This window comes from Oryctolagus cuniculus, chromosome 7 (assembly GCF_964237555.1).
Source record: "Oryctolagus cuniculus chromosome 7, mOryCun1.1, whole genome shotgun sequence".
In the NCBI taxonomy this organism is placed as follows: Eukaryota; Metazoa; Chordata; class Mammalia; order Lagomorpha; family Leporidae; genus Oryctolagus; species Oryctolagus cuniculus.
In genome coordinates, this window is record NC_091438.1 from 153,081,503 (window position 1) to 153,308,566 (window position 227,064).

The 227,064-nt window shown below is 59.6% G+C and overlaps 7 protein-coding genes and 2 long non-coding RNA genes across 46 annotated transcripts; 5 read left to right on the forward strand and 4 right to left on the reverse strand.

Annotated features, from left to right (window-relative positions):
• Positions 1-12,322: 12,322 nt before the first annotated feature.
• On the forward strand, positions 12,323-46,389 carry SDHB (succinate dehydrogenase complex iron sulfur subunit B). Its single transcript, XM_070079227.1, has 8 exons — positions 12,323-12,626; positions 22,188-22,315; positions 35,530-35,615; positions 40,052-40,188; positions 41,501-41,617; positions 43,562-43,663; positions 44,601-44,723; positions 46,164-46,389. The coding sequence occupies exons 1-8, from the start codon at positions 12,555-12,557 to the stop codon at positions 46,239-46,241; spliced, it is 843 nt and encodes a 280-aa protein (XP_069935328.1). The 5' UTR covers positions 12,323-12,554; the 3' UTR covers positions 46,242-46,389.
• A 4,455-nt stretch (positions 46,390-50,844) lies between these two features.
• ATP13A2 (ATPase cation transporting 13A2) lies at positions 50,845-70,439 on the forward strand. The gene is made up of 29 exons (XM_051828498.2): positions 50,845-51,032; positions 57,174-57,268; positions 57,350-57,532; positions 57,782-57,840; positions 57,964-58,078; positions 58,270-58,349; positions 59,157-59,234; positions 59,363-59,432; positions 60,178-60,312; positions 60,386-60,452; positions 60,543-60,674; positions 62,000-62,155; positions 62,488-62,598; positions 63,893-63,939; positions 64,015-64,203; positions 65,258-65,464; positions 66,133-66,228; positions 66,305-66,464; positions 66,562-66,682; positions 66,781-66,905; positions 67,535-67,695; positions 67,794-67,910; positions 67,993-68,072; positions 68,234-68,386; positions 68,469-68,565; positions 69,237-69,460; positions 69,536-69,687; positions 69,796-69,965; positions 70,064-70,439. The coding sequence occupies exons 1-29, from the start codon at positions 51,023-51,025 to the stop codon at positions 70,199-70,201; spliced, it is 3,528 nt and encodes a 1,175-aa protein (XP_051684458.1). The 5' UTR covers positions 50,845-51,022; the 3' UTR covers positions 70,202-70,439.
• A 3,264-nt stretch (positions 70,440-73,703) lies between these two features.
• On the forward strand, positions 73,704-79,256 carry MFAP2 (microfibril associated protein 2). 4 transcript variants are annotated; one of them, XM_051828504.2, is made up of 9 exons: positions 73,704-73,912; positions 76,655-76,731; positions 77,232-77,318; positions 77,509-77,535; positions 77,622-77,711; positions 77,801-77,845; positions 78,266-78,353; positions 78,546-78,619; positions 78,795-79,256. In XM_051828504.2, the coding sequence occupies exons 2-9, from the start codon at positions 76,695-76,697 to the stop codon at positions 78,896-78,898; spliced, it is 552 nt and encodes a 183-aa protein (XP_051684464.1). In that variant the 5' UTR covers positions 73,704-73,912; positions 76,655-76,694; the 3' UTR covers positions 78,899-79,256. The 4 variants fall into 4 exon arrangements, with proteins under 4 accessions (XP_051684464.1, XP_051684463.1, XP_051684461.2 ...); XM_051828503.2 differs by having other exon boundaries at positions 73,732-73,912; positions 77,229-77,318; XM_051828501.2 differs by lacking the exon at positions 77,622-77,711 and having other exon boundaries at positions 73,760-73,912; positions 77,229-77,318; positions 77,712-77,845.
• Positions 79,257-80,238: 982 nt separating this feature from the next.
• Positions 80,239-128,732, reverse strand: CROCC (ciliary rootlet coiled-coil, rootletin). 5 transcript variants are annotated; one of them, XM_070079231.1, is made up of 37 exons: positions 128,677-128,732; positions 121,837-121,978; positions 120,592-120,746; positions 116,260-116,445; positions 116,079-116,162; positions 115,930-115,991; positions 115,679-115,844; positions 115,122-115,228; positions 108,951-109,175; positions 108,484-108,580; positions 107,886-107,969; positions 107,235-107,468; positions 106,696-106,895; positions 104,324-104,506; positions 102,993-103,137; positions 102,443-102,589; positions 101,962-102,192; positions 100,408-100,601; positions 100,004-100,131; positions 98,349-98,518; positions 96,995-97,174; positions 96,279-96,413; positions 95,930-96,073; positions 95,290-95,528; positions 94,710-94,869; positions 93,159-93,326; positions 90,971-91,343; positions 87,759-87,928; positions 87,529-87,649; positions 87,219-87,382; positions 84,194-84,409; positions 83,402-83,626; positions 82,819-82,968; positions 82,401-82,601; positions 82,179-82,310; positions 81,175-81,354; positions 80,239-80,778 (listed from the first exon to the last, which is right to left on the reverse strand). In XM_070079231.1, exons 3-37 carry the CDS (start codon positions 120,724-120,726, stop codon positions 80,569-80,571), a joined length of 5,946 nt encoding a protein of 1,981 aa, XP_069935332.1. In that variant the 5' UTR covers positions 120,727-120,746; positions 121,837-121,978; positions 128,677-128,732; the 3' UTR covers positions 80,239-80,568. The 5 variants fall into 5 exon arrangements, with proteins under 5 accessions (XP_069935332.1, XP_069935333.1, XP_069935329.1 ...); XM_070079232.1 differs by lacking the exon at positions 128,677-128,732 and adding an exon at positions 128,036-128,129; XM_070079228.1 differs by lacking the exon at positions 128,677-128,732 and adding an exon at positions 122,406-122,689.
• A 5,041-nt stretch (positions 128,733-133,773) lies between these two features.
• NECAP2 (NECAP endocytosis associated 2) lies at positions 133,774-150,191 on the reverse strand. 3 transcript variants are annotated; one of them, XM_051836565.2, is made up of 8 exons: positions 150,057-150,191; positions 148,181-148,281; positions 144,445-144,549; positions 144,281-144,362; positions 143,327-143,435; positions 140,363-140,540; positions 137,378-137,462; positions 133,774-134,006 (listed from the first exon to the last, which is right to left on the reverse strand). In XM_051836565.2, the coding sequence occupies exons 1-8, from the start codon at positions 150,146-150,148 to the stop codon at positions 133,973-133,975; spliced, it is 786 nt and encodes a 261-aa protein (XP_051692525.1). In that variant the 5' UTR covers positions 150,149-150,191; the 3' UTR covers positions 133,774-133,972. The 3 variants fall into 3 exon arrangements, with proteins under 3 accessions (XP_051692525.1, XP_002724162.1, XP_008251444.1); XM_002724116.5 differs by having other exon boundaries at positions 133,774-134,905; XM_008253222.4 differs by lacking the exon at positions 137,378-137,462 and having other exon boundaries at positions 133,774-134,905.
• Positions 150,192-150,334: 143 nt separating this feature from the next.
• SPATA21 (spermatogenesis associated 21) lies at positions 150,335-199,833 on the forward strand. Of its 16 annotated transcripts, none has more exons than XM_070079239.1 (15): positions 150,335-150,466; positions 158,940-159,053; positions 159,752-160,026; positions 162,051-162,202; positions 163,967-164,096; positions 176,288-176,568; positions 176,846-176,894; positions 182,490-182,917; positions 183,292-183,380; positions 185,776-185,913; positions 187,550-187,621; positions 187,726-187,843; positions 196,608-196,783; positions 198,305-198,482; positions 198,964-199,833. In XM_070079239.1, the coding sequence occupies exons 3-15, from the start codon at positions 159,898-159,900 to the stop codon at positions 199,019-199,021; spliced, it is 1,998 nt and encodes a 665-aa protein (XP_069935340.1). In that variant the 5' UTR covers positions 150,335-150,466; positions 158,940-159,053; positions 159,752-159,897; the 3' UTR covers positions 199,022-199,833. The 16 variants fall into 16 exon arrangements, with proteins under 16 accessions (XP_069935340.1, XP_069935339.1, XP_051692515.2 ...); XM_070079238.1 differs by lacking the exon at positions 150,335-150,466 and adding an exon at positions 152,559-152,759; XM_051836555.2 differs by lacking the exon at positions 150,335-150,466 and adding an exon at positions 152,559-152,759 and having other exon boundaries at positions 159,779-160,026.
• Positions 179,429-182,544, reverse strand: LOC138850724 (uncharacterized). 2 transcript variants are annotated; one of them, XR_011390876.1, is made up of 3 exons: positions 182,048-182,544; positions 180,240-180,499; positions 179,429-179,901 (listed from the first exon to the last, which is right to left on the reverse strand). It is a non-coding gene; the product is annotated as an uncharacterized lncRNA (long non-coding RNA). The 2 variants fall into 2 exon arrangements; XR_011390875.1 differs by having other exon boundaries at positions 180,240-182,544.
• On the reverse strand, positions 199,542-222,592 carry SZRD1 (SUZ RNA binding domain containing 1). 13 transcript variants are annotated; one of them, XM_051836569.2, is made up of 6 exons: positions 222,473-222,550; positions 218,184-218,256; positions 205,615-205,664; positions 204,468-204,592; positions 203,656-203,910; positions 199,542-202,590 (listed from the first exon to the last, which is right to left on the reverse strand). In XM_051836569.2, exons 1-6 carry the CDS (start codon positions 222,521-222,523, stop codon positions 202,488-202,490), a joined length of 657 nt encoding a protein of 218 aa, XP_051692529.1. In that variant the 5' UTR covers positions 222,524-222,550; the 3' UTR covers positions 199,542-202,487. The 13 variants fall into 13 exon arrangements, with proteins under 13 accessions (XP_051692529.1, XP_051692528.1, XP_051692527.1 ...); XM_051836568.2 differs by lacking the exon at positions 222,473-222,550 and adding an exon at positions 221,961-222,396; XM_051836567.2 differs by lacking the exon at positions 222,473-222,550 and adding an exon at positions 221,616-221,845 and having other exon boundaries at positions 203,656-203,907; positions 218,184-218,303.
• On the forward strand, positions 222,473-224,422 carry LOC138850723 (uncharacterized). Its single transcript, XR_011390874.1, has 2 exons — positions 222,473-222,822; positions 224,110-224,422. It is a non-coding gene; the product is annotated as an uncharacterized lncRNA (long non-coding RNA).
• The last annotated feature ends 2,642 nt before the right edge of the window (positions 224,423-227,064 follow it).

A 227,064-nucleotide genomic window follows, 5' to 3' on the forward strand; every position in this document is an offset into this window, starting at 1 on the left:
ATCTGCACTGGGACCGGCCACACTGTGAGTGTTCACTGGCCACAGTGGCTACTCTATTGGAAGGCACCATTCTAGAATCTTCCCTGTGAAGCTGAGCCCCGACTGTGGCCATGGGCGCATTCCTTAAGCGCCCGGAGTCAGCTCCTCTGACTTCAACAGTAACAAACCTCCATCGTTACACTACTAGCGAGCGCCGTGACATCACGTGGGCCCACGCCGGCCCTGGGTGCGCAGCTCACTCTTGCAGAAAGTCCTCTTGCCTGAGCCATGGCTGCCACCAAGTCACCAGGACTGGCCTCTCTCAGCAGAGGGCCCGCTGTCACCCCCACGCCCACCCCAGAAAGGACAAGCAGAACCCCTCGCCTCTGCCCTCTTCCCCCTCGCTGTTCCCGGGGACAAGGGGCTTGCGCATTTCCTGGGGAGAGCGGTGTGCAGTCCCAGGTGAGAGGAGGTAAAGCCAGTGTCCCGGCTGCTTCACTCCAGGCAGCATCTGGACCTGGAGAGTGGCGAGCCCGTCGCGGGAGGACGGGAGGTATTGACCGCAGAGCTGGAACACGGAGCCAGGCAGCGGCGGCTTCATTCCCGGGCCCCTGGGGGTAACGGTCCTCGCAGCCTGAAGCTGGGCCGAGAGCTGTGTGCCCAGCGCGTGTGGGGGCCCCTGGCCGGGGCGCACAGCGTGTGGCCAGCAACAGCGTGCTCTTCGGGGAATTTGGATGTCAGCAAGGTGGGCTGCCGTGGGTCTGGCGCCAAGGACTTCTTGCTCAGGGCCTGGGGTTCCTGGAAAACCCTTTGAGACGAGATGGCCAACCGGATGTCATCTACAGGGGAGACAAGTGACCTCGTGAGCCTTGTGGTCAGGGCCCCCGTGGGGCCGGCACAGCACTCCCTGCGGAGCTAGAGTTAGAAGCGGGTGCTCCGCAGTCCAGTTGAGCGGGGAGGCAGCGGGACGGAGGGGGCTGGGGCCTGGAAGTTGAAGTTTCCTGCACCCGCCTCCAGGGCACCGTGCAGGGGCTCAGGTTCGAGCCGAGCCGTCCTTGGCACAGCCAGAAGCCCGTGGAAGTGGAACTCCGCCCTCCAAAACTACAAGCAGCCAGGGCCGAATTCTGCCTCTGCAGTGGGGTTCAGGATGGATCTTCCCGCAGGTGGAATGAGGCCCAGGGGTCAGATGGCTGAGCCGCTGGTAACTCAAGATAGTGAGGACACCCAGTAGCAGCACACGGGGCTTCTCCTCCTGCTGGACAACCTGAAACAGGCTGCGGCCGGGTGAAAACTCAGCTCTGCGGACCCTGTCTAGCCCGGCTCAGGGGAGAGGGTGGTGCCGCAGTCCCTACCCAGTCCAGTTGGACCCCTTTCCAGCCCTGATCTTTGAGAAAGCAAAGATCTTGGGAGGGGGTGCATTTGGTACAGTGATTAAACCACCGCTCGGGACACCCGTATCCTGTGTCACAGGGCCTGGGCTCCGGTCCTGGCTCCGCTCCTGAGTCCAGCTTCCTGCGAATGCGCAGGTGGTGGTCTGAGTATCTGAGTCCCTGCAGCCACCTGGGACCCTGGACTGAGTTCTGGGCTCCTGGCTTTGGCCTGGCCCATCCCAGTTGTTACGGGCATTTGTGGAGTGAACCGGGCAATAGAATCTTCCCACTATACACACTGGCTTCTCTCTCTCTCTCTCTCTCTCTCTCTCTCTCTCTCCCCCTCCCTCCATCCCTCTCCCTCCCCCTCCCTTCCTCCCTCCCTCCCTCCCTCTCTCTCCCCCCTCCCTCCTTCTCCCACCTCCCCCCTCCTCCTCCTCCTCCTTCTTCTTTTCTCTCTCTCTCTCCTCTCTCTCTCTCCCTGCCTTTCAAACCAATAATAAAGCAAAAAAATGTGAAAGGTCTTCTCCAAATAGTCTCAGCAAACTGCCAGGCCCAGACCAAGCCTGCTCCTGCCCCAGCCCTTCCCCTCCCTCCTCCAGCTCAGCTCTGCCTCATCACAGTCCTCGCTGTACCCCAGGAGGGTCCCAACAGCCTCTGGCCAGAAGGCCACGGCCCTGGTCAAGGTCACTGGGTGACAAGCACTGGAGGCGCATTCAGCCCTTACAAGGAGGGCTGTTTTCCTCCTGGGGCAACCCTGGCACAGTCCGTGCGGAGCAGGAGCGACACACCTGCTCAGTTAGGCAGTGGAAGCAGAAAGACCAGCCCAGCCTTCACGCTGATTCCACGCCTGCCAGGCTCAAGGGTACGGAATGGCGCTTGGACGTTCACAACGGTCAAAGGGCAGACAATAAGCTGTGAGCTTATTGTTCCCGCTCTATGGGTGAGCCCGCCGAGGCTCAGAGCGAGGAAGTACCTCGCAGACGGTTAACACCACAGGAAGCAGCAGGACCGGATCGAGACCGGGGTCGCCCCTGGTGGTCTGGCCCCAGCGCCTGCCTGCTGAGCTCTTGACCTCACGCAGTTATCCTGGAAGGTGGCCCCAGCAGACATGGGCAGTGGTTAAGACGCTGCTTGGGACGCCCACGTCAGTACCTGCGTGCCTGGTTCAAGCCCAGGGCGCTTCCAATCCCAGCTGCCTGCTAAGGCACACCCTGGAGGGCAGCAGGTGATGGCTCAAGTGCTTGGGTCCCTGTCACCCACATAGGAGTCCTGGACTGAGTTCTGGGTCCCTGCCTTCAGCCTGGCCCCCCCAGCTGTTTCAGACATTCAGGGCCTGAGTCAGGGGATGGAAGACCCCCCTCTGCCTCTCCCTCTCTCTCTCCCTCTCCCTCCCCCTCCCCCCACCCTCTGCCTCTCCCCCTCTCTCTCCCTCTCTCCATCTCTCTCTCTCTGCCTCTCTGTAACTCTGCCTTTCAAACAAATAAATAAATCTTAAAAAAAAAAAAACTGCTCCAGATGCCTGCATCCCATAATGGGGTGCCTGGGTTTGAGCCCCAGCTCCACTTCTGATTCCAGCTTCCTGCTAAGGTGCACCCTGGGAGGCGGCAGATGATGGCTCGAGTACTTGACCCCTGCCACCCCCACAGGAAACCTGGATGGAGCTCTGGGCTCCTGGCTGAGGCCTGGCTGAAGCCTGGCTGTCCCCAGCATCTGCGGAGTGAACCAGAGAATGTGAGCTGTCTCACTGTCTCTGTGCCTTTCACATGAATTAAAAAGCTAAATGAAATTTTAAATGTTTTTAAATAAATAAACCATGGAAATCAGGTTATATTCATTTGCCCATCTATTCATTCTTTTCCATTAACATTTGCTAAGCACCTGCTAAGCCGTGTGTAGAACTAGAGTGATCTTACATGTTGTCGTGTAAGCCTGGCTATTTCTGAGAACAGTTCCACCAGGACAACAGGTGAAGTGAGAGCCAGGCTGCGAAAATCAGGCTGCCCGCTCCTGCTGGAAACGTCCCCTGTGTAAGACACAATCGCAAGGGGTTGACCATCAAGTCAGAGAGACCCAAGAGCAGAAGGCAGACTGAAGGAGGAGGCACATGAGAAGCATAAGGGGACTTTAAAAGTACATGGGAAAAAAATAGAAATAAGATATAGGGGCCACTGTGGTGGCATAGCGGGTAAAGCTGCCTCCTGAAGTGCCGGCATCCCACGTGGGCACCGGTTCGTGTCCTGGCTGCTCCACTTCCGATCCAGCTCTCTGCTGTGGCCTGGGAAAGCAGTGGAAGATGGCCCAAGAGCTTGGGCCCCTGCACCCACGTGGGAGACCTGAAAGAAGCACCTGGCTCCTGGCTTCGGATCAGCACGGCTCTGGCTGTTGCGGGCTTGGGGAGTGAACCAGCAGATGGAAGACCTCTCTCTCTCTGCCTCTCCTTCTCTCTCTGTGTAACTCTTTCAAGTAAATAAATCTTGAAAGAAAAGAAAGAAAGAAAGAAAGAAAGAAAGAAAGAAAGAAAGAAAGAAAGAAAGAAAGAAAGAAGGAAAGGAAGGGAAGGAAGGAAGGAAGGAAGGAAGGAAGGAAGGAAGGAAGGAAGGAAGGAAGGAAGGAAGGAAGAAGGAAAGAAAGAAAGAAAGGAAGAAAGAAAGGAAGGAAGGAAGGAAGGAAGGAAGGAAGGAAGGAAGGAAGGAAGGAAGATCTAGGATTATTGTAGTGCAAATAATTTTGAAATCATGCATAGTTTTTTCATGATATGCAACTTCCACGAACTTTTTGAAGACCTCTCATATTTGCTGAATGGGGGCATGAGTGAGATCCTGAAAGCTGGGGAACGCCCCACACACACACACACACACACACTTCTGTTGAGGGAGAGACCAAGGCTGGCCTTGGCGTTTGTTTGAGCGGAGATAAGTGACTGTTGATTGAATGTAAAAGAAAAAGGGGCTCAGACTGGCACCTCCTCAAATGTAAGGAAAAGGCGCAGATACAGAGAGGAGACAGGGTACAAACTCACAGCCAGACTGAATTAATTCAAAGAAAATAAACTCGCAGAGGTCGACCAACCACCAGCGTGCGCACAGGCCGAGTGCGTGGCAGAGGGCCCAGACCCCAAGGGCTGGGCTTCCTTATACCTTAGGTGGGCTAGGAGTGGGAGGGGGCAGTAGGAAGTGAATTCTCCATACGGGTTCTTCAAGTTTGGTGCACCTGCTTCCAAGCCTGGGGAAGAATGCAGGGGCTGGGGTGGGGGACAGGAGGGTGTGAGACTGAACTGGTCTCTGGGAGGAAGGCGGACAACAGAGGCTAAGGTGGCTCAGGCTCCTGTCCTTGATCCATCCGAATGTAGGGATGACTGACGGCACAAAGGAAGGAGGGGCTGCCGACCTGATAGAGACACAGGGGGTGCAAGTGTGGGACAAGTTTAGGCAGTGGTGACGTGGAGAGCAGCCAAGGTGATGTCAGAGTCCGTACCCCCAAAGTACAGCACTCGGGGGCACGCTGAACAGTCTGATCTACAGGAAAATAAGAGGCCTAAGAGCAGGCTCAGAACCAGGGTCTCTTTAACCTTGTCTTTTTTTTTTTAAGATTTATTTATTTATTTGAGACACAGAGTTACAAAGAGGGAGAGACAGAGAGGTCTTTCATCCGCTGGTTCACTCCCCAAATGGCTGCAATAGCCAGAGCTGGGCCTATCCGAAGCCAGGGGCCAGGAGCTTCTTCCTGGTCTCCCATGCGGGTGCAGGAGCCCAAGGGCTTGGTCCATCTTCCCTGCTTTCCCAGGCCACAGCAGAGAGCTGGATCGGAAGTGGAGCAGCCGGGACTTGAACCGGCGCCTATATGAGATGCTGGCACCGCAGGCAGTGGCTTTACCCACTTCGCTACAGCGCCGGCCTCTCTAACCTTGTCATGCTTCTCCTCACCTCAGCCAAGCTCCCATTCCTGCCTGAAGTTCAGACTGAAGAAAGAACAGTTACCTCTGGTCCCTTCCCTAAGCTGTGTTCTCTCTCTCTCTCTCTCTCTCTCTCTCTCTCTCTCTCTTTTAATTGATTTGTAGGAGCGTAGTGGATAAAGCTGCTGCCTGTGATGCCGGCATCCCACATGGGCGCCGTTTCCAGCCCCACCTGCTCCACTTCCAATCCAGCTCTCTGCTGTGGCCTGGGAAAGTGGCAGAAGATGGTCCAAGTCCTGGGGCCCCTGCACCCATGTGGGAGACCTGGAAGAAGCTCCTGGCTCCTGGATTTTGTGGCCATTTGGGGGAGTACACCAATGGATGGAACACCTGTCTCTGTCTCTTTTTCTCTCTGTAACTCTGACTTTCAAGTAGATAAATCAACCTGTTTAAAGATGATTGATTGATTGATTTGAAAGGCAGAGCAACTGTGTTGTGAGGGGGGATCTTCCATCCCCTGGCTCAGTCCCCAAATGCTCACAACAGCCAGGGCTGGGTCAGGCCAAAGCCAGGAGCCAGAAACTCCGTCCAGGTCTCCCACACTGGGGCAGGGGCCCTTATACTTGGTCCATCCTCTGCTGCCTCCCAGGAAGCTGGGTCAGAAGCAGAGCAGCCAGGACTCGGATGCGGGCACCGCGGGCAGCAGCTTAACCTGTGTGCCGCAGTGCCCACCGCACCCTCTGCCTCCATTAACTCAACTCACAGGGCAGAAACCGAGTCTGTCGACACGCCCAGCGTTTCGACTCTTGCTGTCCCCATTTATAAATGATTGCTCTGCGGGCCCAGCAGACTGGGTCCCAGGCTGCTGTGCGTTCTGCAAGCTCACTGGGCGCTCCTAAAACCAGGAGCTACCCGTCCTCCCCTTGCCCTGTGGAGAGACGTTATAGAAGCTTTGAAATCTAGGGCTAGGGAGGACGCACACTACCACTTGCCTCCGTGTGTCTTTTCTCCAGTTAATCTGTCCTTGTCAGTTCCTTCCCGCGAGCCTGCAGTGGGCGGAGGAAAGGGAAACCTCTCTCTCTCTCTCTCTACCTCTCTCTCTCTCTCTCTCTGTAACTCTTTCAAATAAATAAAATAAATCATTTTTTTAAAGTGAGTTCATTATTTGAAAGACAAAGAGTCAGAGAGAGAGAGATCTTTCATCTGCTGGTTCACTCACCGAGAGCCTGAAACCACGGGAACTGGGCCAGGCAAAGCCGGGAGCAGGGAGCTGCAGAGGTCACCGCCGTGGGTGGTGGCCATTAAGTACCTGAGCCATCTGCTGCTGCCTCCATTAGCAGGAAGCTGGAATGGAGAATGGAGCCGGGATTCACACCCTGGCACTTAGACATAGGGTGTGGGTTTCCCAAGCAGCAGTTTAAACGCTGCACACCAAACGGCTACCCCACCATTTGTTTGCTATTTTTTTTTCAAGAGCAGGGACAGGCGTTTGGCTCAGCAGTTCTGAATGCACTTGGGACACCCACACCCCGTACCAGAGGGCCTGGGTTCAAGTCCCAGGTCTGCTCCTGCTTCCGGCTTCCTGCTACTGCACAAGCAGGCGAGGGCTCAGCCCTGGGGCCTTCTCTCTCTCTACCTATTTACCTCCATCTCTCAAATAAGATAAATAAATAAAGACATTCTGTAAACAAGAACGGCAAGCAAAGCCATGGGTTTGTGTAGACACATACACATGTAAACACGCAAAACAGAATCCACCTGGAAGCGAGCCCGAAAAGCCGACCGTAGCACTCACCTCACGGAAGCAAGCGAGACCCAGGGGATCTAATTTTTATCTGTGGCACTTGGAATTTTGACATAGTGAGAATTCAATTACGTACATAATTTTAGCAATTTGTAAAGCTACCCCAGATCCCTAGCATCTTACTTTTTGCTGACATCTTGCCATCCTGATTAGCATAACCTGTCCCCCTAACCACAACCTTCAATCACCCCCTCCCTTCCCCTACAGCCTTAGGCGGTGGAGAGCTGCTTGCAGACTCTAACTCACTTAATCCCCTCCCCGGGGAGCGACTCTAATTCCTCCCTTCCCCCCACCCCATTTTACACCATAGGAAAGGAACGCACAGAGAAGTTACTCCCAGAGTAAGCGGCTGATATCACAGGGCTGGGTCCCCAGAGCCCCGCACGCTTAACCAGTCCACCGCTTTGCCCCCAGCCCGTCCCAGCCGGCCTCCTGGGACACTGAGCGCCGCTCCGCCTTGCTTTGCTTTGCTACCCATCTGCAAACATCCAGCCACAACGTCTTTCTGCCTCGCTTGGTGCGGCTCTGCCTTAGATAGAAAGGATGCTGACCGCTCAGAGCGAGCTGGACAGGCAGTTTTACGTGACTATTCTGTGCTGTCCAAGCACACACCCGCACATGGCCCGAGGACCAAGGTAACTGCTCCTTTGTGAGTAACTGTCTGCTGATGGGAGTGAGACAGAGGTTAGCAGGGTGAGTGTGTGTGTGTGTGTGTGTGTGTGGCGCTAGGGGCCCAGCAGGGTCACAGCCCCCGGAAAGCCTGGAGCCACCTGCTAAGTGCCAGCAGCTGAGCTGACTTCATCCGTGCAAAACACGGGCTCAGCTGGACTGGGGGCTCGTGACTTTCACTCCGGGAGTTCCACAGAGGCTGCTTGTGAAACCGGAGACGCTGTAGTGTGTGATTGTCCCCACTGCACTCACAGGGACTATTTGGAGAGTCCAGTGATACATGGGGCTTGCCTGGGATGAAGGGAGCGAGCTCAGATAAGCCCTTTCTGAGACAACTGCACAAGGTCAGGGAATCTTGGGCGATGCTGTGAGGCGGGGGCGCCCTCTGCAGGTGGACTGGGGTGGCTGCAATCACCGTGTACCCCAGGTGTCCTGGGTGCGGGTCCCCTGCATGGTGCTGACCTACTTAGCTGTGTTGACCCTCTCTGAGGCTCAGCTCCCTTAACCATCAAAGAAGACCAAGAATCCCTACCTCGTGGATCTCCTATGATGATTAAGGAGAGAAAATGTCCCCAAAAGGGCTTGGCCCACAGAAGTCTTCGGCAGCAGAGGGTCCCATCATCGCCACCACCTTCAGCATCACAAGCAGTAGCAAAGGGGACCACCCCGTGTGGACAAGGGCCTCTCTGAGAATGAGGAGGGGCAGGGTGGGTGGGGACAGGAAGAGATCCGGCCCAAGTGACCTTTGATTTGCTGACTACGTCCATTCCAGCTCTGGGAGGCTGATATCAGCACCTCCCGTCCCCAGGGCTCCCTGGTGCCTAATTATGCTCCTGCCTGGAAGAAAAGCACCCAGCCAGGGAGCTGGGCTGCACTTGCAGGCGCCCCGGAGCGGGCAGATCCCACAGCACCTGCAGCCCTGCTTGCGTGAACCCACAGAAGGGACGCCTGCCAGTGGCCGAGAGAGGGCGTCTGTCACCTGCCACGACTCAGCCCCCAGCCCCTCTACGTGGGTCTCCTGCTTTCCCTTCCACTCCCGCCTTCCCTGCAGCCAGGGGGCCGGACTGGACGGAGGACTGGGCTGTGGCGGCTGAGTGATCACCCCCAGCCCCTCTCTTGTCTACCCCCCGACCTCCCAGGCCCTCACCCTCCCTCCTCTCTGGTCCCTGAAAATGTACCCGGCATGTACCCGAAAATGTTCTTAATTCAGCAACTATAGGGAAACAAGCAGGGACTAGCAAGGCTAACATACGATGGACACATCCCCCAAAGTGGCCACAAGCAAGATGAAGTCCCAGAGACAAGACGGACAGCACTCTTGACCTCTGGCATGGGTCAATACACTCATAAAAGTCAAAACCAGGGGCCGGTGCTGCGGCACAGGGGGTACGCAGCACCCCATGTCAGAGTACCGGATGAAGTCCCGGCTGCTCTGCTTCCAATCCAGCTTCCTGCTAATGCGCCTGAGAGGCAGCAGATGAGGGTTCAAGTGCTTGGGTCCCTGCCATCCATGTGAGAGGCCTGGGAGGAGCTCCGGGTTCCTGGCTTTGGCCTGACCCAGCCTTGGCTGTTGCAGGCATTTGGGAAGTGAGCCAGCGGATGGAATCTCTAACAGCATACTTGCAGGTAGCTGTAAGTTCTACGAGGAACATAGAACAGGTGGGGCAGGCCCTCAACATGCCCACAGCCCGGGGAGACAGACACACAGACAGGTAACTGTTACCCAGGCGTCTGTGCACGTGTGGCCTATACAGAGGTTCTGATGGAGATGGTCAAGGGGTGGCTTCCAGGGTAGCACAAAGCTGGCGCTGACCCTTCAATGGTGACAAATCCATCCCATGAAGAAGGAGGAAAGGACATCCAGATCCAAGCCAAGGAGATGACTGCAGAGCTGGAGGGGAGGAGTGAGGAAGGGAAGACGCGCCGGACAGAGGGGCTTGTGCTGGGCCAGGAGGCCTTGGAGGTGTGGGGGATGGGATGCAGAGGGGGCCGAGAGCCAAGGATGACAGCAGGGGTCTGGTCTGGACCTGGGTGGACGGTGGTGCGGACGTGCAGGCTCCTCAGATGGTGAAAGTCAAGGGCCCTTGGGACCCCCAGCTGGAGGTGCCCAGGACCCAGCAGGATGAAGAGAGAGGTGTCGGAGGGATGGAAGGGGAGCAACTGTCCCCGGGGTCAAAGGCAAACCAGGTCCTGAATTTTGGATGAGACAGGGGCCAAACGGGGTGAAGTGAGCTTTACTCAGAGGCAGATAAATCTGCTAGGCGCTAGGACCACCTGCTACTTGTGCCTAAATCCAACCCTCCTGAGCCACCTGGCGGGGGGAGGTGGGGAGGAGGAGAAGGGGAGCAGCCAGGTCGCCCTAAACCACAGGACATTAGCATAGAGTCAAATGTGCAAATCACAGCTGACACAACACACGGCTTTTGACTTTTTAATTCTGGACTTGATTTCCAGCCCTGGGGGAAGAAGGGGCTCCCCATACAAAATTCCCACTCAAGATTGCTCAGCCGCCGCCGGCTGTCCAGGGACGGACAGGGTCCCTAAGATGGCAATAGTCGCTCCCTGTGTTTGTAAACACCACTGCACTGGGACCGGCCCGCTCCCCGTATTTGTAAGTGACAAACTTGGCAAGAGTGAGCTGGCCCTGTACACTGGTTGAGTGGGGTTAAGTGTTTGGGGTCCTGGGCTGGACCCCAGTTACGCTGCCACTGTGGCCTCACTTGAGGGAGTGCGTGATGGACGGGGCCAGGACCCCCTGGTCTCACCTGGAGTCTTCCCCACAAGGCCCGTGCCACCTTGGCCAGCTCCCTCCCCAAATCTGGGGGAAAAAAAGCGCTCCCTGCCGTCCCTGAGCTGTCCTCTTCCTCCAAGGGGAGTGCTTCTAGAACACTGGCCCTCAGAGTAGGGCTCTTTCATGGCACACGCCAGGTCTGGGCCAGTGGCTCCCCCGCCAGTCTGCACGGGTCACCTTGGGAAAAGCAGCCTTGATTTATGGATGGGCTCTTGGTGCCAAGGGCCCATGCGCCTGGCGGTCACATCATTCCTGGGCTTCGTGGGGATTTGGGAAGCTCAAAGTTATGGGGGAACAAATAAAGCTGCTGGCAGAGCGGGCGCAGCACCGCAGCACTCTCAGAGGAGTGGGAACCAGGCAGAGACCCTCGGGGTCAGCACGGGGCCGCCCTGGGGAGCGGTCAGGAGCTGACGATGAAACTCCTCGCAGCTGCGCCTCTCTGGAATCCCGAAGTCCGGGGCGGAGGCACAGCCGCCCAGGAATTTGTTCCCCCATAACTTTGAGCTTCCCAAATCCCCACGAAGCCCAGGAATGATGTGACCGCCAGGCGCATGGGCCCTTGGCACCAAGAGCCCATCCATAAATCAAGGCTGCTTTTCCCAAGGTGACCCGTGCAGACTGGCGGGGGAGCCACTGGCCCAGACCTGGCGTGTGCCATGAAAGAGCCCTAAGCTGAGGGCCAGTGTTCTAGAAGCACTCCCCTTGGAGGAAGAGGACGGCTCAGGGACAGCAAGGAGAGCTTTTTTTCCCCCAGATTTGGGGAGGGAGCTGGCCAAGGTGGCACGGGCCTTGTGGGGAAGACTCCAGGTGAGACCAGGGGTCCCGGCCCTGTCCATCACACACTCCCTCGAGTGAGGCCACAGTGGCAGCATAGCCAGGGTCCAACGCAGGACCCCAGACACTCAACCAGTGCACAGGGCCAGCTCACTCTCGCCAACAGCACCCAGCTCAGCCGTGCGTGTGGGAACCAGACCATGAATAGGCCGCCCTGGGATGTAGGCAGAGAGAGAGACACCGGGATCTGAACTCCTGGGGCAACTGAGGGCACCAGGCGATGCCCTGCACAAGGTCATTACGTCCCTGGAGCAAGGCTGGCTCTGAGAGGGCCATGCAGGAGGCCGGGAGAGCCGCCGAGGTGCAGAAACAGAAACCCAAGAAACAGCGGACCTCAGACTGTGAGGGGACCCGGGAGACGACGGTGACACCTGAGGCCAGATGGTCCCGAGGCCCGGGGACGGGATGCAGCTCACTGTACGGCCCGCCCGGCCACCGGTTCGTCACCGTATGAGGGGTAAATTCAGCGAGTGGCTCGCTGGCTCCGGGCAGCATCCCCGCACCCAGCCCCTGCCAGCGCCTTGGAGTCGGGCCCTGTAGGCATCCCATAGGGGCTCCACTTCCAGTCCAGCCCCTGCCGATGCGCCTGGGAAAGCAGCGGAGGGCGGCCCAATCCCTGGGGCCCCTGCACCCAGGTGGGAGACCCGGGTGAAGCTGCTGGCTCCTGGCTTCCGCCTGGCCCGCCCCGGCTGCTGTGGCCATCTGGGGAGGGAACTAGCAGATGGAAGATCTCTCTCTGTGTCTCTCTCTATATATATATAACTTTGCCTTTCAGATAAATAAAATAAATCTTAAAAAAAAAAAACAAAGAAACATATCAGTGATAAGGCTAAAGCATTTTGGGGAGTAAAAGAGTTAAAATCAGGGCAGGGATTTAGACTGGGTGGCTCCGCCCCCTCTTGGTCTTAGACCCACCCTCTTTGGCCCGCCCTCCATCTAAGGCCACGCCCCTTCCTCTGCAAAGGTCACCTACGTACGCCGCGGGTGGTAGGAGGACGCCAACTGGGCATGCGCCCTGGTGACCGGCACTGCGCACGCTCACTCTGGCTTACTCAGTCTTCCCTCCTCCCACCCGGGAAGGCGGACACCGCCTCCTACTCGGTGGCCCCGTACGCGGCTAGCGGGTCCCCGGCGCTGCGCCGCGGTGTTCGACGGGACGCCGGCGGAGGGCGCCCTCGGGGTTAAGGGGTGGGGCTGACGTCAGGAGCCAAAATGGCGGCGGTGGTCGCGGTCTCCTTGAGGCGCCGGTTCCCGGCCACGGCCCTTGGCGGAGTCTGCCTGCAGGTGAGCGCCGGGCCCGGAGGAAGTGGGGAGGCATGGGAGTTACAGAGGCTGCCTGGAGCTGAGGGGCCGCGGAGGGGCTGCGGGAGCCCGGGCTGGGCCTCGGAGGCGGAGGCCCGCTTCCCACCCGCGCAGCGTTTTGCGTGTGGCCGGCAGCATCCCCGTCTGCCCCGCGCCGCAGCCTGGGCGTCCGTCCGCGCGGAGGCGACTTTTTAGAGATAAGGACGCGAAAACGTCCCAAGGAGGGAGCTTGAATCGCTCAAGGTCACAGGGCATGCGAGTGGCTGTCGGAACCAGAATTTGAATCCAAACGTTTGGGCTCCAAGCCCTTTTTCTGCCAGCGAACTGTCGCCTTTGTAGAGAGGGAAGCCTGCGGGGTGTGGGGTGTGGGAGCGAGGTGACTCCCCAGGGCACAAGGCGAGGATGGGGGAGCCGCACCTGTCCCCCTGGGGGCTCTCTGAGCCTGCAAAGGGCGCGCGGCGAGAGCGACTGCGTGGGTTCTCCCTGTTGATCCGCATTCTGCGCGGGACCGTGTAGACCGGGAAACCAGGATTGCCACATCAGGGCCTAAGTCGTTACAAACCCCTTTCACGTCTGTTTTCTTTCGGGGAGGGGTTCCCTCCGCAACCCCGTTAGGTGGGAAAGCAGGAATTCTTAAACTGAGGCCCCCAAAAAACTGCTTATGGTAGCCAAAAACTGGTAAATCGGGGGCTTTTTTAAAAAAACCTGATAGCTGAGAAACTCCCTAGTGCACGTTCACAAACAAAAATGCCAACGCCCCACCCCCGAGTAGCGGAGCGAGTGTCGGGTGAGCGGGCCGCCGGGCGACACAGGGCTCTGCTCCCAGCGCTGCGCAGCGAGCCCGGGGAACTCGGACACGTCGCGGGCCGGCGGGGGCAGGGGAAGGAGGTGGCCTGCCGGAGCCTCCAGCTGACCTCTGCCCGGCGCTGGTCGATGGCGGTGGCCTTGTGCCCCAGCTCCCCGTGGCCGCGGGGCAGGCCGGTCAGCGAGAGCAGCAGCGACAGGGACGTGTGGCAGGAAGGGCGCATCGCCTGGGCCAGTGTCGGTCCAGTGAGGCCGGTACAAGGTCACGCCGAGGTCGCCCCCCGGCTCTGCCTTTGCGTGTCTGTGCTGCCTTAGCTGCCGGGTGGTCTCCTCGTTTCTCGCGGGGAGAGAGCCGCCCGTGGACAGCTGCGTTTCCTTGCTCCTAGCGGGGCCAGTTTTGGGAAGCGGACATCGCTTTATTCCGGGCTGTGCAGGAGCTTGGCCATCCAGTCACCCGCAGTGTGGCCGGGAGTACCGCCCACGCCTGTACGTGGGCGGCTCCTGGGCAGCAGGTGGTACCGCTGGGTCTGAGCGGTGACACTCACAAGCTGCAGAGGCCACAGCCTGCGCCTCCTGCACCCGACGCAGGCTCGTCCTCCTGCAGCCCTCCTGCCCCGCCCAGGCCGGTGCCCCTCCGCGCTCTCCGGCCTCCGTGGGCTCCGTCCCGTGCCCACTCCCTGAGGAAGCTTCCAGCAGGCTCCGGAATCCACCTTTCCCCTCCGTCTAGCTACTGATCTACCCTGCTTAATTATAAACTATGAAGTTAATTTTTTGTTTTAAGATGTGTTTGTTTATTTGAAAGGCAGAGTTACAGAGAGGCAGAGAGAGGGAGGTCTTCCATCCACTGGTTAAGTCCCCAAATGGCTGCAGCAGCCGGAGCTGGGCCAATCCGAAGCCAGGAGCTTCTTCCTGGTCTCCCATGTGGGTGCAGGGGCCCAAGGACTTGGGCCATCTTCCACTGCTTTCCCAGGCCATAGCAGAGAGCTGGATCAGAAGTGGAGCAGCCGGGACTCGAACCAGTGCCCCTATGGGATGTCGGCACTGCAGGCGGAGGCTTTACCCACTACAGCACAGTGCCGGCCCCTGTGAAGTCAGTCTTGGGCAAGATTTTCCAGAAGTGGTCTCCACGCCTTTAGCCCTCGCTGGTCTGGTAGATTGAGGTAGGGGTACTCTTGCAGGGCCCCTCCCAGTGTGGGTTTTTGTTGAAGTGCTGGGCAGGACCTCACCTTTACCCACATCCTCCCCCTCCTCCTGTTAGCCGGCAACTAGCAGTGCTCCCCCGCCAGCCCCTCCTCCCCCCAGGAATCCCCCTCTCCCCGGCACTCGTAGTGTGTTCTCTCTCTCGGCACACTCGTCTCGAGCACACGCACGAACACGCACGTGTGGCTGTCCGCCACGTCACTCATCTCTGAAGGAGGACTCTGCGGACATGTGTGAGCCTGCAGCCCAGGATCCGTCTCCGCGTTCCTCCTGAGCCCATCCCGGTCCCCCGTCCCTGAAGTTGCTGGCTCACGTGCAGCAGCGGCCTGCGTGGTGGTGGGCCCGCAGTTCTCGCGATGTTTCTCGGAACCTCTCCCCCGGCTTCCGGACATCCGGGTCTGGGTTTCCCTTGACACCTCGGCTGTCTCTCTGTCTTGCTGGTTTCTTGCCATCCCCCCAGCCTTTGACCTGTCCGCAGACATTCCCTTGGCTCTATGGGTGTCATGCGCTCGTGTCTCCAGCCAGGCCTTGCCGGCGATCTCCAGGTTCGGATGGCCACCCAGTTACAGCCTCAGAGCTCCACGTGGTGGTTGAGATATTGACACATCTTCAGCCTTGCAGTCCTGAGGGTCCTGCCGCCGCCCCACGCAGGCCCAGCTTTCTCCCCCGCCCCCACCCAGGCCCAGCTTTCTCCTCCGCCCCCACCCAGGCCCAGCTTTCTCCTCCGCCCCCACCCAGGCCCCTGCTTTCTCTTCTGTCCTCGGTAGCTTGGACCAGAAGCTGGAGTCACCCCTGCTCTGCCTGATTCTCATACCCACTCTGCCAGCAGATTCCATCAGGGTATTTTTATTCGTTTTTTCTTTTAAGATTATTTGAAAGCCACAGTGACAGAGAGAGGGAGAGACAGAGAGAGATGTGCCATTCACTGGTTCATTCCCCAAATGTAATAGCCAGGGCTGGACCAGGCCCACAACAAGAGCCAGGAATTCCATCCGGGTCTCCCACATGAATGGCAGGGGGCCAGGCACTTGGGCTATCTGCTGCTGCTCTCGCAGACCATTAGCAGGAAGTCAGATCAGAAGTGGAGCAGTCAGGATGTGAACTAGCACTGAGGTGCGGAGTTGCAGGGGCACCTTAACCTGCTGTACCACTAGCATTACCCCTGTGCCCCGGATCAGCGTCACGCAGACCTCGAGATGAGCAAAGCTCCGTGACGGTGAGGCTTTTGATCTCAGTGTCTTCTCTCCTCATGCTGGTAAACTCCCCCTCACCCCACCAGGTGTTGTCTAAAAGTGATGCTTTTAATTCAAAATCAGTTTAAATTAGTTGTTTTGAGAAAAACAAATTGGGGACACTTTGGGGCACCCCAACACTTACATTAGGATTTATTACCTTAAGATACTTACTTGTGGAGCTGGTTATGTGGCACAGCAGGTTAAGCCGTGGGCTGCAGCGCCAGCATCCCTGTATGGGATGAACTAGGAGCCTGGAATCCCGTCCGTGTCTGCCACGCGGGTCAGGGGCCCAGGCACTTGAGCATCTTCTGCTGCCTTCCCTGGGATATTAGCAGGGAGCTGGGTCAGAAGTGGAGCAGCCACACTTGATCCGGCCCTCCAAAGGGATGGCGGCGTCTAACCGGCTCTGCCACACGCTGGCCCCCACAGTCGTCTTCAGCAGGCCTTGTGGGCGTGAAACCAGGCCCGACAGAACCTGACGCTGCTACCCACCTGCTGTACCAAGTCAGGCTATACTACCATAGGTCGAGTTTAAAATCTGAATTTTTCGCTGGCGCCGTGGCTCACTAGGCTAATCCTCCGCCTATCGGCGCCGGCACACCGGGTTCTAGTCCCGGTCAGGGCGCCGGATTCTGTCCCGGTTGCCCCTCTTCCAGGCCAGCCCTCTGCTGTGGCCCGGGAGTGCAGTGGAGGATGGCCCAGGTGCTTGGGCCCTGCACCGCATGGGAGACCAGGAAAAGCACCTGGCTCCTGGCTCCTGCCATCGGATCAGCGCGGTGTGCCGGCCGCAGCGCGCCGGCCGTGGCGGCCATTGGAGGGTGAACCAACGGCAAAGGAAGACCTTTCTCTCTCTGTCTCTCTCTCTCACTGTCCACTCTGCCTGTCAAAAAAAAATAAAAAAAAAATTAAAAAAATCTGAATTTTTCCAGAATGTAAAACTTGTTGAAATTTTTATTTATTTTATTTGTAAGGCAGAGAGAAACCTTCTGTCCACTGATTCACTAAAGCCAGGAATCCAGAACTCGATCTGGGTCTCCCCTGTGGGTGGCAGGGCCCCCACCACCTGATCCATCACCTGCATCCTCCCAGGGTCAGAAGAAGGGCCGGGCCTCCAGCCCAGACACTCTCGTGGGCTGTGGACACCCCCAGTGCTAGTTTACCCATCGTGCCAAATGCCCACACCCAAAGCCGGAAACTTGGAAGTCTGAAACAAGTATCCCGGTCCTGTGTATTTTGGATAAGGGATATGCAAGCTGTATAGAGTTATAGCTGAGAACTCCAGAGTCCCAGATTCTGTTTAAAGTCCAAATTAGATAGTAGGAACTTGAAGGAGTTGTATTTTTCAGAAATCCTGTTGTTGGGGCTGGCACTGTGATGCAGCAGGTTAAAGCCTTGGCCTGCAGCACCGGCATCCCATATGGGCACTAGTTCGAGTCCTGGCTGCTCCACTTCCATTCCAGCTCCCAGCTGTTGTATCTGGGAAAGTAGCAGAGGATGGACCAAGTCCTTGGACCCCTGCATCCACATGGGAGACCTGGAAGAAGCTCCTGGCTTCGGATCGGCTCAGCTGCAGCCATTGTGGCCATTTAGGGAGTGCTGCCTCAGCCACAGTGGCCACCCACTCTAGAAAACAGTTTGGCAGTTTCTTTTTTTTATTTTTTAGATTTTATTTATTTATTTGAGAAGTAGAGTTACAGACAGTGAGAAGAACAGACAGAGAGAGGTCTTCCCTCCGTTGGTTCACTCCCCAGATGGCCGCAACGGCCGGAGCTGCGCCGATCCGGAGCCAGGAGCCTCCTCCGGATCTCCCACATGGGCGCAGGGGCCCAAGGACTTGGGCCATCCTCTACTGCTTTCCCAGGCCACAGCAAAGAGCTGGATTGGAAGAGGAGCAGCTGGGACTAGAACCGGCACTCATATGGAATGCTGGTGCTGCAGGCAGAGGATTAACCCACTGCGCCACAGCGCCAGCCTCAGCAGGTTCTTAACTAAACCCATAGCTTCCATACAAGCCAGCAGTCCCACTCCTGGGCAGTGAAGACTTAGAAGTTGCCCATAATGCTCACAGCAGCTTTATTCACAACCCAGATGCACTTCAGTGGTCGAATGATGAATCAGATGTGACATCATACTGTGGACCACAGAAAGAAGCAAACTATTCATATACATGGCAAGCTGGAAGAATCTCCAGAGAATTATTCTTAAAGAAAAAAGCCAGTCCCAAAAGATAGTATTACAGATTTATTTAGCATTTATTTAACATTCCTAAAATGACAAAATTATATAAATAAAGAACAGCTCAGGGCCAGCGCCTTGACGCGTAGGTTAATTCTCCACCTGCGGCGCTGGCATCCCATATGGGCACTGATTCTAGTCTTAGCTGTTCCTCTTCCAATCCACCTCTGTGCTGTGGCCTGGGGAAGCAGTAGAAGATGGCCCAAGTCCTTGGCCCCTGCACCCATGTGTGAGACTAGGAAGAAGCTCCTGGTTTCAGATCGCCCAGCTCCGGCATGTGCAGCCACTTGGGAAGCAAACCAGAGGATGGAAGGCCTCTCTCTCTGTAATTCTGACTCTTAAGCAAATAATTAAATCTTTTTTTTTTTGTAGATTTATTTATTTTGTTTGTTTGTTTAAAAGGCAGTTACAGAGAGAGAGAGAGGTTTTCCATCCGCTGGTTCACTCCCTAGATGTCCACAACAGCCAGACCTGCATCTATCCGAAGCCAGGAGCCAAGAGTTTCTTCCGGGTCTCCTACGTGGGTGCAGGGGCCCAAGGACTTGGGCCATCTTCTACTGCTTTCCCAGGCCTGGCAGAGAGCTGGATCGGAAGTGGAGCAGCCGAGACTTGAACCGGTGCCCATATGCGGTGCTGGCACTACAGGCAGTGGCTTCACCTGCTACGCCACAGCAACAGCCCCAAATAACTAAATCTTTTTTTCTATAAAAGAAGAAGGGCAACGTCAGGCCCCTGTGGTGAGGGTCTGCATCTTGTCTGCTGGGGGGGGGGGGGGGGGGCTGAGTGAGGAATGTGAGGCGTCTCAGCAGTGCTGCTCACAGTGCACGCGAATCTGTAGTGACTTCCAGATGAAAATGCTCTGTTTTTATACAGCAGCAACTGGAGTAGCCTGTGTGAGATTCACTCAGCTGTGCTGAGTGAGCGAGCTAGACTGTGCCCATTTACTATCTGTAGAAGGCAGCTGCTGGGGGCAGGGAGAGGGGACGGATGGAAAGGGTCACGAGAGAGCTGTTGTTTGTCAGTTCTTATTTTTTTTAGAAAGACATGCTACAACGCCAGCCCCTGAGCGAAGTAGAAAGAGATTCAGAGAGAGAGCGCCCGTCTGCTGGGTCATTTCAGTCCAGGCCGGACTGAAACCGCGAGCCTCCGTCCAGGTCCCCCACACGGGCGTCAGGGCCCAACCCGAGCCACCACCTGCTGCCTCCCAGGTGTGCATCGCTAGGGAGGTGGGTTTGGAGTGGAGCCGGGACTTGAACCCTGGCCTCTGATGAGGAATGCGGACACTCCAAGCAGCACCTTAACCACTGCACTAAATGCCCACCCTGAGAGACCTTTGTGGATGGAAGCATTCTGTCATAATTGTGGTGGGGTTATACGAGTTTGTAAGAACTCATAAATTATGCATTTAAAATTGTGGTGAGCGTTGTGGTGCAGAGGTTAAGCCACCAGCGGCAGCACCTGCACCCCATGTCAAAGTGCTGGTTCAAATCTCAGCTACTCCACTTCGGATCCAGCTTCCTGCTAACTTATGCTGGAGACAGTGATGATGCCCAAGTGCTTGGGCCCCTGCCACCTGTGTGGGAGATCTGGGTGGAGTTCCTGGCTCCAGCCTGGCCCAGCCCTAACGTTGGGGCATTTGGGAGCGAACCAGCAGCTTAACAGTGTCTGTCACTGTGCCTTTCAAGTAAAAGGCAATAAATACACATTAAAAAAATTGTTGGATCCTGTTGTAATGGATTATATCTTATCACCTCCAACAAAACCAAAAAAGGAGCTAAATTAAGTAAATTAAGCATTGGCTAGAAGCGCTGTCTTCAGCAGTCTTTCCTCTCTTCACTTCCTTTGCAGACCACAAGGTGGCATTGGCCAAACATCCATGTTTTTCAAAATGGCGTTCCTAGTGGACTTTGCCTTTGTTAATGACCTTGGCCAGCTTGGTGATAACGCACAGCTTCATCTTCACTTTCATTTTCCTATACTTGTTCTCCTTTCACACTGAGAGCTGATGTTTGTATTTTCAGTTCTAGTTAATTTGGAGCGCTTTGACCAGCAAATATTAGTGCATATTTTGGCAATTAGTCCATTAACTTTTGGCTTTTTTCTTGCTTTGACAGTTTATAAAGGAATTGTCTGGCCTGAAATGTGGTGTGAATTTTTCTGTATACAAAATGAGGTTTAGTGTAGGGTTGCTGATTGGGCTGTCTCCCCGTCTCCGTGTGGCTCGGCTTGACCAGATGTGGTCTCGGCCTTGTTGCATCTGCTTGGGCAGGGAAGCGCTTCAAGGACCCTGGAATGGGGCCAGCTTAGGAGAAAATGCCGTACAGAGGGCCATTTGTTTGTAAGCTGTTGTACTTTTGAGCCTTTTAAGGTGTTTTGTTTTTTTTTTTTTTAAACCACGTATTTATGTCAGTCTCACGCTCAGCTTTTCCTCTCTTCTTCACTCCGTCCTAACTGGGTTGACTGCTGTATGCAAAGGCCTGACAAGGCATGCTGGGAGATGTGAAGGTAACCCATTTCATGCCCTTGAGGAGCGGAGGATGCAGAGACCTGAGAACGCGCGTAGGTCAGTGGCCAAGTACAGTGTTCACACACGTCTTCGAGCAGGCAGACCTGGCCTGTGGTCCTGGCTCACTGCTCTCTTTAACATGGTGCCTGGCAGTGAAGAAAGAAAGAAAAAGAGAGAGAGAGAGAAGTGGCTGTGAAATGGGTATGAATTTAAATATAAAACTTTTGGTGGCAGCCGGCGCCGTGGCTCAATAGGCTAATCCTCCACCTTGCGGCGCCGGCACACCGGGTTCTAGTCCCGGTTGGGGCGCCGGATTCTGTCCCGGTTGCCCCTCTTCCAGGCCAGCTCTCTGCTATGGCCAGGGAGTGCAGTGGAGGATGGCCCAGGTGCTTGGGCCCTGCACCCCATGGGAGACCAGGAAAAGCACCTGGCTCCTGGCTCCTGCCAGGATCAGCGCGGTGCGCCGGCTGCAGCGGCGGCCATTGGAGGGTGAACCAACGGCAAAGGAAGACCTTTCTCTCTCTGTCTCTCTCTCTCACTGTCCACTCTGCCTGTCACAAAAAAAAAAAAAAAAAAAAAAAACTTTTGGTGGCAACAGCACCTTCTTACAAACGTGTCCTTATGCGGAAGCAGTTGTTGGGGGAGGGGAAGGTGGCGTCAGAGGCCCCCCCCCCCACGTCCCAGCAGCCCCTGTTGTCACAGGATTCCTTGGCCCCCCATGAGGGTCCCTCTGGCAGAGACTGTAAGTTCTGGGAGAAGAGAACATCTGAATGGGATCACTGGAATGAGAGAACCCCGCTCCTTGTTCCCTGAAGTTGTTTTGTGGTCGCGTGCAGTGTGCACCTTGCTTTCTGCCCTGGGCTAGAAACGCCAGGATCCCGTGGGTTGCTAACTGCAGTGGCTCTCTGACTGGTTCCCCAGATCCAGTCTGAGGATTCTCGTTTATAACCCACCGTAAACCGGTGTCATCGCTCCCCCGACAGACACTGTCGTTGGCAGCAGCTCGCTGCCCTTCGGGTAAGATCAGAACTCAGCTCAGAAGGCTCTGGCCTCTCTCAGTTCTGCGTCCCCTTCCTCTCTCTCACTGCCCGCCTCCCGCCGGCCCCTGCTCAGGTCCTCGCACGTGCCCTGTGTTCCTCCCCAGGCCTTATGCGTGCCGTCCCCTCAGCCTGCGGCAAGCCCCTCCCTGTGCACCCGTGTCACCTGACCTCCGACACGAGGTTAGGTCTCTCCTGTGTGCGCCCAGAGCTCCCTGTGCTTTCCCGTCACTGTCACTCTCACACTTGGCTGTGAATACTCAGTTTCACTCTCGTTCAAGACCTGGTAAGCTGTGTGAAGACAAAGGTCTGTCTACTTACAGTGCTGTTCCCCAGGTCCGGTGCGTGCGGTGCGGGGAGTGTAATGGGGTTCCTGGTTGCTGGCTGCTGCTGCCTGTGCCTTCCCCAAGAAGACTGTGCGTCTGTAATGTGTGGTCCTGTCCAGTATCCCTCAGCTAAATGAGCAATTGTCTTGCATTGTTAATGTTGTTTTTTTTCTTTTTTTGTGAACTTTTTGACATTTCAGGCCTGTCGAGAGGCCCAGACAGCTGCAGCCACAGCTCCTCGAATCAAAAAATTTGCCATTTACAGATGGGACCCAGACAAGGCTGGAGATAAACCGCGCATGCAGACGTACGAGGTTGATCTGAACAAGTGAGTATCTCTGTGAGCCAGGTCTCTTTGTAGTTTGTTTGTTTGTTTGTTTTTAGTTTTGTTTTTTTAAGATTTTACTTACTTATTTGAGAGAGAGAATTACAGACAGTGAGAGGGAGAACCAGAGAGAAAAGTCTTCCACACAGTTCACTCCCCAGATGGCCTCAACGGCCGGAGCTGCACCGATCTGAAGTCAGTAGGCTCTTCCCGGTCTCCCGTGTGTGTGCAGGGGCACAGGCACTTGGGCCACCTTCTGCTGCTTTCCCAGGCCATTGTGACCATCTGGGGAGTGAACCAGCAGGTGGAAACCGCCCCCCGCCCCGCCTCTCTGCCTTTCAAATAAATAATAAATAAATCTTTAAAAAAAAATCTGAGCGTATCCAGTGACTGGACTCTGTCACCTGTCTTGACAACAAAAATGAGGCAGGTGTCTGTTTCAGAAAGATTATATCAGGAAAAAGAGTCTTTGTATGATTCCTTTTTTTTTTTTTTTTTTTTTTTTTTTTTTTTTTTTTTTTTTTTTTTTTGACAGGCAGAGTGGACAGTGAGAGAGAGAGACAGAGAGAAAGGTCTTCCTTTGCCGTTGGTTCACCCTCCAATGGCCGCCGCGGCCGGCGCGCTGCGGCCAGCGCACCGCGCTGATCCGATGGCAGGAGCCAGGAGCCAGGTGCTTCTCCTGGTCTCCCATGGGGTGCAGGGCCCAAGCACCTGGGCCATCCTCCACTGCACTCCCTGGCCACAGCAGAGGGCTGGCCTGGAAGAGGGGCAACCAGGACAGAATCCGGCGCCCCGACCGGGACTAGAACCCGGTGTGCCGGCGCCACTAGGCGGAGGATTAGCCTAGTGAGCCGCGGCGCCGGCCTGTATGATTCCTTTTCTTCACCAGATAGAAGGATGGCAAGTTGTGAAGTAGCTGAAGTTACTTGGCATGTTTGTGGAGCGCTCAGTATCGCGCTCCATTCTGTACGTCTGGGCCTGTGTCTCCCAGTATAATGAGAAATACCAGAACCGTGGCTAGATGATGAGAGGACACCGTGGAGATACGGGGTTTTTTCTGTTGCCATGTGAGTCAGCTCCCGCAGACTTAGTGACTTCATCACAACGTAAACTTAACTCTTACAGTTCTTTTTTTTTTTTTTTTTTGAGAAGTAGAGTTAGAGACAGATAGAAAGGTCTTCCTTCCATTGTTTCACCCCACAAATGGCCACTACGGCCGGTGCTGCACCAATCCGGAGCCAGGAGCTGTCGCTCCCCGTCTTCGTGGAGGAACGACACAGGACCCTGCGCTGTTCTTTTGTCTGCTCTGCCCTCCCCGGGTTGGCTACCGTCCCTTCCACCTCCGTGGAAGGGCGGTTCCCCCTGCCACTTTCCCCACTTCCGCGGGGGAGCGGCACACCGCCGGCCGGCTCTCTCGGGGGCTGCACAGGTGTTCCTTCAGATAGATGTTCCTGGTGCATGTTGTCTCTCTCCTGCTTTATAGTCCTCTTCCACCAATCCCAACTCGGCTGCCCACATGCCAAGTACGCTGCTCTCCTCCAATCAGGAGCAGGATCAGCTCCTGGAGGTCATCACTCAAGTTGGCAAGAGGCAGCTGCGTAGAAGCTGTTTTCTCCTCTCCCAGCGCCATATTGTGGGAGAGCAGATGCATAGAATAAGTCTTAATTCCAGTAACTTAGTCTAGTCCGAGTTGCTCCCAGTTGCTCCCCACAGGAGCCAGGTGCTTCTTCCTGGTCTCCCATGCAGGTGCAGGGACCCAACACTTGGGCCATCCTCCCGGGCCACAGCAGAGAGCTGGACTGGAAGAGGAGCAGCCGGGACTAGAACCCTGCCCCCATAGGGGATGCCGACACCACAGGCGGAGGATTAGCCAAATGAGCCACGGCGCCGGCCCCTCTTACAGTTCTGTGGGTCAGGAGACTAAAACGGGGTGTCAGCAGGCTGCATTCCTTCCTGGAGATGAGGGGAAACCTCTTATGTTCTTTGGGCTTTTGGCGGAGTTTGGTTCCTTGCAGCTGTGTGCCCAAGGCAGCTGTTTCCCTGGCTGAAGCCTGAGGGAAACCCAACGTCTACAGGCTGCCTCATTTTTGGCTCGCGGCCCCTTCCTGCAGCCTCAAAACCAGGAACAGCAGGTGTGAGGCCTCCCGCACACTGCCTCTCTCAGAACCGCTCTCCATCTTCTCGCACTTCTGCAGAACACCACAGGTAGCCAAGAGAGGGAAGACCGGAGAGCCAGGCGCCAGCCTCCTGCCTCTGCCGCACCTCCGCCAACACAGCCAGCCAGCTGGCCTGTTTGTTTTATTTGTAAACAGTAAGCTTTAAAAATATAAATATAAATGAAAGACAGAACAACAAAGGAGTAGAGACAGGCAGAGATCTGTCTGCTGATTTACTCCCCAGACTAAACAGGCAGAGCTGGGCCAGGTCCAAGCCAGGAGCCAGGAACTCCATCCAGGTCTCCCGCATGGCAGGAACCCAAGTGCTTGGACCATTGTCTGCTGCAGCCAGGTACATTAGCAGGAAGCTGGATTAGAGGTAGAGGCGGGGGCTGGCGCTGTGATGTAGCAGGTACAGCTACCGCCTGCAGTGCCGGTATCCCTTCTGGGAGCCGGCTCAAGTCCCGGCTGCTCCACTTCCAATCCAGCTCTCTGCTGTGGCCTGGGAAAGCAGTAGAGGATGGCCCAAGTCCTTGGGCCCCTGCACCTGTGTGGGAGACCCAGAAGAAGCTCCTGGCTCCTGGCTTCGGATTGGCGCAGCTCCTGCCATTGTGGCCATCTGGGGAGTGAACCAGTGAATGAAAGACCTCTCTCTGCCTCTGCCTCTCTAACTCTTCCTTTCAAATAATAAATTATTAAAAAAAAAAACACGCAGAGGCAGGCCTCAATCCCAGGTATCCCAGGCGGCAGCTTCTCCTGCTGTGCCGCAGTACCCTCCCCGAGTGAGGTTTTTTTTAACAAAAGCTCCCATGAGATACAAAAAAGATTTGGAAAACCTTAATCTAAGTGCTTCAACTTTCAGTATCAAATGAGATTCTGTATAATAAGAGAATTGATAGACAGCTTCCGGCAAAATAGCAGATCCTCAACAACCACAACTCCTTAGCAAAATTCACAGAAGTAGAAATTGTGTAGTCCACATTTTTTTTAAAGATTTATTTATTTGAAAGAGTTGGGGGCAAGGAGAGAGAGTTATCGCTCCTCCATCCTCTGGCTCACTCCCCAGATGGCCACAATGGCCAGCAGTGATGCCAAGCTGATGCCAGAAGCCAGGAGCTTCATCTGGGTCTCCCACATGGGTGGCAGGGGCCTAAACACTTGCTTTTCTTAGGCCATTAGCAGTGAGCTGAATAGGAAGTGGGGCAGCCAGGACCCAAACCAGTGCCCATATGGGATGCTGGCTGCAGATGGCAGCTTTTCCCACTACGCCACAGTGTCCACATTTTCTTGCCATAATAGAGTAAAACCAAGAATACATATTTAGGAGCAGGTATTTGATACAGTGGTTAGAACACAGGTTGGGGCACCTGCATCTCATATCAGAGTGCTGGGTCTGAGCTCCAGCTCCACCCCAGTTCCAGCTTCCCGTTAATGGACATCCTGGGAGGCAGTGGGCATGGCTCAAGTGATTGGGTTTCTGCTGCCCACGTGGGTAGTGTGCATTGATGTCCTGGCTCCCAGCTTCAGCCTGGCCCAGCCTCAGCCATTGCAGAATTTAGGAGTAAGCCAGCAAATGGGAGCTGTCCTCCCTTTCTCTCTCTCTCTGCCTCACAAATTTAAAAAAAAAAAAAAAAAAAAAATTAAGGAATGCATATTTCAAATATAATCAGGGGGTAGGCATTTGGTATAGCAGGCCACCACTTGGGCTGCCTGTATTCCATATCAGAGTTTCTGGGCTCAGGTCCCAGCTCCACTTCCAATTCCAGGTTCCTGCTGATGTGCACCCTGAGAGACAGCAGGTGGTGGCTCAGGTACTGGGGTCCCTGCTACCCACAAGGAGACCTTGATTGAGTTCTGGGCTCCCAGCTTCCACCTGGCCAAACGCCAGCTGTTGCAGGCATTTGGGGAGTGAACTGGCAGATGGACAATAATCCCTGTCATTCTTATTCTCTCTCTGCCTTTCAAATAAAATGAAAATAAATAAAAAATTTTAAAGAATAAAATAACATCAAAAACCCTAACTGCCTAGAGATTAAAAATCACTTCAAATAACTATTTGATCAAGAAAAAAATTGGGAGCTGGCGCTGTGGTATAGTGGGTAAAGCCACCACCTGCAGTGCCGGCATCCCATATGGGCGCCTGTTTAAGTACTAGCTGCCCCACTTCTGACCCAGCTTCCTGCTAATGTGCTTGGGAAAGCAGCAGAAGATGGCCCAAGTGCTTGGGCCCCCGTGCCCATATGGGAGACCCAGGCTCCTGGCTTCAGATTGGCCCAACTCTGGCCATTGCCGCCATTTGAGGGTGAACCAGCAAATGGAAGACCTCTCTCTCTCTCTGCTTTTGCCTCTCTGTAGCTCTGCCTTTCAAATAAATAAGTTTCAAAAAAAGGAAATTATTAAAATATTACTAAATATCTAGAAAATAACATTGCAAATCAAAACTTGCAGCATATGGCTAAGACTGTAAAAGTTAAATTCATAACTTTTTTAATACAAAAATTTAAAGAATGATAGAGTTCACTTCCAGTCATGGCAGAATAGCTCTCATCAGATTAACTCTTCCACAAATAACAATTACGGACCAAATAAAATGTAAGAAACAGCGACGTGGAGGACTGGAGAGTGACTAATAGTAGGCAGACACTGGAAGGGAGCTGACTGGAAGAACGGCCTGCTTCTGGGTGGGTCTGCTATTGTAGCGTGGTGTGGCCTGCGGGCAGACCCCAGCTGGTAGGGGAGTATAAGGACTACAGTGTTGTTGCTGTGAACAACCAGAGGGTGCAGCTGGGCCATCACAACAACTGGAAATATGGGGGAAATCTCAGAAATGAGTCACACAGAGGAGGAGCCCAAATTCTGTTTCTGAACCTGTCCAAATCTCGAGTTCAGCCATATTAATTGCCAGGTAAGACAACAACAACAAAAATCAACCATCTCCCAAAAAACCAATTTATTTTCCATAGCATGGGATTCACGAGATACAACATAGAATGTAAAATTGCTGATTGAACAAAGAAACAGTGAAACATGACTCACACTTAAAAAGACAATTGGTGGAGACATAAGTAGACTGCATCTGTTTATCTGCAGAAATGGCTGTGTTGAGCACTACTCCGGGGATGGTATTAGGGGCTGGGGCCTTTGTGAGGTTACGAGGCGGAGGCCCGTAGTGGGTAATTAGTGCCCTTAGAGGAAGAGACACAGGGCAGGTGCTTGGTATAGCGGGTAGGACACTTCTGGGACACCCACGCCCCACATGTGCCAGGCTCAGGTGCCAGCTATGCTCCCAGTGCTGGCTCCCAGCGAATGTGCACTCTGGGAGGTGGCAGGTGCGGCCCAAGTAGTTGGATTCCCGCCACCCACAGGGGACCTGGACTGAGTCCTGGCTCCTGGCTCAGACCTGGCCCAGCCCTGCGAGTTGCAAGCATTTGGGGAGTGAACCAGTGGGTAGGAAATCTCTGTCTCTGCCTTCAAATGAGTAAGAATGTTTAAAAGTGATCTCGCACACGCCTGCGGAGGCCACGTGAAGGCACGAGGGGAGCCTCACCGGAAGGCGGCCAGGCTGACCCCTGGTCTCGCACTGGCTTCCCAGCCTCCCGAACACCGAGAGAAGCTGCTGTCCCTTAAGCCACCCAGCGTGTGGTGTTTTGCGATGGCCTTGAAGTAACTGGTTGGATTTAGCTGGCAAGGATTTTAAAGCAATTATTGTATAATTTTTGTGTGTGGATTAAGAAAAATATGCTCTTAATGAGATGGGAAATCTTAGCTGAGAAATAAACTACTAAAATGGCCAAATGGCAGGTCTGGAGCTGAAGAACAGCGTATTTGGGCGGAGCGCCCCCTGGCTGGCCTCGCAGCAGGGAGGAGGGGAGAGAGGACTCAGGGAGCTTGAAAATGAATTGGTAGAAATTTTCCGTCCTTAAAAGATCGGGGAGAAAGTAAAGATTTTCAAAAAAGAGCAGCGCCTCAGTGGTCCATGGAACAGCATCAGAAGGGCTCACACACGTGTAGTTGAAGCGAAAGTAATGTAAGTGAAGAACTCACGGCCAAGAACTTACCAGGCTTGGGGCCAGCATGGGGCGCAGCGGGCTAAGCCGCTGCATTGGTAACACCTCATACGAGCACCAGTTCGGATTTCGACTGGTCCACTTCCAACACAGTTAGCCCCTGCTGATGGGCCTGGGACAGCAGTGGAAGGTGGCCGGCTTGGGCCCCTGCCGCCCGAATGGGAGACCCCACTGGAGTTCCTGGCTCTTGCCGTCAGCTGACCCAGCCCAGGCTGTTGCAGCCATCTGGGGAGGAACCAGTGGATGGGAGATCTTTCTGTCTGTGTCTCTCACTCTCTAACTCTGCTTTTTAAATAAATCTTTAAACAATAAATATTGTGAACGACAATGCATATTCAGAAAACTTAGTGAACCTCAAACAAAAGAAATACAAAGAAAACTCCAGCCAAGTCCGTGTCAAACGGCTCAACCAGAGGCTGGTGGCGTGGCAATGCCAGCCTCCTGTATGGAAGCACTGATCCGGGTCCTGGCTGCTCTGCTTTCCATCCAGCTTCCTGCTCATGGGCCCGGAAGGCATTGGGTAATGGCTGCAGCACTGGGCACCTGCCGCTTACCTGAAAGGAGTCCCTGGCTCCCTCCCAGCTCCTGGCTCTGCCCTGGCCCAACCATGGCCATCACGACCATATGGGGAGTGAACAGCAAAGGGAAGAAACTCTCTGTCCCTTCTCTCTCTCTTTCTCTCTCCCCCCCACACCCTCCCTTCGTCTCTCTAGCGCTGCTTCTCAAATAAATAAATCTTTAAAAAAATAAAGTAGATGACCAAAATAAATCTAAAGCCAGAAGAATGGAAATGAAATAATAAAGAACAACAGTGAGGAGGAAAAAAAATTAGTAAAGTTAACAAAATGAAAAATTGTTTCTTTGAAAATGTTAGTAAAATTAACTTGTAGTCAAGCTGGTCAAAGAGAAGAGAAGATGAAATCAGAACGTGAAGAGCTGCATCAGTCCGGCCTGTAAATACCAAGAGATTATTATGAGTGACGGTGGTGACAGCTGCAGCAGCTTCGGTGAAATGAGCTGATTCCGTGAGACACAGCATAACTGAGGTCAGGTGGAACAGAACGTGCGGTGGCTGTGTCCCCAGGGAAGCCCATGTCAGGTGGAACAGAACGTGTGCGTGGCTGTGTCCACAGGGAAGCCCATGTCAGGTGGCACAGAACGTGCGGTGGCTGTGTCCACAGGGAAGCCCATGTCAGGTGGAACAGAACGTGTGCGTGGCTGTGTCCACAGGGAAGCCGAATGCATTATCCAGAACCTTCCTGCAAAGAAGGCGCCAGGCCGAAGTGGCTAACACCAACCTTCCACACGTTTGTTTTAGAGAACAGAGTGATTCCTCACAGTCTGTTACGAGGCTAGCATAACTGACAGCAGACTATAACAGGTACTGCAGAATGGCGGATTACACATTGCTATCCTTTGTGGACGTAAAAATACTCAGCAAAGTTTTAGCAAATCAGATCTAGCAGTCTATAAGAATAATGCTTTGTGTGACCAAGTTCGGGATTTATCCCTGAAGTGTAAAATTGGTTGAACATTTGTAAATGAATCAGTGTAATTGACCCGGTTAGCGGACTGCAGGAGGAAAGCCATTTAATCGTCTCAACATATGCAGGAAAACATTGGGCAAAATTAAGGATTCGTTCTTGATTTTTAAAATGACAATGGGAAAGGAGAACTAACTAAAGAAAAAATTCAAAATAACAGTAGATTAGGATGATAATTTTTACATTTATATATTTTTTTCCACAATAAAACTATCAGGAATTTGAATTATAAGGAAGTCCTAATTTTGCTTGAATAATCCCAGTGGTATTTAAAATTGTCTTCTCTGTGAGAAATCTCCTTCCTCACAGCGTGCTTAACTGTGAATGTTAGCAGCTTTCCTGTGAGACCAGGAACGAGGAAAGGACAGCACTCCCCGCTGATGTTTAACATGGCACTGGGTGCTGGCCAGCACAGTAAAGGCAAATAAAAGTCAAAGACGTGAAGATTAGAAAGGAGGAAATAAAACTCAGCCCAGTCCCAGGCTAACACAGCTGTTGATATAGAAAATTCCAAGGGCAGGTGTGTGGCACAGCGTTAAGACGCTGCTTGGCACGAGCGTGTCCCCTCTCAGTGACGGGGTTCAAGTTCCAGTGCTGCTTCCAGTTCCGGCTTCCTGCCAGCGCTCCTCCGGGAGGCCGCAGGTGATGCTCCGGTTGCTGGATCCCGGCCACCGGCCACCGCCCACCGCCGTGTAAGACCGGGGTTGACTTCCGGGTTCCTGGCTTCGGCTTGGCCTAGACCCCAGGCTGTCGTAGGTGTTCGGGCATGAACTAGTGGATGGAGGTTTGATCTCTGTATCTCTCTGCCTTTCAAATACAATTTTTTTAATTAAAAATCTACATAACTATAAGAAAGTAATAAATTCAGCAAGATTACAGGATATAAGGTCAATATAGAAAAACTTTTTATATTAGTATCAAACATTCAAAATTTTACTGGATGTTTCTAGTCATGAAACTAAACAGGAAAAAATACAAGGAAATTGAAATAAACAAAAACTATCTTCCTGGGTAACGTGATCTTGTCTGTAGAAAATCTAAGAAGTTCATTTTAAAAAAAAGTACCTATTAAAGCCAGTAAATGAATTCGTCAAGGTTGTAGGACACAAGTTAAGTACACAAAAATCAATTGTACTCCACGTAGGAGACCTGAAAGAAGCTCCTGGCTTCAGCCTGACGCAGCCATGTGGGGAGTGAACCAGCAGATGGAAGACCTCTGTCGCTCTCTGTCACTCTGCCTTTCAAATAAATAAAATGAATCTTTAAAAAATCGATTGTGCTTCACTTTGATTATGTATAATCTGTCCATCTTTCTTTCTGTGTCTGCTAATCGTCATTGTATGTTGCATCCCATTTTAGGTTTAGTTCTGTTTCTTTCTAATCCTACTCGGAAACTCAACTTTTGAATCCTACTTATAGCTACATATACACCCAAAAATCCCTATAGCTTTATTATTGTGTTTTCGTGGCAGCATAATTTTTTATTAAATATTTGCAAAATATTGCTATGTAACATATCAGAAGCTAAACATTTTTTTTCTTTAAGATTTATTTATTTACTTGAAAGGCAGTGTAATAGAGATTTTTCTGTCTGCTGCATCACTCCCCAAATGGCCACAGCATCTAGGACTAGGCCAGGAACTCCATTCAGTTCTTCCACAAGCACTTGGGCCAACCTCTGCTGCTTTCCCAGGCCATTAGCAGGGAGCTGGATGGGAAGTGGAGCAGCTGGGACTTGAACCGGTGCCCACATGGGATGCCGGTGCTGTAGGCAGCAGCTTAACCTGCTGCCCAACAGTGCCAGCCCTCGCTTTTCTAATCCTAATGAATTACAAAGAAAATGAACTCCACTAGTAACTGTAAAAAACAGAAAATAATTGTATTGCTATACATTAGCAAGGAACAATCTTTTTTTTTTTTTTTTATGTTTTGACAGGCAGAGTGGACAGTGAGAGAGAGACAGAGAGAGAAAGGTCTTCCTTTTGCCGTTGGTTCACCCTCCAATGGCCGCCGCTGCAGCCGGCGCACCGCGCTGATCCGATGGCAGGAGCCAGGAGCCAGGTGCTTTTTCCTGGTCTCCCATGGGGTGCAGGGCCCAAGCACCTGGGCCATCCTCCACTGCACTCCCTGGCCATAGCAGAGAGCTGGCCTGGAAGAGGGGCAACCGGGACAGAATCCGGCGCCCCGACCGGGACTAGAACCCGGTGTGCCGGCGCCGCAAGGTGGAGGATTAGCCTAGTGAGCCACGGCGCCGGCCCAAGGAACAATCTTAAAATGAAAAAAACTTATTCCATTTACAGCAGAGTCCAAAAGAATGGAACACTGGGGCTAAGGGCCGTGCTGTGGCGTAGTGGGTGAAGCCGCCACCTGCAGTACCAGCAGCCCATGTGGGTGCCAGTTTTGAGTCCCAGTTGCTCCACTTCCAATCCAGCTCTCTGCTGTGGCCTGGGAAAGCAGTAGAAGATGGCCCAAGTCCTTGGGCCCCTGCACCTGTATGGGAGACCAGGAAGAGGCTCCTGGCTCCTGGCTAAGGATCTGCACAGCTCTGGCCATTGTGGCCAATTGGGGAGTGAACCAGCAAGTGGAAGACCTCCCTCTCCCTCCTCCCTCCCTCCCTCCCTCCCTCCCTCTCCCTCCCTCTCCCTCCCTCTCTCTCTCTGCCTCTCCTCTCTCTCTAACTGACTTTCAAATAAATAAGTAAATCTTTAAAAAAGATAAAATCTTGAGGCTGACGTTGTGGTACAGCAGGCTAAGCGCGCTCTCTCTCTCTCTCTCTCTCTCTCTCTCTCTCCCCCCCCTCTCCCTCCCTCCCTCCCTCTCTCCCTCTCTCCCTCTCTCCCTCCCTCCCTCTCTCCCTCTCTCCCTCCCTCTCTCCCTCCCTCTCTCTCTCTTTACTTCCACATAAGTGAAAAAAAGGTTTAAACCAGCAAAATGTGATTCATGGTATTATTTTTTAGGTGAGAAAATATATACAGAATTTTTTATTATTTATTTGAAAGGCAGAGGGAGATCTTGCAGCCACTGGTTTATTCCCAAATACCTGTAAGATCCAGGTCTTGGCCTAGCTGAAGCCAGAAGCCAGGTACCTAGTCTGGGTCCCTACCTGGCAGGCAGGGACACAAGTACTCGAGCCATTACCTGCTTCTTCCCAGGATGCTAGTTAGCAGGAAGCCGGATCAGAAGCAGAGCTGAGATCCCACCCAGGGGATCCAGAACGTGACGTGGGTATCTTGAGCAGTGTCCCAACAGCTGCACTGAACACTTGCCTGTGAGCTATTTCATAGTGCCCATGTGTCGTGTACAGTTTTAAAGGAGAGGCTTTGACTTTACAGCTTTGTATTTGGAATGTTTATGAGATGCAAATACTAGCTTTGTTCATTTTAGAAACAGTCATAGTTGATAATGTGGCTAGGACAAGAGTAGGCAGGTCATTAGGATTTAAAAAAATAATAATTCTGGGACCGGCGCCATGGCGCGTAGGTTAATCCTCTGCCTGTGGTGAGAGCATCCCATATGGGCACCAGTTCTAGTCCCGGCTGCTCCACTTCCAATCCAGCTCTCTGCTGTGGGCTGGGAAACAGTAGAAGATGGCCCAAGTGCTTGGGCCCCTGCATCTGCATGGGACACCAGGAGGAAGCTCCTGGCTTTGGATCGGCACAGCTCCAGCCATTGCGGCCATTTGGGGAGTGAACCAACAGAAGGAAGACCTTTCTCTCTGTCTCTCCCTCTCATTGTAACTCTGCCTCTCAGATAAATAAGTAAAATCTTTAAAAAAAAAAAATAGGCTTCACTTTCTTCTATAAGATTCTAGTCTAGGCTGCAAGAGGGAAATGTTATAAATCAAAAGCAAATGAGGGTCTAGTCAGTGATTTGGGGCAGTTAATTAACAGTTTTTACTATTTGGGGAGAATAATTTAAAATGTTTAATGTAGAGAAGATTGCAAATATCCATCAAACCTCCGTCCAGGGAGCGGACTTGTTAGGCTTGTTAGTACCGTGGGAGCGGGTGTTCAGCTTTATCAGTGTAAACATTTAAATCTTACGTGTGTTTAAAATTCCATTACCAGAATTACAAGTCACATAGTAAATCCCGAAGGGGAAAGGGCAGGATTAGCAACAGATACAATACATGATAGGTTCAAATCTTTAAAAAAAAAAAAAAGAGTCCCAAGAACCAAAAAAACAGAGACAACACAGACAGGCCAAGTCTGCAGTGCCCCTGGGGCAGAAGCTCCACGTGGGTGGCAGTGTTCATCTGTTCCGTCCAGTGTATCTCCAGCCCCCAGAATAACTAGGCAGAGTAGGCCTTCAGTCAGTAATTGGCGAGTGAAGACAAATGCATGATAAATGGCCAACCTCCGTAGCACTCAGAGATGGTGAAACACTGAAGGCGGCAGCACTTGTCCGTGATCAGAGCAGCGAAGATTTTTAAGATTCAGTTCCGTGTGAGCAAGGGTTCCAGGGAAGGGATGTCTGCCTGTTGCTGGCAGAAATACAGGTAATACCAAAGGAAAGCGGGGGGCCATGTTTCTTTGGATCTCATGCATAGAAACTTAGAGGAACGAGAGTACCGATGCCAGCCAGGAAACAGTGTCGTTGAGCACTTGCCTATATGCCAGATACTATGAAAATTACGAGATTTTATCTAACCCCATGGTGATCCTGTGCCATTGATATTAATCCCACTTTACAGACAAACAGAGTAAAATGTCTGTCAATCACAGTCTACGTGATGATTATCGTAGTTCAGCTGATTTGTGCTGCAGACGCTGCTCTAAGTATCTCGTGGATTAACTCAGGTCCAGACGTCGTGTGAGATGCAGGTGCTGCTGCCTGTGTCATAGATGAGACACTGGGACACAGATCATGTCACGGGCCTCTGAGCGGGTTGGTGGCTGAGCCAGGGTTTAGACCAGGCTCTTGGGTTCCAGGCCTGCGCTCCTGTCCCGGGCCTACTGCACTGTTAGCACCACACGACTGCCCCCACACGTCCCAGAATGCGGAATGCTCATGCAACTTTGGATTGGGGGCTGTGGGTGATGTATTTTCTCCTACTCTCTGGATACATATTCTGTTCTGCTTATATATTATGTGTTACTAACCACTTTTGGCTACTTACGTCCTGGATCCTAAAAAGGAAACTAAAATTGTAAGTAAATTATTTGGGAAAACTTTGGAGGGAGCTTTCAAAGTGGAAAACAACAGCTGCAGTTGTTCGGAGTTTTCTGCCAACTTAGGCGTTGCTCTGCTGCTCCTGAGTGTCCGCGTCCTAGAAGCGTGTGTGCAGTGCGGTGGTCACCTACATGTCCCCGCGCACAAGAGTGCGGGAGGACCTCTGAGTGTGGTCTCAGAGGGCAAGTGCGTGGCACGTCCAGCAGTCTCGGTCATTGTGATGAAGGGTGGGGCGGTTGAACTTGATATGCGTGACGCCTGGCTGTTTCCTTTGTCAGATGCGGCCCCATGGTGTTAGACGCTCTAATCAAGATTAAGAATGAAATTGATTCTACCTTGACCTTCCGAAGATCATGCAGAGAAGGTGAGCGTCTCATTCCTCTTGGCCGGGGGCGCTCGGCCCGGCCGGCTGCACCGCAGAGGTCCTGGAAGGCAGCCGCGGGGCAGCGGGGCTCTGCGCTTCCCTTCCGTGGGGGGTGTGCCCTGCTTGAGCCCCGCTGCAGGTTCTGGTTCTGGGCCTGCTGCCGCCTGATGTCTGCATCTGCCCCTGCCTGTGAGCTGGCGCTGTGCGCAGTGCTGAGCTCTGTGAGGAGGGCGGTGGGCACTTCCAGCCGGCGCTTGCGCGCACTTCCGCCTGTCTTGCAGGCAGTGTCAGTCTCACGGGCTCCCAGTGTCGCGGTGCACACAGTAGGTGTGCTCTGGGTGGGTTGGGGCAGCGTCTCCGGCTGTGGTGACTTCTCTTCCCGGTGCTGCATGAGTTGGTTGAGGCAGTGTGCGGACCAACACTTTCCACTGCTAGCAGCTCTCTTTTTAAAAACATTTTTGTTTCTTGACATATTTGTTTGAAAGGCAGCGAGACAGGAAAGAGATCGTCCATCTGCTGGTTCACTCTGCAAATGCCTGCAACAGCTGGGGCTGAACCAGGCCGAAACTGGTGGCCCACAGCTTCATCCACCTCTCCCGCATGGTTGACAGGGCCCGGGTACCTGGGCCGTCATCTTCCGCCTTCCCAGGAACATGAGCAGGAAGCTGGGTCAAAGGCAGGATAGCCAGGACTCAAGCCAGGCACTGCAGCGTGGGATGCCGCATCCCGAACAGTGATCTAAGCCACTGCAGCACAACACCTGCCCCTTGTGTTTATTTCCACGTTAGGATCACGTAACAGAGATATAAGTGGCGTATTTTTAATATGGATTCAGGTAAAAGGAACTGATGTAAAGAAAACTCCTCCAGTAGTTACTTGAAAGCAGAGTTGTTACAAAGAAAACTACATGGCTCTCAGATGAGATTAAAACCACACAGAGCAGGGCCGGCGCTGTGGCGTAGCAGGTAAAGCCAGCACCTGCAGTGCCGGCATCCCATATGGGTGCAGGTTCGAGTCCCGGATGCTCCACACTGTGGCCTGGAAAAGCAGTAGAAGATGGCCCAAGTGCTTGGACCCCTGCACCCGCGTGGGAGACCCGGAAGAGGCTCCTGACTCCTGGCTTTGGATCGGCACAGCTGCAGCCGTTGTGGCCATCTGGGGAGTGAACCAGCAGATGGAAGACCTCTCTCTCTCTCTCTCTCTCTACCTCTCTACCTCTCTTTCTCTGCCTCTCCTTCTCTATCTGTGTAACTGTGACTTTCAAGTAAATAAATAAATCTTAATAAAAAAGGGGGGGGGGCGTCCTGATGGCCGAGGGACCCCACTTCGTGTGAGCTAGGTGGGTGCTGTCATTAAATGAACAGTGAGGACGCTGAGGCCCAGGGGCGAGGGGAGTTCCACAGCGACAGAGACAGTGACTGGGTTCAGTGCAGACTGCTGGACCCCAGAGCTCTACTTACCCGGCTGAAACAGACAGGGAGCCCGGGCCCCAGGGACCCCAAATGAACTCTCTTCCCAACATACCTTCCCAAAGAGGGAAAGCCAGGCCAGACATCGGCCCACTGCTGCTTTGTTTTACTGTCTGCCTTCTGTTTTGGTTCAGCTCTTCTTATTTCGTTAACAAATGCGGAGACAGGTTAGGGTGGTTGGGCTGCGTCCTGCTGTCCAGAGGCCGTGTGCTGTGCGGGACACTAGCCTGCCCGCCCGAGCCCTGCCGTCCAGAGGCCGTGTGCTGTGCGGGACACCAGCCTGCCCGCCCGTGTCCTGCCGTCCAGGGGCCGTGTGCTGTGCGGGACACCAGCCTGCCCGCCCGAGCCCTGCCGTCCAGGGGCCGTGTGCTGTGCGGGACACCAGCCTGCCCGCCCGAGCCCTGCCGTCCAGGGGCCGTGTGCTGTGCGGGACACCAGCCTGCCCGCCCGTGTCCTGCCGTCCAGGGGCCGTGTGCTGTGCGGGACACCAGCCTGCCCGGCCGTGTCCTGCCGTCCAGGGGCCGTGTGCTGTGCGGGACACCAGCCTGCCCGCCCGAGTCCCGGCCGCGCAGGGATGCAGATGCTGCCCGGCAGCCTTTCCCCGCAGGACCCTCAGAGCCAGGATCATGAAGTGTGACCCTTGTGCACCACACCCAGGGCAGAGCTGTATTGTTACCGCTCCACTTTATTCCTGTGTGTCTAAGGGAGTTAATTCCAGGGGAGCCTTTTTCTTTTTTTTTTTTTTTTTTTTTTTTTTTTTTGACAGACAGAGTGGACAGTGAGAGACAGCAAGGTCTTCCTTCTGTTGGTTCACCCCCTAAGTGGCCGCTACGGCCAGCGCACTGCGCTGATCCGAGCCAGGAGCCAGGTGCTTCCTCCTGGTCTCCCATGGGGTGCAGGGCCCAAGAACCTGGGCCATCCTCCACTGCACTGCTGGGCCACAGCCGAGAGCTGGACTGGAAGAGAAGCAACCAGGACAGAACCCGGCGCACCGACCCCGACCGGGACTAGAACCTGGTGTGCCAGCGCCGCAGGCGGAGGATTAGCCTATTGAGCCATGGCACCGGCTAGCCTCTTTTTTTTTTTTTTTTTTTTTTTTTTTTAAGACTTATTTATTTATTTGAAAGAGTTACACAGAGGGGAGAGGGAGAGGTCTTCCATCCACTGTTTTACTCCCCAGTTGGCCACAATGGCTGGAGCTGTGCTGAATCGAAGCCACGAGCTTCCTTCAGGTCTCACATGCAGGTACAAGAGCCCAAGGACTTGGGCCATCTTCTGCTGCTTTCCCAGGCCATAGCAGAGAGCTGGATCGGAAGTGGAGCAGCCGGGACTTGAACCGGCGCCCACATGGGATGCCGGCACCACAGGTGGCAGCTTTACCCACTACACTACAGCACCAACCCCCCCCCTTTTTTTTTAAGAGTTACTTATTTATTTAGAGTTAAAGAGAGAGACAAAAAGTCTTCCATCCACTGATTCACCCCCCAAATGGCTGCAACGGCTGGAACTGGGCCATTCTGAAGCAAAGAACCAAGAGCTTCTTCTGGGTCTCCCACACAGGTGCAGGGGTCCAAGCACTTGGGCCATCTTCTGCTACTCTCCCAGGCCACAGCAGAGAGCTGGATCAGAAGAGGAGCAGCCGGGACGTGAACCAGCACCCATATGGGATGCTAGCGCCTCAGGCAGCAGCTTTACCCGCTACATCACAGCACTGGCCCCCAGGAGAGTCTTTAAGAGGAAGTTCATTGGGCTTGTTTTAAATCTTGAGCTATTTGTTATAAAAGCCAATCGCTGGAGCCGGTGCTGTGGCATAGCGGATAAAGCTGCTGCCTCCAATGCCAGCAACCATGTGGGTGCCAGTTCGAGTCCCGGTTGCTCCTCTTCTAATCCAGCTCTCTGCTGTGGCCTGGGAAAGCAGTAGAAGATGGCCCAGGTCCTTGGGCCCCTGCATCCACGTGGGAGATCCAGAAGAAGCTCCTGGCTCCTGGCCTCAGTTCAGCACAGCTCCAGCTGTTGCAGCCATCTGAGGAGTGAACCAGCAGATGGAAGACCTTTCTTTATCTCTCTCTCTCTCTCTTTCTCTCTCTCCCTCTCCCTCTGCTTCTCTGTAACTCTTTAAAATAAATAAATTAATTAAAAAAAAAAGCCAGCTGCTCTGGCTGGACGCTAGGTGTCCATCAATGTACAGTCTCTTGGGAAACTAAGAGTATGTCCTTAAGGTGGATCTTCGCGTTCTCTGATGTTCTTGCTAAGATTGCCAGGAGACGGGGAGAGCGCGGCCTTACAGAGTGGAACCCAGTGCGGGTTTCACAAGCAGTCAGGTTTCTCTGGCCTGATGGTCTTCAAAAAATAGCTTCAGGGAAGTGGAACCAGGGTTTGGATTATGTTGTCATTTTTAAACTCTGAAGCGTCTGGGCCGTATTCCTGCACAGGAAGTAGGCCCAGACAGAAAATCCTCTCTCCGGGCCCTCGGCCAGCACCGTGCGTTGCTTTGCTTTCGCGGTAGTTGGTTCTGCTCCTCGGAGTCCGTTCTGGGTCTGCTGATGCGAGCGTCGAGCCCCAGAGCAGCCGTGTCCCTCGACTGGTAGGGGTGTGGAGGAAGAGCGGGACCCTGATCGCCCGTGTCCAGGCCTCCGTGTTAGGATGACCAGGCCAGGTGCTTTGCTGTAGGTGTTACCTTTGTTCAAATCAACGTTCCCAAAACTGGCTTGGAAATAGCGGAAGCTGCGTGTCCTCCTAAAACACGTGACTGGCGCGGAGCTAGAGCAGTGTGGGGCTCCCAACCCGACTCCGCCTGTGCTTTCTAGCCTCGGGGCCGCCTCACGGTCACAGAGGGTTTCCAGAGCTCCAGCGTCAGATCCTTGCTCTTGGTAGGAAGACGGAGGAAAGGGAGCAGTTTGCAGGCGAGTCAGCGGAGGCAGGGTGTGGCGGTGGGAGGGCGTGGTCAAGCGGGTCTCCTTCTTGCAGGCATCTGTGGCTCTTGTGCCATGAACATCAACGGGGGCAACACTCTGGCGTGCACACGGAGGATCGACACCAACCTCGATAAAGTATCAAAAATCTACCCTCTCCCGCATATGTACGTGATCAAGGACCTCGTGCCCGTGAGTCCCCGTCTTTTACGTTCTTTGCAGGGGGTGGTGCTTATGTTTATTGGAAGGGCAGAGTCAGAGATTGATCGTCCATCTGCTGGTTCACTGCTCAAACGGCCACAACAGCCAGGGCTGGCCAGCCCAGAGCCAGGAGCCCAGATCTTCAGGGTCTCCCACATGGATGCAGAGGCCCAAGCACTTGTGTCGTATTCCAGTGCTTTCCCAGGTACCTTAGCGGGAAGCTGGATCAAAGCGAAGCGGCCGGGTCTCAAACCGGTGCCCGTACGGGACACCCATGTCACAGGCAGGGGCTTAACCTGGCCCCAGGCTTGTTTTGTTGTGTTTTTGTTTTTAAGATTTACTAATTTATTTGTTTGAAAGGCAGAACAACAGAGCGAGTGATCCTCCATCCACTGGGTCACTCCCCATGTGGCCACAACAGCAGGGGCTGGGCCAGGCCAAAGCCAGGAGCCGGGAATGCACCCCCCGTCTCCTACGTGGGTAGCAGGAGCCCAAGGACTTGGGCATCTTTCCCACGTGCATTAGCAGGCTTGGAAGTAAAACATCCGGGACTTACACCAGCCCCATAGAACTGTGTGATGGGGCTGTCTGCCCGTGTATGGCAAGAGGAGGACCTCGGTGTCAACCCAGTGTCACCGGGAGGGTCAGGAAAATCCCTGGATCTGAGACCATTGGCCTCAGTTTAATTAAAGAATTTGAATAGCAGAAGGTAAGCACCCGGAAATCCTCAGCGGCTCATTTGCCGAGGTCCGTGTGGGAATAACGGCACAGAATCCGAGTGGGAATAACGGCACAGAATCCGTGTGGGAATAACGGCACAGAATCCGTGTGGGAATAACGGCACAGAATCCGAGTGCTGGAGCTCGCGTGGAGCCCGGCAAGGAGAGCAGCCGCTGCTCCTGTGGGCGTCTTGTCCCTGCGTGGGCTCCCCGTCCCTGTGTGGGTGCCCCGTCCTGCGTGGGCTCCCCGTCCCTGTGTGGGCTCCCCGTCCCTGCGTGGGCTCCCCGTCCCTGTGTGGGTGCCCCATCCTGCGTGGGCTCCCCGTCCCTGCGTGGGCTCCCCATCCTGCGTGGGCTCCCTGTCCTGCCTCCTGCACTGGCCCCCTTCGCTGACTGGCTGTGTCCAAGGGTGGGCACAGAGAGTGTGTCCTGGGTCCGTGAGGGAGAGAGCGGGCCCATTCTGCCCCTGCAGCCTGTGTGTGCTCACGCGGAGCACAGGGCTGTGATGCGTGTGTGGGAGGCGGCCTGCAGGAGCACGGGGCAGGTGGGGTCTGACCTGGGCCTCCCCTTCCTCTTGGCCACAGGACCTGAGCAACTTCTACGCGCAGTACAAGTCCATCGAGCCCTACTTGAAGAAGAAGGACGAGTCGCAGGGGGGCAAGCAGCAGTACCTGCAGTCCATCGAGGAGCGGGAGAAACTGGTCAGGAGCTCTGCCTGCTGGCCTGGCTGGGGGGTTCCCTGCAGAGTGTGCTGGGAACGTGGCAGTGCAGGGGCAGCACGCGGCGGTGACAGACCATGTAGCGTGTTCTGGAGAGGAACCTCTTGAAGCAGAGACAGCTCTCCCGTCCGGGTTCACTCCTCAGATGCTCAGGGCAGCCAGAGCCAGGAGCCGGGAGCGCCACTGCATCTCCACGTGGGCCGCAGGGACCCAGGGACCTGATCACCCGAACCTCTCGGGTGCACATCAGCAGGAAATGGGAGAGGGGAGGGGAGCAGGGGCCTGGGCGCCCCTTGCACCTGGAGAGGACACGTAATGGCATCTGCTCTGAGGGTTGCCTGCCCTCCTTTTGGGGCCAGGTGGGCGCTAGGAGCCCTCAGGCCTGGAACGGACCAAGGAGCCGGCACGCTGTGCCCTGCTCGGGAGGCCGGTTGTTGCCATGGTGCCATTCGTCCTTCCCAGGAGTCCGTGGAAGCCGCCTCCCTTTTAAAAGTTGGCAGTTACATCAGAGCTGTTCTCACCCCAGACAGGATAAAGCAGATGCGGCATCTGCACCCCAGCTGCCACCTGCCGTTTACAGGCAGCCGGGAGCTGGAGCCTTGCTCTCCGCCGACACCGTCTTTAGGGGTTGCTGTGGGGTGGCGGCTGCGCCTGCTGCAACCACCCTGCCTTGCTCAGAGCCGCGCTGTCCTGAGAGGGCCTCTCTGCTTGTTGGCCAGCGGCCGTGTCTCTCCTTCCTGGGTCCCTAGATGCTGACACGTGATCCTGTGTCACTAAACACGAGTCGTGTGGGTGAAATGCTGAATGCGCGTTAGACCCTGGGGCCTGTTTAGCCTCCCCTGCTCTGCCCCACAGAACCCGAGGAGAGGGCCGTCCTAAGTCACGGCCGTGACAGGCAGCAACGCGGCGCTGGTGTGAGTCTGGGAGCCGCTGCGACTCCGCCAAGCGCACCAGCACACCTTGCTCCCAGCCGCTTCCGACTCCACAGGGCCACACGCCCCCGGAGCCCAGCGTGGAGCCAGCCGCTCTGGCCCAGCTGGTCCCCCGGCATTCCGCCGCTGGGCACGTCTCCTTGATGTGGTTCCCTGGGGCAGACGGCTCCCCCGAGCGTTGCACTCACTCAGATACCAAGCACCACCTGCGCAGCATTTTTTGCTCTTTACATTAGTATGCCAAACCTAGCAAAGAATTGAAAAATACAGGGAATTTTTTTTTAATTTACTTACTTGGAAAGAGAGAAAGCTGTTCCATCTGCTGGTTCACTCCCAAATGTCTGCAACAGCAGGGCTGGGCCAGACCAAAGCAGAGGCTGGAACTGGGTCTGGATCTCCTGCGTGGGCGGCAGGCCGGGCGTTCGAGCCATCACCTGCTGCCTCCCAGGACGAGCCTTACCCCTTCTGTCTGCTCTTCTGATCCATGTCTCTGGTTTCCAGGTCAGAAGTAGGGTTACTCAGGAGTGGTCAGGCGGCAGGCGTGAAAGAGCCGCGAGCCAGAGTCAGACCACGGGGCCCAGAGCCCAGCCCTGCCGTGCGCCCATTCCTGACCTGAGTGGGAGTCTGCGAGGGTCCCCCCCCCGCGTGGAGAGCGTGTGGGGCCTTGGCGGGCGCCGAGGTCCCTGCTGAGCTGTGGCAGGCACTGCAGTGGCTGCCAGGGCGCGTCCTCCGCTCCGCCCGCGTGCCGGCTGCTGCCTTTCTGTTTCTGTTGATTTCACTTTTCGGGAAGTGAGAGGTTGTTGTTTATTAAGGAGGAAGCACTTGGATTTAAGGTCTCTGGACTGTCATCAGCACTGTTTACGTTTCAATTACATGAGCTTTTTATGAACCTGATAAGTGTGCGGGGCACCCCTTGGACTCTGCCAAGAACTTGCCCGTGCACGAGGGCGCTGAGCCCGCGCACGGAGCCGACGCCGCGTCCCCTCTGCCACAGGACGGCCTGTATGAGTGCATCCTCTGTGCCTGCTGCAGCACCAGCTGCCCCAGCTACTGGTGGAACGGGGACAAGTACCTGGGGCCCGCCGTGCTCATGCAGGTGAGGGGCCTCCCCTGACGCGGGAGGGGGCGGGGGGGCTGCCGGCGCCGGGTCACCCAGCGGGGTCACTCAGTGTTGTCGGCTGCGTCGGGCCCGCGTGACTTCCAGGCCGCAGCGTGCCTTTGGTTCACTGCTTTGCGCAGACCGCGCCTTGCAGGGGTCTAGAGCGGTTCCCTGGTCCGCTGCCGTGCCCGTCCTCCGCCCGTGTCTGTGAGAAGGCTCCCGCCCTCTCTCCTTTCGGGCAGCTGTCCTGCTGGGCAGTGGGAAGAGGTGGCGAGGGACAGCCCTGAGCAAGGGGCCGCGTGGGGCTCCGCTGCCGTTCACCACGGGCCCGGGTCGCTGCCGCGAGGTCACCAGCCTTGTTCCCAGAAAGCTGTGGGCTTGCAGAGTTGTGGTCTGTGCTTTCCAGAAGCCCAGAAGACAACTTCCCGTTCTCGCTTTCTCGTGAAGAGAGGTTTCCTGATCGTGTGACCACGTGCACGGTATTGACTCCTGGCCTCAGACAGCTTGAGTAATGAGTGCAGTCCTGTTTGTCACTTGCACCGGGTGACCTGAGGCGCTGAGACACGAGGGGGTCCTGTCGGTAATGCTGCCGGAGCAGGCCCAGCAATGCTGTGGTCAGTCCCCCTCCGTGAGCTGGCGTCTGGACAGGACTGGCCCGTCATCGGTTCACTCCCGCAGTGAGAGTCCAGCGAGGACAGGCGTGGGGACAGCCACGTGCCCCAGGCCGTCGGCGAGCACAGTGAAGTCGTTAGGCGGTGCTCATGAGCTGGGGTTTAGCTCCTGGGCGCCGGGTGCGGTGTGGACCAGGGAGCGGGGGTCATTGGTGGAGTGAGGCGCGAGGCTGCGCTCCCGGGTGCCCGGGCAGCGCCGAGTGCCCCGGGCTCTGTTTGGCCTGTAACGCGGCAGCCCTGCTCACCTGGCCCGGTCTCCCCAGGCCTACCGCTGGATGATCGACTCCAGAGACGACTTCACGGAGGAGCGCCTGGCCAAGCTGCAGGACCCCTTCTCGCTGTACCGCTGCCACACCATCATGAACTGCACGAGGACCTGCCCCAAGGTGCCGTGCGCCCGCAGCGGCGGGGGCGGGGCCGGAGCCGGCCTGTCATCCTGTGGGCCTGGGGCGGGGCAGCCCGGAGCTGCAGGAATGCACTCACTCAGGCCGCCTCCGGGGACACGGGCACTGAGGAGGCAGGGTCCCAGGGATCTGTGGGCGGGAGCCTGTCTTCAGCCCAGGGCCATCCGAAACGGGCAGCTCTGGGGACTCGAGTCCCTCTTGTCCCCGCCATCCAGAGTCGGTCGCTGACCTCTGCGCTCCAGCCGCCAGCCCGTTCGTTCTGTGAGCCTGGACAGCTTATCTCTGACTCAGGGCTCAGCTCCCCGGCCTTCGGCCCCTGCCTCCCACACATACGGCTGCCTCTGGCTGGCCCGGTCTGGACACTGCCCCGTGACACGCCCGAGGTTCCAGCTCTGTTGCCGTGCCAGCCCACAGGGGTGGGGGGCTGTGGCCAGCTGCCCTTCAGTCGGGCGCCTGTGCTGATGCCGTGGGCCTCAGCGAGGGCCAGGTGGCCCTTTCAAGCCGAGGCTGCCGTGGGGCAGTGAAACTTGGCCATGGCAGCAAGGTGGCAGGCTGGGGTCACGGCCGACAGTTAGAAATGACAGCTGTCTTAGAACACGTGGATGCTCAGTGCCTCCCCTCCTTCCTTCTTGCCTGGAAACGGCCGTGCCCCTGCCCTCAGGACAGGCTGTGGGTGTGGTGGGGAGAGCGGGCTCCAGCGCTGGGTTGCCTGGTCCCTCCGGCTGTGGGCTGTGTGCCGTGCGCCCTGACCTCGGGCTGTGTCACGAGAGTGCGCAGAGCCCGGTGCAGCGTGCACCTTCCTGCCGCCTCCCTCAGCCGTCGGGGAGAGCGTCTCCCGCCAGCGTCGAGCAGCCGCCTTCTCTCCTGTCCACTCCCCAAGGTCTCTCCTGCCGGTTGCGTGTCCCTGGGGTCCCAGGGACGTGCGGCCTGCCTCCCTGCTGTGACGGCGGCGCTCACCGCTCACTCCCTGGGCCCCTGCACGGCAGGCACACGGTGCGAAGGCAGCCTGCAGCTGGCAGCGGCGGCCCTGGCCACACAGGCTCTGGCAGGCGATTAGGAAGGGTTGGCGAGCGAGCCCCTTCCTGCTGCTGCCAACGCGGGGTCATGACGGCAGAGGTCTCGGGTGCCGGGCTAATATTGACATTGGCCTGTGGGCCGAGAAGCGACGCTGTCCTGGGTGAGCAGCGGAGCGCGGGCGCCTGCCCTGTTGGCCTGCTGGCGTGAGCCGCACCAGGAGCCGGCCACGTGGCAGGGTGGCCAGGGGAGCTGAGCGGCGCCCTCAGCCAGGCCTGGCTTGAAGGCCTTGACTTGCATCTCTTAGCTCTGACCCTGCGGAGCCGGGAGCCGGGAGCCGTCCCAGGGCCTCGGGGCTGCTGTCCGGCCGCCCGCTGCTCACCGGTGGTGTCGGTCCTCTCCCCTCAGGGCCTGAACCCGGGGAAAGCCATCGCTGAGATCAAGAAGATGATGGCCACCTACAAGGAGAAGCGAGCTTCGGTGTGACGCCTCTCGGCGGAGGGCTCGGGAGCGGCTCGGGCCCGGCATGATTTATGTCTGATTGACTCCTTCAAAGGTCTCGATTTTCCATGAAGGCAGCACGTATAATGCAAATGTTAAGATAAATAAATGCTATTCTACTTTATTAACAAAAGCAAGTCCGTCCCTCTGTTTCAGAAGAATGTGACGTGCCAGAGTCACTGTCCCTTTGGCTGGCTGACTCTGACTGACTGACTGATTGATTGACTGACTGGCTGGCTGACTCTGGCTGGCTGGCTGGCTGGCTGGCTGGCTGGCTCTGACTGACTGACTGGCTGGCTGGCTGGCTCTGACTGACTGACTGATTGGCTGGCTGGCTGATTGGCTGGCTGGCTGACTCTGGCTGGCTGGCTGGCTGGCTGGCTGGCTGGAGAGGCGCAGACAGCTCCCATCCATTGGTTCACTTCCCAGATGCCGCCGACAGCTCACCTCGCAGGTGGGTGAGGGCGGCTGCAGTCAGGTGCTGGGGCTGGGAGTCCAGCTACGCCAGGGTGGGACGAAGGCCCCTGACTGGCCTCTCAACCACTGGGCTAACCTCGCATCCTGGCGCTGTCCCGGGAGAGATGGACTCCAGGACTGAGCCCCTGGGGAGCAGGGGCCGGGGGAGGGGGTGGTGGAAACGCCTGGAGCTGACGTCGGCTGGGCCTGCCCCAGCTGCTGCACAACCTTGGGTGTCTGCCTTTGCCTCTTTGCTGTTCTGTTTGCCCAGCTGTAAACGGGGCTCCTGCTTGCTGGGGCCTCACCCGCCGGGCCTCACCCGCTCTGAGCACCCGGAGGCGTTGGCCGGTCAGTAGTGCTACTGCGGGCCGGAGTCTGTAGTTTTTAGTGGTGGAATTACTGAGGTTCCCCAGCACAGGGCCGTGACCCAGGGCAGCTGTGAGCAGGCGCCGTCCCTGCAGACGCACAGTCCCCACTGCAAGGCCCACGGGAGCCCTTCACGCCCCACGGGCGGCTTGTACCCTCCCTGCAGACACACAGTCCCCTGATGCCCACTGCAAAGCCAGCGGGAGCCCCTACACCCCACAAGGTTTGTACCCTCCCTGTAGACGCATAGTCCCTACTGCAAGGCCCGCGGGAGCCCCCCACACCCCAGGGGCGGCTTGCGGCCTTTGCCCCACGATACATCTGGGACTCCTAATCACGAAGCTACTGTGTGTGTGGAAAGTTCACTTCCTTCCGTAGCCTTTGTAACAATGGCTTGGGAGCTCTGTGGCACGGGTGTACCCTGACTCAACCAGCGCCCTGTTTGGTTGTAAATTGTTCATCGACCTGAGAGAGAGAGGTCTTTCATCGCTCGTTTACCCCCCAGGTACCCACAAAAGCCAGGGCCGGGCCGGACCAAAGCCAGGAGACGGAACTCCATCCCGGTCTCCCCAGTTAAAGTTTTTGTTCATTTATTTGAGAGAGAGGGAGCGAGCGCGCACCCATGGGCCATTCCTCAGATGCCAGCAGTGGTCCCCGGCGGGGGCGGGGTGGGGGAGACGCTAACAGCAGTCGGGGTAGCAGGCTGAGCCCCTGCGCTGCCCATCTGACCTTCCACGAGTTCAGGGTCAGGAAGGGAGCAAGTGCCCCAGCAAGGCGGTTTCTGTTGGCAGGAGCCAGCACGCAGTCCCCAGTTCCCTCTCTCTAATCCTTACACCAGCAGGCCCCTGAGCTCAGCCAGTCATCGTTCCCCATCGTGCTGCCTCCCCGCCCCCACCTTCCAAAGAAAGTCGCTCTGAAATGGCCAGTCTGTTTCAGTTTTTTCCACCTTCTTCAGCCCTTCTCTGTCTGTAAAACCAGCCTCCTCTGCCAGGCTCGGGGAACATTTCTTCTAATTTATGGAATCAGATGTTGCCTGATGCTGGGATCAAAAAGAAAGCCAATTAAGATCTGAAACTAGGGGCCGGCGCTGTGGCACAGCGGGGGAAGCTGCTGTCTGCAGTGCCAGCATCTCTTACGGGCGCTGGTTCCAGTCCCGGCTGCTCCACTTCTGATCCAGCTCTCTGGTGTGGCCTGGGAAAGCAGTGGAAGATGGCCCAAGTCCTTGGGCCCCTGCACCTGCATGGGAGACCTGGAAGAAGCTCCTGGCCTCAGTGTGGTCCAGGCCTGGTTATTGTGGCCATCTGGGGAGTGAACCAATGAAATCTTCCATAAGATTTCTCCCTCTCTCTCTCTCTCAGTGTGTGTGTGTGTGTGTGTGGTGTGTGTTTCTCCCTCTAACTCTGCCTTTCACAAAAAGATCAGATCTGAAATGGAGCTGTAACCTTGTCCTCTGACACCCGCTGCTGCACTCACAGGAGCTGACGAGGCTGCCGCCTGGCTGGAGCCGGACGCTTTCCTGTCATCTTGGAGGCATCCAGGCCTAAGGTGCCGGGGCCTCAGTGAGCATTTCTGGCTTTAGAAGGGGTGACGCCTGGGGCACTGTGGGAGGCCAGGTGCTGGAGCCAAGATGAACACGGTGCCACCACGGATCCACCTCACCACCTGTCACGTCTGCCGCTGCAGGTCACTCTCCCCATTCGAATTGCGGTGAAATCGGGGTATGCTTGGCCGGCGCCGCGGCTCACTAGGCTAATCCTCCACCTGCAGCACTGGCATCCCGGGTTCTAGTCCCGGTCGGGGCACTGGATTCTGTCCCGGTTGCTCCTTTTCCAGTCCAGCTCTCTGCTGTGGCCCGGGAAGGCAGTGGAGGATGGCCCATGTGCTTGGGCCCTGCACCCCATGGGAGACCAGGAGGAGGCACCTGGCTCCTGGCTTCGGATCAGCGCAGGGCACCGGCCGTAGCGGCCATTTGGGGGGTGAACCAACGGAAAGGAAGACCTTTCTTTCTCTCCCTCTGTAACTCTGCCTTTCAAAAAAAAATAGGGCTATGCTATCAGCTGAAGGTTTATCCTCTGATAAAACCAGAGACCTGAGCGGGCAGCAGGCAGCTGTCAGCTGTCCTGGAAGCTGTTTTTATGCCCCATTTACAAAATACCACTATGGGAAGCTTTGACACAAACATCTCTTCCTCTTAAAAATGTATTTATTTGTTTGAAAGGCAGAGTTACAGAGATCACTCCCCAGATGGTTGCAATGGCCAGGGTTGGGCCAGGTGGAAGCCAGAAGCCTGGAGCTTCCTCTGGGTCTCCCACAGGGCCATCGTCTGCTGCTCTCCCCGAGCGTTAGCAGGGAGCTGGGTCGGCAGGGGAACAGCCCTAGGGGATGCTGGTGCGGCAGGTGGCGGCCGGAAGGGAGTCCTGGCCCGCATGTGACTGGAAACTTCAGCCCCAGTTATGTCGAGGGACAGCCACCCACAGACCGCCTGGACGACCACAGGAGAGCCACTTCCCCAGAGGTCACCCCAGCAGGTGGCAGGGCCCCCACATCCTCTGTCCTCCAGCCCCGTGGAGGAAGTGGGCGGAGCCGCAGGTGCAGCACTGCCCCAGGCGGCTCAGGGACAGAGATGTGAGACGTGGTCGTGCCAGGCAGAGTCCACAGTCTGGAGGCAAGGGCGGAACCTCGCCATGCGGTCGCCACGCCTCTGCTTTTGTGAAGCTTCTTCAGTTCTATTTGAAAGGCAGAACAGGGGCCGGCACTGTGGCATGACAGGTTAAAGCCCCAGCCTGCAGTGCCGGCATCCCATAGGGATGCCGGTTCGAGTCCCAGCTGCTCCTCTTCCCATCCAGCTCTCTGCTGTGGCCTGGGAAAGCAGTAGAAGACAGACAGACAGACAAGAAGAAATGGGGAGGTCTTCCATCTGCTGGTCCACTTCCCAAATGGCTGCAAAGCCCAGAACTGGGCCAGGCCAAAGGCAGCAGCCAGGAGCCAAGAACTCCATCCGGGTCTCCCACATTTGGGGTCAGGGGCCCAAGGACTTGGGCCATCTTCTGCTGCCTTCCCAGGCACATAAGCAGGGAGCTAGATCAGAAGTGGAGCAGCTGGGACTGGACCAAGCACTCCGGTATGAGATGCGTGCACCACCGTTTCAGCCCCTTGCGAAGCCCCTAACCCAGCACCAGGATCTACAGGGAACCACTGGCTGCTCCAGCGGCTTCCACCGCACAGCTGAAGGGAGAGGGAGGTGACTTTTGGAAGCTCACAGAGCTAGGAAGTGACAAGTGCACCAGGGACTTTCTGACGCCAGTGCCCAGCTAGGAAGTGACAAGTGCACCAGGGACTTTCTGACGCCAGTGCCCAGCCCCTTGTCACTGTCCTGTTCGCCTCTTGGCAGGGCCATCTGAGCTACCATTTCCAAACCCAGTCATGCTGCTGCCCGGGGCGGCTGGGTTCCCTGGGCAAAGTCCTGGCAGAGGCCAGGGGGGCTCTGGGACGTTAGGCAGCCCGTCCCCGCTGGAAGTGTCGCTGCAGGTGTAGATGAAGCGAGACGTCAGCCCACACCACAGGGATCGGCAGGACCAGCCCGCAGCCGGCCCACATCTCGGTCCCCACACACGCCTTCGCCTCCGTCCCATCCCTGCGCAAGTCCTCTGTCCCGGCCCTGGGCGTGCGCGGCGGCGGCGCCGGACTACAAGTCCCAGCAGCCCGGGCGCCGCCGCGGACGCGGGCCGCCCTGGGCTGGGCGGCGCTCGCGGCGCGCTCCCGACTGCGGCACGGTCGGAGCCGCGGAGCTGAGCCGTCGCCCCGCGCCCCGAGCGGCTCTCCGCGGCGCCTGCCCCGAGCCCCCGGGCCGCTCGGACCGCGCCCCCGCCCGGGGCCCTGCGCACGCCCGGGGCCCAGGCCGCGGGCCGCAGCGCCGGGGCCGGCGATGAGCGCGAGGAGCCGGCATGAGCGCAGGTGAGTGCGGGGCCGGGGGGCTCTGGACCCGGCGGAGTCGCCGGCCCGCCCGCCGTCGCACCTGTGCAGGGAGGGGAGGCGACACCGCCCACCGCAGGGGCACGAGCCCGCGAGCGGCCCGGGGCCCGCTCCGGAGAGGCCGAGCCCGGGGACGGCGCCCCCCGCCGCCGGGCGCGCCGCGCACAGCCGTGCCCTCCCCGGCTTCCTGCGCCCCGGCTGCCGACGGGGAGGAGGCTCCGGGCGCCGGTGCAAGGGGGTCCTTGGGGGTCGCGGCGAGGCCAGGCCTGGGAGGCGGGCCCACTCGCACGGATCAGCTCCCGCCCCCAGTGTCCGAGGCCCAGGTCGGGGAGCAGGTGCGAGGCCGCGGCATGGGGGGCTCGGGGCAGCCGCCTCCCTTGTCTGAATGAATGAATGAATCTGGGATTGGCAGCCTGTTCCAAGGGCCACACCCTCCGTGCCTCCCAGGCCGGGCGTAGGAGGCTCACCCTTTGCAGCCTTATCTATGATGTGCCCCCTGCAGCAGATGAGGCCAGGAGACCGCTTTTATCCGGAAGGGCCTCATCCCCAGTCACTCACGCAGACCCCAGACCCCGGTAAAGGGCCCACCCAGGCAACGCAGACCCCATCTCTCCCTCCCCACGCCCCCAGCCTCAAAGCCTGGAGGGCACCTGGGGTGAGGGAGGGGCAGGAATCCAGAAAGATGGCCCCTGGCTGCCCGTCCCGGCCTGGTGGGCGCAGGAGCTCCCTGCCACTGGGGATCCAGCGGGAGGGCGGAGGCCCCCGCCCCCGCCAGGGCCCTGTTGCCACAGGAAGATGGGCCTCCCGCAGGAAATGAGAGGTTCCCGAATGCTTGGGCTCCGGCCCCTCTGCCCTGCAGTGCGTGTGCCCGGTCATCAGCCCGGGCCCGGGTCAAGTGCGTGGCTGTGTGGCTGTGTGCGCGAAGAGGAACTTAGATGTCGCCAGCTTCTGCCCGAATAAGCCGGGCGAGGGACTTCGCAGCTCCGTGCCGCAGCCCGGGACGGGGGCTGCGTGGGAAAATTCGGTTCCAGACGCCGCTGAACAGAGGAGCCTGAACAACCCGTTCTCCTCCCTGGAGCCTGGGTGTGCCCGCGCCGGCCGCAGGCTTCCTGGGGCGCTGAGCTGCGAGAAGAGATAAACAGGGCCCGGCTGGCCTGGCGAGGGTCTGCCCCGGCTTCCCCTCCAGCTCCCCCCGCCTCCTGGGAGAGTCCTCAGGGAATGAGGGGTGTGCGACAGACGCAGGAAGAACTTCCCAGAGGGGCTGCTGCGTGCATCCTGGGGGGTCTCTGGCAAGGACCCCGGAGGAAGTGGCCGGGAGGGGCAGGCGTCTGGCAGAGCAGCTACGATGCCCGCGTCCCACCGCCCCTGGATTCCTGCCGCCCACATGGGAGACCTGAGTCCGGTTCCTGGATGCTGGCTTCCGCCTTGCCCAGCCCTGGCTGTTGCCTGCATTTGGGGCATGAGCCAGTGGATAGGTCTCCCTCCCTCTCTCTGCTCTCTGGCTCTCCAATTGAAAACCCCAGGTGGCTGCCACCTCGGCAGCTCACAGCAAAGCAAGGCAGCGAGGGGGTGGGCTCGGGACTGTGCCCCCGTCCTCTGTTGTGCCTGCGACGCGCCCGGGCCTTCCTTCACCGTCTCCTGACCCCCAGGGTGAGCGGCAGCCCCAGTTGGTGCTGGGCAGAGAGGACCTGGTGCCAAGACAGGTGCTGGCCAGCCTCCGCGTTCCCGTCTGTGAAGTGGGGAGAGCCCACTGTGCAGGTGGGGTGGCACTCAGGAGCGGGGATGTGTCCCCGTGGCCCGACCCGCCGCGGGCTTCCCTCCCTTCCTGATTCCTGCCGCAGGCCCGGGCGCCTCTGGGTCTGGTGCGGAGCTGGTGGGTGGCCCCGGGGAACCAGCGGCACAGTTGGGGGTGCAGAGCCCGTGGGAGCCTGAGAAGTGGGTCAGGCAGAAGCCACGCCTCCTCGGCAGGGAGCCAGCTGCCTGGTCCTGCGCCACCCCGCGGGCCGCTCGCCTACCCCAGGGCGGCTGCACGCGCATCTCTGCTTGTGCTCCGAGGGCCGGGACCACGTAGAAGCCGGGAGAGGCTGGGCAAGACCCAGCTTGCCTTGGGCATGATTCATGATGACGCCCTGCGGCCCTTGGGCAAGGTCACGTCCCTGGGACTCAGTCTCCCCACCTGAAAAGTGGGGGGCAGAGGAATTCATGAGATTGTGCTGAGGAAGACGCGAGCAAGTACACGAGAGGGCTTTAGGAAGTCCACGGGGGGGCCGACGCTGTGGTGTAGCGGGTGGAGCTGTCGCCTCATGCTGACACCCCACAGGGGCGCGGGTTCAAGTCCTGGCTGCTCCACTTCCGATCCAGCTCTCTGCTATAGCCTGGGAAAGCAGCCAAGGATGGCCCAAGTCCTAGGGCCCCGGCCATCCACGTGGGAGACCCGGAAGAAGCTCCTGGCTCCTGGCTTCAGCCTGGCCCAGCCCTGAAGTGTGAGACATTCTCCTGCCCCCACCCACTTCCAGGAGCCCACCTCTGGGGTGGGCTCTGGCAGAGATACAGCGGGGCCCAGTGCAAAGCCGTGGAACACGGCCCAAGAGCTTGGGCCCCTGCCATCCATGTAGGAGACCCGGATGTAGTTCAAGGCTCCTGGCTTCCACCTGGCTATTATGAACATTTGGAGAGTGAACCAGCAGATGGAACACTGGTCACTCCTACTCCCTCTCTCCCTTTCAAATCAATACATCATCACACACACACAGTGGGGACCCCTCCCCCAATACTGGGACTGTGCAGGAGGGGCAGGAAACGCACCCCCCCCCCCCCGTAGCCTGACTGTGGCCCTCGTCCTGCCTGCCCTGGGCCACACCAGGAAGGGGCAGAAGCCGTGCCCCTGCCCCACCCTGCTCTGCCGCCCGAGCCCCCAGGCCGCAGGCTCCCGCGTCTGTGTGGCCCAGGCTCTCGGGGGAGCCGCAATGCCGGCATCTGCTTTCTGAGTCAGGTGCTGCCCGGGCGAGGGCTGGCCGGGGGTGGGACTTGGGTGCGTTTGGTTTTTGAGTCATGGTTGGGAGAGGCCTCCGGAGGCACAGGGCCCCCGTCCTCGGAAGCAGCCCTCAGGCGTGGGGTCTCCGGCTTCCTGGCTCGGGGCCTCGCTGCCCAGTTCCTTCCTTTGTGAGTCAGCAAGACGAGAGCCCTCCGCAGTGCATCCCCAGGAGCTCGGAGAATGGCCCCTGGGCGGTGCTGTCCACGCCGGGGAGTGCTGAGGGGTGATGGGAGCGCGCGGGACTGCGCCTGTGGGCTAGGACCGAGGCCCCAGTGCTCAAGGTGTCCCCAGGGGCTGAGCGGTGATCGGGGCCCGCCCTGAGTACCCAGTGGGTGGCCTTCTTAATAGTTATTTTATGTGTTCAAAAGGCAGAGTCACAGAGGGCAAGAGAGAGATCTTCATCTGCTGGTTCACTCCCCAAACGGCCAAGGCCAGGAGCCTGGGATTCCATCCGGTCCCCCGTGTGGCCGCAGGGGCCCAAGCGCGTGGCCCATCATGCGCTGCCTTCCCAGGTGCACTGGCAGGCGCCGGGTCAGAAGCGAAGCAGCGGGGCTCACGCCAGTGCTCTGAGTCGCCGGGTCCGCTGGGCTGCGACCCGGCCCCAGCGCTGGGGGCCCCAGCGCTGGGTGGGTGTCGTCTCCAGTTCTGAGAACCGACTTGGGGAAGGTCAGTTTCAGGCAAATACACACTATGTACTCCTGGGTCCATTTTATTCATAATAAAGGACTCTCTTTTTTTTTTTTTTTTTTTTTTTTACTTTACAGATAGAGTTAGACAGTGAGAGAGAGAGAGAGAAAGGTCTTCCTTCCGTTGGTTCACTGCCCCCAAATGGCTGCTACGGCCGGCACACTGTGCCGATCCGAAGCCAGGAGCCAGGTGCTTCTCCTGGTCTCCCATGCGGGTGCAGGGCCCAGGGACTTGGGCCATCCTTCACTGCCCTCCCAGGCCACAGCAGAGAGCTAGACTGGAAGAGGGGCAACCGGGACGAGAACCAGCGCCCATATGGGATGCGGGCGCTGCAGGTGGAGGATTAACCAAGTGAGCCACGGCGCTGGCCCCAGGACTCTTTTTAATGTTTTTATCAGGAAGCAGAGAGACAGGGAGACAGGAATCTTCACTGCACAGGTTCACTCCCCAAATGTCTGCAGGAGCCCGGGCTGGGCCAGGCTGGAGCCAGCGGCCAGCCAGAAGGCTGGGCCTCCCCTGTAAGTGGCAGCGGCCCCCGTGCCTGGGCCGTCACCTGCTGCCTTCCAGGTGCGCATGAGCGGGAAGCTGGATTAGAAGCAGAGCCAGGACTCGAACCCAGGACTCCAGTAGGGGATGCACGTGTCCCACGTGGCGTCATAACCGCTGGAGAGGATTTTTTTAGTGTGTCCTAGGAGGGTCTTGTACATTTCCATGAGCTTGAATAACTGCACCTATTTATGGGGTGAGGGTGATATGTCTATGCGGGAGCACCGGTCAGATCACTCACTTCTGTCTGAAGCTTGGAGCCCTCTCTGCTCTCTAGATCTAAGTGTTTATTTATTTTCATCTACTTGAAAGGTGGAGCCAGGGGGGGAGAAAGAGAGAGAGAGAGTGCTCCCACCCACTGGTTCACTCCCCACAGAGAGAGCGCGTGCGCGAGTGCTCCCACCCACTGGTTCACTCCCCAGACTTCCGCAGCAGCCAAGGCTGAGCCGGCTGCAGCCGAGAGCCAGGAGCTCTTCCAGGTCTCCCACGAGGGCGGCCGGGGCCCAGCACTGGGCCGTCCTCCGCTGCCCCCAGGAGGCTGGAGGGGGCGGGGAGCAGCTGTGGGCACCCCAGGGGCAGTTTCTGCTGCTGTGCCCGGCAGCCCCCTGCATGGGCGGCGATACCTGTTGCGCCCCTACCGCTCAGCACGCGGGCAGACGTGTGCAGAGCTAAAGGGGCGGCTGAGACGCAGACCAGCCCCGGCCCTCCATGGCTCCTTCACCGTCAAGGGCACGGAGCCGTCCCAGCCTGGTCGCGGTGCAGCCGGAGGCGGCCGTGAGATGGCCTTTGGCAGTGAGAAGTGACAGGGAACCAGCCAGGCCGCTGCCTTGCCCCTCCCAGCAGCTGTCACCGTTGAGAACAGAACAGAGACGGAGCCAGGGCCCAGAGCTCTCGTACCAGCCCTGGCTACCAACGCTAGACTCTTTTCTTTGTTTGCATGAAACAAATAAACCTCTTGTTTAATTAAAAGCGAACCCAGCCTAGAGCTGGCTCTTGGACTTTGTCCTGATCCTGCTGTGTACCCGCTGTGTGATCTGGGCAGGTGACTCAACCTCTCTGGTCCCTGTGCTCATCTTTAGAACGAGGATCATAACCGTGGTTGCCTGGCAGGGTTACGGTGCCGGCTGTGCACCAAGGCCCAGGACCAGAGCCTGTGGGCGGTGAGCCCTTGGGGAAGGCCGGCCTTTGGGACTTGGGCTTAGGGAGGCTGCAGAGCCAGGGCAGCAGGGAAGGCAGGGTTGTGTCGGCAGGACCAGCGGGACCATGCAGGCTGATTGGGTGGGAACTCAGAAGGCTGCAGCTGAGGGTGGGGGGAGGGAGCCTGGGCGTCAGCAGCCTGCACCAGCCTGCGCGGGGACTTTTCCAGGGGCTTTGGGAAGCGCCCGGGGGCCCCCAGCAGGGCCCGGGCAGCTGCGTGTCCAGTGGGGGCTGCGGGGGTCCCAGCCGCAGAGGAGCCCCTCGGGCCCTGCACGCCCTGCCTCCCCCAGCCCCCAGCCCCCAGCCCCACGGCAGCGAGGTAAGGGGAGAATTTCCACAGTAGACACACGCTGGCGCCCAGGCCTCAGTTTGCCCGTCTGTAGCCACAGCCTCACCGCGGCGTCTGGCTGATCTCACTGCCAGGCCCCAGTGGGCGCGGGACTGAAGGCGGAGGAACAGCCCCGAGCCCAGGAGTGGATGAGGAGAGGTGAAATGGGCCCGGGGCTCCAGGGGGCTGACAGGTGGGCGTGGCCGTGCACCTGCTCTCAGCTGCGGGCCACACCCAGCCAGAGGTGACAGACACGGCCGGACAGCAGTGCTGGGCTGTCTGGGCTCACGGAGCGGGAGCCACCCCAGCCACCCTCTCCTCCCGCCCGCAGACAGCAGCCCCCTGGTGGGCAGCACGCCCGCCGGCTATGGGACCCTGACGATGGAGACGTCGATCGATCCCCTCAGCTCCTCAGTTTCATCCGTGGTAGGTGCGAGGGGGGCAGTGGGATCGGCCCCCGGCCCCGGCCCGGCCCGCCCCGCCAGGCCCTGTGACCTGCATTCGCAGAGGCTCAGCGGCTACTGCGGCACCCCCTGGAGGGTCATCGGCTACCACCTCGTGGTCTGGATGATGGCGGGGGTCCCTCTGCTGCTCTTCCGGTGGAAGCCCTGGTGGGGCGTGCGGCTGCGGCTGCGGCCCTGCCACCTGGCCCGCGCCGAAACGCTCGTCATCGAAATAAAAGACAAAGAGGTGAGGCCCAGGGCTGGGGAGGGACCGCAGTGGCCGACGCTGGGGGCGTGGAGGACGAGGGTTCCCGGCCCGAGCTGCCCCGGACTTGCCCAGAGCAGGGCAGCCAGGGTCTGGGTCTCAGCTTTCCCATCTGCGCAGTGGGCAGGAGCTCGCCTCGGGCCTCCACTGCTGCCTCCCCCCCTCCCGCAGGGGCCCCTGGGTGGGCGGGGCCTGGGCGGGGCCGGCTGAGTCCTGTCCTCTGGGTTCCAGGATAGCTCGTGGCAGCTCTTCACCGTCCAGGTGCAGACGGCGGCCATCGGCGAAGGCAGGTGAGGCGGCCTCCAGCCCTCCCGGGAGCCCTCGCACCCTCTGAGCCCGGGGCCTCCGTCCCAGGGAGGGGCGCTGGCTCTGTGGCGACAGTGAGGTGCAGGGCGGCCTCCCCTCCTCCCCAGCCTGGAGCTGCCCCCACCGGCCCCGGGGGAGGATGGCCGGAGCCAGGCGGCCGTGGGGGCGGTGCCGGAGGGCGAGTGGGAGGACTCAGCCCGGCTGCACACGAGGGAGGAGGCGGTGAGTAGAGGTCCTTGGCGCGCTCTGTGCATCCATATCTGGTGCCACCGATCCTGGCCCTCTCGTTCCAAACCTTCCCCTTCTCAGCCCCGTCCCCTCTGTCCTGCGACCGGGGCCCTGCCCGCTGCCCCCAGTGCCCACGTGCTCCTAGGCCGGGCTGGCCCTACCCGACCTCTCTCCTCTCTGCCCAGAAGCGGCTGCTGCGTTACTACCTCTTCCAGGGCCAGCGCTACGTGTGGCTCGAGTCCCGGCAGGCCTTCCTCCAAGTCAGGTAGGGGCTCTGGCCAGCACCATGTAGGCACGCATGCGCAGGGTGGGGGGGAGCAGGTGCGGTATTACGTGGCCCGGAGAGGCCGTGGGCGCGTTCCTGAGCCTCTCCGGCGTCAGGGTGTACTGGGGGTCGGGGAACCCCTGCCCCCTAGGGTCGTGTTGAGGTGAGCTTGGTCAGCCTGGGGGCTCCGGACGGTTCCGTCTGCTTGTTCTGCCCTGCCTGCCCATCCTAGCTGGGGGCCCCCGGAAACTGGCCTCCAGATGAGGGTCCGCATGTGGGCAGTGTGCTTGGAGCAGTCAGCGCTGGGACGGAGGGGCTGCTCAGGCCGATGCCCACCGTGGCCCCAGGAGCTCAGTCCCCCGGGGCGCGAGGGCCATGGCCCCTACGTCATTGCCACGGCAAAACTGGAACCCTCCCTGCTTCCAGCTCTGGCTGGCGTGGGTGAGCTGGTCCCGAGACAGGTGCACGCACAGGCGAGTGTGGAGGGCGCGCGGTGTCGCCCGTGAGAGCCGGGCGCTGCCCAGAGCGCCCCACGGCTGAGCACGCTTCACCCCCACGGCCCTGGGAGGCAGCTGCTGTCTGCCCCCATCTGGCCGGGAGCTCACCGAGGCCCAGAGAGGTGTGGCAGCTCTGTCACAGGTGACCGCTGCTCTGTGGGCCTGAGCGTGGCCCCCCTTCCCTCCCGGGGCAGATGGGCTGGGACCCGGTCAGAGGAGCAAACAGTGCATCGGTGTGGCCGATGCAGGTCCGGGCCACCCCCGGGGTGGCCCGGGCGCAGCGACTCCTCTCCCCTCCCCCACCCAACAGCCTGCTGGACCAGGGTCGCACCTGTGATGACATCCGCCGCTGCCACTTGGGCCTCAGCCCCCAGGACCGAGCCGTGAGGTGGGCAGGGCCAGGGCGGGGGGAGGGGGGCAAGGGCGGGGACAGGCGCTGATTTCCTATCACTTGCGCTCCGTGGGCCCCTGTTTCCCTGGCCGGCAGCTCTGTGACCACAGCCCCTCCCCCTGCAGGAAGACCATCTACGGCCCCAACGTCATCGGCGTGCCCGTTAAGTCATACCCGCGGCTGCTGGCGGATGAGGTAGGGCCGTCCCTGGGCCTCGCCCCGGCTGCGTGTGGCTCCAGCCTGGCGCTTGCTCCTCGGGGCCACTTGGGGGTGGCAGGCCAGACGTGTGGACCCTATGCATAGGACGGGTCACCCCAGGCCCCTCCAGGGCTGCCCAGCCGGTAGAGGAACTGGAGGCCCCGCCCAAGGCGTGGGCTGGGGCCAGGAGCTGCCCGGGGGCAGCCTGAGCGCCTCCCGCCTGCCCAGAGCCAGGCCCCTTTCCATGCGACGTCCACTCCCCTCCTCCCACTCCCTTTGAGTGGGGCTTGAACTCTGTTCACCCATGAGGCTCCTGGGCGTCAGAGGGGACACCCAGAGCGACATGGTGACATCCTCACCCCAGGACAGAACCTGGGAGAGGGAGAGCCCCTGGGTCTGCCCCTAGGAGCGAGCTGGGTTCAGGCCAGTGACTTGACCCTTCAAGCCTCAGTCTCCTGGTCTGTACCATGGAGCCAGTGGTGGGTCCACCCTGACTCGCCATCCGCACTCCATGACACTTCAGGTGCTTGGTAAGGGCCGGGTGTCGGGGGCCCAGCAGATGCCCCCGGCCTCTATAGAGCAGGCACACGGCCGGCCGGGGGATGGGACGAGCCCCGACAGAGCCTGGGCCTTGGTCCTCTGCCACTTGCAGGGCCCCCTGCTCTCGTGGGCACAGGAGACCTGGCCAGCGGCTGGGCCACCCCAGGGGCCTCGGGCCTGACCCTGCCTCCCCCCTCCCCAGGCGCTGAACCCCTACTACGGGTTCCAGGCCTTCAGCATTGCGCTGTGGCTGGCGGACCGCTACTACTGGTACGCGCTGTGCATCTTCCTCATCTCCACCGTCTCCATCTGCCTGTCCGCGTACAAGACCAGAAAGGTGAGTGGCGGGAGGCGGGCCGCTGGGCCCCCCGGGGCTGCCACCCACCCGCCTCTCGTCCCCCTGCCCACAGCAAAGCCAGACTCTGCGGGACATGGTCAAGCTGTCCATGCAGGTGCGCGTGTGCCGGCCCGGAGGAGGTGAGGCGCTGGGCAGGGAGGGGGCCCACAGCCGCCGCCGGGGCCGTGCTGAGCCCCGGCCGTGCTGAGCTCCCGTCTGCCCGCCCGCAGAGGAGGAGTGGGTCGACTCCAGCGAGCTGGTGCCGGGAGACTGCCTGGTCCTGCCCCAGGAGGGCGGGCTCGTGCCCTGCGACGCCGCCCTGGTGGCCGGCGAGTGCGTGGTCAACGAGAGCTCTCTGACCGGTGAGTCCCCGGCTGCCCCGCCGAGTTCTCTTTTCCTTTTTCTCTCCGCTCCTGCCAGCCCCGCGCCCTCGGGCTGCGTTGCTTACCCTCCCGGTGCCTGGGCCTCTTCCCTGCGAAATGGGGCTGTGCAGGGGCCTAGGAGCGAGAGTGGTCACAGTAAGCACCCGCTGTGTGCCATCTTCCCGTGTGAGTGTTTGCCTTTGCGAGCACAGCAGAGCAGGGGACGCGCCCGCTGGGACGCCCAGTGCCCTCCCCGCCCCGACAGCCACTGGGAAGGGCTCGAGGCCTCTTCCCGCCTTCCTCCGGGCATTAATGCGAGGGCAAAGCCCCTGGGGAATGCGGGTTGGGAAAAGCCGAGGCGGGGGTTCATGCAGCCACGTCCCTCTCCCCGTGAGCTGTGCGCAGGGCAGCTTGCACACGTGCGGGTGCGCCCCCTCTGTCCCGGACATGGGTTGCACCCGAGGCCTCGTTCCGTACCTCTGTGGCCTCTCAAGCTGTTCACGGCCTGCGTGTCCCTGCACCTTCAGCCGCCCCCCAGGGCTGCGCAGAAGCACCGTTGACCCGAGCGGGCCCCCAGCCATGAGTGTCACAGTGTGACCCCGCCCGCCCCCGCCCCCACGAGCAGCCGGGTGCCACGTCTCTCGGTGCGTGCAGGCACTTCCGGCTCGGCAGAGCGGTAGCTTTGGGTGGATGCTGGTGATCACTGGAAACCGCGGGGCAGTGGCCGTATCCGGGGAAGGCTCCCGGGGCGTGTTGTTTGTATGATAAGAACGGCGATTGGCGTGGCGCGTGCACACACGCCCTGAGCTTAGCCCCCCTTCCCCGCTTTCCCGCCCCGTGCCTGGGTAGCCTCTTAGTCCCTTCCAGAAAGCTGCACACAGTAGGCGCTCAATAACTGCATCCTCACAGGCATTCGGTAAGGGATTATACCCGGCAGTCTGCCCAAGGCTTTAATTGAGGTTACACCCCGGTTTATATCTTTATTGGTTTGAATTGTAAACGCAGCGCACACTTACTATAAAAATAATTCTGACAGAAGGCATTAGACTCCCCCTGCCCCCACCACACGTGGACGTGGCCAGGTGCGTCCCCCGAGCCCCCCAGGAGGGTGATCTCCGTGACTGGCCGCCCAGTCCGCTTCCGGGTTGGCGTCTCTCACCCTCAGTGTCCCTCTCTGTACAATGGGGCCGTGATTTCTTCTCCACACGCGGTCCCAGCTCAGGGGGAGCTGGGGCTCCCGGCACAGCTCCCCGCACACCTCTGGTACTGTCGGGGGGAGGGGGCGGCCCCGAGACCCCCGTGGCCTCACCCAGCGTCCCTCCCAGGGGAGAGCGTCCCTGTGCTGAAGACGGCACTGCCGGAGGGGCCGGGCCCCTACTGCCCGGAGACGCACCGGCGGCACACGCTCTTCTGCGGGACCCTCGTCCTGCAGGCCCGGGCCTACGTGGGACCGCATGTCCTGGCGGTGGTGACCCGGACAGGTACGCATCAGGAGGCTGGGCAGGGGGCGGGGTCCTGGCCCCATGCCCACCCCTGCTGCCTCTGGGGTCCCAGCTTAACAGAAGTGAAGCCCGACGGGCCAGCCCCGTGGTGTCCGCCGTCGCCGGCAGGGCCCTACGTGCCGGGCGAGCAGGGTGTGGCAGCAGAAGGGGTCCACCTGAACCTGGGTTTGAAGTGCGAGTGGGCAAGCCTTGGCCATCGCTCGTGACCCCAGACTGGGTGACAGCCGAGCCAAGTGCAGCTGGGGTGGGCGAGTGCTGAGAGACGCCTGCTCTCCCTCCGCCTCCCCTCCGTGGCTCCCTGTCTTCCCCAGGGTTCTGCACGGCCAAAGGGGGCCTGGTGAGCTCCATCCTGCACCCGCGGCCCATCAGCTTCAAGTTCTACAAGCACAGCATGAAGTTCGTGGCTGCCCTCTCTGTCCTGGGTGAGCCGCCCCCCCCCCCGCCCCACCGTGTCCCTCTCTGTCCTGGGTGAGCCGCCCCCCCCCCGCCCCACCGTGTCCCTCTCTGTCCTGGGTGAGCAGCCCCCCCCGCCCCCCCCACCCCGCTGCGCTGGTGCCGCCCCCAGCCCCACGTCCCACCGTGTCCCTCTCTGTCCTGGGTGAGCCCCCCCCCCACGTCCCACCGTGTCCCTCTCTGTCCTGGGTAAGCAGCCCCCCCGCCCCCGGCCCCACGTCCCACCGTGTCCCTCTCTGTCCTGGGTAAGCAGCCCCCCGCCCCCCCTGCTGCACTGGTGCCGCCCCCGGCCCCACGTCCCACCGTGTCCCTCTCTGTCCTGGGTAAGCAGCCCCCCCCGCCCCCGACCCCACGTCCCACCGTGTCCCTCTCTGTCCTGGGTAAGCAGCCCCCGCCCCCCCCGGCCCCACGTCCCACCGTGTCCCTCTCTGTCCTGGGTAAGCAGCCCCCCGCCCCCCCGGCCCCACGTCCCACCGTGTCCCTCTCTGTCCTGGGTAAGCAGCCCCCGCCCCCCCCCCCGGCCCCACGTCCCACCGTGTCCCTCTCTGTCCTGGGTAAGCAGCCCCCGGCCCCACGTCCCACCGTGTCCCTCTCTGTCCTGGGTAAGCAGCACCCCCGGCCCCACGTCCCACCGTGTCCCTCTCTGTCCTGGGTAAGCAGCCCCCCCGCCCCCCCCGGCCCCACGTCCCACCGTGTCCCTCTCTGTCCTGGTTAAGCAGCCCCCGCCCCCCCCCCCCGGCCCCACGTCCCACCGTGTCCCTCTCTGTCCTGGGTAAGCAGCCCCCCCGCCCCCCCGGCCCCACGTCCCACCGTGTCCCTCTCTGTCCTGGGTAAGCAGCCCCCCCGCCCCCACCCCACTGCGCTGCACTGGTGCCGCCCCCGGCCCCACGTCCCACCGTGTCCCTCTCTGTCCTGGGTAAGCAGCCCCGCGCCGGCCCCTCGTCCCACCGTGTCCCTCTCTGTCCTGGGTAAGCAGCCCCCCGCCGCCGCCGGCCCCTCGTCCCACCGTGTCCCTCTCTGTCCTGGGTAAGCAGCCCCCCCTCCCCCCGGCCCCACGTCCCACCGTGTCCCTCTCTGTCCTGGGTAAGCAGCCCCCCCCGCCGCCCCCGGCCCCACGTCCCACCGTGTCCCTCTCTGTCCTGGGTAAGCAGCCCCCCCCGCCGCCCCCGGCCCCACGTCCCACCGTGTCCCTCTCTGTCCTGGGTAAGCAGCCCCCCCTCCCCCCGGCCCCACGTCCCACCGTGTCCCTCGTTGTCTCCGCAGCTCTGCTGGGCACCGTCTACAGCATCTTCATCCTCTACCGCAACCGGGTAAGCCGCGGGGCCGGGCGGGGCTCCCGGGGCCCAGGGCCGCCCCAGCCCGCCGCTCACGGTGCCTCCTGGCAGGTGGCCGTGGACGAGATTGTCCTCCGGGCCCTGGACCTGGTGACGGTGGTGGTGCCGCCCGCGCTGCCGGCCGCCATGACCGTGTGCACGCTCTACGCGCAGAGCCGCCTGCGCCGCCAGGCCATCTTCTGCATCCACCCGGCGCGCATCAACCTGGCCGGCAAGCTGCGGCTGGTGTGCTTCGACAAGGTGGGTGCGTTGGGCGCGGGGGGCCCTCGGAGGCCTCGGCCGGGCTTGCACTCCCACGTTCCTCGGGACACACTCAGAGCAGCGCGCCAAGTCACTTGTTCAAAAATCACCGAGGGCCTCCTGTGTGCCCTGGAGGGGCAGCCGTGAGCGACACAGACGGCCTCGTGGTCATCGTGTGGGTGCACGGGGCGGGCGGGGGTCTCAGAGGCCGGCCCTGTGGCACAGCAGTCTAAGCCAATGCTGGTGACACCGGCATCCCCGTCATAGTGTAGGTTCCTGGGCTGCTCCACTTCCGACCCAGCTCCCTGGGAGAGCAGTGGGAGATGGCGCAGGTGCTGGGGCCCCTGCACCCGCGTGGGAGACCTGGAGTCCCTGGCTCCTGATGGCAGCCATCTGGGGAGTGAACCAGTGGGTGGAAGACCTCTCTCTCTCCCCCTCCCTTCCCCCCACCCCAGTCCTTCTGTCTCACCCTCTTTCTCTGCCTTGCAAATAAATAGATCTTTAAAACCAAAGTTAGGAGGGAGGCAAGTAGGGCAGAGAGGGGGCACCCAGCTGCAGGGGCTCCCCGGAGTGGCCTTGCTGAGGGCGGGTGGGGAGGCCAGAGCAGCATGGCCCCTGTGGAACACGCAGGGTGAACGGCAGGGCCCGGGCAGGCACGCAGCGCCGGGCTGGCCGAGGCTGGAGGCTGAACGTTACCCTGAGTGTTGGGGCCACAGAGAGTTCTCTAAACTCAGGGGCTGGGGCTCGCGGTCAGCTTCACACGGCTCGTGGGCGAGGGACTGGGCAGCTGGAATCCCGTGTGGGAGATCAGTCACTCAATCAACAAACAGGCTGAGTGCTGACCATGGGCCAGCTCTTTCTGGGTGCCACAGAGCACAGAGGCCACAGGTGGGACCGAGGGCACAGACTCCCCAGCCCCGGAAACAAAGCCAGACCATGAAGCGTGGGGACTCGAGGCTGACCCCCACAGGAGGAACCACGCGGGTGGGAGTCCGGAGGTCAGGAGAGGCCTTGGCCAGCCCCGCCTCACACCAGGGTCCCCCTGTCCCCGCAGACGGGCACCCTCACCGAGGACGGCTTGGACGTGATGGGAGTGGTGCCCCTGAAGGGCCAGGCGTTCCTGCCGCTGCTCCCAGAGCCCCGCCGCCTGCCCGCAGGGCCCCTGCTCCACGCCCTGGCCACCTGCCACGCCCTCAGCCGGCTCCAGGACACCCTGGTGGGCGACCCCATGGACCTCAAGATGGTGGAATCCACTGGCTGGGTGAGGCGGCCCCCGACCCGTCTTCATTCTGGGTCTCTGACATGCCCCTCCCCCTCCCCATTATTCATAATCAGGGCGAGGCCAGCCTCTGCGGCACGGGCCTTGTCGCGTGGACCCCTCCCCTGCCCCAGCTTGAAACCGGCCTCCCAGGAGAGAGACTGAGCTGAGGGGGGTGGCGGCCCCTGTCCAAGGTCACCTTGAAAGGGGCTCTCAGAGACAGGGTTTCAATTTGAGGCCAGCGCCTGGCCGGCAGGGTAAGCCGCCACCTGCGACACGGCATCCCCTGTGAGTACCATTTCCAGTCCCGGCTGCTCCACTTCGCATCCAGCTCCCTGTTAATTGGCTGGGGGGGGGGGGGGGCAGTGGAGGATGGCCCACGTGCTTGGGCCCTGCACCCTCGAGGGAGACCAGGAGGAAGCACCTGGCTCCTGGCTTCAGCCTGGCCCAGCCCCGGCCATTGCAGCCACCTGGGGAGGGAACCAGCAGATGGGTGATCTTTGTCTTTCTCCCTTTCTGTAATTCTGCCTTTAAATAAATCTTAAAAAAAAAAAAAAGCCTAAGGAGCGCGAGCCCCCCCCCCCTCCAGGGCCCGCCCCTCGCCTTGCGCCCCACGCAGTCCCCGGGGAGGAGGGCTTGGGGGTCTGACCGAACCTCCCGCCGCCTCCCAGGTCCTGGAGGAGGCACCCGCTGCCGACTCGGTGCTCGGGGCCCCGGTCTTGGCGGTGATGAGACCCCCGCCCCGGGAGCCCGGGCTGCAGGGAACGGTGAGCTGAGGGGGTGAGGGGCGCCCCGGGGGGGGGGCTCCACAGCGGGCGCCACAGCGTCCTCTCGCACCTGCAGGAGGAGCCCCCCGCGCCCGTGAGCGTCCTCTGCCGCTTCCCCTTCTCGTCGGCGCTGCAGCGCATGAGCGTGGTGGTGGCGCGGCCGGGGGCCGCTCAGCCCGAGGCCTACGTCAAGGGCTCCCCCGAGCTGGTGGCAGGGCTCTGCGACCCCGAGACAGGTGACGGCAGGACGGTGGCACAGGACGGCCGGTGGGTGTCCAGCCTCTGGCCCTGCCGGCCCCTGCGCATCCGAGTGACGCTGCGTCTCCCTGGCAGTGCCCCCCGACTTCGCCCCGGTGCTGCAGAGCTACACGGCTGCCGGCTACCGCGTCGTGGCCCTGGCCAGCAGGACGCTGCCCGTGGCGCCCAGCCTGGCGGTGGCACAGCAGCTGACGAGGTGCGCCTGTCCCGGGCCTGGGTGGGGCCCTCGCCCCTGTGACTGAGAGGGGGCCTTGGTCACTGCTGACCTCTGACCTGGGCCTGCCCACGCTCCAGGGACGCCGTGGAGCGGGAGCTGAGCCTGCGTGGGCTGCTGGTCATGAGGAACGTGTTGAAGCCGGAGACCACGCCGGTCATCCAGACTCTGCGCAGGACACACATCCGCACCGTCATGGTGACAGGTACCATGGCCCCTGGGTGCCCAGCCTGCCCTCCTGGGGCCGCCTCCTGGGTGCCTGCCTCGCCCCAGGCGCTTCTTGTAGGCGGGGTGGGCCTTCATACACGATCCCGCCTGCGCCGGGACTGCGCCCCCTGCTGGACAGACGAGCACATTGCAGCTCGGAGGAGTGGTGGGAAGTGTGGCACCCGCCCTGCTGGGTGGCTGCTCTGGGTCCCGGGCCCCCTCTGAGCTTGGGGACAGTGGTGTCTGCCACGAAGGTTGTGCAAATCACCTGGCGCCAGAGGGATTCTAGCCTGGGTGTGCTGCTGGGGCTGCGTCGGTCTCCTTGTCTGCCCTGCCCCCGGCTACACTCACACACACACACACACACACAGTATGCACTTATACACACACATGCACGCACACACACACATGGCATCCGGCAGGAAGCAGTAAATGTGGCCTCAAGCCCAGAGACCCGCCCCCTCCTCAGCCCCCTCGACGCGTGGGGCCGGAGCCGGCGTTAACTGCCCTGGCTCACTCCACCGTGGCCATGGATCGCACTGGGCCACAGTCTTCCTGTCTATGGGGATCCGGGTAAGGAGGGCCCCCCTGGGCAGCGCTGGACCCTGGCCTTGCCACACACCGCAGGGGACAACCTGCAGACGGCGGTCACGGTGGCCCGCGGCTGCGGCATGGTGGACCCCCAGGAGCGTCTGGTCATCGTCCACGCAACGCACCCCGAGCAGGGCCGGCCGGCCTCCCTGGAGTTCCTGCCGGTGGAGTCCTCCGTGGCCGTGAACGGGGCTAAGGTGAGGCAGACTCCAGCCCTGGGTCGCCTGACCCCAGGCCCCAGCTCCCCAGGGCCGGCAGGGGGAGCTGAGCTGGGCTGGGCTCCCTGTGCCCCCAGGATCCCGAGCAGGCCACAAGCTGCGCCGTGGAGCCGGACCCCCGATGCAGCCACCTGGCCCTCAGCGGGCCCACCTTCGCTGTCCTCGTGAAGCACTTCCCCAAGCTGCTGCCCAAGGTAGGGGCGCCCCGACGCCCCCTCGGCCCGGCTCGGCTCCGCTCCCCATGGCTGCTGCAGCCGCCGGTCCCTGTGCCCCCAGGTCCTGGTCCAGGGCACCGTCTTTGCCCGCATGGCCCCCGAGCAGAAGACGGAGCTGGTGTGCCAGTTGCAGAAGCTCCAGTGAGTGCCGCACGCGGGCAGTGGGCAAGGGGCGGCCGGCGGGAGCTGGGGCATCGTCCCCGCACCCTCTCGGGCTACCGCGTGGCCCCAGGGGTCCCGCCAGCAGCCGGAGGGGGCGGGCGAGGTCAGCTCACGGCCCCGCCTGCCCGCCTGGCTGCCAGGTACTGCGTGGGCATGTGTGGGGATGGCGCCAACGACTGCGGAGCCCTGAAGGCGGCCGACGTGGGCATCTCTCTGTCCCAGGCCGAGGCCTCGGTGGTCTCGCCCTTCACCTCGAGCATGGCCAGTATCGAGTGTGTGCCCGTGGTCATCAGGTGAGGCGGCGGGGGCTGCTGGGCGGGGGGTGGCCGGGCCCGTCGCCAGCCTGGGCCCCTCATGCCCACGCCTGCCCCGCAGGGAGGGCCGCTGCTCCCTGGACACGTCGTTCAGCGTCTTCAAGTACATGGCCCTGTACAGCCTGACCCAGTTCATCTCGGTCCTCATCCTCTACACGGTGAGCTCCCACAGGGCTCCGTCCCCGGGCGTGGGCTCGTCTCCCGGCTCCACCGCTTCCTGGCCGTGTGGCTCCGGCGGCAGGCCCGTGGGAGCCGATGAGAGCCCTGGGCGTGGAGCGCGGTGCACAGTAGGTCTGCGGAGGTGGGGGGTCCCTGTAGCGTGCTGGCTTCTCATGCCTCACCCCAGGAGCTCACAGTCTGCAGGGAAGACCAGGGCGGACCCCGGCGGCTGTGGGATTTAACCAGACCCACTTGCTCTGCGCCAGGCTGGCCGTGCCGCCTGAGCCTGCCTCGCTCGCCCGCTGAATGCCAGCGTCCATCCCCATGTGTCCCTCATAGCAAGAAACTTCCTGACAGCAGGAGCTCTGTCCCCCGGGAACCTGGGGTCCCCCACGGCAGAGCCCCAGCCTCTCTGCCAGGCGGGGCTGGGAGGGCAGCTTGCCCCCCCGCTGAGAGACTCCCCTCCCCCATCAGACTGCGAGCTGTCTGGGATCAGGAGCCGTGCCTCCTCTCTCAGGCTGCCTGCCGCCATCAGATTGGAAGGCCTTCCTTGTCAGACTCCCGAAAGGAAAGGCAGGGAACAGGCCTCCCCCATCAGACCGGGGGCTCCTTGGGGCTGGGCCAGGGCCGGGTCTCAGTTTCCCCTCTCCTCCCCCTCCCCTGCGGGCAGATCAACACCAACCTGGGTGACGTGCAGTTCCTGGCCATCGACCTGGTCATCACCACCACGGTGGCCGTGCTCATGAGCCGCACGGGGCCGGCGCTGGCACTGGGGCGCGCTCGGCCACCGGGGGCACTGCTGAGTGTGCCGGTGCTGAGCAGCCTGCTGGGGCAGGTGGCCCTGGTGGCCGGGGTGCAGCTCGGGGGCTACTTCCTGACCACAGCCCAGCCCTGGTGAGTAGGCACCGCCCTGCCCCGCGCCCGCCCCGCGTGCCGACCCTGACCGCGTGCCCGCCCCCGCCCCGCCAGGTTCGTGCCTCTGAACAGGACCGTGCCCGCGCCGGACAACCTCCCCAACTACGAGAACACCGTGGTCTTCTCCCTGTCCGGCTTCCAGTACCTCATCCTGGCCGCGGCCGTGTCCAAGGGGGCGCCCTTCCGCCGGCCGCTGTACACCAACGGTGCTGCTGGGGGCGGGTTGGGGGCGGGGCCTGCGGTGCTGCCGTAGGGATGGAGAGGGCGCTGGGGTGAGCCGAGGGGCTGTTGCTGACAGACCACCCCTCCCCCAGTGCCCTTCCTGGTGGCCCTGGCGCTCCTGGGCTCCATCCTGGCGGGCCTCATCCTGGCCCCCGGCCTGCTGCAGGGGCCGCTGGCGCTGAAGAACATAGCTGACACCTGCTTCAAGCTGCTGCTGCTGGCCCTGGTGGCCTTCAACCTCGTGGGGGCCTTCCTGCTGGAGGTGGGGCCCGCGGCGCGCAGCGGCAGGCCGGGGGTGGGGGTGGGGGTGGGGACGCGGCCCCAGCTGCCCGCCGTGTCCACACGGCCCTGTTCGTGCAGAACGTGCTGGACCAGTGCCTGCCGGCCTGCCTGCGGCGGCTCCGGCCCAAACGGACCTCCAAGAAGCGCTTCAAGCAGCTGGAGCAGGAGCTCGCCCAGCAGCCCTGGCCGCCGCTGCCCGCCGGCCCCGGGAGGTAGCGCTGGCCTCGGCGGGCGCGGGGCCGCCAGAGCTCCCCGCCTCTGAACCGGCCCCACCCCTAGAGACGCCTCCACCCCCGTGGCTCCCCGCGCCCCTGGGGCGGCCGTGGGCACACTCCTGGCCGGGCCCCGCCCTGGGGCGGTGGTGGCTACTGTCCCCCACCTTCAGGGCATCCCAGGGAGGGACGGCCCTACCAGCGCTGCTGGCAGTGTAGCAAATAAAGTGATATTTTCCTGGTGTTGCAGTGCCTGTCTCCTGTGTGGGCACCGTGGCCCTTCCCACCTGCCCCGGGGGGCGTGCTCGGCGCCAGCCGGCAGCCCCTGGCGTGGGTCTGTGCCCGGCACCCCGATTTTCCAGGTCACTGCCCAGCGCCCCCCCCCCCCCCCCCGCACTCTGTCTAGCATCTTTCCCCTCATTTTTCACTTTTTCCGACAGCTCTTCCACCTGCTGGTTCCTCCCACAATGCCCACAACTCCTGGGGCTGGGCCAGGCCAAAGCCAGGAGCCCAGAACTCCATCCGGGTCTCTCCTGTGGGCGGCAGGGAGCCAGCCAGCTGTGCCACTGTCTGCTGCCTCGCGGGGCGCACGTTAGGCAGCTGGGGCTCAGACGGGCACTCCTGAGTTCCGGGAGCGGGGGCTGTCCTAAGCACGGCCGAACGCCCATGCCCCAGTGTGCAGCGGCTTGCACACGTTGTTCTGTCCTCACAGCGTGGAACCAAATCACTTTGCCACTTTCTGTGCTGCTCACCCTCCTGCCCCGCTGGGGGTGAAATGCCAGCACCCAGGAGGCAGCTAGCCCAGGCCACACCCCTTCTCCCACCTCGCCCCTCCCCCTGCCTCTCCAGGATCCTGGGACATGTTTGTGGTCCAGTTCCTCCCTCAGATAAAATCCGGGCTCTGAGCCCATGGCCCCGTCCCCCGGGGGAGGGTGGGTGCCTCTGACCTCATCCAGCCCTCTGGCTGCCAGCCACGCCCCTCTCCTCCGGAGAGGCAGCTCTGCAGCCCGGCCCATCTGGGCAGGGGGGACCAGTGGAGAAAGGCGGCTCCCTGCCTTCCGCCAGGCCTGTGGCAGTGGGGACAGAGGCCAGCTCCAGGCAAGCTGGGCGGGGGGCTGCCAGGGGCGGGCCGCCAGCCAACGACGGAGCAGGGTGGTAGAAGTCGTTAAGGCGAGACTGGCCAGCCCGAAGCCTGGGTTCAAATCCTTGCCCGAAGCCTGTTGTTGAATGGGGCTACAGAGGGGGGCCTGATGGCGTGGCCGCAACCTGTGGCAGCGATCGGCAGGGAGGAAGCCAGGTCACGCGTGAGGGGAGCAACCACACCTGCTACCCCTCGGCAGGCAGCTGCCACTTGTGCTCGGGTCCTGAGGGCGGGGCAGTGAGGATGGGGCCAGGACAGGAGTCGGCAGCCTGGGGGCCTCAGTTCCCACTTCAGTACAGTGTGGGGGTCGGCGCTATCTGCCAGGCCGCTTCGTCTCCTGCCCTACGGGATTGCTCATGGCAGCAGTGAGGGAGGCCGGAGAGGGCTGAGCTGGCAACACGCAGGCCACTGCCCGGTGACAAAGGTGCTGGCAATAGACATGGCGGGAGGCAAGTGGCACCATCAGCCAGCCCTGGGGAACAGGGACACATGGAACCCACTAGCCTGGGCCTAAATAAGGGTGCCAGACAGGGTCGGCGCTGTGGCATAGCAGGTAAAGCCGCCACTTGCAGGGCCAGCATTCCATAGGGGCGCTGGTTTGAGTCCCGGCTGCTCCACTTCTGATGCAGCTCTCTGCTGTGACCTGGGAAAGCAGCAGAAGATGGCCCAAGTCCTTGGGCCCCTGCACCCACATGGGAGACCTGGAGGAAGCTCCTGGCACCTGGCTTCGGATTGGCACAGCTCTGGCCATCTGGAGAGTGAACCAGCAGATAAAAGACCCCTCTCTCTGCCTCTGCCTCTCTGTAACTCTGCCTTTCAAATACATTAATTAAAAAAAATAATAATAAGGGCGCCAGAGTCTAAGGGGCAGGCAAGGAGGTCAGGTAGTGAGAGGCAGAGTCAGGGACACCAAGTCTCCAGCCTGCAGCCCCCAATTCCTGCCTCAGACCCAGGACTGAGGGCTGTCCCCGAGGCAGGGGACCTGCCTGCTCCACCATGGCCACCACAAGTCTGCCCTCCCAGAAGTGAGCGCGCGGCTCATTCATTCCTGCCACAGAAGCCGCTCCCCGCACTGTGCCCAACGAGCACAGACCTTGCAGGCTCACCGGCGGGGAGGGCCAGCGCTGGAATGACCACGGCCACAGCATGGCCACCGGACAGCTGGGGGAGCTCGAGCACAGGCCCTGTGGCTGCAGGGGGAGGAAGAGGAGGAGGAGGCGGCCCCTGGAGGGGCGTGGGGGGGCTGTTCAGCTCTGGTCCAAGACGCTCAGAGGAGCCGATGGCCGTGCGCTGAGGTGCGAAGGCCCAGGTGGAGGCCACTGGAGCCCAGGCAAGAGCCGATGGCGGCTTGTGCTGGGGTGGGCACAGCGGGCAGCCTCACACCAGGCGTGCACGAGGGAGACTCAGCCGGTGGGCGCTGGACTGGATTCAGGGATGGAGGGCGGGGAAAGCCTGGGTCATGAAAGGACCAAGGTCAGGAGGTGGTGAACTTGTAGCGTTTCACAGTTCTAATTGTGTTTAATTTTTAAAAAATATGTATGTATTTGAAAGGCAGAGAGACAGAGATGGGAGGGGTTTCTTATCCCCTGGTTCACTTCCCAAATGGCCACAATGGCTAGAGCTGGACTGATCCAAAGCCAGGAGCCAGGAGCTCCATCCGGGTCTCCCATGTGAGTGCAGGGTCCCAAGGACCTGGGCCATCTTCTATGCTTTTCCAGGCCATAGCAGAGAGCTGGATCGGAAGAGGAGCAGCCAGGTCTTGAACCAGTGCCCATATGGGATGCCGGTGGCTTTACCCACTACACCACAGTGCCGGCCCCTGGATTTAATTTTTTAGGTTATATTTGAGAGGCAGAGAGAGACTAACAGTGGTTTACTCGCCAAATGCCTACAAGAGGCAGGGCTGGGAGCTGCATCCGGGTCTCCCACGTGGGTGGCAGGGACCCAGCCCTCACCTGCTGCCTGCAAGGGTGGGCATTAGTAGGAAGCTGGACTCAGCAGAGCCAGGACTCAGACCCCATGTGGGATACGCCGGTCCCAGTGGACTCACCCCTGTTAGCAGAACACCTGCCCCGGGCTGCTTGGTGGGCTCTGGGGTGCCTTGGAGACACGGGTGCGGCCAGGTGAGGTAGCCCGCGGCCACAGGGCCCTGGTGGGGGCAGACACTGGCCCGCGGTGGGCAGTGCAGGCAGAGCTGGGACCGGCGGGAACCCGCAGCCCTGGAGGCCGGCGGGCCGGAGAGCACCCTGCCTCCTTCGCTCCCTTTCTCGCTCCTGCTCTGTGAAAAGGGCCAGCGGCCACCTCGCCCGTCACCGGAGGCCCGGCGAGACCCGCGGGGAGCGCTTGGCGGAAGTGAAGCCCCGTGGGCAACACCTCCGCCCAGGGCCTGCCCCATGGAGGCTGCAGCCCCGAGGGCGCGGCGTGGCAGCCCGGGCGGCGCCTCGCGTTAGGACCCAGCGGCTCCTGGGCTGGGGGGCGGGCGCCGGCACCGTCGGGGGCCCAGAGGGGGGCTCTGAGCGGGCCAAGGGGCAGCTCCGCGTCGGACTCGGAGCAGCGGCGGAGTGACCCGGACAGGTAGGTGCGGCCCTGGCGCTTGGGGCCGGGGAGAGGCTCGGGGTGCGAGCCGGGGCATCGGAGGACCCCCGAAACGGGGTGAGGGGTGGGGGTGGGCTGCCGGAGACCCCGATCAAGGGGCCTTCAGAGACGATGTGAAGGGGCCACCTGGAGTTTGCGGGGTCACCGTGGGGGAGAGCAGAGAGCCTGGGTTTGGGGGAGCCCGCCATGGGGGCGTCGAGGGACGGGGCGGCTTTGTTCTGCCCGGGAGGCCAGAGAGACGCAGAGACAAAGCGACGCCAGAGACGTGGGCTCGCGCTGACTGCTCCCAGCTGTGCGGGCTGCACAGCTGCTCTGGCGGCGATGGGTGGTGGGCGCCCGGCCTGGCCTCCCCGACGCAGAGCCGGCCTGGGGCCCCTGCGCTCCCTCCCCCAGCAGCACCGAGGCAGGCGAGGGGGCCGGGTGGGGGTGGGGCAGCCCCAGAGGCCGCAGTGGAATAGTGCTTAGGGCCAGGAGGGACCCCGACCCCCGCAGCCCACCCCTAGTGAGCCTGGGCCCGGCCCAGCCCTCAGGGGGAGGAAGACTCCGTGCAGCGCCGAGAGCACCCCCACCCCCACCCCATCCCCAGCTCAGGGGCTCCTGAGAAGTGACAGCTCCACTGGCACTGCTGTCCAGGCCTGGGTGGGGGTGGGGGGGCTTTGGGGCGGAGACTGAGGGTTTTCAGAAGGGGGGTGGGTGGGTGGGGGATGGGGACGCCCACGCCCACCACAGTGAGGTCTTGATGGCTGAAAAGGCCAAGAGCAAAGCCGCCCAGGACTGAGGGCAGCCGATGCTCCCCCTGCATCCGCAGGGCCCCCCTGCCCCTACCTCCCCTCCAGGGGAAGAGGGAGCCAAGTTAGGGTTTCAGCCGGCTGGAGGAACTTCCGGTGCTGGGACAGGGAGGGGACCCTCGTGGACAGATGAGCCAGCACACACACACACACACACACACACACTCACTCCTGGACAGATGAGCCAGCACACACACACACACACACACACTCCTGGACAGATGAGCCAGCACACACATACACACACACTCCTGGACAGATGGGCCAGCACACACACACACTCACTCCTGGACAGATGAGCCAGCACACACACACACACACACACACACTCACTCCTGGACAGATGAGCCAGCACACAAACACACACACACATACACACTCACTCCTGGACAGATGGGCCAGCACACAAACACACACACACATACACACTCACTCCTGGACAGATGGGCCAGCACACACACACACACATACACACTCACTCCTGGACAGATGGGCCAGCACACACACACACACATACACACTCACTCCTGGACAGATGAGCCAGCACACACACACACACACACACGTGCACACACTCACTCCTGGACAGATGGGCCAGCACACACACACACACACACACTCCTGGACAGATGGGCCAGCACACACACACACACACACATACACACTCACTCCTGGACAGATGGGCCAGCACACACACACACACACACATACACACTCACTCCTGGACAGATGGGCCAGCACACACACACACACACACTCCTGGACAGATGAGCCAGCACACACACACACACACACTCCTGGACAGATGGGCCAGTACACACACGCACACACACTGTGGTCGCCAAGACCAGTGATGGGACGCTGTCAGGGAGTTGATGAAAGCCCCGGCCGGGGCCCCCCCACAGCTCCCCCACACACACCACTGGTCTCAGGGCAGCACCCTGGGCTGGCCACATCACGGCCTGGGCCCCCCAGAGCCTGAGGCGCCCCGTGCAGGCCCTGCCCTGAGTGCTTCCGGCCGTGCGGACGACAGACAGCCTCAGTCTCGTGCCTGGGCCTGGGCCGCAGACAGCCAGGTCTTGGGAGGCCGGCGGCCTGGCAGCAGCGGAGTCTTCTGGGGGCTGGGAGCCCTGCCCGGCGCGGGCTGCTCCAGGGCCCCTCACCGCATGTGGTTTCCTGCCAAGCAAGATGCTCAGGGCCGGGGGGCTAATTGGGAACAGGTGGCGGGCTGGGCCGGCACGCTGGGTCCCGGCTATGATGCTGGCTGGGCAGGGCTGGTGTCTTGAGGAAGAGCCTGGGGACAAGGATCCACACAGGCAGTGCACTGGGCACCCCCAGGGTGTGAGGAACGGGTGTGAGGAACGGGGCTGGGGGTGCCCCGAGAGGACTGGGCACAGCGTGGGGTGTGCTCATGGGTCAAGACCAGCCACGTAGTGGCTGGCGCTGGGGCGCAGCGGGTGAAGCCGCTGCCTGCAATCCTGGCGTCCCATGTGGGCACCTGTTCGAATCTCGGCTGCTCCGATTCCAGTCCCTGCTCGCGCACCTGGGAAAGCAGCGGAGGATGGCCCATGTGCTGGGGCCCCTGCACCCTCATGGGAGACCTGGAGGAAGCTCCTGGCTTTCGGCCTGGCTTAGCCATCACTGTTGCAGGGAGTGAACCAACTGATGGAAGATCTCCCTGTGTCTCTCCCCCAGCCCACCCCGTAACTTTGCCTTAAAAATAAATTTAAAAAAAAATCAGCCATGCAGCCAGGTGGGAGGCCTTGGCCCTGGTGAGGCAGCCCCCGGGGGTCCCTGCCGAGTGGGCCCTGCTCACAGCCCTCGGCCGTCCAGATGCCTGGCTCCTCTTTGAGGGCCCCTGGCAGGCAGGACTCCAGGCACAGAGTGGGCTCCGCGGGCCTGAGTTGCAGCTCCCGTGTTCCTCTCCTTCTAGCTGCCTCTACAAACAGCCCCTGCCTCTGCATTCCGTGGCCATGAGAGCTGCCTCCCTCTTCCTGCTCCTGCTGCCCGGTAAGAGGCCCCGGCAGGGGGCGGGGCTCCCTCACTCCGGGGAGGGGGGGAGTGGGCTTTGGTAGAGGCTCATCGGCCACACGTGGGGCTCCTGTTGTCCACTGGACAAAGCCCTGCCCTCCTGGTGCCCCAGCCCAGGAAAGGGACACAGCAGTCACCAGGTAGACTGTGCTGTGATGGAAGCAACAGGGTGGGTGCCGGGACAGCCTCTCGGCAGAGCTGAAGTTCAAGGTGAGGCCTGAAATTGAAGAAGCCACCCGGGTGGCCCAGGTCCAGGAAGAGGCCTGTGCAAAGGCCCTGGGGCAAGCAGGCGTCCCAGGGCAGGGTGAGGTCAGGGAGGCTGACAGGACCAGCTAGCAGAAGGGCCTTTATAACTGAGGCTGGAGAATGAGGTCTTGTGAGCCTGAGTCCGGGTGCGGGTCCCCGGCCCTGTGACCACCTCCAGGACCCTGCTGTCCTCCCTGGGGGGCACTCCTCCATGGCTTGCGTCTCCACAGCAGGCCTGCTGGCTCAGGGCCAATACGACCTGGACCCGCTGCCGCCGTTCCCTGACCATGGGCAGTACCCTCACTACGGCGACCAAATCGGTAAGGGCTGTGCCGCCCCCAGACGCCCCCTCGCCCAGCTCCCCAGCTGTGTGTGCCTCTGCCAGGGACCAGGAGGGGCTGGCTCATGGGGGCCCCCAGGGGTTGGGCCCTGGCTCAGCTGTGGCCTCACCCGCCCCTGGGGCTAGGGCCTAGCCTGACTCACACTCGTTCCCCCTTCCTCTGCTCTCAGAAACCCCGGACTACTACGAATACCACGGTAAAGGGGCTGGGGCAGGATGGAGGGCCAGGCTGGGCGGGAGCCTGGGAGGGCGGGCGGGCGGAGCCCTCATGGCCCTGTTGCAGAGATGAGCACTCGGCCCTCGGAGGAGGAGCAGTTCCAGTTCCAGTCCCAGCAGCAAGTGCAACAGGAAGTCATCCCCGTTCCCACCCCAGGTGGGCCACAGGCCCCTGCTCCGGGAGGGGAGGGGGACCTGCCCCGCCCTGAATACACCTCACTCCATGAGCCCCGCCTGCCCCGACAGAACCAGGAAACGGAGAGACAGAGCCCACGGAGCCTGGGCCCCTTGGTAAGACTTCCTGCCTGCCGGGGAAACCAAGGCATGGCCCAGGGCGTGGGGTGGAGCTGGCGGCGCTGGTGGACTGGCCGGCTTGGGGAGTGTGGGCTGCTGGTGGGGACGTGGGGCGCTGGGCAGTTGCATACCACCCCCTGCTTTCAACTGGCATCTCCAGCACCCACCCCCACCCGGGCAGCTCTGGAGACCCCACCCTCCCCCGTGGGCCTGGCTGCGTTGGCCCCAGCCAGGGGAGGCGCAGGGAGGGGTGGGGCCAGAGGGGCAGGGAGCCCAGGCTGGCTAGAGGCATCCCTTGGGCCACCCCAGCCAAGTGTGGGTGTTGGCGTCTGGGATGAGCCTGGGGTCTCAGGTGGGCCGAGCTGGGGGCTGCACCCCGACCCTGGGGTCGCTGGTCTGACCCCGCCTGCCACCCAGACTGCCGAGAGGAGCAGTACCCGTGCACCCGCCTCTACTCCATACACAAGCCTTGCAAACAGTGTCTCAACGAGGTCTGCTTCTACAGGTGGGCGCAGGCACGGAGCCGCCATGAGGGGTGGGGTGGGGTGGGGGAAGGGCAGCTCCCACCCACCCAGGCGGGCGTTTGGGGAGACAGCAAACCCTGCCTGTGGTGAAGCCTGGGCCAGGCTGGACTGGAAGGCCCCCGGGGGGTGGGGGCGAAGGTGGGGCTGAGACCTGCCCTGACCGTGTCCCCCAGCCTCCGCCGCGTGTACGTCGTCAACAAGGAGATCTGTGTGCGCACCGTGTGTGCCCATGAGGAGCTCCTGCGAGGTAGGAGGGCCTTGGCCCGGACCCCGCCCCGCACTGCCCGGCCTGCCACCCCCGCCCCTACCGTGGGCCGAGCCCAACTCAGGGCCCACGGCCAGAGCCTGCGCCACCCCCCCGCCCCGCTCCCGTCTGTCCTCGGCCCGAAGCCCCTGACCCCTGCCCCTCCCTGCCCCCACAGCTGACCTGTGCCGGGACAAGTTCTCCAAGTGCGGCGTGATGGCCAGCAGCGGCCTGTGCCACTCAGTGGCGGTCTCCTGCGCCAGGAGCTGCGGGGGCTGCTAGGGCGGAGCGGGCACCCCAGCCCTGGACCCCAGGCGCTGCCTCACTGGTGCTTCTGTCCCCACCCCCTCCCTCCTACTCTGTCAACAGTGGGTGGACTGCAGCCCGGGGGGGGGGGGGGCTGCCGTGGTGCCTCGCGCGTCAGTCTATGCCCACCATGGGGTGGGGGCTCCCTCTGGGCCACTCTCTGCCCCCGGGGTGGGGACATCTCAGGCCTCTCTATGAGACCTGCACCCCGATGTGCCTTCTCCATCCCGCTGGGGACAGCCCCGGGATGGGCTGTGAGCTCACTCCAGCTGGCCGTCTCCCGGGCATGGGCCACTTTTGTTTTATACAAAATTAAACATGAGTTTTTACAAAAGGTCCAGTCCCTCTTTGGGTCCAGAGTGCAGCAGGGCAGCCAGGGGCTCCAACACTGGCTGCTCCCCCCCCCCCCCGCCAGCAGCTCCCTACCCCTTGGAGAGGGCGCTCACCGGAATGGGTGGCCTCACCCCTGCCGTCCCAGCCTCCTGTCCCTGCGTCTGCTCGGACCTGCCCAGGGCGGGCCTGACACCCGCCCCCAGGGCCAGGGTGCTGGAAGTAGGTTTCAGGGAGGCGCTTTCTGAACCCCGGCTGCTGGATGCGGGCACGCGCCCCATGACCAGGGAGGCAGAAGGGGTGCGCGCGCGCGCGTGTGTGTGTGTGTGTGTGTGTGTGTGTGTGTGTGTTGGGGGTGGAGCTGAGGCCAGAGGCAGCTCAGACCCTGAGGCTCAGGGCCTGCGTCTGGGAGGGAAAGGCTGCGGCCGCACAGAGGCACAAACCAGGCCCCAGGCCCGCGGCTGAAACCGCTCCCGCTGCCCGGCACGTGGGATCCAGCTCTGAGCTCTGTGCCCTCCACCAAGGCCTGGGTGCTGTGGACAGTACCCCCACCTTCCAGGGAGGGAAAGGGAGCCCAGGGGCATCAGGGACCACCCAGGGGGCCACAGCCAGCGCAGGGCAGGACTGGCCAGCCCGGCTCCTCCCAGCCAGCACAGTGAGGCTCAGATGGGTGGGCCCAGGACTGCCCCACGGGGTCCCCTCAGCCTGAGTTTGCCCCCACGCTGCCTGGTTGGCCAGTCACTGTCCAGAGGAGGGGCCAGAGAAAGGGCAAGAAAGCGTTAGGAATGGGGCAGGCTGCGGGCTGCGTCAGCCCCAAGCCTCGACAGTCTCATCTGTTTAATGGGGTGGGTGGGGGCTGGCTCAGGACCCCCCAACACTGCTTCCCAGGGGTCCCATCCCCCTGTCCCAGGGCCCTGCCTGTCCACTGCCTCCCAGGTGGACGAGGCACATTCTGGTATAGGAAAGGGACTTGTTGGCACACACCATTTTTAGAAAATGGGTTCTTATTACAAAAAACACGGTTCTCAACTGTTAACATTAGAAAAAGGTATAAAAATACAGTAACTCTGAGGAATGTCCTAATAAACGCTCTGAACTGAGGCAGAGAGATTTCTGGGCAGCCAGAGACAGGGCCCGAGTCTGACTCCCGCTCCTTCCCATGAGCCCCTGCTGCAGGCTGGCCAGACAAGAGCTCGCCCAGGTTCCAGCTTCCGCTCCGCCTTGTACAATCTAGAGTGGACGTCCCTGGAGACCTGGGGGTCCCTGGGGGTGCCAGGAAGCCACAGCTGCCCCCACCCCACGCCAGCTCCGGGCGGTCACGGGCAGAGGGGCTGCTCCCTGCCTTGCAGGCGCGGGGGGGGGCTCACTTCTCGGCGGGGGCAGAGGGCGGGGAGAAGGGCGCTGAGCTCCTGCGTAGCTCCTGCTGCAGCTGTCCCTGCAGGGTGGACACCTGGGGACAGAGACGTGAGGCCAGCGAGCCCCCCGCCTGACTTACAGACGGCAGGCGTGGCGGGACCCGGGGCTGCCTGTTTTGGGAACAGTCTGCTGTCAGGGGGAGCCAGGGTGCCCCTCTCTTCTCGTGTGCAGCCTGGGGCTGTCCCACTCCCACCCTGTCCCCCATCATCCCTTGGGCGTGACCAGGCCTGGCCGATCAGGGCAGCCGTGCCCTGCAGTCGCGGTGGGCGCAGGCCGTCAGGGAGGAGAGGCCCTTGGGCTGGTGCCGGTGCTCCCGGCCTCTCCTGAGCAAGGCCACCTGTGCCGCCCAGCGAGGGGGCCCACCTGGTCGTGGAGCCGGAGGGGGCTGAGCCCCAGCCAGGCTGATACCAGCATCCACCCACCCTGGTCCCTTTTCAGGCTGGGGAGCCATCGGCGGCCCCTCTGCCCCTGCAGCCCCGCCCCCCCAGAGCGGGGACCCTGCCTACCTGCTCCTCCAGCCCACGCACCCTCTGGCGGTGGACCCGCTCCCGCGCCTCCAGCGTGCGCTCCGTCTGCACCTGGGCACTGCGCAGGCGCTCCACCTCCTGCTGCAGCTCCTGCCTTTGCTGCTCCTCGGCCTCCAGCTGCGCGGGGCTGGGGCTCTGCTCCAGGACCACCACCTGGGCCTGCGGGGGCTGCCACTCAGGCTTCTGGCCGCGTGTGCGTGCGTGTGTGTGTGTGTGTGATGGGTGTCAGGTGTGTGTGTGTGCATGTGTGTGTGATGGGTGTCAGGTTGTGTGTGTGCATGTGATAGGTGTCAGGGGTGTGTGTAGGTGTGTGTGTGTGATGGGTGTCAGGTGGGTGTATGTGTGTGTGTGTGACGGGTGTCAGGTGTGTGTGCGTGTGATGGGTGTCAGGTATGTGTGTGCGTGTTTGTGATGGGTGTCAGGTGTGTGAGTGTGTGTGTGTGATGGGTGTCAGGTGTGTGTGTGTGATGGGTGTCAGGTGTGTGTGTGTGTGCGTGTGATGGGTGTCAGTGTGTGTGTGCATGTGTGTGTGATGGGTGTCAGTGTGTGCATGTGTGTGATGGGTGTCAGGTGTGTGTGTGTGATGGGTGTCAGGTGTGTGTGTGCATGTGTGTGTGATGGGTGTCAGGTGTGTGTGTGCATGTGCATGTGATGGGTGTCGGGTGTGTGTAGGTGTGTGTGTGTGTGATGGGTGTCAGGGGTGTGTGTAGGTGTGTGTGTGTGTGATGGGTGTCAGGGGTGTGTGTGTGTGCACCTGTGCCCGTGATGGGCACACAGCCAGTGCAGGTGCGGAATGCAGAAGAAACCTGCTTGGCCCGCATCTCCTGGGCCTGACACTGAACCTGTGAACCTCCATCAGGGGACCCAGGGATCCCCATCCCACCAGTGAGGTGGCGAGGGTGGCGGGCTCTGCCTGGGACTGCTTTGCCCTCGGGTCCTGGGCTAGGGGCAGTGAGAGGGTCAGGCTGGGGGCGGGGCCGCACCTCCAGCTGCCGGATCTGCCTCTGGGCCTCGGCCAGCTCCAGCTCCGCCCCCGTGAGCGTGCGGTCCAGGCGGCCCTTCTCCGCGCTCAGCCGCACCGAGTCCTCGTGGCTGCGAAGCTTCTCCCGCTCCACCTGGGCAGGGAGAGCGGGGGAGGAGCTCACACCGGCCCCGGGGGCAGCGGCGCGGGCAGGGGGCGGGCAGGGAGGTCCCGCGCAGCCCACCTTGTCCAGGGTCCTCCGGAGGGCCACGCGGTCCTTCTCGAGCCGCAGGGCGGAGCGCTCCGCCTCGCGCTTCTCGGCCTCCAGCTGAGCCAGGGCGCGCTGCAGGCCGCCCAGGCGCTCCTGCAGCAGCCGCCGCTCGTCCTGCAGCTTCCGTACCGAGTGCAGAGCCGCAGCCTCGCCCTCCTGCCGCTGCCGCAGCACCTAGGGCGGAAGCCAGGCAGGGCCCTCACCCCTCTGGCCCACCGAGGCCCGAGTTGCAGAACTGTCTCCTGAGCCCAGAGAGCTCTTTCGGAGCCTCAGTTTCTCCATCTGTGTAATGGAGGTGTGGGCTGAGTGAACAGAGTTGGGGATGAAGGCGGGGTGGGGGGAAGGTCCCAAAGCCGGCCATCCTGAGGACAGAGGAGCCCCCGGCCCTCACCTCCTGCAGCTGCTGCAGCTGGCCCTCGGCCTCTGCCCGCTGCAGCTCCAGGTCCGCCAGCTCGCCCCGCATCGTCTGCACCTGCTCGCCCAGGGAGCTGCTCTGCTTCCGCGCCTCAGATAATGCCTGCCGGGTGGCGTCCAGCCGCTCCTGGGGAACAGGGGCTGATGGGGCCGGGCTGGCCTGGGAGCCCCAAGGCAAGGTCTCCCCTCTACTCCGTACCCCGGGGGCAGTCCACAGTCCGTAAGACAGGCGTGATCTCATGTGGAAGGTGAGCCGGACAGCCAAGTCCAGCCCACAGCTTGCCCAGACCCGCCTAAGGCAGGAACCACTGGGACCTGACTCTCCCATTAACTCTGCTCCTAGGTCCCCCAAGCCTGTTAGGAGGCTGTGGTCTTATTGGGCATAACCCCCAGGGCTTCCTTCATTGGCTGATGCCGTATTGGGCCCGCCCCTCTCTCCAAGCCTGCCCTCATTGGCTCCTCAGGGTTCCCAGTGACTGTCCCACTGGCTGGGTCTTTACCAGGTCCCCCCCAGCCCGCCCTTTCCCGCCGTCACCGAGCCAGCGCCTGGACCCCCGTACCTGCAGCACCTCGCGGTCGTGCTCACAGGCCGTCAGGGCCTTCTGCAGGTGCAGGTTCCTGTCCTGGCTGCTGGTGAGGCTGGCGTTGCTCTGGGCCAGGGCCTCCGTCAGGCCCTGCGCCTTGTCCCGCAGGGTCCCCTCGCTCTCCTCCAGCTTGGCCAGGGCCGCGCTCAGCCGCTCCACTGTTAACTGCAGGGTCTTCGCCTTCACCTCGCCCTCTGCCACCTGGCAGGAGGACAGAGCCGGTGCTCGAGGGGCTCCGCTCCCACCCGGCCTCCACCGCGCGTGTCCAACCCACGCCTTCCCACCTCTCTCCGGGCCTCGGCGGCTGACACCCTATGTTCCCAGGAGCTCCCACAGACTCAGCTGCTGCAGCCCGGGCCCCAGTCTGCGGCTGCTTAACCGCCCTGGCCCAGAGCCCCATCAGCCTGGCTGACCCGGATGCCAGTCTCTGTCCTTGCTCCCCTCTCCTCCATGCTGGGAGCACCACGACCCTCGAGTGTGCTGTCCTGTGACTGGCTGGTGCCCGTGCAGTGCGAGCAGGGTGAGCCAACATCCCAGCTAGAGCTGAGCTCCCAGCAGCCAAGGCCGAAGAGAATCCGCGAGACCTGCACCTCTGACTGGTCTCCCGTGGCTCCCGTGAGCGCAGGCTCCAGCGCCAAACGGTCCTGAACACTCATGCTGGCCCTGCCTTTTGTTAGCTACGAGATCTTGAGCGATGCTGGCCCTTCGCTGAGCCTCCGTTTGCCTCTCTGTAAAATGGGGACGACGCGCACCCTCGGAGCGACCCACCTGTCTCTGCAGGGAGTCCACGCGGTCCTGCAGGAGCTGGGCCCGCGCCTCGCGGTCGCTCAGGCCCAGGCGGCTGCGCTGCAGTTCCCCCTCGAGCGAGCGCCGCTGCAGCTCCAGCTTCACGGCGCGGCCCTCGCAGGCGTCCAGCACCTCCTTCAGGCGCCGCCGGTCGCTCTCCAGCCTCCCCTCGTTGGCCCTCATCTTGCTGAGCTTCTCCTGCAGGTGCGCAGGCTCAGGCCCCAGGCCCCCCCCCGACCGGTCCGCGCCCCGCCTCCCTCGGGAGCCCTGGGGCCCAGTGGGGACCAGGCCAGACCCGCCAGGGCTCAGGGGAGGCCCCCGGTGCACGTGCAGTAAGGGCCGGCTCTGCGCCCCAGGACCGCCCCTTTTCTAGGGCTCTGTTTCTGGTCTGCACAGCGGGAGGCTGGGGCCCCCCAGCCCAGGGCTCACCGACACATGCAGATTCCAGGGCCCCTGCCTTTGCCCCCAGGGGCTGGCCCAGGAGCTAGCAGCTCCTGGGGCCGCTGCTGTTCCAGGGTTCAAAGAGGGAATTCTCCCAGTGAGGGAGGCTGGGGACTGGGAACGGGGCAGGAAGACAGACGAGGGGTCCTTGAGGCCCGAGCACTGCCCTGGAGACGGGCTGGGTCATGGGGCGGTGTCTACAGCCTCCCCACCCCCACCCCAAGCCCAGCCCGGCTCCTGCCCTGCTCAGAGCCCCAACCCTGCCCAGCCTGGGCTCAGAGCCCCCATTCTGGCTCCTGCCCAGCTTTGTTCTGGCCTCCTCCCGCAGCCCCTGTGGCTGGGCCCAGGGCCAGAGCTGAGGCTCCAGACACAACAACCCAGCTCACAGCCGGGCCCCAGCCAGAGGCGGGGGCTGGACTGAGGCAGTGATCACAAGGGAGTGGTCACACAGGGCCCAGGGGGAGAAGTGAGAGAGCCTGGGGGGGAGGGGGTCGCTGGCTGAAATCTCAAGCTCTGGCAGCATACTCTGCCACCACCAGGGCCAGGGCTTCCTGTCCCAGACAGACAGACAAGACAGACAGACACACACACACACATACACACACAGACACACACACAGAAACACACACATACACACACACAGACACACACATATACACACACAGACACATACACACAGACACACACAAACACACACACACACAGAGACAGACACACAAACACATACACACACAGACACACAAAGACACACACACAGACACACAGACACACACAGACACACAGACACACACATACACACACAGACACACACACACAGACACACACAGACACACAAAGACACACACATACATACAGACACACACACAGACACACAAACACATACACACACATACACACAAAGACACACACACAAAGACACACACACAGACACACACAAAGACACACAGACACAGACACAGACACACACACAGACACACACAAACACACAGACATACACACACACAGACACACAAACACAGACATATACACACACACAGACACACACACACACACACACACACACAGACACATGTAAAACCCCCAGAACAGCACTCATGTGGCTCTCTGTGGAGACATGGAGATTTACCACCACCCGTGTGCTAAATCTTTTTTTTTTTTTTTTTTTTTGACAGGCAGAGTGGACAGTGAGAGAGAGACAGAGAGAAAAGTCTTTCTTTTTTTTTTTTTTTTTTTTTTGGACAGGCAGAATGGACAGTGAGAGAGAGACAGAGAGAAAGGTCTTTTTTTTGCCGTTGGTGCACCCTCCAATGGCCGCCGCGGCCGGCGCGCTGTGGCAGGCGTACCGCACTGATCCGATGGCAGGAGCCAGGTACTTATCCTGGTCTCCCATGGGGTGCAGGGCCCAAGCACTTGGGCCATCCTCCACTGCACTCCCTGGCCACAGCAGAGAGCTGGCCTGGAAGAGGGGCAACCGGGACAGAATCCGGCGCCCCGACCGGGACTAGAACCCGGTGTGCCGGTGCCGCAAGGCGGAGGATTAGCCTAGTGAGCCGCGGCGCCAGCCCCGTGTACTAAATCTTAACGTGTGTCGCCTCTGTGAGGCCATTACTGGCCTCCCTGTCTCACGTGGCGAAAATGAGGGTCAGACATCTGACCTGGCCAAGGCCAAACTTGAACTCAAGTGTATCGCGCTCTGGGGCCAGTGCTGTGGTGTGTAGGTTAAGCCACCACCTGCGACCCAGCATGCCATCTGAGCACCAGCCGGAGGCCCCGCTGCTGCCCTTCTGATCCAGCGCTCTGCTAACGCCCCTGGGAAAGCAGCAGAGGCTCGCCCAGTGCCTGGCCGCTGCTACCCACGCAAGAGACTCACATGGAGGGCCAGGCCTCCAGCTTTGGCCTGGCCCAGCTCTGGCCATTGAGGCCATTTGGGGAATGAGCCAGCTGATGGAAGATCTCTCTCTCCTTCTCTCTCTCTCTCTCTCTCTCTCTCTCCTTCCCTTGCTCTGACTTTCAAATCAATTTTTTAATACAAGAAAAGCCCCTTTTTCTACAGTCTGGTGATCTCAGGTAAGAAGCTGATGGGGGCCGGCGCCGCGGCTCACTAGGCTAATCCTCCGCCTTGCGGCGCCGGCACACCGGGTTCTAGTCCCGGTCGGGGCGCCGGATTCTGTCCCGGTTGCCCCTCTTGCAGGCCAGCTCTCTGCTGTGGCCAGGGAGTGCAGTGGAGGATGGCCCAGGTGCTTGGGCCCTGCACCCCATGGGAGACCAGGAGAAGCACCTGGCTCCTGGCTCCTGCCATTGGATCAGCGCGGTGCGCCAGCCGCAGCGCGCCGGCCGCGGCGGCCATCGGAGGGTGAACCAACGGCAAAGGAAGACCTTTCTCTCTGTCTCTCTCACTGTCCACTCTGCCTGTCAAAAAAAAAAAAAGAAGAAGAAGAAGCTGATGGGGTGTTGTGGGGACTCACAGACTCGAGGGGCTGCAGAGACTCGGGTAGACAGAAGCCCCAGCGGCCCTGACCCCCGTGGGCACACAGTCAACCCTCCCTGGCCCTCAGCGCCTGCCCACCTGGCTCGCCCGCAGCTCGTTCTCAGCGGCCTGCAGGCTCCTCTCCAGCGCGGCCACCTGGTCCTGCGTGGCCCGGCGCTCCCGCTCGCTGCGCCGCACACTCTCCTCCCGCAGTGCCAGCTGCGCCTGGGCCCCGCTCAGCCGCCCATCCACACTGCGCCGGGCTGTGGCCGTCACCAGCCCCGTCAGGCACGGCCAGGCACAGCCCCGAGACCACGGAATGCCCAGCCTGCACCCTACCCGCCACAGGGCCCGGGGGAGACAGTGCCAGGAGCGCAGGGAAGAGGGCAGGACCCCGAGTCAAACTCGCCTTCCTCGCTCTCGGCCACCGCCTTCTGCAGCTGCCTGGCCCGCGAGGTCGCGCTGTCCTTCTCGGCCTCCATCTCGGCCAGCTGGCGGCTCAGGGCGCCCGTCTGGGTCCGAAGCTCGTCCTGCAGCCCCAAGTGGGGGAAGAAGGGAAGACCCCTGCTCTGACATCTGCAGCCCCAGCAGGACCCTCGGCCACCTGCTCCCCTTCCAGCCACTCCCACCCAGGCTCACCCGTTCCCGCTGGGCGCTCCGCAGCTCCTGCACGAACTCCCGGAGGGCCCCCCGCACTGCCTCCGGGTCCAGGTCTGGAGGAGCTGGGGAGGTGGCAGCTCCTGGGGACGGTGGCTGGGACCCAGGGCTGCGTTCCAAGGGGCTGGGGCTGCTGAACCCTTCCTCACTTCCTAGAAGACAGGACACGCTCAGGGCTGCGGGAGCCACCAGCCTGTCCCACCAGAACAGCGCTCCGGGCTCCTGAAGTGTCTCGCTCGCTCATGCTCTCCCTGCCGTGTGCCCAGCCAGGCTGTTGCTAGGACTTCGCCAGCCCCACGGCCCTCAGAATCACATCCAAGTTCTCTGCTCGGAGAGAGAGCTCGGAGGCCCACCCAGCACCACCCCCTCACTCCCTCAAAACTGGCCACCCTGCACCACCCCCTCACTCCCTCAAAACTGGCCACCCTGCACCACCCTCTGCTCCCGTGTTCTGGGACACTCCCTGCTCCTGCCCTCGGCTCTCCACACGTGCTGTTCCCCCTGCCCAGCCCCCGCCCCTGGCTTCTCTTTGGCCCGCACTTCAGGCCCCTTCCTCAGACTTCCCTGGTCCCAGGCTGGGTGGGAGCGAGCTCCTCCCCCTTCATGGGGGTCTAATGTCTGCCCCCCCAGACCATGACCATCACGATGAGGGCCATGGCCCAGGTAGATGCGCCACCACCGCAACACCTCCCTGGACCACGCACCTACGATGTGCCGAGCACTGGGCCAGTGCCAGCCCCGCGGTGCCTCAATTCCTCCTCACACAACCCGACAGGCAAGGCAACCCCCACTACACACACACACACACACACACACGCACGCGCGCGCGCGCACTTCACAGGCAAGGTGTGCTCAAAACAGTTTAGCGCTTGCTAGATCTCAACACCAGGTCTCAGAGCCAGGAAAACCGGGGACTTGGGTGGGAGATGATGGACCGCGAGGCTGGGGGGGGGGGGCAGAGCACGCAGCTGCAGGACAGGGGACCCTAACCTCTTCATCCTCCTGTCTCAGCCAAGGGTCACCCAAAGGAGCGGGACCCCCTCCCCCACCCCGCGTAAGCACCAGCCCCCTCTCCCAGCCTGCAGGCAGCGCCCACACATGCTGTGTCCCCGACACCCCACCCTGCTCGCTGCACTGCCCCTCTGTCACCCCTGCGGCTCAGGGCCACCCTCTCCACCCCGGGGTCCCAGCCCTGCCGCTCCCTGGACACCTTGCTCGCCCTCCTCTGTGAGGCTCCTCGTTTTCCACCGACAGCCCCAGCCCCCTGCCGGTCTTCTCGTTGCAGGGACAAAGCGGGCCAACGTTAGTACCCAGTTCTCAGGGCGCCGCTGAGTGGCGCGGGTTACACACGCACTGCTGAGCACCCACCACCTTTCTCATCACCCCCCATCCCTGGACCTCATAACAAGACCTTGTTTGGAAACAGGTCACTGAGGTCACCCTGGACAGGGCAGGCCGAGACCAGTGCAACCGCTGTCCTGGACAGGGGTCATGTGGACAGACACAGCACAGGACCACCACGGGCTGCCTGCGGCCAGGCTGCCGTCCACTTCAGGGGCTGGCCGGCAGCTGCCCGGGGCCACGGCGCCCACACTTGGACTTCACACATGTGGCCCCCAGGATAGGAAGACCGGGGTTTCTGGTGGTTCCGCCCCGCAGCCTGAGACAGCTGGCCCTGGTGGTTCCGCCCCGCAGCCTGAGACAGCTGGCCCTGGAATCTGCAGGCTCTGTGCCTGCACAGTCGATCAGCACCACGTGCAGACGGAAAGTATTTGGGGAAGAAAAGCGCATCCACACTGAGCCCGTTCGGAACATTTTCCTTGTGGTTCCCTAAGCAACACCGCCTGACAACCGCTCACGCAGCGGCCCCACTGCGGTGGGCCCTACCGGCAGCCAGAGCCGGCTCGGAACGCAAGGATGCGCCAATGCTACGCCACTGGACACCGGCACTGGGTGCGGCTGGGGAGCCTTGGAACCAGGTCTCCGTGGACACGCAGGGAGGGCCTGGACCAAGACCACTTCACGCAGAGACGCTGGGATCCCAAAGTAGCCTCCTGGTCACCACTCCACCTGCTCCAGGTGGCCACGCTGGCGGACTCGCTGTCCTCCTGCCACTGACTTGTCCCACCGGGCATACTGCAGCCAGGCCTCACCCACACGCCGCGCGCGGTCCGTGTCGTGGCTGTGAGCGCCCGTCCGGGAGACAGACCACGTGCAGTTGCTGGCGAGCGCCTGCCTGTCCCCCACTTTGTTCTCAGTCTGTGCTACTCGTGGATGAGTGCGTCGCTGGATCTCAGTTACCGGACTTTCAGCCTTGCTGCTCCCACCAGGGGCTGCACCAGTCAACAGCGCCTCTTCTCCAGCCCTGCCACCGCCCATACGTCCTACCGCAATTCACCCACCAGCCTCCTGTCCACCACTCCCACACCGCGATTCACCCACCAGCCTCCTGTCCACCACTCCCACACCGCGATTCACCCACCAGCCTCCTGTCCACCACTCCCACACCGCGATTCACCCACCAGCCTCCTGTCCACCACTCCCACACCGCGATTCACCCACCAGCCTCCTGTCCACCCTCCCACACCGCGATTCACCCACCAGCCTCCTGTCCACCACTCCCACACCGCGATTCACCCACCAGCCTCCTGTCCACCCTCCCACACCGCGATTCACCCACCAGCCTCCTGTCCACCACTCCCACACCGCGATTCACCCACCAGCCTCCTGTCACCACTCCCACACCGCGATTCACCCACCAGCCTCCTGTCCACCACTCCCACACCGCGATTCACCCACCAGCCTCCTGTCCACCACTCCCACACCGCGACTTCGAGCTCCCTGAGAGCAGACGTGTCCCTGCTGCTGACTGCTCCGCCCCCATTACTTGAACTGTCTCTTGCACGCAGTAGGTGCTTACTAAGTACAGAGTGACTGAATAAACAAATGAGGGGAGCTGTCGGGGTCACAGCCCGGTGTGGGGCTGGGCCGGGCGGCGGCAGAGGACGGGGTGTTGGCAGGGAGGGGGCGCAGGTGAGTGGAGAGGCTGGGGCCCCAGAGCCGGCGAGGGAGCGGCGGCAGGAACCTGGGGCAGGGCACTGAAGGGCGTGGTCCAGAGGGTGGGGCGGGGCTAGGGGCGGGGATCCGGCGAGGCCCGCCCCCGCCCCCTCTCCCCGCTTGCCTACGGGACTCACCTCCCGCGGGCGCTTCCCGAGCCGGGGAGCCCGGCGCGGGCCGCGGGGCGGGGCTGGGCGCGCGGCCGAGGCCCAGGCCGCGGCGCAGAGCTGAGCGCAGGCCGCCCAGCTGGGCCTCGGCCGCGCGCCGCTCTGCCTCCACGCGGGCCAGCTCGGCCTCCAGGCCTTGCGCCCGGCCCTCGGCCGCGCTCAGCCGCAGCCCCAGCTCGGCGGCCTCGGCCCGGGCCGACTCCAGCTTTAGCTCCAGGCCGCGGGCGCGCTCCAGCTGCTGCTTTTCGGCGCCGCGGGCCTCCTCCAGGGAGCCCTGCAGGCCTCGCTCGCGCACCCGGAACTCTCCGTCCTGCTCCTGCAGCTTCCGCTGCGCTCCCTGGAGCTGGGGGGGGGGGGGGGGGGCAAGGCCAGGAGGTGGGGGTCAGCAAAGCCGCCCCTAGCGACACCCCACCTCCCAGGGCCCAGCCTGCAGCCCTCCAGCCCAGGTGACCACACCATGCCTTCAGTGGTCTCCACCCAAGCAGGAGGTGCACGCGCGTCCCTGCTTGGAATGTGGAAATGTTAGTTTGCTTTCTGTCCTGTGAGTGTCAGCCTTGGAGCGTACACAGTGGGTCAGCAGTGACAGCTGACAGCACAGACAGGCCTCAGCAAGACCCCGCGCCGGCCCCATGGCCATTCTACAGGTGATGAAACGGGCACGGAGGGTCAGGTCACACAGCCCGCCCGCTGCAGGGCCGGGACCCCCAGCCTGACACACTAGCTCCGGAGGCTGTTCTAGCCACTGGACAACACTGCCCCTCAGTGCACACGGTGGGGACACACACAACAGTGCATGGGCACAGATGTGCAAACAGCCCTAGGGTTTAGAGCATGCGCCCACCTATCCTGGTCACTGTTTTCACTGGGAGCCCCACCTACTGAGCCCCAGCAGGCGCCAGCACCTGTGCCCAGGACTGTCCTCATCCCCTGCGGGGCTGGTCCCTCTCCTGGGAGCACTCTGAGCACAGGGAGCTTGAGTGACAAGTCAGGGTCACATGGTACATTCCAGTGAGGTCTCAAGGCAGACCCAGATGCTGTGTGACCTTGGGGAGATCCCCTGACCTCTCGGGTCGCAGTGTCTTTCTGGCTCTCCCTAGAAAGTAGGATTAATACCACCTATGTATGAGGCTGCTGGGAGAATCAAGGTTATGTCTACAGAACCCAACCCCACTCCATCTCCCCCTACCCTATCTTATGCCTGCACACAGTAGGCCTGCTGTTCTTTCTACTGTTGTTCTGGCTATTACTACAACTGGGAAAGCTTCTGAAAGGGCGTGGGCAGAAAGAGTACTTGGCAGTGGCCTCTGGAGTGCCCACCTGCTTCCTGCTGGAGCGAGGGGAAGGCAGCCCCGACCTCCCAGAACCTCCCCTCCCAGCCCACCCCCACTGCCCGGGTACCTCCTGCCACACCACCTCCAGCCCAGAACCTCCCCTCCCAGCCCCCCCCCCCACTGCCCGGGTACCTCCTCCCACATCACCTCCAGCCCAGAACCTCCCCCCCCAGCCCCCCACTGCCCAGGTACCACCTCCAGCCCAGAACCTCCCCTCCCAGCCCCCCACTGCCCAGGTACCTCCTCCCACACCACCTCCAGCCCAGAACCTCCCCCCCCAGCCCCCCACTGCCCAGGTACCAACTCCAGCCCAGAACCTCCCCTCCCAGCCCCCCACTGCCCAGGTACCTCCTCCAGCCCAGAACCTCCCCCCCAGCCCCCCACTGCCCAGGTACCTCCTCCAGCCCAGAACCTCCCCTCCCAGCCCCCCACTGCCCAGGTACCTCCTCCCACACCACCTCCAGCCCAGAACCTCCCCCCCAGCCCCCCACTGCCCAGGTACCTCCTCTAGCCCAGAACCTCCCCTCCCAGCCCCCCACTGCCCAGGTACCTCCTCCCACACCACCTCCAGCCCAGAACCTCCCCCCCAGCCCCCCACTGCCCAGGTACCTCCTCCAGCCCAGAACCTCCCCCCCTCAGCCCCTCACTGCCCAGGTACCTCCTCTAGCCCAGAACCTCCCCTCCCAGCCCCCCACTGCCCAGGTACCTCCTCCCACACCACCTCCAGCCCAGAACCTCCCCTCCCAGCCCCCCACTGCCCAGGTACCTCCTCCCACACCACCTCCAGCCCAGAACCTCCCCCCCTCAGCCCCTCACTGCCCAGGTACCTCCTGCCGCACCGCCTCCAGGCTGGCCTCGCCCTTCAGCAGCCTCTGCCGGAGGCCCAGGGCCTCCCGCCGGCTCTCCTTCTCTGCCCGCTCGCCCAGCGCCAGGCGGCCCTGCAGCTCCGCCAGCTCCCGGCTCAGCCTGGCGTTCTCACTGTCCAGCGTCTTCATCTACGAGAGCAGAGGGCAGCAGCCTGCTCAGCTCTGCCCTCACACCCACCCCAGCCCAGCCCAGGGGCACTCAGGAACTACCCCCGTCGAATGCCACCCCACGTCCACCCGGAGGGAGCCTGCTCCAGGTAACCCCACCCAGCTGGAGCCACGCCAGGCACCTGGGCACAGGGGGCCTGTTTACCATTTAACTTGGGGGCCCCACACTGCTCTTGAGGGACGTGGAGGGTGCAGGGCTGAGCCCCACGAAAGAGCAGAAGAGCCCCAGGGCAGGGACCCAGCTCCAGGGGTCACCCTTCTCCCCGACAATGACGAGTAACTTTATTTATTTACTGATTTGAAAGGCAAGGCAACAGAGAGAAGGGGGGGGGAGGGAGAGAGTGAGGGAGAGAGGGAGAGAGGGAGAGAGGGAGAGAGAGATCTTCCATCCACTGGTTCACTCTCCAAATGGCTGTGACGGCTGCTGCTGGGCCAGGCTGAAGCCAGGAGCCTGGAGCTCCATCTTGCTTTCCCATGTGGGTGGCAGGGGCTCAAGCACTTGGGCCATCTTCTGCTGCCTTCCCAGGCGCATTAACAAGACGCTGGATCAGAAGCAAAGTAGCTGGGACCCAAACTGGCCCTGAATGTGGGCTGCTGGCTCAGCACGCTGACCACGGGGCGGCCAGGGGGAGAGCGTACCCCGTGTCCGGCTCTGCTGTGAGCACCTCACTTCCGCTAATGCGCCTAGTCGTCCTGCAGCGCTATAAGGGTAGGCACTACGTTATCCCTATTTAACAGGTGAGAAAACTGAGGCTCACAGGGTGGGGGACACGACCCCCAAGCAGCAGACTACAGGGAGGGTAACACGAGCTCCTGCTGCAGCTCTCATGCACCCAGCCAGAGCCTGGCCCCACAGTGCCGGCCCCTTTAGGCTCCACGGCGTCTTGGGAAGGGGCCTGGGTGGAGGGGGCAGGGGCGTGGCGTGCAGAGGCCGGCCCCCCGGCTTCCCATCCAGCTTCCTGCTGGCATGCCTGGGAAGTTCAAGTACTGGGGTTCCTGCCGCCCGCAGCTTCTGGCTTCGGCCTGGCCCAGCCTCAGCTATTGCAGCCATCTGGGGAGTGAACCAATGAATGGAAGGTCTCCCTCTCTCTCCCTCTCTCTCTCTAGCCTTTCAAGTAATTAAATCTTCCAAAACCACAAAAGGCAAACGTGCAGGCCTTGGCTCATAGTCTCCGAGGGCCAAGGCTTCTGGGCTTCTGCAAGCCTGCGCATTAGCACCAAGGTCAGGAAGGAAGCCCGGCCAGAGCTCCAGGCCCTGGTTTCCCACCCAGGGGAACGCGGGTGCTGCTGTCTGGCCCCGGGCACGGAGCCGACGTGGAGGGGGAGGGGGCACGGGCCGGGTACCTGCCGCCGCAGCTCCTGCAGCTCCCGCCGGGCCTCCAGCCGCGAACGCTCCACCTCCTGCAGCCCGGCTCGCAGCTCCCCGGCCTCCCTGCCCGCGGCCACCCGGGCCTCCTCGAGAAGCGCCAGCTTCTGCTCCTTGTCCTCGTTGGCGAGCTTCAGGCTGCGGTGGGTGGAGGGCGGGGCTGCTGGGGGCTGCCGCTCTACACGAAGACCCTCCCCCTAATTTGTGGGCTGGGTCTGGTGGGCTCTGCTGCCTGCCCACACGGCCCCCCGGGGCTCAGCCTTCCAGGGCTGGGGCCAGGCCCTCGGCTGGGAGAGGAGGACCAGTGACCCCAGGAGGGAGCCCGGTTTCCGGGGCGATGAAGGCCGGTGGGGTCCCAGCCTGGACCACCCCCACCTGCTGTCACCCGTGCTCTTGGTACAGGAAGGAAATCACCTAAAATGACCTGCACGCTGGACTGTTAGGGGCCAGAGAAGCCCCATCTGTGCGACTTCTCCAGCACCGGTGTGGGGGGGGGGGCGGGGGGGGCTGGGGCCCAGGGACGAGACTTGGTGAGGAGCCAGGGCCCGCGCAGCCCACCTGATGCGCTCGCCCTCCGCCTTCTTCACGGCGGCCCGCAGCTCCTCGTTGGAGTGCCGCAGGGCCTCGCGCTCCTTGGCGCCCTCGCTCAGGCTGCGCCGCAGCTCGCCCGCCTCCTGGCGCTGGGCCTCGTGGCCCTCCTGGCTCTCGCGCACCCTGCGCTGCGCCTCCAGCAGCTCCCGCCGCAGCCCGTCGCGGGCGGCCTCCAGCAGGCGCAACTGAGTGCGAAGCTCGTCGGCCTGTGAGCACAGGACAGGGCTCAGCGGGAACGGCCAGCGCTCCACTCCCTGACCACAGGGCGCCCCCCACCCCAACTCCCATGCCGCTCGGACCACAGGCCGTGCGTCGTGATCTGGGGCAAGGCAAGCTGGGGTCAGCAGCTTCTTGGCCGGAAGTAATCCCTGATCCATCAGGAACAGCCTGTGGGTGACACCAGGCAGGCAGGGGGCCCCATCCCCCAAGTCCCACCTGCACACAGCAGGTGCTTAATAACTGCTTGCTGCCTCCTCTCTGGGCTGGCAGTTCATCTGTCCTTAAGTGCAGGGGGGTACCTTATGCTCTCCCGGGCCCCCCGGGCCACATGCCACAGCCCCCGGGGACACCCAGCGCCTCCACCTCAGCAGGACCTGTGGACGCTCACCTCGCGCACGCAGGACTCCCGCTGCTTGCCCAGGTCTCGCGCCTGCTCCTGCAGCCGCTTCACCTCCTGGGCATGGGCCGCCGCGGCCTCCTCAAGCTGGGCGCGGACGTCCCGCAGCTCGGACGTCAGGGCATTCACGGTGCTCTGGGAGACACAGCGCCTCAGACCCGGCCTGCCACGCGCCCTCTGCCCCGTCCACTTCCAGCTCCGAGCACGGCCCCATCCCAGCCCCTCTCCTGATCTCACAACGCCAGTGACTGCTGGTGACGCAGCTCAGATAAGATAGAGATTCCCAAATGAGGGGCTCGGTCTCCCCCCCAGCCTGGAGAGGGGGGCCCCGCTGCCCTACCCGGTCCTGCTCCTGCCGGCTCTGGGCATCTCGCTTGTGCCGCTCCATGTCCAGGGAGATGGCGGCCAGGCTGTGCCGCGCACCCATCAGCTTCTCTGACAGCGCTGTCTTCTCGGACTCCTTCAGGGACAAGGCCTGGGCAGAGGCGGGGAACAAAGGGCTAGGGGTTGGCCGGTTGTAGGGGCGCGCTCTGGCCTTCTCCCTGCCTGCCCTGAGAACCGAGCCCGCCTGGGGGTGGCCCGGGGCGGAGGTGCGTGCTCACCCCTGCAGAAGGGCCAACGGCAGCAACCGTGACCCGAGGCAGAGCCTTTCAGTAGCCCCACTTTGCAGGCGGGGAACTGAGGCTCAAAGAGGTCAAGTGACTTTCCAGGGTAACACAGCCGGCGCGGACAGGAGATGGACGCCGGCTGGGCAGCTCCACTGCACTGCAGGTCTGGAGTGCGTTCTCTGGGGAGGGTCAGCGGATGCCCACGGGACACCACGCCCAACCTGCGGTGGAGTGAGGGCCAGGGAACGGGGCGGCCATTGCTGCTGTTCCCCACACCCCCCGTGTGCCAGGCACAGCCTCCACAGGGCGCACCAATGCTCCCATTCCCCCAGCCTGCAGGCGGGACACGGAGGCCCCGTGAGGAGCGCCCGGCTGTGCAGTGGCTACGGCGGGACCGGCCCCAGGACACCGCCCCGCGGGCCGCAGCGGAGGCCGCCGACTCACGGACCTGCTGCTTCTCGCTCTCAGCCAGGAGCAGGCCCTCGTCGCGCTCCTGCTGCAGGGCGGCGATCTCCTCGCTCAGCTCCTCCTTCTCAGCCTCCAGCCGCGCCAGCAGCTCCTCCTGCTCCCGCTGCAGCCGGCTCTGCAGCTGCGCCCGCTCTGTCTCCAGCTCCCGCCAAGCAGCCTCCTAGGGGCGGGCCCAGGCACGTGTGACACACCAGGCTGGGCCCAGGTGGCGCCCTGCAAGCGACATCTGCAGCAGGTACCCCGAGAGACAGGGTGGGTGACAAGGCTGTGGGAGAGCGCCACGGCGCACAGCCCCCCAGCCAGGAGTGCAGCCCCGGCTGGCCTGGAGGAAGGAGCGGCCGGGACGCTCAGGGAAACTGAGGGTGCAAGAGAGCAGTGGGGCCTGGACGATTCTGAGCGCTGGGGGCAGACAGGGAGCCGAATGGCGCTTAGACAGGGGGTCTGAGGATGGTGGGGGAGAGGAGGGCTGGGCGCTGGGGTCAGCTGTGGGGGTGACGCGGCTCTGAGGTCCACAGTAGTAGGGGCCGAGAGAAGAGGACGGACTGGGGAACGTTAATGAGGCCGAGCCAGGAGGTCCCAAGGGCAAGAGGAGTAAGGGGAGGGTCACAGGTTTGGCTCCCTGGGGAGTGGGTGGGTGGGGACAGCCCATTGGGGTGGAAGCAGCCCCTGGAGCTTTGAGGAAGCCCTTCTTCAAGTGCTGCACCGCCTCCTGCTGGAGAGGAGTGGTAACAGCCACCCAGATCCACGGCCACCCAGGTGAGCGGCGCCCCCTGCAGACCCAGGGCCCCAGCGGAGGGCATCCAGCAGCCCTGGCCAAGCGCTGGGCGCGGTGCCACGCCTCTCCTGTGGACCATCTCCCCTCATGCTCACAGCACCTTGTACGATCCTCCTCCATCCCGCAGATGGGGACACGAGGGCGCCGGGGCAGGGGTGGCACCAGTCTGTGACCAGGGCCAGCCTCAAGTCGCTAAGTCCACAGCCAGCATTCTAGCCACTTCCTTCACCCTCGGCCTTTCTGGGCTACCCGCCCAGGGGTCCCCCACACAGGAGCAGGACTTCTACGCGAACGAAAGCGCTTTTCTGCTATACACCAGGTCAGCCTTTCACCGTCCCCGGCACCAGGCTCACCAGGGCGGGGGCAGGTTTGGGGCCCAGGAATCTGCACGGCTAAAAAGAACCGCCGGCGATCCCCCCAGCTGGTCCCGAGGCCTCCACAGCAGAAATGAGTCCCACTTCACAGATGTGGAGACCGAGGCACAGGAAGAAGGGTGACTGGCAGGAGGCCCCAGAGGACAGAGGCCCAGAGCCCTGCCCGCCCTTCCCCGTGGCCCAACCTTCTCCCGCTGGAGCCGCTGCAGGTCTTCCTCGTGGGCTGCCTGCTGCTCCCGCAAAGAGGCCTGGGCCTCCCGCTCAGCCTGCACCAGCCTCTGGGCCATCAGCTCCTTGTCCAGGGCCACCTTCTGCTCTGTGGCTATCATCTGCTGTCGCAGGCCCGCCAGCTCCCCTACACCACAGGAACGGGGAGAGAGAAGCGGACTCAGGCCAGGGGAGTGGTGTGGGCAAAACCCCGGCGGGAGAGGCTGGGCTGTCTCGGGGAGGCGGCTTGCCCTCTGTGGGCCTGTCTCTGCCTCTGCTGCACAGGTCCTCCAGCCTTGTCCTCCTCCCTGCCTGCCTAGGATGGCCTCCAAGCCAAGGGCAAAATGGCGAAGAGGGTCCCCTTAAATGCAGGACATCAGAAACACAGCCACCCCATCAGTGAGCGCCAGCCACGGATCAGGGCTAAGCACTCACACTGCAGACATGCAATGCATGTGCACGACGTGCTGAGTGACGTTAGCCTCGTCTCCACTTTCCACGAGGAAGCGCGAGCTCCGTGGACAGCACTCACTACATCGACACCTCCCTTCTAAAGCAGGCATCACTGGGGCCCGGCGTCGTGGCACAGGGAGCTAAGCTTCTGCTTACGGCGCCTGCACCCCACAGCACAGCGCCTGCTGCAGTCCGTCTGGTCCACTCCGATGCAGCTTCCTGCTGATGCACCCGGGAAGGCAGCGGACGCTGACCCAGCTACCTGGGTCCCTGCCATCCACGGGGCAGACCTGGATGGAGTCCAGGCACCTGGCTTCGGGCCACTGTAACTGTCTGGGGCTGACCCAGAAGATGAAGGATCTTTGTCTCTGTCTCTCTCTGTGCGTCACTCTTTCAAATACATAGATGGATTTTTTTTTAAAAAAAGAAGTTTAAAGTGTATGTATTTATTTATTTTCATTTTATTTGAGAGACAGAGAAATATTTTCTCTCTGTCACTTTACTACCCAAACACCACAAGTCAGGAGCAGGCCAGGCCAAAGCCAGGAGTTTGGAACTCAATCCAGGTCTCCCAGGTGGGCGGCAGGGACCCAGTGAGCCATCACCTCTGCCTCCCAGGGTCCACATGAGAGGAAGCTGGAGTCAGGGCGAAGCCGGCACTGGAACCCAGCAACAGACAGGGCTGGGAGCACCGGCCCAAAGCAGCTGCTCTGTGGACAGCTGGCCCTAAACGCCCTTGGTGGGGCATAACTGGCTCAGGTGGACGCGCACCCAAGCAGGAGCTTAGTTCATGGCGGGGGGGGGGGGGGGGGGACTGGGCGGAGCCCTGAGCTCAGAGGCCAGGGGAGGAGCGCGCAGAGAAGCGAGGCTGGGCTTGTGAGGCCAGCAGAGCCTTGGCAAAGCAGCAGGTGCTGCACAGAGGGCTTGGAACTCCCTCTCCGCTGCTGCCAGTCCCCCGCCAGGCCCGGCTTCCCTCCCCTCCCGGTTCCTGCCTCCTCCCACCTCCCAGCGTCTCTCCCTGGCCCAGAGAGGGAAGGGGCTTGCTCAGACCTAAGCGGCGGCATCTGACCGGAACCTGGTCAGCCAGGCTCCCAGGCCAGCGCTCCAAGCTCTGGGAAACCCCAGAACTGGACAGGACTGCAGTCTCCCCAGACTGCCCCAGTCCCCTGGGCCCTCGTACCAGTCAGGGTCTCCTTGGCCACCAGCAGGGCCTGCCCATCGGCCTCCAGCTGCTCTCGGCGGGCCTCGAGCTGGGCCAGCTGCCGCTGCACCTCGAACAGACTGCTCTCCAGGGCTTCCTTCTCCAGGCTGCAGCACACACAGTCCCTGAGGCCCTGGGACTCAGCCTCCCAGCCCCAGGAAACTGTGGGTCTCAGGGCGTGGCCAGCCGTGGGCTGAGTGCCAGCCCACCTGTCTGGCTGGGCCCGCGCTCCCTGGGGAAGGCTGAGCCGCAGCGTTGGTAAGCCAGGCTCCTAAGTAACTGAAGCAACGCCCCTGCAGGCCAAGAGCCAGGGCGTGGCTGGCCGCGGGCAGGTGCAGCCCTCGGCAGACCCCCCGGGGAGGGGGCACGGCCCCCGGCCTTACCGCAGGCGGGTGGCCTCCTCCGACAGGCTCCGGCCTTCCCGCTCCGCTGCGGCCAGCTGCACGGCCAGGCTGGCCCGCTCCTTGGCCAGCGCCTCCTTCTCCCGGGCTGCCCGTTCCAGTGCCTCCACCTGCCGCTGCGACTCCTGCCGGGCCTGCTCCAGCTCCTGCTCCCGTCCACTCAGCTGCCGGGAGACCTGGTGCCCCCCAGGGATGTGAGCACCACTCCCAGAATCCCCCAGCCGCTCAGCAGGCAAGCACCCACAACAGCACCTCACCCAGCCCAGCCTGGCAGGCAGGAGGCCCGGGTTCAGCCTTGGCCCTACCCTCACATGCTGTATGCACTTGGACAAGTGGCAGCTCCCTACACCTGCCAGCCCCGTGCATGCAAGCACAGGGGCCTTCACTCAGCTCTGGGTGCCACAGGACCTGCAGAGCAGCCGGACGCGTGAAGAGCCCCCAGGGGAGCCGCTCTGCAGGCCTCGGGGTGGAGGCCCCTCTGGGAAGCAGCCCTACTAGACAGCTCCTGCACCAGGGTCCCCAAAAGCCTAAGCTTCCAGTGCTAAAACATCTACCTATCACCGCGTAACTCATCCGCACTCGGCACTCGCTGGGCACTCACACCGGTTTTCTCACACTTCCTTCAGAGCAACCTTTTTTTTTTTTTTTTTTTTTTTTTTTTTTTTGACAGGCAGAGTGGACAGTGAGAGAGAGAGACAGAGAGAAAGGTCTTCCTTTGCCGTTGGTTCACCCTCCAATGGCCGCCGCGGCCGGCGCGCTGCGGCCGGCGCACCGCGCTGATCCGATGGCAGGAGCCAGGAGCCAGGTGCTTTTCCTGGTCTCCCATGGGGTGCAGGGCCCAAGCACCTGGGCCATCCTCCACTGCACTCCCGGGCCACAGCAGAGGGCTGGCCTGGAAGAGGGGCAACCGGGACAGAATCCGGCGCCCCGACCGGGACTAGAACCCGGTGTGCCGGCGCCGCTAGGCGGAGGATTAGCCTAGTGAGCCGCGGCGCCGGCCCAGAACAACCTTTTGTGATTAAACAACAACAACAACAACTCCTTGGAGGCCAGTGCTGTGGCACAGTAGGCTAAGCCTCTGCCTACGGTGCCGGCATCCCATATGGACACCTGTTCACGTTGCAGCTGCTCCTCTTCCAAACCAGCTCTCTGCTGTGGCCTGGGAAAGCCGTGGAAGATGGCCCAAGTGCTTGGGCTCCTGCACCCACGTGGGAGACCCAGAGGAAGCTCCTGGCTCCTCGCATCGGATAAGCCCAGCTCTGGCCTTCGCGGCCGTTTAGGGAGTAAATCAGCAGATGGAAGACCTTTCTATCTCTCCCTCTCTCTGTCCATAGCTCTACCTCTCAAATAAATAGGCAAAATCTTAAAAAAAAAAAAAAGGCCTCCAAGCCCCATGTCACAGACAGGGCCACTGAGGCAGGGAGTTGAGAAGCTAGCAGGACTCCAGGACAGAAGCGGGCTCCGGGGCCCGTGACTGACCCCAGGAGGCTGGGAGACCACCTGGCCCTCCCCGGCACGGCCGCAGGCCCGGCCTACCTGGGCCAGCTGCTCCTGCAGCTGACTGCGTTCCTGGCGCAGCGCGGGCAGCTGCTGCTCCAGCGCCTCCCGAGCCTGCTCCGCCGCCCGCAGGGAGCCCTCCAGGCCCTGCCGCTCCACCTCCTGCTCCAGCCGCAGCTGCTCCAGCCGGCCCTGCTCGCCCAGCGCCAAGGCGGCCTCCTGCTCCACCTGCCGCTGCCGGCCCAGCAGGGCCGTCTTTTCCTCCTCCAGCTGCGGGGCCGGGCGGGAGTGGGGCCGAGTGAGCAGGGGCCCTCCACCCCCCATCACAGCCAGCCCAGGGGAGGTTCCCATGTGCACGCTCCGCCCGGGGTGGGGAGACCAGGGGTCCACGGAGAGAGAGAGGGCGGAGACAGAGACAGACAGAGGCAGTGACCAGGTCAAGGGTGGGGGGGTGAGAGGGTCTCCCAGATGGAGCGGACAGGTGGGCCAGGCAGGTGAGCCCGCTGGGCACAGTGCGTACCTGGGCAATGAGGCGGTTCAGCCCCAGCTTGTCCTGTGCGAGGCTCTCGTTGAGGGCACTCAGCTTGGACAAGGAGTCCCGCAGAGAGGCCTCCTCCGCCCTCAGCTTGGTCATGGCGAGCTCCAGCTCCACTCGGCCGGCTTCGGCCTACGGGGCGGCCAGGGCCAGGCAGCGGGGCGGAAGAGGCGGGGGAGGCAGGAGGCAAGGAGAGGTGAGCCCTCGGGCAGACCCACAGGAGATGACAAAATCCACCAGGAGCAGGTGTGAAAGAAGCCACACACCCGCAGAGCCGGGCGGAGGAAGGAAGCCCAGCTCACACTGCCTGGGGGCCAGGGGGCCAGAGGGCGGCAGCGCTCAGGGCCCAGGCTGCTGGGCGGGGCCAGGCACCCACCAAGGACGCTCACCAACCCAGGACCTGCGTCCCGAGACGGGACTGGATGGGCCTGAGCTACAGGCACTGCCCCAGGACACGCGGAAGAGCAGGGGCGCGCCGTCGGTCAAGGTCCCTATCTGGGGCCCGAGGTTGGTCTGCGGCCAGGGCGGGACCCACCTTGGTCAGCGCCTGGGCCACCTCGGCCTTCTCAGCCTGCAGCACGTCCCGCTGCAGCGCGGCGCAGCTCAGCGCCTCCCGCACCTCCACCAGCTCCTTCGCCAGCCCCGAGCGCTTCACCTCCAGCTGCTCCAGCTGCTTGTGGCTGCGGGACCCAGGGTGGGTGCGTGCCCATCACTCCCCAGCCTGCAGGGCCCAGGCCTGAGGCAGGAGTCTGGGGGGTGGCGAGGGCCTCACCCACAAGGGCAGCCCAGCCTGCTGCCTTTTATCTGTGACTCTGGGCCTCCACTTTCACATCTGCATAGTGGGGTTAACAATGCACTTCCTCTGCGTGAAGTGCCTAAAATCGCGCCTGCCACACGCCCCCAGGGGCCTTCAGAAACACAAATAGTCACTACTGGGGCAGGCGCTGTGACGTAGGTTAAGCCTCCAACAGCTGGCATCCCATATGAGTGCGGTATGGGTTCGAATCCCAGCTGTTCCACATCCAATCCAGCTCCCTGCTAATCTGTGTGGGAAAGCAGCGGAAGATGGGCCAAGGGCCTGGGCCCCTGCACACACGTGGGAGACCTGGAAGAAGCCCCGGCTGTCGTGGTCATTTGGGGAAGGAACCAGTGGATGAAGATCCCTCCCTCTCTCCTTCTCTATCTCTGCTTTTCAAATAATTAAGTAAATCTTTAAAAAAAAATTCACTACTACAATGTAGTAAAAACCTCATCACCTAGCCTTGGAGGGGTGAATGACGCAAGTTCAAGTGCTGGTTCTAAGCAGCTGAGTGACCTGGGGCAAGCTGCACGACCCCTCTGTGCCTCAGTTTCACCATCCATAACATGGAGAACTAAATAAGATCCCCTACATCACAGTTACCACGAGGGTTAAATGAGCGAGTCTAAGCACCTACAGGGTGTCTGGCATTTAATATTAACATTATTACTGCAAAATGATTACAAGTTTTTAAGATACTATTGTTATTCCCGCTTTTATGTTCATTATTGTTAGTACCACGCAAGCTCTCCCTCCTATCAGTTCTCGATTTCCCCAAACAGGGCTGCTTAGGAGACCCGGGAACAGAGTGGCACTGGGACAGACACAGCCGCCGAGTGCATCTGAAGGGTGGGGCCCGGCAGGCGGGGGTCCCGGCAGGCGGGGGTCCCGGCAGGCAGGGGGCCCGGCAGGCAGGGGTCCCAGCAGGCGGGGGTCCCGGCGGGCAGGGGGCCCGGCAGGCGGGGGGCCCGGCGGGCGGGGGGCCCGGCAGGCAGGGGTCCTGGCAGGCGGGGGGCCCGGCAGGCGGGGGCCCGGCAGGCAGGGCCAGGCTGGGCTGGGCTGCTCACCTGCGCTCCAGCTCCCTGCGCGCCCGGGCCCCAGCCTGCACCGAGTCTTCCTGCTCTTCTTCCAGCCGGTCCCGCTGGCGCTGCAGCTCCTCCTGGGCCGCCTGCCGCTTCTCCAGCTCCTGCCGGAGCTCCTTGGCCCGCTGCTGGGCCTCCTGCAGGCTGTGGGCCAGGCTGTCCTTCTCCCTGCGGGACGCGGAGAGGGGGAGCAGAGGGGCTGCTGGGAGGCCGGGAGCCGCGATTCCTGTCCCAGGAGGCACCTGTCTGGGAAGCCTTCTGCGACCCTGTGCTTGCCCACAGCCAGCTCCTTCCCCGTGTCTCCCAGCAGCTGGATTCTGGCTTCCCTCCCCCCAGCGCACCCTCGTGCAGGCCTAGTGGAACGGAGGGAGGTGCGGGTATCACGTTCAAACTCACGACCAAGCCCAAGAGGCCAGGCCGGGACACGAGGGTGATTCCGGTGCCAACTCTGCCAGGCCGTGCATCTCGGGAAAGCCCCTTCAACGCTGCACGGCCCCCACTTCTGGGAAGCCCAACAGAGCGGGGTCTGCCCAGACCTCACCCCTCCCGCTGCACGAGCCGACAACACGTCACTCAGTAACAACTTCCACACACGGGATGTATTAAGTAAAAACGGCAGAATGCAAAACAGCATATTCACTGTGAACACAGCTGCCTAACAAGTCACTCTAGGGGCAGGCCTTTGGGGCAGTGATTCAGATGTCACTAGATGGGCCGGCACTGTGGTGCAGCGGGTTAAGCCAATGCCTGCAGTGCCAGCGTCTCATATGGACCGCGGTTCGAGTCCCGGCTGCTCCACTTTCCGATCCAGCTCCCTACTAATGTGCCTGGGAAAGCGGTGGAGGATGGCCCAAAGTGCTTGGGGCCCTGCGCCCACAAGGGAGACCCGGAAGAAGCTCCTGGCTCCCAGCTTTGGCCTGGCCCAGCCCCTGCCATTGCAGTCTCTCTCTCTCTCTCTCACTTGAGGAGCGTGCAGCGAGCTAAGCTGCAGCCTGCAACCCCAGCACCCGTGCCAGGGCATCAGTTTGAGTCCTGGCTGCTCTGCTTCCGACCCAGCCCCCTGCTAATGCGCCTGGGAAGGCAGTGGAGGATGGCCCAAGGACTTGGGCCCCTGCTACCCCTGCTACCCATGTGGGAGACCCAGAAGAAGCTCCTGGCTCTTGGCTTCAGCCTGGCCCAGCTCCAGCCATTGTGGCCATCTGGGGAGTGAACCAGCGATGGAAGACCTCCCTCTCTCTCTCTCCCACTGTGCCATTCTGCCTTTCAAATAAATATTAATCTCCAAGAGAGGTAGCTGTTTAGCTCCAGTTAAGACACCAGTTGGGGGCTGGCGCTGTGCCACAGTAGGTGAAGCCTCCGCCTGCAGCGCCAGCATCCCATGTGGACACCGGTTCATGTCCCGGCTGCTCCACTTTCAATCCAGCTCCCTGTTAAAGGCCCAGGAAAGCAGCGGAAAATGGCCCAAGTGCTAAGGCCCCTGTACCAACGTGGGAGATCCAGAAGAAGCTCCTGGCTTCGGATTGGCCTAGCTCCAGCTGTTGTGGCCATCTGGGGAGTGACCCAGAGGATGGAAGACCTCTCTCTCTCTCTGTCTCTCCCTGACTTCGTCTGTCACTCTGACTCTCAAACAGATAAACACATCTTAAAAAAAAAAAAAAAGTCGCCCGTTGGATGCCTGTGTCCCATGGGAGAACGCCTGGGCCTGATGCCTGCTCTCACTCCTGACTCTGGCTTCCTGCTAACGCAGACCGTGGCGACGGCTCACGTGGCTGGGTTCCTGCCCTCCGTGTGGGGGCCCTGGATGGAGGTCCCAGCTTCCAGATTCAGCTAGGGCTGTTGTGGGCCTTTGGTGAATGACTCAGTGAACGGGCACTCGCTCGCTCGCTCGCTCTCTCTCTCTGCCTCTCCAGGGGCTGGTGTTACGGCGCAGTGGGTTACGCCACACTTGCACCACCACCATATGGGAGCGCAGATTCGAACCCTGGCTGCTCGGCTTCTGATCCGGCTCCCTGCTAACGCACCCGGGGAGCCGCAGAGAACGGCCCAAGCGCTGGGGAGCCTGCCCTGGAGGGGGCACGGGGATGGCTCCCGCGGCGGCCTGGCCCAGCCCCTGGAGTGACGGGGGAGGGAGGCGCACGCCGCTCTCTCCGCAGCTCCGCCTTTCTGATAAAGAAGGAACCCTTAAACAGAGCGCGGACAGTGTGGCAGGGTCTCGGCCCTAGAACTCTCCGAGGCGCCAGGAATGCTCCAGAGCCGTGTAGGCCCGTGGCCAGCGCGACCCAGGCACCTGAGGGTCCTGCGAGGGGCGGCGTCACCCAGCGCCCCTCACGCTGCCGCCCGCCCGGCCGGCCCCGCACCTGCTCAGGAGGTCGCCGGCGCTCCGCAGCCGCTGCGCCTCGCGCTGGGCGTCCTCCCGCGCCTGGGCGGCGCCCGCAGCCTCCTCCCGCAGGCGCCGCAGCTGCTCCTCCAGGGCGCGGCGCTCCCCCTCGCAGTCGCTGAGCTGCTGGCGCACGGCGCCCAGGAGGTCCTGGCTCGCCTCGTAGCGCCCGCGCATGTCCTGAGGCATGGGGGCCTCGAGTCGGGGGTGGCCCCCGCTCTCCCAGCTCCCCACGCCGGCCCCCGCGCCCTCGCCGCCCTGCCGGGAGGCCACGCACCCGCCCGCACAGCCTTCCTCCCGCCTAACTCGAACCCACCAACCGGCTCCCAAGCTCCGCCCCGCCACATCCTGGTCCCTCCCCGGACCCCGCCCCTCCTCGGGCCCCACCCCCAGCCGCCTAAGCACCTCCCACTCTGGCCTCAGAGTCCTCACGGCTCTGCCTCAGGCTCCGCCTCCCGGCCCGTGGCCCCGCCCCCAGGACCGTGGCCCCGCCCCAGGCCCTGGCTGTGCCCGCCCCACCTGGACCTGCAGCTGGCGCTTGTGCAGGGCCGAGTGGATCAGCGCGAGCGTGGAGGAGTCGGAGCAGGCCGGGGACGGGCCTCGACGCGGGGAACGGCCGCGGGCAGGCGAGGAGCGCCGCGGCGGGGACGGGGTGCGCGGGCCCGAGAGCCCCCTCAGGCTGCCATCCGACGCGTCCGTAGTGCGCTCGGAGCCGCTTAGCTGGACGCCACTGTCCGCGTCAGAGAGGACCGCCTGGGGTGGGGTGGAGAGGCAGGAGGGGCAGCCTGAGTTAGCTGAGCCCAAGGAGGCTTCCTCCCAATGTCCCTTCCTACAGGAAGTCTTCCTGATTCCACCTCCAGCAATGCGCAGCCCCCAGCCCGCCAGGTAAGGCCTCCCATTTATTGCGAAGACAAAGGCCAGAATTTCTCACACGTGGCCCCGGAAAGTGCTGTGCCTTCCTTCGCAGCCTGGGGTCCCCCGGGACAGAGGCCACTGAGCTAGCAGGGGTGCGAAACAGCGCGGCCTGGGGTCCCCAGGCCCCCTACCCTCTTGCAATTCAGTGCAAGGCCAGTAGAGGGCGCGGCGGGCGGCCCAGAACCGCCTGGCCGTGCCTGCCCAGGGTCCCCACCTCACCCGACCTGCCTCTCTGGGCTCTCTCCCACCACGCACCTGTGCCAGGTCCCTCAGGGTCTGCTGCAGCCCCTCTCCGTCCTCGGTGTCGAGGGCCGCCTGCTCCTGTAGGCGCAGGGATTCCTGGGGAGAGGTTAGGTAGACTAAGGCTGGAATCGGACCTTCCTCTCCTGCGCCACCACCAGGTGGCCTCCAGGGCTGCTCTCAGGCCAGCCCCTGCTAGGCCCCCGCAGCCTCACTACCGCACAGGCTGTTGGAAGACAGCTGGACCCGGAACCCGGGGCCGGCCCCACCCAGGACGATGACCAAAGCAGGCGGTACGCTCAGGGGTGACAGCTGAGATCCTCCGGGGACCAGGCAGGAATCCAGTCCTGTCTCCCTTGCCCTTGGCTCTGAGATTCTGCACATGCACTGTCCCTCTTGGCCTTGATCTTCTCACCTGTGCAATGGGGGTCACGCCGCGGGGCCGCTGGCAGGTGGGCAGGGGTGAGTGTGCTTGCCACTGAGCTGGGAGCACACTCAGAAGGGCGACCCTGAGCCCAAGTGGGGTGCTCGGAGGCCTGAGCCTGTGGCCATGCCTGTGGCCCGTCTCCCGCCCTGCCCCTGCCCTGCCACGTCCCGGGGTCCTGCATCTCACCAGGGCCTCCAGCCTCTCGGTGAGGGCCTTGTTGACCTGGTCCTTCTCCACGCCCTGGCTCCGAAGGTGGTCCACTGCCCGGGCCAGCTCTGCCACTCTGGACATGGGGCAGCAGCAGAGGGTGAGAGGGTGGGACCCCCCACCACACCCCAGCTTCTCAAGCCCACCAGCTCCTGTGTCATTCGCGTCTCCCCAGACCTGAGCAGGGGCCCCAGCATCCCCCACCCTAGCAGGGCACGTCCCTCTGGGCCTCAGGCTTCTCATCTGTAAAGTGGGAACGAGCTCACCACGGGCATTATCTGTGGACTTGCCCAGGAGGTAGGAGGCAGGGCAAATGTTCTGTCTTCAGAAGCTAAACTGCCCCTGCCGTGCCCTGGGTAAGAGGCCTCGGAGCCTCAAACAGGTGCCGGGCAGCGAGCACCCCACACAGTCTGGGGAAGCCTCAGACGGCGCCCACCGCCACGCACCTGGCACTGAGGTCAGCCTTGTCGAGGTCGCTCTGCACCTGCAGCTGGGCCAGGTCCTTCTCCCGCCGCACCTTGTCCTGCAGCTGGGCCTCCAGCAGCCGCTGCTTCTCCAGGGCTGCCTCGACCTGGTCCTCCGCCAGCCGCAGGCCGGCGCTCAGCCCCAGGCCCGCCTCCTGGATGGCCCGCGATGTCCGGGCCAGCTCCCCTCCCAGCTGCAGCAGGTCCCTAGGGGAGAGAGCACAGCATGGGGACGGAATGGGGGTGGCCACCAAGTGCAAATTGAGAGCGTGCTGGGAGGCCATTTGTCACTGTCAGACAACGCACAGCATGGTGGGCTATGGGGCAGCAGGGCCAGCGGCCAGGGCAGCGGGCACAGCCACCTAGGCAGGGCAGGAGCCTCTCCGCCACCACCTCCACGGGTGTGTCCTGCAGTACAGCAGCCCCGGGGAATGACCTGGGCACAGGTGACTTCCTGCACTGGTCAAAGCGCTGGCCCAGCGTCCACCAGAGGCATGCTGGTAAATCACTTCGGGTGATTCGGCCGAGAAAAGCCGACGGGGACGCGCGTCCCGCCTCACCTGGAGCCTGCGCCCAGCACAGCTGGGACAGGAAGAATCTGTCTTCCTGCTGCAGCGGCTGAGCCACAGCTCGCCTAGTCCACATCCCGCGACCGAGTGCTGGACTGAGTCCCAGCTACTCTGTTTCTGACCCAGCACCCTGCCGGTGTCCTGGGAGGCAGCGGGTGGCTTGAGTACGTGGGTCCCTGCCACCCGTATGGGAGACCAGATGGATTCCTGGCCCCTGGCCCAGTCCTGGCTGTTGAGGGCAACTGGGGAGTGAGCCAGCGGATGAGAGATCAAATGCGCTTTCTCTTCCTGTCACTCTGCCTTTTTTTTCTTTTTTAAGATTTATGTATTTATTTGAGTGAGAGAGAGAAAACTTTCTTCTTGTTGGTTCACTCCCCAGTGGCTGCAACAGCCCAGGGCTGGACCAGACCAAAGCCAGAGCCAAGAGCTTCATCCAGGTCTCCCACGTGGATGGCAGGGAGCCAGGCTCTTGGGCCACCTCCTGTTGCATTCCCCAGGCACATTAGCAAGGAGCTGGATTAGAAGTGGAGCAGCCAGGACATAAATCAGTGCCCATAAGTGGGATGTTGGCATCACAGGCAGCGGCTTTACCTGCTGTGCCACAATGCCGGCCCTGTCTGCCTTTCAAATAAACAAATACATAGATATTAAAAAAATAAGAATGCGTTTTGAAGAACTTCAAAGATGAAATTCTTCTAGGAGTATAGAGTTGTTCCTTGGGATTTGCAGGGGATTGGTTCCAAGACCCCTCACAGATACAAAAATCCCTTCTATAAAATGGTGTCGGCCTGGTATATGACTGTATGTTACATCAGCTATAGATTAATTCTTTTTAAAAAAAAATATTTATTTATTTATTTATTTGAAAATCAGAGTTACACAGAGAGGAGAGGCAGAGAGAGAGAGAGAGGTCTTCTATCCACTGGTTCACTCCCTGGTTGGCTGCAACAGTCAGAGCTGCGCCGATCCGAAGCCCGGAGCCAGGAGCCAGGAGCCAGGAGCCAGGAGCCAGGAGCTTCCTCCGGGTCTCCCACACAAGCAGAGGGGCCCAAGGACTTAGACTATCCTCTACTGCTTTTCCAGACTATAGCAGAGAACTGGATTGGAAGTGGAGCAGCCGGGTCTTGAACCGGTACCTATATGGGATGCTGGGGCTTCAGGCCAGGGTGTTAACCCGCTGTGCCACAGCGCCGGCCCCTATAGATTAATTCTAAAACCTAATGCAATGACATTGCTATGACAATATTGTTATGTTGTATTGTAGGGAATAGTAACAGGAAAATATACACATTCAGACACTTTTCTTCAAATGTATTTATTTGAGACACAGGCAGAGAAAGAGAGCGCCTATCTGCCGATTCACTCCAGCAAGAGCCAGAGACAGCCAGGGCTGGGCTGGGCACAGGCTGGATGTTTGGAGCAGAGCTGCGGTCCAGGTCTCCCGCAGAGGCAGCAGGAGTACCCGGCTCTACATCGGCAGGAAGCTGCCACCAGGAGCGACTCAGAGGCCGGGCCCAGGCACTCAGACGTGGGACGCAGGCATCTCTGCCCCAGGAACACCTGCCCCAGGCCACAGCGTTTCTAATCTGCAGCTGGTTGATGCCACAGACACAGGGCTGACAGCATACCAAAAAGGTGTGTGAGTGTGACTGTGTCTGTGTGTCTATGAGAGTGTGTGAGCCCATGTGGGTGTGAGTCTGTGAGTGTGACTGTGTGTATATGAGTGTGCATGACCCTGTGTGTGTGTGTTTGAGAGTATGTGTGAGTCTGTGTGTATGTGTGACTCTGCATGTGTGTATATGTGAGAGTGTGTATGTGTGTGTGAGTCTGTGTGTGTATGTGAGTGTGTATGTGAGTCTGTATGACTCTGTATGTGTGAGTATGTGAGTGTGACTGTGTGTGTATGAGTGTGTATGACCCTGTGTGTGTGTTTGTGAGAGTATGTGTGAGTCTGTGTGTATGTGTGACTCTGCACGTGTTCATGTGAGAGTGTGTACGACTGTGTGCACGTGTGTGTATGAGTATGTGTCTGTGTGTATGACTCTGCATGTGTGTGTACGTGAGAGTATGTGTGTCTGTTTTTTTGTATGTATGACTGCATGTGAGTGTGTCTGTGTGTGTATGTGTATGACTGTGCGTGTATGACTCTGCGTGAGTGCGTGTGCGTGTGCTCTTATTTATTTGCCTGTATAAACGCCCCCAGATGGTCACGTAGGACACCAGGAATGCTCTTGCCTCCAGAAGTGAGGGCAGTGTCTGGGGCCAGAGAGAGGAGGGAGGCCTCACTGCACACCCTTCTGAAATGTGCACCTTGTGCGGCTGGGACTTCTTCAGAGTAAATATTTTATTTATTTTAAATATTTTAAATTTAAATGCAAATATTTAAAATTTTTTTTAAATATTTTAAATGCGAATTGAAAAGCAAAGGCCTTTCAAAGCCATGATGCAGGGTAAATCCTCCCTTCTCGTGAACGATCCGTCCCACGGGACCCCACAGTCCGGAAGAGGCTCACTCCAGAATGCCTTATCAATGCACAGAGCGGTGACAGAGGAACACCTCCATTTTGCAGTCTCTGAGGACTGTTTGGATCTTGGCACTGGGCAGCAGGAGTTGCCAACACTGGGCCAGCCCTGTGGCACAGCGGGTTAAGCTGCTGCCTATGACACTGGCACCCCATATGGGCACCAGTTTGAGTCCCGGCTGCTCCACTTCTGATCCAGCTCCCTGCTAATGCCCCTGGGAAAGCAGCAGAACACGGCCAAGTCCTTGGGCCCCTGCATCCATGTGGGTGACCCAGAGGAAGCTCCTGGCTCCTGGCTACGGATTGGCCCAGCCTCTGCCGTTGTAGACATGTTAGGGAGTGAACCAGTGGAGAGGTCTCTCTTTCTCTCTATTTCTCCCTCTCTCTCTCTGTAACTCTGCCCTTCAGAGAAATAAATAAATTTTTTAAAAAAGAGTTGCCAGCATCAGCAGAAGGAAACAGCCAAGCCCCGGGCAGCCCTGACCTGGACAACAGGAGCCCGACCTTGCCCAGCTGAGTGCCACCACGGAGCTCACAGGAAGTGCGGGGCACGGGGCACGTGTTAAACGACACCCCAGGGATACAACCAGCAAAAGCCACCTTATGAGACGCTCTAAGGACAACTGGCTGGCTTTCCTGAACAAATGAGCTCAAAGAGACTAAAAAGACAAAACAAAAAAATTACATTTTGTAAATGTTCTGTGGCTCCTGATTCACACAGATTACAGACAGAAAGTGCAGCTGACCGTCCGTGACGAGGGTCAGGAATCTGCACATTGTATTACCAAAAGATGACCAATTACACATTTTTTAAAGAATCTTTTCCTCTGTTTAGTGTTATTTTTAATCTATTTCTTTTGAAAGGCAGAGAACAGAGACAGAAAGAGCTCCCCTCCTCTGGTTCATTCCCCAGATGTGTGCACAGCTGTGCTGGGGCCAGGCAGAAGCTAGGAGCCAGGAACTCCCCGTGGGCCTCTCCCACGGGGGCAGGACCAAGGCCTTGCGCCAGCACAGGCCGCCTCCCAGGGTGCACTCTGACAGGAGGCTGCCGTCAGGAGCGCTCCCATGAGATGCAGGCATCCCGAGCAGAGGCCTAACCATGGCCCCGAACAAAACTCGTTAGCAAGGAGACACCTGGTCTCTGGCCTCTGGGTTCCCCTCACCTGCGGTGACTGTCCGAGCGGAGGCGGGACCTCCCCCCCTCATTTGCTCTTCACCGCTCCCCCCCACTGGCAGCCCCTCCCAGCCTTGGCCGTGCTGTGCCCCTCCCTGCACTGCCCCCAGCCCTGCTGGCTTCCCACCACCCAGCCCCTGAGGCTCTGGGCTGTGGGGAGCAAACCGGACTAGACTGAGTTACTGGAATTAAGACTTATTCTATGCATCTGCTCTCCCACAATATGGCGCTGGGAGAGAAGTAAACAGCTTCCGCACAGCTGCCTCCAGTTCAACCAATTAACTGTAGGACTTGCTCCTGATTGGAGAGCAGCGTACTCGGCGTGTGGGCAGCCGAGTTAGGATTGGCGGAGGAGGACTATAAAGGAGGAGAGAGACGGCATGCACCAGGAACATCTAAGGGGAACATCTAGCTGAAGGAACACCTGTGCAGCCCCCAGAAAGCCGGCCGGCGGTGTGCCGCTCCCCTGCGGAAGTGGGGAAAGCGGCCAGGGGGAACTGCCCTTCCACGGAGGTGGAAGGGATAGTAGCCAACCCGGGAAGAACCAGCAGCAAACCCGGGGAGGGCCGAGCAGACGAAAGAACAGCGCAGGGTCCTGTGTCGCTCCTCCACGAAGAGGGGGAGCGACATAATGGTGCCGTGACTCGGATATGAAGCCCAGGCAGGGTTTAGTGTCGTTCCTCCATGAAGAGGGGGAGCGACATGATGGTGCCGTGACTCGGATATGAAGCCTAGGCAGGGTTTAGTGTCGTTCCTCCATGAAGAGGGGGAGCGACACTGGGCCAGTGCTGTCTCCTGCCCTCCTTGAAGCTTCCGTTTCGCTCTGACCTGTCCGGGACATTCCCTCTGCCAGCTCACTGCCCCAGCCAGGATTCTGAGGGTCTTTTCATCTCTAGCTATTGCAAGGGCCCTGTAGCAAAGCTGAATGCCCTAGTGAATTAAAGGCAGGGGCTGCGGCCGGCGCGGGGGTGCAGTGGGCTGAGCTGCTCCCGGACATCTGCATTCCAGTACAGGTGCGGCTCTGCGCCCCAGCTACTCCGTGCTTCCGATCCAGCCTCCTGCATTGCGTCTGGGAAGCAGCAGAAGACGTCCAAGCACTTGGGTTCCTGCCACCCTCGTGGGAGACCCGGATGAAGCTCCTGGCTCCTGGCTCCGGCCTGGCTCAGTCGTGGCCATTGCAGTCATCTAGACAGCGAACCAGTGATAGAAAAATCTCTGTCTCTCCCTCTCTCTTTCAAATAATAAATCCTTGAGTTAGAAAAAAAAAAAAAGCCACAAGCTTCAAATCCCGACGGCGGCTTGGTGCGGTGTGACCTTGCGAAGATCACTCAGCCTGAGCCTCAGTGTCTGCAGCTAGAAAATGGGCTGTGGCCGTCGCTGGCTCACAGGGACACTGTTAATTTTTTTAGGTAGAGTGGACAGTGAGAGAGAGAGACAGAGAGAAAGGTCTTCCTTTGCCGTTGGTCACCCTCCAATGGTTGCCACGGCCAGTGCGCTGCAGCCGGTGCACCGCGCTGATCCGATGGCAGGAGCCAGGTACTTCTCCTGGTCTCCCATGGGGTGCCATCCTCCACTGCACTCCCGGGCCACAGCAGACAGCTGGCCTGGAAGAGGGGCAACCGGGACAGAATCCGGCACCCCGACCGGGACTAGAACCCGGTGTGCCGGCGCCGCAAGGCGGAGGATTAGCCTAGTGAGCCGCGGCACTGGCGAGGGACACTGTTATCGCGGGATGACACGAGGTGCGGGGCGCCCCGCTCAGAAGACACCCGGTAGCAGCTCATCAGCACAGCTGTGTCTCCACCCGTGCGAGGCACGGCACACAGAGAGCAGGGCGGGCTCCCAGCCGCCCCCACCCCCAGCGGCCCCTCGGCCACCCGGGCCTCACCTCTCAGTGCCCATCTTCACCTCGCTGACCAGCTGCCGGACGCCCACCACCTGTCTCCAGAGCACGAGCAGGCGGCTGTGCTCGCTGCTGCAGTAGGCGTTGAAGGACTGCAAGGGAGAGGGGCCACAGTGGGGGCTGCGCGAGGCGGCTCTGCTGCCTTCCCCCCGGCCCCGGCCCCGGCCCCCCACCACGGCCGCCCGGCCACCCACCACCCGGGCCTGCTAGGAGCCTGTGCAGGAGCGGCCATGCTCCTGCCCCCAGGCCTCCCCAGCTCCCTCTTGCACGGGGGCCTGGGATTCGATGCCTCTCCCAGCTGGGCTGCAGGAGGTACCGGCCACCTGCACCCACATCCTGCATGGCCGTGGGCAAGTCACTTAACCTGTCTCTAATGAGCACAAAGACAGCGCCTGGCACGTGCAGGGAACGTGTAACCCAGGCCAGGGACGCTCAGGACTCGCACCTCCGCTGCGACGCTCCCCTCCTCAGCAGCCCCTGGGTCCTCACCCCCACAAAGGGCCCTCCCCCGGCTCAGGCTGGCGTCCCAGCACCACGCCCACCTCCTCCTCGCGCCTCCACGCCGCCTCCCGCTGCTCCAGCTCCTGGCGGCTGCGTGTCCAGTCGCCGGTCACCTTGCGTAAGTCCTCGCTCAGAGTCTGGTTGACCGAGCCCGCCTGCTCCAGCTGCTCTCGGAGCATGGCGTTCACCTGTGCCAGGCTGGCGCTCCTGGTAGAGGGAAGGGGGCCGGTGGGCCTGCGCCCGGGGTGGGGGGCAATCTGCCAGCCCCGGGCCCTCGGCGCCAAGCCCTCACCTCTGCTGCTCCTCCTCCAGGCGGAGAAGGGCGCTCTCCAGGTCATGGTTGTGCTCTGCGTCCTGGCGGGAGCCGGGGGAGGGGAGGGGGCATCAGGCTGGGCTGGGAGGGAGGGCCTGCCCCCCCCGCTCCCCCTCCCCGGCACCCACCCGCAGCCGCTGCTGCTCCAGCTCCGAGGATCGTTCCAGCAGCTGCTGCTCCAGCTCCGAGCACTTCTTTTTGTACTGGAGAATCTGGGGGTGGAGGGGGCAGGGATTAGCCCGGGGTGTGGAGGGCAGGGCAAAGTGAGCGCGCGGCGTGGGGGCAGGAGCGGGGGTGGGCGTCCCTGACCTTGGCCTGCAGCCGCTGCACCAACTGGGCCTGCCGCTGCTGGCCCTCCTGGTAGGCCTGCAGCTTGCGCCGGTAGGAGGCCTGCTCCTCCTGCAGCTGCCTCCGCAGCTCCACGCTCTGCCGCACCAGCCCCCGCGGCTCCTGCGTCTCTGGCTCCCCACACTCCAGCCGCACAGCCTGCTCCAGCTGCAGGGAAGGGCCCTGGGTGAGAGCTGGGGCCTCCGGGGAAGGCAGGCACAGGCCTCTGGGGGGGTTGCCAGGTTCAGCCCGCCCCACAATGCCTTGCTGATAGCCTGGCACCGGGGCGGGGGGGGGGGGTGAGCGGGCGGGTAGCAAGCACAAGGGAGCAAGCCCAGGGTGCTGTGTGCATGTGTGGCTGCCGCAGCCCCTGCACGTGTGCACACAGGGACGGGGCCTGCACAGATACCCGCAGGGGGACCTGCAAACAAACGGGGCACCTCCGCGCGCCCGTGCCGCTCAGGCCTGCTGGGGCTTGTGATGGTTCCCGCCCAGGTCTCCCCACCCCCACCCCGACCACACCGGGGGAGCTCAGCAGAGCTGGAAATGTGCCGTGTCGGGCACTGCTCCCACTCAGCGAGGACTTGCTGAGATCATGAATCAAGGGCACGGGCATGTGTGAGAACACTCAAATCACAGGCACCCACACACGTGTGCACATGTGAGCTCAGACACACGCACACCCACACCAGCCCGGGGTGACACGGATGAACCCACACGGGCGTCAGTAGAGAGGAAACCAACGCCCCCCACAGCCCCTGCCTCCTAACGCCCACCCTCACAGGAAGCCCCTGCCGCCTTCCTCTGTCCCCAGGCCCCCCCACTCCCCAGGCCCCCACGCACCCAGGCAGGACGCCTGCCCCCACTAGCCACGGAGCCATCTCCAAGCCCTGGAGGCCCCAGCTTCCCCTAGCTGTCAGGGGTAGAACGAGTGAGCAGAGCAGGGTGATGAGAGCACAGAGGGGCCGTGGACAAGCAAGGGACGACCCCCAGCCCAGCGAACTCCAACACCAGCCCCACACGCACCAGCTACCTCCCCGAGCCAGGCCGCTACAGCCCAGCAGCCGTCCACATGGGCCCAGGCCGGGTTAGTGGCAGGGACGGCTGCCCACCCAGGACAGCCTGAACCACTCACAAAGCTGAGGACAATCCCCTCACCACCCACCCAGCCCAGCCCCAGGGCATACTGGGGAGAAGCATGAGCCACACATGCTGAGGGAGGCGGCAGCACGCGCCTGACTGGCGGCGGCAGGACCATGACAAACACCTGCACAGAATGGATGGTGGGCACGTGCCCACAGCCACGTGTGTGTGCACGTCTCTCGTTGGGCACTAGGGGACCCGGTGTGTCTCCATGTGTGTGCTGGGTGCGTGTCTGAGCCTTCCCAAGGGAGCAGGGTGTCTCGGGTCGCAGGCGTGTTGTGGTGCTGGGGTTGGGTCCGTGTGTGTGTGTGTGTGTGTGTGTGTGTGTGTGTGAGGGCATGAGCTCCTGTGGGCTACCGGTGTGCCAGGGAGGCGTGTGCACGGATGGACGTGGCGAGTCTGAGGAGGGGTCTGTGGCATGTGGCCGGGACTGTGTGCCGGCTTTTCCCGTGTGTGTGCTTCCACCAGACCTGAGACCGTGCACTGTGCTGCCTGTGCTGTGGGAGGCTGGGGCTGCTGGGGCTGGGTCGGCGGGGTGTGTGTGTGTATGTGTGTGTGTGTGTGTGCGTCCCGAGTGAGATCAGGCTGTGGCTACGCTGTGTGTGCTGTGCGAACGTCTGAACCAGCAGCTGTATGCTCCTGTGATGCGGAGCCACACCTCACCCCTTTCCACCAACTTTGCCCCTCAACAAAGCCACTCGATTTTGCTTGCAATTCAAAAGGCAAGGAAGCTGCCAACGCAGCAGGGATAAAAGTTTACGGGTCTCCCCTAGCAACAGCCCCCCTTGTAACTGCATTCAGTGCCCTCTGCCCAGGTTGCCATGGACACTGGGAGAGCCCAGGGGATCTGTCCTCCTGGGCCAGGGGGCGTGGCCATTCCCTCTCCTGCTCCCAGCTGCCTCTCTCTCCACCTGCTCCGCAGGGACTCTGAGGTCCTCTCTCTGGCCCAGGCAGGTGACCTCCGAGAGCCCCTGCCTCAGAAACCCTGCAGAAAGAGCAGTCAACAAGACACGCATCCTAGCTCTGCCTCCACTCCCCACCCCAGGGATGCTGTGAAGTTTAACTTTTAATTTTTTTTTAATTTATTTGAGAGGGGAGAGAAAAGTGAGAGAGCTGTCCCATCGCTAGTTCACTCCCCAAATGCCTGCAACAGCCAGGACTGGGACAGACCAAAGCTGGGAGCAGGGAACTCCATCCAGGTCTCCCACACGGAGGGCAGGGACCCGACCGCTTGAGCCATCACCACCGTGTCCCTGGTGTGCAGCAGCAGGAAGCTGGAGTCAGAGCCCACGTGGGGAGTCGAACCCGGGCACTGTGGTGTGGGACACGGGCATCCTAACTGCTAGGCTGAGCACCCGCACTGCTGTGAGCTTTAGAGGACCGGAACAAGCTTGCCGACTGCCCCAGCCCGACCCAACACGCATCAGTTACAGCCACAGGGACAGGCACGGGGACAAGGGGGCAGCTGGGAGCAACCGCTCCAGGACACTGGACTGGAAGTGTCGCACCAGCTCCACCATGGACTGTGGGTCTGTCAGGACCCCTCCTTGCCTCAGTTTCCCCATTTACAATAAGGTGTTTTCTAGGCTCCGATGTCCTTTGTAGACCCAATCCCCAAAAAGGCCATGAACGTTACTCTCGTGCACCCCCTACCTCCAGATGAGGCCTCACGCAGACCATCTGGGATAGGAAAGTCACACACACCAGGGTCCCTCTGCACAGCCTGGAAGGGCCTCCCCAGCCATGTGAGGGAACTTTCTAGACTAACCCAGCCCCCCATGCTGCAGCCCCAGCACCGTAGCCGGGCCCCTGCAAACACAGACCTGCCACCTCCCACCCCTCCTTCCCTGCTACGGCCAACCAGGGGGCACACAAGCTTCACTGGCGGTCAGAAGCTGGCATTTAATCAGCACAGTCCCCAGGGGCCTGGCATCGCACCACAGGCCCAAAGGGACAGCTCTCAAGGAGGAGGGGGCTGGTTCAAGGCCATGTCACCACGGACAATGTGGGCTGCCCTCCACGTCCCCAGGGACAAGAAGCCGGAGCTCGGCCTGTCCCAAATGCTGGAGGCCACCTTCGGCACCCTTTCTGCTCCTTGGCAAGTCCCAACAAGCCGGGGGCGTGTCTAGGCAGGCGGCTACCAGGACACGGCACACCAGCAGCCACACGCAGGAATGCATGCTCCCTGCCCAGCGCGGGTCTGCAGGCCTCAGCACGGACAGGCCGGGCTCAGGCGTTCTGGGCTAACCTCAGCTCTGCCACCTACCACACAGGGGACCCTGGGCCAGCCTCTGGCCCTCTGGGTCTCTTCCAGCTTTCCAGGGGCCAGCTGCCCTAGCACCCCAGTTCCAGTTGGTTCTTTTCATGCCCAGGAAACAAACTGCCACACAAGCCCTAGGCTGGGAGCAGGGACCCGCGCTGTCTCAACCATGTGCCTGACTCTGGGCTCCGTACTCCCCTCCTCTGTTAACCAGTCATCAGAATAACGACCCTGTTCATTGAATGTGTGACACCTAGCATGCTCCAGGCACACAGTAGGCACTCAATAGACACTAGCTATAGTACAGCTGTTACTACCACCTGCACACCTCCCATCTGCACACACACACACTCTGCCCTTCGAGCGACAGTCGCGCCAGCCTGCAGCCCCACCTGCTCCCTAGGGTCACCTTCCACAGCCTGGAGGTCCAAGGCAGACTGTGCGCTGATATCGGCCCCCACCGACCTCCCTCCTCAGGCTCTGGGACCCCCACAAGCCTGCAACACAGGTCCCCGGTGATGTGCCAGGGAGACAGGCCTGGCTCTCCTTCCTTCCCTTGCCATGCCAGGCTGCCTCGTTATCCGGACTCAGCCTCGGGGCCCAGGGAAGTGGGAGCCCAGCAAGACACCCAGAGACTCGAGGGGCGGGAAAGTTCTCTAGGGGGCTCGTTCTCTGTGCCCCACAGCCCAGGCCGGGCTGGGACAGACAGGAATACAAGAGTGCACTTCCCGACTGGCTGCTCACAGCGACACCACGTCCTACCGCCTGCCCACGGCAGAAGACAGGCCCCGAGGATGGAGAGATCTCCGGGCCGTTCAAGGGGGCACAGCCACAGTCCGAACCCAGGCTGGCCGGGGGGCGGGCCCTGGCGGCAGGGGAGCCCGGCCCGGCCGCAGGCCAGCGGTACCCACCCTCTCGCTGACCGCGTTGTACTTAATGGCGAGCTCGTCACGCTCGGCCCGGCTCTGGGCCAGCAGGTCCTCCACGCGGGACAGCTCCTGCTGCAACAGCTGGTTCTCCTCCTGCAGCGACAGCAGCGACGCCATCTCTGTGGCCGGTGGCAGGGCTGGCAAGGGGCAGTGGGGACACGGTTGGCTTCCGCCTGGTTCCCGTGGGGCACCCTCCCACAGGCAAGAGGACCAACCAGGCCCTGGGGAAGAGACTGGTGGGAGTGGCAGGCCTGCACAGGGAGCCGAGGCTAGGAGAGGGCCTGGAGCAGGAGCCACCAAGGGCAGTGGGTGTGGCCTGGGAGATGCAGGGAGGAGCTTCATGTAGAAGTCAAGAGGCAACATCTGAATACTTGTGCCTTCCTTCCCCAGTTACTAGTCTCTGGGCCTCAGTTATGCTCATCTGCAAAATGGGTGCAACAGCAACCAGACCCTGTTACAAACACGGGAGTGCCTCACTCAGGCCAACCGCTTTCTGAAACTTCTAAGGCTGAGATAGGGAGGCTGGGCTAAGAGGAAGAAGAGGAGGAAGAGTTGTGAGGGGAAAATAAGACCAGAGGGAAAGGCAGATTTGCTCAGCTCCTGTGGGTTCCCCTCCCACCCCGAGACCACGGGCCTCAGCAGTCGCGGCCCACTAGACCCCTCCAGCTGGGCTCATGCTCCAGCCTCTCCCTGCCTGGGACTCCCAGCAGAGCCCCCATCCCTAACCTCACCCTGCACAGGGAGCCCCAAACCCGCCGTCAGGTGGAGCCACCAGCGCCCCCGCTGCAAAGGTGCAGGCCCTTCCCAGCCCCCACACAGGGCCCAGGGGGTGGCATGCAGAGGCCTCAGCAGCTCTCGGCCCTCCCACCCAGGAGGGCGGTGGGCGGCGCCACCCTCACATCTGGGCACAACGGCACCCGCTGCCCCATCACCCCGGGGCCCAGATGGCTCCCACCTTCCCTGGGAGGGCATCTTTGGGAGTTTTGGGGTTCAGGCAGGGAGAGGAAACTCAGCCCCACTTCAGGCCGCATCCCAGGCGGGTAAGTCTGGGAGGACACAGCCAGAATTCACCTCTCTGAGGTCCACTTCCTCATCTGGGACGTGGGCCCTGCACCGTGGGGCTATGCCCGCCTTGCAGTGTGTTCTCAAGAAGTGAGCGCTAACGGCCACGCTCAGGATGGCTGCCGGGGGAGAGATGCGAGAAGAGCGGTGGGGAGGTGGTGGTACCTGGGCTCTCGGGCAGGGAGAGGTGCTGAGTGACAATCTCGCGGATGCGGGCGGGCAGGCAGGTGCACGGGGAGTCCGGGGCCGGGTCCCACGTGCTCAGGCCCTTCTCCTGGCCCGGCCCCAGGAGACTGCTCTCCAGTGTCTGCAGGAGAAGAGAGAGTCTCAGGGGACCTGGGATACTGGGCCCTCTGGCCTGGGGGCAGGAGACAAAGTCCTGCCACCTGGGAAACCTCCCAGTGATGGCCAGACACACGAGCGAAGCAAACCCGGCGGGCTCACAAAGCTTGCGGGGACAGCACACGGCGCTGGGGGCTGCAGTCCTGCTCCGAGCCCAGCAGGGGAGGGTGCTGTCCTACCAGAGGTCCTGAGAACCCTGAGATCAAGGGAAGGAACCGCTTCCCACGGCAGGACACCGGGATAAGAGCGCCCTTCTATCCCCAGTCCTGCCAGGGCTCACACCCCCAACACCACTCCCCGCCCCCTGACCCCAGAATGCACCCACCGCTCACCACGCCGCCAGGCCTCACTCCCCTGCGCTGGACAGGGTGGGCCCGGCCCCAGGGACCCACCTGGATAACTGTCTCCAGTGCCACCTGGGCCTCCAGGGACTCTGCCAGCCCCAAGTTCATGAGGGGGAGGCGGTGGGCTCCCCTCTGGCCCCCTCTTCCAGGGCTCCGAGACTGGGTCAGGCTGGGGGGCCCCAGGCCAGGCTGCTGTGCTGAGCAGCAGGCAGATTAAGCTTAAATCCGGCGGTGACCCCATGTGACCACGGCAGTGGGAGGAGCTGGGGGGGGCATGGGGAGGGAACAGGAAAGGAGACAAGAGAAAGAGGAGGGGGAGAGTGGAGAGGGAGGGAAGTAGAAAGAAAAGACTGGGATGGGGGAGGAAGAGGGGCGGGACCCAGAGGCAAGGACTCCCCCCTTACATACACCATCTCCACCCTCCCTAAACTGCTGGGTCCTAGAGCCCTCCAACCCAGAGGGTGGGGTCAGCAGTGCGAGGCGGGAAAGGCCAGAAGCCCAGAATGGGCGTCCCGAAGTTTGCTAAGAAGGTGAGTGTCCGCAGGGCACTGGGCGACAGCTTCCAACAGCACGTGCAGGGCTGGCACAAGCCCATCCCCCCTCCGGCCCCCCAGCCCCCCTCCCCCACTTCCCCCTCCCCCTGAGCCTGGGGATAACATTGCTACTCGCCTCTCAGAGCTGTCTGAGGGTTCAACAAAACGTGAACAGCACGCACGCGGCCCGGCGCCAGTTCACCGGGCAGGCATTTGGGAAACACTGATTTCATTCATCTGAACGGCACAGCGCCCGCACCCCAGGGCACCCACCGGGGCCGAGGCTTCCACCCTCGGCCTCCCAGCGCTCCCCGCCTGCCACGCGGAGGCTGGCACAGCGTGAGGGCTGCGGGATCCAGAGACCCTGCTAAAGCTCATCTCTGAAAGAGGAATAGTAACACGCGCCACACAGCGGAGAAAGGGGAGGGGCTGCGGTCCATCCGTTAGGCAGTGGCTGCTGCCTGCTTCCCCGTTAGCATCAGGCGCCGGGCTCCTGCTCCTGTCAGCGCTGGGTGCCAGGCTCCCCGGGGGGCATATCTGCATCCTCTCCTGAACTCCTCACCTCCACCCATCTCCAGACCAGAGAGGCTGGGGCTCTCACCTCGGCCAGAAGCAGGAGGCCCCGAGCTCACTCCATTCAGGCCAGGAAGCCTCCCAGGGAGCGCCCCGAGCCAGGCCAGCGCCGTGGCATGTCCATGCTCTTACCACTGGGCCCAGGTCAGACGCAGGCACACAGCAGGTGCTGCTGCACCCTGCGTGCCCAGCTGAGAATTCTGTCCAGCAAATGGAAAACCAGGACACAGGGCACACCCAGCCAAGAAGGTAAGGGCCGCCAAGTTGCTATGGTAAAGCAAAACCTATTCAGGCAGAACCAAACCAGCCAGGGGCCCCAAAACCCAGGGCCCACCCTCCGCAGAGCCGGCCTCCATCAAGTCTCTGCAGGCTGCAGCCAGGGGAGGCCAGGATGCCACCCCCACTGCACGCCCAGTTCAGCAGAGCGGGCACCTCGGATGTGCCTGCTGACCTGAGCTGGGTTCCTCTGTGCCTCCCCCAGCCAGTGCCCCCACGCCACGGGGGAAGGAGGACATCAGACCCCAGGCGCTGGGTGATTCCAACCCTTGGCTCCAGCGCTGCCCTAGTGTCCTGCTGGGTTCCAGGGATCCCCGTGTGGATGTCCCGTGTGGATGTCCTGGCTCCAGGGCCTGCAGCTCCCACCCCCCCTCCAGAGCAAGTGACTAAGCTCTTCATAGGTACCCGGATATCACAGCGGGACTCAATCTTGGCTGTGCGTCCTCACCAGCCTGTGTGACCCCACACACAGTGGGACACTAAGATGCCCCACGCTGAGCTGGGGGCCTGTATATGGCCTCTTAGAAACTGCTGTGTTCACTGATGGAACAAAGACATAAGCCTCAGCCATTCTCGCTCTTTGCCCAAAAGACAGGTAACCTTTGGAATGTATTCCTTGCCCTTGAATCTCAATTGGGTCTCACACCCCATAGCCTGCATACCCCACCCACTTTTGCAGGTCCCTGAGGGCCCCCACAGCCACCTGAAAGACCTGTCCCAGGAATTCCCCTCCGCCTGCTCCCCTCACCCCCACCCTAGCCCCAGCCCCAGCCCTCCTAAAATATAAGACAGCCCTGCCCCTGGTCGAGGCCCTCTGCCATGGGTTCCATCAATGTGCTCGCCAGCAGTTGGTCACCCACCTCTGCGAATTTATTTTCTCTGAATAAAATCGGTCTGGCTGTAGATTTGGACACTGCCTCCTCTCTGTTCTGCGCTTTTCCTAACATTCACCACGAAAGATTTCTGATTCCTCCAGGGAGTACGGGCAGAAGCCGTATCCCAGACTCCCTTGCAGTCAGATGCAGCCACGTGATAGAGCTCGGCCAGCAGAATTAAGACAGGAGAGTGCCACTTCTGACCTGACCCGTTAAAACTCTCCCATGAGGACTGCTCTCTGTCCCGCCCTGTCCCTTAGCCAGAAGGAAAAACCGCAAGGTCCCAGGGGAACCCCAGATGGACGTGGTCTGGGTCCGTGGGCCACCACCCGGAGGACCACCTGCCAATGAGCCAACAGCAGGCGTGAATGAGAAATGACCTCTAACGCGCTAGGCGCCTGAGGCCCCGGGTGTAGCCATCCCCTCGGCTAGGGCTGCCTTCACTGCTGTCATCACCACGCTTAGCATCGCTATCCTTACTCACGCTGGCGCCCCTGGCTCCAGACCCCAGCAGTTGTCCAGTGGGTAACTGCAGAGCAACACCAAGCTCCGCACCCCTTCCCTCCCCACCCTGTTGGGCCCTCGCCCACCTGCCCTGGAAGGCTGACCTCCCTGCAGCCCTTCCACGAACACCTGGGAGACTCAAACCCACCAGCTGCTCTGACCCACCGACCCTTCTGTATTCACTGCTGACCGGTAATTATAACAAAGACCCTGGAGCAAACGAGAGCCAGGCCCCTGGGGCCAGAACTTGCCGTCTGTACCATACATCGCGGTAGGTTAGCCCCAGGATGCAGGCACCGTTCTACCCACTTCACAGAGGACACCACTAAGGCCCAGTGACATCAAATCATTTGCTCAAATGCACCCAGCCATGAAGACTTGAAGCCCTGGCTGAGACCCAGGCCTGCCTGGCTCCCAAGTTTCTTGTTGTTTTGTTTTTAAATTCTTTTAGAAATTTATTTGAAAATCAGAGAGAGAGAGAGAGAGAGAGAGGGAGAGGTCTTCCATTCTCTGGTTCACTCCCCAAATGCCTCCATAGCCCCGGTTGTTGGGATCATTTGGGGAGTGAGCCAGCAGATAGATCTCTGTCTTTATCACTCTGCTGTTCAAATAATAAATAAATCTATTTAAAATTTGACTTAAAGGGGCTGGCGCTTTGGTGCAGCGGGTTAAACTGCCACCTGTAACACCAGCATCTCATACGGGCATTGTGGGCAGCCACAGGTAGTCACTCCCTTTGTTTACACTTAAACATGTGAATGGAGACTTCCCGGGCACAGACAATTGGGCTAGGGAGATTCCGGGAAGAGGCAGGAAGAACCTAAACCTTTCACAAGAGATGATACAGTCACACCTGTAACCTGCATTTATCACCTAAGTGTTTTATTGTACCCTTGTAATCAATAATTAAGAACCTTATTGGGAACTCTTTGTAACCTTAAGAGCCTTTTTGATATGTAAATCTTTTGTGCTCCTTCTTGTAAACAACTGGTCATGTTTAAATACTACTGGATTTATTCAATAAACGAGCCTTGATCAGGACTTGTCTTGGCTCCATTCTTTGCGTCCTTGTCCCCGCATTCCCACTCTCTGTTTCAGAAAAACCCAGTTCATTGTGCCACAGGCCGGCACAGGGCATCAGTTCAAGTCCTGGCTGCTCCACTTCTGATCCAGCTCCCTGCTAATGCACCTGGGAAAGCAGAGGAAGATGGCCCAAGCGCTTGGACTTGTCACCCATGAAGGAGACCTGGTTGGGGTTCCGGGCTCCTGGCAGTGGCCTGGCCCAGCCCTGGTCACTGCAGCTATTTGGGGAGGAGATCAGGGGATAGAAGATATCTTTTGGGGTTGGTGCTGTGGCATAGCGGGTAAAGCCACCACCTGCAGCACTGGCATCCCATATGGGCAATGGTTCAAGTCCCTGCTGCTCCTCTTCCGATCCAGCTCTCTGCTATGGCCTGGGAAAGCAGTAGAGGATGGCCCAGGTCCTTGGGCCCCTGCACCCATGTGGGAGACCTGGAAGAAGCTCCTGGCTCCTGGCTTCAGATTGGCGCAGCTCCAGCCATTGCGGCCAACTGGGGGCTGAGCAGCGGATGCAAAACCTCTCTCTCTCTGTAACTCTGATTTTCAAATAAATAAATAACTCTTAAAAGCATTTAGTTGGCCGGCGCCGCGGCTCACTAGGCTAATCCTCCGCCTAGCGGCGCAGGCACACTGGGTTCTAGTCCCGGTCGGGGCGCCGGATTCTGTCCCGGTTGCCCCTCTTCCAGGCCAGCTCTCTGCTATGGCCAGGGAGTGCAGTGGAGGATGGCCTAGGTGCTTGGGCCCTGCACCCCATGGGAGACCAGGAAAAGCACCTGGCTCCTGGCTCCTGCCATCGGATCAGCGCGGTGCGCTGGCCGCAGCGCGCCAGCCGCGGCGGCCATTGGGGGTTGAACCAACGGCAAAGGAAGACCTTTCTCTCTGTCTCTCTCTCTCACTGTCTACTCTGCCTGTCAAAAAAAAAAAAGAAAAGCATTTAGTTGTCATGTGTAACTCACCACCATAAAAATGCTTAAAAACAACAAAAAAGGTCACCTTCAGGCTACAGGTGCAAACAGTGCCCGAAACAAGGGACTTGGGTCCCATTCCCAAGAAATTTCGGGATGCATATGCAAATACTCCAAAATCCAGAAAAACCCACACTAGTCCCAAGCAGCTGGGATAAGGGATACTCAACAGTATGAGAGATAGAATGGAAAAAAGAAAAAGAACAAGAAAAAAACAGTAAAGAAGAAAACCAGTTCCCCTTGACTGGCTTCAGCCTGCGGGGAGTTAAGCAGGGGAACACAGGAACTCTGAGTGACCAGGTGGCACCCCAGGGCCCTCCTGCGGGGACTGGCCGCGAAGCCCCCAGACTCGGAGGCAGACTTGGGCCAGGGTCAGGGCCAGCGCGCGGTCCCCAGCCTCGGGTTTGCGTAACGGGCCGGTCCAGGGGCTCGGGCCCCACGCCGAGGACCCCAAGCTCTGGGCCTGTCTCCTCATCCGTCCGCTGGGGATGCCACAGCGCCCTACACTGCAGGGCCAGGGCGGGCCGGCATTGTCCAGGCCGCCGGAAGCGGTCTGTGGTGCGCCGGCCCCGGCGGGAAGGCCCTCCCCCGGCAGCCCCCAGCGCCGGGCAAACCCCACTCCCGGCCGGCGCCGGGCTCCGCCGCCCACGCGGCGCGCGCGAACCCGGGCAGGGCGTCCACGGGGCCGAGCAGCGGCCGGGAGCGGCGGGGGTCCCCCAGGGCCCCCCCAGGGCCGCGACGGCGGCAGCGACGGCTCCAGCCCGCCCCCTGGCGCGCGGCCGCCACCCCAGCCCCGCGCGTGGCCTCCGCCGTCAGGGCGCGCGCGCCCCGCCCCCGCCCCCGAGCGCACGCGCGCGCCGCCGGCCTCCTACCTGCGCGCGCCGCGACCGCCGCTGCCGCCGCCGAGGCCGCGGTGGCGGGGCCGGCGGGGCGGGGGCGTGCGCGCTCCCGGAGCCGGAGGGGGCGGGGCGCGGGGCGGGGCGGGGGCGTGCCCCGGGGCGGGGGCGGAGCTAGGTGCCGCGGGCCCAGCGTTTAGCGCGCTTATGCGGTCCGGAGGCTCTGATTTCGCGCGCTGTGGCTTCCACCTCCCTGCACTGGCCAGTGAGCCGGTGAGGAGCGCCTTGGCACGAAGTGGGGTGGAGACGCTGCGCGGCGCTCCAGGCCTCGCCGCTGCGGAGGCCGGGCCTTAAAAGTTCCGGCCGTCCAGACCCCTCTCCCGCCACCCCGGAGCCCCCGGGAGCCACAGGGAAGCGTCCGGTGACTGGCACACGCTCTCCTGGCCTCAGTCTGTTCGCCTGTGAAATTGCGCTGCTCCTGGCGCCGCCCCCACCCCCACCCCCAGCTCAGGTGCAGTGGGGAGGAGAGCACACGGGAAAGTGTCTCGTGTTCATTTCTACCCTAGCCACACGCTCGCTGCGTCCCTTCCCCGGCCTAAGCTGTCTCCACTCTACTGGATCGGATCATTTTCAAAGGGGGAGGCAGGCGGGGCCGCCCGGGCTGTGGGAGGGGGTACCTGTTTAAAAGCGAGCTTGCCTCCATGGTCTTGTACTTGGATCCTGAGCGGCTGGGTCTGCTCCCCTGGTGGTAGGAGGGGGTGGGGGAGTTTATCTTCATCAGAGAGAAATCTGGCCTTTCCATCAGTGGCCGCGGGCGGGCCCCTAGGGCTCTGACACCCCGCAGTGGGCGAGGGGCCACCCTGGGGCCTGGGGTGCAGGGAGTGGTGTGGAGGTTGGGGGAAGGGCAGTTTCCCTGGGGTGTGCCTGGCCTGGCTGACCTCCTGCCAATCAGCACAGCTGGCACCAGGGTGCCCTGGCATGGCCTAGGTCTGTGTCACCCTGCCTGGGGTCCCCAGCCCTGCTGGCGGGCTCACCGCCTCACCAGGCCAGTCTGGTCCTGCCTGTCCGTGTGGCCTGCTTCAAGGAGCTTGTAGCACCGCGAGCGGAGCACAGGTCCCTATCTGTGCCCTTCCCTCCAGGGCCCTGCCTGTTCCTGGGCCTCGCAGGTCTCCCTGGGTGACCGGAGCCCGCACCTCACAGGCAGCCTGTCCAGGCTGCGAGCCACACCGTGCTGGGCTCAGGTGAGGAAGGGGCGGAGCTGTGAGGGTTCTGGGATCATCTGTTGTAAGCAGGGGAGGCTGGGACTCAGAGAGGCACCTTCATTTGCCCCAGGACACACAGCAGGAAGTTCCAAGGCTTCTGATCCCATGCTGTTCCTGCTGCCTCACTGAGACAAACAGCTCCCCGGTGCTCAGGAGCTGCCGCAGGGGAGCCAGTACGCACCCCGGCCCGCCCCTGAGGGCCTCCAGCCTCCTCTCTCCCGGCTGGCTCTGCTCAGCTCAGCCTGGCTGTGATCATTGACCTCCCACTGCTGCTGCCCACCGGTCACCCCGTCCTATAACCAGGTGGTGCCCACCCCAGCAACCCCGGGACCAGCCACTGTGCTCACCTGCTGGCTGCACGGGGTTTGAAACCTGCGGCTCAGCTGACAGGGAAGCAAGTGGCTGGAGGCTGCTGGCACGGATCGGCTGGGGTGGACTCTGCCCACCACGCGCAAAACCACATTAACCAGGAGGCTTAGAGGGCGGGCGTTCTGGTTAACTGCATTTGCTGAGTAACTGAAGGCCAACATCGACATGCAAAGGCTTTCTAGAATGCCTGACTTAAATAACCAAAAAAACAAACAAACAAACAAACAAACAAAAAAAACCATACAGGGGCCGCACTGTGGCGCAGTGGGTTAACGCCCTGGCCTGAAGCACCCACATCCCATATGGGTGCTGGTTCTAGTCCCAGCTGCTCCTCTGCTGTGGTCTGGGATAGCATAGAAGATGTCCCAGGTCCTTGGGCCCCTGCACCCATGTGGGAGACCCAGAGGAAGCTCCTGGCTCCTGGCTTCGGATCAGCGCAGCTCCAGCCGTTGCAGCCATCTGGGGAGTGAACCAGCGGATGGAAGAGATCTCTCTCTCTCTCTCTCTACCTCTCTCTGTAACTCTTTCAAATAAATAAAATAAATGTTTTTTAAAAATGGACTTACAGTCCAGCAACAGGGAACTGAGATACTAAGTCATGGATTATTCATATAATGGGATACTATGATGTCATCCCAAATGTTACACAACTTTTTGTTTTTTGAGATACAGAGGCAGATAGTGCTTCTGTGTGCTGGTTCACTCCCTACATTCCTAGAACAGCCAGAGTTGGGCCACGCTGGAGCTAGGAACACAATGTGGGTCTCCCACATGGGTGGCAGGGACGTAAGTACTTAATCCATGTGTCCTCTGCTGCCTGCCGGGTGTACATTTGCAGTAAGCTGGAATCAAGTGAGGCTGGGACTCAAATGAGGCACTGCAACATGGGATGCGGGCGTCCCAAGCAGTGTCTTTTTTTTTTTTTTTTTTTTTTTTTTTTTTGACAGGCAGAGAGAGAGAGAGAAAGGTCTTCCTTTTGCCGTTGGTTCCTCCAATGGTCACTGCAGCTGGTGCACTGCAACCAGCACATCGCACTGATCCGAAGCCAGGATCCAGGTGCTTCTCCTGGTCTCCCATGGGGTGCAGGGCCCAAGTACTTGGGCCATCCTCCACTGCACTCCCTGGCCACAGCAGAGAGCTGGCCTGGAAGAGGGGCAACCGGGACAGAATCCGGTGCCCCGACCGGGACTAGAACCCGGTGTACTGGTGCCGCAAGGCGGAGGATTAGCCTGTTGAGCCACAGCACCGGCCGACCCCAAGCAGTGTCTTAACCGCTGTGCCAACCCCCCCTCCCCCGGCCTGTGGTGGCACTAAGCTGCCGTACTTCCGGGGTGGGGGAGGGGTACCCCACAGCGGACACCTGATACGGACAGGTGGGCTGCTGCCACACTTTTGCTCTGATGGTCTTTGTGGTTTCTCGGCTTTCCAGTCTGTAGCCAGGAATACTACACTGCCAAGTATCTGTCTACGTTCAAGCTGCAGGAAGGAAAACACTGGTCTCTTCCCCACTGCCGTCTGCTCGGCCCAGAGTGTGCTCTCCTCCTCTGCTCAGAGACCTCCACGGCCGTTGAGCATCTACGGGTGAGTGTCCGTGATGCACCTGTCACAGAGGAACGAAACCCCTCCAGGCCTGGCTGCAGAAGCTGCCACTTCACGCCGCGTTATTCCCTACAGAAGGAATAGGAACCTGCACGCGGTAAGCAGGTCTTCCGTGCCAGGCCCGGCAGGCCAAGGATGGATGCGGGAGCCAGACTGCCTGGGTTCAAATCCCAGCCCTGCCACTTACCAACTAGGTGACCTTGGGCAAATGCCATGACCTCACTGCGCATTCCAACATTTTACTTTAAAGATTTATTTATTTTTGTTGAAAGGCAGAGTTACAGAGAGGCAGGGGCAGAGAGAGAGGTCTTCCATCTGCTGGTTCACTCCCCCAGTGGCTGAAGCTGTGCCAATCTGAAGCCAGGAGCCGGGAGCTTCCTCCAGTCTCCAACACAGGTGCAGGGCCCAAGGACTCAGGCCATCTTCTACTGCTTTCCAGGCCACAGCAGAGAGCTGGATCTGAAGTGGAGCAGTTGGGAATAGAACCGGCGTCCACATGGGATGCTGGCACTGCCGGTGGTGGCTTTACCTGCTGTCACAGTGCTGGCCCCCCAAGTGGCATCTCAACATTTTAAAAACGGGAAAGACCACAGCCAAAGACAATGTGTCCCCTCCCCTCCCTCCACCCCCATTCATGCTGAACCCTAACCTCCTAGGTGATGGGGGCCTCAGGAGGCGGGGCGGTTACACCGGGAGGGTGGAGCCCTCCTGAGGGCAGGGGTGTCCCTGGTAAAAGAGGCCCCAGCGAGCTCTCAGCCCTGGCACCCACTGAGCGCACAGCGAGAGGACGGCCTCCCTGGCTCCATCAGTGCCTTGACCTCGCACTTCCCAGCCTGCAGCACCGCGAGAAATAAATCCATAAGCCACCTACCACCTGGCCTATTACAGCGCCTGAAAGGATTCAGACCCGCACTTAGCACAGGGCTGCTGAGATGAGGGAGTTTGTGTGTCTGCAGAAGCAACAGCTATCTCACTGTACAAGGGACGGTGAGGCCCAGGGCGGAACACGCTTATGACCTCAGAGGGTCAGGAGTCTGGCCCAGATTAGCAGGGCCCCAGGCACAGCTGCAGTCAAAGGCCTGGGGTCTCACCTGGAAAGGATCCCCATCGCTGGTGGGCTGCAGCAGGCCTGAGAAGTTCCGGGTTGCGCTGGCTGCCAGCGGAGGCTGCCCTCACTTCCAGCCACCCGACCACCTCCTGGGGCAGCTCCCACACTGCAGCAGCCGCTCACTCCAAAACCAGCAAGGCAGGGTACACACTTCCGTGACCATGGACGTGGCATCGGGCCGCCTTTGCTGTGTCCCACTGGCCAGGGGTCACAGGTCAACGAGGGAAGGGCATCGCCCAAGCCTGTGGGCAGCAGAAGCCACGCCCCCAGTGTAGGCAAATGCTCCCACATGCAAGGGGCAGCCAGGTCTCACGGAGCCCTCACCTCTCTGTGAGCTCCAGCAGGGGTAGGATCGAAGAGATGCCTGGCTTGTTATCAGGAAGTTTTGCTAAGGATCCTGGTACTTTAACAACGTTTTTCTTTTCTCCGATCCTGGTACTTTAACAACAATCTTTTTCTTTGTTCCCCCAGCTGGGACTCCCATCAGTGATGGAGAGCACCCACCTGTCCCTTGTCCCCCCGAGACTGCTCCAAGTGCTTTGCAGGTTAGGTCCTTGGTGGCCAAGGCCTCATCGGCTGCTCCTCCTCACAGCCAACAAGAGTTCTAGGCTTAGCACCTGAGAGGAAGGTGATTTAGGGACAAACTCTACGACAGGCACTGCTGGTGCTTGGCATGCCCCATCTGAGTGACACTTCCGTGGTCACCTCTCACCTGGGGACAGCCTGGACCAAAACCCATTTAGGGATGGGTATTTGGCACAGTGTTAAGACACCACCTGGGGGGAAGAACCACTACAATCCAAAAGCTATGAAATTTATATTAAATAAAAGCTTTAAAAAAAAATAAGCCACCACCTAGGACTCCTGCATCCCACGTCAGAGTCCCTGGGTTCAAGTCCTGCTCCAGCTTCCTGCTAACGAGGCAGGCAGGCAGGCAGAGCCACACGTACTATCCACGGGTTAACCCCAAAGGCCCACGGTAGCTGGGGCAGGGACCCAGGGACTTGAGCCATTTCCCTCTGCCCCCAAGGGTGCCCACTGGCAGGAAGCCGGATCAGAAGTGGGTGAGCGGGACTTGAACCAAGCACTGGGACGCGGGACTGCTGCACCAAACGCCTGCTCCAATGGCAGTGGCTCCACTAAGGGCTTCCCGAGTCCCGGGAACAGCCCTTCATTCCCAGCCTCCGAAGCACCCGGAAGTTCCTACTCCAGAGAGAAGCCAGGAGCCGGGGAGTCCTCGGGGTCTCCCACGCGGGAGGCAGGGCCGTTTTCCCTGCCTTCCCAGTCACACCAGCAGGGAGCTGGACCGAGAGCGTCCAAACCGGGACTCAGCACATGATGTGGGAGTCGCAAGCAGCAGTTTGATGGGCCACACACCAGCCCTCGGGAGCTCTGGCATCCATGCTTCCGAAAACACACTCACCTCTGACACCCACTGACAAGTACAAATATTATTTATTGTTTTAATCTTAAAAACCTGGTCCCACAGAAAAGCCAGCAGTTTTTCAGTTCACGGTCTCGACCCTTCAAAAGCACTCTTTCAAGTGAGAGGTAAGTAAGTGCATTAAGGCGTTTCAGAGGTGCATGCGGCTACAACTTCTAAACCCGGGGCCCAGGCTGCCCTGGACGTGCAGGTCATGACGCTCCTCCTGCCTGTCTGTCACAGTCCCTGGAGGAGAAAAGGAAGTTACGAGGCTGCCTGCAGGTTAAGGCACTCAGAATCCACCCAAGGGAAACCCGCGTCTGCCCAGAGCAGACTGTGAACTTGTGAGTCCAGAGCGGCCGGCAGGCAGGAAGGCCGACCCAACTCCACGTCCACAGCTTCCCCTTCCGGCCCCAGCGCTGTTCCACCTGGCTTCCAGCACAGCCTCGAGCCGGCAGCACCAGCCTGGCCCGGCAGACACGGAACCAGCTGCTGGCGGCTCAGGACGTGCCGGCGCGGTCCCTTCCACAAAGGCAAGCAGTTAGTGCAGATCAGCACAGCAGGAAAGCAAATCATTACACATTTTACAGAGCTGCTTCACCCTTCCAATTTCGCCCCAATGGTTTATTCCAACCACGGCCTGAAGACCCTGCTAGAAATCAGGCAAGGATCCTTGCTCCGGAAGGCGCCCTGACTACAGCCCACGGGAGCGCTCAAAACCCCCGCCACGGCAAGCAGGTGAGAGATGCACACCCCAAGAGGGCCGGTCGAGTCCACGCGGCACACACAACCCACTCCTGCTTCGGGCTTGTGTTTAATAGGGGTCACTTGGGAGACGCCCAAGTCTCAAGTCTCTCAAGCAAGCGGGCGGATGGGGACAGGGATCCCGGAGCGTCTTGTGTCTTGGATGTGTGCTGAATCCCAGGAAACAGTGACAGGAGCCCGTGACTCCTACCACGCACGGCCAGTTAAGGGAGCCAGACAAGGGCAGCAGAGTTACGCTCCCCACAGGCCGGCGGGGAGGGCTTCTTCCTCCTTCCTTGTGCCCAGCTGAAGTGGCTGCTTCCCGGAAGTCACAGGAGGAAAAGAGCTGTGTTCAGAACTGGACCCAGCCTGTCCCCGGCTGAAGCTGGCTGGAAGCTGACCTGTTCGGGGAGAGGGAGGGATGTTGGGGGGAGGCCTTAGGTGTTAGAGAATACAAAGCAGACCAAAGCTTCCTTCCCCTGGGCACCAAGAGCTCCGTCAAATCGGCCTCTAATTGTTCTGGGCTGCACTCAGCAAGCTACAGCCCAGGGACCACTTCCGGCCCTCTCTGTTTCTTGAGTATTTCATTTAAACTTCATTCATAAGAGACTCTTAAATTAGTTGTATTACACCTCTATTTCTGCAAACGAAGTTTTACTGGTACATAGTTATGTCCATTCATTTACAAATTCTCTGTAGCTGCTTTTGTGCCACAGCAAAATGAACAGCTGGAACAGAAACCACATGACCCAAGTAGCCCAAATTATTTGCTGGGGACTGGCATTGTTGTGCAACGGGTGACGCCGCCGCCTGCAGTGCCAGCATCCCATATCCCAGATGCACAACTATCAATCCAGCTGCCTGCTAACGCACCTGGGAAAGCAGCACAAGATGGCCCAAGTGCCTGGGCCCCTGCACCCTCATGGGAGACCCAGATGAAGCTCCTGGCTCTGGCCTGGCAGAGCCTCAGCTGTCGCAGCCTTTGGGAAGTGAACCAGTGGACGGAAGATCTCGCTCTCCCTCCCTAACTCTGCCTTTCAAACAAACAGAATAAATCTTAAAAAAATAATTAAATAAACTATTTGCTGCTCAGTCCTTTACAGGAATGGGGTGGGGGACAAAAAATTAAAAAAAAAAAAAAAAAAAGGAAATGGGGGGCAGGGAAGAGCTGCCATTTGGGTGCGTGGGTTAAGCCACAGACAGACGCCAGCATCCCCTACTGGAGTGCCGGGCTCCACTTCTGACCTGGCTCCCTGCTAGTGCACCTGGGGAAGTAGCTTCCAGGCTCCTGGTTCATCCTGGGCCAGCCTCCATCACTGCAGCCATTTGGAGACCAACAGATGGAAGATCTCGTCTCTTGCTCTGCCTTTCAAATAAAGTAAGTAAATCTTCCCAAAAAAGGAAAGAAAGAAAATGTAGGGGTGCACACCCAGCCTCGTGGCTAAGGCGCGGTTCAGATGCTGTGTTCCACAGAATGCCTGCACGCCCTACTCCTGGCTCCAGCTTTGCTAATGTGAATCCTGGAGGCAGTGCTGATGCCTCAGGTGGGTTTCTACCGCCCACGCAGGAGACCTGGATTGAGTTTCTTGCTCCCAGCTTTGGGACAGTCGACATGGCCAGTGCAGACACTGGAGGGAAGCAGTAGATGGAAGATCTCTCTGCCCCTCAGGTAAATAAATAAAAAAATAAGGGGTTGGCATTGTGGTACAGTGGCTCAAGCTGCCACCTGCAATGCAGGCATCCAATGAGTGCCAGTTCACGTCCTGAGTGCTCCACTTTGGATCCAACTCCCTGCTAACACGCCTGGACAGGCAGCAAAGATGGGCCAAGTTCTTGGGCTCTTGCTATCACCATGGGAGATCTGAATAAGGCTCCTGGCTCTTGACTTCCAAGCCCTGGCTGTTGTAGCTATCTGGGAGTGAACCAGTGTACGGAAGATATTTCTCTCTGTGTCTCCCTTTCTGTAACTCTGCCTTTCAAATAAATAAATCCCTTTTTTTCTTCTTCTAAGAATTTATTTATTTGAGAGGCAGAATTACAGAGACAGGTTTTCCATCTACTGGTTTTCCATCTGTGGCCCCAAATGGCCACAATGGCCAGAGCTGGGCCGATCCAAAGCCAGGAACCAGGAGCTTCTTCTGGGTCTCCCATGTGGGTGCAGGGGCCCAAGCACCTGGGCCATCTTCTGCTGCCTTCCCAGGCCATAAGCAGAGAGCTGTGTCAGAAAGGGAGCAGGGAGAACCAACGGTAAAGGAAGACCTTTCTCTCTCTCTCTCTCACTGTCCACTCTGCCTGTCAAAAATTAATAAATAAATAAATAGAAGGGGAGCAGCTGGGACACGAACCAGCACCCATATGGGATGCTAGGGCCACAGGAGGAGGCTTAGCCTACTATGCCACACTGCTGGCCCCCAAATAAATCTTTAAAAAAAATAAAATGTGTGCTCATCCCCATTCTAGAACCTGCCCATACAAATAACGGCACGACAGGAATTTAGCATCTTTTCACTCTGACCCAAAGTGAAGGCTTGACATCTCAAGGAGTCAGAAGAGACTACGCCTTGCCTCTGAGGTCCCGTGATGGGCTAACGTGAGCACCTGGGTCTTAACCTGAGCTGGAGATGGGGGGAGACGGGGAATACTGGGGGCAAGCCAAGGCCCTCGGTGAGACGCCTTAAAGGTCCACACAGATTTGCAGAAGGGAGCCCCAGGCTGCCTGGCAGTGGAAAGCAGCAAAAAGCCTTCCTGGAGAGAAATGTGCGACCCAAAGCAGGCTCCGGGGCTCTAGCCTCTGGCTGCCGTGAGACAAACCACCCCAGCGTTTAGGGAAACAGCCCTGGCCCAGCCCCACCACACAGCGTGGCTCTCCTCACCCTGTGGATTTGGTGAAGTCTCCCCAGATGTCGGCAGAGGCGGCAGTGGCAGGCTTGGGCTGTGGCCAGGACACAGTGGCACCTCCTATTGATGTCCCCGAGTCCGATGAGCAGGGAGAGACGGAGACAGGAGAGTCAGAGCTGGAGACAGCAGAGTCCGAGACCGCTCTTTTGCTTCCCCTGGTGCCCAAATCCCGGGACGCAGTCATCAGTCTCCTGGGGGCAGCGGCTGAGACTCGGCCGCCCTGAGCGCCCACAGCCCAGGGTCTGCAGCAAACAGCTGGGAATACGACGTGCCAGACAGGGGCCAAGCCCTGAGCCCCCGGCCGATTAGGGCTCGGGGAGAGCCTTCCAGAAGAACCCACATGGGAGCTGGTCCTCGTGTCTCTCTTATCAGAGTGGGTGGTGTCACAGGGCTGCAGTGCCGGCTTCTGTGCCCTTCCAGTACTCCCCACTGCTGCCCAGTGACCCTCCTGAAGGCCCTACGCCCGCCACCTTCCAGCTTGCTACCAGCTTCCATTTCTACTCTGCTTTGGGCTGGGAGCCCAGACAACTCTAGGAACACCTCGGCGGTTTAGTTTCACTGTTTGCCATCCCCTTCCCTGACAGTCACCGCAGTCCCGAGAGGAAGACAGGCCAGGACAGCTGTGTGACTGCGCAGGTCACTTACGTTTCAGTTTTCTTATCTAAAATGGGGACAAGGACCAATGTTGCAGCCCAGGGGCTTAAGCTACTGCTTGTGATGCCTCTGCTTCTAATCCAGCTACCTGCTAATGCACCTGGGAAAGCAGCAGATGGTCCTAGTACTCGGGCCCCTGCACCCATGTGGGAGAGCTGGATGGAGTTCCAGGCTGCTGACTCCAGCCTGGCCCAGCCTCAGCCATTGTGGGAGTGAACCAGCAGATGGTAATCTGTCTCCCTCCCTGTCACTCCACCTTTCAAAGCAATCAATCAATCAATTACTAATAACTGCTTCCTAGCACTGGTGTAAGAATGACACGAGTTAATATATACAGAGTGCTTGCCACAGGCTGGCACAGAGAACCAATAATGGCATTATCAGCATGAGAGCTCACAGCCATAAGCGCGTACCATGTTCTAGACACTTCCCGAAGGGCTGTGCATGGCCTGGCTTATTGGAACCTCTGCTGTAGGCACCATTACTACAGACGAGAGCACTGACGTGCGGAGGACTGACTGGTTTCCGAGGCTTACCTAGGAAGCTGGCATTTAACTCAGCCAGTCTGGCTCCGGAGCACGCGGTAGACACTGAGGAAATGGCGGCTGTTCATGATGGACTACCCGCCACTGCCTCGTCGGCACGTCCGCTGCCAGTCCTGCACCTCAGAACACGAGGCTCCCCAGTGCCTAACACGCTGCCTGCACACCGCAGGTACTCTAAGTTACCTGTTAACGCACGGCCCAGGACCGGCACTGCGGCAGGTAAAGTGGCTGCCTACAGCACCAGCATCCTGTATGGACACTGGTTCAAGTCCCAGCTGCTCCATTTCCGATTAAGCTCCCTACTAATGAGCCTGGGAAAGCAGCAGCAGATGATCCAAGTGTTTGGGCCCTGCACCCACGTGGGAGACCCAGATGAAACTCCGGGCTCCTGGCTTTGGCCTGGCCCAGCACTGGCTGTTGTGGACACGGAGAGTGAACCAGCAGATGGAAGACCTCTCCCTCTCTGTTAACTCTTTTTTTTATTTTTTAAGATTTATTTATTTATTTGAAAGGCAGAGTTACACAGAGAGAAAGAGAGGCAGAGACAGAGACAGAGAGAGGTGTCTTCCATCCACTGGTTCACTCCCCAATTGGCAACAACTGGCAACAATGGCTGAGGCTGTGCTGATCCAAAGCCAGGAGCCAGGTGCTTTTTCCAGGTCTCCCACACGGGTGCAGGGGTCCAAACACTGGGCCATCTTCTACTGCTTTCCCAGGCCATAGCAGAAAGTCGGATCAGAAGTGGAGCACATATGGGATGCCAGCACTGCAGGGAGTGGCTTTACCCACCACGCCACAGCGCCAGCCCCTCTGTAACTCTTTCAAATAAAACAGATAAATCTCAAAACAAACAAACACACCACCGCACGGCCTGAGGCAGCGGCTCGGACCTTGGTGAGACTGTAAACGGGATGCCAGGGCAGGGCGCCCCAGGACCCTCCTCTGAGAAATCGCTGAGGACTGATTCCTGGTGCCGGGCAGAGGTGCCCTGGCTGCGACGCTGCCTCCCTCTTGGCTGGGGCCTTCCCCCCGGGGTTGAGGCTCGAAGACATTGGGGCTCTCAGAACCGGTGAAGCAGAAGGGCTTCCGGCCGGGACCAGGAACCTGGGGAGAGCTGCACGCAGAGCCGCCCAGCCCGGGAAGGCGGGGGACACTGGCTTCTCAGCTGGAGGTCTCCACAGAGCTCGTGGGCCCGGCCTGTGGAGCTGTGGAGGGGCCGCCTGCCGCCCCCAGAGCAGCTCAGCCCCCCGCCTCTCCAGCACCCCTTGGCAGCCCTCACACTGCAGCCGTCTCCCCAGACTCAGCAGGTGGCAAAGTCTGAGCCTGATGCATGCTCCTGTCTCTGCCTGAAATGCCAACGCCCTCCCCTCCCCCATCTCACGCCTTCAAATCCGGCTCCAGGCTGCCACGAAGCATCGCCGTATCACACCAGGCACTAGTGAGTCTTGCTGCACACACCTGGTCTCCGTGCCTATGGCTCCTCTCTCCCGCTAGACATGAGCAGAGACCACGTCTCCAGCACCCACTCAACGCCCACTGAGCAGCCAGCGAGCTCCCGGAACCCACCGTGACACACGGGCTGCCAGCCGCGCCTGTCAGGTCCAGGAGAAGGCGCCAGGGGACGCCTGACCCAGTGGGTGCTGTGTGCAGGACCCACTGTGGTGCCCACCTTCCAGCCCGACACACACAGGACTCAACACCAAATCGGTGTATGGGAGGAGGGAAAGCCACGGGCCCCAGCTGTCACCCTGGGGCACTGACCTGAACCAGGAGCAGCTGCCGGCTGGACAAAGGATCCGCCCCCAGACAACTGCTCCCCAGGGGGAGGGGTCAGGGTGGAGGTCTTGCCGCCCGGCGGAGGGGGAAGCAGGCTCAACCCTCCAGTGCTGGCGGGCCGGGCTCGGGGAGTCCCAGCCACTCCTTCCTTCTTCTTCATGTTCTAAAGAGAGCAGAAGCGTGTGTGTTAGTCCATTCTGCTGGAGTCCCACTGCCTCAGACAACCCATGATGGGGACAGGGGACCCCCAGGCCCCGTGTAACCCACCGGAGAGCACACCTAGCGCCTTCACTGTCAGGAGCTGTGGCCGACACAGCACGTTCTGCATCCGCCACAAACGTTTCATTTTAAAACCCAGCACCCAACTCAACTGATCACCAGGGCAGCAGAAATCAAAAATCCAACGGGTCACCATCACACCCCCTCAGAAAGGCTACAACGCGGTCAAGGAGTGACAAGGACACAGCGCAACCAGGACACTCACGTGGTGCCGGGGAGGCGTCAGCGGGTCAGACCGCTTGGAAAGCCTCCATAAAGCTCAACACAGGAACTGGACCCTGCGAGTCCATGCCAGAGACCCGAAAGCAGTGCACCCAAGACGTGAACTCCAGCCTCCCAGGAGCGCTATTTGCAACAGCCCCGAAGTGCGAGCCACCCAAGTGCCCACCGCCAGCAAAACAGGCAAGGAAGCCGAGGACAGTCTCCCTGTGGCCCGGGCTGCGAAATGAGAATGAACCCGCGACAGGGGACAGGACAGGCGGCTCCCACAGTGCTACACCGGCTGAGAGAAAAAACTGCACTCAAGGGTACGAAGTGCACAACTCAGCTCATGAAGGTTAAGAACACACTGTGGCCGGCGCCGCGGCTCACTAGGCTAATCCTCCGCCTAGCGGCGCCGGCACACCGGGTTCTAGTCCCGGTCGGGCCGCCGGATTCTGTCCCGGTTGCCCCTCTTCCAAGCCAGCCCTCTGCTGTGGCCAGGGAGTGCAATGGAGGATGGCCCAGGTGCTTGGGCCCTGCACCCCATGGGAGACCAGGAAAAGCACCTGGCTCCTGGCTCCTGCCATTGGATCAGCGCGGTGCGCCGGCCGCAGCGCGCCGGCCGCGGCGGCCATTGGAGGGTGAACCAACGGCAAAGGAAGAAGGAAGACCTTTCTCTCTGTCTCTCTCTCTCACTGTCCACTCTGCCTGTCAAAAAAAAAAAAAAAAAAAAAAAAAAAGAACACACTGTGGTGCCGTAGATTAATGCCCTGGCCTGCAGCGCCGGCATCCCGTATGAGCACCGGTTCTAGTCCCGGCTGCCCCACTTCCGATCCAGCTCCCTGCTATGGCCTGGGAAAGCAGCAGCAGCAGACGGCCAAGTGTGTGGGAGACCCAGAAGCAGCTCCTGGTCTCTGGCTCTGGATCAGCTCAGCTCCGGCCACTGCGGCCATCTGGGGAGTGAACCAGCGGATGGAAGACCTCTCCCTGTCTCTCCCTCTCTGTAACTCTTTCAAATAAATAAATCTTTTTTAAAAATAAAGACCCCAGGAAGTGCAGAGCACTGGAAGCCAGGCCGTGGTTGCTCGGGCAGGCAGTGATGGGGGGCGGGGGGGGGGGGTGTTTCTGGAGTGGAGACAAGCTTCTGTGTCTGGACCCGGGAGTGAGCGGCCAGGTCGCTAAGTGCAGGTTTTTGGGATTCACTGAATTCTGCATTTAACATGTGTGCATTTTTAAATATGCTTATTATACGTCAACAAAATGTTAACCACACACACACACACACACACACGCGCGCGCACGCGAGACTGAGCACCGAGGCAGAGCCGGGAAGCAGCGCCGGTTGCAGGGCTGAAGGTGATGTCACCGTGAGGACAGCAGCAGCTCGACCAAACGTTAAGACAGCCCTGGAGTCCAAGGACCGCACGGAGCTGGGGTGGAGGCGCCCGGCCCAGGCAAGTGCCCTCCCTCCTCCAGGCTTCGACCTGCTTGCCTTTGCGAGCAGAGGGAAGGACGTTCAATTCAACGAGAAATGCCTCAGAACACTACCTGGCCCACAGCTGCTGCTCAGTAAGTGTTAGTTTCCGCCAAGCAAGAGAAAGAATCACATCCCAACCAGTCCAGGGGCTGGCCCTCGCTCTCCTAAGGGCCAGCGGCCAACTGCAAAGGTCCCAAGTCACCACCAGCAGGAAGCAGAAAAGAGGAGAGAGAGACGGTAAGTAAAGAAAAGCATCATTTTTGAGTTGCAAAATCTCTTCAAAAAAAAAACCACCAGTTCCATTTGGTCCTCGGTCCCCACACATCCTGACTGCCAACTCCATCTCCCCCGGACCCCTGCAGCCAAGGAAGGCCAAGCCTGGCGCCCCAGCCCAGGCCTGCGTTCCCTATTCAACGGCGTCACGCAACGCCAGCTGCGGAGTGGCTCAGAAGACACAGGGAGCCCGGACAGCACCAGCAGAGGCCGCCCTGGCTCCCCGCGCCCACCCCTCGCCTTCCTGCCTGGCTCCTTTCCTCAAGGCACCAGGCCAAGACGCAGCTTCCGCTGAGCACGCTGACCCCTCCTGACCCCCTCCAACAGCCAGGCAGAACCCCAGGTCCACTAGTTGGGGGCTGATGCGCTTTCTCAACTCAGAAGCTCTGCCCAGACCACCCTTTGAGCCCTCTTCTCGTGCCAACAGGTTGCTTCTTCCAGGAAGCCTTCCTTGGTTGCCCAAATTACAGCTGTGTGTGCTTCCTCTGGTAAGGGAACTCTTGGGCCACGACATGATCGCGTTCACTGCCCATCTCAGCTGAGCTGTGAGCTCCGTGAGGGCGGAGCCTCTTCTTCAGCCTTGGTGTAAACCGAGCACAATGCACCCAACTCAATCAATGCTTGCAGTGGAACTGCGGGAACAGTGACGGCCCCTGGGCTGGGCGGCCACGCGCATCACGTGGCCAAGGCCAAGGCAGCCAAGCTAGGGCAGGACTCACTGCAATGTTGAGCTTGATGGTCTGACCCTCCTTGAAGCCCAGGTCCAATTTGGGACCCTGGTCGGGGTTCTGGGCTTGCTTCGCAAATTCCCACTGCTGCTTCACCCACCTGGAGAGAGAAGAGAAGAGACGGTGAGAAGCGAGCGCCCAGCGGCCCCGCGCTCCCGCCCCAGCTCACTGCCGCCCGCGGTCAGCCCGGGAGGCGCTGGGGCTGCAGGAGCACAGAGCGCGCAGGCTGCGGCGTCCGGCCCGACTCCAGATCCTGGCTCTGACCTCACAGGGCGGCACCCGAGCAGCTTCCTCCCACTCTACAGGCGCTAAAGATTGCTGAGATTCGGACGAGACGCGGCCCGTACCCGCCGCTAACACCGACCTCCAGGAAGTTCGAGAACTGGCCCCCACCTCCCTAGCAACACTGAAGTTCTCAGCTGGAATAAGCAGCAAGACACGGTCCCCACGCATCTCTGAGTGCTCATCCTGTAGGCGGCGAGCAGAGACAGGCGCCACAGAGGCCTTCCCCTCGGCACAGCGCCACCCAGCAGCCACCAGGACTGGCGGCACCAGCGGGGGACAGCCCCGCAGATGGCAGAGGAGCACTCTCCGGCCCTTTCAGCTTCGACACGGACACCACGGTGCCCAGCGCCACTCATTACATCACGGAGCAGCAGGGCCAGGGCGCGCACGGGGCCTGTCGAGGCCTCTGGCGGCTCTGGGGCCTGTTAAGGGAGGAGTCTGACACCCTGAAGACCGGGCCGGCTGTCTGGGACAGAACAGAGTGGCCTCCGGAAAGCAGCCACCTTCACAGCGGAGATGAGGCCCGGCAGAGCGGAGGGGAGTTTCCCCAGGCTCTGCCAGCAGGCAAATCACTCACGGCCACTCGGCACCCCAACCCGGGCTGCGGCTCTGTCGCGGAAACAGGGAGGAGGCAGGAGCACGTTTCCGGGAGCCACTCACTTGAAATGGTCCTGCAGCGCGACGTTGAAGTCAAAGGCATCGCCTCGGTCCCCGAAGCCAATTCCAATAAACGCGCGTCGCCCTGGGGGACAGCACTCGCTTAACCCTGCTTTCCAGGGGCGGAGCCAACCCTCCGGAAAAGGGGGCACCAGACCCGCACGTACCGTTTCCGTCTTCAACGCGGATAACGAAGTACCTGCTGGAATCGGTCACGCTCTCTACGGCTGTGCCAGGAAACTGATCCACTGGTGCCTGAGCGAACAGCTCCCCTGCAAGCACAAGTCAGGAGAGCCCTGAGCGCCCGCCCAGCCTGGGCTCCCGGCACACGCCGAGCCCCGAGCGCCCGCCCAGCCTGGGCTCCCGGCACACGGCCGAGCCCCGAGCGCCCGCCCAGCCTGGGCTCCCGGCACACGCCGAGCCCCGAGCGCCCGCCCAGCCTGGGCTCCCAGCACACGGCCGAGCCCTGAGCGCCCGCCCAGCCTGGGCTCCCGGCACACGGCCGAGCCCCGAGCACCCACCCAGCCCGGTGCTCCCAGCACACAATCGGGCCTTGTTCCCAAAAGGTATCTGCAACAGGCCAAGGCTGACGGGTGCACCTTACTCGGGGATACAGACTAAATCCATTCTCACCGAAGGGAAGACACAGAACTCTGGGGGCTTGTTTGTTTCACTACTTATTGTCATTGAAAGGGAGAGGGAGACAGATGTGGAGCGAGACCTGCATCTGCTGGTTCACTCCTCGAATGCCTACAGCGGCCAGAGGTAGGTCAGGCCAACGCCAGGGGCTGGGAACGCAGTCTTCCGCGCAGGTGCCCGGGGCCCGAGGACTCGCGCCATCACCGGCCGCCTCTCAGGAAGCTGGCTCAGAAGCAGAGCAGCCGGGACTCACACCCGGCAATCCAATACGGGATGAGGACGTCCCGAGCAGCGGATCACCACGGCATGGAATGCCCAGGGCGGCGAGGAGAGGTTTACGTCAGACGGCCAACAGGTCACATCCAGGCCGCCGTGCTAGCATCCGTCTCAGAATCACCTCACAGGCAAGACAACCCAGACTTCTGGCTTTTCTTACAAGTAAAAGCTCCATCAGTGCTGGCCCTCCATTCTTGAGAGTAACGGGCTGGAGCTGCTACCCACCTGGCCCATCTGGTTCCCACGTTTACGCGACCTGCCTGAACCCCCAGGGCCCTGAGCCCCTGGACTGGGGGTGTGTCACACCTTCAGAAAAGGCTGAGATGCGAGGTAGGACCGGCAGAGGGGCGAGGAACCGTGTGGAAAGGAGGAAGGCTCTGAAGCAGGCTGATGGAGTCCCCCAGACAGGGCACAGGTGTGACGGGTTTGAAAGGGGCCCGGTGCCAGGCGCCCCTCGGCACAGCCCCAGCAGTGTGGCAGTGTCCACGCTGAGTATGGAGCCTGGGACTGCACGAGCCCTGGGGCTGTGAGGCCACCCCGTAACCAAGCTGAACTGAATCGACGCCAGTGAGCCGAGTCTGCAGCCCCTTGTCAACCGCTCTGCCCCGTTTTGTACCCTGGGGCCCAGCCCACCCGGACCCTTCCAGCCTCGTCTCTCCCGGGTGACTCTGCTCCTCCTCCTCCTGGCAAGGAACACCTGCAGCCATGTTTCACTGCTGTAACCCAGGAGGTGCGGACATCTGGCAGAAGCCAGGGAGCTGCTGGGGGCCACCTGGACTCGGTAGCCTCTGCTACACAGGCTCGCCCAGCTCCAGCTGTCAGCGGGACAGAGGCTGAGAACTGGCCGAGAGTGACCCGCTCACTACCAACTAGGAGACGGAGATGACCGTGACCCGCAGCTGTGAGCACCTCAGGGTGGGCCTTAGGTGACACTCAGCCCTAAGCAGTGTTTGTGGCATTAGGCAGCCATGGTCCCAAAGTTTCCCAAGGAACACTGCCATCCCCTGTGACACTCCCCGGAACACCCGGCAAGTCTCTGGACACTGCCATCCCCTGTGACACCCCGGGACACCCCGGCAAGTCTCTGGTCACTGCCATCCCCTGTGACACCCCGGGACACCCAGCAAGTCTCTGGTCACTGCCATCCCCTGTGACGCTCCCCGGGACACCCCGCCAAGTCTCTGGTCACTGCCATCCCCTGTGACGCTCCCCGGGACACCCCGCCAAGTCTCTGGTCACTGCCATCCCCTGTGACACCCCGGGACACCCGGCAAGTCTCTGGTCACTGCCATCCCCTGTGACGCTCCCCGGGACACCCCGCCAAGTCTCTGGTCACTGCCATCCCCTGTGACGCTCCCCGGGACACCCCGCCAAGTCTCTGGTCACTGCCATCCCCTGTGACGCTCCCCGGGACACCCCGCCAAGTCTCTGGTCACTGCCATCCCCTGTGACGCTCCCCGGGACACCCCGCCAAGTCTCTGGTCACTGCCATCCCCTGTGACACTCCCCGGGACACCCCGGCAGTCTCTGGTCACTGCCATCCCCTGTGACGCTCCCCGGGACACCCGGCAAGTCTCTGGTCACTGCCATCCCCTGTGACACTCCCCGGGACACCCTGGCAAGTCTCTGGTCACTGCCATCCCGTGACGCTCCCCGGGACACCCCGGCAAGTCTCTGGTCACTGCCATCCCCTGTGACACCCCGGGACACCCGGCAAGTCTCTGGTCACTGCCATCCCGTGACGCTCCCCGGGACACCCCAGCAAGTCTCTGGTCACTGCCATCCCCTGTGACGCTCCCCGGGACACCCCGGCAGTCTCTGGTCACTGCCATCCCCTGTGACGCTCCCCGGGACACCCCGGCAGTCTCTGGTCACTGCCATCCCCTGTGACACCCCGGGACACCCGGCAAGTCTCTGGTCAGAGTTCTCCGGCGTAGCCACGGAGCTGCCTCTTCAGACTCGTGTGTCGCAACACTCACGCGTTCTACCCCAGAAGCACAAGTCCCTGCTCCAGGCCACCTGCAGTCCATAAGCCAACTGGAACGGCATCTGCTCACCCCGTTTCCCACCCCCTTGTGGAAGAGGGACTAAAGGGATCTCCACGGCCACTAAAAGGAGGCCAAGGCTGCAGCGGTCACGTGGCCTGCCCAAGCTTTGCCAGCTGAGAAACAAGGGCAGCCAGTTCTGCCTCTCAATCTCTGTGCTTCCTTTTGCTCCACAAAGGAGAACCTCTACACGTTAGGAAAAATAAAGGACTGGGCCGGCGCGTGGCTCACTTGGTTAATCCTCCGCCTGCAGTGCCGGCATCCCATATGGGCGCCGGGTTCTGTCCCAGCTGTTCCTCTTCCAGTCCAGCTCTCTGCTGTGGCCCAGGAGGGAAGTGGAGGATGGCCAAGTGCTTGGGCCCTGCACCCGTGTGGGAGACCAGGAGGAAGCACCTGGCTCCTGACTTCGGATCGACATAGTTCTGGCCATAGTGTCCATTTGGGGAGTGAACCAACAGAAGGAAGACCTTTCTCTCTGTCTCTCTTTCTCACTATCTAACTCTATCTGTCAAGTAAATAAAAAAAGAACAAGAAAAAGGAAGGCCCAAGTGCAGCGCGGCCTCTCACTGACCGGGCGCCATCCCTATCTCCACGCCCAGTCTCGGGCTGGGATGGCTCCAGGCAGGTGCCTCCAAAGCCCACCAAAGGCCACAGTGTGCGACGCTCAGAGAGGATTCCCCAGCAGCTGCAGCCACCAGCCGCCAGCCGCCGCCTCGCAGCCATTCCCAGCTCCCTGTTACCGGGCGTGGTCAGCACAGAGCCGTCGCCTTCACCCCACTCTGCTCCAGCGCTTCCTGCTGGGACCCCCTGCAGGTCTCCGGGGGCTTCACAGGGCAGAGTGGGGGATGCAGGCAGGCCCCGGGGCTCCGACCTCCGAGCAGCCTGTCCAGGCCTGGGCTGCTGTTCTGTGAAGCGGGGCGGGCGCCTCAGCCCAGGGCCGTACCTGAGGTCCTGTCCTCCAGCTTGATGTAGGCCACCTGCCCCTTGGCAGTGACCCGCAGCCGGCCGCTCCAGGACGGCTGGTCCAGTTGCCACTCCGCGGCCCTGCGGGGACAAAAACCACCGAGCCTCAGCCAGGCGCTCCTGCTCCTCCCTCCACCATGGGGACGGGAACGGAAGGGGCTTCTTCCCGGGCAGGCTCTGCAGGCCACATAGCCGCCCGCGCCGCACGGCCAAGGCCAGCGGGCTGTGTCGCTGTTCCCAAGTACTTTAACTCTTTTCTCCAGAGTGTGGCTGTAGTCCAATAAAACTGTCCAGAGAGACACCCGTCTTCAGAATCTCCCGCGGCCACTTCAAAAGCAGAAACTTCGAGCGCTGGGCCGTGCCCACCCGTTCCAGACCACAGCGGCCTCGTCTGCAGGGGGTTTCCTCCAGTTCCCTTTCTGTGGAGGAAGCTGCCGCGGGCACCGCGGCCTCTGCCCAGGCCCTCTGGTCCGTGTGGAACCATGGAGACCTTCCCAGAGGAAGCGCACTCAGGGGAGCGGCCACCAGTAGACAAAGGGAGAGCAGGGGCTGGCGCCCAGGAGCACGCTCCCAGGAAGCCCCGCGCCCTCGGAGACGGCCTCTGTACAAGCAGGTGGGCCAAGCAGCCGCTCAGTAAGACCCCCGAACACCCAGGGCCGTGGGCGTGCCCAGGAAGTCCCTCCGCACCCTGGGTGAGCTGTTCCGGGGCTGTGCCCACACCCACTGTCGGTCTGCAAGTCAGCGGCCACAGTTTCAGTTCCTCATCGCGGGGCTGAAGAGGGCTCCAAGGCTGCCATAGGGGACAGCAGCCTCCTCTGCGCCAGCCCAGCCAGCCCGACGCTCGCTCGTCTCGCTCTCGGGGGGGACTCAACAGGCCGGAGGGGCTGGACGGGCTTCCCTGGTCTGTGGCCCATCGCCACCCTGATTTCAGAGAGCAAACGTGCGCTTGTCATTGTCGCTTCCACACTAGCTTAAAATCACAGCACGGAAACAGTACGTGTCGAAATCGGCTACTACGAGCGCGTGCAAACACAACGGGAAACGGAAGGAGAGACCAGGCGTGTGGACGCCCGGACCCCCGAGCCACGGGGCGCACGCTGCCCTCGGGAGCCAGCCCCTCGCCCCACTCACTGGCACGAAACAGCCAGGGGCCAGGCTGGCTGCTACTGCAGATCTTTCTTCTTCTAACATTTCTCGGCTTGTTCTGCTCGGGTACACGCGAGGGAACAAAATGCACACAGTACGAGAGGGTGCACGGCCAAAGCCCGGTTCTCCCAGTCCGGGTTCCCTTCCAGACGCTGGAGACACTGCAAGCCCATGGGTCTCCGGGGACGGCTGCGCGCCACACGTGCGGGTGGGCCCCCTCCAAACGCCACAGGCTGGGACCAGCGGTGGCAGGGGTAGCGAGGGGGTCCCTGGGCTTTAGTGTGCAGCTCCCGAGGACCGGTCCTCTCGGCTGGCCCCGGGCTCCCTCCCCTCCCCCTGGCGGCTCCCGACACGGCCAGGCCTCGTCCCCGCGTAAGGCGCTTCTAGGACGTCTCTGCCGCCGCCGGCGAGCGTTCCGAGAGAAAGATCTGTGATACGCCCACCCCGACCGAGGTCGGGGTACTCGGCCGTCCCCCGGGGTCCCCCAGCGCTAGACGCGACTTGAACGCCTTCCCCGCCGCGTCCCGCGGAGACGGCCGAAACTCTGCGTCCCCTCCCTGCTCCGGCCTCAAGCTGGAAGAAGCCGCGGCTTTCCGTCCCCCCTCGACCCTACAGCGGCCAGGGCCGTCCTCGGCTCCCGCAGTGGGTGTGTCGGGGCGGCAAGGAAGGGGTCAACGCGGGACTAGCCAGGCCCGGCGGCGGCAGGTCACCTGTAGCCACGGTTGGTGGCCCGCGGCGGAATGCGGTAGACGTGGACCTCCGGCTTGACACACAGCACAGACTCGTACTCGTTCTCGTCCATCTCGCCGTCCGGAGCCCGCCGGACTTCCGGCTCCTTCCCCGCTACCCGCGCGGGACCGGAAGCGGCGCGACTCTATGCCCGAGCTCCGGCTAGAGCGGCAGTCGCGGGCTTCCGCTCCGCCTCGCCCGTGCGCCCTCTGCTGGAGACATGCGGCGAGGGCCGCCAGGCGAGGATGGCCAGGGACCAGGGCCTCCCCAGGCCCCGGGGCAGCCCAGCGGGCTTCAGTAGGGCGGCCGTCGTGACTTCGGGTCTGCTTGGCTGTGGATCACCCCCATCGCCTGGCCCCTCACGCGTGGGCCCAGCTGGCTCCTCCCCTGCGTGGGTGTCCCCTGTCAGGCTCGCCGAGGCGGCTTCTAGAAAGATCTCCCCTGCCCCCCCCAAGCCCGGGAGGCCGAACCCACTTGTGTGCCCGCGGCCCCTTGTGGTCTGGTTACTGAGGTAACCTAAACGGAATGCCGAGGGTTAAGCTGTGGCGGGCCGCCCGCACCCTGCTTAGGCACCTGGGAGGCAGGGGTGCGGCCCAGCCCCTGGGGGCCCTGCCACCTGGGTGGGACCTGGCGGAGCTCTCGTCTCTGGCTTTCGCCTGGTCCAGGCCTGGCTGTTGGAGTTGCGTCCCCTCGGCGGCTAAAACAGAATATCGCCAAAACCAGTGACAGGCGAAGCAAGGCGACCCACGGCCCCCAGTGGCGTTACACAGCCTTTTATAGTTTTCTGTCCACTGGGGCTCCCGATTTCCAACCCCTGGTGTGGGGGTATTGTGTGGCTGTGAGTGCCTGAGTGCGTGTGGCTGTGTGTGACTGTGTGTGTACGTGAGTGTGTGTGTGACTGTGAGTGTGTGTGACAGTGTGTGTGAGTGCGCGTGTGTGGCTGTGTGTGTGACAGTGTGTGTGACTGAGTACGTGAGTGTGTGTGACTGTGTGTGTACATGAGTGTGTGTGTGAGTGCGCGTGTGTGGCTGTGTGTGTGACTGTATGTGTATGTATGTGAGCGTGTGTGGCTGTGTGTGACTGTGTGTGTGTACATGAGTGTGTGTGAGTGTGCATGACAGTGTGTGACTGTGAGTGTGTGTGGCTGTGTGTGACTGTGTGTGTATGTGAATGTGTGTGTGACAGTGCGTGTGACTATGAGTGCGTGTGTGTATGTATGTGAGCGTGTGTGGCTGTGTGGGACTGTGTGTACGTTTGTGTGTGAGTGTGCGTGACAGTGTGTGACTGAGTGCATGTGTGTGTGACTGTGTGTGTGACTGTGAGTGCGTGTGTGTATGTATGTGAGCGTGTGTGGCTGTGTGTGGCTGTGTGTGTACATGAGTGTGTGTGTGTGAGTGTGCGTGACAGTGTGTGGCTGTGAGTGTGTGTGTGTGTGGCTGTGTGACTGTGAGTGTGTGAGTGTGAGTGTGTGATCAAATGGCCACAGTCCCGGGCTAAGCAGGCTGAGGACAGCTTCCAGGGTTTCTCTCCCGTGTCCCGGCTCCTTGTGTCAGTGTGTGGGGGGAGAACGAGGCGTCTCTTGGAGCTCATGGGCCCACTGAGTCAGACTTCAGCGGGAAGACTCCCGAGGACCCGCTCTTAGGGGTGCGACTTTGGGGCGATGGCTCGCAGGCAGCCCCCTCTCCAACTCCGACAGTGTTGGACCTCACCGTGTGGCTGCCACGGGTGGGACAGCTTCCTTCCCGTGGGCCACCCGGAATCCTCACTCTGCCGGGGCAGCCAGGTCTCACCACTCTCAGTTCCACTCAGGCTAACGGAGCCGGCGTAGAGTCCCTACCACGTGCCGGGGCCCCTGAGGAGGCTCGGCCAGCTCCGCCTTCGTGGAGTTCACAGACGCGGGGAGCAGGGAAAATCCGCCATTGAAACGCCCGGTGAGAAGGGCTAAGCAGCAGCAAGCCGGGGCCAGCACTGTCTGCAGCGGGTTAAGCCACCACCCGGGGCCACAGCCGTTCCCATACGAGCGCAGGTGGAGTCCCAGCTGCTCTGCTTCTGGTCCCGCTCCCTGCCCGTGTTCCTGGGAAGGCAGCAGACGATGGCCCCAGTGTTTTAGCCCTTGCCACCCGCGTGGGAGACTCGGATGGAATCCCAGGCTCCTGGCTTTGGCCTGGTCCAGCCCCAGTCATTGCAGCCAAGTGGGGAGTGAACCATGAAGTGAAAGATTCTCTCTCTCTCTCTCTCTCTCTGTCTCTCTCTCTGTCTCTGTAACTCTGCCTTTCAAATAAATAAACCTTTAAAAAGAAAAGACAAAGTACAAGCAGCAGCAAGCCCACAGTGAGCTGTGGGAGCAGAGACTGGTGCTGGTCCGGGGGCTGGCAGGGAGGGCTCTCAGAGGTTACCCGGGCACTGCCCCTGTGAGGTCGGCAGGGCACCGATTGTTGTCCTCATTGTGTGATGAGGGTGGCTGCGGCAGTGACAAGCCTATCCCGGAGCTGGAGGGGGCCAGACGGCCCCTTGCCTGATTCTCCACCCCTAGCTGGACAGTGCGAGAAGGCATTTCTAAACCCCTGTCGCTGACACGAGCTAGGCCTGTTGTTCTCGCAGCGTAACTACCGGGGCCAAACGCAGTCAGCGCAGCCCGGCGGGCAGCCTGGAGGCTCAGGTCCAGCCTGTCCTGTGTGCAGGAGGTGAGAGGGTGCGACGTCTCTCCGTGCTTTGTGTAGCTGCTGGCCGGTAGGCCACAGCCAAGGTGGGCGTCCCATGTGAGCAAGCTTCCCTGGCAGCCTCCAGAAATGCAAGTCACTTACCTTTCTCTGCTGTGCTTTGCTGCCATCATAGAAATATTTTTTTAATTTTTTTTTTATTTTTTGACAGGCAGAGTGGACAGTGAGAGAGAGAGACAGAGAGAAAGGTCTTCCTTTGCCGTTGGTTCACCCTCCAATGGCCGCCGCGGCCAGCGTGCTGCGGCCGGCGCACCGCGCTGATCCGATGGCAGGAGCCAGGAGCCAGGTGCTTTTCCTGGTCTCCCATGGGGTGCAGGGCCCAAGCACCTGGGCCATCCTCCACTGCACTCCCTGGCCACAGCAGAGAGCTGGCCTGGAAGAGGGGCAACCGGGACAGAATCCGGCGCCCCAACCGGGACTAGAACCCGGTGTGCCAGCGCCCTAGGCAGAGGATTAGCCTAGTGAGCCGCGGTGCCGGCCTATAGAAATATTTTTAAGATTTATTTATTTATTTGACAGAATTACAGAGAGACAAGGAGAGACAGAGAGAGATCTTCCATCCACTGGTTCACTCCCCAAATGGTTGCAAGTGGCTGGGGATGGGCCAGGCCAAAGCCAGGTGCCAGGAGCTTCTCCCTGGTTTCCCACATGGGTGCAGGGACCCAAGGTCCTGGGCCATCTTCCACTGCCTTCCCAGGCCATAGCTGGATCAGAAGTGGAGCAGTGAGGACTTGAACCAGTGCCCATGTGGGATGCTGACACTGCAGATGATGGCTTAACCTGCTATGCCACAGGACCAACCCCCCCCCCCCGAAATTTTTTTTTAAAGGAAGAGGAGAGAGAGAGAGAGAGAGAGAGAGAGAGAGAGAATCTCCCATCCATTAGTTCACTTCCCAAAGCTGGGAACCAGGAATGCAATCCAGGTCTTGCATGTGGGTGGCAGGGACCCACCTACTTGAGCCATCACCTCCTGCCTCCCAGGGTTCCTGTTAGCAGAAAGCCAGATGTGGAGCAGAGCCTGGACTTGAACCCGGGCACTCCCATACGCAGTCATTCCCAAGTGGCAGCTTCACCACTGCACCACCCGCCCGTCGCCGGCATAGCCGCTTGGAGACAAGCTTCCCACTCCTCAGCTGAGGCACTCTGTACCGATGCAGCTCTCTGGTGTGGCCTGGGAAAGCAGTGGAGGATGGCCCAAGTGTTTGGGCCCCTGCACCCATGTGGGAGACCTGGAAGAAGCTCCTGGCTCCTGGCTTTGGATCAGCTCAGCTCCAGCCATTGCAGCCATCTGGGGAGTGAACCAGTGGATGGAAGACCTCTCTCTCTGCCTCTGCCTCTACGTAACTGCATTTTAAATAAAATAAAATCTTTTTTAAAAAAGAATCATAGGCCTAAATGTTAGAGTTAAAACTGTACAATGCTTAGAATAAAATATAGGCATAAATCTTCAGGATATTGGATTTGTATTATAATAAAGAATCTAATGGGTTCCTAGATATGACACATTAAAAAAATTTGTTTATTTGGAAGGTGTAGTTACAGAGACGGAGAGAGGCAGAGACAGAGAGAGAGAGAGAGAGAGAGAGAGAGAGAGAGAGGTCCTCAGTCCACTGGTTCACTACCCAAATGGCTGCAATGGCCAGGGCTGGGCCAAATGGAAGCCAGGAGTCAGGAGTTTCATCTGAGTCTTTTACGTGGGTATAGATGCCCAAGCACTTGGGCCATCTTCTGCTGCCTTCCCAGGCACATTAGCAGGAAGCTGGTTCAGAAGTGGAACAGCTGGGACTCGAACGGGTGCCCATGTGGGGTGCCAGCATCACAGGCAGTGGCTTAACCCACTGCACCCAGCACAGGCCCGCCTTGAGATGACAGCCTGTGACGCCAGCGTCCAGTATGGGCGGGCACTGGTGCGTGTCCTGGCTGCTCCACCAATCCAGCTCCCCACTGATGACCCTGGAAAAGCAGCCTTTGGGGCTGTTTGGTGATGATCCAGAGCCTGGAAGATTCTCTCTTTCTCTCATTCTTTCTCTAATTCTGCCTTTTAACTTGATAAATCAATCTTTACAAAATAAAGAGGCAAATGGGACTTCAACAAAATTAAAATATTTTTGTACTTCAAGAGAAAAAATTGAATATACAGTTCACAGAAGGAAAACTTTGGAAATGCTATATATGATAAGGGACTCATATCTAGGATTTACAAAGAGCACACAATAGGGAAAAACAATATAAATGAACAAAAGTTCTGAATAGCCATTTACAAATGACCATCTACAAATATGATATGCAAAGTAGCTACAGGCCGGCCAGCCGGCACGTGGAAAGGTGGGTAACATCATCAGCCAAGAGGGAAACGCAAGTCCAAGTCACTTCTGTGTAACACTTCACGGCCACACCGCTGGGATGGCTGGGATAAGGGACAGGCAGGAGTTATTAAGCATTTGAGCGGATGTGGAGAACTTGGCTCGGATGTGCAGTGACGCAGCCCTGTGGGAAACAGCCGGGCCACTCCCGAAGTGGCTGAACAGTTAGCGCGTGACCCAGAGGTGCCGCCCCCAGGGATCTGCTCACAAACAGTGACGACACGTTCCCATATAGAAGTGCACGGGAGCGCTCTCTCAGAGCCACGCCGTTCATAATGGCGTCTGTCCACTGAGGATGGGTAACGAAGCTTGACTTGTCCCTACAGTGGCACAGCACGGAGCGTGCAGAGAGAGAGAGAGAGAAGTGCTGGTACACGCTGCCGCGTGGGTGAGCTTTGAAATCAGCCCACGAAGCGAAAGAAGGCAGTTGCCAGACCACGCGTTGTGGCCTCCACTTCTGTTGAATGACTGGATGGAGAGAGTGGATTCACTTCTGCGAGGCTGGGGGCGGAGCAGCAAGACGGGGGCGGGGTGAGGAGCAGGGGTGCGGGACTTCCCTTTGGAGTGATAAAAATGTTCTGAAGCTGTGGTGGTGGTTGTGAGACTGTAAATACAACACTGATGATGTTACACTTTGAATGGGAGAACTGTGTGGGGTGTGAAAGATGGGGGGACCTTTGCCACCTCTTCCCCCAATTCTCCCCTTGGGTTCCGAGCCTCTCCCTTGATGTCCATAAATTCTGGTGGTTGACAAGTTGCAGAGGGGGGCCCTCCCCTTGTTATCTGTAAATTCTCACAGAATTTACAGTTACGAGGGGGCTGGGCCTCCCGGGGGCTCTGTCCCCTTCCAGCACAGTTTGTGGAATATTGGGGCCCGAGAGCTCCGAGGTGGAGACAGAGGACAATGGGGGGCGTGTGTGAGGTGTCCTGGGGGACACTGTCCCCAGATGGGTCATCGCCCCAATACAGGAAGGCTCAGAGGCTGGGGGAATGGTCAGGCGAACCCTCGGGAGAGAGAGGCCGGGGAGAAGAGAGGAACTCCAGCGGAAGAGACAGGGACTTGGCCACGGCCCGGAGGAGTCCCAAGTGAGAGCTTGGGTCCTTCGGGGGGGCTGGAGCTGCACCTGGGGCAGGGGGCAGGGCCAGCTAGGAGCTGAGGTTTTATTTCCATTGAGGGGGCTCGGGTGTAACAACAGGAAGTACCCACAGGGTAAGAGGAGGAAGTAGGGTTTGGCGTCAGCAGCTGTGAGGGAGGCCTTGAGCCGTGGAGCCCCTTTGCATCCCTAGGGCCCGACGGGCTGTCTGGCACCGGCACGTGGCCTCAGTCGTCAAATGAAAAAGACTTAGACTTCTTGACAGGCAAGATGATACCAAGAGATAAACAGTCTGGGGTGTCAGGCCTGGGTTTTGTTTTGTTTTATTATTTTTTTATTTTTATTTTTTGACAGGCAGAGTGGACAGTGAGAGAGAGAGAGATGGAGAGAAAGGTCTTCCTTTGCTGTTGGTTCACCCCCCAATGGCCGCTGCAGCCGGTGCATCATGCTGATCCAAAGCCAGGAGCCAGGTGCTTCTCCTGCTCTCCCATGCAGGTGCAGGGCCCAAGCACTTGGGCCATCCTCCACTGCACTCCCTGGCACAGCAGAGAGCTGGCCTGGAAGAGGGGCAACCGGGACAGAATCCGGTGCCCCGACCGGGACTAGAACCCAGTGTGCCGGCGCCGCAAGGTGGAGGATTAGCCTACTAAGCCGCGGCGCTGGCCTGTTTTATTTTATTTTTAAGATTTATTTATTTGAAAGGCAGAGTTAAGAGAGAGAAAGAGATTTTCCATCTGCTGGTTCATTCCCAAAAGGCCGCAATAGGTGGGGCTTGGCCAGGCCGAAGCCAGGAGCCCCGAACTCCAGCTGGGCTCCATCCATTAGCAGGGAGCTGGATTGGAAGCTGAGCAACTAGGACTTGAACAGGTCACAACGTGGGACTTTTACTTTTATTTTATTGTTAATTTTTTTAAAAAGATTTATTCATGTTTATTTGAAAGTCAGAGTTACACACAGAGAGAAGGAGAAGCAGAGAGAAAGAGAGAGAGAGAAAGAGAGAGAGAGAGAGAGAGAGGTCTTCCATCTGCTGGTTCACTCCCCAAATGGCTGCAATGGCTGGAGCTGGGCCGGTCTGAAACCAGGAGCCAGGAGCTTCTTCCGGGTCTCCCACGTGGGTGCAGGGGCCCAAGCACTTGGGCCATCCTCCACTGCCTTCCCAGGCACATTAGCAGGAAGCTTGAACTCAAACTGGCACCCCTATGCGATGCTGGCATGGCAGGTGGTGACTTCCCCAGCCGCGCCACAATGCCGGCCCCGCCTTTATTTATTTATTTTTAAATTAATTAACTTGGAGCCCAGCATTGTGGCACAACAGTTGAAACCACTGCTTGCAACACCAGCATCCTACATTGGAATGTTGGTTCAGGTCCTGGCTGCTCCACTTCTGATCCAGCTCCCACCTAATGAGCCAGGAAAGGCAGCAGAAGACGGCCCAAGTGCTTGGGCCCCTGCACCCATGTGGGAGACCTGGAGGAAGCTCCTGGCTCCTGGCTTCAGCCTGGCCCAGCCTCCGCTGTTGGGGCATTTGGGGAGTGAACCAGTGGATGGAAGATCTCTCTCTCTCTCTCTCTCTCTCTCTCTCTCTTTCTGACATTCCAAATTTCAAATAAATATATAAATTTTTTAAAAAAATTTATTTTCGGGCCGGCGCCGCGGCTCACTAGGCTAATCCTCCGCCTAGTGGCGCTGGCACACCGGGTTCTAGTCCCGGTCGGGGCGCCGGATTCTGTCCCAGTTGCCCCTCTTCCAGGCCAGCTCTCTGCTGTGGCCAGGGAGTGCAGTGGAGGATGGCCCAAGTCCTTGGGCCCTGCACCCCATGGGAGACCAGGAAAAGCACCTAGCTCCTGTCATCAGATCAGCGCAGTGCGCCGGCCGCGGCGGCCATTGGAGGGTGAACCATCGGACAAAGGAAGACCTTTCTCTCTGTCTCTCTCTCTCACTGTCCACTCTGCCTGTCAAAAAAAAAAAATTATTTTCATTTTATTTGAAAGGCAGAGAGACAGAGATCATCCATCTGCTGATTTGTTCCCCAAATGCCTGCCATAGACAGGGCTAGGCCAGGCCAAAGCCAGGAGCCCAGAACTCAGTCCAGCTCTCCAACGGGTGGTAGTGATGTGCATACCTGAGTCATTGTCTGCTGCCTCCCGGGGTCTGTATGAGCAGGAAGCTGGATCCGAAGTAGAATGCCCTGGTGCCAGTGCTGTGGCCTAGCAAGTTAGGACACTGCCTGCGACGCCGGCTTCCTGTGTGGGCAGCGGTTCACCCAGCTGCTCCACCTCCAATCCAGCTCCCTGCTAATGGCCTGGGAAAAGCAGTGGCAGATGGCCCAAGTGTGTTCGGGCCCCTGCCACTCACATGGGAGACCCAGATGAAGCTCCTGGCTCCTGGCTTGGGCCTGGCCCAGCACTGACCATTGCAGCCATCAGGGGAGTGAACCAGCAGGTAGAAAAGCTCTCTCTGTCTCTCGCTCTCTCTCTAACTCTGACCTTCAAAATAAATAAATCTTGAAGAAGAAGAAGGAGGAGGAGGAGGAGGAGGAGCAGCCCCACGAAGCATTTTACCTGCTGCACCAAACGCCTGCCCCGGGACAGGCCTGGGCTTGGATCTAGTCCTCTGTGGAGTGTCTGTGTGGGGTTGGGAAAGACACTGGGCTAATCTGAGCCTTGGTTTCCTTATCCTTAAAACAGGGCTGAACCCACTGACCTCACAGGGCTGTGAGGAGAATCCCTCGGCAAACGTCCAGCACACAGAAGGTTCCTCCAGGGACGCTCGCTGGCCTGCTGTGATCTAAAGGGCAAGAGGTACCATCAAGGTCATCTTCAAAGGTCACCTGGGCTTGCTGGGCGGGGTCAGGGTTTTCCCCCCAGAAGCTAACAGTGGCAAGGCTCCCTACGTACCCATAGACGTGGCGCTGGTGTTGCCCCAAAGGGGTTCAGTGGCCGAGGTGGTTGGAAACTGGGAGAAGAGGTAAACGCTTGTGGGGTGCTGCGGGGGTGTTAGGGAGATAGAGATGTGGGAGGCAGGCACAGCAGCTGGGGGGGGTGCATTGCAGGCATCTACCCTGGCTGCAGCCGAAAGCTGTGCAATTGTGAGACTGGGGAGGGGCGGGGGAGGCAGCAAGAGAGATGCGAAGAACGGTCCAGGGTGGGGTGTGGGTCTTTGGCCAACCACAGACAGAGACCTTGGGGTCTCCGTGACAGGGACAGGTGCTCGAGCTTGGAGCCCCCGTCTGGAGCCGCAGCCCTCTCCCCGGGCCCCTTAGAGTGCACGTTAGTGTGTTAAAGGCCGCCAGAGGCCCTGCAGGAAAGAGCCCGTTCCATGTTGCTTAACCCAGCACCTTCCAAGCCGCGTGGAGCACCTCTAGGGAGCAAGGTCCCTTTCAGAAATGCAGATGGGGGGGGGAGGGTGTGGGTTTGGGTTCCGATCCTGCTGTGACCCCGTGGGTGTTGGACCTTGGGCGGGCTCTCTGGGTTCACGTCTTGCCCCTCACTCCGTGCAGGCCTGAGCCGGGCTGTCTGCGTTCCAGGCTCCCGGGGGCTGCGGACACATCAGTGAGCCATTAGACCAGGCCGACCCTTGCCTGGAGGCCTCCCGGGGCACAGCAGCTGATGCCCTTCACACCGTGCCTTTGCTGGACCCGGCTTGATGGACACCAGAGACACCCCAGTGCACGCAGAGGGTCGGACCAAGGCTCCAGGGGCGCCGTCGAGTCCCGGCCTGAGGCACATCCCAACGAGAGCTGTTGCTGAGCCCGCGCTCTCGGGAGTCGGCCAGGTGGGTGCCCGCACCTCGTGTCCTGCGCGCTCCACTGACCGCCGGCACCTTTCCCTCGTCCGCCCAGGCTCCCTCCGCCTCTGCTGGAATTCAGGTCTCGGCTACAGGTGACACAGAACCCAGTTCAAGCTGGATTAAGCAGGAATGAGAGCACAAGTTGGGGGAAGGGACAGATCCCTCGGCAGAGTCCAGAGAGGGCTGGACCGTGGTGCTCAGTGAGCATCTCCCGGCTGCCTGGTTAGGCTTCCCTGCACCACGGCGGTGGTGGCCCGGGCCGCTCCCATCTCCGCCTCCCTACCTCGCGCCATCTGGCGTAGTAGTATCCCCCACAGGAAGAGCCTCCTTGCAGTAGATGAGTAGGTCTCTGGTAGCACTGTTCTGTCCTCAGGCCGGAGTAGGAGCGTCCGTGCTGGGGCTGGGGTGGGGGTGGCGCTGGCCTGGAGCCGATGGAACAGTGGAGACAGAGGCCATAGCCAGCTCCACTGGGCCCCGTGGGCCACCCTGGGCAGCGACGGCTTGTTTCTGAACCAGCAGGAGGGGAAGGCGGGAGCCCGCATCGCACCTGGGAAGCCCACGCCCGAGGCAGCCCCGTCTGATGAAGCAGGTCTGCAATGCCGTTTTGTCTGAAGTTTTGCCCGCTTTAGTGCAACTCCCTTTAGCGTTAAATATGAGAGCGTGAAATGCAAAAAGAAAAAAGGAAAGGATCGCTGGCCCCTGTAACGTCAGGAGCTTCTGGGTGGGCAAACCAAGAATTGCCGACTTGCGCCTGGTGCTTCTGTGGCCTCCGCCCCATCCCTCATTCCCTGACCGCTGCTCAGAGCTGCCATCCAGGCCCCTCCGCCTGCATCGGAGGCCCCGTCACACCTCGCAGCTCTCTTTCCGAAAGCACCGAGTAGCACAAAGAGCACAGACATCCCTGACGGGTTTGGTTCCCATGGGCCCAAAGTGTCACCGTGACAACTGACACTCCCTTGGGCTGAGAGTGGCCGGCGCCCCGGAGCCTCTGAGACCAATGCTGGTGTCCCTGGGGAGGGAAGCCGGCCCGCAGAGGAGCAGTCTTGGAGGGCGGCTGGGCGCCCGCTCGGGGCTTCCTTCACCCAATCCTTTGTGTTTTCAACAAGCACAGCCATGCGGTCCCGGGCCCACCATTCGGTCAGCCCTGTGACCTTGGGCGTGTGTCGTGTTTCGTGGTGTGGACTAACAAGGTTCCGCCCTGTAAGGCACTGGGCACAGGCCTGCCTTGTGATAGGTGCCCGTTAGTGTTGGCACCAGCAGCATCTTTATAATAATTACTGCCGATTAAGTAATTAGGCTATTTGGAGTTTGTTTTTATTCATTAATTTATTTGAAAGTGAGACAGAGATAGAGACAGAGAGATCTCACCCACTGGTTCACCAGGATCTCCGTCCAGGTCTCCTACGTGGATGGCAGGGACCCAAGCACTCGAGCCGCTACTGCTGCCTCCCAGGGTGCATAGCAGCAGGATTGGGAGCAGAGCTGGGGCTCAAAGCCAGGCACTCGGGCACAGGGTGCCGGTGTCGGCAGCGTCTCACCCACTAGGCCCCATGCTGCCCCCGGTTGTGTGGAGTTTGTGGACTTGGGCGAGGCTGGGAGCTGAGTCTCAGGCACTGGCTGCTCCAGGTCACCCAGTGGGGGCTGATGGACAAGCCAGGCCCCGAGCCGGAGCAGTGGACACCATGGAAGGCCTTTCTCAGAAGCTGTGAGGAGCGGCAAGTCCCTCAGGTGCCCCCGCACGCTGTGCTCGCTGTGAGCACCTTGGCTCAGCCGCAGATCTGCACTCGGGTCCACGGCGGGCTCTTAGTGCTGAACAACAGCCGACCCGCACCCCACCCCCTTGCCCACTGCCTCTGGCTCCTCCTTGTCTCTCTCCAACACCCTTCGCAGGTAGGCACGGGTCTCTCTGTCCCCGAAGCCAGGGCACACCCAGCACGAGTGGGGAGACTCACCCCAGAACGGGTACGCGGGCCAGCTCTGGAACCAGAGCCATTGCATCTCTGTTGCAGGTTGTGTTTGTGGGTGCTGCAGAAGGGGGCCGTGGGCCGCAGCCCGCATCCGCTCCAGAAGGGCCGGAAGAGGGGCCCGCACACGGCGAGGTGGCCGAGGAGGGGCCGACGCAGCTCCGGGTCCAGGAGCAGAGGCCTCCCGCCAGACCAGGGTGAGCTGGTAGCCCCCTGCAGAGAGACTCCCCGGATTAAGGCAGAGCCACCCACACCCTGCACCTCTCTTTCTTTAGCTTTTTAAAATATTTATTTATTTACTTATTCATTTATTTGAAAGGCAGAGTGACGGAGAGACAGAGGAAGAAACCTTCCATCTGCTGTTTCACTCCCCAAATGGCCTCAAGGCCGGCTGGACTGAAGCCAGGAGCCTGGAACTCCATCTGGGTCTCCCATGTGGGTGGCAGGGGCCCCAGCACTTGGGCCATCTTCTGCTGCTTTCTTGGGTGCATTTGCAGGGAGCTGGATCGGAAGCAGAGCATCCGAGACTCCAACCGGCGCTCAAATATGGGATGCCAGTGTCACAGGCTGTGACTTTAACTGCTACGCTACAACTCTGGCCCTAAAATTTGTTTTTATTTATTTGAAAGGCAGATAATAAAAGGGGTGCCAGCGCCATGGTTCACTAGGTTAATCCTCCACCTGCGGCGCCAGCTTCCCATATGGGCACTGGGTTCTAGTCCTGGTTGCTCCTCTTCCAGTCCAGCTCTCTACTGTGGCCCGGGAAGGCAGTGGAGGATGGCCCAAGTGCTTGGGCCCTGTACCCACATGGGAGACCAGGAAGAAGCACCTGGTTCCTGGCTTCGGATCAGTGCAGCGCCAGCCGTGGCGGCCATTTGGGGAGTGAATCAACGGAAGGAAGACCTTTCTCTCTGTCTTTCTCACTGTCTATAACTCTACCTGTCAAATAAGTTTAAAAAAAAAAAAAAAGAAAGAAAGAAAGGCAGAGTGACTGATGGAGGGAGAGAGAGAATCTTCATCCACTGGTTCACTTCCCAAAAACCCTCCACATCTGGGGCTGGGCCAAACCAAAGCCAGGAGTCTGGAACTCCATACTGTTTTCCCACAAGGGTGGCAGGGTTTCAAGCACTTGGGCCGCCATCCACTGTTTCGCAGGCTCATCAGCAGGGAGCTGGATCAGAAGTGGAGCAGCCGGGACCCCAACCAGTGCTCTGATATGGGATGCAGGATCACAGGCAGTGGTTTACCTCACTAAGCCATCACTCCATCACATCATTCTCAGTATTAAACACTGAAATACTCTAAATGCCCATACAATAGGGAAATGGTTAATGATAGTTATGCATACATACAGAATTGAAGACATTTACTTACTCATTGATTTGAAAGGCAGAGTTATTGGTTCACTCCCTGAATGGCCACATTGTGTTCTGGGCTCTGGCTTCAGCTAAGCCCTGGCTGTTGTGGGCATTTGGGGAGTGAACCAGTGGATAGAAGATTTCTCTTTCTCTGTCTTTCTGTCTTTCTGCCTTTCAAATAAGTAAAAATAAATAAATTTAAAAGAAAAAGAGGGGTCAGTGCTGTGGCGTAGCAGGTAAAGCCTCCGCCTGCAGTGCCGGCGTCCCATATGGTGCTGGTTCGAGTCCCGGCTGTTCCACTCCCCATCCAGCTCTCTGCTGTGGCCTGGGAAAGCAGTAGAAAATGGCCCAAGTTCTTGGGCCCTGCATCTGCGTGGGAGACCCAGAAGAAGCTCCTGGCTACAGATTGGTGCAGCTCTGGCCATTGGGGCCAATTGGGGAGTCAACCAGGGGATGGAAGACCTCTGTCTCTCTGCCTCTCCTTCTCTCTCTGTGTAACTCTGATTTTCAAATAAAATAAATAAATCTTTTAAAAAAATTTAAAAAAAAAAAGAAATCAGTGCCCCAGTCTGGAGCTAAGGTGCCTTTGTCCTTTCTCCCCAGGAAGAAGCAGTCATCTTGGACCCCTCAGGAAGGGCCCAGGGAGCTGCAAGTGGACCAGGCTCCAGCCAGGCCAGGGCAGGAGCTGGAGAGGCCGCCTTCTGTGCAGGGGCAGCCTCCCAGGAGTTGCCAGGTAACCCCCGAGGAAACGGGGCAGCAGGGAATGGGATGACCGACCCACAGGGGAGGCAGAGGAACCCACCCCCCGATCAGACACACTTGGGTCTGCCCCCCTCTGCCATGGAGGTATCCTGGGGCCCGGAGTGGGGACCACAGCGTGTCGCAGGCTGGGGCAGGCGGTCGTTTCACTGGCAATACTGGGACGTGTTTATTAGCTGCTGAGCCGTGCGGCTTCGTTATTCCATGTTGTGACTTAGTTGATGCATACGGCAAGGGTGCAATTGGATGTTTGGGTACCTGCACACACCAGCAAACTGTCACCCCCGTCAGGAAAGCAAGCGCGGCCATCGCCTTCTAGCGGTTTCTCTGTGCCCTTTCCCATCCCCCCGCCCAGCCCCGGGGGTCGGCTCCCGTCTCCTGCAGTTGCACACACACACACATGGAATCGTACAGTGTGCGTGCTGTTTGGCTTCTTTCCCTCAACGGGGTTGCTGTGAGGTCCCTCGGTGCTACGCTGAATGTCAGACCTTCATTCCTGTTTTGCTGAGTCGTTCGCCATCAGACGAATGCTGTGATTTGATGGTTGCCAACCTTGCTGTCCTCCTCTGATCGTCGTATGAAACGTCTGTGCACGTCTGTGCCTACGTGGGCGCATCCGCTTGTCTTGGGCAAATGCGTAGGAATGACTGGATTTCTTAAGACTCCCAGCATTTTCTCCCACGCAGTCGGACCCCAGCGGCCGCGCGTGAGGACCCCCGCAGACTTGCGCGCCTGCCGTTCTCATTGTTAGCATTCACGGAGGTGTGCAGCCGCATCTCACCGCGGTCTTGGTTTGCGTTTTCCTCATGACCGGCAATGCCGGGCGTCTCGGCACGGGCTTACGGCCATTTGCAGGTGTTCTCTGGAGAAATGCCTGTTCAATCCCCCACCCCTTATTTTGTGTCCTTGTATCATTGAGTCATGAGAGAGTTCTGTTTGTCCTGAACACTAGACTTTTTTTTTTTTTTTTAAAGATGTATTTATCTATTTTGAAAGACTGAGTTACAGAGAGAGGGAGAGACAGGGAGAGAGAAATTTCCTCCATCTGCTGATTCACTCCCCGGCTGGCCGCAATGGCCAATGCTGGCCAGGCAGAAGCCAGGAGCCTCTTCCAGGTCTCCCACGTGGGTGGCAGGGGCCCAGGCACTTGCGCCATCCTCCACTGCTTTTCCCAGACTGCAGGGAGCTGGATTGGAGGTGCAGGAGCAGGGACACGTCCGGCGCCCGTTCAGCTTGCGGGGCTGCGGGAGGCAGCCTTTCTCGCGGTGCACGCTGGTCCCGGAGTCCAGACTGTTAGCAGACACCTGACCAGTAACTGTCCCCCCTTCTGTGGGATGTCTTTTCACTGTTTGCCTCCCCCGCCGCCGTTTTTGGTTGGGTCGTTTGTTTCGTTATTATTGAGGTTCAGAGCTCTTACCCACTCTGCCCGCAAGTCCTTTATCAGACACCTGATTTGGGAATAGTTGCGCCCAATCTGTGACGTGTTTTTTCCGTTATTTTAACAGCAACTTTCTAAGAACCGAACAATATTTTAACTTTAAATGGTTTTCATAACTGGGCGTGTTTGTGGAGTGTGCATGTGTACAGAGTGTGTTCAGTGATCAGACCAGCGCAGGCAGCACCTCCTCTCCTGGAAAATGTGTCGTTTCTTTGTGATGAGGAGCTTGGAACTCTTTAGTTCTTTACAAAATGTAGAATAAATTGTTGTGAACTGTTGTATTGCTCTGTAGAACACTGGAAGAAGTTTTTTTTTAGGGTGCAATTTATCCATTTTTGCTTCTATATATATATATATATATTTGAAGAGATTGGAGCAGTCTGGCTTTATTTTTTGATGGCAAACACACTGCCCCAAACAGGCTTTTATTTTATTTATTTATTTATTTATTTATTTATTTTTTGACAGACAGAGTTAGACAGAGAGAGAGAGACAGAGAGAGAGACAGGGAGAAAGGTCTTCCCTTTTCCGTTGGTTTACCCCCCAAGTGGCCACTACAACCAGCGTGCTAGCGGCCGGTGCACTGCGCTGATCTGAAGCCAGGAGCCAGGTGCTTCTCCTGGTCTTCCATGCGGGTGCAGGGCCCAAGGTACTGGACCATCCTCCACTGCACTCCTGGGCCACAGTAGAGAGCTGGCCTGGAAGAGGAGCAACCGGGACAGAACCGGCGCCCCAACCGGGACTAGAACCTGGTTTGCCGGCGCCGCAGGTGGAGGATTAGCCAAGTGAGCTGTGGCGCTGGCCCTTTTATTTTATTTTTAAAGACTTATTTATTTATTTGAGGGGCAGAGTTACAGAGAGAGGGAGAGACAGAGAGAAAGAGGTCTTCCATCTGCTGGTTCACTCCCCAGATGGCTGCAACGACCCAAAGCCAGGAGCCAGGAGCTTCTTCTGGGTCTCTCACATGGCTGCAGGGGCCCCAGGACTTGGCCATCCTCCACTGCTTTCCCAGGCCATTAGCAGGGAGTTAGAAGAGACGTGGAGCAACCAGGACCCAAATCAGCCCCCATTTGGGATGCCAGTGCTGCAGGTGGAGGCTTAACCTATGATGCCACAGCACTGGCCTCCCATTTTTGCTTTTTGAAAAGACTTATTTTAAAGGCAGGATTACAGAGAGAGAGAGACAGAGTCAGAGTCAGAGAGAGCTCTTCCATCCGCTGGTTCAGTCCCCAAATGACCGCAATGGCCAGGTTGAAACCAGGAGTTCCAGTAGCTTCTTCGGGGTCTCCCACGTGGGTGTAGGGGCCCAAGGACTAGGGCCATCTCCTGCTGCCTTCCCAGGTACATTAGCAGGGAGCTGGATCTAAAGTGCAGCAGCCAGGACTCTAGATGTTGTAATCGGCTTAATCTGCTGCGCCACAATGCTGGCTCTGATTTTTGCTTTTATTGATTGAGCTTTTGGTGATATATTTTAGAATTTTTCCTTAAGCCCAGGTCACAGGATTTTCTCCTGTATTTTTTTTTTTTTTTTTTTTTTTTTTTACAGGCAGAATGGATAGTGAGACAGAGAGAAAGGTCTTCCTTTTGCCGTTGGTTCACCCTCCAATGGCCGCCATGCCTGGCGCGCTGCGGCCGGCGCACCGCACTGATCCAAAGGCAGGAGCCAGGTGCTTCTCCTGCTCTCCCATGGGGTGCAGGGCCCAAGCACCTGGGCCATCCTCCACTGCACTCCCTGGCCACAGCAGAGAGCTGGCCTGGAAGAGGGGCAACCGGGACAGAATCCGGCGCCCCGACCGGGACTAGAACCTGGTGTGCCAGCGCCGCAAGGCGGAGGATTAGCCTAGTGAGCCGCGGCGCCGGCTCCTCCTGTATTTTCTTCAAACAATTCTATGGTTTAGGTTTATGAACCATTTTTTTTTTTTTTTTTAGTTTTTATTTGAAAGGTAGAGCGATGGAAACAAAGAGACCGTCTGTCCACTGGTTCACTCCCCCAATGCCCACAACAGTCAGGGCTGGGCCAGGCTGAAGCCAGGAGCCTGGAACTCAGTTTGAATCTTCCACGTGGGTGGCAGGGACCCAAGGCCTTGAGCACCACCTGCTTCCCAGGTGTGTCCAAGCAAAAAAGTGATTCATAAGCTGAGGAGCTGGGACTCAACCAGGCGCTCCAGCGTGGGCCTTGGCACCCGAGTGGCGTCCTACCTGCTGCACCGAGTGCCTGTTCCTCACGATCCACCTTGTTGTAGTTTGTGTGTGCTCTGTGAATGTTGTTCTTTCTATGTGGCTATCCATTTATTCCAGCTTCGGTGGCTGAAGACCATCCTTTCTCTGCCGATTTGCACCTTTCTTGAAAATCAATTTGCTGTATATGAGAGGATTTCAAACCATTCATGGAAAATGAAACTGAAAGATAAACTTATTTGCTGCAAAAAAAATGTAAACCCATGCATAGTTTATTCAGAATACGCATTTCTGAAGACTCCTGGTATGTGTGAGTCTGTGTCTGCATCTATTTTGTTCTATTTGTCTGTATTCCAATACCATGCTTTCTTGATTATAGAAACTTTATAAGTCTTGAAATCAGTCAGTGTTAAAGGCCCCCTGTTTAAAACTAACAGTGTACATATTTACAGGCTAACGTGACATTTCAGTATAGCTATACAAGGTATACTGATCAAAACAGGGTAGCTAACATTTCTATTTCTTTTTTTATTTTTAAAGATTTATTTATTTTTTTGAAAGGCAGAGTTACAGACAGGTAGAAGCAGAGAGAGAGAGAGAGAGAGAGAGAGAGAGAGAGAGAGAGAGAGAAGTCTTCCATCTGCTGGCTCCCCAAATAGCCTCAATGGCTGGAGTTGCACCGGTCCAAAGCCAGGAGCCAGGAACTTCATCCTGGTCTCCCACGTGGGTGCAGGGGCCCAAGCACTAGGGCCATCTTCTCCTGCTTTCCCAGGCACGTTAGCAGGGAACTGAATAGGAAGCAGAGCAGCCAGGACTGGAACAGGCTCCCATAGGGGATGCCAGCACTGCAGGCGGCCGTTCTACCCACTATGCCACAGCGCCGGCCCCCATTTCCCCTTCTTTGACACTACTTCATGACTGGTGGTTGGAACGTCTTCCTTCAATTTGTTCACATACATACTAGGTTATTGTGAACCGTAGTCTCCCCACTGGGCTGTGTCACACTAGAACTTACTCCTTTGCTCTCTCTTTGATTTGCACCCAACATACAAGTGACAGAATTTTATTGATAACTGGGTAGTATTCCATTGTGTATATACACTATTTTTTTTTTTTATTTTTTGACAGGCAGAGTGGACAGTGAGAGAGAGAGACAGAGAGAAAGGTCTTCCTTTTGCCGTTGGTTCACCCTCCAATGGCCGCCGCGGCCAGCGCGCTGTGGCCGGCGCACCGCGCTGATCCGATGGCAGGAGCCAGGATCAAGGTGCTTTTCCTGGTCTCCCATGGGGTGCAGGGCCCAAGCACCTGGGCCATCCTCCACTGCACTCCCTGGCCACAGCAGAGAGCTGGCCTGGAAGAGGGGCAACCGGGACAGAATCCGGCGCCCCAACCGGGACTAGAACCCGGTGTGCCGGCGCCGCTAGGCGGAGGATTAGCCTAGTGAGCCGCGGCGCCGGCCCATTGTGTATATACACTATTTTTAAAAATTTATTTGGGCTGGTATTGTGGCATAGTGGATAAAGCTGCTGCCGGTGCTGCCGGTATCTCATGCGGGTGCTGGTTCAAGTCCCAGCTGCTCCACTTCCTACCCAGCTCCCAGCTGACGGCCTGAGAAAAGCAGTGGAAGATGTTTGGGCTTTTGCCACCCACACTGTAAACCTGGCCAGTGTGACCATCTGAGCAGTGAACCAGCAGATGGAAAGGGTGTGTGTGTGTGTGTGTGTGTGTCCCTCTCTCTCTATAACTGTGACTTTCAAATAAATAAATATATATTTTAAACTTATTTGAAGTAGTTACAAGGAGAATAGAGACACACAAAGAGTTCTTTCCTCCACTGATTCACTCCCCAAATGGCCTCAATGGCCAGAGCTGCGCTGATCTGAAGCCAGAAGCCAGGAGCTTCTTCCAGGTCTCCCACATGGGTGCGGGGGCCCAAGGACTTGGGCCATCTTCTGCTGCTTTCCCAGGTGCATTAGCAGGAAGCTGTATCGGAAACAGAGCACCAGGGACTCGAACCAGTGCCTATATGGGATGCCGGCACTGCAGGCTGAGGTTTAACCTGCTATGCCGTAATTCCAGCCCCAATACTTAAATCTTAAAAAAAAAAAAAAAAAAAAAAAAAAAAAAAAAAAAAAAACAAAAACAAAAAACAAAAAACAAAAAACAAAAAAACGCAACACCCAAAGCTACGAGCCCAGTTAAAAAAGGGGCATAGGAAAAGGTCTCAAAGGAAGAAATACAAATAGCCAACAAATACATGAAAAAAAAATGCTCATTGTCACTAAGCATCAGGAAAGTGCGTATTAAAACAGCCATGAAGGGGCCAGCTCTGTGGCACAGTTAGTTAAAGTCCTGGCCTGTAGCGCCAGTATCCCATATGGGCACCGGTTTTAGTCCCGGCTGCTCCTCTTCCAATCCAGCTCTCTGCTGTGGCCTGGGAAAGCAGTGGAAGATAGCCCGAGTGCTTGGGTCCCTGCACCCATGTGGGAGACATGGAAGAAGCTCCTGGCTCCTGGCTTCAGATCGGCTCAGCTTTGGCCATTGAGGCCATCTGGGGAGTGAACGAGTGGATGGAAGACCTCTCTCTCTCTCTCTCTCTCTGTAACTCTGTCTTTCAAATAAATAAATAAATCTTTATAGAAAGAAACCCAGTCATGAAATACCCCCTCACCCCATTCGAATGGCTTATTATCAGAAAGACAGAAAGTAACAAATGCTGGTGGGCAGTGGACAGAGGGGCCTCTTACGCACTCTTGGTGGGGGTACATCAGTGCAGCCACTGTGAAAGCAGGCCGGGGCAGACGTGGAACCTGCGTCCCGGGTACAGTGTCGGGGACTGAGTCCCACGTTGCCTCTGATTCCAGCTTCCCACACAAGCCTGGGAGGCAGCAGGTGATGGCGCCAGTACTTGGGCTCCTGCCACCTGAGTGGGAGATGAGGGTGGAGTTTTGGCCTGGTCCGGGCCACAGCCACAGCATCTGGGGAGTGAACTACTGTATGAAAGTTCTCTCTCTGTGTCTCCCTCTTTCTCTCCCTGTCACTCTGCCTGTTTTTTTTTTTTTTTTTTTTTTTGTTTAAGATTTATTTATATATTTGAAAGTCAGAATGACAAACAGAGAGAGAGAGGGGTCTTCCATCTGCTGGTTCACTCCTCGAATGCCTATAGTGGGCAGAGCTGGGCTGGTCCAAAGCCAGGAGCCAGGAGCTTCTTCCAGATCTCCTATGCGGGTGCAGGGCCCAAGCACTTGGGCCATCTTCCACTGCTTTCCCAGGCCACAGCAGAGAGCTGGATCAGAAGTGGAGCAGCTGGGATGCTGGTGCCTTAGGGAGTGGTCAACCCACTATGCTGCAATACTTTCCCCTCTGGCTTTCAAAGAAGGCGAGAAAGCGAGGAAGGGGGGAAGGGAGGAAGAAGGGAGGGAGGGAGGGAGGGAGGGAGGGAGGGAGAAGGGGGGGAGGGAGGGAGGAAGGGAGGGAGGAAGGGAGGAAGAGAAGAAGGGAGGGAGGGAGAAGGGAGGGAGGGAGGAAGAAGGGAGGGAGGGAAGAAGAAGGGAGGGAGGGAGGAAGAAGGAAGGGAGGGAGGAAGGGAGGAAGGGAGGGAGGGAGGGAGGGGGAAAGGAGGAAGGGAGGGAGGGAGGGAGGAGGGAGGGAGGGAGGGGGGAAGGGAGGGAGGGAGGAATGAAGGGAGGAAGGGGGGAAGGGTGGAAGGGAGGGAGGAAGGGAGGAAGGGGGGAAGGGTGGAAGGGAGGGAGGAAGGGAGGAAGGGAGGGAGGAAGAGAGGAAGGGAGGGAGGAAGAGAGGAAGGGAGGGAGGGAGGAAGAGAGGGAGAGAGGGAGGGAGGGAGGAAGAGAGGAAGGGAGGGAGGGAGGAAGGAAATATATTTTTTTAAAAGTTCATTAAAAAAAAGTATGGGGATTTCTTTATGGACTAAAGACAGAACTGCCATGTGACCCAGCAGTCCCTCTTCTGGGTGCGTATTCAGAAGACGTGAGGTCGCTCTATCAGAGAAACCTGCTCCCTCACGTTCGTGCATTGCTGCTCACAGCGGCTAAGAGGGAGTGAGTCCAGGTGTCCATTGTCAGCTAACACACAAAGAAAGGCCGGGGGGGGGGGCACTGCAGCTCAGCGGCGGCCGCTGCCCACTGACTCCAGCATCAGAGCGCTGGTTCAAGTCCCGGCTGCTCTGCTTCTGATCCAGCTCCCAACCAATGTGCCTGAGAAGGCAGCGGAAGATGGCCCAAGCACTTAAGTCCCTGCCATGCACGTGGGAGACCCAGGAGTAGTTCCAGGTTCTGGTTTCAGCCCGGCACAGCCCTGGCTGTTGAGGTCATTTGGGGAGTGAGTAGATCAAAGATGTGTGTGTGTGTGTGTGTGTGTGTCTCTCCGCTCTCTCTGTTACTCTGCATTTTAGATAAATAAATCTTTTTTCATTTTTAAAAAAGATTATTTGAAAGAGTTACAGAGGAGAGACAAAGAGAGAGGTTTTCCATCTACTGGGTCACTCCCCAAATGGCCACAACGGCCAGAGCTGGGCTGATCTGAAGCCAGGAGCCAGGAGCTTCTTCAGGATCTCCCACAGGGGTGTAGGGGTACAAATATTTGGGCCATCCTCCCCTGCTTTCCCAGGCGCATTAGCAGAGAGCTGGATTGGACGTGGAGCAGCCGGGACTCGAACTGGCGCCCATATGGGATGCTGGCGCTTTAGACCGCAGCTTGCCCTGCTATACCAAGCCCCGACCCCTGCCCTCATCCGTCTTTACCCTCTTTCATCTCCTTGAGTTTCCTTAGGGTCCTTATTTTAAATTGTTTTGCAGGCATCTCAGGTTTCCTTCAAGTCAGGATCTGTTTCTGGAGACTTGTTTTGTTCTTCCGTAGGAATCACGCTGCCCCACTTTTTCACGTGTCCTGTGTCCCCTACGTTGCTGTCAGCACAGCTCATCTAACGGTTCCTCCCTCTCCCTGGAGCAGCTTTTACTGGAAAAGAATCTCTGCTTTCGATGGAATGGGTGTCAGTTGGGTGGTTGTTTCGACTTTGGTTCTAGTTGAGCCCAGAAGTACAAGCTCTTTGATTTCTTCGGCTGCAGCCCATGTCGGCCGTGTCTGGGAGCCACCGTCGCCTAGCCTGCAGCAGTTCACGGAGGTAGTAGTGTGACCTCAGAGTGGAGGTAGACTTCCTGAGATGTGTGCCTCCAGGCCCCAGGAATCGGATGTCAGTCACTCTAGGGTGTGTGATGGCAGTAGCCATGTTCCTGTGGGACACAGGAGTGGCTGTCCCCTAGTCCCACCAAGCAAGCTTGGGTAATGCTGGGACTCGTGGCACCAACAGCTGTGACGTGGAGGGGCCTTCCCCACGTCCTGCTGGGTAGGCAAGGGTGGTGGTGGGACCTGTAGCACCAGGAGCACCAGCTCAGGAACTGGGGCCGTGGGAAGGGTACCTTGCCCAGGTCCCACGGGGCTAAGATGGGTTATGCTGGGGATTGTGCCTGGCAGGAGTAGGCCTAGAGGACTGGAATGCAGGGGGGATCTTCTCTAGGGTGGGTTCTGGTGACCCCAAGGAACAGAGTACTAATGGTCATGGTCCCAGAAGCCGCAGGGCAGGAAGGGTGCTTTGCACAGGCCCCACGGGAAAAGTGTAGGTTATGCGGAGACTATGCGCTGGCAGCTGCGGGCCTGCAGCAGTGGGCTGGAGGTGGAGCCTTCCCGTTCCCACAGAGCCAGTGCAGGGTTCCCAGGATTTCCTGAGCCAACAGTCGCTGTCCCAGAGCTGCAGGACGCAGTGGAGATTTTACCCAGGCCCCGTGTTGCATGCACAGGTGACACTGGGATTGTGCACTGGCAAGCACGGGTCTGGGGCGGTAGAATGCAGATAAGGTCGGTCCTCCCCAGGTCCCATGGGGTGAACTCTAGTAACTGTGGACTACAGCTCCGACAGTGACCATCCCGGCCTTGCCTTTTCTGCGGGTTGGTTCAGGTTATCCTGGGGGCAGTGCACTAGCAGCGGCAAGCCTGGATCGGTGGGTTGTAGACAGGATCCTCCCCAGGACTTAGACCCAGAGCTGCGGGACCCACTGGGCCCGTGCAGGTCCTGCTGAGGATTGTGGACTGGTGGCCGCCAGCCGGAAGCAGAGGAGTATAAATAGGGCCCTCTAGTCCCACAGGTGGGCGTGACTCACTCCAGCGATTACAGCACCAGCAGCCACGGTCGCAGGGCTGCAGGACACAGAAGGGACTGCCTCGGGTCCCACAGGGCATGCCAGGGTGGTGCTGGGCACGTGCTGTGGCTGCCCCCGACCCTGTCTGAGAGATGCAGGTCCCGACCTCTTGCACCTAACTCCAAGAAGCAAAAAGCATCCCTGGGTCGCTCAGAGCCAGTGCGTGTGGCTCCGGGGCTTGTGCCGGCAGCTCCACATCTGCAGGAGGCACAGGGGTCTGCTCTGTGCCCGGCGAAGTGCCCCGGCTCCAGGGGTGGGCCTTCTGCCGCCGCCGGGGCTGCCTGCTCTCCCTTAAAACAGAACGGACTTCAGCAGCGGCTGTGCCGTAGCAGCTAGGCCTGGCGGTTTGGGAGCAAGGGGAGGCAGCGTGGCTTCCTTTTTTTTTTTTTTTTTTTTTGACAGACAGAGTGGACAGTGAGAGAGAGAGAGAAAGGTCTTCCTTTGCCGTTGGTTCACCCTCCAATGGCCGCCGCGGCCGGCGCACCACACTGATCCGAAACCAGGAGCCAGGTACTTACCCTGGTCTCCCATGGGGTGCAGGGCCCAAGCACCTGGGCCATCCTCCACTGCACTCCCTGGCCACAGCAGAGAGCTGGCCTGGAAGAGGGGCAACCGGGACAGAATCCGGCGCCCTGACCGGGACTAGAACCCAGTGTGCCGGCACCGCTAGGCGGAGGATTAGCCTGTTGAGCTGCAGCGCCGGCCATGGCTTCCTTTTTTTGAGCAAAGCAGTCCCTCAGAGCCCACTCAGACTGGATCGAAGGCCGGTGAGGACTGTGGGGTTCTCCTCTAGGTAGGGTTGAGTGTGTGGTGGTGGTGGGGTTCCTGTAACTTTGCACCTGAGTGCCCACAGGGTGGAGCGCGTGGCCCTGGCCGGGGAGCTGGGTGGGAGCTGTGGTGTGCTTTGTTCTCTCTCTGCCGTCTTTCTGGGTCTCCGTGCTGGGTAGAGTTCCTCTCACTTCTTTCTTTCTTTTTAAAGGACTTGCCATTTCTACTGCATATTTCCTCCTTTTCCTTTTCAGTTTTTTGTTTGTTTGTTTATTTGTTTTTTTAAAGATGTATTTATTTATTTGAAGGCAGAGTTACAGGGAAGCAGAGGCAGAAAGAGACAGAGAATTCTTCCATCCCCGAATCGCCATCACTTCCTAAATGGCCACAACAGCCAGAGCTGCACTGATCCGAAGCCAGGAGCCAGGACCTTCTTCCGGGTCTCCCACATGGGTGCAGGGGCCCAAGCACTTGGGCCACCTTCTACTGCTTTCCCAGGCCACAGCAGAGAGCTGGATAGGAAGTGGAGCAGCCAGGACTCAAACCGGCACCCATATGGGATGCCGACACTGCAGGCGTTGGGTTTACCTGCTACACCACAGTGCTGGCCCCTGTTTGTTTATTTGAAAGTCAGAGTTACACGGGGTTGGGGGTGGGGTATCTTCTATCCACTGGTTCAGTCCCCGAATGACCACAACAGCTGGGTCTCCCATGTGGATGCAGGGGTCCAAGCACTCAAGTCATCCTTGGCTGCTCTCCCAGGCATATCAGCAGGGAGCTGGGCAGGAAGTGGAGCAGCCGGGACTCGAACCAGCGCCCATATGGGATGCCAGCGTCGCAGGTGGCCCTATCCACTACGCCACAGCGCCGGCCCCTCCCATCACTTCCTTGTGGAAGTTTCCCCTCAGTCGATCTCCTGGCAGTGGGGTCCATCCTGTGCCATTCTGGGGACAAGTGCAGGACCTCTCTCTTCCGCCACCTTGAATGCCCCGCCAAAGCCCCTATTTTTAGGGAGTGTCATGAAAGGTTCTTGTTCTTTGAAACACCCCCTTGGGAAATGCCAGGCAAAGGGGGTCTTCGTGTGTTTGCTGGCTCCCTTCACCTCCACAGGGAGGCACGACTGTGACTTTGGGCTGGCCGTGCCTCCCTGGGCCTCAGTGTCTCACCCGTCAAACCGTGGAGGTGGGGGCCGGGTGGTTGGCCTCGCGGTTACGGCGTCCACACTTGGCTTTGGCTCCTGACTCGGCTTCCTCCAGTGCAGACCCTGGGAGGCAGCAGCTGGGTCCCTGCCACCCTGGAGTGTGAGCTCTGCATTGTGTGCCCCCCTCCCGACTGTGGCCTGGCCCAGCTCCAGCTGTTTGGGCATTTGGGGACTGAACCAGCAGATGGAACATCCCTCTCTCTCTCTCCCTCCCTCCCTCCCTCTCAGATAAACAATAAAAGTTTTTTCTTTAAAAAAAAAATATAGGTACTTATATTACCTTCTGGGGGTGCCTGCAGGGCCTGGCTCAGAGTAAGCAGGATAACCAGGGTGGGGTTCCTCATCCTTAATGTCCTTGTCCTCCACAGGGCCCAGAGCATCCGTCCACCCCCGGTCACCAGGCAGCAGACAGATCAGACATAGTGGAGCCAGCAGACCCGTGTCGCACCCCAGACAGCTGTGGACCGCCACTGGGAGCCGGGCCCCCCCAGGAGGCGGGCATCCCTCACATCCGGGCAGAGGGGGCCCCGGCAGAGCCCCCCCAAAGGGGCCCCAAGGACAGCTCCCAGGACGCCACGCTCTTAATACCCACGGAGGCTCCAGAGGAGAGGCTAGCCCATGGCTTCCTGCCATCAACGCCCGGAGAGGGGTGAGCCACTTCCACCACTCCCTGCCCTGCGAAGCTGCACCTGTGCTCCGTTACAGGGGAAGCGAATTCCAGTCCTGCCAGCTCCCGAACTGGCCCAGGGCCTTGGCCAAGTGGTGCCCCTCTGGCCTCAGTTTCCCTATCTAATGGCTCTCATGCTGGAGTTCTTTGGTCCATGAGCCTGTGTACGGGACAGCAATGACAAGGCCAGGGTGAGGCTGGGGGGCGGAGCTGTGAGTGTCCTGGATGCTCCCTGACCTGGGGTCTCTCCCCTACTTAGGGGGGAAGCAGTGGAGACCCAGCCAGCACCAGCACCTCTCCCTGCACCGGTAAGTGGTATCTGAGAGGGGCTGGGGCTGGGGTGTGCACCTGTGCGTGAGCGTGTGTGTGCATATGTGTGTGTGTGTTCCGCTACACTCAGAACCCCAGGGCACATGCCACGCAAGGCTGTTCCTCACCAGCATGGATTTCTCCATGGTCCACGGTCACCCACAGCCGTTCCCCCTCCGCCAGCTCTCCACTTCCCTGGCTCTTTGACTTGACCAGGCAGCCTGCGAATACGCAGTCGTCGTCGTCGTCACGGCCTGCCAACACCCGCCCCTGCCCCTTTCTGCTGTGTTCCTGGAAGCCCAGCCGCACCTCGCCCTGCCCCTGAGCAGCTCGGCCCGGCTCAGGGCTCGGAATCGCCACCGCCAGCGGCTCCGGCCAGTCCTCGGCAGCCCCTCCCACTTCGCTCAGGATGCCCGGCCCAGCAGCCCCACCCTTCACCCTGCCTCCTGCCCCTCTGGGTGATAACGCTGAGAAGGCCCCACCTCCAAGTCCACGCCCTCCCTGCCTTGCCTGGCTGCACTGGAAGCCGGGGAGACAGGTCCCCGCCCACGGGCTCGGCCTCGCCACTTTACAGGCTTGTCCCCCCCAGTACATGCACACGCCTCAGTGACCCGGAGTGGAAGCCAGCACATCCCCGGGCCCACGCAGCCCTGCTGTGTTCCCTTCACAGCACAGTCCCTCGAGAGCTACTTGTCCTTGCTTGCTCCACTTTCTTTTAAAAATGTATTTATTTGAAAGGCAGAGAGACAGAGGAAGAGAGCTTCCACCTGCTGCTTTGCTCCCCAAGGAGATGCAGCAGCCAGGGCTGGGCCAGGCTGAAGCTAGGCGCCAAGAAATCCAACTGGGTCTCCCACGTGCGTGGCGGTGGCTCAGGCACGTGGGCCATCCGCTGCTGCTTTCCCAGGCGCATTAGCAGGGGGTTGGATCAGAAGCGGAGCAGCCGGGACTCAGCTGTGCACCCACGCGCGGTGTTAGCGGGACAAGCAGCAGTTTAAAGCGGTGCAGCTGCAGCGTCTCCTGCTCCTCCAGGCTCTGGGGCGGCCCCGCCCTGGCCCCGCCCACTTCCCTGGCAGCTCCTCCCCAGCCTCCCTCCCTGGCCCCTGCTCCTCCTGTCCACCTCCAGGGACGCAGCCTTCGCTCTCCACCTCCGCCCTCTCCCTGGGCGGTCTCATTCTGTCCCCCTGTATTCCCAAAGTGGACACAGAACAGAGCCTTGGATTCCCCCTCAAACCTGCTCCTCGTCCAGTCTGCTTCATGTCAGCACGTGGCCCTGCCTTCACCCAGGGGCTCTGCCAACCGGCTCCAACCCACTTCCCATCCTCTTCTTCCCTGTACCACGCGCCAGCCAGGCCTGCCTCGCACTACCTACAGAATAAATCCCGAGTCCCTCCTCTCCCTCGACCCCCTCCCCCATCACCCTGCTCCAAGCCCCATCCTCTTGGAATAAGAGCTAGGATCTCCCCCGAGACCCATAAGGCCTTGCGTCTTGCCACTCTGCTTTCCACCCTTCAACTACGCATGCCTACTCCCACCGCAGGGCCTTGGCACGTGCTGTCCCCTGTGCCCTTCTCGGAGCTGACTCAGCTGGAATGCCCTTTCCCAGCAAGGCCTTCCCTGGCCACCGTGTCTCGTGCAGCCTGCAGCCACCTTGTCACTCTGCAGTGTTTTATCGTGTCTGCAGCACTTTCTCCGTCTGACGTTACGTGGGTAGTCTGTGGACCTATTCATTATCTAGAACCTGAGCTCTGTGGAGGCAGCCACTCCAGTCACCACTCTGGGTCCCGGCCCTGAAACAAAGCCCAGCACACAGCAGGGACTCAGCGGGGAAGTGCTGAGGGGGCGAGGTGCTTCTCTGGACTGATGAGAAGGCGGAGGAGACGTGAGAGAGGTTCTGGCATGCTCACAGCCCGGGCTGGCTCCTGGGGACAGGCCCAAGTGGATTCCACAAGAATGCACTGGGTGTGGACAGCAGCCCAGGCCCTGGGCTAGGAGAGAAAGGGCGGGGGCAGCAGGGACAGCAACCTGCTCCTGAGGGTTGTGGCTGAGCCGGCGGCACCTGCAGGGGTGGGAGGTCCCCAGCAGGAAGTGCTGCAGGCACTCAGGGAAGCCGCCCTGGAGTGTCCCGGAGAGGGTGGACCAGCAGCAGGCCCTGCGCGGGCAAAGGCACCATGGTGGGAATGGCTGCAGAGCCAGGGTGCTGATGGAAAGTGGGCCTCGTGGGACGAGAGCAGTGGGTGCAGCACCTGGGGCAGCTGGAAGCCAGGCTGGGCCCCTGTGAAGCTCCAGTGTGTGCCGCAGGTTCTCTGCGCTCCGGTTCCGGCTCGTCTGAGCCGCGGAGGCAAGGCGCCTGCACACACGAGTCAGGTGAAGCAGGTCTGTCCTTGCAGGCAGCAGGGCCAGCAGAGGCCTAGGCCTCAGCACGCGCTGGTCCCCAAGGCCCAGGAAGGCTGTCTGGGCAGAGACAGCCTCATCTCCCAGGCGCCCGCTTGCTAAGGGACCTGTCGCAAGCATAGTAACGGCAGCCGAGGCGGTGTTGGTTCCAACGAGGAGTTTATTAATGCGGGGGAACCACGCAACACACCGGCTAAACCGACCACCTGAGGTTCCCAGAGAATCCCCAGTGCTCCTTGCAACGTGGTCTTGGCCGCAGATGAAGTGACACCTGCTCGGGTAGTGCCTCTGAGCCCAGCAGCAGGTCTCGAAGGATGGGCAGGGTCCCGGCGTCGGGCAGGTGCAGGGCAGGCTGGGAGACTCTGGCGGGAAGGTCTGGGTAGCGGCTGGCCACCCGGGGTGGGGGAGGGGCAGGATTCCAGGGGGGAGCTTTCGCTCTACCGCTCTCAGGAGAGTCTGCGCGGAGAGTCCCGGGGAGGCTGTCACCTGCTGCCTAGGTATACTTACACGGCGGTGTCATCGTCTCTGTCGGTGAGCTGCCGCTTGTTGCCCGTGGGTGGACCTTACTGGGGGTGCGGCTTGTCTTACCACTTGGAGCCGGCCGAGTTCTGCTCCCTACAGGACCCCAGAAAGCATCTGGCCCTGGGTTCCCTACCCTGGGCAGCATCGCCCACTGGGCACTATAGGGACAGGACCAGAGCCCGGGCTGCCCCAGCCGCCCCCCCCTCGCTGAGGACGTGGCATTCCCGGCACATTCCAAGGCCCCCTGGAGAGCTGTGCCACATGGTGCAGTGTCTGTACTTGTCACTTGTGTCCCAAGGCGAGGGCCGGGGCTTCCTGCATCCCTGTGTCCAGGTGACTGGAGAGCCACTGGGGACTCAGGGGTGGCAGGGGGAGGAGTCAGCCGTCCACCCACAAGGATAGCCGATACCAAGTGTGGCATCACTGCTCACCCACGGGCTTTGCTGGGTGCTGGGACCTGGAGTGACGGGGGAGGTTCTGAGGTGCTGTCCGATGGAGAGGGAGCCCAGAGCTGCTCTCGCCTGTCCAGCGTGAAGGAAACAGCATTTGTCGCCTCGTCAGGAAACCAGGAGGGGACTTGGGCAGGCGCAGGCTGGGTCTCCCTCACCGGTGAGGGTTTTCACCACTGCTGTTTGCTGGGCGCTTCCCCTGCTAGGCACTCCATTCATGTCATCCCGCTCCTCGGCCACCGCTGGGAACCGAGAAACAACCCGAGTCCTGGTTTAGTGCGGATGCGGTTGCGACTCTGGGGACCTGGTGCTGGATGGAACTTGGGATAGTTGGGGGCCAGAGGCCACGATGTCCGTGAGGGCATCAAGCTGGATGAGGGCACGGGTGAGGGACGCTGGGGGAGCACTCGGCGGTCTCCAGCGGGGAGGTGACCTACGTGACGAGAAGGAGCGAGCCAGGCACAGACGGGGGACAAGCACACGCTGGGCAGAGGCAGCAGCAGCTAACGGGCCTGGTGGACATGAACTGGTCGAGAGCAGGCCCAGCCGGAAGTTCGGGGGAGAAGGGAGGATTGTGCAAGGGCCTTGAAGGCCAGAGTGAGGGTTCTAGAATAAATTTAGAATCCAAGCTAAGCCACTGAAGGGTTTTAGGCAGGTTGGTGTGAGATGAGCCGGTGTGGGCTGGAAGCACTGTGGTGTAGCAGCTGGTGGGTAATGAACTGGGCGGGAGCCAAGGGCAGAGCCCCTGGCAGTGCCCTGGACAACAGGTGGTAGTCTGGCCTGTACCAGGGTGGCGGCAGGAAGTGCATGGGGACTTGGGAGGTGGAGCCAGGAGGGCTTGTGGGCTGCGTGGTGGTGGTGGAGAGGTGGTCAGAGGGAGAAGGATGGGAGGACTCTCGGCTCGCAGCCATGGGCTGCGTGCTGCCCACAAGGACAGACAGCCGCTAACGAGGGTGGCGGGGTTGTGGAGAGGCTGCAGGCCCTGTGCGAGGGTGGCGGGAACGTGAGATGGGGTGGCCATGCAGAACAGCGCTTCCTTAGGAGATTAACAGAGGCCGCCCTGAGCGTCTGGGGTTGAATCCCGGCTCCGCTCCTGACTCCAGCTCCTGCTAGCACCGACCCTGGGAGGCAGCGGCGATGGTTCAGGTGCTTGGGCCCCTTTCAGTCGAGTGGGAGACTTGGATTGGGTTCCTGGCTCTTGGCTTCGGCCTGGCCCAGCTCCAGCTGCTGCAGGCGTTTGGGGAGTGACTCAGCAAGCAAATGGCAGTGATCTCTATCTGATTCTCAAATAAATAATAGATGAATGAAAAAAAAATTAAATCTAAAAATAGAAGTTGTCCGTGACCCAGCGAGTCCACTTCTGGGTGTACCCAGCAGCACTGACAGCGGGGTTCTCAGGAGTTGGCATCAGTCAGAATAGCCAAAAATACAGCCGCGACCCAGGTGGGTCAACACAGCGTGGTCTGCGTGTGCAACGAAATCTTAGCGTTAAAAAGGAAGGGGATTCCGACACACGCTACTGCATGAGTGACCCTGGAGACGCTGGACTCAAGGCTGGGTGACTGCTCTTGGGGACAGACCCAGAGTCTCAGAGAGTAGAACGGGGTCGCCAGAGGCTGTGGGCGGGGCAGCAGCAGCTACTGTTCAATGGGTACAGAGTTTGAGTTTTGCAAGATGAAAACCGGGAGCCCCTGGGGCATGGCCTTGTCAGAGGTTGGACAGCCCGCCCCCCAGCCATGGGAGGGAAGAGATGCAGGGAGTGGCTGAGAAGGAATTGACCGAGTACCTACCAAGGGCTGGCTGCTGGGCGCGTGAGGAACTGCACACATTTCATGGAAAGGCGGGACTAGATTCTGGTGCAAAACGTCTTGCAATGCATGCATAGCTTTTCCATATCCCACATCTTCCATGAGCTTTTTGAAGACCCCGCGTCTGGATGACAGAGGCGGAGGAGGTCCTAGCGCCCGGTCAGACAGGCAAACAGCAGGTGCGGGCAGGGTCCCCGCAGTGGTCATGGTTGCAGTGGGACCAGCAGTCGCTCACTAAGACCACAGGCCGCGGGGCCGGGCGGAGGCAGGTGGCGCTGGGAGGACCCGAGGCCGGAGCTAGTGGGCTGTACATGAGGTCGTGGCACGGCCTCCAGGGGCTCAGGCAGGAGGCAGTTCCGGAACCCCGGCGAGTGGCAGCAGGGAGGAGCTTGTGGGACCGTCTGGTAGGCTGGAGGCCTCCCAGATGCCCTCTGTGTCCCCGCAGGTGAGGGACATGGGAGAGAGGCGGGAGCCAGACCACGCGCAGAACCAGCCTGAGGAGCCCGCGGGGGCCCAGGGCCCCGAACCCCCTCGCCAGGGCTTCATGAAGTGCTTGCTGGCGGTGGGGGAGGAGGAGGAGGCCGCCCACCGGAGAGCCTCGAGGGCCCGGGCCCCGCCGGGCCGCAAGCTCCCCAGGACCCCCACCCCTGTGCCCATCTCAGCCCCAAGCCTGCCCCTGCCCCAGATGCCCGCCTCAGCTCCCGCCACTGCCTCTCCGTGGACTCGGTCGCTGACCCCTGGGCCTGGCCCTGCCCCCGCGGGTGCTCCAGTGGCTGCAGCGCGGGCGCCCTGGAGGAAGACGGAGCTCCTGCACGGGGGCAGCGAGCGGACCCTGAGCAGCTGCAGGGCACGGTAGGGCCCCACCCCCACCCAGGGCTCCCAGCAGAGCCTGGTCCCGGAGGCAGGTCCCTGCATCCCGCTTCTCTGTCCCTGTCCCTGCTGCTGCCTGTTCCCTCCGTCTCGCCCTGTGTCTCCCAGTTCTGTACCTCCCAGGTCTCGCTCTGCCCGCTTTCCCGTTTCTGGGCCCTTTACAACTGCCCCCCCCCCCCCCCCCGCGCGCAACGAAAGGCCTCTCCCCTCCTCTGGGTCTCCCTCTTCCTGTCCTGACCTCCCCTCCAGGCCTCCCCCAGGGCCATTCCTGGCCTCCCCTTGCCTCTGCCAGACCTCGGTGGCAGCTGCGGGCAGGGTGGGCTGGATGTGGCCCCGGGCCGGCTTTGTCCCCGCAGGCAGGAGCCGGAAGACCATGGCCTCCGGAAGCTGTGTCAGAGCTGGGAGGAGCGGCCCGAGGAGCGCCTCACCCTGCGTCAGGAGGAAGGTGAGGGCAGCCGGCTCGCGCAGGGCCCCGTTCGCAGGCATGGTGGGATGGTGTTCCGCAGGCGACACCGCTGCCCTGCCGTCCACCGTGGCCCTGTGCGCTGGACCAAGGGGGCTTACTGCAGGGGAGGGGGTGGACCCGAGCTCAGGAGCCACGGAGGGTGGGGTGTTAACGCTAGCTAGCCCCCCGACTTGAGGTCCAGGACTCCCCCAGGTGCGGGCTAGGCCTGCTGAGAGGCATCTTGGAAGGGCACCAGGGCCCCCATCTTACAGCCCTCGGCAGGCTCCCACTCCCACTGCATCTCATGCCCACCCAAAACCACAAATCCTGAGCACGACCACGTGTGGAACACAGTGCCCTCTGACCCCACCCTCCCCAACAGTGGGTGTGCCTCCTCCCATCCCCACTGCCCTCTTGCCCAGAGCTGCCTCTTCCTCTGCCTGCCCTGAAGGCTCAGCGGCTCCCTGAGCCCCGACCTTGAACTTCACTGCTTTTGGTGTTAAACCCCCCTGGCTATTCTGCAGGGGGAAGGGGGCCCGTGGCCGGACCCCTGGAGCCATTGATGAAAAGCGCACCAGTGGACTCAGTCTCAGGGTCCCCGCCCCGACCTCAGCTCCTATCTGGGGAGGAAGGAGCTGCCTGCCCTCCACCACGGCTTCTGGGAGCTCTTCCGGTTTTCCCTTTTGGACAGTGCCCGCCCGTGGCAGGGCCCCTCCTCCCCTCAGCCCAGCCCCGCCTGTTTGTCCGAGACTTGCAGACTTAACAGCATCTGTTGTGTGCTGTGAATTGTCTGAATTCAGTACAGACAGGGTCAGTCCAGACAGGGAAACCGAGGCGCCTGGCCCCGGCTCTAGATCAGCCCGGCCTCCATCACCCAGTGCCACTCCCCGGGCGGCTGGATGCGCACTGACCCCTGCTTTCTCACAGTGCTGGAGGCGATGGGGTGGGGCCGGTTTCCCCAGAGGCCCCCTCCTTGGCCTGCTGTGTCCCCACCTGGCCGTCCCCGCGCACACGCACATCCTGGCCAAGCCTGGCCCTGTCTCTCACCAGGTGGCCTTTTCACACAGGACAGCAGCCAGACTGGATGAGCGCCGTGCTAACAGCCTCACACCCTCAAGGCCTCTTTAAAGGCCCTGTCCCCAGACTCAGCCCCATCCTGAGGCCCTGGGGGCTAGGGCTGCAACAGGAGAATTCGGGGGAACACAGTCCAGCCCACAGGGGCCACCCAGCTTACTAGCCAGCAGAGCTGGTCTCACTGTGGGCTGAGAAAGCAGCCAGCACGCACGCTGGACTAGGGCATGGCTTTGGGTCAGCTGGTGCCACTCTGCCTGTCCTCTGCTCTGGCCCAGATAAGTGGCTGTAGACACCAAGGACAAGGGACCGACGTGGAAAAAGCTGTCTGGGCACCTACCCTGTGAACCCGTTTCCCACCTTTTCGGATGGAAATAGCATTCTGCTCTTCCGAGGATGCTGAAAGGACGGAACAAGAACATGCTCCAAAGAGCTTAGGCCAGGGCCGCCCTGCGGCGTAGTGGACTAAGCCTCCACTTGCAGTGCCGGCACCCCATATGGGCACCGGTTCGAGTCCCGGCTACTCCACTTCCGATCCAGCTCTCTGCTATGGCCTGGGAAAGCAGCAGAAGATGGCCCAAGTCCCAGTGCCCCTGCACCCACGTGGGAGACCCAGAAAAAGCTCCTGGCTCCTGGCTTTGGATTGGCCCAGCTCCAGCCATTGTGGCCATTTAGGGAGTGAACCAGCAGATGGAAAACCTTTCTCTCTGTCTCTCCCTCTGTCTGTAACTCTGCCTCTCAAATAAATAAATCAATCTTTAAAGAAAAAAAGAAAAACTTAGCCCAGGGCCTGGCACATGTGGGGTGCCCTGAAGTGGGGGGACTCCTGGTGCCAATGGAGGCTAAAAATGAGCTCAGCTCATGCCCACCTGCGCCTGGTCTGGGAGAGCAGAGTGAGTCCAAGGGCACCGTGTCCCTCCATTCCTCTTTTATGGAATTGTTTTTATTTATTTATTTTATTTGAAAGGTAGAATTTCTGTCCGCTGGTTCACTCCCCAAATGGCCACAACATCCAGAGCTGGGCCAGGCCACAGCCAGGAGCCTGGAGCTCCATCCTGCCCTCCCACGTGGGTGCAGGGCCCCAGCACCTGAGCCATCTCCTGCTGCTTTCCCAGGTGCATGAGCAGGGAGCTGGATCAGAAGTGGAGCAGCCGGGACTCGAACCAGCACCCGTATGGGATGCCTTAACTTGCTTAGCCTCAACGGCAGCCTCTACACTCTTAGCTTAGTTATCTTTGGAGGAAGCTGGGCGGGAGGCAGGGAGGGGCTGGGATGAGTGGGGGTGGGGGAAGGACTCCCCGCCCACGTGGGCCGCCTCCCGCAGCTTTCCGCAGCTACTTCGAGATGTTCAATGGCCCGGGCGAGGTGGACGCGCAGAGCCTGAAGAACATCCTGCTCCTGGTGGGCTTCTCCCTGACGCCAGCCCAGGTGGAGGACGCGCTGATGAGCGCCGACGTCGACGGTGAGTGGGGGGGGGGTGTCGCTCCCGCCCCAGGCGGGGCTTCCCTGGCAGACACCAGGGAGGTCACACGGGACCCTGTGCTGAAAGGACCTGGATCTGGTTTAGCGCTCTGCTGGCACAGCACAGAAATGCTGTTAATTTTTAAAAGATTTATTTATGCATTTGAAAGGCAGAGAGAGAGAGCGAGGTCCTCCATCCGCTGGTTCACTCCCCAGTCCCCAGATGGTCACAATGGCCAGAGCTGCGCCTATTCGAAGCCAGGAGCTTCTTCTGGGTCTCCCATGCGGGTTCAGGTGCCCAAGGACTCGAACTGGTGTTCACGGGATGCCGGCACTGCAGGCGGCGGCTTTACCCACAATGCCACAGCGCCAGCCGCAACCTAGAAATTCTTAATCGCGGTATGACTAGGATCCCATCCTGCACTGGCTCCCCCAGATTATGTCGCAGGCCCAAGTTCTGGGAGCGAATGCTCCCTGAGCACCTACCCAGCGCCAGATTCTAGGGAGCAGAGGTGGCCACGGCCCAGCCTCCTGGCCCCAGGCTGTCTGTGCCCTGAGAGACGCTGACCGCTGGGCTCTCACTCCCGTCTCATCAGATGGACTCGGCTGCCCATTTTCCCCACTGCGTGGCTCAGGACAAGTGCCTGGAGTTCATGAAGCCTCGGTTTCTCCATCTGTGGAATGGGTTTATACAGTACCAGGCTACTGTGAAGATGCCAGGAGATAATCCAGGCGCAGCACCCAGCACAGCACCCATGCCAGGAGACATCAGCTGCCGCTGCGACTCATCCAGTAAATAGAATCAACTGGAAGCCTCCTGGCGCCCCTGTGAGCGCAGGGCAAAGAGAGCTGTGAGGCGCAGGAGACCCTGCTCACAGGAGGTCCCTGCCGTCGGGCAAGGGCGACCTGGGGAGGCCCCGACAGAAGCAGCGTGGAGGGAGGAGTCTCAGGAAGGCTTCCTGGAGGAGGCGATGCCTGAGCTGAGGTGTGAAAGCTTACGCAGGAGTTAGGCAAGGCGGGGACAAGGGCATTCCTCAAAGGGAGAGTGCAGGGCCGGGGAATCCTGCCTGGTGTGCAGGGAACGCGTGGGACTGCACGGGGACCCCTGATCACCTGGTGCCATGACTGTCCCCGGCGTCACTGCACAGCGCAAATCCTCCTGCACACACCGGGGACTCGACCCCAGCTCCGCCCTCGCCTGCCCCTGCCAGAGCCGCCTCTCCTTCCTGCCTCAGGCCGCATCTGTGAAGTGGGGACGAGCGTACTGAGCGCCCCCACGTGGCAGCTTTGAGGACTGCAGACCATCCACTCATTCAGTAGTTTGACTATCGGCTATGCACTCATTTAAAATTTAAAATAAAATTTATTTGAGAGAGAGAGAGAGAGACCTTACCCCCTGGTCTCTCCCCAAATGCCCCATCAGCTGGGCCTGGGCTGCGCTGAGCGAGGACTCAAGTCCTAGTGCTTTGTGCCGTAGGTTTTTAACTTTCTCATCTGCTCTCCCGCGTGCACCATGTTTTCTGCATTGGATATGCGTTCCTTTTATAATCAGACCCGAAAAGTGACTGCTCAGGGCTGCAGTGCCTGGACCCGCTCCAGAGGGCCCCACCTACCCTGTCGTTCCCCTGCCCCCACAGGAGACGGGCACGTGGACTTCAAAGACTTCTTGGCCGTGATGACAGACACCAGGCGCTTCTTCTGCTCCGTGGGTGAGCAGCCCTGGGCACTCAGAGCTGGAGGAGGGGCCGGGAGGCGGGGCTTGGCACTGGGTGGGCACCGAGTGGTAATGGCAGCCACCGTCCCGTGTCCCCAGAACAGAATGCCCCGACGGACATGGCTCTGCCCAACCCGCACACCCTGCTCTTTGAGATCCTGTCCCTGCTGGTGGAGATGCTGGCCTTACCGGAGGCGGCCTTAGAGGAGATCACGAAGTGAGTGGCGCGGCTTCGCTGGGGAGGAGGTTGTGGACACGCAGGTGGCATCTGGCGTGTTGGAGGCTAAGACGCGAGGCTGTGAGTGAGGAACCCTCCGTAACTGGCTTAAGCAAAAGGGGAAGCTATTGGCTCAAACAACCAGCCAGCGCTTCAGGCCTGGCTGGATCCAGGAGGCCAGATGACCCGTGATCTCGGATCGTGATGGCGTGATCTGGGTCATTCCCCCTGTAGTACCCAGAGAGCAGTTCCAGAACAGGAAGCCGCTGGAGGCTGCCCCTGTGTCCCTGGGGTGGGTGGCCAGGACGACGTGGACGGTCAAGGCCAGAGGCCAAGGCACAGGCTCAGGGCCAGATCTCTGCACAGCACTGTCTGGCCCTGTCCTCAGAGGACCCCTCGGCCCCATCGTCTGTCTTTGAAACAAATACATCAGGACACCTGCCGCTCAGCGCGGGGCTTGTGGAAACCGTGGGACCACGAGGGAGGGGGAGGGTGCAGGGGCTCCACCTGGGCCTCTCCCCCGGCCCCCAGACACCTCGCTTCTCTCTGGGCCTCAGCTTCTTCCTCTGTAAACCAGAGACAGGAACTGGATCTCAGCCCCTAGGGCCTTCCCTCGGCGTCACACACCGCCGTGCACTCCCGCCCTTACGCTGGGTTCCAGTTTTCCACGCGGGGCAGGGCACAGGTGTATGATGGCGCCTACAGCACATGGCATCCACGCAGCAGCCCAGGCACGAGACCCACGTTCCTCCCAGCATCTGGGTCACTCAGAACACACACGGCTCCACAGGTGGGCCCGTGGCACGGATGCCGGCAGCCCGGGTCAGTTCCAGCTTCCTGCTCGTGCCTGTTTTGGGAAGCAGCAGGTGACGGCTCAGACACTTGGGTCGCTGTCACCCCCGTGGGAAGCCCGGGTGGGTGGGATGGCCCAGCCCTGGCTGCTGCAGATATTCTGAGGAGTGAACCAACGGATATAAGATCTCTGTCTCTCTGTCTCTCCTGTCTCCCTTTCCTGTGTCTCTGCCTTCCAAATAAGTAACGATATATAAATAAAAATGAAAATTATATACACAACTCCAAAGAACATAAATGAACTTGAAAAGCAATGATGCTGGCCGGCGCCGCGGCTCACTAGGCTAATCCTTCGCCTTGCGGCGCCGGCATACCGGGTTCTAGTCCCAGTCTGGGCGCCGGATTCTGTCCTGGTTGGCCCTCTTCCAGGCCAGCTCTCTGCTGTGGCCTGGGAAGGCAGTGGAGGATGGCCCAAGTCCTTGGGCCCTGCACCCCACGGGAGACCAGGATGCGCAGGCCGCAGCGCACCGGCCGCGGCGGCCATTGGAGGGTGAACCAACGGCAAAAGGAAAACCTTTCTCTCTGTCTCTCTCTCTCACTGTCCACTCTGCCTGTCAAAAAAAAAAAAAAAGCAATGACGCCAAGTCCCACGTGCCCATTTCTCAGTTTAACTCGCTTCGAGGAAGCCCCCACCCATTGGTCAGCGAAAGCCTCAAATGCCCCACCAAGTGAGGACGCTCTAGAGAGGCCACGCGGGGAGACCCGCCCGTGGGCTCCACCACGGCCAGCAGAGCGCCGGGCAGCCCCTCCCCACCCGCTGGCCTCCGCGGGAGACCCCCGGGTCGGTTCAAGGTCAGTTATGTTCTGGTCATGGCCTCCAGCATTCGGGTCCCAGGGGCGGTCAGTGTCCGTGGAGAGCTGTTCCTGTTTTCTTCTGGTGAGGTTGTTTCCGTCTCACGGGGACCACGCGTGTCACCTTGGAGACGGGACACACTTCCTCCCGGGGTGCTCCGGCAGCAGCGCAGAGACCCGGCCGCCTGCAAGGCTGCAGACATGGCCTCTGCCCGCTCCGGGGCACTGATGCTGTGGGGTGCGTGGATACAAGGGAGGCCTTCCCCCACGCCGGAGGGTCCCCGCGGTAGCCCAGACAAGCCTCAGGGAGTGCGGCCCGCCCTGCAGCGCCTGCCGTGCGCACGCCCTCCCACGCGGGCGGTGCCGCCTCCTCCCGCACCCCCCTCCCCTGCCCCTGGTTCTCAGCACTCTGCCTCTGCCGCCTCCGGTCAGGACGAGCCTGGGGCCCTCCCCGACCCGGCTTGCTGCCCCGCAGGGCAACCGGAGGCTTCGTCTTGGGAATCCAGGTCTGGCTTCCCAGTGCGCAAATCGCCCTCCTCTCCCGCTCCGTGCCGCTCTGCTGCTGTTGGTGGTGAGACGGCGGCTTAGTCCTCCGGGCTACGCTGTCGGGAGCCCACAGGCTGGTGTGGAACAGTCACCAGTCTTTCTCACACCAAGGCACGGGGGACGCAGCACGGGCTGGCTCAGAGCCGGCACCTTCTCGGCCGTCCCCACACAGGGACCCTGACCGGGTTCAGGGGGGCTCCGCCCGATGACCCGGCCACCTGCCGGAGCCGGCAGCCCGGGCCTGAGGATTTCAGCGGGAACTTCACGGGGATACAAATGCTCTGACCATAGCGGAGGACTGGTCTGCCGGAAGTTCCTCCATCCAGAGCCGGAGACAAGTGGGAAGATGTTTAATTATTATTATTATTTTATTTCTTTGAAAGACATTGTTACAGAGAGAGGGGGAGGGAGGGAGACGGAGAGAGAAAGATCTTCCACCTGCTGGTTCACTCCCCAAATGGCTGCAATGGCTGGAGCTGGGCCGATCTGAGGCCAGGAGCCTGCAGCTTCTTTGGGATCTCACGTGGGTGCAAGGCCCAGCACTTGCGCCATGTTCCGCCGCTTTCCCAGGTGCGTTAGCAGGGAGCTGGGATGCCGGCACTGCGGGCCGGGGTCTTAACCGGCTGCACCACAGCACCGCCCCAGATTTTAAATTACTGATTCAATTTCTGTAATAGTTATGTAACTACTCAGGTTTTCTGCTTCTTGAGAACAACTCTGGCAGTTCACATTTCTCTAGGAATCCATCCGATGCTTGTCGTTCTCTACGTGTTAGCATGGAACATTAGAATGTGCCGTACGGGGGTAGGGGTGGTGTTGTGGCCACTACTTGGGACACCCACACTCCCGACGGTGCCAGCCTACATCCTGGCTCCCCCCTTCCATCCCGCCTCCTGAGGGTGCTCCAAGTGCTTGGGTTTCTGCCACCTGGTAGGAGACCCACATGCGGTTCCCGGCTCCTCCCTTCAGCGTGGCCCAGCCCTGGCTGTTGTGGGCATGGGGGAGTGAACCAACAGACGGTAGGTCTCTCTCTCTCGGCCTCCCAAACAGACGAAAATAAATTAATAAGCATTTTTCCTAAAAAGAACATCCCCTAGAATCTTAAGGCTCTCTTTGGGTCTGTAGTTACTTCTTCTATTAGGGTGCAGGTTCAGCTGCACCAAGCTTAACGGACATGCTTAAATTGAAGGGCTCTTTGCAGGTTTCCCAACGGTCAGCATTTTCCCACATTTGCTCTATCATTGCCTTTTTTTTTTTTTTTTTTTTTTGACAGTGAGAGAGAGAGAGAAAGGTCTTCCCTCCGTTGGTTTACCCCCCAAGTGGCTGCTACGGCTGGCACATTGCGGCCCGCGTGCTGCGCCGATCCAAAGCCAGGAGCCAGGTGCTTCTGGTCTCCCATGGGGTGCAGGGCCCAAGCACTTGGGCCATCCTCCACTGCACTCCCGGGCCACAGCAGAGAGCTGGCCTGGAAGAGGAGCAACCGGGACAGAATCCGGTGCCCCGACCGGGACTAGAACCCGGTGTGCCGGCGCCGCAGGTGGAGGATTAGCCTAGTGAGCCGTGGCGCAGGCCTGTCACTGCCTTTCGCACACCTTGAGGAAACTTGTCTTTCTCAACCACTTAAGAATCAGCAGAGTAAGACGCCCGTCCCCTTGTCCCCGGGTACTCAGTATTTATGAGGGTTCTTCTCAAAGTACATGGAAGCATAGAATTAAACTAGACTCAGTTTGGTGCAAAAATTTTGAATTCTCTGCAGTTTTTTCCTAACACACCTTTTCCATGAGCTGCTGAAGATCTGTATTTTCTAATAGTGAGGGCGTTTTCTTAGACACTCACAGTATCTTACCCATTTTAGGAAATTAACACTGAAGCAACACTGTCCCCTCATCCTGTTGTTGGGCCATCGTCCTGACACTAACGGCCTTCGCTGTTGTGGAGGGGGGTGTGTGTGTGTCTTCCTTCTTTTTTCCTCCAAGCCAGGAGCACAGGGCACAGGGCTTGTCGTGGCTGTGGCTTCCTGGGACCTGGACGGGTCCTCCTCTTGTCACTGCTGCTGGGGGCTGCACCTGCGGGTGTCTCCTCACAGACAGGACAGCGGGTGCCGGGGGAGCGCGCGTGCCCGCCGTGTGCTGGCCGTGTCGTTTCTGCCACGGTTTCTCACTGGGAAGCGTTTGCTCTGTTTCCTGAGGCTGACTGGGGAACTGAGTCTACATAAACGTCCCCCTTTCACCACGCTTAACACCCCTGGTGTTTTTTTTTAAGATTTATTTATTGTATTTGAAAGTCAGAGTTACCCCCACCACCACCCACCCACAGAGAGGGAGAGAGGGGGAGAGGGAGAGAGGGAGAGAGGGAGAGAGAGAGAGAGAGAGAGAGAGAGAGAGAGAGAGGTCTTCCATCTGCTGGTTCACTCCCCAATTGGCCACAATGGCCAGAACTGTGTGGATCCGAAGCCAGGAGCCAGGAGCTTCTTCCGGGCTTCCCATGTGGGTGCAGGGGCCCAAGGACTTGGGCCATCTTCCACTGCTTTCCCAGGCCATAGCAGAGAGCCGGATCGGAAGTGGAGCAGCCAGGACTCCCACCGGTGCCCATATGGGGTGCCGGCACTGCAGGTGGCAGCTTTACCCGCTGTGCCACAGTGCCGGCCCCAACACCCGTGATTTAGCCTCTAGTGATGACTCTTGCCTAATCAGTGATCAATCCAGTGGCTGAAAATGCTGACTTCCTAACTCCGTCACTCCTCCACACATGAACTGGACTTGGACTTCAGGAAGAGTGTTCCCCTCTTCTGTACTTGTTTGCTTCTCGGCACCACTGTGGCGTAGGAATTCTCTACTTCTTGTAGTTATATCAGGTTTTGCCTGATATTTCTTTAAATTTATTTTAATGCTATTCGAAAGGCATAGAGACAGAGACAGCCAGCCAGGGCTGGGTCAGGCCAAAGCCAGGAACCCAGAACTCCATCCAGGTCTCCTATGTGGGCGGCAGGGACCCAAGTACTTGAGTCACCACCTGCCGCCTCCCAGGGGGCGCGTTAGCAGGAAGCTGGAATCAGAGTGGAGCCAGGACTAGAACTGAGACTGATACGGGGTGCAGGCATCCCGGTGGCGACTTCACTGCTGCACCAAACGGCCACCCCTTACCTTGCAAGTTCAGAATTCTCTATTTCCTGATGAACTGAACATCTTGTCATGACACAGAAGTCACTTGTCTCCACTGAGGCTTTCTGGCATTAATATGACCATGTCCACTTCCTTGTGGCGTTCAACTTTGACTTCGTGGTGGATGGGGCTGGCGTTGTGGTGCAGCAGGTGAAGCTGCCCCCGGGGGTGCCAGCGTTCCATGCAGGTGCTGCGTCACTGGCTACTGCCCTTCTGATCCAGCTCCCCGCTAATGCACCTGGGAAAGCAGCGGAGGACGGCCCAGTGCTTGGGGCCTGCCGCCCATGTGGGAGACTTGGAGGAAGCTCCTGGCTCCTGGCTTTGGCCTGGCTGAGCCCCAGCTGTTTGGGGAGTCTTTTTTCTCCCTCCCTCTCTGGAACTCTGCCTTTCAAAGAAATAAATCTTTAACAGAGAAATTGAGGGGCAGGCATCCGGCCAAGGGGTTAAGATGCTCACGCCCACATGAGAGCTGCCGGCTTAGGAGCTCCAGCTCCAGCCCCTTTTCTGGATTGCTGCTGTTGCACACCCTAGCGGACGGCAGGTGGTCAGCCAAGGCCTTGGGTCCCTGCTTCCCACGGCAGACCTGGGTTGAATTCCTAGCTCCTGGCTTCAGTGTGGCACAGCCCTGGTGGTCATGGACATTTGGGGAGTGAATCAGTGGATAGGAGCCCTGTCTCTCTCTCTCTCACTCTCCAATTAAAAAGTAAATAAATAAATGGACATTTTTAACAAGATTTAATCTGCTTGAATGGCAGAGAGAGAGAGAGAATGCAAGTTTGTCCAACTGCAGGTTCCCTCCTAAATGGCTGCAATGGGCCCAGGCAGTGCCAGGCTGAAGCCAGGAGCCAAGAACTCCATCCTGGTCTCCCACACAGGTGGCAGAGGTCCAGGCAGCTGGGCCACGGCCTGCTGCCTTCCCAGGTGCCTAAGCAAGAAGCTGGGTCTGCAGCACATCAGAACCAGTGCTCTGGCCGGGCACGCTGTGGCTGTGCCACAACGCTCTCCCATGGACGTTGCTTTATTTTTATTTTTAAATAATTGTCTTTTTATTTTTTATTATTTATTTATTTACTTGAAAGGCAGAGTTACAGAGAGAGGTAGAGACAGAGAGAGAGGTCTTCCATCTGCTGGTTCACTCCCCAGATGGCCGCAACAGCCGGAGCTGCACCAATCCGCAGCCAGCAGTCAGGAGCTTCTTCTGGGTCTCCCACGTGGGTGCAGGGGTCCAAGCACTTGGGCCATCTTCTGCTGCTTTCCCAGGCCCTAGCAGAGAGCTGGGTGGGAAGTGGAACAGCCGGGACTCAAACCGGCGCCCATATGGATGCCGGCGCTTCAGGCCAGGGCTTTTAAGCCGCTGCGCCACAGCACCAGCCCCTGGAAAACTAATTTCTAGGTCTCCTAAGGAACTAATTCTAGGACTCAGCTGCATCCTAGGAATTCTTTCTCTTCCTCTGCTTTGGATTCGCCACCTCCTGGATTTCTTTCTTGGTTTGCTTCCTTTTACAAATGAGGGCACATCTCCCCAACAGCTTTTCTTTATTTATTTGAAAGGCTGAATACAGAAGAGAGCAAGCGAGTGAAAGATTTTCCATTCGCTGGTTCACTCCCCAGATGGCTACAACGATCAGGGTTGGGCCAGGCCCAAGCCAGGAGGCAGGAACTCCACAGGGGTCTCCCACGCGGGTGCAGAGGCCAAGTTCTAGGACCGCCTTCTGCGGCCTTCCTAGGTGCGTGCAGAGGCCAAGTTCTAGGACCACCTTCTGCGGCCCTCCTAGGTGCGTCGGCAGGGAGCTGGATCGAAGTGGGGGCTGGCGTCGCAGGTGGTGGCTTTCCCTGCTGCACTACAGTACCGCCCCCAACAGCTTCTATAAAAATATTCATGATTTACTCGAAAGACAGCGAGACAGCCATCTCCCATCAGCTGACTCCTTCCCCAAATGCCCACAGCAGGCAGGACTGGGCCAGTCTACGGCCGGGAGCCGACACTTAATCTGGGTCTCCCACTTGGGGGGCAGCAACCGCAGTACTTGCGCCTTCACCTGCCGCCTCCCAGCATGCACCGTAGCAGGAAGCTGCAACGGAAGCGGCACCAGGACCTAACTCAGATGCTCCGATATGGGGTGCGGTGCCCCAGTCTGTGTCTTAACCGCTAAACCAACCTTCCCCGGGCAGCTTTAGCTCAGAAGGTACAGTGATGCCCTCCGCTCTGGCACGGGCACTGCCCCCGCCCCCAGGGGTCCCCCTTCACCGTCTGCCCCCTCTGCCTTCTGTCAGAGCCCGTTTCTCTATGTGCAGCTCCCTCTTCTGTTTAGGGTTATATCCTCCATCGCTTCAAGAGAAAGAACACGGAGCAATATCTCTAAGACACGTGGCTGCAGCCGTGTTCACTCTGCCCGAGTTCAGCAGGTCACAGAATTCCGGCTGGTGTGCGAGCTCAGCGACAGAGCCGTGTGCTGGAGTTCCAACAAGGCCGGAGTCTGTCCCTCCCTTATGCTGCCAGTCTGGAGGAAGCAGGGCGGGGCCAGGGCTTTCTTTCCATTCAGTGCTCCTTCATTCCCCGCCCATCCTAAACCAGCCTACCAGCAGCACATCTGAATCCCAGAAAGCGCAGAGGAGGACGGGAGAGCGAGCAGTTTCCTCTGCAGCGGGGAAAGCTGCGCCAGCCCTGCTCGTGTCCGGGCTCCCAGGGCATCTCCCGAGACCCCCAGAGGTGGCTCAGGAAAGGGAAGCTTGCACACCTCACTGTGCCCACCCCGCTGAGGCCGGCGCCACAGCTGCGGAACCCCGCTACACTCCAGGGCTGCACGAAAGTCAGAGAGGCCCCCGGGGCAGGGAGGGAGAGACCCTGGCCCGCCATCTGCCCGCGGTCGGCCCTGTGCAAAGCTGGCCGGAGCTCGTGCATGGCGCCAGGAGTGAGGCGAGGCCAAGCACGACATGGCAAGTCCCCTTCGCCACTCTTGGCCAAGTCCTCAGAAGGGCGGCAGGGCGGCCAGCGCACCGTGAAGAGCTGCTGCGTGCTGGGTGCTGCAGTCCAGTGCGGGGCAGCCCAGTGGGGCGCCAGGAGCAGACAGGACTTTCTGGAGGAGATGGAGTGGGAGTTCACTGCACAGCTGTGCTGTCTTGGCAGAAAGAAATCCTAAGTAACACCACTGCCCAAGCTCTCCTGTGCCCAACGGTGCAGGGTGCCGGGTGGGCCTTGTTCCTGGAACCCACAGGAATTGTGTTTCACCCAGCAAACCCTGAAGCTCGGAGAAGTGAAGCGACTTGCAGGGATAAGCACTTCCCGCGTGTTACTGAGGGGCCTTTGGCCAGGGCAGGGAAGCGAATGGCGGAGCTGGAGACAGGACGGGGGCTGGGAGGAGTGGGGTGCGTGGAGCAGAGCCAGACTGAGCAAGCGGGCGCTGCCTCCCCAGCTACTACCAGAAGAAGCTGAAGGAAGGCACCTACAAGGCCCGAGAGGTGGAGACGGCCATAGGCCGGCTGCGGGCGCAGAAGCTGCTCCCCACCGGCCCTCAGCCTGCAGACGGCTTCGAAGTCCCAGAACGAAGGGTCCTCAGGCTCCTGAGCCGGCTGAAGCAGCAGAACTACGGTGAGGCCCTGGGCACGGTGGGTGGGGGCTCTCGTGCCCACCTGCCTGGCTTCCTGCCAGGGCTGGGGAGCTGAGCGGCCTGGCTGCCCACGCTGGGCCTAACCTGAGTGCGTCAGTCATCACCCGCAGCCCACGCTAGGCCCTCAGCCTCCTGCACTGCATCTCGCACTCCTGCCTTGGCCCTGAGCTCAGGTTGGTCCCTGGAGCCAGGAGAGGAGGGGCAGCCACAGAGACCGGCAATCCCGGCTCCCCGCCGAGTCAGTCACTGAGCCGGGCCCTTGGCAGAAGTGCTAGGGTTCCACCTTCCTAATGATGGATTTATTACCCGTTTGGCAGATGAGAAAAACTGCCACTGAGGAAGCTGAAGCCTCTTGCCCAAGTTGTGGCCTTGCCAGGATGTGCTGGGAAGGGACGCTACACGCGGGTCTGTCCCCGGGACTCTTCTCCGGGCAAGCCAGCCTGCTCTGCTCAGGTTCCATTAAGACTCCCACTGTGTAGCAGGTGGAAGCCTTGCAGTTTCTGGAATATACCTACCAGTCTGCCAGGAGCCATCTGCTTAAAGCTGTTATTGGCTCTTTTGTTTTGTTTTGTTTTGAATTTTATTTATTTATTTTTTTTTGACAGGCAGAGTGGACAGTGAGAGAGAGAGACAGAGAGAAAGGTCTTCCTTTGCCGTTGGTTCACCCTCCAATGGCCGCCACACCTGGCGCACTGCGCTGATCCGAAGGCAGGAGCCAGGTGCTTTTCCTGGTCTCCCATGGGGTGCAGAGTCCAAGCACCTGGGCCATCCTCCACTGCACTCCCTGGCCACAGCAGAGGGCTGGCCTGGAAGAGGGGCAACCGGGACAGAATCCGGCACCCTGACCGGGACTAGAACCCGGTGTGCTGGCACCGCTAGGCGGAGGATTAGCCTAGTGAGCCGCGGCGCCGGCCCGGCTCTTTAAAAAAAAAAAAAAAAAAAAAAAAAAAGATTTATTTATTTGAAAATCACAGAGAGAGAGAGAGAAAAAGAGAGAGGTCTTCCATCTGCTGGTTCACTCCCCAACTGGCCTCAACGGCCGGAGCTGCATCAATCGGAAGCCAGGAGCCAGGAGCTTCTTCCACGTCTCCCACGTGGGTGCAGGGGCCCAAGGACTTGGGCCGTCTTCTACTGCTTTCCCAGGCCACAGCATAAAACCAGATCGGAAATAGAGCAGCCAGGACTAGAACCGGCACCCATATGGGATGCCAGCACCAGCAGGCGGCGGCTTTACCTGCTACGCCACAGCGCTAGCCCCTGTTATTAGCTCTTGATCTGTGCTCAGAGTTCAGCTGGGTGCTTTGCATACACACGCATTACACCTCAATCCTTGTCATCAACGCTAGCAGGTGGCTACTGCCATCTTCAGAGAGGTTAAGTGACCTGCCCAAACCCTACTCCCCATCCCACCCCCACTCGCTGCGGCAGAGCCAGGATTTCACTGGGGTCCGCCTGCCCCAGGCTGGGCATGCTCTGACGCCTTCCTGCTCCTCCCCCACCAGCTGCCAACCTGCAGAGTCCCTATGCCCAGGTTCCCTGCATCCCGCTGTGCCCACGACTGGACAAGAAGATAGTCCAACGGAAGCAGGGCAGCCACTTCGTGCTGGACCAGTACAACCCCTCCAGCCTGGGCCCGGACATTCGTGGCCTCTTCTTCCAGCCAGGATCTCAAGGCAAAAGGCAGGTGCCCAGAGGGGAAGGCCCCCGCCCAGGCTGATCCCCTTCTCCCTTCCTTAAGAGACCGTCAGACAAACCCCTAGGGAGCCGGACTTTTATATACTGCCCGAGACTGCTTGCTCTGGGACCTGAAAGCCGGGGTGTGTGTGTGTGTGTGTGCAGAAACTGACTTGGTGTGTCCCGAGTGGGGGGCCCGGGCCCAGGACCCAGGGGCACCACTTTTCTCCCTCACGGTGGTTTAATTCTGAGCTCCTCTGCTGCTGGCTCCACATCAGGAGACGCAGGCAGAGCCGCCGGGCAGCACGGGGTCCCTGCAGCAGTCCCCGGCCAGGCCCCTCGGGGGAAAAGGGTCGCGGATTTGCAATCAGGCCCTGAGCCCCGCTGCCGGCCGCCTCCCGCCTCGGCGCACAGGGATGGCTCAAGTCCCGGGGCACCGAGGAGAGAGTCGAGCTCTCCCATCCTTCTGCCTCACCCCTCCTCACAGAGAATACAGCTCTGACAGCCGGAAGTGGCTCAGCTCCGTATCAGCTCAAACCCACTGACCCTCTTCTCTGAGCAGCGCAACTGTTCATGGCCTGCGGACGGACGGGGCTCCAGGCGGGGCTGCTGCCGTCTGCCTGTATGGCCTGGTAAGCCAATAAACACAAGAACCGCAGCCTCCGTGGCGAGGACCCTGGTCTCACTCCTTCCTTGGGTCTCCGAGAGCAGGGCTCCAGCTTGGCTCTGGCCTGAGAACCCCGAGGCGAGAGTCGCCTCAAGGCCCTGGCCTGTGCCCTGGGTGCTGGGCCTCCCACGCACTTTGCAAGCACAGAGCTGGGCGGCCCTTCCTCACCATCCTCTCCTGCTTTGGACTGGGGCCCCACGCTCGCAGGGAGTGGTGAGCGTTCAGGGAAGTACCTGGGAAAGACCGAGTCCCCGAAGGCAGCAGGCCCTCGGACGCGCAGGAGGGAGCCGCAAGACCCAGGGCTCGCCCCAGCCTGCACACCATCCGGAGCCTCCCAGGGGGCGGGCAGGGGTAGCTCCAGGTAGGAGGCCAGGGGCTGAAATGAAGACAAGGACCTGACAAGTTTAAAACATGTATTTAAAATACAATTTATAAAATGCTTAATCTGCCGACTCAGGAGCCCGCGGTGCGGGGTGGGGTGGGGGTAGGCAGCTGCCCGCATCACCAGCAGCAAAGACTGCGTGGGTGCGGCCCTCCCTCCCATTCCCTTCTGTTCAGACACCCAAGGGGCCCGTGCGCTCCCCTGGGATCACACGACCAGAAAACAGGACCCCGGAGGTTTCTTGAGTCTCTGCTTACCAGGGAAGCTGGGTGCAGCCCTGCCGGCCCCTCCCTGAGCAGAGCACCCCCAGATGGGGCAGAGCAGGGTATGGCTGGGCAGGGCAGGGCTGGGTGAGGCAGGTGGGCTCTGGAAGGGGCTGATGGTAGCAGATAGGGTGTTGCCTCCTGCCTGCAGGTGGGGAGCACCCTCATTGAGTGGGCTGAGAAGGGTTGGTCACCAGGCCCGGCCCCCCAGCTCCTTTGGTTATAGGCTGACATCAGAGTAGTGGCTCATGGGAAGCGGGTAGCTGGAAGGTCTGAGGCCTGGCTCATGGGGTCCGGGGGGAGCTGGGGTGGGGGAGGGACAGTACCAAGAAGGCAGATAAAGGGGCAGCAGCCTCAGGTTTCTGCCCCTCACCCCCCCAGGGATTTCCAAGCCAAAGCCTGCAACTTACTTTAAAAAAAAAAAAAAAAGGAAAAGGGAAAAAAGCACTTGAGGAAAGTCACGGACAACTCTACCAAAACAAAACAAAACCACGCAAGATCCAAACCGTTTTCCCATCTGCCCTCCCTCCTCCCCCCAACACAACACAGTTCCTTGTTTGCTTTCGTTAACATTTTGTCTGCCACCTCTCCTCCTGGGGAGCGGGTGTGACTGCTGGGGGTGGTGCCAGCACCCAGCGGGCAGAGCCCCATCTTTGGCCGGAGGGAGGTGGGAACACCAGTCCCCCAGTCCCTGCCACGTCCTCAACCTGAAGACACCTGCTGCCAGCCTTGCCGTGGCTCCCACGGGGGAGAGGGGCCAAGAACAGGTGTTCCCCAGGGCTGAGCAGTTGGCACTCCCGGCCTTCCCACATGGACTCCCCGCTGCACCCTTCTCTCACTCAAAGGGCAGCCTCACCTTGGGCCAAAACCCACTACCACTTGAGGGCTAGACACAAGACATTCGGACCGTGGACACTCGGTCAGGGCAGTGGGACTGTATAAAGATTAGCAGCCAACTTTCCTCTCGCCCACTCCTGGAGGTAGCCGCCCGTCTTCCTGACTGAAGCCTTGTTCCAGCTCCATTCACGGGTAAGCCCGAGCTACATACCTTCCTGTGCTAGGGACTGGCTGCTGACAACTGGCAGCTGGCCCTTCCTCCCGAGGGGAAGGTGTCGTGGGACGCGGCTCCGTGGGCCCAGCCTGGTATTCCTAGAGCCAGGTGAGCCCAAGGGGGGCGAAGCCCACCAATCCCAGCTTGCCACCTTGGCTACCAGGAACTGCCCAAAACTGCACCAACTGATCCAAAACCCATCTGTTGTTTGGGAGTTGGGAGGCTGGCAGGCTGGCTGAGGGATAAGGCGCAGTGCAACGCAAGCGACCAGGAGCCTGAGAGGGGTCAGGCTGCACGCACGGAGCTGTCCGGACAGCAGGCCTCCTAGCCTCTCCCACCTCAAGGAGCCGAAAAAAATGTTCCTAGGCTCCAGGGACAGAGAAATTGCCTTCACTCCAGGTCCTCGACATGGGAAGAAGGCGTGCGGGGCAGCCGAGGCCTCTGGAGAATTCGTCTGCTGCCAACTTCCGCAACACAACGCAAAGATTTCCTTTCCCTGCTGTTCCGAATCAGCTGCTCCCGGGTACCGGCTTCACGAGAGAGAACGCCACGAGCCCCTAGGGTTTGAGCCCTGCTTGGGTGGGAAGATCTACCTACCTCCTACCCACGCCAGGAGCCCCAGAGGCAAACTGTGGTCTGTGCTGACAGCAAAACACTCAACAAGGCCACATCCCTGGCTTCTACCAGGAGGTGTCTGCTCCCACACGCTCCCTGCTCTCGTCCAGGAGTAGCTGGCGGGAGCCCCCAGGGAGCACGGCCGAGTCCACTCGCGTCCCCTGCCTCTAGCGCACTAGAGGAGGGGCTCGCACCCTCCCCAGGGAGCACGGCCGGGTCCACTCGCGGCCCCTGCCTCTAGCGCTCTCCGAGCCTGTGGAGCTAGCCAGTCTCCAGGCAGGGCCTTGGCTGGGGAGGGAGGTAAAGGCATGGGGTGCTCGCCTGTCCTGAGGGCTGCAGAGCCCTGCCCCTTCTCTGGGTGGCAGTAGGAATACAGAAGCTAAGCTCACCAAAATCCTATTGGTTAATGTTTCCAGAGAATTTCCCAGAAACATTTTTAAGTAGACTACCAAACTACCCTTTCTCAATTAAAAATTCATTAAACCACTAAAACCCCTCCCATGCACTTTTCTTGCAAATCAGATATTTGTATTAAACAAACAAAAATAGGAAGAAAAAAAAAGAAAGGATATCTTCAAATGGAACTTACTTTTTAAGTGATGAAGACATGCACTTGGGGGTGGGTAAGCGGGAGTTCTCACTTGTGTTTTGAAATCCCAAATTAATGAGCATGATAAACTGTTATTGCTGGCACTGGCTTTACCCCAAGTGGCCAAGTGGCACTGTCTGACTCTCTGCTCTGAGTGCTTGGTGGGTCCCCCCGACCCTCCCCAGATCCCCACCCTCTTTCCCTTTCCATTGACTTGAGACAGCCCTTGTCGACGTGCCAATCACAGTGGGAAGGGGGGAAGGGGAGAGGTCACAGTGCATGGGGTTCAAGGTCACAGTGGGCGGAGCAAGGGGGATCACAGTGCAAGTAAGTCAGGTCGTTCCCTCTGCTCAAGTCCAGCTGTCTGCCACGGCAGTGCGACCCGTGGCGGACAACCCAGGAGGCGAAGACGGTGGCAGCGGCAGCATCCTTTCTCGCCTGCATTTATCTGCGCTGTTTGAAGCCTTGTGACCCATCAGGACCCAGAGGCTGCCTGATCACATTATTGGGCTGTCTGCTGTCTTCAGGCTGGGAGATCCTGGTCGGCCTGAAGGGAAGATCAGAGCAAGGCCTGAAGGAGGATACAAAAGGTCTCCCCAAATCGTAAACACCAACAGCGACTGTCAGCCGGCTCCTTCGGCAGGCAGACTCGGGGCTGCCCCAGCGGGGAGGTCCTCGCGGGCAGCCAGGGCTACAGCACTCTCCCCGGCATCACACACCTGCTGGCAGGGGGGTGTTCAGGGGCCCACTCTGTCCAAAGGCTGTGCCCGTTCGCAGCACACCCTCCCCAGAACCACAAGGCACCGACTCTCCAGGGCGTCAGGCCCAGGGAAGGAGCCTCAACCAGGGGCTCGGCAGGGGGGCCCAGCACCACCATCCCCGCCATCCCCGCCCTTCCGCTGCTCTCCACACCGCGTGCTGACACTTGACTCACACTCTAGGGGGCTAAAAGAAATGAACTTTTTCCCTCTGGAGAAAGACTTGGAGGAGAAGTAACACAACGGACCTCCCTTCAAAACAACAAAGGGACAGCGGGAAAGCACACAGGTTCGCTTAAGCCCCAGAGAACACCAAGCCAAAGAAAGAAGCCCCTCAAAGCTTGAGCTGATTTTACCAAATGCTGCTGGAGAGAAAGTGACACAATAACCCAACTTCTAGCACTGCAGAGAAAACACCGCCAAGATTAGGAAATTCAGTGTGCAGTAGGCGACAGGAGGCGACACTCAGGCACCCCGCCAGCACTTCCCACTGGGCTGGGCACCTGCGCCGTCTGCTCATGGACTCACTGGCCTGCCCAGTGCGAGAAGGCAGGCGGTAGTCACCAGCCCATCTTCCAGATTGGGCCACGAGGAGTGGGAAGCAGTTCTCAGTGACGCGGAGGTGAGTGGCACGCTGACGCCAAGTCCCTCTAAGCAATGCTGCTGCCTGGTGCCCGCGAGGCTGCCAGCTGCCACCTCCTCAAAGCACCCCGTGGCTTTCAGAGCAGCAGACTGTGAGGGGGTCCCTGGGGGGCGGGGGTTGGCAGCTCGTGCTGCGACAGACCCTGTCCCCGTCCTGCCTGCGGCTCACTACACACAGCTGCCCCCTCAGCGGGCCCGGCAGCTACACTCACCTGTCGAGGATGGGCTTCTCCTGCTCCTCCTCGGGGCTGGCACTGCCCAGGATCCGCTTCCGGGCCTCGGCGTACTCTGCCTCCCGCTGTGCGAGCGACTTGACCGGAAGGGCTGGCCTGCTGGTGGAGTTGGGGCTGCTGACCACACCGTTGCTGGTGGGCCTCTTGAGGATGCGGATCTGTGGAGGGGGCCCCGTGGGAAGGCTATCGTCTTGAATCACAATGGGCACTTTGGGAGGAGATTTGGATTTCCTGCTGATGAAGAGCAAACACAGCTTCACCACTCCTGCCCCTCCACGCCCCGCCACGCCCCGCACCCCCCTCAGGGCTTCCCTCTCCTGATGCAGTTCACTAGCCTCTGGCCTCTGACCAGGCCTCACAACTCCCATGCTCCACGGAGCGTTTCTGCACACAGCAGGCAACCTTGCCACAGCTCCGCGGTCCCCAGGGACTGCGCTCACCTAACCCGGCCAGAGGGGCTGGAACGCCACCTGCCGCGCTCTGGGACTCGCATCCCCGTGCTGGTCACAGTCACTTCAACCACTGCTTGGTTTGGTCCCTGCCAGCAACACGCTCCATGTCTAGACTGCAGGGCTGCAGCAGAAGCCCAGCTGGCCTCCACTCAGGTCAGCCCGGGTGTTCCCTCGCGCGTACTCGCGGCAGGCAGACACTGAGAGGAGCCCACGCCACGGAGCCTGCCCGGCATCAGGACAGGACTCAGCAGGCTGCCTCGGCCTTCCCTGAGCGCGCCCTGTGCCTCCCCGACAGCCACTCAGCTCTCCCAAGAGCTTGCGCAGAGGAGCCTCCCTCACCAGGCGCTCTGGCCTGCGGCACACGGCGGGGCTGGCGACAGACTGTCCTCGAAACAGCGCTTGGCAACGCTCACACCAGAAGCCTTGTCCAAGGCCGGTGGATGTGCACATCCAGGCGACGTGTCCTCAGGAGAGGTGGAGCCAAGGAAAAACCAAGAGGGGAAACAACACAGGCAAAGAAAGAAACAAAAAGCCGCAGGACATGAAAGGGGCCAGTGCGGAAAGACCAACTCACGACAACGCCAGGACCCTCCCCCAGCACTCCTGGCTCCTCTCCAGAACCAACCAGAACCACGGGGGGGGGGGGGGGGGAGGCCCCTCCCCCAGCACTCCTGGCTCCTCTCCAGAACCAACCAGAGCCACGCTGGTGGCGGGGGCAGGGGCCAGAGGAACTCAGCTGCTGCCAGGGCCAAGGGGAGCGAGTGCTGGGTGGGAAAGGAGCAGGACGGGAAGGGGACTGTAACCAGGCGTCAGTGTGGTTGCTGGGATGAGCAGACAGACAGGGAGCCAGAAATCTGACCAAAGAGGCGGGGAGCCGGGCGAGCTGGCCAGGCAGCGCCCCGAGCTCCCTGGAGACGACTGCAGCCCACCAAGCACACCCAGAGGCCCCTCCTCCTTCCGCCACTTGTTCCCACACAAAGCCGACAAGTTCTCCAGGCCCGGAGAGAGCTGAAGTGACTTTTGCCTGCTCTGGAAACCCACTTCCTCTGCTGTGCAGGGAGGGAACAAAGCTAGCCTTAAAGATTCTTCGAGAATTTCCTAGCCTCTTCTCTTCCAGGATCCTCACAAGGTACCAAGGGCCCAGAGAAAGCATCTGTCCAAATTCCGCTGGTAACACAGAAGCACTGGTGCCCAGAGCGGGAACAGCGTGCCTGAGCCTCAGAGCCGCTGGCCTAAAACCCAAGTCCTCCGTCCTGTGACCTCCCACGTGCCGTCAGACCGCGGGGCCAGGAAGGGGGGAGGCGGGCAGCACCCCAACCTCACTCCTGAAGCCTCAAGCTACCTCATCCTGGTCTCCAGCTCAGAGAGAAGGGGTCACTGCCCAGGGGCCTGACCTGCTACACCCTGGGCCAGCTGGAGGACACCCCTGACTGCTCAGCTCTCGAGCGGCAGAGAGCGTGAGCCTCAGACCAGACAGGAGCCTTACCTCTCCTTTTGTGTGATCTTCAGTTTTTTTTCCAACCGTCTGTCTATTTCCTAGAGGAAAAAAATGTATATAAAAAGTGGAAAAAAATCTCTCTTGAATAAAAACTTATGTCTTTATTTTCCGAGCTAAAGGCAATGTCTCTCTAGCCAGGGACACAACTGTGTCCTACGAGGTGACGGATGCGGACCAGACTCTGGGTTGGGACTGACTCCCTCTGCGGGTCCACCTCCCTTCAACCCCATGGCTGACCTCACTGCTCCGCTGGGGTCACCGCACAACCCCCGTCTGTTCTTCACAGAGCCACGCCAATTGGCTTTCTAAAGCGCAGTCTCACCACGTGCTTGCGCTGTGTGCAGCACCTGCCTGGATCGCCTGCTCCCGTTCCGCTGAACTTCTGAGACCCTCCCTGGCCACCCCTGAACCCAGCGTGCAGCTCCACCTGCTGCAGTGGCCCCTCTCTTCACAAACTCCCAGCTCGACGCCTCCAGCTCCTTGGTGACACATGTTTCAGGATTTCATTTCCTATTTTCTTCCGGTTTGGATCTGAACGCTCTGCGACCAGCACCCAGCACTAGGTTTAGAGCACAGCAGAGGCCGTGCGTCTCCACGCGGACCCCGGGGATCTGGAGCCGAGGCGGCACAACAGGACGCCCAGGTCCCGACAAACGCAATGCCACCACTTCAGAGAAGCAAAGCCAAGACGACGCTGAGGAGGATCAGAAGACGGGAACCCACCAGCACATTCGGGCCCCGACCTCCCCACCAGCAGCCAGAGCCCTGCGAGTCTGAGTCCTCAGGGCCCTGCACTAGGAATCCCACGCACAAGCGAGTGTCCCTACACTGGACAGGGAAGCGGGGAGAGGCTGTGAGAAGGCAAAGCACGAATGTCCAGGCTCCGTGCCCACCCCACGCTTTTTCTCAAAACGTCCCGTTTACTGAGGGCAAGACCATCTGGCTACTCGAGAAGGGAAAAGACGCACGCCAAATCCTGTGTCTGGAGAGGAGATGGCAGCACCGGGTTCCCCAGAGGCGACTCTGCCCCCGGGGGCACGAGGTGGTGGTGTCACTCCCGGGGAGGATGCTGTGGGCACCTGCTGCCGGACACGGTCTGGGAGGGACATCTGGGCCACACATCCCACAACGTCTGGACAGCCCAGCAACAAAGACTCAACCAGCCTCCCAGGTCAACAGTGTCAAGGCTGAGAAACCCTGATTTTCAAAGTAGTTGTAACACAAGAATCCCCGCTGTGCCGTTCCCCATGAGTGCCGTCCTGGGAGTCCTGGGAGCGGCCGCCTCCACGGCTGATGGGTGAGCTCCAGCTGCTCAGTTCCTCCCGATTCAGCTGAGCTACTGACTACAGAGGGAACTAAGATTTAGTCTTTCTAGGAAATTAATCAGTTTATCACTACGAAGTGATCTTCTTGGCCTTAAAAAGCACCATTTACTAGCAATAAAGCTAGGCCAGCCTTCAAGGTCAGTATTACCTGGAAGGTTTCCTCGCCCTTCTTGCCCCTACTTGTATCTCTTGCAAATATGAAGGCAGATTTAAATCCAGCCCAACGCGGACTGGTTCTGACTGGTGCCGAGCACAGGTGGGGAACCTGTTCTCTGCCAAGGGCTGTTTGAGTATTTAAAACATCATTCATGGGTCAAACAAAAATAGAAACTTAAAAATCAGCCTGCTACAGATTTACTGAATTTTGAGTCCTGCCTGCAGTTGTCTTCGCAGAGCCAGACCAAACAATTTTGTGGGCTTAAAAAAAAAAAAAAAAGGTTTTTTTTCTTTTTTTACAGGCAGAGTGGACAGTGAGAGAGAGAGACAGAGAGAAAGGTCTTCCTTTTACCGTTGGTTCACTCTCCAATGGCCCCCATGGCTGGCGCACCGTGCTGTTATGAAGCCAGGAGCCAGGTGCTTCCTCCTGGTCTCCCATGCAGGTGCAGGGCCCAAGGACTTGGGCCATCCTCCACTGCACTCCCGGGCCACAGCAGAGAGCTGGCCTGGAAGAGGGGCAACCGGGACAGAATCCGGCGCCCCGACCGGGACTAGAACCTGGGGTGCTAGCGCCGCAGGTGGAGGATTAGCCTAGTGAGCCGCCGCGGCACCAGCCGGATTTTTTTTTTTTTTTTTTTTTTTTAATTTGAAAGGCAGAGTTGGGGACAGGGGGATGTCTTCCATCCACTTCCATTCACTCCCCAAATGGCCACATTGGCCAGGGCTGAAGCTAGGAGCCCAGAGCTGCTTCTGGGTCTCCCACGTGGGTGCAGGGACCCAAGCATCTGGGTCATCTTCCGTTGCTTCCCCAGGCACATTAACAGAGAGCTGGATTGGAAGTGGAGCAGCCAGGTCTCAAACGGGCACCCATACAGGATGCTGACTGTGCAGGTGGAGGCTTGTCCTGCTGTGCCACCACGCCAGCCCCTTTCGTGGGCCTTACATAGCCCATGGGCTGGGCTGGACGTTCCCCACCCAGCTGACAGTGCATTTAAGCAAGCACAACAGACTATTCTGAGGGCACCATCAAGTCTCTGGAGGAAGGAGGAAGATAGTCAAACCAAAACCTCTCACTCCAGCGTGGAGCACACATATAGTGCCCAATGAATGTTAAGTGACAAATGGCGAAGGTTTCCTGTGAACTGACAAGTGCAAACTCAGAGAACTGATGCCCACTGCCCAGTGTGCACCAGAACTCCATTAATTCTGTAAACATCAGTGTTAACCGCCCACGTAAATGGTATCCCTCACATCAGTCTGAAAGGCCTATCAAAGAGTTCTACACTGTCCCACCTTGCTCCAATCTGAACGTGAGCTTGCCACTCACGCAAGGCTTACCATCTGTGGGGCTGAGATGCCCTGAACAGAGATTTGGGTGCCTGCACTGGCTAGCCAGGAAACACCGAGGGGGCTGCAAAGCCCCAACAGTATGTGCCTGGGTCAACGCTGCGGCGTAGTAGGCTGAGCCTCTGCCTGTGGTGCCAGCATCGCAGTTTGAGTCCCGGCTGCTCTCTGCTTTGGCCTGGGAAAGCAGGGAAGATGGCCCAAGTCCTTGGGCCCCTGCACCTGTGTGGGAGACCAGAAGAAGCTCCTGGCTCCTGGCTCCTGGCAGCTCCAGCCGTTGCGGCCATCTGGGGAATGAACCAGTGAAAGGAAGACTCTCTCTCTCTCTCTCTCTCTGCTTCTCTGTAACTCTGCCTTTCAAATAAATAAATCCTCAAACAACAACAACAAAACAAACAGTGTGTGCCTGCCTGAGAACAGCCACTGTGGAGCCCTGGTCGATGGGGCCAGGTCTGCTAACTTACAAGAAATGCAGTTCAAGCTTCTATGGGAAAGCTCTGAAATTTTAACTTCATTATGAATTCTCATGTTCACATCACTGTGAGGATCAACAAAGATGCGCAGAAGCAAACCAGCACTAATCACTGCAGGATCTGAGAGGTCTCAGGACTGCCCTCAGGACAACAGGCTGTTTCCTTCCTTCTCTAGGGTTTTAGGGACGATCGGGGGTCTGCCCAGCCCCAGCACACGGAGTCTGGCTGGAAAAAACCCTTTGTAAGAAGACATTATGGGGGGCCGGTGCTGTGGCACAGCGGGGTAACACCCTGGCCTGAAGAGCCAGCATCCCATATGGGTGCCGGTTTGAAACCCGGCTGTTCCACTTCCGATCCAGCTCTCTGCTATGGCCTGGGAAAGCAGTGGAGGATGGCCCAAGTCCTTGGGCCCCTGCACCTGTGTGGGAGATCCGGAGGAAGCTCCTGGCTCCTGGCTTCGGATCGGCGCAGCTCTGGCCGTTGCGGCCAACTGGGGAGTGAACCATCAGATGGAGGACCTCTCTCTCTCTCTCTCTCTGTCTCTCCTCTCTCTGTGTAACTCTGACTTTCAAATAAATAAATAAATCTTAAAAAAAAAAAAAAAGACATTATGGGCCACATCCGGCTAAATGTGTCTCTATCCCCGAACTAGCACGTGCAGCACACCTGGCACAGACACCCCAGGTTTTGGAGGAATGCCTTACTTCAAGGTACACCACTGGGAAAAGCCACTGGGTGACAGTGTCCTCTCCCGCACTCCACACTGCTCCCCGGCACTCCCGTAACGGAAACACCCATCCAACGGCATCACATCAGACAAGGTGGCTGTATCGGAACCGGGGGGGAGGGGGGGGTGTTCCTCAGATGACAGTGGGGACATAAACCCCAGCAGCTCTGGTGAAAAGCAGGTGCCGGATGGCCAGCTGGACACCAATGTGCTCACAGCCTCCACACAGGAGAGGGGCGCTCTGCCAGCAGCTGGAGGCACTGCACCCCACCCTGCAGCCTGCAGGCACAGGAGCTCCTCGCCCTCTGCTTGGACAAGGCCCTGCAATCAATCTGCTGGGGACAAAGTCTGGGGACTTCGTGTTCTCAGTCCAAATGCTCCTGCAGGGTATGTTACAAGGAGAACGTGTGTTTCCTCCAGAGACGCACCAGCCCCGTGGTACTGAACAGGCCTCAGTAGTGCGAGGAATCATGCGTTACAGTTCCCTGTCTATCAGGATGCACAGGACCTGCCCAAGGTCACGGCTCCCGAGTCAGACCTTGAGGAAGAGCCCGTAAGCTCCACGACTGCCCTGAATGGGCACGGTGGCAACTGGTTTGGTTTCCTACAGCGTCTCCTCCCTGAAAGGTTCTTCACTTTTTCCAAGAAGCACCAAGCAGACTCTAGAAGATGACAGTAGTGGGGTGGCCTCCTTTCACTGGATCCAAATTACAATCAAAAGATCAGCATCACAGGGCCAGCGTTGCCGCTCAGCGGGTTAAGCTGCTGCTTCCATTGTCATCATCCCGTATCGGAGCGACAGCTTGAGTCCTGGCTGCACCATTGCAATCCAACTGCCTGCTAATGTGCTTGGGAAAGCAGCAGTACTTGGGCCCCTTTAACCCACAGAGGAGACTGGGGTGGTGTTCCAGGCTCCTGGCTTCAGCCTTGACTAGCCCTGTTGTGGCCATTTTGGGAGTGAACCAATGGAGGGAAGATCTCTCTCTCTGCCTTTGTCACTCTTTCAATTAAAAAAAAAAAAAAAAAAGATAAATTTTTTTAAAAAATCTGTATTACTTGCTCTGGGGGCTACACCCCTACATACAGCTTGGCCACAGAGAACAAGACAAGCCAGGATAGAGTGGAGGTGGGAAGTCACAAAGAAGCATCATGGGGAGGGAGGCGGCTCTGGGCAGGGCTGGTCCTTTTGGGGCGGTGAGAGAGAGGCCATAGCGTGAGGTGAGCAGAGCCAGACACCAACACCCACCAGTTCCGCTGCCTGAGACGTGCACCTGACCAGCCGCTCACACCCTTGGCCTTGCAAGGCTGTGTGACCTCTGGCAGAGCTGGGGGCGGAAACATGGGGGTGTGATGGGGATAAGATCGCTCCAAGCAGCAGGGCGGGGAAGGGGCGCCGCCAGCAGCCTGCTCTGTGACACAGGAACAGGAGGCAGGATGGGGATGCCCCTTCGCAGTGAGGCAAATTACAAAGGCAAGCTCGCTCCTGTACCACGACACGGGAGAAACCAGCAGGCTCCTGCAGGCCCTGGTGTGCGGCACAGCAGGTGCGGCACCATGGCTGCTGCACTTCCTCAGTAGTGGATCCTCAAGAAACAGACTGCACGGGGTCCACTCCGGAGAGAGAACACCCCCGGGACAGAGCCAAAGACGCTGAACCCCCAGAGATGGGGCAGAGGATTCCAAATCCTCACCTGTTACTCTAGGGGGTGTCCCGCCCTTTCTGGTGCCTAACCTGCTGCTACCTGCTCCCCAGAGGCCTCCCTCACACACACCTCAGTTCCCAGCCAAAGGGGCAAGCTGTCCTGCCCCCCCACAGCTTCCTCCCTCTTACAAGCAGAACTCCGTAACTAAGACAACTCCTGAGAAGTCAGGTGATCTTGTGTTACATGGAGGGTGCAAAAGACACTCCTACTTCCAGGCTCTGGATTAGGAAACACACTCTTTCTACTGGCAAGGAGTTACTACTTTTCTCAAGTACTTTGCCTTTCCCTTTGTTAGTTTCCATTTCTTCTCTAATTAAAGGAAACACATTAAAGGAAATCATGACCCACGGAACCCTCTGGTCCTGTCCAGCATCCTGAACTGGGGAGCACAAGTCTCCAGTGAACACGAGGGCGTCTGGACAAGAGACGGGAATGCTGGGGTACAACAACTGGGTTTCCTGGGAACCATTTTAGGAAAACAGCGAAGACAGCTGCTGAGAAGGAGCAGGCAGGACGGCCTTCCAGCACATTCCGGCCCTGAGCTCCCGCCACGGCAGCCAGTGGCCATGCCAAGCCTAATTGCCTCAAGCCCTGGGCAGCACACTGGGACCTGTGTCCTCTGGCCACAGCACGGCGCCTTATGCCTCCCCTACCACCAATCTAGATAGAATTCTGGTTCTTCCCGTGAGGGCTCGATTCCACTTAGGAATGAAGCCAACGAATTCACAGGTAGGACCAATCCACAATAGCAAAATCCAGTTTGAAACTATCAAAATCTCTGTCCCTTACAGCACATCATTAGCCAGTGCCTGTCCAGATGTGCATCTAGAGAGCTCGCCGGCTGACAGCCACGTCTGGCAGAGTTTTCAGCCCTACCTTGTTTCTCTGTCCTTTCCTGACAGGGCTGCCCATCTCCAATGCGTAGTCCACCTCCACCTCATAGCCCAGAGGGAAGCTCCCAAATCCTGTCACCTCAGGTCCTCAGGTTCCACAAATTAACTCTGAGCAAACACAATCAGTCAAAAACAGGCAGGATGCAGACGTTGAGATAAGATCTATGGGACACAGCCAGGCATTAATTCATTAATTTGTCTTTTTAATGCAGGCTGTTTAGTTTGTTTTCAGGTTCCATTTCCCAGAAGACGGCCCTCCTTCCTCTGCGGCTCCCACACTGCGGGGAAACAGTCCACTCCAGTTAAGTGGGTCACTGCAGGCACAGGACAGTTCTGAAATCCCTGTCCAAGTCAAGGCGTCGTCATGGTGTTGAGTCCGCTCTCCTTCGCTGCACTATGACCAAAAATGCTGGAGACAAGTATTTACGAATAACCCACTGTGAGGCGGGAGATGTGCTAGGTGCTACCCAGGCAGACACAGTGACCACAGTGATGGGGGAGGGGAGAGGGGAGGGGGTAAGTCCTGGAAAGCTGCAGGGTCATAAAGGACACGCCGTTTAAGAAGAGAAAAGGTGGAGGGAAGACGCCAGGGAGAAAGACAATGAAAATACGAACAGAGTAAAAAGATCCTGGGGCCGGTGCTGTGGCGTAGCGGGTAAAGCCACTGCCTGTAGTGCCGGCGTCCCATGTGGGCGCTGGTTCAAGTCCTGGCTGCTCCCTTTCCAATTTGGCTTTCTGCTGTGGCCTGGGAAAGCAGTGGAAGATGATCCAAGTGTTTGGGCCCCCGCACCCACGTCGGAGAGCTGGAAGAAGCTCCTGGCTCCTGGCTTCGGATCGGCCCAGCTCCAGCCACTGTGGTCATTTGGGGAGTGAACCAGCAGATGGAAGACGTCTCTCTGACTCTCGCCCTCTGTCTCTAACTCTACCTCTCAAATAAGTAAATAAATAAATCTTAAAAACAACAACAACATAAGACATAAGACATCCACCTAATGCGACAATGCTAAAAAAATTGACTTAGACCAAATGACAAATATTAAAAAAAAAAAAAAAAGATCCTGCCTAGATAGAGGTTAAACTCTAGAAGGGTATCTTAATGAACTCATCTCTTGTCTAAATCCAATTCCGGAAAACCATCTGAGATTACTTGATCCACAGGAAAATTAGCTGTAATTCCTAGGACCAAGATACGAACTTGAGGAAACCAAGTGTGCCAGAAAACCACGGAGGATGGTGGGGGTGGTGGGGGTGGTGGGGGTGGTGGTGGGGGTGGGGGTGGGGGTGTGTTGCAGACCAAACCTGCGAGGCAAGATCACCTCTGGCTGCTCTGCCCCGGCTCACTCTCCCTGCAGCCCTCCCTCCTCTGCGCTGGCTCCACTGTGCTGTGGCTGTGGCAGCCACTATCCCGTGCGGGCACTTCCCACACAGCCAGGCTGAACTGAGATGCGCCTTGCCAAATGCAAAACACAGTGTAAAAAGAGGGTCAAATATCTCACAAATTTTATGAATTTTTTAATTCAAGAGGCAGAGAGAAAAAAACCAGACAGAGCTCCCATGTGCTGATTCACTCCATCCAGGTGCCCCCATGGGTAGCAGGGACCCAACCACCTGAGCCATCACCCACTGCTCCCAGAGTGCACATTACCGGGAGCAGAGCTGGGACTAAACCAGGCACTCCAGAACGGAAAGTGGGTGCGCCCAACTGCAGCCTAACCACAAGGCCAAAGGCCCACCTTCATTCACATATTTCAAACTTAACTATGTGCTGAAATTACACAAATTTGGATATATCAAATCAAGTTTAGGATATTAAAATTAATTTCACTGGTTCCTGTGTATTTTAAAATGTGTCTTCTAGAAAATACAAAATCGGGGCCACTGCTGTGGCTTAGTAGGCTAAGCCTCTGCCTGTTGACACTGGCATCCCACATGGATGCTGGTTTTGTCCCTGCTGCTCCACTTCCCATCCAGCTCTCTGCCTATGGCTTGGGAAAGCAGTAGAAGATGGCCCAAGTGCTTGGGCCCCTGAGCCCATGTGGGAGACCTGGAAGAAGCTCCTGACTCCTGGCTTCAGAACAGCCCAGCTCTGGCTGCTGCAGCCATTTGGGTAGCAAACTACTGGATGAAGACCATTCTATCTCTCCCTCACTCTGTAACTCTCTCTCAAATAAATAAAATCTAAAAAAAGTACAAAATCATTTATGTGGCTTGTGTTGTACCTTCTGTTGGAGAACACTGCTTCAGAGTCTAACTTTAGAATAAGATGTGTTCAGGGCTGGCAATGTGATGCGAGTTAAGACCACCACCTGTGATGCCAGCATCCCATATCAGAGTGCTGGTTCAAGTCCCAGCTGCTCTGCTAACTGTCTGCTAATGCGCCTGGGAAGGCAGTGAAAAAGATGGCCCAAGCACTTGGGCCCCTGCCCCCCACCCATGTGGGAGAACAGGATGGAGTTCCTGGCTTCAGTGTGCCATCTGAGGAGTGAACGGGGGGTTGGAAGATCTCTCCCTGTGTGCCACTCCACTCTCAAATTAATAAATCTTTAAAACAAAGAATAAGATGTGTTCCTGCTGTTTAATCTTGCAACAACTGAGTACTCCAAGGACCCAAGCTGCACACTATTTTTTTTTTCTTAATTTCTATTTCATCTACTTGAAAGAGGGGTAGAGAGAGAAGTCTTCCATCCACTGTTCACTACAAAAGCCAGGGCTGGGCCAGGGTGAAGCCAGGAGCCAAGAACTCCATCTGGATCTCCCACACGGGTGGCAGGGACCCAAGTACTTGAGTCAGTAGCCGATGCCTTCCCAGGGGTATTAGCAGGAGGCTGGATAGGAAGTGGAACAGGTAGGCCTGGCAGTGGAGCTTCTGGCAATGCGGAATGCACTCCAATATGGGATGCAGAGGAGTCCCAAGCAGCAGCTTAACCTGTGCCACAAAGCCTGTAGCAAGCAGACTCCCTGAGCACACAGCAGTAGCAAACCAGAGAGAGCTGATTTCCAACGCCCAGATCTTCAAGCTGTGAAGTACCCAAAAGGAACTAATTCTTCAGCAGAAACCAGTCCCAGAATGTAGATGAACCCCAGGCCTGAGAGCCTGGGAACTTTGTAAATCCCATCTTGAAACAATGTGTATCATTTTGCCTGGAGCTTCTTCAAAGGGTCTCCAAGTGAGAGGTAATCCACACATCTCTTTATCTTAACCCATTAAGTCCCAAGTTTTCGATTCTGCGAATTTTTTTTAAAATATTCATTTATCTGGTTTTTTGAAAGTCAGAGATACACAGAGAGAAGGGGAGACTGATTTCCTGTCTGCTGGTTCACTCCCCAAGTGGCTGCATGGCCAAGGCTGGGCCAAGCCAAGCCAGAAGCTTCTTCCGGGTCTCCTTCATGGGTGCAGGGGCCCAAGCACTTGGGCCATCATCTGCTGCCTTCCCAAGCGCATTAGCGGGGAGCTGGATCAGAAGTGGAACAGCCATGACTCGAACCAGTGCCCATAGGGGATGCCAGCTCTGCAGGCAGAGGCTTAACCTCACATGCCACTGTGCTGGCCCCGATTCTGTGCATATTTCAACAAAGCTGACACAGGTACAAAGTCACCGTAAGTGCTATATTTATTGCTCAATTTAAGTTTTCATAGGTGTCCTAGGTATAAGACAATGAGACTTAACGGGTTAACATAAAGGGCCAGGCAGGGGCATGGTGAGGAGCCCTGCCCTAGAAATCAAACAGGGTGAAGTCTCATGGGGCACCCACCATCTCCAGGCCTTTTATTGCTTCTTCCTTCCGGTTTTCACACAACACTAAATGATGCCACTTTAGAAGGAAGAGCAGGTTAGTCCCCAGGAGCAGAAAGAGACCTCCACCCATCTCAGGAGAGCGGGTGGGGACGACGTCCTTGCAAGCACGGCAGTGGCGCCCTGCTGCGGACCTGCCTCTGAAGGAGGCTTTACACAGTGCTCCACTGACTCTCACCACCAGGCAAGCAAGTTCTATCCATCCCACTTCCCCCACGAGGAGAAAGACACAGAGAGGAGGCTGTGACTCTCCCCAGTCAGACCCCCTACTCAAACCCACCCTGCACACCGCTCTCACCACCGCCACCCACGGGAAAAGCGGGATGTTTACTCTCTTACCTCGGATAAGACAGCAAGGCTCCACTCCCAACAGAAACACCAGACAACGGGACAGATTCACCGTCACCGGCCCCCGCCACCAGATTTTATTCTGCCACTCAAGGGCACTCTCACCAAAGGCCAGTTAGAAAGGGCAGCACTCCGCAGAGCCTCCAGGCCAGCTGGCTAAAGCCAGCGGAAAGGAACACAGGAGATAAAGCAGGGGTGGCAGGGGACGGCAGCCAAGCCCCGGAAAGACACTCAAACTCAGTATCTAAGAGCTCCTTCTCCCACCCGGCCACAGGTCAGCTGCCAATCCGATGACAGCTTCAGCAAGCACCTCACTCGCACGTGCGGCACGTAGCTTTACAGCAAAGGGCGGTATTAGCCATTTGGCTCTTGAGCACCAAGTTCAAGCTTCTGAGTCAGCTCACGGAGGCTAGGGAAGCCCAGGCCCACACCAGGTGAAAACAGATACAACACGTCAAAGGAAGGAGCAGCTACCCATCCTGCAGTACTCAGCTAGTTAACTACCCAGGGAGCAGCAAGTGCGAACCGTCCCAACAGAACCGTTCCTGAGAGTGGGGGCGGGACGGGGTCCACTCCACGCTGCACTCCGGGAGGAGAATAACTAGCACCTTCAGGAGTCTCCAATAACCAAGGTCAAAAGGCACCGCAGGAGCGCTCTACCCCTATCTCAGAGCCTTTCCAAAGGGGGCTGGAGGACTTGGGCCCACAGGCCGACAGGCTGCCTCACGGCGAGCTGGACCACTGGGCAGCAGATGGAACTGGCGGCCGCAGCCAAGGTCAGGGCCCGAGGGCCGAGGATCTGGTTCCCAAGGTCGATGACAGCACTGACCTCTCCAGCTTCCAGCATCAACTGCCCTTTCACACAACCTCACGTAGCCACCCCGCCCCCCACGAATGCAACTGTCACTGTACATGTTTATTATTCCTTCCAGAAAGGAATGACTGTTATTTCCTGCGTTCCTTTTACAAGGGAAAGCCGCACTGCTAGGGACATGTTGAGGTATCTTAGCCTCAGCGGACAAGAGTCTTCACCTACGTACAGACTGCTGTTAGATGTGTTCCGCATTCCAGGGTGACCGTCTCTAACCTTAAGCCCACCACCATCGTGCTGCAGACTGGATGTTCAGGAGAGGCTGCCAGCAGAGGCTAACAGGCAGAAGCCCCTTGGAAGAGAGACCTCTGGGGTGCATTGGCCACAGGCTTACATAGCTAAATTCAACCTTCTCCTAGGAAACCAGTAAGTCAGTAGTTGTTCTCAAAGAAACAAATTTCTACTCCTGTGGGGAAAGCGTGCAGGAAAGAGCCCCTACCCCCGTGGAGGCCAGCTTCCAGATATAGCCAGAAACTGGTGCTGGCTGCACGGGCCCACATGGCAGAGGTGGAAACTGGACGGAAGGACTGGCCACGAGACCGTCTCTGCGTCATCAGATGGACACAGGAGCCTTTCCCGTACAGGATTTCACCGAAAGCTTTAGAAAGACGGACTCATTCTCTTCTGTCACAGAAGACAAAACAAGAAACTCTGACTGCCTGAGTTTCCAGCTCATGGCAACCATGGCAGCTCTCTGGGACACCAGAGCATGCTGGGAACAGGCCCGCACGCAGCCTGGGCGCAGAGCTGAGAAGTCACTACTGAAAAGCTCATTATCCCCGCTCTTTGAAATCACAGTAAAACAGATCCTTGTCCCAGGGACACAGTGCTCAGCAGGACCGTGCACAAGCTGGCCGAAGGCCGCAGAGAGAGCAGCAGTCCCCAGGGATGGACGAGCCGGGGCCCCTTCCGGCGTGGAGTACCTGTGCTTTCCGCGATTCCACACCACTCCAGCCGAGGGCACAAATTCCACAAGGACAGCGGCCACAGGATGCACTGCAGACCCCAAAGGGAGGTGGCAGTCAGCTTTGGGGAGGAAGGCTCTTCTCAAAAGAAACAAAGTAAATCAGAGTTCTCATTTCCTTATTTAAAATCTACCTCTGTCACTCCTTTGCTAAAAGAATAAACAAGCCAACCCCAGATAAACAAAAAAAAGAGCATTCAAAGCTGGGCTCCGCTTTCAGGACAAAGTTCAAGCTTCGAAGACCAAGCGCAAGGAGGCCCTTCCCAGCGTGGCCCCTGCATGCCCTCCACTCAGCCCTGCCAACCCCTCCTCTGAGCAGGAGGCAATCCTTGTAGCATCACACCTCTCTCTGCACCTGCATGCCCCGCGCTCTAGCACCCACCCTCTCGGACTTGTTTGGATCAGCCAGTCCTTGAAATCTTAACTTGGGCAACCTCTCAACACCTTCTCTGATCCCAGCCGTGTTTGCCTCTTCTCCACAGTGTTGCCCCACCAGTCTGACTCCTTCACTGGCCTGGGCCTCAATGCCTAGCACACAATTGGTGCCCAAAGTTCACTAACACCTTCCTAGGGCCTTACACACCACCCAGCATCACAGGGTTGTGTTTGGAAGATTGGCTCATGTGAGTAGAAAGTAAATACAAAACTGAATTCTTGGGGCAGGCGCTATGGTGCAGAGGGTTAACGCCCTGGCCTGAAGCACCAGCATCCAATATGGATGGCGGTTCGAGTCCCAGCTGCTGCTCTTCTGATACAGCTCTTTACATGTGGGAGACACGGAAGAGGCTCCTGGCTCCAGATCGGCACAGCTCCGGCCATTGCAGCCAATTGGAGAGTGAACCATCGGATGGAAGACCTCTCTCTCTCTCTCTCTCTGCCTCTCCTCTCTCTGTGTAACTCTTTCAAATAAATAAATAAATCTTAAAAAAAAAAAAAAAACTGAATTCTTGGGGCCAGGGTTATGGTGCTGCCATCCCTTACGGGCACTGGTTCTAGTCCTGGCTGCTCCACTTCTGATCTAGCTCCCTACTATTGCCCGGGAAAGCAGTGGAGGATGGCCCAAGTGTTTGGGCCCGTGTACCCACGTGGGAGACCCGGAAGAAGTTCCTGGCCCCTGGCTTTTGATTGGCCAGCTCGGCCATTGCGGCCATTTGGGGAGTGAACCAGTGGACAAGAAGACCCCTCTCTCTGCCTCTTCTTCTCCGTATCTATAACTCTCAAATAAATAGATCTTTAAAAAAAAAAAAAAAGAAAGAAAGAAAGAAAGAAAAACTGAATTCTTGGGGCCAGTGCTTGGTGTAGTAGGTTAAGCCTCCACCTGCAGTATCCCATACAGGTGCCAGTTTGAGTCTTGGCTACTCCACTTTTGATCCAGTGCCCTGCTAATGCACCTGGGAAAAGCAGTGGAAGAAGGCCCAAGTGCTTGGGCCCCTGTCCTCAGTGGGAGACCAGGAAGAAGCTCTTCACTCTGGCTCTGGCCTGGCTCAGCCCAGGCCATTATGGCCATTTAGGGAGCGAAACAGAAGATGGAAGATATCTCTCCCTCCACCCCCCCCCCTTTGGATCTCTGCCTTTCAAATAAATACAATCTTAAAACAAAACAAAACACTGAATTCTTAGTCCAGAAGACCAACCATCAAGGACGCACTTTCTCCCCATCAGCTATGTGACTTGATCTTGAGAAAAAGAACAAAGCGACACTTTTGAGAGGCAGTGGAGTCAGGGCTGGCCCAGGCTTTGCAAACAGTCATCAGCCCAGGTCCACACGTGCGTCACCTGCCTCTCCAGCAGGGCAAGCGCATCACCAGTGGCCGGCCTGGGCCGCCTTTCATCGGAGGACAACTGGTGAACACACACCAGCTCTACACTAGCCAACACTGATCAGACTGGAGCTGACACTTTCTGGAGCAAAAAGATGTCTCCAAACACAAAAGGCTCCATCTGTCCCTTGAGATTTGCTTACGATAAAGGACACAACTTAAGGCTAAGCCAACATTAGCACAATTCTTTATTTTTCTCTCTCCCAAAGGCAGGATATTTTAAAAGAACTATCTCCTTGGTGAAATGCAAATCACCGTTCCTGAACTGTCCCTTGACTGTGGATGTTAACCCCTTGGGAGCAAACAGGAAAAAGAATAATTTTATAGTTGATTGTTTACTGTACTAGCTAATGCCAAAACCAGCCTATTTAGATTATTTGAAGTATCTTTCAAAGTCAGTTTTTTCCTGAATAACATGACTCAACACCGGGCATTCTGACGAAACACAGGAAACAAGGACCTCAGATGCAGGGACACAGACGAGATTCCGGCATAACGGAAGCCTGCTGGGAGAGCTGGAGGGGAGGGATCACTTTTTGAATCAAGCAACCCCCATCAGCCAATCTTTTCTCCACGAGATTTGGCTTGGAGGTGGAAGTGGGCGACCCTTGAGTTGCCCGCATTTGAGAGACCATAAAACTGGCTGACACGTGGAGTCACTTCCTCCCTTCCCCTCTGGGCCCCTCCTCCAAAAGTGTGCATATCTGCAAGATTCTTTGTGAAATTTGAAAGGAAATCAAATCTAAGGCTTCAAATATGAGCCCAAAGCAAGTGTATTAACAACGAAAGCTAATGCCCAATTCCGAAGTCTGCCCCCAGGTTTCCAGGTAGGGAGTCAGCTTCCCACGGACTCTCAGTGTGACCCTCCGCAAGACGGCTCCCATCTATAAAGGGAGGGCAGTGCCTCAACAAGTTGTTCCCAGGATTCAATTAAATACGACACATAAGGGAACCTGAATCAGGCAGTGCCACTCCGTTCTCCGCCCCAGCACGTCCCTAGGACGGCAGCGGCATACTGGACCAACACCAGAAAGACCCCGGCTGCATCTGGCTGCATCTGGCTGCACGGGCGCCGGCGTGGCTGATCTCTGCGCAGCCTTCCCATTCTAACACGAAAGCGAACCCGCGCCTGCGTCGCGCCTCCGTCCTGTTCCTTTCATTTCTCTCTCTCTTTGGCACGAGACTCTCCTGTTCCTCTGAAACCAGTAAGGAAAACCAAGAAAGGGCGAAGATACCCAAGAAACCTATGTGGGTCACAAACCGTGGGCCACGCTTTTTCGGCAGGGGCGGCCCGCGGGGCGTCGGGGTGACTTAGCCTCCCTGGCACAGGGCCCAGCACCCCGCGGCCCCGGCGCTGTCTGGACGCACACGACACCTGCCCCTCCCGCGGAAAGCTCTAACTTCGCCCCAAGCCACAAGTCCAGGAGCCGGTCCTCCCCTGCGCGAAGTGGAAAAACATAAACGACCGTGACAGAAACGCTGAACCAGCGGAAAAAACCTTGAAGCCAAGTTTCGACATTCCGGCGGACAGGCGGGCAGGCGCCCACCGCCGCCCGGGCACCCACACGGACCTCCACGGTGGGCGTCCCCGAGGCAGCACCGCAGCCACCAGCGCGAGCGCACGCAGAGGTCTCGCGCCCACTCTCCCGGCGTCAGCCTCGGACCAGACCCGACACCAGCCCAACAGCACTGCATCCACCTTCCCTGCCGCTCCCGGAGGCGAACAGGAACTCCAAAATAGGTCGAACGGCCGCCTTCCCCCTCCCCTCCCGGGAAGGCGGCCCCTTCCCACCTCGCACCCCTCCCCCACCCCGGCCGGGGGTCCCCGGGACAGGGGCTGCCCGCAGGGCCCCCGGGGATCCGCCGTGCGCGGACTCCGAGCAAAAGCGAAAGAGAAAAAGCCCAGACTCGCCCACCGTGGCGGGGGATTTCAGCAGTGTGGCGCGGATCCGAGAGGACCCGGTTTCCCGCCCCCAGCCCCCGGCTGCGCCCCCGGCCGCCTCCAGGTCTGGCCAGGCCGCCCACCCCAACATGGGAGCCCCTCCTCGTCAGAGCACATGAACTTTAAAATGGTGCCCCGGCCGCGGGGGGGCCCGACGGGAAAGCACGGGCCCCCGGGGCCCAGGGCGGGCGAGCGGGCGCGGGGGCCACGAAAGCAGGCCCCGGTGCCGGGTGGGGCTCCCCGGGTGACGCGCACGCTGGGGGCTGGGGCGGAGGCAGGCGCACCGGGCAAAGGTGAGGGAGGAATTGGAACGCGGCCCCTTTAAGAGGCCTTCGCGGCGCTCAGGAACCGGGGGCCTCTCCTCCACCCCCGGCCCGGCGCAGGGGGCCCTTCCTGGGGGAGAATCATCCCCAGACCCACTCCCCGGAGGCTTCCCTCACGCCAGGTCCCGCCCGGCCCTGCCCCGGGGCGGCGGCTCCTCCTTACCCCGCTGTCTGCCGCCTCCTCCCAGCTCTCAGCGACCTCCTCATCTTCCATCTTACTCGCCGCTTTCCCTCCTCCCCCACCCCTCCCCGCGCCTGCGCCCTGAAGCGCGCCGCCGTCGCGGGCGCGGGCACGCAAGGCTTTCCTCAATGGACCCCGCCCCCTGCCTTACCCGGAAGCGGCCCCGGGCACTGGCCCACGAGTACCGGGGCTGCCATCTTGGAAGAGGGCGGGGAAGCTCGGAAGCTGCCATCTTTCTTAAGGGTAATGCGTTCTCGCTTTTACGGAGTTGGGAGTCCCAGGCGCCGTCTGTAGTCCGGAAAGTGAATTCTTTGGAACCATCTTTGCTACGGGCAGGCAATTACTGACAATTCTTGTTTTTTAAAATGAGTCGTTGTTTTCCCAAACTGCAGATGGTCGTTTCTTCAGAACTCTGAAAACATTTTTATACCTCAGCAAATGATGGAAAATACCTGTTGATGCATAAAACCGCTCACCATTTCTGTCTGATGGGGTGAAAATGGTCGCAGGATTTCCTGCTTGTAAAGCGATAGTTGAATCATTTATTATCGTTACTTTGTATCACTCGCTGCAATGTAAAACTGCTACCGTTAGTTGACATTATTGCACCTGAACTGGGACAACCAATGGGAGTCCCAGCTGCTACAGTTCTCCTGGATCTCAGCAGTTTCTATGAAATTATGCATGTGGTGTAGCGCTGTGATGTAGCAGGTGAAGCTGCCACTTGTAGTGCTGGCATCCCATACAAACGCTGGTTCAAGTCCCGGCTGCTCCACTTCCAGCTCTCTGCTAATGTGCCTGGGAAAGCAGTGGAAGACGGCCCAAGTCCTTGGGCCCCTGCACCCAAATGGGAGACCCGGAATAAGCTCCTGGCTCCTGGCTTTGGCCTGGCCCCATCCCGGCTGTTGGAGCCCTTTGGAGAGTGAATCAGCGGATGGACAATCTCTGTAAAACCATTAAAGTTAAAGACTGTCAAAGGTCAACTTCAGGTGCTTCCAATTTCAACAAGTTGCCTCATCTTACGCAAGTTTCTAAAGATTTCTGTATCTCAGTTGCCCTAAGAGTTAAAGACAGAGATGGTATTTGTAGCTATTTCAAAGGTACACTGTAAGGATTAAATGAATTACTCTGCCGAATAGCCTAGAATCCGTCTGACCCCTGGTAAAAGTTCTAAAGGGTTAGCTGTTATCATCATGGGGGTTTTCTTGCCTGCACGAGGACTATTTATAAACATATTTCACCTCTCTAGTCATTCTTTCTTTCCCAAAACACCAAAGCAAAAGGGGGAAAAAGCAAACACTCACACTGACACGGTCCTGTAGTCCTCTCGGTATAAAAAACACATCATTCACTAGTGTTACATGTTAGATGCGATAATCAGTTTATCCAACATGGAGTGTGTCTTGCTCATGTTTCTAGCATACCGTTAATCTTTCTGAAGTGACCACTTCCTGCTGTGACAATTTGCAATTTGTATGGCTAATGATTATTATGAATTCCAAGCATGTGTCCAATGTGACTGGTCTTTATTTAGAAGTTAAAGTGGCAAGTTGGCTAGTCTTCTGCTCTCTTGACTTCCTGTTTCTGAAATACAGTGTTTGTCCACTTTTCTTACCTAGATGTTTGTGGAGGAAACCACTCCCTGTATGCTGAAGATCCCCAGAGTTGATTCCCAGCCCTGGACCAGCCTGGCGTGTCCAGTTCACATGGCTAGGCTTTCACTGGCATCTCCACGTGGACATCCCATGAGCAGCTCAATTCTGTTAACTACTAATTCTGTTAACTGCTTCACCATCTTCAAGGAGAAAAGATTTTGTTTTAGTCGCTCTCTGAGACTCTATGCATTTATTCTCCTATGAACCCATTCATTGAAGTGAATTATTCTGACTGAGTCTTGCTGGGTGAAATTGTTGGATATCAACCTAAACCTTATTTCTGAGGTCTGAGTCGTTTTTTTCCAAATATAAGACGCCTGGTAGTTCAGGCTGTGTAGTTACACCTGCTACCAGCAGAGGGAGATCGTTTCTTTCAATTTTGAAGGAGCCTCAACAAAGGCGTTGTTAGTTGAGCGTTTCTTGGACAGAATTTTCAAAGACCAGAACATCAGCGATCTTGGAAGGCATTTGAGGCTGCTTCAGAGGGAATAACTTTTCTTTCACCAAGTGGGCAATCAGGAGACCAGCCCTGATTAATGAGACAGCATCTGTCACGGAGCCAGTTCCTCTCTGTTTCCCCTTCTATAAAGTGCGGGATAGGACGAGTGAGCACCAAAATTTAGGATGTAGTGGCAGTTTCTCTCTCCAAGGGAAGAGCCATCCACAGGTGTTGGCAAGGACCGTAAAGCAGGAGCCTCTGCGTCCTGTGAGCTGTGGTACAGGCCCTGTACTCATTTGGTTCATGTGTTAGGAGCTCACAGGGGAGGGGCCTGCATCATGGCACAGCCTGGTTCGCTGTCAGCATCCTGTGGCACCTTGGGCATCCTGTACTAGAACACCAGTTCTAGCCCAGGCTGCTTGGTTCTGACCCTGTTCCCTGCTTATGGGCTTGGGAAGCGGTGGATGATGGCTCCGGTACTTGGGCCCCTGCCACGCCCATGGAAACCAAAGTGGAGTTCCTGGCTCCTGCCTTCATCCTGGCCCAGAGCTGGCTGTTGCTGCCATTCAGGGAATGAACCAGCTGATGGAACATCTTTGTCTCTCCCTCTATCTCGGTCACTGTGCATTTCAAATAAATAAAGCAAATCTTTTTTTCTAAGATTTATTTATTTTATTTGAAAGTCAGAGTTACACAGAGAGAGGAGAGGCAGAGAGAGAGAGAGGTCTTCCATTTAATGGTTCACTCCCCAATTGGCCACAGTGGCTGGAGCTGTGCTGATCTGAAGCCAGGAGCCAGGAGCTTCTTCTGGGTCTCCCACGCGGGTACAGGGGCCCAAGGACTTGGGCCATTTTCTACTGCTTTCCCAGGCCATAGCAGAGAGCTGGATTGGAAGTGGAGCAGCCAGGTCTCGAAGTGGCGCCCATATGGGATGCCAGCACTTCAGGCCAGGGCGTTAACCCGCTGCACCACAGAGCTGGCCCCCCCAAATTTTTTTGAAAGAAGTACTCAATATGGTTGGTATACAACATAAAGCTGTCTGATATGTGATGGGAATGCAACAGCAAAGCCCCTAGTGAAAAAAATTTCTATTTATTGCACAAGCTGAGGTTTTTAAAACAGTTAAGAAATAAATGGCAGCTTACCAATATTTAAAATGTAGGTGACTTTTGACCCCGAGAATATCTATTGCCACTTTGTTTCTAATCACAAAAAAACTGGACACAAGTAAAGGTTCATCACTACAAGATTTGTTTATAAGAAGTCATGGTGCATCTATGAAAGGGGTAAAATCCAGCTGTGAACAAAGTTAGACAATCCTGGTGCTGAGTGATTTTAAAGAACTATAGGTAAGTTTTTAAAAAAGCAAGCAATGAGCAGCGTGTGTCTATGCTGCTCTTGGTAAGTTGTGATTTATTTGTGAGTGTATCTAGCTCTGGAGAGATACAAGGAAGTTGTAACAGTAGTAGACCTGGTGGCAGGGAGAGGTTGGCCTGGTAGCTGGGGGTGGGGGTGGGGGCTGGTGGATGGACTTAATTTTTCTTACCTATTCCAAATAAGTAAAAACACAGGAGACGGATTTCAGTGGGGCATACTTTGGATGGACTCTGGGCAGGCATCACGTGGAAACTGGTCAGGAAGGCTCCAGCCGCCTTGCTCGGCCTGGCTTCGTCCCTCCTCTCCAGCCACGTCCCATTCGGTCTTCACACCGCAGAGATGGTCCCGAAACACCACTGTGGACGCCTGGCCTCTCTGCCTGCCGTCACTGTGACCTAGGGGGTCACGTCCAGCCTTCGTCCTGGCATTCCAGGCTGTAAGTACCCTGGTCTCGGTTCTGTCGTGCCCCGGACTTTCGGAAGCAAGGTAGAGTTCCAGAGTAAGAGGGCGAGACCCTCTGGATCCGGGCCCTGCCTGTGATGGTGCTTCGGTGAGCTGTTTGACCCTCGTGTGCCTCCGCTTCTTCATCTGTGAAATGAGCACACTAACGGCACCTCCTTAGCCACTTAACACAAGTGCTGACAAGCATCAGCTGTGACTATTAGTGAAGCTCTGCTTCGGTCTTACTTTTGTGCATTTCACACTTTGTCATTTTATGTTGGCTTATTGTTTCTCATCCCTCTCTGTCGCTCCCCGTCTTCATGGGGGAACGACACTAAACCCTGCCTAGGCCTCATATCCGAGTCACGGCACCATTATGTCGCTCCCCCTCTTCGTGGAGGAACGACACAGGACCCTGCGCTGTTCTTTCGTCTGCTCGGCCCTCCCCGGGTTTGCTGCTGGTTCTTCCCGGGTTGGCTACTATCCCTTCCACCTCCGTGGAAGGGCAGTTCCCCCTGGCCGCATTCCCCACTTCCGCAGGGGAGCGGCACACCGCCGGCCGGCTTTCTCGGGGGCTGCACGGGTTCCCTTAGATGTTCCCCATAGATGTTCCCGGTGCATGCCGTCTCTCTCCTCCTTTATAGTCCTCCTCCGCCAATCCC

Coding starts and splice junctions, on each gene's coding strand:
- SDHB (XM_070079227.1), top strand. CDS start 12,555: ATGGCGGCGGTGGTCGCGGTCTCCTTGAGGCGCCGGTTCCCGGCCACG. Junction 12,627..22,187: donor TTGGCGGAGTCTGCCTGCAG/GTGAGCGCCGGG, acceptor TTGACATTTCAG/GCCTGTCGAGAGGCCCAGAC. Junction 40,189..41,500: donor TGATCAAGGACCTCGTGCCC/GTGAGTCCCCGT, acceptor TCTTGGCCACAG/GACCTGAGCAACTTCTACGC.
- ATP13A2 (XM_051828498.2), top strand. Junction 60,453..60,542: donor CGTGTGCCGGCCCGGAGGAG/GTGAGGCGCTGG, acceptor GCCCGCCCGCAG/AGGAGGAGTGGGTCGACTCC. Junction 68,387..68,468: donor TGTGTGCCCGTGGTCATCAG/GTGAGGCGGCGG, acceptor CCTGCCCCGCAG/GGAGGGCCGCTGCTCCCTGG.
- MFAP2 (XM_051828503.2), top strand. CDS start 76,695: ATGAGAGCTGCCTCCCTCTTCCTGCTCCTGCTGCCCG. Junction 77,536..77,621: donor GGACTACTACGAATACCACG/GTAAAGGGGCTG, acceptor GCCCTGTTGCAG/AGATGAGCACTCGGCCCTCG. Junction 77,712..77,800: donor CATCCCCGTTCCCACCCCAG/GTGGGCCACAGG, acceptor CTGCCCCGACAG/AACCAGGAAACGGAGAGACA.
- CROCC (XM_070079228.1), bottom strand. CDS start 122,465: ATGAACTTGGGGCTGGCAGAGTCCCTGGAGGCCCAGGTGGCACTGGAG. Junction 116,163..116,259: donor TGCAGCGGCTGCAGGCCAAG/GTCAGGGACGCC, acceptor CTCCACCCCCAG/ATTCTCCAGTACAAAAAGAA. Junction 100,132..100,407: donor GAGGAGGCCACCCGCCTGCG/GTAAGGCCGGGG, acceptor TGTGTGCTGCAG/CCTGGAGAAGGAAGCCCTGG.
- NECAP2 (XM_008253222.4), bottom strand. CDS start 150,148: ATGGACGAGAACGAGTACGAGTCTGTGCTGTGTGTCAAGCCGGAGGTC. Junction 144,550..148,180: donor GCTGGAGGACAGGACCTCAG/GTACGGCCCTGG, acceptor TTGTGCTTGCAG/GGGAGCTGTTCGCTCAGGCA. Junction 143,436..144,280: donor GCGCTGCAGGACCATTTCAA/GTGAGTGGCTCC, acceptor TTCTCTCTCCAG/GTGGGTGAAGCAGCAGTGGG.
- SPATA21 (XM_051836551.2), top strand. Junction 176,569..176,845: donor CCATCAACGCCCGGAGAGGG/GTGAGCCACTTC, acceptor TCCCCTACTTAG/GGGGGAAGCAGTGGAGACCC. Junction 176,895..182,489: donor CAGCACCTCTCCCTGCACCG/GTAAGTGGTATC, acceptor GAGGCCTCCCAG/ATGCCCTCTGTGTCCCCGCA.
- SZRD1 (XM_051836566.2), bottom strand. CDS start 221,739: ATGCAGTGCTGTTGGGCTGGTGTCGGGTCTGGTCCGAGGCTGACGCCG. Junction 204,593..205,614: donor AAGATCACACAAAAGGAGAG/GTAAGGCTCCTG, acceptor ACCTCTCCTGAG/GACACGTCGCCTGGATGTGC. Junction 202,591..203,655: donor GAGAAGCCCATCCTCGACAG/GTGAGTGTAGCT, acceptor TCTTCCCTTCAG/GCCGACCAGGATCTCCCAGC.